Source organism: Schistosoma haematobium, chromosome 1, assembly GCF_000699445.3.
Source record: "Schistosoma haematobium chromosome 1, whole genome shotgun sequence".
NCBI classification, from domain to species: Eukaryota; Metazoa; Platyhelminthes; class Trematoda; order Strigeidida; family Schistosomatidae; genus Schistosoma; species Schistosoma haematobium.
This window is the reverse complement of record NC_067196.1, coordinates 20,351,107-20,565,406: the sequence shown is the minus strand read 5'-3', so window position 1 is coordinate 20,565,406 and position 214,300 is coordinate 20,351,107. Positions and strand designations below refer to the sequence as shown.

Here is a 214,300-nt window from a genome sequence, read left to right as displayed (position 1 = left end):
TTCTGGCACCTAGGTAACTTATCCATATTATTCAAAGTGGTCTTATATCGAAGTGAAGTTAAGCTAGCAATAAGTAGGGCTTCACACAGCCCAACTCATACTTATCGAGGTTGACGTTTTACCAAAATACATGTTAACGAGTGTGCCACATCCCACCTCATCTGTCAGTTTACATGCATGTGCAGACACACATACATAGGGAAGAGCAATTGTGGTACGCATGTCAGAGTGATTGGACAAATTAATTCCAATGGTTGAACAAGAGCACACAAGATAGAAAATCATCTTTCTCCATTATGAAACATTTAGTGCGAACGCGTTATGTTGTTGATATCAAATCAGTCTTTGTAGTGTTGTATAAGCGCTCAGGGGTGCATACTAAGATCTAATGGAACCCTCTAGGCAAAATTCAAACCCCCTTTATGTGCTCAGAAATATTATGTTCTCACCTTGTACCTACCCTGAAAATATTGATTATGGCGTGATAACATTGTTTTTCTTGTGTTTGACTAATTTGACCTTTAATTTTTCGTAAATAAATATCTTAATAAGTATGTGCGGTTAAATTGTTCATAATGTATTACACAATTATGCATCACATAGTTCTGATAAACTTCGCCCTTTCGTTGCACCATTCAAATCATACAGTAAGAAATTAAGTCAAAAAATATAAACGAAACCAATATGAGGGTCATTAGTACCATGGTAAACAAAGGGTTTGGTCACACCGTATCTGGGTATAAAAAGCAGGGTTGGAATCATGAACTCCGATAGTACAGAAAAGTCAACAGATTAATTGCTGAACGTCTGGTCAATTGTGGTCATCTACCTCCACCAGAATCTTCATCCAAAATTATTTTTAAACATAATTTTCTGAAGTGAAATATAAAATTACTGTCTAGTTGAACTTTGTTTTCAGTTAATATTATATCTTCGCCTTGTTAATAATGGCTATGACGTCGATGAAAAACACCTTAATTTATTTGCTAACGGCATTTATGTTAAGCAAATAACTTAAACCATGTCAACTAACTGTTACTTGTTCACGCCCTTCAATCAATATGCTTTTATTTGTACATGTAAATGACTATACCCACATTCATGTGAGTCATCAAACAAGGAGGCCAATTTTGTATAGAACAAAGTTGTTCATAGTTGGAACTTATTAATTATGGTTATTACCTTCGTAATCATTTTAAGTTATTTGGCATTCCCAAAAAAATTACTTTGAATTATGAAAAATAGATCATTAAATAAATTTCTAAAATTATATTGTTTCACTTTCGGAGTTAACTTCTCAACATCCATTTAATTAACCAGTGACAATAGTTTAAGTTGTGATCCTCCTTCAAATAACTAACCGGAAGAGAGTTTTACAGTAATAGTTCTTCTTGAAGATTGATTAGTATATAGATGATTGTTTAGTTGATTTCTTTATGCAATGCTACATGGACTTATTAATCAGTATTTTAATTATCAATTAAACTGATAAAAAACGTCAAATTTACACTTGTTTAGTTTGGCAGTTATTTTATACTGTTTTTAATGTTTTATAACCCGCTTTCCTTTATATTTATTTATAAATAAATGTCCCCTAAGATTAATATTGTCTGCAAGGTTTTACGACTCTACGATGCCTGTCATCATAGCAGCTAGTGCTTCAAGTCAAAGTGGAAGCGCAGTTATATCACGTTTATTCAAAGACGAGGAAGGGAAAGTAATCAGGTCTGCTTGATGAACACTGTCTCCAGCAGAGAGAAAATACAGCTAGATAGGTGAGACAACTACTCTGGTCTTTGCAGTCCGCCGGTTTATAAGTTTATTTCTGATCAAATATTTATTCTACTAGCAGATCATAAGCCGGAGTTTCAATATTCCTGCACACACGTCCAATCTACTAGAGCGTTGGGGCTGATCTCTTTAGGGTATGACTTCGAGATCCAGTGTCGTGGCACACAACTCTTCAAACAAGTAGTTACCTATTCAGAGATTAGTTTACTGAGGAGGGAAAAGTCATGACTGCGCTTTTCACAGAAGAATACTTAGTGTCATTTGTTTAACTCTGTACGGGCTCGCCAATGTCAGTTATATAAATTTAATATACAGTGAGTACTGATCCACTAATTCAGACAAATGCTTAATGTTTTAAGAGAACGGATAGTACTTTATATATCACTTCACCCCAACATTCTGTGTGATAACAGGAGAACAAAATTATTTTCTTTTGCCTTTATATATTACTATTATACGTTAATACGATCGGTGACCACGATTAAACTACCACTAGACTAGACACGATCGATGTGTTATACACGAACGGGGATGACATTATATCAGATACACAATTCAAGAATAAATATAGAGAATCAGAGTATACGCTAGACAGTACTTTATTCAACACGAGTAGAATTATATATACACTTAAATAAACTTGAATATAATTATAATAAATTCTAGGTTCACTGTCAATTAAAGTTTCTATACAAACCTAAACCTCTCACTCTAGTTAGCAACTCGGTAAGAATAAGGCAGAAGTAGCCTCCTTCACCGTTTTGAAGTGAAAGTTGTAAATAAATAACTTGGCGCACAAGCTAATCAGTTTAATACATAATGATGACATTAAAGTAGATTCCAAATCTTCTATCTGTGTCAATCTAAACAGTATTGTAGTGACCTACTTTTATCAAGAGAACGTGATTGATTTAATGGAAACAATCATTATTATAACCAATTGTACCAGTGATCGTTTTACTGTGTTCGTTTGTTTAACTGTGCTAAAGACAGCTATATTACTGCTCCATTATCTTTCAATTGTGGCTTTGCGCGGGTTCGGTTACGCTCGGTAACCACGCTTGTACTCCTTTGGCACGATCTCGGTATCCTTTCAATACCACGAGATCGCCAACAAATACATCTCGACTACAGCCATCAACTGCCTTCTGATATTTGGCTTACGGGGGATTTTACCGGTAAACTGGCACGTAGTCTTCTTGTAGTGGTGTTCATAGTCAATCGCGACTCGACACCACGTTACAGTTTCTTACTCAAGTAATCCTGAACTTCTGTGCAGTGATAAAATTATTTGCATCCAATGGTAACACACCAGGTGGTGTCATACAAGTATCAGCAAGGTCATTAGTAATACAAAAATATTTAACAATTTGATAAGTATAGGCCGCTTCTTCAGTTTATGATTTATTATGGAGACAATCACGAAGTCGGTCACCTAACTTACATTTAGAGGCTTGGGTTCGAAACCATGTGGAGAAATATTCGATTTTATTCAGAGCAAAAGATAATTTGTTAAAAATATGCCTTTCCACGTGTTTAAAACGATGTAACGTGAAAATTGTCAGCTAGAAATAACTTCAATTCATCAAATAGAAAAGATATAGGTTAATCAGGAAATAAAAAATTCTTTGCGTCCACAAGTAGTTGTGTGAATGTCAGGTATCATAACATTATTAGAAATCTTAGACTTTCCACGGTGACCTGTTTATCGGTAACGTTCCAAAGATTTTAAAGTGTGTTGTTTTCATAAAACCTTTTAGTTCATAACATAATGGAATAAGCTTATACACCGTTTATATGATTCAGGAATCTAGTTGTGTCCAACCTTGTCAATAACATCATAGATAAATAAAAATCTTTTTTTCCCAGTATATACTGTATAATTCTATACTTTCGTTATTTTTATGATATTAAAAAATACTTATTTACTTTGTAACGTTGAACATGGTGAACGTTAATCAATAACGATAAGATCCTAGTGATTATTTTGTTTGAAAACATAAATATTAATCGAAATAGTCGGAAGCATTAAAAATATATATACTTTTAAAACTTTTGGGGGGTCATTTGTAAAATCAAGTCATGTCATCTACTGTAATCTTACTGCTTTATTTAAATCAATTAAAACTGTCCACGTACATAAATCTATTTTTTTCTAAAGAATTTGTAACAAAAAAGTAAATGTATATCTAAAAATAAATCACAAGTGATATACGTATATATATATATATACTGGTATATATATTGGTAAACCACGTCATTTCATAATGCTAAAATCAATTATTCTTCTCGTTTATTGATTAAAAACAAAAATTCCGAGCAATTATTCATAATGTGATTTATTCACTAAGATCAAATAAAAACAAAGTTGAATGAACATCTTCAACTGAAAATCCTCCTTCTACAATCTTAACTAATATGGAACTGTTGTAAGTTCATATTTTTTTGGAAAGCTATCTGGAGTGCAACTAGAAGTATGGAGAAAGATGTCTATTCCAAATTACCTTACTACAATGAAGAATATTTGTCATTGTGAAATTTAGTTAGGTATTAATAGATTTGTCTATTTGAAGTGTGGTTACAGAATCGAAAAGATGACCACTTCTGTCTGATAAGATTTTATTGTGTGATTTTTAAATTTCACTACGCACCATTAGGAATGTACAACTGTAAATAGTTAATTAACAAGGGTTGAATAGCATATGAACTGTTATTTGCTAAGATGGTCTGAAACTGTTTGTTGACTATTATTTGTAATAAATCTACAGAATTCTACAGTTACTGAATTTTTGTCGTCAACATTAACTCTCTTTTTCTCAGATAGAATGAACGTTTCTTGTTAGTCTTCCATTTGTTTATACAGACAGACGGAAGAATCGAAAGCATTCATATATTAGTTTAATAATGGAATGTTGTAATGTTTACTTGTCTTTTGCATGTCACTTTATTTGCGCGTAATTTGATAAGTTTATTTTAATTTTGATGAGAATTAAGTGGTTAATTTAAAGTAACTAGGGGAAATGATTTTATTATGAAGTGAAAATATTCTTCTGAAATTTTAATGCAAATGTAGAAATATAAGTTTCGGATGAAAAGACTGTTTTCTCAGAACCAGATTGACAATAGGGACTGAGGTAATAGAAAAGATTAGCTATTTCTAAAATTGCTTTAGCGACAGATGTTTTGTTTTACTGAATCGGAAAATTGAGAGTTGAATCTGTTGACTTAGCTAACAGTATAAAGTAATACATTTCATTAAGCCGTAGAAACCTAGTGATTTAGAAATCGATTTCAGTTAATTGGTCACCTATTCAGTTGACTTACTTCAAGCCTAGGATAACCATAAAGATAATTAGTTTAGAGGAATAAATACATTATCAATAATATTGTTATATACAAATGAAAGAAATTAGTTTGGAAGTTTTATATCACTCTGTCATTGTTGACGATATGATGTATATTTAAATGGGATATGTAATGGAAGATGAGAATGGCTATCTGATGAACTGAACACAAGTCAGTTTACTGTCTACCTTGATAAACATGAAACAAGAAATTTTGAAACAAAATAAATAGCTCAGGTGTTTGTGTATGGCACCACTCACGCTAATATTACTGGATTACATCAATTATCGGTTTATTAGCAACGCACTTTATTATCTCATAGTTCAAGTCACATTGATGAGATGAGTCAGCCACCTAGAATATGCAGGATGCTTAAAGATTAACGGAACTGTTCAAAGTAAAGTCATAAAAATAAAGACATCAGTAGATAAAACAAGTGATTCGTCAGGTTATGTTCGATATATACCTCCATCTTCTCGTTATCTTGAAATGTTGGAAAAATCTTTAATCGTTTGGTCTCAGAATGTATCTACGGTATTTGATACAAACGTGTTGTATGAATATACCTGTATATTTTTTTTGGAATACGATATATAACTAAGCATGTGACTGCCGAATGTATTTATTCAGTTCTATTGGTTAATTAGTGTTAACTTGTGTGATCAGCCCGAATACCTCATATGTGAATGTTCTCGATTTTCCTCTGTTTGGCTGTCCGTCTGTCTATCTATATCTATCTGTTTATCATATTTCATTATTATATCACGCTACAAATACTTTAGAAACACTGACTAATTGGCCCTCTGGACAGTTTGTATTCACATTAACACAATGAAAATTAGACCAGTTTAAAGCAATTTTGGATTTATTTAACTAAAATGCAGTTACTGATTACTATAGTACCAGAGTTATTTCCGTTCTAATACAATTAACAACGACTCTAAGTGCCAGCGTCAATGTAAATCCAATTCAATTACAGAGGTCTGATTTTTGTGTTAATCGAATGTCATAATTATTCAGATTCAGATTTGAGTATTGAGGATAGAAGACCTACGGTTTTTGTTATTTTTTTCTAGTAAGCTTCTGAGAGTATCTAGTCTTCTTTTGAATTAGTCAGTTGAACGGACGAATACCACTTCTTGGGGTAACAGGTTGTGAAAACCTGTATGACATGCGTATTTTGTTCGTTTTAGACTTCTGTACCCGACTGGTATGTCCTGATCTTGAAAGAATAAAAAGAGATGTCTCGGGTTCAAAATCATTTGTTAGTACCCAACACATCAAAACCAGTCCACACCTTGATAATAATAATGACAATAATAATATATTTCTGCATGAGCAGGTACACGCCATTTTTACAGGTATGATCTACAAATTACAACATTTGTTGACTCACAGCATGGTTCCCAACTTATTAAGTTTATTGTTGTTATAAAGTAGACTCGTAGAGCGTTTGCTGTAAACTATGTCCTTGAGAAGACGCGTACGTCAAGTTTGTTCCAGACGTCAGAAGTCCTATAGCTGTGCCCTCAGAGCAAGATTCTGAAGAAACGAAAAAGAGAAACAGAAGAGCAGCAAGGCACTTGGATATGAGCGCCAAACGTTGCTTAACATTTTGTAGTAGAACAGACAGAGGTATAATAAATTAGATTAAATTCATAATATCTCTTGTTAGAGTGAAGTGAAGTCAGAGGCCCCATATAAGAGAATGTAGTAATGGAGAACAATGTGTTTTGATGTTTAACAAGTTGGACTAAGCTCACATGAAGGAAGGGAAGTCAGGGTTAGTACAAGAAAAGCTGTTTATTAGAAGGGAGTGTGCATATAGACGGTGAAGTGTTGAGGCTACTAGTAACTATATCTTTTATTGTCTCATTTTTTTTCCTTTATTTTACTTTTTTGTCCATCCGATGCCAGCCACACAATCCTAGTGTAAAAGTTCGAGTTAGCATGTTATAGGTTGTCTTAGTAGAATAGCTAATCCAGCATAAAATTGGAAACATGAGTCTTAGTGGTGAGCGTAGGAGATCAACCTCAATATCACAGATTGATTGGCTTATTCTCAGTCATAAAGAGCCTGATACATACGGAACGTTGTGTTTCAAAAACATGGGTGGATTGAAGTCATCACCCGCATCATCAATGCTTGTTGGCCAGTAACTCCACCCTCCCTCCTTTTGTGATGTTACGCTCGTTTGAGCTTATTTTTGGATATTTCTCATGCCTCACACAATCCTCTGTGTTTCACATCATGTTGGAAAACAACATAAGCACCATTTTACAAGCTTATCAGGCAGTTACAAGTTGTGGACTGTGGGTAAGGCATCGATGCAGTGCTTTAACTGACTATAATATAAAGTATAGTTTGCAGATCAGAGTATAAGAATCAAGAAGGACATAATGTAGGATAGTTGTTTAGTAAGGCAGGCGGAAAAGTAAAGAAGTATATCAGTTGTAGATAAGGTAACGAGTGGAGAAATAATATTAATTGCTAGTCAACATAGTGTACATAAGAGTAAAAAGCTAATAAAGAATAAACAGGAAGAAACTCACACTAACTTGGTGCTAAGGTACGACAGAGTAAAGAGGTATAGCCTTTCAAGCTGTTCTTTGAATGGTTACATCGAGGTTCCGAAGTTGCACTTGGAGCCTTGCTCTGTGCCTTTTCCGAGATATCCGGGTCCTCGTTTAAACAGGGATTACAGCCTGAACGCAGTTTCATTTTTTTTTATCTCAACCTATATTTAATGCTATTCAAGTTCTACATCTGACCAAATCTGGAAACTCACATCAATGTCGCACAACCTCTTCTCGATAAGAATATAAATCTTTTAGAATAAATACATTGTTTAATAAGTGACAGAACTGAAATACAGATTATATGTTGACAAGCTGTTTCACTTGAGATTCTTGTTATAGGGTAAAAGTGAATAATAGGTAACCTTAAAATAATACACAATATAACAAGTACGGTAAGCTTTTCCATCAAAAACAACATATCTGGACTCTGCCGCTGCTTTCCACGAGATTGCCTCTGAAAAAATGTACACTGTAGAATGTGCATCCTAATATATTCAAAATTATTCACATTACTAATCGTTCGTACCTAGAATGGTCTTCCTGGCGGTGTGGCTAGAAATCAAGAGAATATTAAAGTGTACATGTTGGTCACGGTAGTTGATTGCTTTCTTCGGAATACTAGTCAACCGTGAGCACTTACCAGCAAGTTCTCCTTGAACTTATGAACAGACCAATGAATCAAATTATAATTTATCATCATAACTGATTACTATTATTCAACTTCGCCCCCTTCTTTACCTTAATACTTTCGAGTCAAATTCCACACAGAGTTTAACAAATCGACTATCGCATTATGCGACAAATGCCAGTTCTAAACAGAATGCTACCGTCGAACGGATTGATTCGCGTCGATGAGAGGCAAACCAACCCACCTAGAATTGTATTTAAAAAGCATCGGTCTTGCTATATGCTGACGGCGTCAAGATATGGAGAAAGATACGACGCAAGGGTGATAGCTTAGAACTCCAAGATAACCTGAAGAAATTATCTGAATGGTCTCAAACCTGACAGTTGCCGTAAAACAATTCCAAGTTTGTTGTGATGCATATCGGTCATCAAGGTACAGATACATACACGATGAATAGCACTGAGCTACCTGTCGTCCAGACACATAATGACTTAGGAGTCATCGTTAGCCAAGACTTAAAGACTACTGCACACTGCCATGCAATAGCCGCCAAAGGTTTTAGAACCTTACGGTCAATACGTAGGACTTTTAGTTCTGTCGTCACTAAAACGTTTTCGGCTTTGTATACAGTGTTCGCACGTCTTAAACTTGAGTACTACATACAAGCGGCTAACCCCTGCCTAAAAAGACAGTGAGCTTCTAGAAAAGGTTCAGAGAACAGCAACTAAGCTGATTCCCGGTATAGCGAAGCTTCCGTATGATGATCGACTGGCCAAGCTTCCGTATGATGCTCGACTGGCCAAGCTAAACATTTACCCGTTGTCATATCGAAGAACTAGAGGCGAATTGATTACAGTTTTCAAATTACTTAGTGATAAATTTGCACCTGAAATGCCCCCATTATTATTGTCTTCCATAACAGAGAATTCACGAGAACACTCTGAAAAAGTTCACAAGCTTAGAATAAATTACTTGTCAGCCGACTATCGACTTTCCCATCGAAACATCAACGAGTGAGATTCATTACCTCAGCACATGATTGGGCTTCCATCCGTCGACTTTTTCAAAAGAAAGTTGGGTCAACCGAGAAACCACCATTGGCATGACTAACACAGGCTATCAAACCTCATGTCCTCTCCGAAATGAAACTGAAACTGAAAAAGAAGTGGAGTAGTCTCCATTGACTCGGGACGAAAATAGATAGCAAGAATAGCTTCCACTCTTCACGAGTTGTCATATTCTGAATTTCGCCGTCTACCGAAGTCATCAAAGTAACGTTCGAGGAGTCCTTTCAGTGAAAACTCAATATATCATTAGGTACTCAAGACAGTATTAACTAATATTTCTTTTGTTATCGTCAGATATGACTGAGCTACCATCTAGGGTCATCGGTAATCTATTGTTTTATATACAGAAACATGTTAAGTGTAAGATTCTTCTTTGATGTTCACAACGATTTAAGCAGATTGTTACTGTTTGAAGACATTGTTTGTTGGATGACCTTCAATCATTCAAACCCTTGCGGAATAAGGATGAATGTGTTAAGGCATTATGCCTAGCCCTAAAGATTGGGATAGTTTTAAAATTTTCACACAATTATGCATGTTTAGTTATATAAAGTCACTTATAAATGTCACTAGCATATGGATATGGCATGCGTTCCTCTGTTCAATAAACAACAGTGTTATAACTTTGATGTTTTAGTAAAGCTTCACAGTTTGACAGCTGTTCCTTACGTTAACTCCGTCACTTTCGCGAAGCTTCGGCTTTTGAACAGCCGAAGCTCTGCTCAATACTCTCCCAGGTTTGTTTATACTTGCCATTAACCGTTCAGAACTGAAATCCGAAATAATATTGTGACTTGGAACAGTGAACATCGTTTCCATTGCAAATTCAAAAGCAATGCTGAGACAACTATATTAGATCCAAACATTCTTAAAGTGTCTATCCGCATGGTAAGTTTCTATTCGTATGAACTTCATAAACCCAATTTTTGATTTAATTTTCACTGACGAGTAGATTTGTTGATCTGCTCTTTAATCTCTATAAAAACTAAGAAAAAAACTAGTTTTTCCTAGTAGAGTTTGTTCTTCTGCGGCACAGGTTTTTCTGCTGTTTACAGCATATGTATTCGATTTCTTCGCATAGCTTGACTGGTTTTCGTGTTGGCTTTTAAGCTAATTTTTGCGAATTTATGGACAGGTAATCTAGTAACTTATGTTAGGTTTCACAATTTTAGCCGTCGAATTCGTAGCGCGTTCACTGCTGTGCGAAACAAGGTTTTTTTCTCAATGTCGTCGTGTTTAATATTTACAACACTGCATCATTCAAGTTATAAAAGTCTTTACGAACTGCCTACGAGATTCAAAATCTTTTTAGAGAGTTCGCCTTGTGTTTATCTACCATCAGTCTAAAACACTACCGCGATACTTTTATAGGACTTCAGCTTCGTCAGTGTCTTCACTGTCTAGTACCAATGGATCTTTCTGATAAGGAACGCCGAATTCTGTCACTATGTCCGTTTCTTTACGTGGGAAAATAAAATATTGGGACTAGGCTTCAAACAAATTAGTGTAAGTTGAAGTTCACCAAATATGATTTCGTTTTGAATATGTTAACTAGTTTGATACATAAACAAGAGGGTTCGAAACACATCATTCAATTCGGTTAGATTGTTTCCTTAGTTTAATGGTTCATGTACGTTATATTCGACATGTTTTCTTCTACAGTTGAGGGTAAAACCGCCATATAGTATCACTAGCCATTCAGTGGTCATGATTCATCCCACCGACATAATCGTTTACTATTGTTTGTGCTTATCATATATTCAAAGGACCGATCTCAACTTTAAATTCGGTCCCGAGTTAGTTTAGGGACTCACGCAGCTAAGTTCTAGTAGTTGATAGCACTCTAGAGTATGTATAGTGTTTATGAATTTACAGTCAAATGATTATTTTTAAATTGAATTTCACATAAGACAGTGAAAGAATTAGTTTGAGACATGACACCTCTATGGAATTTATCAAATACTATTGTAAACGTTTACATGGTAGCTTCCTAATTTGTGTTTTTCAGATCTTATTTATTTATTTTAGCACATAGATATTGGTACAAGGATTCACCAAATACATATGCGCCACACAAATCTCATTTGATATGTGTGAGGGCTGTAATACTGCCAGGGTGCCCAGACCAAGGCAGGTGGTTTTTTTAGTGGGCCACACCCGGAGCCTTCGACCTGAAGGTCTGATCCACAAGGCAGTGGAGCAACGTAAGGAGATGAATCCCCATGGTAGCTGGTGACCAAAGATTGGTCCATAGGCCATTTGTTCCCTCGGGATACTGGAGCCCATGTGAGCCATTGGTTTGGAATCAGGGTTTTCCATTTTCCCTAGGTGGACTCTCCATTTCCACCAACCGGGTCAAAGCGTCGTACATTCACTTTTCATCTTTTCAATTTCGTAAACAACACCTTCGCTACGAGGAGGCAGTGAGTAGGACTTCCCTGGAGGAGGCTATATACGCGTGGCCATGTGAGAGCATTTGGAGAGGGAGAGCGGACTCTCCCCACCTCGGCCGTACCAGGGAATTCGCTCGTATCGTAATGGCTCATAACTCTCCAAATGTTTGCCTTTCGCTCTCCGTAAGAGGATAAATTTATACTTTTATTGTCAAATCAGCGTTTTGTGTTATCTTAATGGAATAAACTCACATCTTGGTTCAAACCAGATATTATCTTCACAGTCAACATTTTGCCAAATTTGCCAGTATACCTACTTCAATTCACATAATCTCTTGCGCATAAAAGTGTAGGATTGTTAACTATTATGGTGATCGTCTTATTAAGCCAACTTCGGAAATATGTATGTAGCTACTGGGTTAAATGTCTCGTTTCTTTGAGTAGTCGGCAACGTATGTGTTCGCGTAGCAAAACCATTTGTTGAAAGGGATGTTAGTTTTAAGCTATCATACGCATAAATATAATAAGACCATCCAATTTTTCATCACACCTAACATTAATATCATGTATCTAACGTTTTCTCGTAGGAAACAAAAGGTGGAAAATCATTTCACAAAGTTGGTTTTGTCAGTATCAATTTACCATGTTTCGCTGCTGTTGGAAATGTAATTAACCATCGTAGATATATTTTAGAAGGTTATGATGAGAAACGTAAACGTCAGGACAATTCTCTTTTATCAATTTCATTCTGTCTGCGACAGTTGACTGGAGATAATTGTTTTCGAACGTAAGTTCATAAATGATTTCACCTGTGGTTCTCAGTTTTACTGTTCTTGCCATCTTCCATATATTTTAGGTTGCTTCCGTAAAACCTGTCTAAAGTGAATAGGATTTTCGATAGTTTAGAATTATTCCTTATGTCAAGTTTTTGTTAAAAGTTAGCTTTGCTTCAACTAGGTTTCATACTCATATACTTGTGTGAACTTAATGGGAATTGGTGCTTCTTCTGAATCATAATCACTTCCTTCAGCGCTTTAGTCAAAGCTATGTACTAGTTATCTATTAATCGTTTCCGTAATTTTGCCAACATTTATATCGAGCGTTTCAATCTGTAGTTCAGCATACCAAACGAAGATAATGCCACTATCTTAAGTCTGTGAAGTCGATTTAATCTTAAAATATAGTGTCGAAATTGCTTAAAAAGAAATATATTTTAAAGGTTCCAAATAGGTAGGCAACCTCATAATTAATTCGTCGAAACACTAGATATTTAATGCATAAAAGAAGTTAGAAGTATTCTTTTATAAATAGGTCCTCATCTCGACTCCACAACGATTTGTTAGTTTAACAGCTGAATATAAATCATTATTAGTCATTTGATTGAGAATCAGCTGACAGCGTATATAAATCTAGTTCTGTCTGTAGAAATTGCAGTGGGTTCGTAAGTATTTGATTTTAGTTTTTGGACGAATGCTGAAATGATAAAGTTTGAGGTCACTCAGTCATTATGAAACAAGTCACCTACAGACACGATCAGAATAATAAATGAGACTAGATCCGTAAGTTACGCTTGTTTATGCTGATTCCTATAATCTCTTCTATGTTCAAAGGGCAAAATTTGGAAGCATAATGAATGTTGGATGAGACTCGATATACAACTGTAAAAGACACCTTAAAATCACTGATACATTTGTTTACTAGATACACCAGGATAGAGTTGTTATCAGCTATTTCTCATCCGGACACCAAACGAGACAATAAACTTGCCTAATCGTATATTCAATATAAATGACTCCACAAGTGCAGTTAAACTGGTAACTATGCATAGTAGTGCCGATGCAAGGGATTCTATCGTCTCTTAACGAAGTCTCTATTGGTTACCCGTAAAAGGAAAAGTATAACCCTGACTCATTGAACATTACACTTGACGCATCCTTTAGACGCGCTGTGACTTCTCTGGCTGTCATCTTTAATCGTTACTTTTAGGAACAACGGTTTTAAGGATAGTCATTATATATATATATATATATATATCACGGTTTGATTCTTATTCCCGGATGAATAAATCTTGTATACATAGATAATGCTCTCTTAAATTATGTTCACACATTTTTCCTTATTTCTGAACTATGTACGAGCAAGTTTCTCATACCGTGTCTCACCGTTAAATTTATGGCATAAAGTCCATATGAATATTTTGTTAGTCTCGATAAGTAAGCACGATATAACTTACTATTAGTACTATCGATATACTGATAGAAAACAGTTGATTGGTGTTTCTTGAGTGTTAATCCTCCTATCTCTCTATGTTTAATTTTGGTGAGATTTTTCCGCCGTTTTCAACTTCTTTCTTTCTATGATAATGACCTGAACAGTCAGATGCTATAGTAACTAGCTCTTTTTTGAATGTCACATAGATATTTCAGAGAGCTTTTTATTAAACTTACGTTTATGTAGTATTTTCCTTGAAAACCATGCAAACATGCATCTACATAATACTACAATACTTCATAATTGAGTTCACCTTGAAACTTCCCAAAACCGCGTTAAGATTGTACAAAATAGGCATCTTTGAACCTTTTTAAAAGGTTTTATTTTTTGAACAAAAGGCTAAATTCAATTTCATTTATTCACATACTCTGCAATCGAACTATTTCATTCCTAGTTTATGTTCCAGTAAAAAGAAAAAAAATTGTATGAAATCTTTACATAGTAAGTTAGGTCATTGCTGGTAGTAGTATTGAGGAAGCACATTTTTCTTAGCTTGATGCTTACCAGCTGGGTGTATGTGCATCCCAATTGCTGATACTCGTGCCAGGACTCGAATCCAGTATCTTTGCCCTCTAATCTTAACTCATCCACTGTCCTATATGTATCCACTAACGTGTTCAAAAAGTCATGAAGTTATGATATATATGCAAGGGTTTGCATCTTCCTATTTTTGGTATTAAGGACAGTTTTTGGTCTTTCCGTTGGGATATGTATATTCCGTAAGGATTGGCTCGAAATCGCTTTTAAGTAAAAGTTGAATTGTGTCTATAAATTAAATCCAAAATTTAACTAGAATTCAGGCCATGTCGTTTAAGTTAATAGCAGTCCTAATAAACTATTCATTTTGAGATTAGTATTGTTTTCTTGCATCATAATAGTTAATCACTAGTTAATAAGTTGAATTCATTTTTTTCATTTTCTATATACTTGTTGTTATAAATAATAATAAAAGTGCATAAATGTTGTTTACTGTACTAAAGCAATTTACTTAATAAAATGTTCTCTAGGCAAACTGTATTTTAGTTACTAAGATGTGATCAGATGTCTAACGACCTTGAATTGAACTTGGAAGTTACAAGATTTAAGCTTAGTCTTAATAATAGAACTAAGTTTCCGGTAAAAAGATTTTAGTTTAAAACATCAAGATATTTTATCAAGGTTACTTCTTAGTAGCCATAATGATTACGTGTTTCAAATTTGTTTGTTATTTTAACGAGAAGAAATTGATATTAGTGACTGTTGATGAAAGTAGATATTTTTACTTCTGTTCATATTCACACTCTGTACCTGTGCTGACAGAATTAGTTTAACTTATAAATTAATCATCACATTTTACTGAAAATCTTTACAATACGTCGATTGTCCTATGACTTATTGATTTATTTTTACTTCTATTCTAAAGTATTTAGTTTTGCGTCCATACATTGCGGATTATTGATAATATTGTGTCATTTTATCTTAAATCGCGTATCATTGACAATGTTTTCCGTATCAGAGCGTTGTTTAGGTTTGCAGATAAAACTGTTGTGTTTCCGAAGTTTTGCAATTCTTTGAGGCTTTTATACTACTATTAGTCAAGGAATAAACATTTCTTACAAATCAAGAGTATTTCAATAGAAATGTAATGAAAAACCAAATGGGTTTAATTCTTTCACGAACCCATTGAATTTCCAAAATTTATGATAGTTTTGTACGTTTTAATACGAGGGAAATTTCGCTACAGCTCCTCATTTGTCTGAATGAAAACAAGTTTTTGTATCTTTTATAAAGTCATGATTAGTTATAAAAATCAATTCGCATTGCCTTTACAATATTTGTTTTTTTCCTTAAAATTCAACCAAATGGTGCTATGTGATGTCAAATGTAAAAATCGTGATTTCTTTTGGCATTCATACACCACTATAACACATATTATTCATTGAATCACTCACCAGATAATTTGTCTAATAAAGAACAAATATTTATCGATTATTTCCTTTGTACTATTTCAACTTGTGTTAATTTAATTTCAGTTACTTATTTACTCTGAAGAAGTGACTTGCATTAAGTCATGAAACGTCAGAAATACAATGTTTTTACTCATTGGGGTATTACAAAAACATTTATTATTAACTTTCTACCCGATTCTCAATTTATTGAAAACTATCAAGTCCAACCTTGGCATTGTTACCTATTTATCGGTTTGTTTGTTCTATAAAATATGCATCAGGAGGAATTTGTAATCATTGTGTTTCTTTCTGTTTGCCATTTTTACGGTGTACTGATACAAAAAATTTTCTCCCAACAATTCTAAGTAGTCTATGTACCACAAAAATGTATTTTCTATAAAGTGTTTCATATGATGGAGAATAGTTGATGTTGCCTTCTGAATTTCACAGAAAAATAACCGAAATTTGTATTCTTGATGGTGATTAGTTCGATAATGTAATATGACTTTACCAAATTTAATCTGCATAATTTAGCAATTCACCTATTCGCCATAAACTATACGATGTGCATAATCCTAAAATTGTAAATAAAGATTCACTGTTGCGAGTTCATAGCACATATTTTAAGGTTTTTAAATGACTTATCAATCGTCACAGAATGACCTCAGTTAGGATACCATTGAAAACGATGAATCACCGAATATCTTTTTGATCCTAGTATCAAACTCACTAGCATACACCTACAAACTCATTAAAGATTTAGCTTAAGACAATCAGGTCTTACCGCGAGCATTGAATAACTAGGCAGCTAGTTTGTTGCCACAACTGAGATCACAATGGGAAGCAAAGACCACCACCTACGCATTGAAACATTCTTTACTGAACTCGTCAACTTTTCAATTCGTTCACTTGAAGAACATCATCTTGCTATCCTCTATTTGTTTTAATTTTTTAGTTTCTACCAAAAGATTGATATTTAAATTGTAAAAAAGAACCAACTTGTGACAGTACATTCTGACTATTCTAAAAAAATCAACTTTTTAAAAGTTACAACTTAACAATAAAGTACATAAAACTAAACTTGTATACATACATAGAAAATGGTTACCATTGACATGAAAAACACAACTAGAGTTGTTCACATTAATCCTTATCAAACATTTCATGTGTTAGTTAGCTAGAGACAATATTTCAGTGCTAAAAATCAATTTTTATTGAAATGTTTAATGTTCAACGGTATTCCTGTAGTTAGTTAAATAATGGTAAAAGTTAGATTAATATTGATTAGTTTCCTAATGTATTTCATATCTATCATAAATTGACACACATCTATTCTTAAAACTATTGTTTTAATGAAAATATTTTTGTATGTTTGTGTATGCTTACTGACGGTCAAAGGCCCGGGTAAAGGAGGAGGGTTGGAAATGAAGTTAGCAACCCCATTTCGTATAAAACAATCTTGATAAAAAACACTAACCAGAATAAACCACTTAAACTCTTCCCTCTGAGTTTAAGGATCTCCATTAAGAAGAATTATTAGGCTTCATGGTAGAACTCGAGATTCTTTGTAAGTCACTTGGCCGATGCTCCTAACAATCAGAGCAACGATTTTTATAGGTACATAGAATGTTTGAGCAATGTGGGAGACCAGTAGGTCCAACCGAATATCTGTAGAAATGAAGATATACAAGTTGGCGGTGCTCGGAATCAATGAAACCCATTGGACACAAGCTGAACAGAAAAGGATAGATTCGGGAGAAATGCTGCTGTACTCTGTTCACAAAGAAGAAAACGCTCTACATACGCAGGGAGTTGCTCTGATGCTGTTCAAAGAAGCACTTATACAATGGGAATCTCATGGATCCAGGATCACCTAAGCATCTTTCAAAACAAAGAGGGACGGAATCACAATGAGTGTTATCCAGTGCCATACATCAACCAATGATAGCAATGGAGATTATAAAGATCGGTTTATGAGAGGCTGCAGTCAATCGTGTAGAAGTGCTCGGGAAAGAACCTGACCATCCTGATGGGAGACCTAAACGCCATGGTTGGAATGGGTGACACCGGAAATGAAGATAACATGGGACGACATGGACTAACTAGTAGAAAGAAACGGGAATGGCGAAAGATTTGCGAGTATATGTGCATTCAAAAAATGGTTATAGGCGATATAGTGTTCCCACACAAGCGCATACACAAAGCCATATAGGCCTCACCAGATCACACTACAGAGAACCGGAGCGATCATGTTTGCACTAAAAAATTCAGGTCAAGCGAAGACGTGAGAAAGAAGAGAGGAGCTGGAAGAACACGAATGAAGCAATTAACAACGGCCGAACAACAGCAGAGATAGTCAAGACACAGGCTGAATACACAGAAGCAAACAAGAGAGTGAAGAAGAGCATTAAACTCTACAAGCAGAAGTACATGGACAGCAGAAAAACTGCAAGAGAAGGAAATATGACACAACGAAGAAACTGGCAGGGAAATACAGTAAACCAGAGAAACCGGTCAAGGATAAAGAAGACAATTCGGTCATTGAGATTGAAGGACAGAGGGATAAATCGGTAAAACACTTTAAGGAACTCCTTAGTAGACCAACCCCACTGAACCCACCGGGCATCGAAGTAGCACTCACAGACCTATCTATAGTTGTCACTCCACCAACAATCGAAGCAATTGGGATGTCTATTAAACAAATGAAGAATGAGAAAACAACTGGACTTAACAACATACCGACTGAAGCTCTGAAGGCCGATATAGAAGTAACTGCAAACATACTCCAAATCCTATTCAGGAAAACTTGGAAGGCGGAACAATTGCCGATGGACTGAAAAGAAGGACAACTCATCAAGATACCAAAGAAAGCGGATCTGCGCAAATGTGAAAACTACACTAGCATCAAACTACCATCGTCACCAGGAAGTTTTCAACAGAGTGTTGCTGAACCGGGTGAAAGATTCAGTAGATAACTAGCTTCGAGATCAATGGACCGTATTCCGTAGGGAATTCAGAGAAACCAGAAAATGCTCATAACTTAATTGATAATATATTTGATGACATCAAGTTTACAAGAGAAGAATATACCGAAAAACAAATTATTCTTGAATTGTTAAAAAGTCATAAAGAAAACCAAGCCATGTAGATCATAAATTAAACTACATTTGCAAGATATAAATGGCACACAAAATGAGTTTTTCCCAGACATTAGTTAAACGAGCCAAAATCTACTACGGTACTCTTGCTGCAAGTATAATTAAACAAATCCACATTCAATCTGTCTAACATAAAAACGGCTGCCCTAACAACTTCACAAAAAAATGTCTAGCGAATCGAAGTACCATCAAAACATTAATCATAGAAACCAAAAGCCGATAGTTCCACCATATATGGGAAATATCTCATAAACCATTGCAAGGATTATAATGTCATGAGCCAGCGTCTCTCACAAATCACGATTACTTCATTCCATTTTATATGGATCAAAAGACTAAAGGAGAAGATAAATCCTACTTTATTCACAAGATAGATATACCAATCGCGAGAAACACTACGTAATATAAATCCTCCCTTTGCACCTTCGATTAGACGACCGTAGATTAGCACTGAGGCGACATTATATGCTATCACTGATTTAAGTGCAAGCAGACAACCGTACACAAATTCAATTGGAGAAACTTCAAGAAAACCAGAGGCTTTCTGAAAACATGACATTCAAATCAATTAACAATCAAGAGACACATCGACATATACCCAATTTATAAACCCATACAGAAGAGGTTGATTAGTCTCATAAAACCAGAGGTCAACCAATAAGGATAGTCAACATAAATACATGGGGAAATAAAAACAACAAAACCTACAAAGATAATCATAAACAGCGCCATCGTAACAAATTGTTATAACATTTGTACAATAACTAAAAAGCTTAGTTGTGCATAAAGTAAATGCTGACGATTTCGTTCAGAGTTACAATAAAACCTCATCAATAATAGTCTCTAGACCACAGAACATAATACCAAAATAATGGAAGGTAATTTAAGGTCACTTTTTAGTTAACTGATAAAAATCAGTATGGTACACCCATTTTCTGACTGATATGCCGAATGCATACGTGATTTTGACTATCATTTGTTGATAATCATTAATAAAAACTATTAACATGATTCTGTTTTCTGATTAAATACTAATAATAAAGCTTTGAATTTCTCGTTCGTGATTAAGGTGTCTCAATCGACTAACTTTTGTTAAACAGTTAGTAACTCACTCTGTTACCCTTTCTATGACAATGAGACGCTTCATTGATATATATATATATATATATATATATATATATATATATATATATATATATATATATATATATATATATATATATATATATATATTCGATCAGTAAATATTACACGATACTAAACGTGCATATGGAGTTTCATCGCTTATCAAAATTAAAGGAAATACCATTAAAATGTTTATAATGATAAGGTCTCTTGTACAGAAAAGCTTTTTATCGACAAAAGCCTGTCGATTTAATCCAACATACAAACAACGTCTAATTTCGATTTTTAATAACATCTAATACTCGTTATACAAGAGGTCTTTGTTGTAAGCAATGTTTAAGCATTAAAAGCCAATCGTTTGAAGAGATTGACTTGATTTTCAGTTTAAAGACAATTACATTAAGATATAAGTAATGCCAACTAAGAGATCATAGATAATGAAATACCTAAACTTGGTTACTAAATGTTATCAAATACAAGATTCACTTGTTCATTTATTTGCATATCTATGCGTATACACATTTCCTGTTTCTCATATGAATAGTAGATGTTATTGTCAATTATTTTGCGTTCAATCTAATTTAATTTTTTTTGTTCAATTCTGTTCATTCTATTAGAATTAATCTAGGCCATTAAATATTTTCTTTTTATCATGTGATATTGTTCATTATTACTTTTCTTATTGTTAGTAGTCTGATAACACACTCTATACGTGCTTAACATCATTAACAATTTCATTTCACTATTCAAACAATATCATATAATTTTTCTAAGTTTAATTAAAACTAAAACAACAATTACATAGTAGAATAATATAAAATTCATTTCTATTGTCAGTTTTATTCAAGAGATCACAATCTAAAAGGAATGATATTATTAATCATTGAAAAAAACCCAAACAACTATACGTACTTTACATTGGAAAAGTTCTCATTGAAGTTTGGTTTGATGCATAAATGTATAATTAATGAAGAGGAAATAAGTAGAAGAATAAGAAGAAAAAAACTAATCACAAGGTCATTTGTTTACAGGTTAAATAAATGGAATATTCTAATGGAGAAAGCTGATAAGTGAATGGGAACGGAATTTCTGAAAATAAAAGAATAATGTCTTGTTATACTTAAATGAATTAGATGAGTAAATATTGGATAAGAAACGAAAATAAATCATAATTAAGGTCATGGGAAAGATGTTATGTTTTCTTATTCTTTTACTTATTTTCTTTTCATTAATTATACATTTATGCATCAAACCAAACTTCAATGAAAACTTTTCCAATGTAAAGTATGTATAGTTGTTTGGTTTTTTTCAATGATTAATAATATCATTCCTTTTAGATTGTGATCTCTTGAATAAAACTGACAATAGAAATGAATTTTATATTATTCTATTGTGTAATCGTTGTTATTGCTTTATTCTTACTCAATAATAATCACTTCCAGTTTTCATTACGTTTTATCTACACACCTTATTAAATCATCTACTGCAGTAACATAAAGTTTCATAAGTTCTTTAAAAAAATGTAAGTGGTTTTAAGATGTAAACGCAAAATTAACATTATATGAACCATAATTCACAATATGATCTATGAACATTCTTGTTTGATTAATAGAAATAACCTTTTTGTCCATTTATATTAAACTATTCCTGTTAGTATTTCAGCTAACGAGATGTATCGTATCTCTTATTCAAATGCATTTGTATGTCCGTATGTTGCTTTGCAGTTAAATGTTTATTATTACTGTTATTTCGATCCAATGACTTTGTAAGGTTTCTTAATTGTTAGGTATACTATTTTACTGTTGTTCCATTTTATCGTTTAAGTAGTTAACGTGTTTAATCACGGTTGTATAACAGTTCATTTTTCAAATAGGTGATATTGACAATTTTCTGATTTATTTTGGGTTGTGTTTTATACAAATTATCATATTCTTTTTATTGGAAAGCTGAATATTCATTATGTTCATCTGTGATAATTGTGTAGACTTAGCTTAGAGGTTAAAATATTTAACTTTCAGCTCCATTTATTTCCGTTTTTTGGGCTATCAGATGGCATTATTAGCACTCACATCTAAAGTATGGCTTGTAATCATTTGCATGGTGAATGAGTTGATTTATCTATAATAAATAATCTTACATATTCCATGCAATTTGCTTCCGATTGATGTTAGACCATCATAATTGATGGTCTAACATCAATCGGTTCATGATCTCAATCAAAAACTTAATAATCTCCACAACCCCTATACTAGCAATTTGCTTCCTTCACGAATTTGAATTAACTCAGAACAACAATTGTAACAGGATGATATAAATCCATTATATTTCGTGGTTTCTCATCAGCTGCTTATAACCATACATGTATTAAAGTGTAACATTGAGATATGAAGTGGTAATTGTATAGAACTAGAAATTGAAGGGTTACGTTATAATTATACAAGATTTGAAGAGTTCACATTAGTTCAAAGAATTGAGCGAGTGGAAAAAAAATCAATGGCTGTAGGGAAGATTTCGGAGTACATTAAATAAAAATTAGTTTGTCAGAGGCTGCACTACAAAATGAACACTAATAAAATAATAATAATAACGAAAATTATAGTAATTGCAGGTGATATTAGTCAAAGTTGTCAATTTACCAAGGTAGTGTTGTGTCAGTTACTATGTTAAGCCCATATACCTTATTCTAGCTTCTGAACAGGCCAATTTATCCATTATTATTCAGTAACGTTTTGACCTTGAGCTATAAATATCGATTAACGCTTGACTAAATGGAGTTGGCTCACATGCCTTCACTGCGCGTCACTTCGTTTCGCTCTCGTCTATTCGCTTCGTCCCTCTTATTGTCTGTCCAGATCAACGATTGTACAAAATATACGTATTCGAAGTCCTTTGTCGTATTTGACTTATTTTAATTCCGTTATTCACTATCGTGGACTAAGTCGATAATAAAATGCAAGAAATGACGATATGTGTATTTTGACAGCAATCATTCATGCAATCCAATTGGAGTCAAACATCTGGCTGTAAAAGTGGTGAGCCCTTCGACAACATCGTCCGATATAATTGACGTCAAAATGAAGGGCCCCACTATATTGATAAGTCGATTACTAAAAATAAGAAAAATTGGTCCAGCGAAGAGTACTTGTTTCGCCTAATGGATAAAAATGTGTCAAGTTTGTAGACAAAACTCGTAATGTACGACTCACTAATTTCTGTAAATATCTGAATCCTATAAGTTGTAACCACTAAAGTCTGACTTAGCAACAGCTATGTTTTCTACTGAAGAATTAATGTTTCTGGTTGTAATTCCATGTTTCCGGGTATATACAAATAAGAAAAACCGAACTAGGTCCAAATATATTTACAGCATGTTTTCCCTTGAATTCAACATGATATCAGTTCCTCTCTGGCAACTATCAAGTCAAAAGTTCAAATCTAATTCTTTTGTTTAAACGTTTTCGATAGATTAGATACTTTATGACTCCATGTATTTCTAATATCCATTTCTCGAAGTTTTGTAATGTAACTGGAGACACTTTCACGCTACAAACGTATCCTTTGGTGGTAATGTGTAAATCTTTAAAATCATGATGAAAAGTGATTTTTCCTTCTCCCATGTCTTACAAAAATACCTTTTATTATATGTTTATTCCCTATATATATCAGTTATTTGAATAGACTGTATATTCTCACGTTGATGATTTGTGGAATATTGTTCATTTAAAGCCTCAGAATTACTTTTATCTTCTTTTGCTATCCTGTATTTTCTCGTATCATCTATCAAGCTAAATCTATTCCTTGTAATAAACATTGTATCTTATTTCCTGTTACTTTTCTTGTGTACATCTCGAAAAATAACTAATCTTCAACATATATGGTTCTCTCTCAAGGCCATTCATTCGACATAATCCTGGTTGTTCCATACATTGACATATTAATATGAACATGCAAATCGTAAGATGATGTTGTTTTGATTTTCAATCATTCAGATTTGAAAAAGAGAACTAAGAAATCCAGTTCTAAACCATTGTTTATTGATTAGTTTTGTTTTTCTCCCAATTGATAATTATTCATATTGTATTTTGCTTTTATTGGCCTCATTTCTATTCTGTATTCATTACTGTTGTTGTTTGATGTCATGATATCAACAAATGTGTTTATTATAACATAAATAAACAGGAAGAAATAGAAATAACGGATTGTTTATCTTGATAATTCGGTTGCTTCTTTTCATCTTAGGCAGTTATTAATATTTGAAATAGAGTATTAGCTAAATGGTTTAATCTTTATTCATACTCTTCAACATCCACTACTTAACCAAGAAGCGTCCAAATGGTGTGTCATATGAGCCTTAAGACATTCATTGACTACAATAATGATCTTTTAAAGCTTTCACAGAAATATCAATGAAAAATAAATTTTTTAAACTGAATAAAATTAATTTGAAAGAAACTCATTCACGCAAATATACACTGAACTTTTAACCTGTTTCGAAATCAGTGTACGATATTATTATTTTACATGTAGTTAGCTGATTTATTCTACAGTCGATGTTAGTTTACAGCAGAAAACACCTTAAAAATACGTTAATATCTCCCAATTATTGTTGCTTAGTGCTCAAAAAGATACTTTTTTAAACAATAAAACTGTTCTGATTAATTAATCAGTTGACTGGTAATCCATAATTTGTAGCTAATCAGTGATATGGTTTACTGCTATAAAATATTTTAATCATTTGTTTACTGCTTTGTTGATGATTTCTATGACTGATCCTGTTTTGATCATGTTTATTGCACTCAATATTTATTATTATATATCTGTGATATTTTTACTCCTCCATCTGGTTCAGTTGTGTTCTTTGATTCTTTACTTCTCTTATTTGAATACCAATTGACATTTTTCAATGTAACTGTCTAATTGATCAGGTATTAATTTACTGGGTTTCTTTAAAAAAAGGATTGATTCATTTGACGCTTATTGGTAATTCATTTTGGTCAACAGCAAGTCACTCAATATATATACCACTCATGTAGTCTACATTATCCTGTCCCAACACTGAGTCTATGCTTATTATAAAAAAACATCTTACCTATGTATTATTCCTCTAAACAAAAATCTTTTTTTCGCTATGCAATGCAAATAATTAACATTTTAGTCATCTGACTCACCTCCTATAGACATCAGTAACTGTTTAGTTGAACATGCCTCTTTTTAAGACATGATGCTTTTTATAACTTACATTTTTAGAGATGAAGTTCTACAGTCTTGAATGTTTCATTTGTTTAACCATTTGATACTATTTAAGTGATGCGCAATTCCATATGATCCTTAATTTTAGTCAATGGTAGTTAACGACATATTCATAATGGTCAGTTATCGAATAATTTTATTAGTTATAATGTTATTGAGTTAAGTAACATAATAAGGGATAGGTGTTCAATTAAAAAAATATTTTGTGTGATTAGTTACATTTCTTGTTATTTCTGAATGAATTGCAGACGGATGTCTTGTCATAAAAATGTTTAATTATTTAGTGATCATCAATAAATATAAACGAAATTAGGTTTGCACACACGTTAAACCCAATAATCTTAATCAGTTTACGGAAATCTAGTTTTATAGTCAAAAGACATTTCAGGTTTTAATAAGTGCAATATTTCTTATCACATTGTTTCTGATGATTAGTTCATTTTGGAGACATCTTTCATCATAGATTAGTATCAGCTAGATTCTCCAGATGTGTACACCAACAGTTACGGATATGGGGTCTTAAAACTAGAACAAAACTACTACTCAGTACTCTATTGTTCTCATTGATTCTCCAGTCGATATCATTTCGTGGTAAAAAACCCTCTTCAGATTTTTATTATTTATTTAATGAATGTTGGGTTTATTTACTGGTATGCTATTCTTAGGTTTTTCACTTTTTTACCTAACATTTAATTATTGTCTCATTCCTTTTCCTATTGCAGACCAAAAGAGGATTTAAGTAACTGTTTAATCGAACCACCTGATTTTATTGAATTACCAGAAACTGATTCTGAAACTAGAGAATATTCTGTAACAGACTGTTCACTTATGAGTAGTGCACACAATACAACAACTACTAATGTTAATAACACTTCAGCTACGAATCAAAATTCGAATGATTTAAATATTTTAAAACCTGTAGATAATTCTATAAGTAAATTAACCAACAATCCGTTGGATATACTACATTCATTAAATTTGGATACAGTACCGTCCTCTTGTATATTATCTACACCAGCTTCCTCCTCATTATCAACAGAAACAGTATCATCAACTTCACCTCCAGCGCCATTATCATCAATTGCTGATATGTCGTCGAAAAAAGTTAACTATTCTACCTCATTTAGTCATCTTAAAATGCCTTCATGGGATAATCCATCTGTATATCCTGTTGGTAAGTTAGATAATATTGTATATATTTGCACTCTTTTTTGAACAGTGATGTGTTGAATTTTCATTTATTTATTTATTTTTGTAATACTGATCCAATGCCCTTAAATTTGTAACCAGGCAATTACAAAATGCTGTACTATAAGTGTAGGCAAACTGTCTTTCAGACGTGAGTTTACCCTTCATCTGCTTAATTCATATCTATAGCTTTTAAGTTTATCCCTTTAAGTTAGAGGGAATGCGTAGCTTGTTAATATTCGATCGTAGATGCCCTTGAAGAATTATTAGTATACTATAGAACTGCGGACTGAGTAACATCATGATTTTGAGTAGAGCACTAAGTAGAAATGATAAATCGGTTGTTGAAATTGTGGTGTTGGATATGTGGCAGTCAGGATATGAGTTACGCATGCTGAAACACCTTCTAACCCTACCTACAACGAGTTTTGTATAAGAATAGGTGAGAAGACCAGAGGTGGACAAAATACAAGGGGATGTTGGTCATTGAAATCACTGATTGCCAGTTTGGGCAGTTCCAGAATATCCCGGATTTTTAGTTGGGGTCCATGCACCAGTTATAATCTATATTTGGAAATATCTTTGGCGACACTGTTCATAATAAATCATAATCCCGCAGTTGCATCCATCCTTTATCTTCCTTCAAGTCTCAAGTGTTAATATTGATTCTCACCTCTTTTCTCATTTCATTCGTTCTTTCGAACTATATATAGCTTTATTGTATTATCGATATTCCTATTATTTCGACTCCTTTACTATTAATTTTGTTGAATTCCATAACACTACGCTATTGTTAAGTATAAAGACTTGAACAGGCACACTTTCACTCCATTTTCTGAACTGTTTATGATTGATTAAGTGACTGAATGATATATGTATAACTTCTCGCCTAAGCTACAAACGTTTTGCATGGATTTTAACCTCTGAACTAACCATAGTAATGTACACGCGTACAAATATACCCATACAGATAGAGGGATTCAGAAATCTGTTGACTATGTGTCATTCTCTGTTATTTTTAACATGTAAATGTAATCATTCATTTTCAAAATCTGACTTCACTTTTTTTGACTGATTTCGTGCTTACTGATAGATTTATTGAGAATGTGTAATTATCATTTTGAATTAAATGATTTCAATTTACTTTTACCAAGCTATATTTTAATCTGCACTACACGAAATCAGCTTAATTCACTATGCATATATGCCTGTTGAATAACTTATTAAATATGTCTAATAAAACTTGATAAAGATTATTTTGTCCGTCGGAGTTAAAAGTTAAAATAATTAGTTATACTATGCTATCATTTAATTATTATTATTTGTTCATAGGTTTACTCAAATTGTGTGTCACAATAGGCAACAATAATTCTATGTTGAATGTTATATGTACTATTTAAAAAATGATGATCGACTTTAAAAAAAAGTCAATAAGTAAAGCACTTTTGTTGATGTATTCTGTTTTTTTTAGTAACCCAGGCTCATAATTAACGTTTATACTTATCTAAACTGTGAATAGTATGAATACAATTATGTGAAATGGATTGTAACAGTAGGTACAAAGTCAGAAAAGAACCTGTAAATCTGTAATAAATAATATTATTGACTTGTGGGAGTAGAAGGCTCTTAATATGCATATACTGAATGGTGATTGATTTACAATTCTAAGTGAGATACAAATATAGCTTTTGGATAACTAATTTATTGGCTTGTCACATTCACTAACAGTTGTTGAATGAATGACATTATAGGTGGTATGGTAAATAATGTTTGACTTACTACATTGTATTTAATTTAACTGTCGAAATGATCCGACTAGCTTTGATTAATGTTAATGGACTTTTTATCACGATTAACTTTTTGTCCTACGTTGTAGCTGACTGACTGACTGTATACGTCTGTATAATGTCTACATTACAATATCAAACTATAGGCCTTTACAAAAATACACGACATATTTCGGTGTATTATGAATGTAACTTGTGTTCCAACTAAATATTTAAATAACTATTGATTTACGACTACTAAACTGAATGAATGCATACTAGAAAAACTATATACGAAATATTAAGTATATTCAAATAAGTCTTTTTTAAATCTGTTAAATTGAATTCAACTAGGGTACTCTCGACCATGAGCTATTTATCCGAATAGCAATTAATCCAAATGAATCGTACTAAATAATCAATCTTTAGTCATAGTATTCGCTTGAAACATTTAGTTAGTATCGTTGATTAAATTTGTTAAGTTTTATACAAGAAATTTAATCAGTTGGTCATTTTTATAACCATATATCGACTGAAGCTTTAATGGGAATGTAAAAGTTATTTGTAATAAAATCTATGTAGAACCGGAATATTGTCTAACACTTTTCTACTGCTTGGAAGATATTCAAATAATGTGTACAAATAAAGTTATTTATTTCGAAATCAAAATGCTAAATCATACATTGCAGGAATAGTCTTGCTGCCAAAACATTATGTATAGGAAAATTTTTACTGTTGGCTACTGTAAGGTTTTTAAAAAAGTTAGTGCCTAGTTTTCTTCTGAATAGAGGCAAATTTATATAATTTGCACTCCTAAAAATCGTAGTTAGGCGAATTGAGCTTTAATTAATGATGTAGTGAATTTTCGTCAACTGATGTGATTGGAACATATATTAAGTATCTCTAAACATTAGCTACCTCGACACACGACGTTTCCTGGTGTAAGAGTAATTTGGAAGAAGACTGTGGACGTCAAAACCAATACGTGATATTAGCTTCTTAAGTCACTGATACTTGGATTCAGCCGTATCAGTAGGTTCATTCTACCTGGTTGGAGTCCCCGCAGTAATCGTAACCAACTATTTGATACGATAGGTGGCATTATTCAGAATTAGTCGCAACAGTAGTGATGCATTCATTTTTATCTTCCCTTAGATCTTGAGTTTAAAAATTAAACTTTTTTTCCGTTCCACGAATCCATTGTCGAGTTATATTATATATACTTAATCTTTCCTGCTTATACTGATACTGTTGGTACTTCGACTACTCTGAGATTTTTCCTAATGATTTCTTCCTCCGTTCTGAAATGGTATGACAACTTGAACCGAGGCGTATGTGTGCCAGGTTCTATGTTACGAATGAATGACTAATAAAGATAAGTCGAAAACTAGTAAAATCCCAAATGGTGTCTGCTTCTATGACGTCTGAAACTATGGAGTTTTGACTAGCTAATCATCTCATTAACTGACTATATTTTTACTTTACCTCTGAGTACTGACATCGAGAAATAACTTACAACGTTCATGCTCGTGAAATGACTTATATAATACACCTGCAAACTATCAAAACTGTTGTTTCAAGATGTTGATTGCTGACCTTCACTATCTCTAAACACATTTTCGAATCTCAATATAAATATTTGGAAGACTATAGCTGCTTTTTTTTTTGCATTTGACTTGTCTTTGTTACATCTACTTTTGAACAAAACGTTATATCTTAATATATTGATCGTATTTAGCATATTAATCCAACATATTTCGGTTAAAATTGAGATTTTATAATTTTTGTTACACTGAATTTTAACCATTTCCACTCTGTCATACGTATTTAATCGATTAAATTTCTATCACGAGCTGATTTATGTGTGTAAACCACTGAATTATTGCTTGGTAGTCTAAAAGTCTAACTCTTACTCTAAAACTCGAAGGTCATAGGTTCGATGCCCAGAAGAGTTGTGAATATGCGCTGCTAAAGAGTTCCCTACGAAACAAGTATATAATGCTTACTGATTTTTAATGATTGTCTAACTTAGTTCGATCGATAATCTCAATATAGTCTTACAGTTTGCATAAACCTCACATTTTGATAAATTAACATAGTTAAGACTATCCTATTTGTAGGAAACTATATTAGCCTCTTTATTAATGCTTTTTTTGAATACAACATAAATGTTTAAAAATATTATATTGGGTAATAACACTATTACGCAATATGGAAGATAGGAGTACTGAACAGTGAATAAAATAGACAAATTAGTAAGTGAATTAATGAATGAACGTAGTAGAGAAAGTGAATCAATTCATTCTCTTTTAACTTTAATATTATGTGAAACTAATTTTGAGTAAAATTTTATTTTATGCCCAGAAAAATGAATAATAACCAATTGATATTGTACTATCAGATAAATATAAATAATCATTGAAAGGAAAGAATTTAATAATAACAAATCAATTCATGTTTTTCATATTTCAACTAAAATAATTTCGCACAAGATGGTGGTTGGAGGTAGTCAACAGGAAATCCTGGACCTAGGTTTCGTGCTACTTGACACTCGTCAGCAAGGTGTACCTGTAATCTTGAGGGAACTGATGCTCCCTGACGGATTCGATCTCATGTCGAATCACCTAGACTGGTGTCCACATCGACAGGATTCGATCTGCACTAAGAAGGACCTGACGTACATGACATTGATCACCATCCAGTGATCAGTCAATTGTAAATAATTTCGCACAATATACTCTCTACGGATTTTCGAACTGCTAACCTTTGTTCCTTTCTCTCTCTTAGTTTTACCGTTTAGATTTTCTCTTCATAAAAACTCCATGAATATTATAATTGTACTAATCCTTGTAATTAGTTTTTTTCTTCTCTCTTATTGATTAGTTTATTATTTGTTTTCAGCTACTCAGAATCGTTCATCAGTTATCAGGAAATAATGAAATTACTTGTAGAAATATATTACTTTTCCTACTTTTGATTGTATGTGTGTGTTTGGTACACAATAATTTTTTTAGTTTTCTTGCTTTCCTACTTCGTTAATACCTTAATTCACCTTCTACAACTATATATCCAATTATGTGGAAAGATTTAACTTAATATTATCAATTAATAAAAATAACTTGTCATTATCTACTTGGTAAATGATTAAGTAGAGTTTTAAAAAAGAAAACTTACTGGAAAGAAAAATATTCTTATCAGAATAGGTGAATAAATCGAAATGTGACACTTCGTGTGTACACATTTTCGATCCCTGTTTTGCCTTCATTATAGAAAAGTAACGAATTGATACTTATGATTGAACTCATGCGTTCGTGTAGTTTGATAACTCTTTATTGAAGTTTTCAGTGTTATCATTATCTGTTTGTGAAGTTAATCTCATCGATAATCTTGATGTGATATAGTGATGAGGAGTTTTAGTTCATAAAATATTAGTGGTGGCTTTTTTAATAAATTATTACCATTAAATAGTTTACTATTATTTATTTATTTATCGAATATATAGTTAGTATGATAAAAATTTAATAACGTTGTCCATAAAGTTCGTCATCTTTACTTTTTACATTGGGGATCATACTGACTTTTATGAGAAGGCTGGACTCCATCCCAAATCATAAAGTTGTTTTCTTAGCAAAGGACCATCCCCAAGCCCTTGACCTAAAGGTCTGATTCACAAGGCAATGAAGCAGCGTTACGCGTTACAATCCCTGTGAGTCCGATGATGAAAGTAGGTTCGGATACCATTCATTTTCTTAGTCCTGTGAGCTATGTGCTCTACTTGGTTGGTATTAAGGTTATCTAAATTCACGAGGTAGGGCTTTAGAATTCAACAATAAGCTCAGAACCTCTTCTTTTGTGCTCTAACTTTTAACTAAGCATCTTCACCACGTAAAGCTAGTCTGTAAAAGTTCCCTGAAAAATGCAGTGAATACATAGTTGTAAAAGAACTGGAAGAACTTGTTAAAATCCTTATACTGCTACTGGTTACATCTGCAGACAGTTATTCATTTACTACTTTCTGTATAACGTAATCGAGACTGATATTACTCGACGCAAAGAAAAAAGGTAAAACTGTAGATGAAGGTTTTATTATGCATGAACCACAAATCCACAACTGATCGTAACGACAGTGAAAATTACAATGAGAAATAAGTTATTTTAAATATCCAGCCAATAGATTAGTTTGTGTACTTCGAAATGGGAGTGGTTGGCACTTATTAGTTAATAATTTAATATTTGTGTATAATTTAAAATATCAACAAGTACTTCAATTGAAAAATCTAACTAAACGCTGGTTTATCCATATTTGCTTTAATCTAGAAAATATTTCAAAAGTGGGAGAGAAATTTTCCCACCTGAGGCCAAGGTCACATAATTTACATGTCGAAATAGTTGGGTTCTTTTTTTTCTACATTAGCAATCTATGTTCTACTGCTATGACATAAAATGTTATGTGGTATGTCATCGCTGTATATATATATATATTTCTAACCATCGAAACCGTAACTATAGTGCTTTAAATCGCCAGTTCGAATATTCAAACAATTTAGATGATTGAATTAATGTAAAAGCAAATTTACCACTAACTTAATAGCCTCTAGATTTACTGATACGAAGAAAACTATTGGACTTCATAACAAAGCATCGACAGTAGAGAAGAAAACTTTATTTATGCATATGGAATTTAAAGGAGACACGGCTACTGAAATCCTAAATAAACGGATTTCGAAATCATTGAATAAAACATTCTACGCAACTAAGCTCCGAATCGTTTTCGATTTCGATTTTTTTTAAGCCATCCAAGTATCCCATTTTAAATAGAATAAATTTGTCTGTTGTTGTTATATTACAATTAGATGAAACCTCAAGTTTTTGATTTTTTTCTAATTAATTTATGTTCATTACAATGAAGTAATTAGTTTACATGCTTAATTAAACTTTCTATTTGATAATAGACTTAATGGATAAAAAGAAGACACAATTCTAAGTTGAATTTCCAGATTGAGTTGTACTGATTAAATTTTAAAATATTTTATTCAACTTTAAACCTCTTGTCTCCAAATTACAGTGCTCTCTCAGTTTGATTCATTCACTATCATTCTTATTTGTCAATAGTTACCACTATCGAAAAGTTACTGTAATAAACAACTAACTATGTATTTCTTTATACAATAGATTTCGCTAAATTACCAGGAAATTGTAAAAGTTGTATCCATAATTAAATGGTTTGTTTAATTGCAAGATATTTTGGTCGTCTACTGCTATCACATGGACATATACTTCGTCCTTGTTTATGACCCCATAATAGTGGTCAGTTAGATCCTAGTAATTGGTTCAATAATACATTACCCGAAGTTTTGTAGGGAGGCTGTAATCTATAAAATCAGGTGCGTTGAAAATGAGGACGTCATGTATGGTTAGGATTAAAATATAGTCTCCTAGTTTCGTGAAATGGTTAAAACTTGAAAACGCAAATCTTTTACTGAATGATACAAGGTGCACCACCTGAAAATAATAGTCCCACGTTTAATCCTGTGTAGGGTTGTGTTATTGAAAATCCCCTGGTTATCAAGAATTTTCCGGAGTATTTCAGTATGAGATTGAAGCCGTGTTTTGTTTGAATTTTGTCTTTATATCACATTCAGTGTTTGTGATTTTTTCCAAAAATAATATCAAGTTTCAACACCTACTTTTAATCGTCACGCAACTTATCAAGTTTGTAAAATAATATAATCTACCTCGGTTTAAAAATTTCTCATATATGCAAGTAACTGTCTTAATCATTCGTCATGGTAATTCATTCAGCATTCTGATAGTTCCCTTTTTTAATTGTCATATCACCTTCCTATTGGATCTCTTGGTATCTGGAGCTCCGGCAAACTTTCATTTCATTGTCGTATTGTAACCATCATATCGCCTATTCCCTGTAGAATTGTATGCCTAAGAATAATTGTGCATGCCATTGTCATCACTACCTGGACAATGATTTCATAGTCTTCAATTTAGGAAATTCTGCCTCATAACCTAGTTTTAGTTATTTTTGTGTTCATCGAAATCATGAATCCATGAACTAGTGTATAACAGTTAATTTTCAACCATCTAATTCATATTCTATTCCCGAATATGATTAACTCACGTACTAGCATTAAGTACCACAAAACAGATGTAGACCATTCTGTGTCAAGTCGAATGTTTGAACCCAAATTTTAAACAATATACGTTGTTTACCTGAAATATACCTCTTTTATCTTCATATTTTCTATTATTATTGATATTTTCATCATTTATACCGTTACTATTATTTTCTTTATAGGGTCAAGTAGCTGTGTTTCAAAGTCATCAATTTGTCAAAATGAGTTGATTTCTTCACAAACAAATATAAACCAATCATCAAATGCTTTTACACAGGCAGATCAATCACAGTCATCTTATTGTGACAGGCTATCAGATTCAAGCTCTGTGACACCTATTTCAAATTCCACATCATCCACTCCATGTTCAATTTCGAAAGGGAGCTTATTGCTTCGGTCCCCTCTTACTCTCCCATTAGATAAATCAATCCCATCAGTACATGCAAACACACAACAACAGAATTTGATGATAGATACATCTGCTGTTGTTGAGTTAGACAAACGATTGTCTAGTGTTACACATGATAAACCTCGATCTGGTCAGAATGTTACATTCAATATACTTAATCCAGATAATGTCACTTGTTATTCTTTACCGAATCGGCATCATTTACCTAATCTATGTATGACCACTGATACTCCCTCAGATGAAAACAGACAAAACGTTAATATTATTGAAACTGATCCTAGTATTAAGTATTGTAATTATGGTAAAAAGTCATATGATTATTTTGCTACAGACAGTGTTCTTTTAGTACGATCGTCTAGACGACGTAGAATTAGACCTGATTTACAAGTGTTACCATCAATGAATACTGATTTAAAAAATACCGATCCTTCCTCTCCTGATTTCACTTTAGCTACTGCTCATCCGTCTACTTCTAAATCGAATCCATCAGATTGTTTGAGGCCTGAAAATGACTCCTCACTATCGTCGATTTCTTCATCTACAGCTACTGCGTCTACTGCAACAGTTGGTGTATCACAAATAATGTCTAAGAGTGGTATACCAATGGATTATTATTACTCATCAGGCTATCAATCACACTCGAGACAGTCAAGTCTTGAATCACAACCTGTTGGTTCTAGTCCACCATTATTATCAGCGGAAGTATGCACACAGACTCAGTAATTGTTGATATTATGTAAGTATTACTTTTATGTTTATATGAATATTAGCTTGTATATTTGCTTGAAATACGTATAGACTGTCTTATTCGAATAGGGATTGATATGAAGCTGATTTAAATTTCTTTTTTTTGAGAGAAATATCTTAATTGAATAATTTCTGTGAGTTTTAAACTTATATTAATTTGATATGTTACATATTTAATGCTTGCTGTAAAGTAAGAAAAAAATACCTCGTTTTATTTAAATGGATTAGATCACACATGTGTTGTTTATTTGCTTTCTAAAAATATCCTCATCATTTTTCTGTGATTCATATATAATCTCGTTGAATCTTGCCATGTAAACGTCTTGTATATTAGTGGGTTATTTATAGGTGTTTTGTATCATTTTGAATTATCTATGAACATATGATTACGCTTGATGTTAAACTGTTTTTACGAATCAGTGGAAAACTGTATGTGGTAAAGCTGGTAGTGGTGATGATGGTTTGACGAATTCTACAGCAAACCTTGGATCTAGGTTTCTTTCTGCTTAAGACTCGTCAGAAATATGTACCTATAGTGTTTAGGGAATTGATGCCCATGGTGGGTTCGATCTTGTGTGACCCGGTTTCAGTGTCATCAACGTTATCAACGAGCTATTCGGACCGCGAATGATCTTCTTTAGGACTGTGGTATTTTTACAAATAGTTGGTCACTGAGTAATGAGGAATGCCATCTATTTAAAGTCCTTAATTATGATCGTGCTCTAGTGAAGACTAATATTTACTAATAAATCGTCTCTATAATCTAAAATACTGTATTTCTTCAGATATTTTGAAACTGAGAGTTAGTGATGAAGATGAGTAATGTATCTTGCTGAAGTTCCTGGTATGCTGTTATCGTAAGTCATCAACCAGTCGGCTACAACGTAAGACCAGGCACACATATGCATCGGTCCAAGTTGCCATACCTCATTGTCACAATAAGATGAACGCTAAATTCATAGAAGCAGTTACTTCAATGGTAGTAATATATAAAAGATATATTGTGTATGACGATATAGTACACAAAAAAAGAATTGGTTCGCAGGAAGAAAGGTATGAAGTAGTTTTAATCTCACAGTTTAAGGGAAGACAAATAGTGTATACACCTACGCCATTGTGATTGATTCTGATTCATATCACCCAGAGCCTCCAACGATTGGTTACGATGGTTGTGTGGACCCGAACCAAGTAGTCTGCATCTACCAACATTGCTCGTACCAGAAGTTAGTGACTTTATGAACCCATGCTACGTTTCAGTTTGACCGCCCCTAATTTTCTTCCACCAATCTCCAACACTAGTCAACATTAAGCGTCGTGGTAATTAGTGTTAAGGCATGCGTAACACGTGACCCAATCATCTCAGCCAATGAAGATTCACAACCACTGAGGCGCAAGCATACGCGTGCTCGTAATAGATCATGATCAGAGTGTAAACATGTATTCCACAACGAGTGGCAGTCTTCTAACTAGCCTCTCCAACGATGACTAATGGCAATATGGTCTACTTGAGTCCATCGTTGGTTTGGTGCAGGGGGTCACCATGTTAGACGATGTCTCTCCTTATGCTTAAAATTTGTGTTTGCTAAAAATAAACGATTGTCTGAGCACAATTGCAGCAGACGATCACCACATTATCTGTTTATTGTGCCGGAATACTAAAATACCCATCTAAATGCCTTTCTGTTTGATTTAAATTACCTATCTGGGGATTAAAGTCACCTGCCACGGTTACTATGTCTGAACGTTTAGCTTTCTAAAGAAGTTCAGATAGCTTTCTGTAAAAGTCATCTTTCACTTCATCTGAGCTGCAGTCGGTGGGAGCGTAGGCAGAAACGACAAAAAGGCAACGACGTGTGTCCTTATCCTTCCGAGTTCTTACGGAGCCGTTTAACCGAACAGCACATAAACGACTGTTAACGGGGATCCACTCTAACAGTGCTTGTTCCGCCCTCATGCTTAGTGCTATCCCTACTCCTGCCAGTCCACGAGAACTGGCCGTCGGGTCACCAGATACACGGAGGGTGTATCTCGTTGGCTCTCCGTGTTGCCAAGGTGAGGTCAAGTGAATGACCACACTGGGATCCTGTATGCGTCTTTCAGAGACACAGCATACATCAATGGTACGAGATTCTAGGGTTTTAGCCAAGGAAGTCTGCTGACCGATTTGACTTGGGGTGCGTACGTTGAAGGCTCCAATGTGTAGTTTGGAGCGAGGTTTCAGTAGACCTGGGACAGTGTTTTGAGCACTAGAACCGTTGGCTATGGTGACACTTGAGGGGGAAGCCGAAAAAGGAAGTTTAGAGGTGAAAGTCGATGTAGGAGGAGTAATAGGAATTGAAGACGGAGGTTGATTAGGAATACAGTGGTCTTGAATGCTGTTAGAGATATGAGGGCGGTTATCACTTCCTGGTTGCCCACACCGTGGAAGGGTTGCTCTGGAGGTGCCTGAAAGGGAAATTGGATTAGAAGTGGTCTTAGTGACCTGGGCGCGTGACCGCCGTGCCCAAGGGACAACTGCTTAAGGTCGGTCACACACGACGTTTTTATGGGTAATTTTTGTTTTAGCCCCGTACTTGTTGAGACCTTTCCTCCGGAGACATATCCGTGGGATAAGGCGAGGTGTGCATTTTTAGGGTCGACCTTTTCTAACCCCACCTGTCTTTGTGGGAAGGCGAGATCCCTGTTATGCTGGTTGTCTGAAGGAATCACTATACAAAGGCTGTGATATAGATTCCTTTTATCTTTTAAATTTTTAAATGATAGATGTTGTAAATTAATATACCTAGTGTTCCTCTTACAAAACATGCATATATTTACTAAATCGATACAGCATTTTATGTAACTTATATTTATTTGTTAACAGACAAGAAAGACTGTTTTTCATTAATAATGGTACCAATCATTCATGACCGCCAATCGTGTTGCTTACAGCCTTAATTTGTATTGTAGACTAGTCTTTTTAATGTGTTCTTTCATATAATAATATGATTATTACTTTTTATAACACCCAGCTAATATCTCATTTGTTTTGACTATTCAACACAATATTATCATTAATTGACGACGATCAATGAATCGAAAATCGAGACATTTTTCACCAATTAACTTATTTGACATGCATTAAATAAATCAATCATTATTTGGTAAATTTATTGATCAGTTAATAATTCTTTTTGTAATTTAATATATCACAAGTAATTTAATCTCTTAACACAGAAACTTCTTTATTGCCCTGTTGTGCCTACGGAACAACATGTTGAATAGTTCAACTCTTGAATGCTGTAACAGATGAAACTACCAGGTTTTACCATACCGGGCTTCGTCCTCTTTTAGATTTATATTATGTACTGCTAACAAGGGGATTTTCTTTAAGCTCTTAACTTCATATGATTATTTTAGGAAAATTGTCATCACTACAAAATACTTATTTCAAGGCTGAAAAGTGCAGCACAAAATTCATCCTGAGTAGATTTTTTACAGTTCATTAATGATAAATATTTGATCAATATCTTAGGGAATATTTTTTCTTAAGAACAATTGTTCGAATTTAAATTAGTCATTTGTTAGTGCTTTTAGTCCTTCGAATCAGTCTCTATCGGGTTATAGAATATCGTAGATATATTAGAACCTAAGATAGTTTTAAATTCGAGTAATTACACAAACCAAAGGTTCACATGAATTCAAATCCTGTGTCAGGCGTATGAAACTCTAAAATATTTTAAATTTAAATTCTGTCATCCATTATTTAATAGTGAAATTAATTACACAATCATCAAGATTTATAGCGTCAGTTTATCTTGAGACATCAATTCAAGTGTGATTTCAAACACAATTTACAAAGAGTTTAATTTAAAGTGTCATATTCCGTTTAGTTAGCTTCCAATTCTTTCGTTTCTAGCTGTTATAACTCACTTCTAAATGATCTCACTAGTTATAGTTTATTTACGTGCTATTAACATTGATAAGATATAAACAAGGCATAGAAGTTTGATAGTTATATGATTTTACTTCCACTTACCAATTTAATGTTCACTTTGCTTATTTTGGCTTTGTCGACCAGAAGAACCAATAACCCTAATACAAAATGTACTCATTAAAATTCAGTGGTCAAACTTGTAGTTACAGAGTTATCGGTCACAATGAATTAATTAAGTTGTAAATACTTTACAAAACTGAAAATAATCTGTAGGTAGAAAACTCATCCGATAAATTATTCAACATATTTCAATCAGGAGTTTCACTTCAGTTTGTCAACTTAAATTTTCCAAATACGTTTTATAGATTAGTAGAAAGATGTCAGATTTTAGCTTATTAATGCTTAAGATGGGTTAAAAAGGATAACCATTTATAACACAAGAATGTGTATATATACAACGTATTCCATAAGAACGGTTTATTGATCAATTTAATCCTAATTTTATATTTTAAGGCTTTTTACTACAAATGTTACTACTTTTCTTGATTGATTTGTATACATTTGTGTAAGTTTACTTTGTTTTATCGTGTTTAATAATTGATAGATTTATGACCTCTTATCGGATTTGACCTTGATGTTTTTTCTTTGAATTTTTCTTGCAAAAAGTCCTGTTGATATATATATATATATATATATATATATATATATATATATATATATACTTCAATTTTTCTCTTTCAAAGTTTCAAGTATGAAAAATTCCTTATATGACATTTCGTTTGAATGAAAAAAATGGCCATGGTCATATTATTATCGTGTTGTAAAACCCAAAAGTACTTTAGGTATAGTAACTTTCTACAGTCAAGCAATGATTAGATAGAAATAAGTTTAAAAAATCGATATATTTAACAGGGATTCACTAACATGTTTTTCATATGACATTCACAGTTTACCGTTTCGCACTAGAGTTTCGTGATATATCCTGCGACAGGTGATTAATGAACTCTGTTTTCTTAGTGTTATCAGGTGTTTTTGTTTAGTTAGCTTTAGTTCACTTAAATATTTTATCCACAACTTTATGTTAGTCTGGAAATGAACGTTTTGAAGTTCGAAAATGAAGCTAAAAGTTTTTCATATAGCAAAGTACTTGTAGAGCTCCACAGTATATCTTGATTCTCTAAATAATCGATTTGCAGAAGAAAATTCATGTCTGTTCTCACATACGGAGAAATATAAAGGCATTGATTATCTCCCGTTGTAGATTGTTGATCTTGGTTGTACACATCTGTGGACCGATTGAATCAAGATCGTTTTTTTTTGTTTTCAGTCATTTCTATATATATATATATATTTGTTGATTATTTTTTACCTAAGGTCTAAGTAATCTGGGAAGTTATTTAATCACAACAGTCCTTTCAAATTCATTTCTTAATCATATTAGATCTTACAACAGCTGTTGCATTAATTTTCAAGGTAACGGTTAATCAAATATTATCTAAGTAGCAATATAATTTCAAACAAATACAAACATGAGTAATATTTAAGTCTGCACAAGCATATCCTATTTCAACTTATCAGTTACATTGTAGATAGCATTTAATACTACTCTGTTTCATGAGATTGTTATGTAATGCCTCATTTTTAGTGAATGACAATTCACCTATCAATTCTAGAAACTAATAACTATCTCCTATGCCACAAGTGCGTGTTATTTCCTCTTCGGTAATTTTTTTCTGTTTTAAATTAGCAGTATGTTTGTAAATATTCATGAACTACATTCATTTGGAATTGATATATGACTAGTCTCATTTTTATTATTATTCAACTCGATTTTTCACTGTAACCTATTATTAGAATGTAATTACAACACTTCTTATTAATCGTTGTTTTTATCAAGGTACTTACCCTTATGAATTTATTGATGCTTTTGTAGAATCAGTACTATGTTGTTTTACTTGTGGCTTCTTAGTTGAGATAATTGACTGTCACATATTGATTTAAGAATTTAAGTCGATTATAATCAAATCAATGTAACTATACATGATGTCTAGATCTAATCATAATCAAATAAATGGCCTTTGTGTGCGAGATTAAGAAAAAATGAGTGAAAATTACGTTTGTAAATATAGAAAGCCCAAAACGCCTAAGATTGGTATGTAAAACATTTGGGGAGGAGGGCTATCACAATGTGAAAATAACAGTAAAGCACGACAGAATCTTATCTCTTATTATGCAAACTGTAAATCAATGACTAATTGTGGTGAAATTGATTGCACACTCTTAATGACTTTAGACATACTATGGATTTATTTCGTCATTTTTTCTGTCCTGAGTATAGCTATTTGTGAGTTCCGCGATGACTACTCCTACCTTTCAGGCAGCTATCTTAATGTCTTGACTGGTGGCCTGGTATGCAAACGCTTATTGGCTGCACATAACAAACTTTCGATGGTCTAATGCGTAGGGGAATATTCAGTAAAACCTGTAATACTCTCTATCTTTCACTGATTCAGAAATTTCTATGATTAAATGGACAAATGATCAAACCCCAAGGTATCATAATTAATAAAATACAATTTGTGCCAAGAATGTGGCATTTGTTGTACATAACTGAACCAGAGCTTATAATTAATTTACAATTTGAGAACAGAAAATGATGTAACAATAGTTAGTTAGTCAGTTAAGAGCTTGTATTTAGGAAAATATCGAGATCATTTGAGTTAAGTTTTAATAATTACACATTAAATACTAAGCATACTTACAACCCTCACACACATCAGAACAATAGTCCTCACAGTTTGTCACCCATTGTTTGTCTTGGGACAAGATTAATAATTCACTGAACAATAAGAGAGCAGGTGACGTAGTAATGTTAAAATAGATTATTTTTAAATAATGACTTACTATTATCTCCAAACAGCATCTCACTAAGTTTTTAGGAAGTGTGTAAAAAGTACTTTTTAGACAATGAGTTTTTCATGTAACTATCTACTTCTATAAAAATGATTCAAAAAATACCTATTCAGCTTCAAAAAAATAAATATCTCTAGCCATATTCCTACAACAATCAGGTTGAAAAGGGAATAGTTAACTTTTGGAATTAAAATAAAGCAGAACGAACACGGGTGCAGAGTAATATGAATTCATTGTATTTAGTGGTTTCTCACCAGCTGCTTACAACCAAATATGAATTAAAATTTTAAATTGAGGTAAGATACAGTGTAGAACAATTGACATATGTGAATGTAAAGAATTGGAATGACAAAGGTTATCGATAATAACTATAATATATGTGTGCAAGAACAAGTTAGAGGTTATTTGGTGTTAGAATCAAGAAAACATTAGGGATGGGTGACGTAATAACTGAGTGAAGTTCCGAGACAGATAAGGTAAATTATGTGATAATTTTAGAGGTAATGAAGGATTTACATAAGATTCATGGAATTAAAAAAAATCTTGTAAGATGGGTTACGTAATAATTGAACAGAGAATAGAGTGAGTGGAAATGTATGAGTGAAGATGTGGTTTAAATGTACATAAAATAAGAATTTGGTAATGGAAGAGAAATATAATAAACTAAACATTAACAAAATAAAACTAATGACCAAAAAATTGGATTACCCAGGTAGTAATAGGTTTATTACTGTCTATTTTTGAATACATAGGTCAGGTTTGAGTATTTTTATCACAATCACTTCAGCAAACCGAAGAGAAGCAGTATTTCTCCGTCTGCTAATAATTTTGAAAGCTTGAAGGATGTCAATCGTATGTTCGGTGTTAAGTAAATACCGAGCTATTGTACTGTTAGTAGCCATTGTCCCTCGTAGTCTCAATTTCCTTGGAAAATGCTCGGAAATGCGAACATGTACTCTTCTCTCGGTTCTTCCAATGTATGTGCTTTGGTACGTACATGTAAACTGATAAATCCTCCTGAGAAAAGAGGACCTGTCAGTTTTAGTTTAGTTGAGCGAGCAGTTCATTTCTCATAGCGTCATCAGTTGTGCTGCTGGGTAGGTCACCTTCATCCCGGAATTTATCCTGTGATTAACTATTCCAGTGATTCATCTCCTTTAACCCGAGGGTTGGTTTCAGCATATTTCTGGATGAACTTCGCCGGATATGTATTTTCACGTAGGCGATTTGTAGTAGGAGCAAATTGGTACACAGAAACAGGAGCTCTTTGAATTCATGATCGCGCAAGCAAAATTTTGTGTAAAGTCGAATACAAGAACGTGTATTTACGTCACTGGGCTTCACTGTATTAATCACTCTGATAGTTGTTAAATTTATACTCGGATCATTTTCTCACCTAACTTATGTTCAATCTTGAGTATGCGTTAATTCATTATTTCGACTCTATAGTCTAGTTCTTACTACGTTAAGATCACAATTTTTAGTTAGAAAAATTTAATGACTGATTATAATTCAAACCTGACAATAGTTTCTTTAGGCTTTCGTAGCAATAAAATACTGACAAAATATCAATAACCGTCTGAAGGATTATGATTTAAACATTTGTTATTTGTTAACTAGGATTTCTATTACACTCAAAGTAGGTTCAAAACAGTTTCCTATATTTCTGTCTGTTACAGTCAGTATATATATAATTGTACCGCATTGTATACAATATTTGTACTTTATATCAGCACGGATTTAAAAAGCTATTAATAACTGTTTTTTGATTATTCTTTTCGATGAGCTTCTTAATAGTTTGCATTATGAATCATTTTTCAATATGTTCTTAATCATATTAACTTGGTAACTTTGCAGTTCAGTTCAATTATATAAATCATTGTATGATAATACAAAGATTATTTCTTGATATCAAAACTCTCTCTTTTTACTTTCATTTGTTTCATTAAACAATTGATTGTCTTTCACTGTATTGTTTAGTTATTTTGAAGTACCTGTGAGAAATGTTTGTTCTGTTACTGAGGTTTGGTGTTTCTCTTTACAACTACATCTATTCCACTATTGTGTTTTCCATCGGTTCAAATTTGAATTCAATAATCATACTGAAGTGAACGAGAACACAAGTGAGGGTCAACTGAATGTATTTCAATACAACATAACAGAATATCTTGGTAAAATTCATACAGTAAATACTTCATTTGCAAAATATCTATCAGTTGTCTCAGACATTGTTATTCCTTCGTCTCCATACCAATCATTCTATTTTCATTCTCTCATTTTCTATTTTCTCAACCTTCTGCCGCCAGGCATCCCAATTTCAATTAGTGACACATACTACTTATATCTGTCGACAGTAGCAGACGCCACAATAATAATAATAATAATAATAATAATAATAATAATAATAATAATAATAATAATAATAATACAGTGTTTACTCTTTTTGTCAGCCACCTTTATTCTACAATACGTTCTTTTCTTTACAATGTGAATTATTTTGCCTCGTTTCTATGTCTTTTTTGGAAAGATGGTCAATAATGCTTCTTACCAAAACCAATGTCATTTTTTATGTGAATAACGAAAAAGCAAACAGAAATATGAAGAAACTTTGTTATATATCGATGATTATCATTATGCACTGAGCTTATAATTTATAAGAAAGTAGTGTATGAACTTTTTTAACTAAACCCTTCCTTATCACATTATTCAATAGGTTTTACTCAAATTAAGAATATAATTACTTGTGAAATGGCTTTAAAATTGAATAAAACCTACATTATCAGTTTAGGAGTTGTGGAGATTGCTAAGTTTTTTTTATTGGGATCATGAGCCGATTGATGTTAGACCACCATTGAAAACCTGGAAGCAGTGGATGGCCCTTTCGTCCTATTGTGGGACTCCTCAGCAGTGCGCGTCCACGATCCCGTTCGCAGGATTCGAATCCAGGGCCTTCAGTCTCGTGCGCGAACGCTTAACCTAAATTCTAGCATTTTTATAAATTAATGTTTCTGTCGGCTTCCATTAAATAAATAAATAGGTAGATATGTACATCAATGGTGCATGTAATGAATAACAAGTCACTACTGTATGTGATCGCATAGTCATATTCATTATTGTTCATGAATATAGAGCCTGACAAACAGATTTAATTTGATTTAATCAAACTCACATATAGTCCGAGTCACTTCAATCTGAATATTTTTTTTGAAATAACTGTTCAAGATCAAAGTGATTGACAAAAATAAATAAATGAACATAAATGATTTTTCAAGTTTGATTATTGAATCTTTTTGGTAAAGTAAATTTGACAAAAAATAGACAGTTTGGAAGTAAAATGGTTGATTGAACAATATCCATGTAGCTACTAATCTATATGTCATTATATTATAAGTGGTTTATAATTTTTTTTTCTTGTATGTCCTCTAAATTGTAGGTAATTCCGAAGATTTTTTCTCAAAGTGCCTAGACAACTGTAAGTGAACCTGTTTTTTTATACCAGTCTATTCTATTACTGGTTGTTCTTGAATAAAACAGTTTTGATATATGAATCAAGGGTTAACAGTATCATAGTTTGTTTTGTTTTTCTCTTCATCCCCACTTTTGTAACCTTTAGAATGTTTACACATATAAATTATTGCATGCGCTGAAACTCATACGAATTTCGTATTTTTTCTTCTGTAAAACAATGATCTGTGCCAAAATGTACAAAGAAAACATCCCACATCCTAAAAATGAGTTAATTTTTTAATGGGAAATTACATGTATCTGTTTTTTTTATTTAAAAGTAAAAGGAAGACAGAATCATTGAGTGGGCTTTGAATTCATCACTTCGACAGTAAAAAAATGATAATGAATATCGTTGTAGAAGCGTATCAACTTAATTCTGCCAATAATCGTTGTAAAACTTCTGAAGCTGTACCAAACACTGTCAGACACATACCATCAATCAACATGTTTACAGTGAACCTACAGTAAACTCTGATTTTAATTATATATACGTTTCTAGATATCGTACTTTTCAAAGTTTATCATAATCTTTATTATGTAGGTATCTGTTGTACTGTTTGACTCCGACATAAATCTCATAGACATAGAGAGTTAGCTTATCCAACTATGTAGACAAACGTTAGTAACATACGTTACTACTAAATTAGTTGCAATTTTTTAATTCGAATAATAATCCTTATCACAATAAATAAACTAAATAAAGAAAACCACAGCTTGCATTGACAAAAAATTACAACTAATCAGTTCTTTCACATTTATAATTATAAAGACTTAACTGTTCAATTATTTTAAGAGGTATGTTTGACAATACTAGGTTTTGGGCATTGGTGTAATGTATGTTTAAAGCAATTTTTGTTATGTGGATGGAGTTTTTTATCTACTCAGCATTCGTCAGCAATGTATTCCTACAATCTTGAAACAACTGGTGTTTCCTGACAGATTCAATTCTGTGTTATCCAGCCTCACTGTCTGAGACATCACTACTAAACTATTCGGACCGCGACTAACTTGCTGTAGGACTGACCTACTTACAAATAGTTGATCACCAAGTAGTGGCCGATGTTATATTTGTCTGTTCCATTAGCTTTGGTCGAATTCTACCGATCAAGTTTCAATATGGTCACTAGTCCAAATGATTGATCATCGCGCCGGGAAGCACTGGTTATTTCAAGATTACTAGTATACGTTGCTAAGGAGTACCAACTAGCACGAAACAGAATTCATGGTTTCTTGTAATCTGTCCCCAACCACCTAACATCTCAGCATATTGCAGGCAGTAACGAGTCACTTTGATTACTGAGTATATCGCAACTTTATCAATATCAAAAGTACTGCACAAATATGGCATTAGTCACTGTTCAGTGAGAAATCAATTTTACTGTTTTGATCAATGTTTAGACTTATATATAGCGTGGTATTTTGTATGTTTGAATGAACCTAGTGGTAAATGAACAGATTCATATCATTAAGGTATGTAAAAACAAACTATTATCACCTTTTTTGGCTATAGTAGAGAAATAGGGTATAGAAAACAACAAAGTTTGAAATTAACAATTTTATTTACACTTTTTTAGTGAATACATTCTTAAAAATGTTTCTTGTAACTATTAGTTTGTTCATCAGTTATTTCACTTTTTATTTTGTATGTTTCTTTAAAACGATCGGTTTTATCGTTAATTGGTATTTGTAAAACGAACACTACAGGATTCTATAAACAGTTTTTTCTTAAAATTTGTGTATTATACCTTATTTTATATGGGAGAGAAATTTACTTTTGATGTAACTATTGTAAGGAATTTTTATTAAAATCTTTGTTGTTGTGAGAACTTATTGTATAATATTAAGATTATGGAGTAATTAGTTTCGTTGTATGTATTCAGTGTCCAGAATTCATTGTACTGTGGTCTACGCTACTTATATTCCCTTCATTACAACCTTCCGCTACCAGGCATTCCACTTCCGATTGGTGCTACTTACTACTTATATCTGCCAACATAAATAGCATTCACCACAGTACGACTACAGTTGCTCATGATAATTCAACCTCAACCATCTACTTGAGTAAGGAAACCAACAGCAAACAAAAAATTTTATTAAGCAAACCGATTCTCGAAAATATTTACAACTCATTTATAAATATAGACATGTTCCTCAGAATGTGAAGCCACATTTTCAACCAGTATCATGTTTTTATCTCCTTATAAAGTGAGACCAAATCTTGAGCATCAGGGTTCCATCATCGGCATCTTTCATATATCATTTGTTCTATATGCGATTGACTCAGTGTATCAATGTTGAAAATTCATATGAGTATGTAGTAATTCAAGATTTTCTTGTGAATAATTCCTCGTATGTTTCTGCAAATCATAATTTACTATCAATAATTTAAAGGTAAATGTCAGCCGTTCATATTGGTTTGTTCCTCTTGAGAAATATATTATTTTTTATCATCTGTTACAAAAGCGAACAGTAGATTTTACCTTCTTGCTAACTTCTTATCTAACTGCGAATCTTAACTTTTATTCAATTTCTTTGCAACATTAATACTTCAGAATTCAGTCCTATTTTTACGTGTCCATTCCATTGTGAAGCTGGATGTATCGTAACCTAAGCAGAAATAATTATTTATAATTCGATTCTTCTCTAGAAGATGACATCAATTATTTTCTAATAACCAAACTAGCGATAATTAAACTTAGTAGATCTCAGGCGGAAATAATATCATTTGCGTTTTGTTAATTATTTTGAATGGGTGTTTTTTATTTTCTCGTTCGAAAACAAATATTCATTTCTATTCTGGTACTTTTTTAGTTGCATATCAAAAAACGTTTCATGCTAACATATTCTTATTGTTTGTGTGTAATGTCTACATATACTATCAATATAAAAACACATTCTTTTTTAAACTGAAAAGGAATCAGCAACAATTAGTACTTCATTGATGTAAGTTAGGTCAGCACTGAACAGTCATTTCATTCCAGTATGGGACTTTTCAGCAGCGCACATCCATGATGCCTCACGTGAGACACGAACCTAGGATTTTTTGTCTCACGCGCAAACATTTAGCCTCTAGACCGCTGAGTGGTTATTCAACGATGTTACTGTTTAACTTCAGTCAATCTACGATATTACACGATCACTTTTAATTATCTTCAGTGGTTAATTGTTTCACGGCTTCTCACTAGAACTCCGGACACCTCCTCACTAATTTGTCGTGATAATTTCCCGTATGGAGTTATGGAGATTGCCATGTATTAATTAACATTAGATATCAACACTCTAGTGAACAAGAGCACCAGTGGGGACAATCGAATGTATTCAGAACAAAATTACAGGACTTGTTAATAAAATCTAACAATCATAAAGTAAATGCTTAATTAGCAAAATGTCCATCGATTGTCTAAAAATGACTCAGACTTCATTGTTCTTGCATTTTCATACAAATTGCATTTTGTTTCCTCTTTCAGTACCCTATTTTGTGACATTTTTTGGTACTGTATATACACGCATGAGTTGTGTGCTTATGAGGTATGTATTTTTCCCGGTTGAATCTTGTCTACTCCATCTAGTTAGCAAGACTGTAGCGCAATAGATTAGCTTAGCTTGTCCTATTGTTGTGTTGTTGACTTTCGTTCCCTTTGCCGGTTTTGGTGATATCGTAATATCTTTAAATGTAGCATGTATTAAGTTAATTGTATAGTAATTTTGTTTAAAAATAATGTGAATTAAAGACTTTTTCACTGCAATAAATGAAGTTTAATCTTCCATCTCCCATCATGACATTTAATACAAGTCTATACCGATCACCTGAATACAAGACAATGAGGATCATTAGAACTAAACTATTGTAGATCAAATATACTCAGATATTCGAAGTTTGACTAATAATCAAGAACTAGATATATGCAGTCAACATAATATGAAATCACAGTAGGATCAGTTTTATGTATAAATGAATCTCCCATGTTTGTAAAATAAATATATGAATGAAGAATGTTCTTTGCAATAAATTCTTATCTGTTTCTATAGTTTTAAATCCAATTTAACATACTTTTTTCTTTTGAAAAAAAAAGAGGGAATGATCTAGTCAAATACATTGTTTAAAATATTATTATTATTAATAATCTAATCAATGTTAAATATCAATTTGAGTGAAATCTGTGCAAATAATAATTAAGGATAAATAATTATTAATAATATTAGAATGAGAGTAATAATAATTATGTATCAGAAGGGGTTTTGTGGAGATTGTAGTAAGTTCAACAGTTGCGATCATGAGTCAATTGAAGCTAGACCGCGATGGAAAACCTGGAAGCGCTGGATGGCCGTTTCGTCCTATTGTGTGACTCCCCAGCAGTGCGCACCCACGACCCCGCCTCGCGGGATTCGAATCCAGGATCTATCAGTCTCGCGTCAGGCACTTAACTAATTAGACCACTGAGCCGGCATCCAACGGTGTTAATGTCTAAATTCAATCAAATATTACATTGAAGACTACCTAATATATGAAATGATATAAATTTAGTAACAAAGTAATATGATATTAAAGTTGAATAATAACCAAACTATTCACATGTTTAAAAGATTAATAATAATAATAATAATAATACGAAAATGGGAAAATTGTATGCACTTGTATCCTTTAATTAGTAACTACATAATACAATTCATGTTAACACCAGCACACCAATCATTTCATATTATATAATTTTAAACAATTTATTTACTTTAAATTTAACTATACTTTTTGGATCATTAATTTTAATGTATAACTGTGGAATCTGATAAGAATTTATTGAAAACAATATTTTACATTTATACATCTTATGATTTACCATGGTTGAATTGTTTTCAGTTGCAGTTTTTGTTAGAAACGAAAGAATGGACCGTTCAATAATTCGAAATTAAAATATATAATGAGTAGATTTTTATTAGACTAAAATGTCGACACTGTTTATTTACATATATTTCACATAGAAATAATTCATGCTTATGATTCAAGTATCACGATTGTCAGTCAGGTTTTCGGGTTTGTACACTGTATCACAACTATGGACAACTATTCATCTCTAGCTTTAGAAAGGGGGGAGGTAGTAAAACCTAACTCTTAAAATACCACACAGCTTTCCACATGGATTTTCGTTGCCGGTGGTAAAGCCTTTCATAATTCGGAGCTAATATACCGAGAATTTCTCACAGAAGATTGTATTTGACTGGTATCACGGAATTATCCCTTTGGTTCTGCTGTCCCGTTCTCTGACCAACAGGACCGCTAATAATCCAATTTCCTTTTTAGGTATCTCAATAATTGTCCATACAATATATGGACAACCTGGGAGTTAAAAATGCCGACTAATTTCAGCGTCTTCCTATCAGATTGCAATTCGTCGTAGTGTATCTTTAGGTTGTTAAATATAAAGTTTAAGATTAAAGTATATTCATAGATTACTATTGTCTGATCACAGATGCCTTCAAATCATTGGTTCTGTATGTTGGGACCACTGACTTAGTAATAGTAAACTTAAGCATAGGGTAGTAGGCAAGTATGGTGATTTCGTTGATGATGTATTTCGTCTTCACCGATTGAGGTAGTCGGGATATGTACTTCATATAATCAACCATCGCACACCTCGACAGGCAATGTTGTCTGTTTTCGGAGTAGACTGAAGAAAGCTAGAGGTAGCCAAACCAGGACATAGCACCCGTCCTTGAAGTTATTTGTAATCGCATTGAGCCGTGTAGATAGGTGTACACTGCCTGGTTGGGATCTGCTCAATTATCGTAACTGAAGGGTAGAGTCTGAATAGCGTGGCTTAAAATCGTTCACCGTAATCCAAGCGCACTCATTCTTCCTCTTCCCTTAGAATCTGGGGTCCTGGAATCACTTTTTCTTTTTGTGCACCTAATCTTTTCTGCTACTATCGATAATGTTACTACCTCTACCGTTTTTGAATTTTCCTTGATAATTTCGCTGTACTGATATGATGTGGCAAATTGAACCGATACATATGTGCTAGCCTCTACATTGCTTATGGCTGATTAATTAAAAAGTCCAACTTATCCGATAACAAGGTAATGCTCTGTTGGGTAACTTCAGCTATGATCATCAAATAAGGGTTAAATTTCTTTCCATACTTCTTCAATGTCTTATTGCTCATAATGCTATTATTTTATCTCGATCTTGTCTCTAGTATTTGTCCATTCTGCAAATAAATAATTGTATTCTCATCTGTCTTACGATGTTTGAAATTCAACTATCTACGTATAGTATTCTTCAATCTGATCTAAATCACCGACTTTGGTTTATGTTGATTTTTTCATCTTATTATATTGAAAAGTGACAATTCATTGTTGTGCTCGATTATTCGAGCTTTATTACTCTCTTTTGATAACATGTTTTATATACCGAGAAATATTTTCAAGATAGCAAAAATAATGTTTTATTCAGTAGAGATAGTTATTCAGGCATAAAGCTGCTCTCTGGTGCTTGAAAATAATTTTTTCTACTCCTCGGATTGTGCAAAACTTGTTAGAGGCTGTTACTTTTAAAGCAGGTCGTTTTTCTCTCATGTTTTTCGCTACGTTGTTCTTGTATTCTCGATTCCTTGTATAGATTTGAGCTTTGAAATTGTCTGTTGAAGAAACGTATGCCTAACAGGTATGAAAAAACTTTGGTGTAATTAAGAACATACTACGCCTTTACATCGTCCTGGCTCAGGAGTAGGCTGAGGCAGTGTTGCTTAGTCTTACCATTCCTCTTCAGTCGCGCCCTCCCTAGCATTCTAGAAGTATTTTCAAAGTTTACGATCGTAGTGTGGATATACTTCTCGAGAAAAAAAAATCTCAACCTACCTTACGTAAATATCATTCCTTTTGACAACATACGGATAATCCGCGTCGCATCTAATCTGTATGACATGCACTCTAAACCATCGAAATTCAATGTAATTTTACAAAACTTTTATTCATGATTCTGCTCCAGTAGGTGCAGTTCTGCTTTGTTCGCAAAACCTGGTTAGTCCAAAGTAAGTATAGTGGACGTCTCCTTAAGTCGTAGTTTTCCCCGAAAAATTATTCATATCCTATTTCAATATTTACTAAGATTTTACTAATCGGAAAGCTAATAATTGGTTAGTCTGACTCTGACTTATAGTTTTTATTAATCTATTCAGTCTCAATAAAATGGTTTTATCTGGCTTAAATTCTTCAAAACAAATGAAAGATAGTTGTCGTGGGTGGGGACTTTTAAAGAGTTCGATCCTAGATTGAAACAACTAGCTAGTGCTTCATATCTTTTAATCGTTCTGTGGCTACGATCAGCTCTTGGTGTAAAACTACAAAAAAAATTCAATAACATCCCACTGTAGTCAAACTTATATTTCATCTTATAAACTGTTATTCATTTAATTCATTTGTATTGCTTGTTCGAATCTTTCTGTTGATGTTATGAACTAAAATTGGTCAGTCTCTTCTGAGATACGTACATCTTATTACACAAGGCAATGGCTATCTAGATCAAGTAGCCAATTAGTTAACTTATTGTGTATTCGAAGTCAAAGGTACTGGGTTGTGAGTCCTTCTATGAATATCAACATGGGTGCAGGTACATATATCTGTCGAGTACCAAATAGGGCGAAACGCGTGTCCTATTCTGGACCGTTATCCAACTATACTTAAAATGCCTTTTCATATGAAATAAATCATTTCTACGTATGTTTTCAAATCAACTACTTTATTATATCACATCATATAAACTTGATCTGACGCAAAGAATGTGAACTATGCTGTCATCAAAATAGATGTGTTTTTTACTTAGCCATAAATTATATCATAGATTTTCACTATCCTTACCATATCTTTATTGTTTTGTTAACCATCTTTTTTTTTCTTGTTTTCTTATATATCTCATCAGCTATTTACAATCAAAATGCAATAATTCATTTTGTTGGAATGAAAGAGGCTCTGTGATGATTGGTTCTTTTCCTCCATTTTTTCACATATCTATATTCTTCATATATATATGACATGCATCAAGCGACGTGTCTAGTGTATCTACTTCAATGTACAGCATCCTTCTTCATCATCATCATCATCAGACCAACTACATACAGAGTATAATCAATAAATGAATAGAATCAAATAATTCTTATCATGTCGTCTGGATACAAACCTACACAAAGAAAAATAATGTATTATGATAACATGTTGTTTTTTCTCAAACTTTAATTATTAATTGAACAATAGTAAGTTTTCTCTTCTCTCTTCTATAATTTATCATTAAAAATATATTTAGTAGTATAACAATCAATTTGACATAAACAATGAAATAGAAGTTAATAAAAATGAATTTCTGTTTCCTATTTATTATCGTAGTATGTTTTAAAAACTTCATCCTAGTGATTATCAAATTACTGAGTTAGTCCTTTTCTCTTTATATATATATATATATATATATATATATATATATATATATATATATATATATACTTGTGAAGTGTTTATATAATGTAAATAATCCAATAAGATTAGTAACACATTGAAGTCTTCTCCTTTTTCTGTGTTGTTGTTGTTGAAGTTTTGTTGCCTGTTAATTTGTTTCTGGTTATTGCAAAATATAATTCTTCTAATAATCTGGTTATCATTTTATCTCTTGCTATCAATCATTTGAATTATGTTCACTTTGTTCAAACTGTCATTTATTGTATTCAATCACACATTATTTGTTGTCTTTCGGGGAGATTATTATTATCATTATTCTGTCCTGTTTAGCATTGTTGCTAATGATTTTTATTTATTTAGAAAAAAAACACATTAGACTTTGAACACGAGTTATTTCCTCTAAATCAGATGTTGTATACTTCATTTTTATTCTATTTTTCCTTCAAATATATGGATTCGCCGATTATATTTGTTACCACTTTTTTCTGAATTTTCTTCTTCTAACGTGTTTCCTAATTGTGTTTTTCTGTAAGTTTTATAAAGATGCTGGTCATCTGTTTGTTTGCTGACAATACTGTAATATTGTCATTTTTGGGTATACTCCTGTTTTTCCCTTATTATTATCAACTCCAACCGCGACTGTATGCACTTCTATGCTTTTTACGAACTCATTATCATTTTAATACCGATGATATTACTTCTCTATCTATCTTTTCTTTTCCTCTACACATTTATCATAAATAATGTTTAGTAAATGTTGATAAATTTGGGTTTTATTGGTTCATATTATTCTTGTCCTTTTCTGTCTATGTATGTAACCATTCAAACATACTTGACGAATTGTGTATAACACTATGGTTTTATAATTTATCGATTGATTACGACCACTAAACTAAATCCACTGCTACCTCCGTTTTACTAACGGTTTTCACAATCAAATCAAGCAGTTTGTGTTTGTATGTGAAGGTATATGTATGCGTAGTGTATTATGTAACACGTAGAATTGGTAATAATAGTATTCTGCAATCAATTATTATAATTACCATGTGTCTATTTGAGTTATAAGACATAAGTTATTCATCTCGAGGTCTATGCTTTGTCTAGAATTGGTTATGAACCGACATTACTACTTATTCCATAGAGTTCATGTTTTATAATTCTTAAACAAGGTTTCCATTCATATATATAACTTGAAATGATAATCGATAGGATAAAAAAATCACATAATACTTTGGAAAGAATTTTTATTGTCTACCTTTTCACAATGTAATTAGTTGAATACAAGTCTAAATATTGTGATCAATAAAAAGATAATAAGTCATATCTATTGTGAATAGAATAAATACCCTAATGTATTTTTCTGAACAGCATACATCTATTAAAAAGAAGAGAAAATAATAAATTAAAAAGTTTTCATAGTTTATATCATGGATTGGTCTTAACTAGTTAAATTACCATTTAAAATTAGAAAGTTAAGATCAGTTTATGATTGAAACTATGGAAATCCCATAGTCTCTATAAGACATATATATAACTTGCCAAAAAAGATTGTGACGAATGAATCTATAATTATCAGTATAGGGTTGTGAAGATTGCTCAGTTCCAATAGTGATTCATTCATGATATCAATCTAATCTACAATTATTGCAGGTTAAAAGATGGTACAGTGTGAATTTACCTGTCATCACCGCTACGGAAGATTAATATCTTGGAGTCCTCAAACATACCTATTACAGTTCCTAAAGTTATTAAAATTAACGAAAACAATTTAGTTTGATACCATGTATTGTTCTGATCACTAGTAACCATTATCATTATAAGTAAACAGTAACTAGATATAGATGGTAGGTACGTTTCCATACCCAATATAAGTTTAAAAACTCAGTAATCTTTCCCTTGGTGAATGGTATTCTATTCATCTTATTACTTGAATACTATTATGAAATGTTTAAAGTCCTTCAAGATTTTTCATGTATTTATTATTTAGAAGTGACATTTATGTAATGTTTTATTATATACAGCTGAAATATATATACATATATTATATCAGAAGGGTTTGTGGAAATTTTAGAAATTCCATAGATTGAACTCATGAGTCAATTAAAGCTAGACCACCATGGAAAACCGGGAAGCACTGGACGGCCGTTTCGTCGTAGTATGGGACTCCTCGGTGGAGTTCAACCAGGTCTGTTGTGAGGTATCAGCTCACTAAAAACAATGGTATACGGTGGCGCAACTTCGTGGATTGATGAAGTTGGACATTACTACCACTGGGTACCGGCTCAGTGGTTTAGTTGGTTAAGCGCTTGGCGCGAGACTGATAGGTCCTGGGTTCGAATCTCGCGAGGTGTGGAATCGTGGGTGCGCACTGCTGAGGAGTCCCACAATAGGGAAAAACAGCCGTCCATTACTTCTAGGATTTCCATCGTGGTCTAGATTTAATTGACTCATGATTTCAATCTATGGAACATATATTATAGCTTAGAAAATTTGAAATATCAGTTCGTAGAATTTGTTTTAAATGAATTAGACAATTCAAAAACATGTTTCATTTTAATCAATGAAGTACTAGTTATATACATTATAATGATCTGTTTAATATTTCAAATCAATCATTAATAAGCTTTAAATCATAGATCTTGTCTTTGTTATCATTCATGAATAGACAGGTTTATCATTATATTCAAATATCTTAGTTAAGTATTCAAAGCTTAAGGTTATAATATTTGTCTTTGTAATTTATATTAAACAATGTCATCAATGCACGTTATTGCAGGATTCTTTTCTTTAAAAAAAAAAAAAACAAACTAATACTTGCAAGTTAACAACTCGATGTATAAAGTATAATTTTATAATTTCTAATTATATAGTTATTACAACTTTCTATTTGATTCATACTAGAAATCACTATAATGTTAGTAATGGTTCATTTCTACATTCACCTAATAAAAGCGTTTTATATGTCGTTTATTTCACTAATCTATTTTTCTCTCTCTTTTTATCCATTTATACAAACTATATATATATATATATATATATATATATATATATATATATATATATATATATATATATATATATATAATAACTTTACCATTAATCTCATGTTACTAATCGATATCTGTCAAATATTTGTCAGGGGATAGAATTGGACATTAATGCACATGATTATTATTACTATGGCCATTATTATTATCATTATTATTATTATATTATCATTATTATTATCGTTATTACTATTGCCATTAGTATTATTACTAAAATACCGAATGATATTGCAAATGTCAACCGATTTCTATTTCCTTTTTTTATATGAAAAAAATAATATTTCGATTTAATTACTTTCATGGAATTTATTGATTAATAATAATAATAATAATCATAATCATACACTATTCATGTGAAATAATTAAATCAATAATATAAACTTTGTACTTTTATTTTTCAATATCTCTATACTATCCAAATAGGAATGTGAACATGATAAAATAGTGTGAAACTTGTATAGTAATTCTCAAATCATTAAGTTAAGGTATAGATAAATGATTAAAAACATGATTGTTAATGTTATCTAATGATTATTGGTTTCTGTTTTAATTCATGTAAATTTTAAAGGAATTTTTTTTCCGGTTGTTTTTTGAATTATGAAAATATTTCAAGTTTAATTAGGTTTATATATTTATGAGGAAAAAGAAAAAAAACATTGATTGTTAGCCAATAACTTTTAAGGTTACTACTAGTTATATTCTATTGAATGTTATGTTTTCTATTCATTTTTGTGTGTGGACGTTTAAGAGATGATCTCTTAGTGTTCATTCATAATAATGTACTTTTCTGAAAGCATCGACACTAGATCTATAAGGAAATCACTTGAACTATTGAGATGAATGAATAGTACTATGGTGTGTGTCTCACATTAATAAGATGAAATGGCTATCGATTATTTTATATTTTCTAATGGTTGTTTAATCAATGTGTGTTATAAAAATTGGCTTCTTAGTGTTAACCAGTGTACTAATGGGATATTATATAGTTGTTAATGATTTTTCTCACCCGTATAGTATAATCTTGGTATAATGACAAGTTATCTTTACTTTCAATAGGAATTATCTAGAAACACATCAGGACAAATAGTTGAATTCACAAAACGGGGATAATAAGAATTTTCCAGCTGAATTTCTAGAAACTTCGCAGCTGTTTGTGGTTTGTATAATAATGAATAAGCTGGAAAGTTTTGTCCGAGAAACTCGTGTTTTGTTCTATCTAAGAGGTTTTCCTCAATATATCGTCAAATTATAAATGTAGCACACTTAAGTGTACTTGTTAAGGAAAGTGACCGCTTTGGATCTTGTATAATTGGTAGGAAATTTTCAACTAACGACCAGTAAGCCAAACGGCATTGAATAATTTTTAAACTCGATTTAATACTGTTAAGTAATACCCCATATCAAGTCAAAATCAAAAGTTATAGGTTTCGTCACCGTTATGTTCCTTTATGGACCAGATAACAAAATTTGGATCGTCATGCAATAGATATGAGCTACGAACTTTGCACGCTTTGGGAACATTGCAGTTTATCAAGAATCCGACTCGTTTGCTTTTACATCTCTTCAACAGCACATCCTTTGAATGACTCCAGAACTGGAGTTGTTTGACATGGGGCATTTCATACCTTACAGTCAGTTCAGTTGGCCGTGTGCATGCCCGTCTTACACACAGATGTCCGTCCTCTTCCATATTGTCGTGCGGGCTTGGTCCGTAATTTACTATCATGATCCATGAGAGCGAGTCAAATGCAAGCTTCTTCGACAGGAAACAAGTCATTTACTGCTTTCGTAGAACGAGAGTTGTGCCGGAGCTGTTGTCGAGGATGGCTGACGTCTGTACTTTTCGATTACTGAAAAGAGAATTACTGGCCCTACTCTTAGATAGTCTCCGTTTAATTTTTATTTAAAAAAGAAGAATATTTGAGCGAACAATTGTTTTCAATAACTTCATCATCAGGCTCTACAGTTATAAGTCCATAATTATAATATTTTACAAAGGCCAAAAATAAGGCATGTATTAGTGAGTTTGACAATGTTATGTGTTAAAAATTGGTGAACGTTTGCATCTGTTACGATATATATATACTTCAAAAAATTGTAATATTTGCAAATTAGAAAGGTCATTCAATAAAGGTCAGTAAATTGTTCAGTCACAATAAGATAATAGTACTATTGCAAAATTGAAAATAATTTTGTCAACTGAGATAATATAATATTGTTGTGTGAACTGCTAATTTTTATTTGTTAGTCGAGATCTTGAGTTGTGGTTATTGCTGATATCAATATAAGGCTGAGAATCATCACTAATAATATGTGTAAACATCCTTATCCTTCAATAATGGACCCACTTTGAAGTCTACAACTTCAAGCCACATGGTTGGCTTTTATTAAACACAAGCGGCGTAACATATCTTCAGTCGGATTTATTGAGCATTTTTGAACACTAGTCAGAGAAATGGTTCCCACTACATTGTGGCCTAAAGCTAAGATATTGGATGATGACGATGACGGTTGTAGCGTAATGTGTCTAACTCGTTTTTCAGAATTCAAGCCTTTCATTAGTTCGCCATACCTCATATACACAATGTCTACACGTTCTCCCACAAAACTAGCTAGATATTCGAAGGTTTGTTCCCTGGCTTGTATATCGTACAGCTATCTTTGTCTAGTCAAAATGGGAATTTGAGGATAACTGTGCGTTCAAACCAGATTTATAGCCAAACTGCTTTAATATGATTTCATAAACTTGGATTTTCTGTCCGAGATCCAACAAATCTGTGAAATCGTCGTTTCTAATTGATGACCTATCTATTTCCGTGACGCAGGGTCAAGAAGCTAGATAACTCTATTTAAAACTTTTCTTAAATATACTGTTGGATAACGTTAAACTTTCATATCCATCCATAAGTATACAATGTATTATGAAATTCTTGATATTTCTTGTACAGAATTAGATTTGTTGAAAGATTTTCTGGTATTCCTGCATAAATATTTAATGCCTTTCCGACTACCATTAAACTTATGAACGTATGGATTAGGCAACTCTGAATGATGTTCAGAATGGCATGTTCATGAATTTAATGTAGGCTCGTTAAGCCTCTTGATTACACATCCCCGTGAAATTTATAAACCTTTTCTTAATGAAAGGTCTCTAGTCTAATCCGTTTTTCACTCTCTCCTGTTCTTAGCCTCGCTAGTTCCACTTCTAATTGCTTTTCAGAAATATTCTATTGATGGTCTGCGTTCAAGTTCTCTTTAACCAATCCCAATGAAAATTTTGCATTTAGTTTCAAGTTCGTTCCTGATTTGTATTGGGTAACTGTTAGATTAATCGGAACAACTCATCCGAGATCGAATCAATCGAAAAACTGTCATAACTTCTTGGAATATTTATATGTGAATGAATATGAATACCAAGTCGTTTTATGAAAAACAATGATTCTTTTATGATCAACGCACATTTGGTGTAGGGAAATGAGCAACAGCAGTTCAATCTCAAGGCATACATGGTGGATAGGGAAAAATTTAATCAACTATTACGAAAACAATTCGTTTATTATTAACTCTTGAAATACAAGAGAATAAATTCTACCTACTAATAAGTAGTATCGTTTTAATGAGCGAATTTCTCAACATGGCCGTAGATAGCCTAGATAAATACAGCGATGAATGCAGCAAATCTACTACCCATTCGAATCAGCAGACCAGCAATTAACGTTAAGTGTATAAGTGGAACAATGAGGTTGACTATAATTACACTTCTGGGTATGAGTTTTTAAATGAATTCTATATGACTTAAATCAACGCTGAATAAGGTCAGTGATAAACTGTCTTATGCACAAAAAGCCACATCAGTAGTTCACAACTGTTGATAAGAAGTATAACATCACAATAACTTATCTCATGAATTAACTCATTATCGTTTCGAATCAGAGCAGAATCACGTAGGTGTGTATGCATCCATAACCTGGCACTGAACGACTACTTCATTGCATAATGGGACAAAACATCTAAGTGCTTCCTGATTTTCGTTAAGTGTACAAACAATATCAGTCTGTGATGGGATTTACAAAATTCAACATTCTTCACATACCCCATACCATAATTCTTTAAAATTGAACCGGATTCAAGAATCCTCGATCCCAGTGGTTTCAGAAATAAACAAATATAGTTGAACTACTTACTACTAATAAGTAATATGACGCAATATACTAAAAGAGCTGTGTGGGAAAGCAATCAATTGACTCAGTGATTGATCTCACCTTACCAAATAAACTAAGCCGCAAAAATCCTGGTCTTCTTTAATTTCATTAGGAATAAAAAAGCAACAGAACCTGACAACATACCAATTGAAGTCAGACTTATAAGTAACTGCGAAGATGCTCCATGTTCTATTCAGGAAGATTTTGGGGGGAGCAACAAGTGCCGATAGACTGGAAAGAAGGACGCCTCATCGAGATACAAAAGAAAACGAGATCTAGGCAAGTGTGAGAACTATACAGGCATCACACCACTATCTTTACCAGGAAAAGTTTTCAACAGAGTGTTGCTGAACCGGTTGAAAGATTCCATAGATAACTAGCTTCGAGATCAGTGGACCGAATTCCGTAAGGAACGGTCGCGCACACACCTAATCGCCACACTACGGATTATTTTTGAACAGTCAGTTGAGTGGAACTCATCACTATACATCAATTTCATTGATTATGAGAAGGTGTTCGACAGTGTGGATAGGAGGGTAATATGGAAAATCCTTCGATACTATGGAGTTCTTGAGAAGATTGTCAACATCATCCGGAACTCATACGACGGACTACAGTGCAAATTCGTGCATGGAGGACAGCTGATAGATGCATTCCAAGTGAGTCAGACAAGGTTTCTTACTCTCCTCCTTTCACTTCTAGTTTTTGACTGGATTATGAAGACTTCGACGTCTTGGTGGAAGTATGGAATACAATGCACAGCTTGGATGCAACTAGACGATTTTGATTACAGCAGTAGACCTCGACATACACAAGGGAAGTAGCGGGATCTTCGAATACAACACGGAGAACACCAACCCAATCACTTGTTGGAGAAACTCTGGAAGAGTTGAAAACTTTCACGTTATTAACCAGCATCATCGATGAACAAGGATGATGGGATGCGGACGTAAAGGCAAGGATTAGCAAAGCAGGGGCTGCATTCTCACATTTGAAGAATACATGGAGCTCAAAACAACTTTCAACCAATATCAACGTGAGAATCTTAGATACGAACGTCAAGATAGTTCAACTTTATGGAGCTGAAACTTGGATAACTACTACAATCATCACCAAAAAGTATTTGTAAACAATTGTCTACGAAAGATACTCAATATCCGTTTGCCTGATAGCATCAGCAACAACCACCTATAGCAGATACCAGTTGAAGAAGAAATTAGGATAGGACATTGGAGGTGGTTAGGACATACATTACAGAAACGATCAAACTGTATCATGAGGCAAGCGCTAACTTGTAACAGAAAAGAAAAAAAAAACTAAGGAATACATTGCGATGGGAATTTGAAGTAAGTAAGTACTTGATGTCAACTATACGGTGTGATCTAACAACGATGATTTACTCAAATAATACACAAAAATTATGACAATTAAAGAGATAGCTTTAAATGCAGTCATTAGTGATGCCATCTAGAAAATTTTAGAAATAGTTGGATGATGGATATGCACAAATAAAATTTCTTAACAAATGACTAAAAATTGAATGTGTAGCTCAATGATAGATTATAATTAACTATTTAGTTTGTCATAAATTTAACAATCTGTGAAAAGTTCAAAACAGTAATAATCCATTTGATTTGTCTGAAGATTTAAAACACTTCTAAAAATTACTGATATCAATGTTCATTTTACATTAAACCTTAAGTAAAGCTAATACTAATAGTTGAGATCATGAATCAATTGAAGCTAGACTGATAAGTCCTAGGTTCAAATCTCGCGAGGTGAGATTGTGGATACACACTGTTGAGGAGTTCCACAGTAGAACGAAATGGCCGTCCATTGTGCTTCCAGGTTTTCCATAATGGTTTAGCTTTAATTGACTCATGATCTTAACTGTTAAAATTACTATAATATCCACAAAACCCCTTCTAATAAAACTAATATTTTGAACAGGAAATGTAAGGCAATTACCATTATTCACTTGTAATTTATTTATTCGTAATCATATACACGTTGAAATAAAAATACATTCTGTTTCAGTAACAAATATATAAGGTATGATGCTAATAATTTAATCATATGAAACATTTAAGTGATATGTAGCGTCATAGTGCAGTGAAGGAGAACACAGATGTGGACAACCGAACTATACTTACCACGACATTACCGAGTTACTTGGTAAAATAGAAAAATCATACTATAATAATAATAATAATAATGCAAAATGTCCAATAATTGTCTCGAACTTCATTGTTCTTCCACTTCCGTACTAATTGCTTTCTATTCCCGCTCTTCCTTTCTTGATCTTTCCCATCTTCTGCCGCCGGACATTACATTCCTGACTTGCATCATATACTACTTATATCAATATAAGTAGCACGCACCACAATAGTATTGAATCTCATAAATGTTTCAAAATAAATTTACCAGGGTATTTTAAATTGAATGTACACACGTTAACACACATCATATATAAGAAACATTATTGAAAAATTAAAAAAAATAAGGTCAGTACACTATTGTAATTAATTCGCTCTGGGTTTGTTTATAACAAAATGTCTGTAGACTAAATAACGATATGAAATTGTTTAATGTAAATAAATATTTTATATCATCCATCCAACCATCCATCCATTTGTGTATATATACATGTGTATACATTGAATATGAAGTCATGAATTGTTTTATTTTGTTTATAGGAATCTATATGCATTTGTTAAATATGTTATATTTGATGATGATGATATAATATATGTTACTATCAAATTTTTATAGTATAAATGTTTATGATGAATAAAGTTTTATGCCCTTACGATAATTAAACATAGTAGTAATAGTATTATAGTGAACAAGAACACAAATGGGGACAATTGAATATGTATTGAACATAAAATTACAGAATCTTTTAGTAAAATCTGAGAAACTGAGATGGTGGAGAAGATTTGTAGCTCAGGTGGATCATTTTGGTGGAATATTGTTTTCTGAGCTGGATGTTTTTGTCTTGGAGCTTTGGTCGTTCTTCTGAACGACATCATCAGTACAAACTTCAGATAGAAGTGATGTGCTCGAATTTTTCCATATGTGGTTCACAGCTTGTCCTGTACACCTCGATGTTGATTGGTTCGTGTTGACCTTAAACTTGTCATTGTGATTATCAAGGTAAACAATGACAAGCTTAAGGTCAACAAGAACCAATCAACATCGAGGTGTACAGGACAAGCTGTAAACCACATATGGAGAAACTCCGACGCTTCACTTCCATCTGAAGTTTGTGTTGATGATAGCGTTCTGAAGAATGATCAAAGCTCCACGACCAAACTATCCAGTTCAGAGAAAAAAAACTCCATCAAAATCTGAGAAACATACAGTAGGTTCTTCATTTGTAAAATGTCAATCTATTGTCTTAGATTTGGATGTTCCCTTTTTTCCACACTAAGCATTTTCCGTTCTCATTTTCTTTTTTTCGATCTTCTTAACCTTCTGCTGCCAGGTATTTCACTTTTAATTGACGATACATACTACTTATATTTGTTGACATCAGTAGAACACACTACAGTATTATTGTATTTGTATTATTTTGAATGATAGATAACTTATGGATTTAATGAAAACTCAAATAACAATATTCCTAAGTGTCTATTTCAATGTAACTAAGTTAACTGATATGTACAGAAATCATAAACAGAATCATAGTGTAACAGACTTAGGTAACAGTAGTAGTGGACGAATACTAGAATTATAACAATTCGTAATCTGAAATCTACATTGAAGTACCCAGCAATTGTATTGGAACCAATTTACATAAATCAGTAATTCTCAGAATCATCCAAAACATGCCAGTAGTTTTATATAATCGTTTCGAAGAGTAAAATAAGTTATTGTAAGCCGTAAATGGAGAAAGCTAACGGTCATTAAAATCAACCATCTTGCTCAAATCCAAATTTCAAGGTTTGTTATCCCAGATAGTAAAATGAACAGTAGTAGAATATGTTTAAACAGTATGATCAATTTTGGCACGTTTAAAACATTTAGCATTATGAAATATGCATGATTTACTTCAATGAAATGTACTATAACATAGATATTTCCAATTTTTTGTACTCATTTTTATACTCCTCATCAAACTGTTTCATTGAAATGAGAACCATTATTAATCAAATTTAGATATGAACGACCTAAAATATCTACTGAGTTACAACTGAAACAAAACTTGTCCATAACACGTTGATATTTGAAGCAATAGGCACTGGGTTTGTATTCTATGTATAAACGTTAATAATGCGATTCAGATACATCAAACTGTTGAGGCACAGATAGGATAAAATCGCTGTTTTGAACCTTAGTACTAGCCAAAATCTAATGGTAAAGTATAACTAACTTCATAACTCATTGACAGTTTAATTAGTTTTACACCATCACAGAAATCACTTAAAAGGTTTAGCTCAAATTTGGTTTTCTTTACAATCAGAGGTTTACCAATATGCTTAAATACAGGATGTTTCGCAAAATGTGGATGAATTTACGTACTATACCAGTCAATTTATAAGTAAACATGAACACCTATCCATTACATTACGTTTACTTAACTGACGGCCTGCTCGTATATCTGGACTGCCTGTTCTCTTCATCTAAATATTTTAACAAGTTACGTTTTTGTTTGTTTTAACACATCATTATGTTTACTAATCGAATAACTTATGGAAAGTTTACTACCTTTCGCTGTACAAGTTACAAAAAAATACAATAAGAGATATCCTGGTGGCTGGATATATGTATTGAGAAAGACGAACATTACTTAGATGTGGATTCCTGAACTGCTAACATCTAACTGGTGATCACTTAATACTTATCGTCAGGATCATCCAAGAAATCAAAAAAGAAAACTTGTTGAAATACTCTGCGCTAAGAATTCTATGTTGTACCGAAGATGTAATATTGAATAAAGCCACTAATAATAATAACTGTTATCGTTGTAATACCTAGTTTGTTCGACTATTAGAAATCATTGCGAAAACTGTCATCAAAGCAATTAAACAAATAGTCTTAATGTTAGTTTAATAGGCTTATGGGGATTTTTTAGTTTGTAATTTACATCACGCTTATATAGCAGTAGTAATTAACTTGATAATCCGCGACAAGTAAACGCTGCAAAATTTCTATAGTCAATGGTCGAATTACGACTATTCGATTCGCATACCGAAAATTCTGATCCTAGAGACTGGATCAATTTTATCATAGACTATTAATTAAGCTTTTTTCTTAGTACTCTATATGTAATCTGTACAATCAGTTTCCATAACTATTGGTTTCTATAAGTTAACATGAATGAAACTGTAACGGTTGATACTTTTAAATTTTATAAGGGATTGGATAACGAAAGTATAAATTTTTAAGAAAGCATCTCTCTAACGTCATCCTGATGAGATTTGGCAGATACTAAACGATGTTTGTCCTAAATCACTATTACTATAGCTAATCCTATAAGTATCAGTAACAGTAGACTAGTGAATTAAGTGAACGTCTTGCGATAATTAAGTCGTAAACCTAACATGAATTCTGGTGACTTAAGATATTCCATCAAAGAAGTCGTCAGTTGACATCCAAAAGTTACTGATCCCCTATAACTTATGTATGATACCTATTTTTCTTAATATTGTTCAGTTAAATAGTTACAACGTTGTTCGTTAGCTTAATTCTTTCTTACAAATAATTGATGAAATAACACATCATTTGCTCGAGAATAACCAGTATCATCGTATATATGATGTGTCAGGTTAAGCTGTATTAGTACATCTAACCACTTGACCTCATTAATTCCATTTCGCGAAAGCGTAGATTAGTGATTAGAACATGTAATTTTCAATTATTATGGCGTGAATTGAAACCACGAGACACTTGTGTTGGTTTAGGAGTCTCGGTAGTATAATCTTCATCCAAACACTGCGGTATAAAGTTGAGGACATTAAACGTGTGAGCTAAATCATATCTTTTAACGAGGGTTCGAGTTAAGATTGATAACTTACTTCATTTAAATGCTTTAACATTATTGTCAGCTGTTCATTACAACTAAACAAATCATATTTCCACAGTTTTCTTAGACGTTTTGCATATGGTTTTATATTAGTTTTATTTGTTATAATTATTATAAGATCAGTATGAAAGCAAAACCAAATCCCATTCATAATTGATTATTTATATTGTCATATGTATTCATTGAATTTAACATGACTAAGGTCATTTTGTTAACGTTTTTGAATAAAAATGATATACATGATCATATCATAATCAAACTATAATCACTTTGTTTTTATAGAAAATTCACTTTTTTGTTCACTACTATCTGATCAGTACACTATTTTTCTATTACCTCATATTACCTGCTATTCATGTACAACAAAAAGCCAATATCCGTTTTGTTATTATTAGACATACTAGAGCTTGACTCGCAGTGTTTTGCTTTCATTTAGTCAGTCTGGTAGTGAAAGGATGACCAAAGGTAACTGACTTTGGCAGTGATTTACGTTGCATTAATAGCAGTCAACATTGAAATTAGTTGTAATGAGATCCCACCAACTGTAACAGCACAGTCATTACCAGTGGAATAAACATTTCATGTTCAACTTCGTTTTCGAAAGCATTTTTTAAACATGCGCTTATTTTCTAACTTGCATGGGAAACTCGCTGAGTGAGTGTTGAGAAGCCTGTTTGATTTTAACTGCATTTGTAATTATATGCACGTGCCCAATCAATAACACAACCTGTTCTTTCTTTTGCAGATCTTTTCAACTTACGATAAGACTTGGAAATTATAGTTAAAATACATAAAAATCGATGCTTTAACATCTGTCAACTACTAATAATGCTGTACAATGTGAAGTTTTTCTTTTCAATAAATTTCTATAAACACGTACCATTTTTAACGTTGATTGCAGTTGTCGTGTGGTGTGTTATGGAAATAAAAGCGAACGTAAGAGACATACGATTAGACCAGAGGTGTGTTAAAAACTGAAGCAATTTTAGATAAATCGGTGTGTATTTAGGCGAAAAGTAGACAATTTAGAGATATTTAGAACATAGAGTGATATAAAGGGGGAAATCCATATTATTTTCTCCTGTCAAGTGAGAAACCAGACATTTTGGCGTTTCCCCTTTGTTTACCATTATTTCCGTTTTATTGGTTGCTTGGGCAGAACCTTACTAAAACTCCAGCAATGTAAAACAAGTGTAGAATCTTCCTTTTTAAAATGATACACTTACGCCTCTGATTTTCCAATAACCCAGTTTCGGTGCCATGACCGACAGATGTGATAACAAGCCAATGACATGGCTTTTAAAGTCGACTTGTTTTACTGCTACCCAAGGCTATCTAGTTTCTACATCCAATATACAGTTTGACTCTTGATTCAGATTGTAACATCGAAGAAAGGACGCTGACAGCTTGTTCTGGATTTTTGCTAGTATGCTACTGTGATTGTCTAATCTTCTCTAAAATGAGTCATCAGAATGTGAGTACACCACTTCTTCGGTTGGAAGCTTCTAAGAGTTGATGACTTTATGCGATGTCATAGGTATTCGGTTCATTCACAGCCTCTGAACTTGCCTGACATCCCCCCGTAATTTTCTTAATCTAGTAATAAAGAAGATGAAATATATCAGTGGAGGAATTATTTCTAAGTATTCTAAGCAACTAAGGATGCTGCTGATACTCAGTATTGAATAACACCAACGATGAAACATACAAACGATTCTTGACAAAGTTGCTTTCTGTAACACCCAGTCAAACCCAAAGTCAGGAATGAAGGAGTTCGAATATATGTATATATTTGAAAGGTAGTGTATATATACATATATATGGCAAGTCGTATGTATGTAAGTATGTAATCTAAGGTGACTGGTTGTGAAGCGCTGCGTGTCCAATGGTTATCTGGTGCGAACTGTTATCTGAGTGGCTTCAGCTAGAAGGCTTCCAGTAAAACTAATGAGATCAAGATCAATGTCGAAGGTTTGTATGGCTATTTATTTCGGGAATTCACCGCTACATCTAACTTCAACTCTTGTGGGTTGGCGACGATCCGAGGACGTGACCAGGCAGACGTTTTGTGATATGTGCTACTTATAACGAAATAAGTAGTATATACCGCTATCCCGGGATAGAATGTTTTGCAGTATAATCATTTAACTGCAGAACTGGAAAAGTGATGTGAACAGAAGGAAGCTCAGTAAATTTAAAAAGTACTCATCTATAATCTATGGGACTTTATGGTTCTTGCAGAACCTTTCGGCCAATTATCGGATACTGACGAATTTTCATTGCGGTCGTTAAGTATTGTAGAAACCATCATAGTTGCGTTGACTGTGTCGTTCGATTATGTAGCGTTAAACTGGACAAATGGATTTACTTCGAACTAAGCGGTCTTTAGCCAGTCGATGTTAGATGTTGTCTTTTTTGGTGCAGTATGTAGGTTTACGACATAAACCTTAGTACAGTCCTCAATCGCAGCTTCGAGGGATCGGTGTAACAATTTGCGAAAACGTACATATGAAATCGCAACGCAAATTTAGCGACAACGCCAGTTGTTTGCGATTAGGTGAAAGAAAGCTTAACTGAACGTATTGCGTTTGCATGCCCGCTTGGGTAGGAAATTAGATCCACATTCAGAGAAGATGAAAAATGCGTGAATTCATCTAGAAAATTTTAAGTGCCATGCCATAAACGTATTCCCCTGCAATACACCCGGAGTCAACACACACTGCGTTGTGGATCCCTTACAACATGAGTAGAAGAGTCAGTCCAATGTGATCCTTTACAGCTGAAATTAAGTCTCTCAACTTTAAAAAAAACCGTTCTACCGACCCATTGGTGGAAAACTGTCATTCAGAATCCTGTTATCTCTAAATGTTTAGTAAAAGGGAAGGAAATTACAGATTTCTGACAGCCAACATAAGAGCGTTCACGCTTCCTCACGTCTTTAATAATACCAGTCTAGCAAGAGCTTTTTGCAATGAGCTTGGTAACCGCTCGAATACCCGGATAAGAAGCGTTGTGCAAATTACTCAAAAATTCGGAATGATAATGTTTCGGTACGATAGGACCATACTTACCAGTAAGTGAGTCAAATAGTAAAGTCTACTTACCTATTCCTCCCTGTTTGATCCATAATTTTAGAGTTGTAGACGATAACTCGTTTTGAAATATAGAAGCGTTTAAGATCGATTGTTCAGAAACTTTTCAATGAATATATAAGAGAGGTTTATCTTGTAACCACATTGTTTACCACAAGAATATGTGTGTATCATAAGTAAATTGAAGGACGAAGTTCAGTTTTCCGGACTCTGAAGAGGAGTAACTGTACGGGGATGGGTTACTAGAAAATACAAGAAGTTTATTATCGATGTAAACATCGAATGCCCGAACATCAATTGGTTTTTAAAAGTGACATACAGTACAACACATGGCTAGGAGTTCCCTACTGAAAGTGTTATATCACGATTCCCTATATGTCAACCGTCTGGATAAAAATGTGAAGGAATGTTAAGTTTCTTTAAACCACTTTTGTCGGACTTCGTTTACTGAGCCAGATTGTTCTATTGCGAGTAACTGAGCTCGTGGAGCCAGCATCCCTTGCCCATGAAAGGTTAGCTTCTGAATAAGCGGATCAGATCTCAATATTATCTGGCATCAGTTGCATAATAGGGATAAAATGCATAATCCAACCGTGATATTCCAGGACAGAGAATATCACAATACATAAACAAATATATATAATGCTAGGATTAGGAGAAGATTCATAGGTATCTTTAAGGCTCACCACTGAAAACGACGTTTCTGACATCTACACTATCTAAAACCTATCATAGTACGAGGCTTGCGAAATTCGAATCCAAGGAAGATAGGATAAGGGAAATATCTGATTAAAAGGTTGATGTGCCGATCTTTTTGGAATGCAAATTGACTAGTCGTCCTAAGAAATAAGCTGCATAGCCACGTAAAAATTGAAGTGATGAAGACGCTTGGCCGAGGGCACTCAACTAGGTCTGTGACCAGCATAAGTAATACATCCAAATCAACGTCGAAGACTTATGGACCTGTTTATTCAAGCGATTTGTTCGCCACAACAGTTTACCCATGTTTATCACATCTTCAGGCATTTGTCTCTTCTTGGATCTTCTGAACCCAATATTTTATCTTTATGATCTCTTGCTCTGCAACCGAAAACCTTCTGTATGGTTATGCGATAGCTACTTAGCCAAAAACTCTGTTTTATGGGGAAAACAAACTTTACAAGGCGCATAAATCCACAAATAACCTCCAAATCGACTGCACCTCGTTCAGTCGAGTGACTGTACTATCACCAGTTGAACAGTAGCAAATATCTTGGCCAGTATCAAAACAAAAAAGTCAGTCGGAATATGCTCGACACATAGGTATTATTTATCGAACACTGAATATTGGAGGGAGTTTGAGTTGATCTGCACCCGAGGTTGTTCGAATATGTAGTAAAAAATCGTTAGAAAGCAAATGGATGGCGAAATGGATAAGACACCGAGACTTCAAAGTTTCCCCAAGTCGGTTTTCGTGAATCCTATGATGTGTGAGTTTACAAATGTCGCATCCGTTTTGATTTCATTTGAAATTTAATATTTATTGTTGGAATATTCCAACAATTCTTAGTGTTATAAAGATCATTTGTTGTGTAGACGTATATTTTAGTCATGCAGCTTTTCGTTAATTTGACTCTACTGTTCTGTAATAATTTATTCGCCGTTTTGAAATCTTGGATGACGGGATCTTCTACATACACCAATAGTTACCTTATGCAGTGGAATATATACGTGTTGAAACACAGGTTTATGATCTTGTCTATATTTCATTTACCGTCCAAGAGACGAATTTCAATCGTACTGGGAATGTTTAACTTAAGAGAACCTCCTATATCACAAACGTTCGCGATGTGCTCCTGAAACATGCCTGTGGATATTTAGATTCTGGGTCTAACGATTGGGCTCTAAGTACATATTTTTTTACTGCTTCAGTTCTGTTTTTATACTCATATGTAAACTGCTTGGCGCTGCATGCAAGATCTATATTAACTCTCAAGGTTTGGTTAGTGTCTGAGTGAAGTGGACTTCATATTCGACTATCTAATGTCTGTACTAGCAGTCCTTTTATGCAACTGTATGAGATACTGATCTACAACGGATGTTGTGCTACAGCTTTATGAATGAAAATTCTCTGGTCAATTTGACTTGTTTGCTACATACTTATTCCTACCGTATAATAGTCTATTATATTTAACCCGTTAGTACATTTGTATTCATGCTAAAATGAGTCTTCAGTTCTCGTAGGATTGTTATTTCATTTTTGTTGCTACCATCAAGGACGTTATCCTCAATTAGGAATCTTCGGTGGGGCTATTATTTACGGATGAACCAGTCAGATGTAAGATAGTCTTGTATGTTGGCACGAAATTCATTCGTACATTTGGCTAAATAGAGTTTTGGCATTATAGGTGATGCCAGTTCGTGATGAAAACCCTAAATCTAATTTTTAACTGTAACCATCGATCGTAAAACACAATTCTAGTTGGTTTATGACCCTCATTTAGTCCTGATCAGTAGGTGTCTTTTCTCAAGGTCACTTCAACTTCGCTCAAAGGTCGTCCATGAATTATAGTCCTACCGAATCTTCTTTTTCTGATTGATCTCAATATCGTAAGATGATTACACATCGCTATTACCACTTATGGGTTACAAGAACTTTACAGATATCTCTCGTATTTTTTACCTAAACCCAACTATCACTTCTATGGTAATCGATGCTGTCGGTGATGTTCGCAAATAGTTACTTCCCAGCATTTTGAGTTCCTGTTTTTTACACTAAATGCATATTTAGTCTAGATGGATATATGCATGAGGGAATCGTTTATTTATGGGAACAAGGAAATGGTTTAATTTTTTCAACTGCACTTATATAATAACATAATCATGATTCTCAAAGTAATTTTGTTTTAAAGACTGAGTTATTTCTGTTCGCTTTGTTATTTCAGTCCACAATTTGGAAAATGAATACTGGCTTAAAAAATGCTCTTCACACCCTGAATACGGAGTAAGCTTAATTACTGTTGCGTAAAATTAAAAATAAAATAATCACACATTACAATTGTTGATTAACATTACTACGCTCTTGGATTTTGTACACGGGAAGATTTTCAAGAATAAATATCAAGATTAAATTGTAACATTCCAACATTTCGCTGAACTATTTTGGTTCTAGCCTCTTTGTATTCTTTGCATAACGAAGGTTCACCATCGTAAAGTAATTAACCCATCATTTTACTGTCAAATTTAGCGAATTTTTTAGTAAAACAAGATCAGAAAATGGTTTATGAATTTCATTGCCAGTCATTATCAGATGAACCAAGAGATACTTAAATCTGTCTTCATTGTGACGAAAAAAAGTGGTCAATTACTGGTTGTTGTGTAACATTTACTTACATCATCGATTGATCATTTGCTAACTGATAAATCGCTTAGTAATGCTATTTATCTTGAATATTTTGTAGACAAATAACAGCGTTTAAGTCCTTGTTGTATGTTATCATAATTAATCAGCGAATCTGTTTTGTGAAAATCCTTAATTCGGGATTTGTCCCAAACAAAACCCATCAGTTTGTTAAAAAATATCCATTCCATTGTCATAATAACCCTTCATCTACTGTAACCGTAAAATTATGTGAACCAGCAACCTCTGGATGTATCAATGTCACTGAATCGATGAATATGAATTAGCAAACAAGATACGGAACTATTCAAATTACCATAAGGAAAACTAGTGGGAATACGATAAATAACTTTGAACGACTTGTTTCTGTCCACTATATGACCGCTATCGATCACGTGTGATAGAACCGAGCTGCGTATTGTTTTGACGTAACCTTTTCCTAACCACGAAGGGAGGTGTTCACTAACTTGTTGGTTCAGTTACCTGGTAGTGCGCCCAATATAGCTTTCTCCACAGGAGCAGCTGAATTTGTAGATACACATAGAAGTGGCATAACCAGGTAACTTATCCTTTAATTGCGGAATCACCATCGATCGGGTCGATTACGATAGGCAGAGGTTGGCAGCATTAAACGTTCTCTTTACTGCTCTAGTCAATCTATCCCGTAATACATCGCTAGCTAAATCACCATTGAATTGCAGCTTCAAGAAAAGCGGTTTCTTATTAGCCGTCAGTCACTATTTTCTTGTTTTGTACCCGCAAGTGTTTCTTCAGGAACCCCAGTGGATATCCCAATTCAATCAAAATATTATGAATGTGTTGTAATTCTCTATCGATTGTGTCGACTGAGCATATCTTAATAGCTCTATTTGCAAGAGGCACAAAGCTTAAAAAATGTGTGTATTGGCTTGGAGAAGAACTTTTCCTATACACACCTCTGCTGATAGAACCATTTTCTTTTCTACTTAACAAAACGTCCAGGAAATTTAGTTTGTTATCTATTTCCTCCTCACATGTAAATTTAATAGCAGGATGTTTGTTATTAAATAGTTCCAATAGTTGTTCTTTTCTAATGTTCTGATCGGCAATGATGAAAGTGTCATCAACGTAACGACAGTAGAAATCCAGTTTATTGACAACCTCTTTGAGAGATCCGTTTTCTAGTTCCGCCAGAAAAAAATCCACAAGCAAGGCACCTAGTGGCGAACCCATCGCTATACCATCAATTTGTCTATAATATGTGTTATTAAAGACAAAATGGACATTCATTGTGCATTTCAAAAGAAATTCTTTAAGACAAACTTCAGGAATCCCAATATTGATTTGTTTTTCCTGCAGTTGTTGGCACACAAAATCGATAGTCTCTTTTAACGGTACGTTGGTGAACAGAGAAGCAACATCTAAAGATATCATTCGTTTCCCATTTAAATTTATATGTTCCACTTTGGAAATGAAATCGAAGACGTCTTTCACGCTCCTATTGACGACTAATTTGTGTAAGGGGTTTAGGATACGAACTAGCCACTTTTCAGTTTTATGATAAGGCGAATTATCCATATCTAAAACTGGGCGGAGAGGAAGACCTGTCTTGTGAACTTTAGGTAAACCATATAGTCGCGGTGTGTTCGATCCAGTAGGCTTGAGTGAGTCATGTATGTCAGGAGTAAGAATACCTTTAATTTTTAATTCCTTCAGTGAGTTAGTCAGCAATTGATTATTTGTTCAAAACCATCTTACCTACTTTTGTATAGATTATGCGTTTTGTTAGCTGTAATAAAATAGATTTGTCAGCATAGTATGTCGCTAGTAAATTAAATTTAGTGACTGCTGATCAAGGGAAAAATGTGGAACCGGGCATTCAGAGCCTCAGATTTATAAAGGTTGCTGAACACGCTTTTATTGGCTCAGTTTTCATCGGGGTTATTAGTTCTGGGTAGGACTTTAAACTGAATATTCCTAAATAAGGCAGAACGTGTCAGAATCTTCTACTTGACACTGCGCTCGTTCTTTTGCTTAGACGTATTGAACGCTACACCAAATTAATTACTTGTCAGATTATCCCAACTCCAAACAAATTGCAGGTCGATTTTTTTCATCGGTCCTACTTCCTTTACTACCTGTCTTTCATTTCTTTTTACTGTTGTAAAGGTAATCACACTTTCTGAATTTTAGCTACTTAAGCCTTCTGAAGGTGAACAATTGCGTCCCATAAGCTCTTTTTCTCCACAAATTTTACGGGAGTTTCATATTTTGTTGGCTGAATGGAGATCAGAAGCTCGTGAACTTGTGGCGTGTATGAAAGAGAAAGAAAGACAATCTGTTTTAGCTTCAGTTGGTATTCAGGCATTTTCTGAGGATGTTCTGTCTCAAAAAAACATGGACATGCCCGGTGATCTCAACATCAAAAAGATGTCACAAAGAAACCTTTCTACTTCTGCTGTGTCGTGGAGGAATCCAAGCTTTGTTTCTGGTATGCGTAAACGAAAATCAACTCAATTAATTCGTGGCAATCGATCTTCAAAAGTTAGTTCTCTTAGTCTTCTAAATTTAATTTACATATTTAGTGCGACTCATTTAACAAGTATGGTTTCGTGTACACTTAATTAGTCTGCACTTCATATGTAAGGGCTGGTGATAATACTGAACTACCCTACCTAAGTAAATGTAGGGTTTGAACTTGCAATCCTGTATCTAAGAGTCAAATGTCGTAACCACGTGACCACTGCTCTTGATTTGCTAGATAAATGTTAATTGTTACTTTAGGGACTCCGTTAAAGTATATTGACGTTTTAACTGTAAGAAAAAAAACTTCATATCGTTCCTTTAACAATACAAACTGTTTCCTTAATATATGAAAACTTTCCTTAAGTGTGGAATTTTAGAGTGAAGTGTTACTCTTTATGAATCGGTTTAGAGTACATAATTTTAAATTAGCATGTATAGCGAGTAAAAAACAGTAGATGTAGATGTATTTGAAAAGTTTGTTTAGTAGCTTTTTGGTAAGCTTGAGGCTTATTTTTACTTGTCGATTACAGATTGCAAATAAAACTCCAGACTATAAGGTCACTAATATTGCACTTTAAGCAACTATAACCCTTTAAATACCATGTGTAAACCAATACTTTTGTGTTAATTTATTCACATCTAGTTCGGTCGTCCATCCAATTATCCTCCGAATTCATCATGGTCGCGAAAACATTGTTACAATAACTCATTACTAAAACGGCGTGATATAAACAAACCATCCATTCCAGCTGAAAATCTGAAAAGGACCACACATACTGACAACAAATCCCAATACCTAGATGAAGACGATGATGAGGAAGAAGACCAGTTGACTGCTATAGTTTCTCGCCAACGTCAAGCATTTTCTGCGCGTGCTGCTGCTGGTCGTCCAAGTATACGTAAAATACAGTCAGATCTTCAAGTCAAATCTGGTGATGCCGTCTTAAGCACAGTCTCTAGTGTTCCAGCAGCTAGGAGACTTTCAGCTAAAGTGTTACGTGCGTGGAAATCTTTGGCTAAAAAGATCATTTGTAAGGTGGCAAGGCAACGTGGTACTAATCGTCGAGATAAGATAATCCTAGCAAAACGCGCTGCTCGTGAGTGCGCACGTTTGTTACGTCAAAAGGCATTGCTTTCCCAAAAAGCTGCTAGAGATTCAATAAGTAAGTGTCCATTTCTTATTTCCTTCTTACTTAAGGTATACCTTAAATGCATAAATTCTGTGATCCTGAGTGCCGTTAGAGATACTCAAGATACCTTGGTGCATAAATTATGGACCAAATTTAAATAGTCAGGTTTTTGATTATCCAATCAAGACAATACATTTAAGCGAACAATCCTGTTTTCTGTTAGTTCTTTACAAGACAGCAACATTTACATGTATGAAAAATAGTAAGTCAACCAAGGTAGTTTGTGAGTCAATAATAACAGCAAAATAGATCACATAATCAAGCATAATAAGTAAGATGTGCAAATTGATAGCAAAATGACAGATAGATATGAGCATAAAGGCTTGAATCAAAGTTTCAACATAGAAAGTTTCTTAACACTTGCAACTATAGACACAAAAATAGCAATCATTAAAAATAATTAGGATTACGTTTAAAATTTTCAAGTAATTAAATAGTGAGGAATATAAACGAAAGAGGTTGATGGAAAAATCTTATAAAGGATGTGGAAAATAGGAATAAATATTATTACTAAAGCCGTCTTTTATGCTTTATCCAGTCATGGAAAGAACAGAGGTGTCTAAATTCTTGTCGCTTCTGTTATATTAAGACGAGGTCGAAGCCCGTCGGGAAACAATTATGCTATACGACAGATCACTTAAAATGATTTAATTTTATCTATCACGTAACTACTGTCGACCAAATGCGGCAAGACAACGCTACGTTTTGTATTCGTCTGACCCTTTTCAAAACAAGATGCTCCCTCAATTGTTGGTTAAGTTGCTTTGTGGTATCCCCAATATAGCTATCTCCGAACGAGTAGTTGAGTTTGTAGATACACATAGGAGAGGTAAAATCAGGTAAACTATTCTTAGTTTAAGTTGATGTTACTGGTCAACTAGGAAATGCTGAGGTACGATTAGCTGCTTAAAAAGTTTTTTTAACGGCTCTCACTAATCCACTATATAGGACATCGCTCACTAAATCTCCATTGAGTTTTAGTTTTAGGAAAGGTAGTTTCTCACGATTGGTTCATATTTTCTACTTTCAATTCCCCGTGAACATATGCCTTGCTGGTTGCTGATTTCTTTAAGCACGCGATTAGTAAATTCTGGCTTCTTTGTGATGTCATCTGAGCAGATCTTTTTTGATCTGCTTAAAAGCTTTCTAACTAGATTTATGTTGCACCAAAGGCATGTAAATCTGAAGAAATTGGTACATGTAACTTGCTATTTATATCCTATAATAAATACTATGAGGTTGTATTTAGGTACAAGTTAGTGATCTGCCACTTCGTTTATTCGGTCCCTCCTTACTACCTGGTTTTTACAACTATAAATGTCACCCTACAAGAAAGAGATTTTACATTGGTTTTTCAAGAGACACCATCCAAGTCTTTACACGGCCTTAACAGCACAGCTCAACCCTGTGGCGCAAACACAGGTACCAAAAAACTCTGGTAGACCAATGTTCCTGTTCTAATCCAGCCGATTCAGTGTGTAAGCTTGAGATCCTACTCGTTCCATAACTTAGTATACTAGCTACCTCATTATCAACTATCTATCCATAATTAAAATTACCTTGAACCAGAATAGAGTAATGATTAAGATTTTCTTTGGATTACTGTAGACTGACTCTACAAATGATAACTACTACTAGAAAAATTACTGTTGCTTCAACGCTCACTCAAACAAATCCTATTTACAATCATATGATAATATTTCTATTTCTTTTGTACTACTCCCTTTTATTTTCATTTCGCGTATTTTATTTTTCAACTTATACAGAAACTCGCCTATGGTGGGAACCCTGTCCATATGAACGACCTCAGGTCACTGACTGGTCGACAGTTGAATGATCCCACCGAATACGTATACTGAAACAGTCTTTCTGAAATCACGTATGCCATTCAAACTGGCTTCCTTCAACGTTCGCACACTAATGCAGATCGAACAACATATAGGGTTGGCTATGTCTTTAGAAAGTCTCAACATGTCTGTTGTCTATCCAAAGTCCGTACTCAAGACTCTACTAAGGTACTGCAAATTCGCTCCATCTGTCGTTTCGGAAAACCTGTTTCACGTGTGTTTATATAGGGACCTTGTGGTGTATCCTTTAGTTTTTTGACGCTGGTGTCGCACTAAGCGCTAGAGCTGAGGCAACACTAATCGATTGGATCCCCATTAACAGTCGATTACGTGCTGTTAGATTAGAGAGTTCCAACAAAGTGAGGAGAAATCGGCGTGAGAAATGATGTCCTTTCGTCATCTCCGCCTATGCCCCGACAGATTGCAGCCCGGATGCAATCAAGGATGGATTTTACCGCCGGTTAACTGTTCCTCTCCAGAAAGTGCGTACGACAGATATTGTAGTACTAGCCGGAGACTTGTTGGTCGCAGGATAGATAACGGGGACCGTCTACTGCAACCATGCACAGACCACAACCTGTTTCTGGTCAGCACTAACTACCGGCACAGTCATCGCCGATGTGCCACCTGGCATCCTTTATCTGCACCTCAAGCCTAGACTCAGATTGATCACGTCGCGATCAGCTACCGCTGGCGTGGTTGTGTACAAGACTGTCGCCCCTTTTGGAGTACCTATCTGGACTCTGATCATGCCTTGGTCTGCGCCAATCTTGCCTTACTTTTCAGTGGACAACGAAGTGACCGCCACCAAAGGATTGATGTTAGCAAGCTGGTTGCAACTAAGTATCGAACCGAGCTAGCTTCTAGGCTAGCCACTATTCCACCGAAAAGTATAGATGAGCATTGGTTGCAACTTCATGACGCCATGAAAATGGCGAGTGAAGTCGCTTGCGACTTCGTGAAACGTCCTGCTTATAAGCACTGGAATTCTTCAGGCTCCTTACAACTCATTGAAGCCCGTGGGTCTACTCCAAGTGACCGTGAGTTTGACCACAAACGACCACTGTTACGTAATGAAGTTGAGCAAAGCTCGCGTAAGGACCGGGAAGCCTGGTGGTCAAAGCGTGCTAATGAGCTGGAAGCAGCAGCTGCATCTGGTAACTACCGGAAGCTCTTCCAGCTCATCCAAGCCACTGGCAGCAAGAAGTCTGGTGTGAGCGAAACAATCTGTGGGGATGATGGGATGCCAATCACTAACATCTATCGACGTCTTGGACGATGGGCAGAATTCTTCGAAGGGCAGTTCAACTGGCCTGCTGCTCCGGCAACATCGGTCAGACTGTCCTGCCCTCCATGGGCGGTGAAGACTGATCCACCAAATGAGACGGAAGTCCGCAAGGAACTCCAACTCTTGAAACGCTACAAATCACTTGGCCCAGATGACTTACCTCCGGCTCTTTTCAAAGATGGTGGTGACTTTCTGACTAAGGAATTGACGACGTTGTTTACAAAGGTTTGGTAACTGGAAAGTGTACCAACGTCATGGAATGAGTCGATAGTTGTCCCTATCTTTAAAAAAGGGTTCACGTCTTTTCTGTAACAACTATCGAGGGATAAGTCTACTTCCGATTACGTCCAAACTGTTGGCTTCCATCATACTTCGTAGGTTGTTCAAAAACCGAGAAAGATTGACTCGTGAGGAGCAGGCTGGTTTTCGTTCTAGTAAACGATGTATTAACCATATCTTCACCCTCCGCCAAATGTTAGGACACCATCATGCTTATCACACACCAACAGTTGCAGCGTTTCTTGACATCAAGGCTGCCTTCGATTCGTTGGACAGGACTGTTCTCTGGGATTGTTTATTGAAGAAGGGTGTGCCTGATGAGTTTATTAACATTTTAAAGGCCCTATATACAAACACCTCAGACAGAGTGAGGGCATACAACCACCTCTTTCCATTGTTCCATTCGAGCAGTGGGGTTAGGCAGGGTTGCCCAATCTCACCATTCCTCTTCAACTTTGCCATCGATGACATTCTGGAAACAGCTCTGATGGATGTAAGTAATGGTGGTGTGGATCTGTTGCCTGGAGAAAGACTTCTCGACCTTGAGTATGCGGATGATATTTTTTACTGTGCGATAATGCCCAAGCCATGCAATCCGCACTTAATTAGTTGGCAATGAATGTCCGTAGGTATGGTATGTGCTTCGCACCTTCTAAGTGCAAAAGTACTCCTACAAGACTGGCAGGACTCTGGTTCAGCACTCACCCTGGGTAGTGAGCAAATAGAAATAGTCGGGAAGTTCATGTATCTAGGTAGCTGCATAAGTGCTGGTGGTGGCGTGAGTGATGAGATCAATTCACGTATAGTGAAAGCCAGAGCAGCTTATGCCAATCTGGGTCATCTTTGGCGCCTTCGTGATGTTAGTCTGGCTATAAAAGGTTGGATCTACAACTCGTAGGTGAGAGCAGTTCTGCTCTATGCTTGTGAAACCTGACCTGTCCGAGTTGAGGATGTTAGACGACTCTCTGTGTTCGATCATCGTTGTCTCTGAATGATTGTTGACATCCAGTGGCAACACCATGTTAGTAATGCAGAGGTTCGGCATTGTGTGTTCGTGCGCAGAGGCGATAATCTAGTTAATGTTACCATCTTGAAAAACCGACTTCGGTGGCTTGGACATGTTCTACGAATGTCGTCCCAGAGAATTCCACGTCGTGCATTATTTGCTGACGCTGGGACTGGTTGGAAGAAGCGGGAGAGGTGGTCAGTGTATGACATGGTGTCGTGGTATGAAAGAAAGCTACAAAGGGCTAGCTTCTGTTGGACCCTCACGACTCCCTGGTTGAATTCCTAGAGATGATGCAACAAAGTGACTTGGAACCTTATGAGACATGACTCAGATTAAAAGTCAGTGGCGATCCTGTTCTAACTTTATGTTACTTCGTAAAAGTGAGAGTAACTTTTTTAACTGAAAGAATTCTTTAGGGTTATATTTTTGCTAGCTGAACTGTTTCTCCGATTATTATTATTATTATTTCACTCTCATACACGAATTTCTGTTCGTTTTTTTATTATACTCACTTTACATTCTCTATCCCTTCATAACCCCATTGTTATTGTGTGCCGCATATGTATTTGGTTGCACCTGTTATCAATGCTTGTGTTCAAATAAATAAATAGAATCACTTACACATAGATAATGAAAGAAAGAGCAACTCTAGCCATGGTTTTATCTAGTTTATTGGCTTTTAAAATAGTGGCTCTGTACTTATATCTAATCATTGATAAACTTATATTTCGATCACTGCTGTAACCCAATCCTTTCTGCCTTTGTTTGCTTTAATTTTTCTGTTGAATTTATTTTGATCGACTCCTTATTATGACGGATTCTCCCAAGATCGTAGTAAAATGTTTTCAACTTTGATCTGTGAGTGAATTTTTCTCTATACTTACAATACTTCTTCCCGATTCTCTACGCAGCATAATGAATATAATGAGCAAATATTTTGAATTGTCTTATTGTTGTAGAGGTTAGCGCATAAATCCACTGATTTACTATAAGTCGAGTGTTCAAGGGTCAAGCGTTTAAAAGCCGTTGCTTTTATGATTATTCTGTCTCAATAATTTTCTGGCCGCAAGCCTAAATGATTTGGGTTCAGATCTAAGATGCATAAGCTTATTCCCGTTTATAGATGTACCTTATTGTAACCTTTTAGTAACAAATATGAAATACAAATTTAAGAATTGCTAAATCATCCAATTTTATTTTTTTATGCAACTTATGAATCTTCTTTTAAAAGCTCAGAGGACAGTAAAACCATTGGAACACGTTTTAGACTTATAGGAAAATTGACTAGACAAGCTGGTAGTACATATAAAATAACTGAGTAACTAAATATAGGTTTATGTATTCAGCTTTGACCCACTTTGAGGCTTAACAATACTACTGAAACTCTGAAACCAAATTCGGTGGAGTGAGGTTTGAACCTACGAGTCAGTGATTGAAAGTTGATTGCCTAAATCATAAAGCCATTGCTCACACCCATATATATCATAAACATCCTAAACTTTGGTTATTTTAGACGTGCTGGCGTCTTTGATTTGTACATTTCTGCTTCCTTTAAAGGTCGTGGACATCGTCTGTCACGCGAAATTGCATCTAACTGGCGTAGCTCAACTTCGAGCACAGCTAATGGTTCTGGTCCACTTACAATCAATGGTGTAACTATACCATCGAATTCTAATATTACTCATTTCTCTTCACTTATGGATTTACCTGATTATTACACTTCTGCCCACCCAGAAAGTGGAGGTTTAGAGTTGAACATGTCTACTTCAGTGATGGAATCAAGTACAGCTATACGTCGACGAGCAGAGAAGGCTGCAGCTGAACAACGTAAAGCCGACTTAGAACTTTTGGAGGCAAGAAGACAACAACGAAAACTGAATTTCTTGATTACACAAACAGAATTATATGCCCATTTCATGGCGAAAAAGATGGCGGATGTCAACTCAGGTAATTGTAAATCTGAAGATATACGTGGTCCTGAAAATGCTGAATCAGTATCTGGTAATGTGATTCAAGAAGACGACAGTCAAGAAATCGAAGCTCAAAGAATCTTACGTCGACTTGAAGAAATGGATGATGATTCTGTAGAAACAAAAACTAACGATGAAGGAATTGATACTGGTTCTGACATATCTGTTCCATGTGATCCCATTCAGAATGATCAAGGTTCTGTTAGTATATCGACTGGATCTACACACCGAAAATCATACAGCTCAATAGCTGTAGCTGCAAAAGCTGCAGCTTGTCGGTTGGGTATTAATGTTGAAGAAGAATATGGTTAGTTATGTTCATTATATAACCAATCACTACCATATTTTTTCTGTCCTGTGTATTCATACAAATTTACTTTACTAGAATTGGCAATAAACTTTGACTTTTCCAAGATCTAACTTTCATACATGATATTTAGTTGTTTCCTAGAATTTTAGGGAATTATTTGTCACATTCTTGCATAATACTCAGTCTTTCACTTATGCCCATAATCTATCACCTTAAAAGGTGGAATGTTGTTCAGATTGCGCATGTAACTCTTAATTTGTTAGTGTGGCTCAGCAATATTTGATGTTGTTTGTTTTCCCATTCTAGTTTTTATTTTGAAAATCACATTAGCACAGAGAGCATTGTCAGTGGACTGAAATAAAAAGTTAGAAATACTCGATTTTTAGAAAGTCACGTAGATTACGGGATGTATTACAGTATTTTTCAGCTTGCGCTTATCCCTGTATTTCTTTTACTAATGACGTCTTTATTCCAGAGTTAAATTACTGTTTAAAAGAAGTAACAAGACTAGTCGTATTAAACCTGTGTATTTCTTTTTATTACGCTACCATTTCAACGTGAACTACGCATACTCCTTTAAATTTTATTATGATAGGTTTTATCAAAGTATTAATCTCATTGTCTATATGTCGTTTGTGTAGTCGAAGAGATTGAAAATCTTATTTAAAATGATTTCTAAATAGTCAAATTATTAACCTAAATTTCTGTTTCTGAACTATTGAAAAACAATGAGCACTGAACAGTTAGTACTATTCAATTTTAAATGTCCCACTATTGTGCACTCACGACCCCACCAGGAACTTCTGGTTTCGTGACAGAAAAAATCATCTTAACTCAATAAATTAGTATCCAGTAGTCCAAATCTTCAACTTTACTGATTTTTGACACAATGTAGTCCCCGTCTGGGGACACTGATGAGTTACTTCATCGCTTCCGGCACAGTTTACTTCATACATTACGGCTTTTGATTAATATTTCAAGATACTCATTTTGATATCAGGCACTAATGCATATACCAGCTGTCTAGTGCTCTTCCGTTTTGATAGCCCTACTGAAGTCAGTTTATGATGGCATTAACTGTTCACTGTCTCCAGAAACTACGAAAATTCTCTTTAGCGTGCTGATATTTCCATTTATCCTTCTTTATTTTAGATATTGAACAAGCGAAATCCGAAGCTTTAATGAAGGTCAAAGCAGCTGTTACAACTGAACGTAATCGTGTATGTATGAATCATTATCTCTAGATAAACATTTTCCTTCTTCTTATTATTACTATTATTATTGTAGTGAAAGAGAACACAAGTGGGGACAATCGAATGTATTTGAATGAAAAAATTACAGAACATAGTAAAATGTGATAACCATACAGTAAATACTTCATTTGCAAAATGTCAATCAATTATCTCAAACTTGACTGTTCCTTTTGTAAATGTCAGTCAATCATCTCAGACTTCACTGTTCCTTCATTTCCAGACCAATCATTCTTTGTTCTTGTCCTCTTTTCTTCGTTCTTCTTAACATTCTGCCGTCAGACATTGCACTTTCGATTGATGATACGTACTACCTATATCTGTCGACATCAGTATCACACCACATTATCATTATTGTTATTAATCATTGTTATAGTAACAGTAATGTCTTATTAGTTAATTAGTAATAGTTAATATGTTATAGTTGTTGATTTCCTTACATCTTACTAGTTCGGAACAAAAGCACATGTCCAGTTAAGATCTGGAGGAAATTAAAAAAGATCTCTGATCATTCTGCACTCCATACCTGTTGAGATTTATCAATGAAACATATCTTCAGTTTTAATTAAAATTATGTTTTATAACCTGAAAGAGAGAATGATACCATCCTTAGTTTCTGCAACTATAAACACTATTACTGTGCTGTGTTAGCCCTGACTGTTTTCTGCCTTAGAATCCGAATGTGCACATGAATTCGTGGTATAATCGTTTGTGTTTAAATTTGGCAATGATATAAAGAGCCTTGATCGTAACTTCCACCAACACTGAAAATCCTAATTTTGAGTTTTCAGAGAGCCAGTCAATGCTGAACAACTTAGGACATAGTTAAAACATGTAGTCATACTTTACATCAAAGTATCGAGGGATAATTAAACAGATGGTAGTTCTTAAATAAATTAATTAATTAGTAAAATGAAGGCTAGACTCATGCTTAATTCTTATCCGCTAAATTTGACTGAATCGACGGTATGATCTTCATTACAAGACTTGAAGGTCACGGATCCAATTTTATTTGATGTTCAGGATGCAAACTACTGGAGGTAAGTCTTGGTATAGAAGTGAAAAAGTATCCAGTTCTTCCATGGTTTTCTATGATTTTTTTTATCTAATTTTAGTTTTTTATTGACAATTGTTTTCTATTTCCAACAATTTTAGGTATCACAGTTTCATAGTGGAACTACAACAAATCCCAATTTAAACGCCCCTGTTCATAATAATACAGATTCTAGTACAACTACACAAATTGAAACACCAAAGTTATTTAAAGGTCAGTTAAAAGCTTACCAGGTCCGTGGTTTGAACTGGCTGCTTGGTTTGTTCGATCAAGGTATCAATGGGATATTAGCTGATGAAATGGGCCTAGGGAAAACTGTGCAAACAGTTGCATTTCTTGGTTGCCTGGCGGAAGTAAGTTTCTAAAATTTGTTATATGTAGGATATCTTTACTGTGTATCATAACATTCGTTAAGTGAAGCTGTCGATTTCATTCCTAATGAATCGATGACATATTGGACGAAACTGTGTACTTAGTTAATTACACCTACTATCCCTCAAGGCACAGGCCGTCTATCAGGGATCTCCACGTGTCTCTGTTTCAGGCTGTTTTTTCCAGTTGTTGCCATGTGATATTTAAGGTCCTAATGTCTACCTCCAGTTCCCAGCCCCATGTGGTTTTTAGTCTCTCCTCTTTTTATTTTCGTCTTGATGATTCCAACGTGCTTTGTAATACAGTTTGGGGGGTTCTGAAAGGTGTTTCCTATCTATTCCAAGCTTTTTTAATTTCCTCCCTGGACGATAGCTGGTTTTATGACACTATATTATTGCTGATGCTCTGTGACCAACTGGTTTGGAGTCTCTTGCATAGGCAGCTATTTTTCGACACACTTTTTTGGTGATGGTAATGATAATTCTCCAAATTTCAGCACCTTATATTAAAACTTTTAACACTAATGTTAGAAATGCTGAATGTGATCTCGAGTGAGAGCTTTTTTAGTTCCAAATATTTCTCAACTGTAGGAATGTTGTCCTTACTTTGTTGATTCGTACCTTGATATCTGCCTCAGATCCTCCTTGTTTATTAATGATACTGGCCAGATACATGAAGGATTCCACTTCTTTCAAAGCTTTGTCATGAAGTGTAGCTTGGTGAGTACTCGTTGTGCTATTCTTCAGAATCTTGCTTTTTCTCTCGTGAATGTCCAATGTTTTCTCATAACAAAGCAAGTTACTGTATTTTGGGGATGCTAGATCCCCAGGAATCACTTGGCAAACGCCTTGTTTTCGTAATTTTATTTTGGAAATTCGAATTTCTCGTTTTCGCGCCAAAAGCACCCATTCCTGTTTGAAGACTGTATCTCCAACTTGAAAGGACCCTAAATGTCATTGGTTCGTTCCCTTTTAATATACTATTTTGTGACGTTGGTCAAGGTCACTTTTATGCTGTATATATACGCTTGAGTTATGTGCTTGTTGTTGTTCGTGCTTGTGGAATATACCTTTCCTTTATTTGAACCGGGTCTTCTCCCTCAAGTTAGCAGGGCTGGGACGTATCGGAATAGTTTAGCTTGTCTTGTCGTTACGTTTCTGATCATTCGTTCCATTTGCCGATTTTAGGTGATTTCGTAATCTATTCAAACATAGCAGTGTATTGGGATGAGTTCCATTCGTGTGACTGGGCTACAGTAATTAAGTGTGACAATTTGATCGGTAAGTGATCGATCTTTACGGAAGCCATCTTGTTGATCTATAAGTTAGGCATCTGTTGTATCACTTGTTCGGTTCAGCAACACTGTTGTAAACGTTGTTTGGTACTGACACTATTGTAATCTCCCCGTAGTTTTCAAACTCGCGAAAATCTCCTTTCTTCGATGTCCTAACGAGATGTTTGATTTTTTGATCTGTTCACACGTGTCCTTCCGAAATCTTCCTGAATAGATCACAGAACATCCTTCAGTTAATTCGTTGCATGACTTCAGTGCTTCAGATGGTATATTGTCTGGTGCAGCCGCGTTGCCATCCCTGATTTGTTTGGTGGTCTTGCCAAGTTCCATTGTTGGCGGAGTACTATCTACATGGAGGTCTGTGTGTTGCTTCGATTTTCAGTGGGTTTAGTGGCTGTGGTCTATTCAGGAGCTCTTTAAAATGTTCTACCCACCTATTCCGTTATCTTGAACCTGATTGTTTGCTTTGCCTTCTTTGTTCTTTGACTGGTCGCTCTGGTTGACTGTATTTCCCTTGGTTGTATCACACAGTTCTTTCGATTTCCTTCTCCTTCAGCTTTTTCCGCCGTAGTACCCGAGTCTTTCACATCTTTCCTCTTGTCAGCCTTAATTCTTCTCTTCACTCATTTCTTTGCTTCCGGATATTCGATCTGTGCCTTGGTTTCCTCTGCTTTTTTTCGGGTGTTTTTGACTTCTGTATTTTTGTTTCTCTCATTTTGAATCTTGCCTAGGGTATCAATACAGATCCACTCTTTATCCTGGTACTTCTTGCGGCCCAGCACCTCCTAGCATGTTGAACTTACTGTTTCTTAACTTCTTTCCCACTGTTTCCCATAGTGTTTTCTTCTTCTGGTAGATCTTGTAAGACTTGGATTTTGGTGTTGACAGCTATCTCGAATTCGTTGTGTATGTCAGTATCTCGACGGGGCGTTGTATTGAACTTTTAAGTATTGCTTTCCCGATTGTTCTATGCCTTTTTAGCTTCAGTCTTATGTTGGCTACCACCAAGTAGTAATCTGAAGCTATATCAACTCCCTTCTTTTTTAAGTCTTCCATGAGCCCTCTGAATTTTTTATTCATGTAAATGTGATCGATTTTAGGGTTTGGAGAAGCTCATGGAGCTTCGTGTATACATTTGTAGGGGAAAATGGTTCTGTTTTGTTGAACATTCTTGTTTCTTCCGGTCCATGTCGTCCTATGCCATCTTCATACCCGGTGTTGTCCATACCGACCGTAGTGTTCAGGTTTCCCATCAGGATCGTCAGGTCTCTTTTTATGACATTTCTCTAGAATGGACTGCTGTCTCCTATAAAACTGGTCTTTATCTCCTTTGATGCTACCATTGGTGTATACGTAGTATCGTATGATATTCATTGCAATTCTTTACTTCTTTACTTTAAAGGATGCTTTGATGATCCTAAAGCCGTCAAATCCTCATACTACAAGGTCTTTTTGTGCGTCGTAGAGCATCAGTACAACTCATTCCTCGTGATCAGAATGTAATAACATTTCTCTTGAAGCCAGTCTTTTTCGTTCAGCTTGTGTCCAATGGGCTTTACTTGTTCCGAGCACGGCCAGGTTGTATGTCTTCATTTCTAGGGCTACTTAAAATGACCTTCCCGTCTCACATTGTTTGAACATTCCATATCCTATATTTATTGTCGCCCTGTTTTTCTGAAGGAGCGTCGGTCTAGTGGCGCCGCTCATCCGAGTATGTGCAGACTCATTGATGCTCTAAAAAGGAACATAATGTAGATGAGTGAAACCAGCTTTCACCATGAAACGTGATGACTTCCGTGTAAAGAACTTTCTCCTCCTAGGGAAGAGATCATTTAGTTTTCTCTGGTTCGAGATTCTGTACCAGGATTTCTACGAAGTGTGGTTGTTAGTCACGCGCACAATCCTCCTCGTTTACCTGGGTTTGGAACTAGCTGTAGCTCTAAGGGAGATTCAAAAGGATCTTAGTAAAGCAGTTTGATACTTCAGTTGTTAGCGGGACATAGATTGTGTTGGTGCACATTGATTGGTTGATTCTTATCCAGTCAGCGCTAGTTGATACTTGGAGAAAACTCTAGAATCTTCTTATGTAAAATCTATAAATATACTAACGTTTTTCTTATTGTGCTTCTTACTACCCTTGTTATTTAGAAAATAGTTCCTTTCCTGTTCAACCGTGTCCTGATTTCGGGACTTGTCGAGTGAATTGGTGTTCAAGAATATTAAGCAGTAGGAATATCTGGGTTGTAATAAAAGAGATTTATAACATCAGTATTCGATACTGAAGATATTTTTGATCATCATTCTTCAGGCTTATGATTTTTACTGACTGCAAATTTCACTTTAAATAGTTCTAGTTTTTCTTTTTCAATTTTCTTTAAAGAATTACAACATTTGGGGTCCATTTTTAATCGTTACTCCAGCTTCAACACTGCATAATTGGACACAGGAATTTGCTAAATTCCTTCCAGCTTTTCGTCTAGTCCCTTATTGGGGTACACCAACAGAGCGTAAAGTTCTACGCCGATTTTGGTCATCTACACGTTCCTCTAATGCAGAATCTTTTGATGAATCTGGTGATATTAATCCTGGACAAGCTGGAACTAAGGATTCTCAACTTCATGTAGTTATAACTAGTTATCAAGTTGTTTTGCAAGATGCGAAATTCATTAATAAAACCGCATGGTCCTACATTGTTTTAGATGAAGCACATGCTATTAAAAGTACATCAAGGTATGTTGGTCGAATTAATTTTGAATTTTTCCTTCGGTCGTTGATTTAAATCATCAAACTCTCTTTTCTGCCGTAGTAAACAGCTAGTAATCTCTTTTTTCTGTATTACGTTCATTTAATAATAGTTGCTTCAAATTATTCTCAGTCGTTAATTGTGTAGTTTTAACAAAAAAGATAACAGTCCACTTATGATAGATGAAAATATTTCAGTGGAATTTTTCGCTACAACCCGAGTGAATTGAATATATGATAAGGTTTCCATAGTCTTTAATAGGACTCGTATATTTATTTTATAAATTGACTGGGATTAGAAGTGTTCGTCAAAGATTAACATTGTATTCTTGTATATTCTTTCATGTTTGTTTAGTCATGACCTTAATGTTTTGCTTTGTGTGGTTTAATCGTCTATAATACAAGTACGTGTATGACTTTTTGTTATGAAAATATCAACAAACAAAAGTGTATTTTGCATAAGTTAAAGAAATACCTCAAAACAATTAAAACAGTTCTAATTTTTATCATCTTAATTTACTTATGTGTATCCATACTTATTCTGATACCTGGAAGTAAGTTAGTTGGATACGTCGATTAGTAAAATAGAGTTGTACTTTACTGAAATGAAATAAGCCCTAACATTTATTTGGCGCTGCTGAATTACTTTGTTTCATCATTATTAAGCATGTAAGTTGTCTGTTTACATTACCTCAAGTTTTTTTTGTACTGAACTTCGTAGTGTAAATCTTATTTTTATTAGCCCAATCAAAAATCTAGAGTAATCGGAAAGACTTACCTTGAAAATCAGTTAATTCAATGTTGAAGATATTTTATGTATTAAAATAACTAAAAAAACTACAAATAGATTGTCGTTATGTAAATTTCAAGTCCTTTTTTTGTTTCTTCCTAGCTTACGATGGAAAATCCTGTTATCTTTTAAATGTCGAAATCGTCTTTTACTCACTGGAACTCCAATTCAGAATACAATGCAAGAAGTGAGTACAATAATAGTGACTAATATTGTAGCTTGTTCATGTAGTCCAGTTTGAACATATCTAGCGTTACAGAGTGATATCAATTAATGAAGCTTTGAATGTAAGATATAATTAGGTAGTTAGTGCTATTCTACTATGTTAATCGTTTCTCCACCTACGGGATTCAAATGAACTTTTATAGTTTGTTGTGTCCTTGCGCTTGACTGTAATAGTGAACATTTTCAGTCGATTATGTTTCAGTACGGCTATCGAAAATTTGTCTTTACTTTTCTACTTTGATGGATCCATAGCTTACATCTTATGAAAATTTCTTATGTCACTTCTTGCCAAAGTTTTTAATAACCGATGTATTCACATCGACTATAAAATCAGGTCTTAGGTTGGATCTTGAAAAGTATTGATTCTACCCTATAAAAAGCCTCTTAAACTGAGATACAATGGGTGTTATAACCTTCACTTCTTTATGTATCCACTCGTCGGATCACGAGATTATAAAATCCACTAATTACAAGTACCTGTCGTATTTATCAGACCATTGTTTTTAATTTATGTACAACTGAGTCATAAGTGATATAAGAACTGAACAATAGGTGGATAATAAATTAACGAACGGCAAAAGCATACAACCGTAATCAATAGGTCAAATGAAAGCCTACAATTAAAAAAGCGTGAAAAACAGAATATCTTCAGTGCAATCAAAATTAAAATAGGTCAGATCATATTAATGACATATTGATTCGGTCAGAGTGATTTTTGTTTGAGATCTACCTGTGTTTATGTCTGGATGTTGGTGGATATGAAACATGTGATATTCGTAATGTCGAAGAGCAGTGTAAGAAATATTTGTATCCTTGATAGTGCCCCGAAATGCCCTGGAATGGCTGAGGGTGGAGAGAGTTAGCTCTCCTTCTCGAAATGGTCTCACATGGCCGCGCGTATGCAGCCACTGCCAGAGAAGTCCTACTCACTGCCTTCTTGTGGCGGGGATGTTGCTTACGAAGTCACGAGGACAAAAAGCGAATGTCTGGCGCCTTAACCGGGTTAGTGGATATGGAGAATCCACCCAGGGGGGTTGGAGAACCCTGATTCCAAACCAGTGGTGCACATAGACTCCAGGATCCTGAGGGAACAAATGGCGTATGGGACTGCATCTCCTAACGTTGCTGCACTGCCTTGTGGATCAAACCTTTAGGTTGAAGGCTTCGGGTGTGGTCCCCTAATTAAACCACCTGCTTCGGTCTGGGCTCCGAGGCAGTGTCATAACCCACACAAATCAAGTGACTTGTGTAGCGCATATGTATTCGGTGCCCCCTTGTACCAATATTTATATGTTCAAATAAATAAATAATACTTGATAGTGGTGTGAGATGTGAAAAGGATTAAATGTGTAAATATTCGAATGAAGTAACTATCACTATGGTCTTAGCACAACAGAAGAATTACAACAAATTCTTTGATCACACAGAGTTAAAAGCATCATATAAAACGATTAACACTACAAAATGCTTTAGTCCAAATAAAAAAATGAAACGCTCTTTACCTGGATACAGAATTGTGTCTACAGATTATGATGTGCAAATTCTGATGGATTCTATATTAGAGGGTCGTCTCGTGAAATCGCAACTCGTGCATAAAAACATCTAAGCTACACTAAAAGACCTCCAAATAATCCAGTAAGACAAGAAAATCTACAAATCAAATTAGTAACACCAGTACATGCTATACTTAACAACCATCTGGTCAATAATAATATCGAAATAATTCAAAAATGTTTTCCCAATCAAAGGTGATTTTCCGAAGCTTTGTTTCTTACTACCAAACACAACCGCGCTTAATAGAAAGGAAAGTCTAACGATCCATCCACCATGGACCATTTATTTAAATATCCATACATCTGGATAGGAGTAACATGACAGTGATTTGTACAGTTTCTTTAAAATTAGAAATTTCTCATGCTATTTCGTCCAATAAAATGAATAGCTTTAAAAAGGATAAGGGAATAATTCCTTCAATTTTTGCATTTCCTCCAAATTGTGAACGTCAATAACTTACTAAGCATTAGCCATGTAGTTCCGAACGTTGTTATAGACACTGAGTATGTTTTCTTGACTGAGTTGTATCTGGTAGCGTTCTAATCGCTTGAAGCTTTGAAGAACACTATTAGAGATTATGAAAGAGCAATTTATTGTCACTTTGCTACCACTAATTATTGTCGTGACGTAGATAAATCGCATTCTTGATTATAATGCACATTCCGACGAATAATAGTTCATTAACCTTCAACAAACCTACAATAATTGAAAGATGGACATTAAGTACTTATTGCAGCTCTTCAGGAAACAATATTATAAAACTAGTCAACTTACCTCCTTTGTTGAATAGAATTGTCAGATCTTTTGCCTGCATATTTAATCTATGGTTTCTGGTTCCTATAAAGCTGAGAATCACAAATTGGGAATTCCACGGCTCATTGCGGATATAATATCATTCCTTACCATTATGTCCAGGAACGACCTGCTGAATTTTATGTTAGAAGCTCCAGTATAATATTGACCAATAATGAATTGATCTAAACCTTTATCCACTTGGTAATAATAATAATGATGATCGTTTTATAGCTCATATCGACCAAATCGTTTATTACTTATCACAAAAATTATCAGTAATTGGCGTAGTACTTGTTTGAAGTTATTATTTTTTATAATTTGTGGTTTTCAGTTGTCTCCAGTTGATATCAGTCTATGATGAATATAACCTTCAAATAAACCCTCATCAGTCGTTAAATTAAATAATGCCTTTGTTGTAAATAGCATTTCAAATTTCTGACTCATAATTGAAGTTGAATAACACTTATAATAGCTTCATTCGAAGTAAAACTCCAACAATAAAAGCTTATGTAGGCTCGTGCACGAAGCCTTACATCATATGTATTATGTTATATAATTAATTAAACTATGTAATGATATTGAGTTGTCAAATGTGAAATTTTTAAATCATTACATTATACATCCATTAAAACTAAGCCAGCCATATTTCACAAATAAGGATATCTTAGTTAAAAGCTTTTTAATACTTATTAACTAATTAATTATTGTCCATCAGTTTTTATTTCATTATTTTGATATAATTTATATTGTCTAACTCTATTTTGTTTTATATTCATTCATTTATTCAGTTATGGGCATTATTACATTTTATTATGCCTACATTATTTGATTCACATGATGAATTTGCTAATTGGTTTTCACGTGATATTGAGTCTCAAGCCAGTGTTACAGCTAGAACTGGTGGTGGAGGAGCAGCGGGAGGAGGAAGTATCATTAGTAGCAGTGGAACTGGATCTTTAATAACTTCAAAATTGAATGAAAATCAATTGTCACGTTTACATTTAATTTTAAAACCATTCATGTTACGTAGAACAAAAACTGAAGTTGAACATGAAATATCTACTAAGGTTAGCTTGATCTCTCATTTATTCACTATGTTTAGCGTAATTGTTTATTTGTAGTGAACATTTAAACAATATTTAGCTCGTTTTATTACTTCTGATTTCTCTGTCCTTTGGTTACTGTTCATTGTCAAGCTAAGAAGCCTAAAGGAATCTAACCTTATGTCGAAAGATTCATGGATGCATTAGTCAACTCACTTTCGACGTTAGCTATGTAGAGTTTTGAAATTTCGTTTCTTTTTTTCAATCACATTGTTCAGTACGATAAATTAAATGCACAGTTCGATTTATAAAACTGTAGCTTCAAGATTGAGTTCAATGGGGCTAGAAATGGAATAGTGATTTTAGAGTAATCATTTGTAATTTGACATCATAATAAATGTATGAGGCATTGGAACTAAAACAAACAATAATAGTATTAATCATGGCTTTTTCATTGTATCTCTTAATAAGCAATTTTATATATTAGAACATAATTATATGAACGAAGAATATTCTTTTCAATGAATTTCTCATCAGGTTCTACAATTCATAAATCCAAATTAATAATCCATAAAATTGGCCAGATTTAAAGCAGATTACATCATTTAAAATTGTAACATGTGAAGTAAGGATTGTTTGTGATATAAAAAGAAAAGAAAATTGTTAATGTTGGGCTAATAATGTATTCGTTTCTGTATCTATTGTTAGTTATTATTGAATTAACAACTCATCATTTAACGTATAGTAACTACTACATGCTATTCTTTTTAATTTATTAATTTAAGAATGTTTATATTGTAAATCCTACTATATATACAATTTTACAGTTCATTTACTACTCATTAGTTAGTCATGTTTGAATATGAATGTAGAATTTAATTTGATGTTAACGGTTACGACATCAATCCTTTATATATTCAGTTGTTTTAAACTACGATTCTCAATATATACTAGAGGTAGGATAATGCTAACTGAAAATTACTTTTAATTGATATGTAATGCACTCGATTGAATTTCCGTTTCAGTCAATAAGTTGTCGAATCGCAACTATATAACCTAATGTTATTTACATTTTTTACAGAACCTATTGAGTAATTCTTATCAGTTTCAATATTGACTAACCGCTAATCCCTTCTGTTTATTTCTTTTTTTTGAAAAAAAAACAATAAATATGTAGACTGAGATTATGTTATATTGTCCATTAAGTCATCGACAACAAATATTGTATGAACGATTACGTAGTAAGATTCGTCTTGAAGATCTTAGCTCCATCATGTCTGCGAATGGAATATCAGATAGTTTTTCATCGAATTTGGATAATACTAATGCATTGTCATCGTCTTCGTCAGCTACAGCCCATTTAATTAATTTAGTGATGCAGTTAAGAAAAGTATGCAATCATCCAGATTTATGGGAGCGTCGTGATGTTCGTTTCTCTTGTATAACTGGTCAAATGGAACCGAATAGTTGTCGATTCTATAATTCAGATATTAAGTATAATGCTTACAATAACAATCGTAATCAATATGCAATATGGAGGCTTCCAAATTTACTGTACGAAGATGGTATGTAAAACAGTTATTACTTTTAGTCGTATGCATAACCCATTGTATTTTAATCATCTCTCATTAATAATTATTTGCATTTTTTTAGTCCACAATATTCCTTAAATAGTTCAGTTTTATGAATTGTTCAGCTGTCTGATTTAAATTTGTTTAGATTTATTTATCTCTAGCTTCAATGTCCTCAAAAAGTAGACATTTGTCCCATGCATGATCTTTCCACTTGCCTGTGAGTGTCATTTGTTAGTAGCGATTATTCATTAATTATTGATATCATTTGTATAATTTGGTTATTTTTGCCGTAGATATCATTAACTCTGATCTCCACTAAAATATTTTTTAGACCGTGAGATTTAATTTACTTTATACCTTTCTTTCTATGAACTAATTCTTCCTCCCCGTATCATATCCTTACATGCAATCTTCTTTTGTATATTACTACCATTGACGTAATTGATTCTGTGAATTTGATGTTCACTTTGTTGTGCAACTTGGACCTATCTATGTCTGTGCCTGTTCCTACGTTGTAGATGACTGACTGACTACACTAATTTCCAACAGAGAAATCTTGTAATCATTGAAGTAAATGGCATTAATATCGATAAAAAAATCCCATAGTTTATGAATAATTAGTGGGTCAATTCTTAGCTGAGTCAATATATCCTTGTTAACTAGTAGGATTAAAGTGATTTAGATAGTTCAGTTATTCGAAAGTTATATTTTTGATGGAGCAATGGCTTAGTGCTTAGTGTTCAACTTTCAGCCACTAAGTCCCAGGTTCGAATCCTGATCCACTTAATTTGGTCTGTGTAGTATTATTAGTCCTCACATTTAGAGTGTAACTCATACCCAAGTGGCCTGGTTGATTAGTTCATTAAAGAACTACAGCCACATATTTGATGGTAAATACACCCATTCTTCAGTTTGTATTCATTTTTTAAAAAGAGTTTCACTGTTCGTCTGTTTGGAAGACGTTCATTACGTTATGCTGTAATATTAATCATCTATATGAATAAAAATTCCCCTTTTTGGAGAAAATTAATGTTTTAAAAGATTGTTTTGATCACTGTAACTGTCATAATTTATGATTGATTATTAGTGCTTACCTATAATCTTCAAATGAGATCGACTCCTTAAACTTCACGTCAGTTTTAAATATAGTATATTTTCAAATGATCCAAAACTCTATAAATTGTCATTTTAAAAAGGATAGTTCCGTTTTTCTTCAACTCTTCTATTTTGTAGACGCTTTGTCATTATTTAGTTGGAGAGCTAAAAGTTTGAACAGTCTATTTTCTCTATGTCCGGTATCTTTATATGACTGTTATTCAGTATGTTTATTTATCATTATTGCAAAGTATTTCTATCTTCATCATCCTTGTTATATACATGAGGACTTATGGCATCATGACAATGAGGAACCAGATTTAGGACCAAGCTGTATAGTGAATCAAAATAGGCCATGTACAAATTACCCATCTAAATGTAAGTGATAATTTTTAAAGATTGTATTTCATAAACCGAATAACTTTTAATTTAAGCTTGTTAGTCTATACGTCTAGTTAGTAACTTATATTTGTGCTCTCAATGTAATTGTATCAGTTTCCTAAGCATCATTATGTTGGTTTAGCTGAATGGTTGAGTTACTTCAATTGAAACTGTGAGGTTATCGTTGTAATTTATTCTTTTGGGGACTAAATAATACAATACGACTAACTTTTCATATGATAGGTCAGATTTATAGCTTTTCAATAAAATGTTTCTGCTTAATATCGCACAATATTTTCTCACATTGTCAGTCATAGTCAGCATAGGATCTGGTGTTGAATGTGCATCAACATAATTTTCTACACCACATCACCATAGAGTACTGCCTATTTATGAATTTAAAACATCGTTTTCATCCTTCTTATGAATGAATTTATTAACATAATCAATCTGACTTTGACTACTACTAGTAGTATCAAACTGACGATGTTTTACAGATAAAATAGACTGTATTTTATTCAGAACCAGTACTAGGTAGTAGGTAAACGTTTTTATGAAGTTGACTTGTGTGTTCTCGTAAAACGTATTTCTTCTCATGCGTGTTGTTGTGTCCTTATAACCCGTTAATATATGGCGTGACTAGATCGCCAATTAGAAACACCGACTTATATGACCAGACCAATGACGGATGAACCAGTACGAGCAGCCTAGATTCAACCCTGAGTTCTTATTGGACCTCCGAGGTAGTAGCTTCTCACCTAACCCAGACTGTTTGAGTTCAGAACACCGTTTCTACTGTATGAATCATGTATTTCAGACATACTTGGTTTATATACAAACAAAGCAGATCGTATCATACCATAAAATGGAAAATAACAATCATACAAAATCAAGCCAAAAAGTGGCTGTGATTGTGAGACGCTGTAACTAATAAATTGGGAATAGCTTGCGAATAGTAAGTAGTATAATAGTTGGCAATAGGTCAAATGGAAGCTTATAATGAAAGGAATATAAATATGCATATAATATAATCGCTGAATAGTTACCAAATAAGAATATATGTATAGTATTAGTTCATAAATAGACTCTAGCAGTTACTGTCCATTTATTCTTCGTTATGTATACTACTCGGATTGTAACGAATCATTTCGAATGAATATCTTTTAGATATTCTTAGGGAATTAGTACATCTGTAGTGAACAAGAACACTAGTGGGGACAACCAAATGTATTTGAACACAAAAATACAGAATCTCTTAGTAAAATCTGAGAACCATACAGTAAGTTCTTCATTTGCAAAACGTCAATCAACTGTCTCAAACTTCACTGTTCCTTCGTTTCCACACTAATCACTCTGTTCTCGTTATCTTTTCTTTGATCTTAACCTTCTACCTCCAGACATTTCACTTTCGATTGATGATACGTACTGCTTATATCTGTCGACATCAGTAGCACACACCACACAACTACTGAAAAGGCTTCAATTTTCCTTATTGTTTATAGTACTTATTTGTTTGTCTGATGTTTCCATGTTAATAATGATTTTGTACATATGACCTTAGTTCGTTTGCTGTATTTGATATTTCTTTTTTTGTTTTGTAGGCTTTTCATTCACCCGCCTATTAGGTTTATCTGTTAATGAATATGTAAAAATTATTCAAACTGGGGGTTTTTCACATTCCGATTCTCAAACTATTTCTCATAGCCACTCGGCACGTATTATAATAAGCAACTACTTCAATGAAGATATTACAATGAGTAAAAACGCTTCTGGTTTATTGCAGCTGAATTCATTATTCCCTATGAGTCATGTGCGTACTTCTCGTCATTCAGTTGCACAATTAGTTTATCTTCAAGGTCTTCTCCTTCGTCAAATTGAATATGAATCGTCTACCACTGTATCGAATGTACCATCAGTTTTCATTCATTGTCCTGGAATAAGACCTTATATTCCGAATTTTGTCTCAGCTGCAACAACTCACAAAGTATGTTTCTGTCGCATTTAGTTTGTTATTGATAACTAAAATATTAATCTATTCATGGTGTTAAGTATCATTTGAATTTCCAGTCGTCCGAATTTTATGAACTACAAGTGAAAATTTAAGTTTGCATAACCACTGCTTATATTTACTTAATAACCTTAGTATCTTACATCCTGCTTCGCACAGTAATTAACATACCTTCTACTTTGCGTCCGGTATTACGCTATAACAGGATGTTGGTTGTTTTTTCTCTTTTGAATTCAATCTTTATAGATTATAGCGTTGATTCTGATTTTCAATAGTTCACAAATAGAGTTAGTTAAATGTATTAAGAGAATAACTTCATGATCTTCGAAACCAACTCATTCATAGCAATCCTAAAGTAATGTCACGAGGCAGAATCGACTGAAGCATTGATGAAACTAAGATACAGTGGATTTAGTTTGAAACTTAATATTATAAGTATTCATGTTTCACAGAGATCATGACGTGTAGCGTTTTTATTAAAATCATTTCAGTTTCATGTTCACTTTCAGTTGATTCTCGATAAATCATGGTATTTGCCAATCTTATCGATTGCGTTAACAAATGAACGCTCTCATACAAGCTATGGATTTATTACAAACAGTCGTGTATGGGAAAAAAGTAATCGACAGCTTTATCAACAGAAGCGACATATTAAATTGTAGTTATGTTATCTGCGAGTTTGTCGTATTGTCATATCAGCTCAAACTTCAGATCTAAACAGTTTATATGATTACGAATTTGTATGTGCTCACTTTCAACAAAGTGAATAAACTGAATCCAAATTGAAGACCCATAATTCCCTTTTTGGGAGATCTTAGAACGAACAATCTGGTGTAGGAATGGTATAGAGGATTTAGCCAACTCATTGGTGCAGCTTATCCGAGCATATGGAAATCTATTGATGCTCTAAAAACTACATAATCTAGATGGATTAAAAAACTTAACATTTAGTTGTAGGTATCCAGCAACAGCATGTAAAAAGGAGTGATCAGAAGGTAGCAGCAGGTATTAAACTGGTTGTAGGAACTTAGTGCAATAAACCGATACCAGACTACTTACGATGAATAGCATGAAGTTTGAGCTTTCACATTTATGTATATTTAGAGATGGCCCTCGGGAACCCTAAGAAGCTCGGAAAGAGTCGAATACACTTCATCTAATCATCTTTTGGAAGAACATTCCAGAGTCTCGACGTCTAGCTTTCCGATTGGACGAATGCTGAAAACCACAACATGTGAATTGGATGATTGTAATGATGATTTCGTTTTTACTAAAAAATTATAAATACCTAAATGTTTTGTACCGTGTTTGACACTGATTGGAATAAGAATCCCTCCTACTCGTCCTCTATCTTCTAACTTGCGATTTGGAGGGTTCTAGCGTTCGAGTGCTCAAGTTATACGTGGTATGGCAAGAATACAAACTCTAGATATAACAGTATATTAGATTGGATTACGGAAGGTTCACAATGTAAATAAAAAAAATCACCTTTACTAATGTTCACCCTATTCTGTGCGCCCCTTTTGGAGGATACTCCTCAATTTATTTGGCTCTTGTAAATAAATGTTAGTTATTTCTTTCTAGTTGACATTTACTCACTGAAGTTGATTTTATTTGATTGATTGTTCTTGTTGTTAGCTTGCTAATTTCGTTGTGTCCCAAGGTCATTGTTAGTTGTTATGTTTGCATGTTTGTGCCACTACGATTATGTCTCTTTGAGTATGGATTTTTTTCTAATCTCATAAATTCTCTGTTTTTCATTGTATTAGGGATTATTGTTGAAGTGTTGTGTGTTAGTTGTCCTGTTTATCTCACTCCCATAGAGTCGTGTCCATATTAGAATAATATCCCAGTTGTTTGTAATTAAAAACTACAAGTCATTTTCAAAACTTAATGGAAATAGTGATGCCTATAATTCAACGATCTTCGTAAACTATGCTTCCTCTCTAAATACAACCTACAAAGAATTATCAGGCATGTGTGTATTGATTAACGAAAAGCTACTCCTCAAAACCAAACAGCCCGAGTTATAGCACCTTCATTCTTTAGAATTAAATTATTTTAACAAACCAACTTAATCTCTTAATTATAATAAAGATAGTTCCCGTGGTTTTATGGCTCCAACTGGTTGAATTAGTAAAGGGCTATATAACATACTGAGTCGGGAGAAATTAGCCAACAAGCTTCAGAAAAAGAACTAAATGATTTACTTTTACTCCACAACGATCGATCCAACCACAACTGCACGGTTTTTTTGAATTGAAAACGAAGGAATTTGACTAGTTAACATATTGGACATGAATTGTTAAATTGCTAACAATCATCTGCACCTATTTATCGAAATCACACATTTTCATGTTTCACTCAAGCTTTTGACTAGCATACCATTGATATGTCCTTCAGAAACATTTTCGTCCAGATGTGCAAATATCCAAAACTTATATAATTTTGACTCAGTAAATGATTTTTAAATCCAGCATTGTTTTTTGCTTACTCATATAGGGCACCCTATTTTGTGCAACATATAAGGAAATTCTAATTTGGCTTTTTTTATTGTTTGTTTTAGGTATTAATTAATCCACTTAAACCGTTTGTAAATACGTGTAATTATGATACATCACATGTTTATTCATTATCGTACAATGTGACCACTCCATTGCCTAGAAGTCTGGAGCTTGTTTCACGTGCTACACGCATTTCAGACTCTGGTAAATTAACTACATTAGATAACCTTCTTTCTGAATTGAAATCAAATGGACATCGTGTATTAATTTATTCACAAATGACACGTATGATTGATATATTAGAGGTTAGTCTCATTTGATTTGACTTGTTTTTTTTCAGAAAATTATTCATTTATTGTTATTTCGGTCTCAAGAGGTTAGATATTGTAGCTGGGTTGATAAAGTGTTTTTATGATCTTTTTGTCTATACGTATTTCCCTAATTACGGTAGAGAATTCTCTACTAGTCTATTTGGAGCATTTCTGTTGATTTTGTATTTTGATATTTAAGGAAACATTGGAAAGCTGGTATACTACAACACATATATTCAAACTAGAGTTTCACACCATTATTGTATTTCACATTCCGTACAGAATTTATTGAGTTCAGGAATGATCATCTGCGCCTCTAAACACAAAGTGAGTTTGAGGATTCTTTTTTGACACAATTGTCGAGTAGTGACGAACACGACTCTTGCTTCGTTCTTCCTGATGCTCTTTATGATGATATATCTTCTATTTTAACGAAACTAATGTTCCCCATTGGATTCTAACCTAGACCATATTCTGTCGCCAAACGAAGTCATGTTTTGGATGGTAGATCGATACCTCACCTACTCCCATAAGTGACACACGGTGAAAACATTTAGCCGAGCTTTCTGAATCCGCACTGAGATTTCATCAGACACCAACACGTCATGATTAATGAGACTTCCAAGACAATTGAAGTGATCAACGTGGCCTACTACTCTCAATCCCTGTCATTAGTTCAGACGTTGACGCAGACCGTTCCTGTAACAACATTTAGAGATAGAGGAACCTATCTCAAACATGCTCATATTATTACTCAAGACGACAGTATTTTATCAGCGTTTTCACTGAATAAAACTATGATATGCTTATACCAAGTCAGGGTGTGAATCTCGTGAAAGATGACCAGTTCCTGAAAAGTCGGACGATAAAAGCTTTATTCCCGAAAAAATGTGCATAACAAATTCAAATAAGTTAAGAAAATCGAAAGTCCCAAAGAAAATCGCTTGATGTAATGAATTCTGATGACGGTCAACCATAATCTATGACTCAACCAATAGTTCACGAATTAAAAAACACACAAGTTTTACGTATTTTTATGGTACATCTATGGAAGACAGATGCTTCCACGAAACCTGTTGATCGATAAAGTTTAATGCTACTTTAAGGTTAAGAAATACCACAGCAATTAGGTATCGGTAGTTATGTTTGTGTATTAAAACTCAGCGAAGAGCAAATATGTGACAGAGTTCTTCAACAAAACAGATTGGATGATATGCTGTCTCATCATCTTTTGTTAGACTGTCTTTCCTCCCTACCCGTCGACGACAGATGGAACTAACACAACGGAGGTCCTCAAAGCACAATTTATGTGGCACCCAAGTCACCAGATCCAGATGACCTAGCCTCGATTCTTTTTAAAGGTAGCGAACGTTTGGTCAGAGAGCTGACTAGTTTGTTTTAAAAGATGTAGAAAATAGTGTCCCGGCATTACTAAATGAAGCGACGGCCATCTTCATCTTTTAAAAAAGTCCTTATTTAATTTATGCAACAACTATAGGGGAATAATTCTACGTTAGATTGAAATCGAACTATTGGTTTCCATAATATTTCACTGATTGTTCAAAACCCGTGAAAGTATGATTCGTGGGAAGCAGGGTATTTTCGATTAGTTCGTGGATTTATTGACCGTGTTTTCACACCACTGAATGTTAATGATAAGTATGGTGACCTCTTGAAAACTACACAAACACTGAGTAAAGTGAAGGCATAAAATCACCTCTCTCCATTGTTGCAATCTAGAAATGAGGTTCTTCAACTCAACCATCGATAGCATTCTTAAAATAGTTCTGAAGAAAGTACGTGATGATGGAACTGGAAGAAGTTTCTCTGGTCGCATTTTTAACTGAACTGTATCTCCTATTATAAACTGTTTTCGTTTTCATATTTCTACTTATTTTTTGCTAGTACCTTTCTCTCCTTTACTCTTTTTATAAGTCCAACGTTTATTTATTTTGTTGCTCAGATTTATTGGTATTTATTTCTTACAAATAAGTTGATCTACTTACTTACTTACGCCTGTTACTCCCAATGGAGCATAGGCCGCCGACCAGCATTCTCCAACCCACTCTGTCCTGGGCCTTCTTTTCTAGTTCCATCCAATTCTTGTTCATCCTTCTCATGTCTATCTCCATTTCCCGGCGTAATGTGTTCTTTGATCTTCCTCTTTTCCTTTGGCCTTGAGGATTCCATGTGAGGGCTTGTCTTGTGACGCAGTTGGGTGCTTCCCTCAATGTGTGTCCTACCCACTTCCAGCGCTTCTTCCTGATTTCTTCCTCCACTGGGATTTGGTTTGTTCTCTCCCACAGTACGTTGTTGCTAATAGTGTCCGGCCAATGGATCTGAAGTATATTGCGTAGACAATTGTTAATAAACACCTGTATTTTCTGGATGATGGCTTTTGTAGTTCTCCAGGTTTCTGTCCCATACAGTAGAACTGTCTTGACATTTGTATTGAAAATCCTGACCTTGGTGTTGGTTGACAGTTGCTTTGAGTTCCAGATGTTCCTCAGTTGTAAATATGCTGCTCTTGTTTTGCCGATCCGCGCCTTCACATCTGCATCAGATCCACCCTGTTCATCAATGATGCTGCCCAAATACGTAAAGGTTTTTACATCTTCCAAATCTTCTCCGTCAATTGTGATTGGATTGGTGCATCCTGTGTTGTATCGGAGAATCCTGCTTTTCCCTTTGTGTATATTAAGACCTACTGCTGCTGAGGCTGCTGCCACACTGTTCGTCTTCTCCTGCATTTGTTGTTACGTTTGGGATAGAAGGGCCAGATCATCTGCGAAGTCTAGATCGTCTAACTGCATCCTAGATGTCCATTGTATCCCGCGCTTCCCTTCAGACGTTGACGTCTTCATGATCCAGTCGATCACCAGGAGAAAGAGAAAGGGTGAGAGTAAGCAACCTTGCCTAACACCGGTCTTCACTTCGAACGACTTTGTCAACTGTCCTCCATGCACAATTTTGCAGTGTAATCCATCATATGAGTTCTGTATGATATTGACTATCTTCTGAGGCACGCCGTAGTGTCGAAGAAGTTTCCATAGTGTTGTTCTGTCCACGCTATCAAATGCTTTTTCGTAGTCAATGAAGTTGATGTAGAGTGATGAATTCCATTCAATTGATTGTTCCACAATGATCCGTAGAGTTGCGATTTGGTCTGTACACGATCTATCTTTACGGAATCCTGCCTGTTGGTTACGAAGTTGGGTGTCTACACAGTCCTTCATCCTGTTTAACGATACCCTGTTGAAGACTTTTCCCGGTATTGAGAGAGGAGTGATGCCCCTGTAGTTATCACAGTTGCTGAGATCTCCTTTATTTGGTATTTTGATCAGGAGTCCTTCTTTCCAGTCTGTTGGTACTTGTTCCTCATCCCAAATCTTATTGAAGAGAATGTGGAGTATCCTTGCAGTTGCCGCTACGTCTGCTTTTAGTGCCTCTGCTAGAATGTTGTTTCGTCCCACTGCTTTGGAACTCTTGATTTGTCTGATAGCCATGCTGATTTCTTCAATTGTTGGTGGGCCAAAATTGATTGGGAGGTCCGTGGGTGCTGCTTCGATGTTGGGTGGGTTCAGTGGAGCTAGTCGATTCAAGAGTTCTTTGAAGTGTTCTACCCACCTGTTTTGCTGCTCTTCAATGTTGGTGATTACCTCGCCTTCCTTGCTTTTCACTGGTCGTTCTGGTTTGCGGCGATTTCCAGAGAGTTTCTTTGTCGTGTCATACAGTTGTCTCATGTTTCCTTCTCTTGCAGCCTTTTCCGCCGCCGTTGCTAAATCTTCCACTTATTTACGTTTGTCGGTTCTGATGCTCTTCTTCACTTGTTTGTTTACTTTTGTGTATTCAGCTTGTGCCTTGGCTTTTTCTGCTCTTGTTCGACTGGTATTGATTGCTGCTTTCCTGTTCCTCCTTTCTTGAATCTTATCCAGTGTATCAACAGTGATCCATTCCTTGTTATGGTGCTTCTTGTGACCCAGGACCTCATGACATGTTGAAGTGATTGCCTCTTTGATCCCCTTCCAGTTGCTCTCCACAGTAGTTCCTTCTCCATTCAGTAGATCATGGAAGGCCTGGAACTTGTTGCTGAGGACTATCTTGAATTCGTTGAGTTTGTCAGTATCCTGAAGAAAGGCCGTATTGAACTTTTGTGATATTTTCCGCCCCGTTGTCCAGTGCTTCTTGAGTTTCAATTTCATCTTGGCGACCAGCAAGTGATGATCTGATGCTATATCAGCTCCTCTCTTGGTTCTCACGTCCTCTATAGTCCTCCTGAACGTTTTGTTGATGGAAGTATGGTCGATTTGGTTTTGCGTGGTGTGATCCGGTGAAGTCCATGTGGTTTTGTGTATGCGTTTATGTGGGAATATGGTGCCGCCTATGACCAGTTTATTGAAGGCACATAGGTTTGAAAATCTCTCACCATTTTCGTTCCTTTCTACCAGTCCGTGTCGTCCCATGATGTCTTCATATCCAGTGTTATCCGTTCCAACCTTGGCATTGAAATCTCCCATCAGAGTGGTCAAGTCCTTTGTTGGGCACTTCTTGATGATTGACTGCAGCCTATTGTAGAATTGATCTTTAGCGTCTTCATTGTAGTCGTTGGTAGGCGCATAGCATTGGATGATGTTCATTGAAATACCCTCTTTCTTTGTTTTGAACGAGGCTTTGATGATCCTTGGTCCATGAGATTCCAATCCTATAAGCGCATTTTGCGCTTGTTTGGACAGCATCAATGCAACTCCTTGTGTATGTGGAGCATTTTCTTCTTTATGGCCGGAGTATAACAGAAGCTCCCCTGAAGCTAGTCGTTGTTGTCCAACTTGCCTCCAATGTGTTTCACTGGTCCCAAGCACCTCCAGGTTGTATCTTGTCATTTCTGCAGCAATTTGGAAGGCCCTCCCGGTGTCCCACATTGTACGAACATTCCATGTACCTAAATAAATGGTTGCTCTGGTTGTCAGAAGGGGCATCATCCTCGTAACTTCCGAAGAAATTCGGCTTTCATCATGAGGCGTCATAGTTCTTCTAAATGAAGACCTTCTGATTCCCAGGGCAGAGTTTAAAAGGTTTGAATAATTTTTCTGGTTAGCGTTTTTTTAGCGAGCTAGTTTTCTACGGGATGAGGACGCTAACCCCATGCCCCACCCTCTTCCTTTATCCGGGCTTGGGACCGGCAGTAGCCCCCGGAGGGACTTCAGGCGGAGTTAGTTGATCTACAATGAACTCTATATATTATTCCACAACCAATTCTTCAAAGAGTTAGAATTCTCCGCTATTTTTGTCTACAGTTAATGAATTTGTTTGGTTTACCGTTGAAAATGGACGTATCCTTTCATTTGTGACTGTTCGATTTCTATACATAGGTGATTAAATCTTGTATATAAGGCTTATATTTACCGTGTTTTTCATCAGTTCCAAGTTATGACTTGTTTTTGACTACTAACGTGATGTTTTTATATTTATCACTTATTTAGGAGTTTATGTTATATCGTAAACATGCTTATCTACGATTAGATGGTTCATCACGTTTATCCGATCGTAGAGATATGGTTGCTCAATGGCAGACTAATCCGCGTTGGTTTGTATTCTTACTGTCAACTCGTGCTGGTGGCCTTGGTATTAATTTAACTGCAGCTGATACAGTTATATTTTATGATTCTGACTGGAATCCAACTGTAGATCAACAAGCAATGGATCGTGCACATCGTCTAGGTCAAACAAAGCCTGTATGTTTCTTTTATATCTTTACGCTCGTAGTTTTTTTACTATTTTAAACGGACTGAATATTTTTTAGAAAGTGTGTCGAAAGATCAACATCTAACCTAAAGAAAACTACTTCATGTAGATCACTATCACAATATTTAAATGATGAAGATCATTTACAGCTCAGATATATGTTTTACTGTTGTAAAAATCTCTAAGCTAGATGGTTTAATTGGGTAACTTTCACTGTTGTTCTAGATAACGTCATCAGCGCTTGCTTTATTAAGAAGTGAACATTTAAGTTATTCCGTGAGGCTTAAATCAATTTTTTCCAGTGGCCTTGATTGTAATTGGTTATCCTTATAGGTGACATTGTCTTCAATTATTCTTGTATTCGAGTTGACTACTTTGTTCTGTGACGATTCATCGAGACAAAAAACACTGTGCGAAAGATGAAATTATTGATGACTAAATTAAGTCTTGGATTCCCTTCATGTAGAAATTTCAGTGTCGATTAACGGGAACCAAGGTTTTTTTAATGAATGTAGTTAACGACAGAAAACTAGATATCATAGAATATTGGCCTGAGCAAGCTAGAAATTTCTTCTCAGAACCATTTTACCAACTGATTAACTATTGAGAGATTTGATATAATAAGGAAATCCATCTTAATTTGTTATGTGGCATGTTCACCTAATTTAATACTAACAAATGCTTAGTAAAAGGTGTCTAAAATCAACCAATGGATCTTCGTTTATCTTCATTGCATCAAATCAATTTAGGATAACAATTGAAATGTTGAACCATCATTATTTCTCATCTGGTCCTCTATAGCATCACCAAATATAAAAAAGTGTTATCAGTGTTCATTCATTTATTACTTATAATTTTATATTTCAGGTTACAGTTTATAGGCTTATTTGTAAAAATACAGTCGAAGGTCGTATGTTGCGTCGTGCAGAAGAGAAACGTGCCATGCAACAAATGGTAATCCAATCAGGTCAAGAAGGATTAAACAATTTATTGTCAAATGTAACAAATTCGTCAAGTCCCACAGAACATATGACTTCATCTGATATGGTTTCTTTGTTACTTGATGATGATGAGTTGGTAAAACGGTTAGTTTATTGTTGGCTGCTAGTTGCGCATTGATACAGTTCTAAATACTCACGTTTTTGCTAATTATTCACCTAGACAAATTTCATATCTCTCAATGTTCATGTTAAATACGAAAAACCACCATACAGACATAACAGCCATTGTGTTCCAGCTATATCTGATAATTCATTGACTTAAGCTACACAAATTCAGGATCATCCATACAGTCGTGATGATCTAGCAGACGGTAATTTAACATAAATTCCCTGGTCATTGCGTTATGTCTTGTAAACTGATTGTATGTTGTCAAAGCATATATACTAGTAATAGAGATACTAGTATGAAAGGTATCCTATGCAAATAAACCTTTGGTGCCATAGTGACACAATATCCTCGCAATTGACGTTATTTTTCCCGCCAAGCCTTAATACCTTCTAAGATGTGATTACGCATAACCTATTAATGATACATGGTCACTTATTAAGATTATTTGACAGAAAATGTTTTGTCTCTATAGCTTTGCCATATCTCATTTATCTATTTGAAATAAACGATCATTTCCCTTATTTTTGACCATTTTCATATTACGATATTAATTAATGTTAATGTATTTTTCTGATTTAGACTTCAGATACGTAGACGGTTACAACCTCAACGTGGTCGTCCAGCTAAGAACCAGGCATCCAAAAGACTAATAGCCTCTGAAACTGTAAGTAATTTTTCAAATGCAAACGCTGAGGCACATGTAACTGGACAACCATCATCAAGTGGTTTCAATTCCACAAAATCAATTTCGCATCCTCAGGGCGTATCAGATATCAGTACTGTTGATGAAGATTTGCTTGAACGAAAACGTCAAGCGGCTTGGGCTGAACAAGTAAGCCTCAATCACAATTGTTTCTTCAATAAGTTTTGTGTGTAATGTTATGAGGTAGATACCGTCCAAGTGCCAGTTCCCTCCAGTGTTCTTGGGCAATCAGATAGTAAACTGACTGATTTTCGCTGCTTTCCCAGTATTTCTCATTGTCCTCGATTAATTAATTTTTATGACAGAAGTAGGAATGTGAAAGTTCCATCTTTTTTTAGCTTAAAATCACACATTTTGTAGTTCAAATTAAAACGCCAAGTTAGTACAAGAAACCGTCTAATGATGCCCGGTTATTTAGAATACTTGTATAGATGCTCTCCTGTTAGCAGGAATAGTCTAAAATGAAATAACTGTTGGTCTCTACTATAAAATATAACAACTTATTTCGCTCCATGTATTTTTTTCAGCCTCGTGGGGGCCGCACTAAAAAGATCCGCCCAATGGAATCAATCGGGCCGGCGACCATTTCCTCAATTGACACTTCTGTAACAAATTGTGATAATGATAATAATTCTAATAGTAGTAGTAGTAACAACACGACATAAATGCTGATTGGAATAGGGATTATTTTGTCATTATCATTGTTATATTCTTTTGTCTCCATTGATATCTTGTCAAAAATTCTTCTTGGTTTTATTATTACCACAAACCAGATGATTTTGTAATGCATTTCCATAATTTTCTGAGCAAATAAATGTATATAAACAAAACGTACCGCTTAAATTAGTGTATTTTTTTATTGACAATTCGATGTTTTGTATTACAAAAATAAAAAGGAACTTATGAGTACAGCATATTAAGTACCCTATATTTTCTTCGTGTACCTTCAGCCTATTACCGACTTTTTCAAAATGGAAATTTTAAAGTGATACCGTCAATATATGCTATAAATTTTACTGTCTCTTTAATATGTACATTTAGATAACATGACTATTGGTTTTTCTTTCAGTCTATTTCAAATAAAGAATCATGATAATAATGGAAAATATGAACACTTTTAATTTCTCTGACTTGTAGATTTCTGCTAAATAATGATAGAAAAACAAACTATTTATTTGTCAATAAACATCCATATTTATTAGTGAAACTGGTACAAAAGTTGACTAAATAATTATCACAGCCGAATTAATAGAAGTATTGTTAAGAGAAAAACAAAATGCACAAACGATAAAAGCAATACCAGAATGCAGAGAAAACAAATACAAATAATTTAGTAATCATTAGATTGTAATAAAATATTTAATTTGATTTGATCTGGAACACGATTTATAAGAAAATTGCCATCATAACTGATCGATGCAAAATACCATGCATCTACTGGACTCCATTCAGCTGTATATACACTTTCTTCATGTTGTTCCAAACGAGCGATCAAACCATCTTCGTTTCTATATGGAATAAGAAAAAAATAATTTTTGTGTCATCGCTTCGTGTTTCAGATTTTATCTTAAGTAAGTAAACCAACGAAACTACAATCGAGGTAAACTATTATGACATGATACAATGATTCATAACGGTAAAATAATATATCATTGAAAGGGGGATGTTTATGCTAATTAAAAGGTTTCGGTTCATAAGTTAAGTCTTTTTTCTCTTATCAACTGAATTTAGGTATCTAGTGAGTGATATTTCTCCAATACGGTGGGGTCAGCATTTCTAGTTGAGAAAATACGTCGATATAAACTAGCTTTCAGAAAATCTACAGCAATGAAGAGATATTAGTACATTAATCAACAAGGTAGCCCCTAATGTTAACACGATCCTACCGAGTTCATGTTTGGATTGCTAACAATAAGCTATGTAACAACATAACGCACCATCTTATGTTATAAATGTTAACTAGGTCATATAAAACCGGTTATAATGTCAAATTAGTGTAGTTATTCCACTTCAGAGTATCATTTACAATTCGAAACGTCACTAAGAACAACACTAGTACTTCACATGTAACTTCATAAAATGGCATCAGTTTTTCGACGTTCTAAACTATACCTTAAAGCTCAGAGTAGACAAGATACATGACTAAGACATACCTCTATTCATTCAAAAGCAATGTAGAATCTGGCATATATATGCATTTATCCAAGTTTCCACAACATATTGAAACAGCGAAGTGGGATTATCAAAACAAACGTCTCAGTGGTAGAAGAATAAAGTGTGGGCGAGAATAACAAAGGTTGTCTGTTTATTCTGACATGTGTCAGATGAGTTATATATTCCCCTATCCTTATAATGTTATTATTGATTGTTCACTGTTGTTGGATTGTGTCGGGTTTTGGTGTGGAAATATATTTACGTTCTAGTCAGGCTAACCACGTGTTCTTGATCTGAGTTGTGTTGAAGTCTGTAGAATAGGCACTGAGAGGGAATCTAGTGTAGATATCCGTCTAAGGTAAATTAACGTCCCATACGTGTAAACGTGAAAAACCAACCGTTATAACAAAGAGGTAACAGAATCATTGGTAGTACTAACAACTAGGTATAAGTAATATGATTCGATAAGAACGAATTCGTGGGACATAAAAGTATAAGTTTTAAGACTAAAGATCTAATGGAAAGTAGAATGGATAAGTCTGCTCTATTACAGCTGATTCTGTACATTGTCGTTTATCATCTCCAGCATTTGGTTACGATAACCTCGCCAGGTATTCTGGACCTGCCAATAGGGTTCAAGTAAATATTAAATGACTTCATGGACTGATACTATATCCTGGTTAAGCCACCCTTAGCTTTCTTCCAACCCAATCTTACACCAGACATCACTGCTCGTCGAGGTAAAGGGAAGTTAACCATACGTAATAATTTCCCAACTACCCTATACCTAAGACCAGCATCGCTCGCTCGGTGGTTTTAAAATGAACACGAGCAATGCCCCGGTATGGCCGAGAGTGGGGTGGGCCCTCCATCCCTCTCGAAACGCTCTCACACGGGCACGCGTATACAGACTCTGCCAGGGAAGTCCTACTCACTGCCTTCTCGTGGCGGGGGTTTTCTTTACGAAAATGAGAGGACGAAAAGTGAATGTACGGCGCTTTAACCGGATCCCAAACCAAATCAATGGTGCACATGGGCTACAGTATCCTGCGGGAACAAATGGCCTATGAACCAATCGTTGGTCACCGGCTACCATGGGACTGCATCTCCTTACGATGCTCCACTGCCTTGTGGGTCAGACCTTTAGGTCGAAGGCTCGAGGTGTAGCCCCCTAAGAAAACCACCTGCTCCGGTCTGGGAACCCGGGCAGTACCACAGCCCACACACAAATAAAATGAGAATGACGATATTTACTGAAAAATCCTATTCACGCTTTGATTAAGAGTCAAACAATTCACATTATTATTATTTACCACGCCATTTATTCACACTCTGTGTATCCTTATCTTTCGATTTATGCAGCAGCTCGCCTATGGTGGAAATTCGGTTCTATCTAAACGTTCTCGAGTCACTGACTGGTTGAAAATTGAATGCTACCACCAAATACGAATACTGAATCAGTTTTTCTGAAACCACGTGCACCATTAAAACTGGCTGCCTTCAACGTTCGCATACTTATGCAGGTTGGACAACAGATAGGGCTGGCTATTTCTTTGTAAAGTCTTAATATTGCCGTTTGTTGCCTATCCGAGACCCGTATTCAAGACTCTGGTGAAGTACTATGAATTCACTCTCCATCGGTCGCTTCAAAAAGCTTGTTTTATGTGCGCTTATCCGGGGACCCTGTGGCATCTTCGTCTGGTTTTGCTGGCGTTGGTGTCGCACTAAGCGCTAGAGCTGAGGCAGCACTAATCGATTGGATCCCCATTAACAGTCGATTACGTGCTGTTAGATTAGAGAGTTCCAACAAAGTGAGAAGAAATCGGCGTGAGAAATGATGTCCTTTCGTCATCTCCGCCTATGCCCCGACAGATTGCAGCCCGGATGCAATCAAGGATGGATTTTACCGCCGGTTAACTGTTCCTCTCCAGAAAGTGCGTACGACAGATATTGTAGTACTAGCCGGAGACTTGAATGCTCAGATCGGGCGTCTAGGCACACAAGAGAGTCGTTTAGGTGGCCAATGGGGACTTGTTGGTCGCAGGATAGATAACGGGGACCGTCTACTGCAACCATGCACAGACCACAACCTGTTTCTGGTCAGCACTAACTACCGGCACAGTCATCGCCGATGTGCCACCTGGCATCCTTTATCTGCACCTCAAGCCTAGACTCAGATTGATCACGTCGCGATCAGCTACCGCTGGCGTGGTTGTGTACAAGACTGTCGCCCCTTTTGGAGTACCTATCTGGACTCTGATCATGCCTTGGTCTGCGCCAATCTTGCCTTACTTTTCAGTGGACAACGAAGTGACCGCCACCAAAGGATTGATGTTAGCAAGCTGGTTGCAACTAAGTATCGAACCGAGCTAGCTTCTAGGCTAGCCACCATTCCACCGAAAAGTATAGATGAGCATTGGTTGCAACTTCATGACGCCATGAAAATGGCGAGTGAAGTCGCTTGCGACTTCGTGAAACGTCCTGCTTATAAGCACTGGAATTCTTCAGGCTCCTTACAACTCATTGAAGCCCGTGGGTCTACTCCAAGTGACCGTGAGTTTGACCACAAACGACCACTGTTACGTAATGAAGTTGAGCAAAGCTCGCGTAAGGACCGGGAAGCCTGGTGGTCAAAGCGTGCTAATGAGCTGGAAGCAGCAGCTGCATCTGGTAACTACCGGAAGCTCTTCCAGCTCATCCAAGCCACTGGCAGCAAGAAGTCTGGTGTGAGCGAAACAATCTGTGGGGATGATGGGATGCCAATCACTAACATCTATCGACGTCTTGGACGATGGGCAGAATTCTTCGAAGGGCAGTTCAACTGGCCTGCTGCTCCGGCAACATCGGTCAGACTGTCCTGCCCTCCATGGGCGGTGAAGACTGATCCACCAAATGAGACGGAAGTCCGCAAGGAACTCCAACTCTTGAAACGCTACAAATCACTTGGCCCAGATGACTTACCTCCGGCTCTTTTCAAAGATGGTGGTGACTTTCTGACTAAGGAATTGACGACGTTGTTTACAAAGGTTTGGTAACTGGAAAGTGTACCAACGTCATGGAATGAGTCGATAGTTGTCCCTATCTTTAAAAAGGGTTCACGTCTTTTCTGTAACAACTATCGAGGGATAAGTCTACTTCCGATTACGTCCAAACTGTTGGCTTCCATCATACTTCGTAGGTTGTTCAAAACCGAGAAAGATTGACTCGTGAGGAGCAGGCTGGTTTTCGTTCTAGTAAACGATGTATTAACCATATCTTCACCCTCCGCCAAATGTTAGGACACCATCATGCTTATCACACACCAACAGTTGCAGCGTTTCTTGACATCAAGGCTGCCTTCGATTCGTTGGACAGGACTGTTCTCTGGGATTGTTTATTGAAGAAGGGTGTGCCTGATGAGTTTATTAACATTTTAAAGGCCCTATATACAAACACCTCAGACAGAGTGAGGGCATACAACCACCTCTTTCCATTGTTCCATTCGAGCAGTGGGGTTAGGCAGGGTTGCCCAATCTCACCATTCCTCTTCAACTTTGCCATCGATGACATTCTGGAAACAGCTCTGATGGATGTAAGTAATGGTGGTGTGGATCTGTTGCCTGGAGAAAGACTTCTCGACCTTGAGTATGCGGATGATATTTTTTACTGTGCGATAATGCCCAAGCCATGCAATCCGCACTTAATTAGTTGGCAATGAATGTCCGTAGGTATGGTATGTGCTTCGCACCTTCTAAGTGCAAAAGTACTCCTACAAGACTGGCAGGACTCTGGTTCAGCACTCACCCTGGGTAGTGAGCAAATAGAAATAGTCGGGAAGTTCATGTATCTAGGTAGCTGCATAAGTGCTGGTGGTGGCGTGAGTGATGAGATCAATTCACGTATAGTGAAAGCCAGAGCAGCTTATGCCAATATTGGTCATCTTTGGCGCCTTCGTGATGTTAGTCTGGCTATAAAAGGTTGGATCTACAACTCGTTGGTGAGAGCAGTTTTGCTCTATGCTTGTGAAACCTGACCTGTCCGAGTTGAGGATGTTAGACGACTGTCTGTGTTCGATCATCGTTGTCTCTGAATGATTGTTGACATCCAGTGGCAACACCATGTTAGTAATGCAGAGGTTCAGCATCGTGTGTTCGGGCACAGAGATGATAATGCAATCGATGTCACCATCTTGAAAAACCGACTTCGGTGGCTTGGACATGTTCTACGAATAACGTCCCAGAGAATTCCACGTCGTGCATTATTTGCTGACGCTGGGACTGGTTGGAAGAAGCGGAGAGGTGGTCAGTGCATGACATGGTGTCGTGGCATGAAAGAAAGTTGCAAAGGACTGGCTTCTGTTGGTCCTTCACGACTCCCTGGTTGGGGTCCGAGAGATGGTGCTACACAGTGGCTAGAGACTTTATCAGATATGGCTCAGAATAGAAGCCAGTGGCGATCCTGCTGTAACCTTCTTTTACTTTCTTCATAGAAAGTGGTTGTATCTTCCTTAACTGAATGATTTCCTCAGGTTGTACCTTCCCGTTTCCCCTATCATTATTATTATTATCATTATTACTATTATTATCATTACACTACCTTACACTATTCTGTTCGTTATTGTTCTTTTTTATTTTACGCTCCTTACCTTCTTTCTTTTCTCTTCCCATTCTCATTTTTTTGTGTGGCGCATATATAGTTGGTGCCTTTTTGTACCAATATTTATGTGTTCAAATAAATAATTAATGTTTCGAATGCATCTATGATTGAACACTACACGAATGTGCTCTACTTAGTGGCTATGTCTCATAACCATGAAGTAGAATAGAGCGAACCACTAAACAATAGTCTCGTTTACTTAGCAGGCGGATATGTCGCCAAATCCACAAGTTGGCAAAATTCAACCAAGCTATCTGAATCCATCCTTTTCTAACCCCCTTCATTAGTCTAACCCTTCCCAACTAACCCACCTGGGATGGCAGGACCTGAAGGAAAAATTACTCCGGTCAATATAAAACGACTAGGTCATCACAATAGGCAAGTCCGACCAGCACTTCAAGGTAACAACTATGGTTAGGGTAAAACAATACATGAAAAATTATAACTGCCTACCTGTCAATTTCACCTTCATGAGAACAGGATGAATGGTCATCAAGTTCATCTTGCAATTCTATTTGACTATGACCATTAGTCGATTGTTGATTCATGTCACTAGTAAGAAGAGCATCAGACGAATAGCTAGGTAAGTTGTATAGACAAACACGACCATCACTTCCTGAAGAGAGAACAAGTTGGTCTCGTGTAGGGTGATAGCGTACTGACCAAATCTATTAGAATGGAAAGATAGCCTATTATTTTGATTTGTCAACAAAAACACTCAAAATATTCTTACTGTGCTGGAAGACCGAATAAATAAACATATTTATTCATATTTGAAATATCGAATCGAATTAACACATAGAAAACTAATTATTATGCATTTGTCCTAAATTAATATAACCCCTACCAACTATAAAGAAATATTACAAGTAATGGTTGATTGTAGAAAAAAGTAAACGACAGAATATCAGACAAATACGAAATGAATGTTACTCCATACTAATAACACAAGTGAACAGTAACGTGCTTGGTACGAAATCAAAAGACACTGATTTCAGTTCTTCATGAGGTCAGGAATGTGAACTGATGAGGAATCCCATACACGGTCGAAAAAAAACTGCGAAATGGAAATAACTTATGAGTAGGATTGTTGTGTAATATACATCATTTACCAAGTGTAAGAACTAGGCTTTGAGGCACATTGTGTGACTGATGATGTTATCTGGTTCGCCAAAATGAAAGAGAGAAGTGTCAAAACATGCGACCTGTGGTTTTTAACTAAATTAGCTGCTACACATTACAGGTATATATACACAAAAATAATTGTTTTTTTTCAACATAGATTTCGAAATACGAGTGATTTTATTATCAGCGCTCAAAAACATTTATTGATATTAAAAGATTAGCGGGCATTTATAAATACAAACTACTTGTCATGTAACCACTGAGTGGATGGAGTATTGTTTTCTACCAAACCGTGAGACACTTTTTGATACATTGGACACCATAACAATATTAAAATTATGATTTAACCATCAATGCCTCCGAAATATCACTCAGTTATAATGGGAGCTAGTAAATGAGAGATAAATGAATCATGATTTTTGGAACGAAAGATAAACTAATATTTGTGATTATGGGTTTATATTGTACGAGATAATCGAGAAACAATGTTTACGTATCCAGGCCTTATCTATGGGGACGTACGATAATGGGTGCAGTATGAAATGAATGGAAACATTCCTAAATCAAGACATAAAAATAAATAACAAAGCTAATGAGCACTAGTCTGGATTGTCTGAAGAACTCTAGACCGATAATTTTAAAAAGTATGACTGTTGTTAATGTACATACCATCCATCTTTACATTTATAAATCAATTGTGAAAATATTTCTAACAATAAATTACAATCGACTGATCCCACTTTTTTAATTTTTTCCCATTTCTCAATGTGCTTTTTTGGATTACTGTAGGTTTTATGTTATCTCGTAAAAATGAGTCAAGTGTAAAGGTAGTGAATGGAACCAAAATAATAAAATTAGTGTCAGGACAGTATTGGTACGTATAGTGGTTAAATACAAACGAATTATGTGTGGTAAATGTATACTATATTGACGGCCTTGAAGTAAACAATCAGAATTAAAATAGCGTCCCATGGATTTTGCGCGAAATTGAAAGCGTGTTGTAAAATAGCTTGTACATTATTCTTAACTAAATGAAAGTTGATAATATAAGGTTCCTAAAATGTTTGGTTTTGATTGAAATATCTACAATACACAGTGAATATGACACGGTACTTAAATTACAAGGAATACCTGTTCTTGATGCGGATATTGTGTTAAAGTGCTTGGTATGGATCAATGCACAGTCAGTGGTGTTTGAGCAGCTGGATAGTATTTTTCCACTCTAAGCCCTGACTTGCAATATCAACTCTAAAGTAAACAACAATGTTCCAAAGTATTATTGCATTATAGCTGACGTCAGTTAGTGATGAAAACACTGACCTTAACTAATAATCCCAATGAATAGTTCTAACTTAACTCTTGTTACCTAGCCTAAGCCTTTATTTATTAATTACAGCTAACGCCAATTAATGATGAAAACCATGTAAGGTTATAACCCTTACTCGTAAGGCTAATCCAATTAACAATACATAAACTTAACCACTTTTCTTTACCACAATTAAAAATCTGACATGTATGGGTCAATCAGTTGTATCAAAACCATTATTCCATTGCTTTTTTATTATTAGCTGTTTTATAACTACACAGTGCTTCCTGATTGGTTGGTAAGTCGACCAAGGTCATCAGTATAATATACTTGTATCTTCATTTTTTGGTTAACTTGCAGTGGTAATAAACGCGTAGTGCGAGATTGATGCGTTTATCGTTAAAAGCTTCAATTCAGAAATAAACTTTTAAAGCTGATGAATCTTACACACTGTCAATAAAATAGAAATATGTCATTAAATTGACTTCAAAATATGTGCTAGGAGTGGGACATCGAAAAAGAAACCAACCCAATGAGAGTGAGATGCGATTGCGAACAAAGGCTGAACAGTTGGTTCCGTGCCGTATTGCATAATTCTTTCAGATGCATTTGAAATAGCTGTGTTTTTTGCTGAAACAGCGGCAGTGGTAGACAGACAGCGATATCTTGTGCGTAAATAGCGAAGATCCCAAAGTCTCATGATTCCATCGTCTCCACCGGATACTAACAGATTAGGACGATGAGGATTGTAATCAATGTCTCTAACACATGGCCAATGGGCATTTTCCATCCAGAAACTAGGCCTTTTAGGAAACAGATTATTTTTACACAGTATATTATTTTTTTAACTACTGACTGGTTGTTCTTATAAACATAAATTATAAATACAAAATATCTGGAATGATTTGATCAACAATTTCTTCTTAAATTAGCCACTAACATTCACCGTTCCGATTTGAAAATAGATCAGACATCTTATTTTTTGAACATATATATATTACACACCTAGCCTTACTTTCAAGCAACAAAATACAAGACTTAACTGAGACTTAAGTACACTTCCGGTCCATGTCTAATATCACACTCAAATTACAAGTTACACAATCAATTCAGTTATGAAGTTTTGGACAAATATAAAATTTAGCCCATGGTTTATACTTTTGGTGAACTGGTCAGTGACTGGCGTATTCTTATACATCACTAGTTTACATGTCTATGCCTTTCAAATTCTCAACTAAACACATCTAAGTCAAATAATGGATCGCTGAAATCAATAAACGAGATGAACTTACTTCATACATCGAACATCCCATCCTAGTATACCATTATCAAAAGCTATCGCAAGTTGATTTGAATGTTCATGTGGAGACCAACGAATAGCGTTAGGTGATGCAGTAGTTGATAAACAACCAGTTGATGACTTCATATTTGTACGTAAACTATCACTTGGAGATGAAGGTGGTAAATATAACTGTACACTTGTACTGATTTGATAATCACTAGAATTTGAATTTGATGAAGCTTTAAGTATGACTAAATAGCTTGTCGTTGCAGTGGTTACGAGGGAAGAATAAGCAGCTGAACTGTAAATATATTGCAGGAGATATATAAAATAAACAAAACAGTCTATAAGGAAAAGTTTGTGGAGATCATACAATTTAAAGTTTATATCATGAGCTAGATTTGATTCAAAAACCACTAAAAACTAACGGCACTGGACAGCTATTTCGCTCTAGTATTAAAATTATTACGTGCTACATATTACATTGCAATGGATCGAATCTAGAAACCTCAGGCTTGTAATAATGATATTGCATTTAGATCACTGAGCTGATATTCAGTGATTACCATTTTCAACTTCATTCAATTCATGAAACTGTATGTTCACTAACCTCTGTCGGTAACAAATATGGGGAATTAATCAGAATGGGTTTTGTGGAGAGTTTTAGAAATTTCACAGGTTGAAATCATGAGTCAGTTGAAGTTCAACCGGTCTGTTGTGAGATAACAACTCACTGAAGACAATGGTGTACGGTGGCGCAACTTCGTGGATTGGTTGAAGTTAGACATTAACACCGTTGGATGCCGGCTCAGTGGTCTAGTGGTTAAGTGCTCGCGCGCGAAGCCAGTAGGTCCTGGGTTCGAGCCCCGCGTGGTGCGGGATCGTGGATGCGCACTGCTGAGGAGTCCCATACCAGGACGAAACGGCCGTCCAGTGCTTCCAGGTTTTCAATGGTGGTCTAGCTTCAACTGACTCATGATTTCAACCTGTGAAATAGGGAATTACATTGGTATAAAGATTCATAAAGAAAATGACAAGATAAAATACACCAAGAGTAAAAAAATTACTTACCCAGGCATTTCAATAGGTGGTCCGACAACACAGGCTAAATCACAGCACGTACTAGACGGATGTGATGTAATCCTGTAAATTAAAAAAATGAAGGGACTTTTAAAAGACTTCGCATACAAGTAGACTAAAAACATTTTAAAAAGTTATAAGACCCTTGGGTCAACCGCCAGACTAGAATGGTGTTCGAAAGTGAATTTTTGTAATAATCAGAAATAACAATCGTACTGAACGAAATCAAGGTTAAGATAGCAATCTACAAATAAACTGTTTGTTACTATCCCAGGTAAGTCATTAACCTAACAGGCGGCCGACGAAGTTTCAATCGCTGACGGTAGCATGTGGCGGTCTTACAAATGACATCCAAACTTCCAGCAGTTATTGATTACTGTTTTTCATAACGTAAGTTAACCAAAACTGGGAGAAGGAAACGATTGACTACTCGATCAATTATCAGACCATCTGGGAACATGAAAGTATAACGTCAATGGTTTAGTAGAGCATTATCTCATATGATGAAAGATAGCGTACAACTATATTGGATGGTGTTTCGTTAACTAGGACGATTGACAAATCCTAACACCAATGTAAGAAGGATGAACAACTCAACGACTATTGCAGAAAGTTTGATCTTTCTGTCTTTAAGCTAAATGAAGAGTGGGAATTACGAGGATAATATAGTCATAGATGAGTTACCAATTTGATACCATCATAGATATCAAATTATATTTAAAATATCCTGCAGAAATTAAAATCATATCATGATGACATATCCAGGAAAACAAACTATCATTAGACTATGGATTTCATATAGTTATTAGACTAAAAAGATTTGATTACAAGTGGATTGTTTATTATAATTTGAGTAGAGTGTAGGATTTGAAGGTCGCAGGTTGGAATATGATGGCGAATCGTAGAGTTCCTAAATACATGGTACATCCAATTAAATTTGTATGACACTTCGCTGAACATTACTGAAGTCAATCTAGCCCATGTGCACTAGTGATTTGGAATCAGGGTTTTCTAACTCCTTTAGGTGAATCCTCCATATCCGCTAACCCGGTTAAAGCGCTAGACATTAGTTTTCGTCCTCTCAATTTCGTAAGAAACACCCCCGCCACGAGAAGGCAGTGAGTAGGACTTCTCTGACAGTGGCTGTATATGCATGTTCATGTGAGAGCATTTCGAGAGACAGAAAGAGAGAGCTGACTCTCCCCACTCTCGGCCGTAGCCGGGCATTCGGGGGCGTAAATACTTAGTGACAACATAGAAGCAATCCGCTCAAGATGTAAACATACCAAAAGAGACTGATCAAAATTCAGTCCTTAACATTAACAACTGGAAGATTCCAACAATTACGTATAAACAGTAAGATTCATCTACGTTGTACAAACCAGTGGCTATCTAGACTAAGTAGTTTAGCTAGTAACGCGTCAGACGTCCAAACTGGACAGTATTAGACTCGTCACAGTGTGAACATTAACACCGTGATGCAGGTACACCCAGTCGACGAGTCCCAAATAGAAAGAAGTAGGTATACTGAATCCCACTGCTAGCCACTACCTATCTTTAATTAAATAAGTAGATAGCAAAAATTTATCCCCAGATGGTAAAAAGACGAAGGATATTACTGATAAAAATTAATTAGAATAACTTGAATTGAAAAATGTCTATACCAGTGTAGTGAAGGAGAACACGAGTGAGGACAACCAATTGTATTTAGCACAAATTACAGAATTACTTGGTAAAATAGAAAAACCATATAGTAAATCGTTAATTTGCAAAATATCATTCCATCATATCAAATCGGACTGTTGCTGATGCAAACCTCAATCCATTGTCTCACATTTCATTGTTCATGCGATTTCTTACAAATTCCATTGTGTTATCGCTCTTCCTTTCTTGATCTTCTCCATCTTCTGCTGCCCGACATTACGTTCTTTTAACCCACGTTATATACTACTTATATCAATATAAGTAGCACGCACCACACCAGATGTATGATAACTTAGTTCGCACGTAAGTTAGTAGCGCAAAATTCACAAGCATTGATTTCACGTAAATTTTTTTCAATGATTCAATTAAATAATCTTAGAACCGCTCATAATTTCCTATTTCACATAGATAGGGTTAAAAATTAGTTTATAATTACAATTTAATGATAATATAAACCCATGCATTCAATATCATAAAACTGATACGTTTTCGTTAAACAAAACAGAAAATATTTACCTTTTGATGCTATGATATTTATCTAATGGTAGTGTAGTTACATAATCCAATGAATTATTCGCCGTAGATGAATTATTGTTATCTACTGGTGATTTTGATAGATTTGATTCAATCATAGCATCGTCTAATAAATTTTCGTTAAGATTAGGTATTCTCCAAAGTCGAGCACTATTACGAAGTTCTGGTCGTTCATTTGAATCTAAGTAATATAAACAAAGCAAATTAGGTAGAATATTCTTGTGGTATACAGTATGATACATATAATAAAAATGGTTAACTTAACCATTTGGTTCAGTGATTCAATTCTACGTGTTCAGTTTCGGGTTAGTTGACAGCAATTATTTGTGGTATGTTTTTTTTTTTAATGCGCAATGAAACACTTGATCCTTATTAGCTAAATTTACTGGAATATTTTGGTGAATATATCTGAAATTTTAAACTAGATTCTATTTTCATTTACTGAACATCTGGGTGGATGTTATTTGCATATATTGCACCAAAAATAAAACTACGTACAGGTGCGATTAATACAGATCCATTGAATGTTCAAAATAGGAAGCACGTGTACTCAACTGAAACTTCAGTTCCAAAAATATTTCTAACTTATAGCTACATGAAATATCGAGGGATCCGCTCGAGGATTTTATTTGCTAGCAGACACTAATCAGGTGCAGTCCTGAATGCCAACAACAGGAATATACAAAAACAACGAAAAATTTTTAATAACGAAACGATGTTTATTTCTGTTAAATGTTTGAGCTCATGCATATGAGTCGGTACCAAGTTATCACTCGTATTCATCAGTAATGTCATATAACTTTGTAACTGGATTCTATTACTCAATTTTGGCTCAAATTTTGTTATGAAGTTTATGAGGTTATGCGAACCGAAGTTAACACAGCAGAGTTCGAACTTGGGGTCAAAGGATTGAAAGTCAAACGCAAAAGATGAAAAAAAGGAAGGTAACTGGGCGACCAAGTCGTCATTTAGCCAATAAACGATAAGACATCAAACCCAATCACTAAAGATGAAAAATTAACATAGTCGCATTTCACTGAGTTCTTTTTCTGACCTTCGTTTATAACTTTGAAAACAAAAAGTCATTTTTAAGTGACGCACTTCGTAGTATGATTCTCTATTCTGTTTACACTACAATAAAAAAATATCCTAACCTACTATTCTTTTGATGTAGAACTGCTTAACTGTGGGTCCATATTTTAATAAAGGAAATAAAGAGTAGTATCTAAAAGCAATCATTTCAACCCGAAGTTTTGTTTGGAAGGGCTTCAAGTCGGTAAATATATGGAATGTTTTAGTAGTTGATGGATTTTAGTTTATCAGAACAAAAGAGTTCTCAATAACAAAAATTTTAATCGAAGCCTCAGATTCCAAAGGCTCATCCAACAAAATATTAACACCTTTGTTAAATATGAAAAGCTGCTATCACGGGAAATACTTGTTTCAATTAAATTGAACATAGAAAGCAATCTACTTCCTTGATAATATGCTTCTAATGTAAACTTCAACCATTAGTTTTGTGTATGATGAAAAATCATTAGATTCAAAAGAACTAGTATGAAACTACTTGTAACTTCAATAAAACATCTTACTTGCGAGCTGTCCTAACAATAACGGTACATATTTGTACCTAATTCCATATAACAATAGTAAATACCTATCGGCTTATCCTTCTTTAGTTAGTATTCATCTATCATGCCGGTAAACTGAAAAACGTACACCAGTATTATTGTTTGAGTTGAGGGTATAATTAAGAGGTCTGTCGGTATAAGCTTTATTATGAGTCACTCGCTAATCAAAAAAAATCTTCAAAGCAAGTATCCGTATAAGAAATTCCGTATGCCAACAAAACTTACATGATGCTGACAGTGATATAAAGCAATCTGGTTTAGATGCCAGTGTAACCAATGAAGTAACCTCTCCATTCGGATGTGCAAAAGTCTGTTTTTTTAAGTCGATATCTAATGACTCCACAAGTGTTACCAAAGTGACCTACCAAAAAATGTGGAAAGAAAACAAGCGTAATCAAAAACTCGATGAACTGATAATAAATGAGATGGGCTGATTACATACAATTTACTGAATTCTTTACGAAGACGAACAACTAAATAAATATACAAGCGGATAAATTAGCAGTTGTTAGACATTCTTTGAAATCAGAATTCCATGGAAAGTAAATATAGTGAATAAACATGTTTCTTTAATAACTAGGTCCTACGCCAGATAATTGATACTACTCAGTATATGATTGGTTCAATACCAAAATATCACTGCAATGGTCGACTTTTAGTCTGGAATTTAAGCCGCATTTATCACAGTGGTGTCCAGTTCGACAACAGTATTTAGAAATCAACCATTCAACGACTGAACACCGTTTAAACAAGATAGAATTCTTAACGAAGATGAGCTGCTAAGTGAGTTAAAGATTCAAGTAATGATAAGAAAAGTGTGTACAATAAAGAAATAAAACGAAATCGAAAGTCGAAGTGAAATAAATCGAGTTTGCAACTGATAAAATAATTATAGTTATAACTTATATAATTAGGGAAGCGAGTGGTTCGTTATCTTCACTGATAATTATCGTTATTTGGTTGAGGGTTGAGATACAGCCTGGATGCCAAAACTGAGGCAGGTGGGTTTCTTATATCGATCTGTCTAGAAAATTTTCTGTCCACCGACAGGCAATATGAGCTTGGAGCAAGCCAGAGCATGATCACAGTTCAGATAGGCACTCTAAAAAGAGCGAGTCTTTTACATAAGCACATCAGTGCTAGCTGATCTTGGTATGACTAGTCTGAGTCTAAACTTGAGTTTCAGTAGGAGGATCCCAGGTGAAACCGGTTGTGAATGTGCTGGGTAAAATTGGTGGTGGTCCATGAAAAGGTGCTGAAGACAGTCATCATTATCTGACTTGTGATCACTGAGTACCCACTGACCACCCAAGCGACTCTAGTCTGTGCCCAGATCCCCGATACGATGAGCCTCATTAAGTATGAACTTTTCTTGATTGTATTTTCAGTTAAGTTGTATTTAGAACTAATTACTGTCGTTGTTAATATACTTGATTACAGGACTGTTTTCCCTTTCGTTTATGTGCAATATTATCATTTCTCTTAATATGACACACTTTCAATGCTCTGTTGCACCAAACCTCTTAATTCATTAGTGGACGAAACAAATATTGTTGTGTAGCGATACTATATATATATATATATATATATTAGGGAGAGAAAAAATTTTCAAGTGCAGATTTCAAGGGATGTAAAACTTACCTGACTACCTTGTGGCTTCAGAGACTGAGATCCAACTAAAAATCGAACTTCATCAGACTCTTCGTGACTTATCGCATATCGCAAAATCTCTTGTTCATCTCGATCTTCTTCTACTAGTCGATTGAGGTTTTCAAAGCTGGAATCCTTAAGAGATCCATACAACCCGACTAAACATCGTACATTAGGCTGTGAACAAAAAAAATGAAAAAACTAACAAATAATTGTAAAAGCATATTCGTAAAAATGTTTGCGACATCAAAAAGCTATCCGCTCAAGTAATTATGACGATATTTTCAAAACATATGATGAACTAAAATGGTAATATAAACACAACAATAACTACACTTAAAAGTCGATCTACAGTTTTTATATGACCCCAACCGACTAGTAGTCGTTTCTCTTTATACGTTGCTCACTGATCTTTATTGCAACAAAAACTTGACTGGTCAACCCAACTTAATAATCTAAATGAAGATTATCGATCCCAACGAGCAATTCCGTTCATAAGAGATACTCCAGAATAATTATTACCTGAGACAAATTATTCCATCTGAACTATCAAAGAAAAGTTGACGAAATACGGTTTCGTAGATGTCCTTGAGGAGCCCCCACAATATTTGACGTGTTTAACACCTACTATTTGGGAAATACTCCCCAAAGACTAGCAGGTATTTATGTTTATATTGAGGTAGAATGGTAGTGCTGTAAACGCAACACGTGACTAGCTAGTCTTGGTGAACTGACCATGGATCGAAAGACAGTATATGCCTAAAATATTCGACCGATTTTCACTAGTGTTCACCGATTTACACTAAAAAATTATATCAGAATCATAAAAAATATCCTCTAAAAATAAGAAAGGACTAATTGCTTTCAATTTGTGTTTTTTGGAAATCCATGATTTCGTACACTACATCTCTGAGATTCTGAGGGAAATACGATAGGTTTAATATCCATCTGTCGATTCGAGACGTTTCTGTCACATGAGTTAACTTAAACCAAACGACCTATCTCCGGCCCTTTCTGAGGGAAGTAGCGAGTTTTGGTCAGGGAGCTAGCAAGGTTGTTTTAAGAAGTCTGAAAAAAAGTTTTCTAAATCATGAAATAAAGCGATCGTCGTCTCCATCTTTATAGTCGGCATAATCCGTGTAACGACTAGTGTGGGATAAGTGCACTCTCAATCGTACCTAAATTACTGGCTTCCGTCATACTTTGCAGATTGTTCATGTTCGTGTGGCGCATATATATTTGGTTCCCTCTCGTACCAATATTTATGTGTAATAAAGAAATAATAAAACAAAGATTGTTTAGAGCCTGTGAAAGATTGACTCATGAGGAGCAGGTTGTTATCGACTAGGTCGTGGATTTATTGACCACCACGGTTGTTTAGGGCTAACAACTGTTGTGTTTATTGATATCAAGTGTCTTCTATTTATTGAACAGAACTGCTCTGTAATTGTGTGTTGAAGAGGTGTCTGAAAATTATGACAACATCCAGAATACTCCGTGCACAAACAACTTAAACAAAGTGAGGGCATACAACCACCTCTCAATCGTTCTAATTCATAAGTGGAATCGGATAGTCCTGCACGATCCGCTTTATTTTTCAGCTTGTTATTCATGACATTCTGGAAACAGCTCTGAAAGATGGGGCGATAGAGCCTACTCAACCGAAGGGTCTTCTTGGTTGCATTTATAATTCAGTTGTATCTCCTGTTACACACTCTTGGTTTACTGTTTATTTTTTGACCGCACCACGCTTCTCTCCTGTACGCCTTGACATCGTATCTTTATTTGTGTGAAGGATCCCCAAGTGTACCAGAATATGTATCGGATTAAAATAAATGAAGTCATGTCATCTTAATCGGTGCTTGCTACATACTCCTGGAATGTTATATTAGTTAGTTAGTTACGAGCAATGTAGAACCTGACATGTCTCATGGTTTAAGTCGCCACGCAATATCAGCAAAATAGAGTGGAATTATCAAGACAAATACTCAAGTGGTAAGTGTAGTATCACAGATAGTAAGAAGGATTGGGAATTTAACGTGTAACAATAATAAAAACATGTAAACTCGTTGATATTAATGAACTTGAAGTCTGAATGAGTGACTGTTTTCCGAGTAAATGAGATTAAATAACCTTGGTAGATTATACGGTTCAGCGATGAATATCGCAATGATGAGCAGAAGGTTTAGTACTAACTATAGTTATAGTGTGAAGTAACTTTGATTTCCAATGAAAACCACGGACTGTATCTAAATAATTCATTTAAATTCTCAAACATGGTGGCCTCGAACAATATTTCTTTGGGAGATCCTGTGGATAGAAAACATATCTACGAGATGGCTGCGTCTAATTATTAAGTAATAACTAGTAAGGAAACTTGCAATCTCACCTGAACAGCGACTCCTGATGACGGTGGAAAGCTACTTAGCTTCATTTATGGCGGGGAAGTAACGACTTCTTACAGAACAGTCCGTTGGCAGAGGCCCATAGAACAAAGAAGATTCTTTGATACTAAAATGCCAAAAATGTGAGAAATAAACAAGCAAAGAACAACATAACTATTAGAGAATATAGTACAGTCTGGAACTGGCTAGAGCCACTCTCCCCCCCCTAGATGCTTGATGTAAAATACTGTCATCATAGCATAGTTGTACTGTCAAAACAGGATTAGTTGGTCTTAACACAACGATTTTCCGTAGTTTTGGTTGTACACGAGACAACAGAAAAGCAATCTTTTGATATAAAATGGAAAGTTCCCTAAATAATTGGAGGATAGTGGGACTCCCCGAGCTCCCCATTTTGGGGAAGCCGCTATAGTAAACTTTGGGGAAATGGCACTAAAACCCCAAAATTCCCCTTTAACCTTGGTCAAGGTCATTTAACTTTGGGGATTTCCACAAAATGCCCCCAGAATTTCCTAAACATTGGTGAGGGTCATTTGACTTCGGGAGTCTCCCCAAAGTACCCCAAAATTCCCCCAAACTTGGGAGCTCGGGTCGGTAGCCAGTATATATTTAGATTACACCTCTCAATTCTAACTACTGATTAATCTTGATTATTACACTATCGAATGTCACCGTTAACAAAACCGTCTAAAATTGATTTTATAGCATATTTGATGTCTGGTTAAGTAGTTTGGTAGGAAACAGACTGAATACGTGATACAGAAATAAATAGGCTATATCATTATTATCATATTTGGGCGAGACTATAAGTTATGAACGAACCAATAAGGTATCAGATAATAGGCCTCGGATATCGGTGCTAAATTCACTCATCCAATCTGGTTAAATAGTTTTAACATTATAGCTTATGACAGTTCGTGATAAAAACCCAAAATCTAATTCCTAACCTTAATCATTAACTGTAAAACATAATTCTAATTCCTCACACAGGTTTAGAACCCTGATTTGGTGCTAGATATTAAATGGACACTCAAGGTCAGTGTAGCTTGGCTCAAAGGTCGTCCATAAATCAAAGTCTCACCGAGCAACGCGAAGGATGGAAAAGAGACCAAAAGAAAAAGTAAGTCGACAACCTCGCGAGAACACAGTATACTTACATTTACCACGGAAAAAAACTCCTACGAAGCTGCCCGCCGTTTTGTTTCAACGGCCTTGAACGGCCTGGCAAACGGCGGTCATTCCGTATATCGTTCAAGCTTTTTGCTGTAGAGATGACAAATAAAAACAAAATATTCTGATGTAGTCAGTCACCTTACAAAAGGTGACAATAAATCTTGAGTGCTAACATAATTTCGGCGGTCACTAAATTCCTAAAATCAATAGCTCTGTAAGTTTTCGACATTGGATTCTGACCAGATTAGTTCTAATAAAATCACCCATATGAAAGCGCTCTATCAAGCACTCGCACCAAATCACGAAAGAGAACGCCATGTTCAACTTCTGCAACCGCTCCCGGCTGAAATCAGTCACTTACTGATATATTGATAACCTATAAAATATATCTTTGAACCTCCTCGCTTCTGAATTTTGATTTCACTGGGTGGGCCTGATTCAATTACAGAGACTGTTACTAGTTAGAGCTTTGTCAAATTATAAATACTTGTGGTGTTGACATCATGACCAGTATGGAAGCTCCTCTCGAAATCGCAGAAAACCCTGCAAATTTCTGAACTTCAAACCGATTGACATGAAAAACGTTTCGGGAAACTTCTCAGTCGGCACGCGTTAACGGCAACCGAAGCCGGTGAACACAGACGTCTGTTGCACGTCACTGTTGTGATAACGAAAATTTGCTACCTCGTCGCCGCTGGTGCAGAAGTTAGCGTTCTTCCAGAGAACTCTAATGAACGACCGCACGAACCGGTTTTAGACTTACAGGCGGCAACTTAAAGCCTGTCGCCACATATGGTAAGCGGTACGTCTATCTCAACGTGGGTTTACGCAAACCCATACACTGGATTTCCAGTGTTGCAGATGTTTTTGTGCCAACCATAGGTACAGACCCGTTACAACATCATAATTTACTTATTGACACGCACAAATGGAGGTTAATAGGCGGAAACACTAAATTATCTGTTTGATTAACTTCTTTATCCTGTTGTAGATTATCTCCAGTCATAGTAGGGTACATGATTGATCTATGCTACCAACAAGTACTCGATAAGTACCCTGAGATATACAAAATGCAACCGAAATCGCCGTGTGTAACAAGTAATGTTACACATCACATCGCAACAACAGGACCACCCGTATTCTCGAATGTGACTGGCTCCCGAAAAGCTAAGGTTAGTTAAAAATGGATACGATCATATGATAGATTTAGGGATCATTCGGCCATCAAACAGCCCATGGGCATCCTCCTTGCATGTGGTCCCTAAAAAGGACAGCAACGACTGGCGTCCGACTGGTGACCATTCAGAGTCTTTACCCGTCGCCTCATGTTCACGATTTGACTGCTGTCTTGAAAGGTACAAATGTTTTTTCGGAATTCGACTTCGTTAAACACATAATCAGATGTCCATGACTACTGACAACATTCCTGAAACCTCTATCATCACTCCTTTCGGTTTCTACGAGTTTTGCGGGCTGCAGTTAAACGCAACTCAATTTCGTAAATGTGCCTTCAGCTTAGCAACCAATCAGAATGAGGCGGGAATTGTTACATCCGCCATCTTTGTAAGCAATGGCGGTCGGCTTTCCTCGTTCTGTGCTTCTTTCAGCTAATTCTTTTGTGTAGCTATGTAATTTAATGTCTCAGTGTGCTAAAATGCCGCATTTAGTGTAATCTTCTATATGTTGGTGTGAAGTTTATTTCGAGTCAGCGATGTTTTCTGGGTTTTTGCTGCTTCTACCCAAGTCAATGTATTTCTTCGGGCAACCTGGCTAGTCTTGTGTTATAAAATGTCGGCCGGCTTTCTTCGTTCTCTGTTTTTTTCCGCTATTTCTTTTGTGTAGCTACAGAATTTGATGTTTCAGTGTGCTAAAATCCAGAAGTTAGTGTAATACTCTGAACGTTGGAGCAAAGTTTTTCCTGATTTTGCTTTGTTTTCTGGGTTTTACCTGCTGCTAATGAAGTCACTGTATTTATTCAGCTAAGCTGGCTAGTACTAACATAAGACATTACGTTTTTAAACGACAATCAGTTATGTTTTACCTTTTTTCTAGATATCCAAAGCCGAAGTTCGTTTTCATTTAGTTATAATAATTGTTGCTGCCGCCTGTGACTCTAACTGTTCGCATGTTCGTTCCTAACTGTCCTTTATGATGTTATCGGCAAAACGAAAGGAAACAATCTGCGTTTTTTTAAATTTTCTTCAGTATTATGGACAACACTATCCCACCAACGAGTCAAACTAATACAGAGTGCCAAGGAGTAGGGTATATCGGTATTGATTTCGAAAGGACCCAGACTTCCGACAACTATAGATGAAGTCACAGATGTTACCAATCTATTGCAGAGTGTTTGTTATGAAAAATATGCCATATAACAGTAACAGAGGGGTTGTGCCCATTACTCAGTGCGTTAAAGCAAGCTTAACATTGAAAAGCCGGAAATCTGCTACCAGTGTCTAGTGTATGTTTGCTGTTTTGGCCATAAAAGGAAGCTGAAGGGTCATGATCAGGGAGTAAAAAGGTAATTAACTGTTATTAAGCTCACTTTTTTATAGATTATATTTCACCTCTCGCAAATTTGTGTTTTCTTACGGTATGATGTCAACTGGTACATAATATGTTAACCCTTACGATGAAAAGTACCTGCAAATCTCACCTTCATATTCGAATTATTTTTGGACAACTGTCTTACAGTCTGAGTGCTTCGTACGCCCTGTGAGACTAGATTCCTACATAATTCGTAGTTCCAGTATAACTTTCTCACGCAGTAAGTTCAAATTAGACACTAGTCTTTCTAAATAAGCCTTTTAAGCTAATATCCGTATTTTCTATTTCAGTTAATCGATGAAGACATGTACCACATGCATCTGCTGTATACTGCCATTTTACTCTAATTCTAACTGTTATATCTTACTTTTGAATAATAAAATTGCTATATGCTGCAGATACAAACTTATTTGTTTTGATGGAGGTAGGGGGGTTCATGGGATTTTCACTAAAGAGCTAAGCGAGTGCGTAAACCAGTGTAAGGTACCATACGGGGTGTATTTGAGTTACTAGTGTTGCATTAGTACGGGTAGGGGCATTGCTTGCTTGTCATATGGCATTTGAATTAGAAGCTATAAGATAAGAAGCAGATACGGTTAGGATGTGTAACGCGTGTCCATCCATCAGCTGGCGTGACAACCCATGGTGGTTAGAATAAGCTATGAGAGGACCCGAGTCTGTAGGTCTCCCAAGGAAATGGCGAAGATAACCACCAAATCACCTTATGAAGAGCGCCTTCAATCACTTAACTTCTACTCATTAGAGTATAGACGTCCTAGAGGTGACCTAATGGCTTACAATAACCTTGACACTCCTGGACATCCCCTAAATTACCTAATTAAGCTTAGTTCCAACACTAACCTAAGGGGTAACACCCAGAAACTAGAGACACAACATAGCAGAATGGACTGTAGGCACAACTTCTATCCCTTAAGAGTTGTCAAATGCTGGAATTTTCAGCCGTCCGAGCTAGTCTAAGCGACTTCCCAGGAGTCCTTTAAGGGGCAACTGGATTTATTCTTAAGGACTAAGTATAGTATCATACTATGATTTACCGATTTCTTTTTCCTCTTTTATTGTTAACATATCTAGTTTCCTGCCTTGAGGTATTGGTGATCCCCTGCTACTAGGCACGGAAGCCTGTTAAGCGAAAGCTTCTATTCAGTCCACAACCATTTGAACACATGAACTAGGTGCTGAGAGGCTCGCTTATCACAAGTTTCTTGCAACGATTATGTAAATAAAACAAAGTAGCATTAGATTCAAAAATTTATTCAAGAACTTTCATTAAGAATCGAATATCAAACAAAGGTTTAAACCAAGTTTCCGTTTAAAAGTTGTATTGGTAATGTTAAGCTGCAGTTTTTGTTGTTTTTTTTCCAAACGAAAGAGTAAAAGAAGTCAAAAAATACTGGAAGTGGTTGTGAGACTAAAATGGAAGTCCAGCATCCTTTTTATAATCTGCTATTCGTTGGGTCTCCCGTAATCAGTTCCATAGGGCCATAGTTCCAAGGGCGAAACAGTTTTTAATGTATGTGAAGGCTCACTACTGTTGCATTTTAAAGAAAAAATATTGATGAATTTAGTCAGAAATGTGGAATATATAAGTAACCAAATCACATGTTTTTTAGCAAAGAATTTATGCAGTTGTGATTTACCTTGAGTTCATCAATATTAGATAAGGTCAGCTACTATTACTTGCGCAAAGCATAACATGGGCTTAGTACCGTATTGCAATGCTGTTATTATTTTGCTCCCATTTAAGTATTCCCATGCATCTGCGTCTAGGTTAACAAGAAAACATACAAGCAGAGTAAGTGTCTGATAAACTAAAAGTCCCAGTTGTCAAAAAGATTCTTAACATTTGTCCACAGCCAGCTGCATTTAATTGAGACACAGAACACTCATCTTCTAAGACTGTATACTGCTGTTTTGCGGGCAACTAAAAGCTCAGACGCTTAGCTAACTTGCTACCGATGTTATTGCTGGGGAAATTGTTTAATGACAGTGATCATGAAATATGGTCAGTGATAGATGTACAGTTTAGAAATAAACACCAAACATACTTATCGCTATCTTATAATGTATGACAGCAACAGCATCAAAGGCACGTTTTTCCCTATTTTTAATCAGACTGATCTGAATCCGTATACACATTGGAAACAGACAACTCTACTTACTAAACTGATCTGTTTCGTTACAGGCTTCAAGCACTATACTTAAGTATATCATAATTCTTTCAACTAAACTGAATTATACGACAACCACGAACACTAAACTAAGCAAGTGTCATAGTTATTGTTTCACTTGCAAAGACATGTTGCTCAAAGTAGTTAAATGGACACAATTAAGCCGACAAAACCAAAACAGGAAATATAGGCCAGTTGAACTTACCTAAGAAAAAAGAAGGATACATATATACTGCTTTCATACTGAAGACAACAGGCAGTTGTTCATAGAAACATAGTTTACAGTACAACAAACCTTTCTTCAGTAAAATCATACACTGATAGTCTATCTGGAAACAATCAACTATGTGAATAAACTCACTATGACTTGAGATATCATCCCAGCGTGCAATGGACATACAGTGTAAGGCAGTCAGACGTGGCGAATAAAAATTAAAAACAGATCAAAATTAACTACATAATCTAGTTATTTAATTAAAAATACATTATGAAATGACAAAATCTGTGGTTACTTGAACGCACAAACGACAGTGTGCGATACATTAAGTTTACATGGTTGCGTTGCGGATAAGATCACCCGTTTTGCGCATGCGCGAACCTTCGAAAGATTCATCAATGACGTCTTTCGAGGTTTCAACTTCGTACATGCGTATAATGGTGACTGGTTGATCGCAAGTCCGCACAAAGAATCTCCAGCATCTGGACCTTGTCTTCCAACGACTAAAAAGGCACGGCACTACTTTAAACATTCGGAAATGTCAAATCAGAACCGATTCCCTAGATTTCCTCGAACCTATTATCGATGCTCAAGGCATCCAACCTCTCAAAAGCAAAGTGACGGCCATTCTGGATTACTCAGAACCGACCACAATCAATCAATTACGTATATTTAACGGACTAGTAAGTTTCATTAGACAGTTCATAACGAAATGTGCGTCTTTTATGAAACCTCTAGCCTACCAACTTCGTGGAAATGAAAAATCCATCGATTTGGAAGATACCACGAGAAAAGCATTCTTGACAATTAAGGAACTTATTGCAAAAGTAATCATGCTTGCACACCAGGACACCCCAAGCACCCATTAGTATCAGAGTAGATGCATCCGGCTTGGTAATTGGAGGGGTCTTACAGCAATGTATCAATCACACACGGAAACCTTTGTCATTTTTCTCAAGACGGTCGCTAGACACTGAGTTGAGGTGCAGCAGTTTCGGTAGGGAACTCCTAGTCATGTAATGTGCTGTACGGCACTTTCGACACTCAGTTGAAGGCCGAGAACTCACACTTTTCACTGATCACAAACCTCTTACCTTCTCTTTAAGCTCATCCTCAGACAAGCACTGGACTATATTTCACAGTTCACTTCACGTATACGACACATTTCTGGGGCAAACAATGTAGTTGCAAACTTGTTGAATTATAGTCTACTATGACATAATAGACGCAATCCTAAAATTGTACATTTTTCATGATGTAACTGCCTAATCTATGAGATCTTACGTTGAAGTCACATTATTATCTACACCAACTCGTTGCGTCGTAACGATCATCAATATATGATAGATAACGAAGGCTAGATATAGAAAAATATATTTAATATGAATAAAAGCTGCATAACAACATTGAAGGATAGCAACGCCTACAAGGCCGAGCCATTCCATCTGATCGATTCGAACTAATTCTGTTCATTGTACTCTCCTTCTCCATTGTTGGGTTTTCTCCTCGTTAAATGCTGAACATCTATCTCCCCAATCGTCTCGTGTTCAGCTTTGATGATTGTGTGGTCAGGGCCCAATTCCACTACAGACTACTTGTCTCGTAAAACTTCCTTTAACAGTTTGCAAGGAATCGACCTTCTTAAATCCTCCCAGCTTCAAAAAGAAGACAATTGTCCTCAGCACGAGTTGTCTTGAACAACCCTAAAACTGCATATGAAGTAGTTGTGGACATGTAAGGAAACCTTATTATGTGACACACCTGCAGGTACGGATCGTCCAACCATGTCGAAACATTGTCGACGCAACGTCTTTAATACGTTACACAGCCTTTCTCATCCAGGTGTCCATGCAACTATTAAGCATACAACAGGACGCTTTAGCTGGCCTGGTATGATTAAAGACGTGAGGAAGAGGAAACGCTCCCATGAAAGCTGAAGGTCGATACTCACTTCGACGACCTCTCGAAACAGCATGCGAAGGACCCTTCAAAGTTCCTCAGCGTGAACCTATGTAATATGTAAACGATAAGAATGGAACTAACGATAGCATCAGCATCGATCTCATTAGAGCCGCGTACTTAGATAGAAACCCTGTTCATGTGGATTTTCCTTCGGAATAATCGAATGACACCAGCCTTACATTTAAGATACCTCATCTGATAGCCAACACTCGCGATGGCATTTTTTGGGTATCTGAAAAACAGACTAAAAACAGCGCGTTCTGGAAGAGTAAGGTTGTAGGGCCAGCGAAATGTCACTAAGCCCTAGCCAAATCATCCTGCAGTTGGGTCATTGAATATCGAACAAATCATCGATCCTCGTCAAGGTCAAGTACAACCAACGCGCATCGGTTACTCGTACGCCATGGACTGGCCCATGCGGCAGTGGTCTTACTTTTGCTTGCATCTACTTTAACTAATATATTTTTGTTATAACGTCCTCTGTGTTGTACAGTCTACAAAGCATCTGTGGTACCTTGATTCATCGATGGGGTAGTCCACGTAAGGTGCTGATCACGATGTGTTACTTCGACGTTAGCTGGTTCGTCAACCCATTCCCGTCTAATTCAACTAGGCCTCCAATCATTTCAACATGGATCACCTACGTTGGTGATCTACAAGGTTACCAGAACCAATGTGGTAAGAATCAATGTCAAAGACATACAGTACTATTCATATTAGAGATTAATTCACCACTACCAATAAAAAAGAGAAAGGGAAAAGGTAAAATGTTTCAAATGGTTGTGGACGGAATACAAAAAGCTTTCGTTTAACGAGTTTCCGTGTCTAGTAGCAGTGCATCACCATTACCTCCAGGCAGAAACCTAGGTAGATTAGCGATAATAGAGGAAAAAAGAAGTTGGTAAATCATAGTAAGATATTATCCTTATTCCTTAAGAATATGTCAGGTTTCCTCTTACAGGACTTCTGGGAAGTCGCTTGGACTAACCCAGCCGGCAGCAAATTTCAGCGTTTGACAACTCTTAAGGAGTAGAAGTCGTGTCTACAGTCTGTTCTGTTTTCATCAATATAGTTGATGTCGGTCGATTGGGATGTCCGAGAGTACTGTTCAGACGAAAGGATAGTGGCGTCACCGTCGTTATTGTCGGGCCATTAGGACCTAGCAGTTGGGAAACCCCAGTTTTGGCTTGTCGAAGAGAAGCTGCATAAAGGACTAAACTTTTCGGATTGGAAACAAATTTATCGATAAGCTTTATTTGGTACTGAAGACCGTCTTCTCTTATTGTCTTTGTGCGTATGTTCCTCATGTGTTTTTATTGCCTGTACGCGCCGTTATCATCAGTAAGTTTGCATTCTGCCCAACAGTGCCTTTCGCGGCTTAGCAGATGAAGAGTGCAGTTCTTGATGATTCTAGGTTGCTTGTAACTATTGGGGACCGTTTGAGGAACAGACTGCTTTGTAGCACATAAGAACGTATGCAGCAGGAAGTCCCAGTGAGCATCCACATCAAGTTGAGGGTGAACATCCCAATCCACCTGTTGTAGATAGTCCTGTAGAGCTGACACATTCAACCGTTTGAAATTCCAGCGCCTGTTGTTGGTGGGATATCTTAACTCAGTTCTGCTGGCTTAACTGAAGGCTATAACGGCGTGATCACTTTTCCCTAGGGGAGCCAGGATTGAGAGGTTGTCAACGGCGTCTGGCTGTCCCTCCAACGAGTTGCCGACTTCACATTTTCGAATAATCCCAGATCCTCAATGAGGTTGAAGAACTGAGTTGCAGTTGAGTTTTCACCTCCAATATACGTATGTTCCGCGAAATTGACTCTAGGGAGATTGAAGTCCCCTAGAATCAGGATATGAGTGAATCCGACATGCGTAAAGCGGGATAATCTTTCCAGCATACGATTGTCGTACTTGATGTCAGCAGTGGGCTTCCTATAGATGACCCTAACTAGACACCTCGAGGTGGTAGACAATCTTCCAGAGCGCCATGCGGATTCATCAAGATTGACAAACTCTTGTTTGTGAACTCCATGTGCCTCCAGGCATGATCGTATGCATAAGGCAACTTCACCCTCAACTCCTGTTTTTCTGTCGTTGCGAAATAAAGACACCCCAAGTATTGCTAGCTCCTGGTCCGTAATCTGAGAAGATATCCAAGTTTCAGATATTCCTATCAGATGAGCCTTATTAGCATTGCAAAGTCCACTTAGCTCATCCATTTCATCTGGTTGACTCGCGGCATTCATGTATCAGCAGTTTATGCTTTCAATTTGAAACGTGTGAGCTTCTTCCTGTTTGTCTGTACGAGGTAGTCTACCCATATAATGTTTTCCAAGTTTGTAGCCCTTGTCCTTTACACGTATTATGATGATCAAGACAATCCACAAGTGGAATGGTCAGCTCCAACTTGCCTTTTTGCTTGGTCCTGGTGTCATGTGGCCTATCCGGATTCATATGGATCCCAGTTGGCAACCGACGTCCGTTGACAAGGAACGCTTCTAGTGTTGCAGCCACTATATGGGAGGACGGGAAAGTTATCCTTATTAGCAGGGGTCTAGAATCACTGTCCTTCTTGGCTAGTCTTGTCACATGTTGAGTCAGTATGTTTTTGAGCTTCAAGGATTGCTTGATGAATTTCCCCTCCCCAATATCAGACTTTGTTCTTACAGGGTCCGTGTTTTCCGGTATACTTTGCACAATGATATTTCTTCCGCGGAAGAACTCGTGAGATTCTTTAGCGATGTTCCGGATGAGATTGCGCACAGAATACGGCATGCCAGGCAGTATTCTTACGTTCCCATCGGATTTCAGTAAATGACTAGCTAGCAGGACATCCTCTACGACGGCAGCATTCCTGAGTGTTATACGAAGTAGCCTTGGGTGATTTTGATGGTTAGAGTCCTTTCCCGAGTGAGTCGTGTGACCATCAAGGGCTCTATTCTAGGAACTTCAAGCTTGTCTTCAAGGTTCATGATTATGAGAGAGTCATCACGAAGCGTTACTATTTCCCCAGGTTTTCCGGTGCGTTCCGGTTCAGCACCTTATTGTTTGGAGGTCGAAGCGCGTTTTTGATTCCTAGGCTCTTCGATGACCGGACGGACATTTTTGGGGGTAGACTCTGCGGTCAATTCGCCAGTTGGTTTCCGTACAATACTTGGGATGTTCAGCTTAGACGGTGACGCTTGTACATTTTTAACTCTGTTAACGTGGGTCCAATCACCTGCAGAGTTTATGGAAACCACCTTTGCATTCAGGGACCATTTGCTGAGGGAGTTTATTAATATGGACGTTACGATGGTGCAGAGTTTCAGCATGTCATCACTAGTACTGTTGCATGCTCCATCGATAGTAGACCTGTCGACAACCCTCTTCTAGTTTTTTACTGTGCATCCTTGTTTGTCTACCCGTTTCATGACTGTCTTTTTCAGGTTTGTTGAAAAACGTATTCAGAAGACCTGTCAAAATGGATAAAAACGGGTTAGGATAAAATGAAACTAGTCTTTACGTGAAAAACTACAAACAAAACCGAATAGTGAGCTGAGGCAAAACCGCAGTTAGCTATTAAGCTGACTGAAACTAAAAAAAGCAATCCACTAAAAGTATTGCCCAGAATAGATACTCTAGGTCGGAAATGGTACTTTCGTTGCGTAGGAACACAGCACAAGTTTGAGCAATACAAATCAAGGTAGGACTAAACTTTTACTTCAAAAAGCGCGCTCGTGGTTGACGAGAGTTTAAAAGAATAGTTTTTGTTATGGTATGAAAAATATGGAGTCATCACCCAAAGTCAAAAGAGGAGTACCTAGAAACTCATTAGTTCGTTCAATAAAATCACTAAGATTGGATATTGGATATTGTTGGAGAGCGGATTTTGAACGAGGGTTTCGCTTAGGTTGGTCAGTTAGTTTATGTTAATCTTCACGATGTGTTTCGGTAAATACTCAGTTTTTACTCAAAAGCACTTACCGGTGGGGCTTGTGTCACATATTCGGTTGGGGTGTTGTAGCCAATGAAGACTCGAGAGGAATGAGATCCCACTCTAAGATTTCTCCTAGTGTCCTGGGATATGATAAGCCATAGAGAAAGCAAATGAATCAAAAATGTTCGCACAAAAATCACTGTGTAGAGTACGAACTTCTGAAAGGACAGCACTTTTCCCCATCTCTTGATTTTGGGGAACACTTTTGTCTGGGGTAAGCTATGGCTTAGGGAAACGAAGCAAAAACCCCAAAGATCTCCACGGACTTTCTTGAAAACTATGAATTTTCACACAAATTCGTGGGGAACTCCAGATTCTCCCCAAAATCCGGAGATCGGGCACCCTGTTAGCAAGATACGCCTTACCTGAACAAGTAGTATCAGCCTCATCAGTGAATACTTTCAAGAAGCTGGACCTCCGGTGGGAGGAACTCTGTCAGGATTGACACAGGGTGAGACTATAATTTATGGACGACCTTTGAGCGACACTGAAGTGACCTTGAGGGTGAACAACTACTGATTAGGACTAAATGATTGTTATAAAGCAGTTAGAATTCTCATTTACAGTTTTTGGGTAGGGTTAAAAATTAGATTTAGGGTTTTCATCACGAACTGACATAAGCTATAATGCCAAAACTCTACTTAGCCGAATGTATGGATGAACTCTGCGCTGAAATTCGTGATTTGTTATCTTATATCTGATTGGTTCGTCCATAAATTATAGTCTCGCCCAATTTGTTCTCACATCTTAAAATATTAGGAAAAGCTCATGGTGAGTTATGTTACTTCGTACGCAGCGAGCTCAAGTACGTCAGTGTCTTTAATAGGACACGAAGGATTTGGATGCAGGATACTAGGTAGGGACTCACATAGATGGGGTTGGAGATTCGCAACATATCTTTGTCGTAGCATTTATTAGGTCTCTAAGGTGATCGTATCAATTGACAAACTTTATCAGCTCCTTCATTACAACTCTCAGTTTCCGAATCGTGACTTAGAATTACTCCTGGGTCCTTTTGTTGATGTATTCATGGAAGTAGTATCCCATTAATGGTGCATCGGTGTTCATTACTGTATTCAGTATGCATTAGTGTACTCTTAATTGGACTGAACGTATTTTAGATCTCACGCCCTCATATTGCATTACCGTATTTTATTAATCTTACCCTCGTGTTATAGCTAATTATTATTATTGCATGTCAGTGTGTTCTGTCTTTGCTGAGTTGTCGAGTCACTTTTGTTTGTTCTCTTTTCTTCCAGATCCTCATCCACACTGCTCTTTATAGATCCCGGATACACAACGTACCTCCAGGCTAGACTCAAATTAACCAAATACTGAAAACTGCATCTTTGTGAGTTTTCAACTGTATTGAAGTTGAATTACTGAGATACATGTACTTGTTATCTGTAAAATTCCACCCGCCTATGATGCATTTGTTTAAGTAGTCTGATGTGCCAATAATTTATTGAATGAGATTGAGTCAAAAGACGGAGAATTCCACACTTGCTATCTACATTCATAGATCAATTTTGATTTGGTGGGAATATTACTATTAAGTTTAATAGTAAATTACTTTATATTTAGTTTAGAAAAGGCTGTTTTCTTTTGACACAATTACTAACAAAAGTTTGTTTCTGGCAAAAGTCTTTGGATAGTTTTTTAGTTCTTGCAAAATTTCCTTTCAAATTATTCAGTATATTGGATACTTTGATATCCTCATTTTGCTGGAAGGGAGAGAGTTAATACAGTGGTCTGATAAATGACTACAATACCTAAGCTTTATTAATCTTCTTTACATATATATAACCGACCAAAACTACCTTTAGGTATCACAAAATTCCCTACAAAATGGCGAGTTCTAAATTATTACAAATGCTCTTAAAAATCATACCTTACCAAAGTTTCTTCGAGACTTTTTGGTTTACTTTGAAAGTACACTTTACCATAACATAGCAATCTGTTTAGCCCGGAATCCATAATAAAAACGTTTTTCTCAGTTAGATAGTTATCTGAGTTATGCGCCGCAATCCCTGATTCAATTTTCAATGTGCATGCTACATAAACTCGGCCCGGTCTTCATACAAGTGAATAAACAGAAATGACTTGGAACCTTTATTTGCCAACCCGGATTATCATGTACTAAAACCATAGGTGCAGATATTTGTCCTCATCAACACGTCCAACCTGTAAACTGTGACGTTAATCAAGTGAACAGACTACTATGCCTCGTTTTCATTTATTGCCTGTCTTGTGGTTTTTGTATATGTGACCTGTTCCTGTGTAGTGGAAGTGGTAATGGCATCAGTAATAGTAAAAGAAATACTGGATATGGGAAATGAAAACAAAGAGGTCTAAAGAGACTTCAGGACTCAGGTTTTAAGGGGAGATAAAGCAAATGCTCCTGTGCCATTTAGAACGAACGGTGTTAAGCCATGTTATCTAGTTTAACCATTTGTTACGACAATCATGCTTACACAAACCAGGCAGTCTACATCCGTTATTAGTATGGCCTAATTCAACTGTTACTGACTCCACAGACTGGTGCCACGTCTTGATTTAGCCGCCCTTGCCTTCCTCTTAATCTACTTTTACACCTATCATTGCGTCCTGAGGTATTCGGTAGATGGCCATATGTAATAAATGTTCTAATCACCTCAGTTGATAATGATTCACTAAACCATCTATCGACTCACCATACTTACCTAGTACTCATCGTCTAACCTCGGAATTCCTAACTCTATGGTCCCAAAATACGCAAACAATAGTTCAAAGGCATAACTGATTATTAGTAACCTACAAATATTCTCTATGTTTAGAACCCACACTTCACAGCCATTTGTTAGAACGAAGAAAATTGCTGCTCAGTAAACCTACCCGTTGATTGCCTACGTCACAAGTGACGCAAGCTAGCAATGGCCAGTCGAACTTTCTGAATCTACTGAGATTTCATAAGAAACCAGCTCATTTGGAGTGATGAGGCTCTTTAGGTAACTCAAACGGTTGATGCACTCGAATCCACTTTTTACCGTCAATTCATGCGTTGACTCAAGCCAGTTCCGAAGAAACATTTTGTATTTGGAGAGGGTTGCATCCTAAACATGCTAGCATTGTTATGTAAGACTGTCAAAAAAACTGCATTTTATCAAATTTTTCACCGAACAGGACTATATAATTTGCGTATTTTAAGTTAACAAGTGAATCTCCTGGTAGATCAGCCCCTGGAAATTCAGACAGTGAGAGCATTGTCTCTGAACAAATGTCGTTAACAAAGTTAAATAAAAATAGTGATAATAGACTGAAAGTTAGCCATAAGCTTTGACACGACCAGTAGTTTTTTTCGAAGCGAGCCCGCACGAAGCTAATTTGCTTTTTTGGAACTCTCATTGACAGTCACAGCCACAAAACCCGTTCAACTGAGTCAAACGCTGTCTCAAGGTCAAAAAATAATTATGGTCGGACATCGGCAGGCGAATATTTAGTGAATACGACTACGTCCAGGTCTGAGGCCAGCCTGATTTTTCCTGGGTTTACCTTTCACGATACCTAGTTAGGAATTGGCAAATTATTGAAGCTGATATTTCAGATACTAGATTAGTCTTACCGATTCCCCTGTGGTTGTTACAAGAGGTTTTTTGTCCTTTCTTATAAACAAACGACTAGAGATCCCAGTCAAATGGGATTGTCTAGATACCAGACTTTAGCTAAGATTCCAGTCTATCTAACTGCTAGAACTGGACCATTATCCTCATTTTCATCTAGTGAAAGGGCACTTTCGGTTTGGCATGCTTGTTTGAGCCGTACAGTTAAATTCCTAACCAGAGCTATACCTCCATCCTTAAGGTTTACCAGTACCCGGTTTGTCATTTTTGCTAATGTCCATCCACTATAAAACTCGTAACACAAAGTTGCTATTGCAATGCTTTCTGGAAAACCATTCTCGGGGCTTCTTAGTAATTAGTTAAGGAATGTGCTGATGTCAAACATACCGTCCCACTAGCACCAAACATCCTGCTATTGTTGAGTCACGTAGGATGAAACTACTGGCAGCTGCTGTTCACATTTTCGTCTTGTTGTTTCCTCTGGTCTGTAAAGTTTCACGCGTAGGTCCTGCACATTAATGTGGAACAGTGGTTTAGAAGTTAAGGCGTTCGACTTTTAGCCAGTTTTGAACCCCACACCACCAACTTCAGCCTGGGCAATTAAGTGGTATCACTAACCCTCATACCTAGATTGTGGCTCATATCCAAGTATCCGATGAATAATTTAACTTATTTTCGTACATTGATGCGTGGTATTCGATAACCACATGACCATTCTTAACTTTGAATAACAGAAAATCGATCGCTTTATCGAATAGTACCCTGTAATTTTTAAAAATTCCTTTCCAGAATATGTTTAGACTGTTTCCGCTTCAAGTCAAACATTTAATCATTTGGTAGATTGTTCTGGAACACACGGTAACCTCAAAATGGACTTCCTCACTTGTACTTCATGCATGAGAAATGGAATATGTTTACCTGTTACAATTGTCAAATGTATGGTGGGAAACGAGTTAATTTTTTGTCAAAATAAAGAGGTAAAAGTGAAATTATATTACTATAGTACTTATTAGTGCATACACTATTTCCTACCATTGAATTTTATATCTTCTAAACATGAATCAACTGGTGAGTGTAAATATCCTGCCGGTAAACAGTTATTGCTTCAATTAGTTGGTTTTCCTTTTGTTTCTCATATTGTAATTGTTGCGTAAGCTTCGTCCTTGGTCGGCGTGTTCTCATGACATATACTGTCCTGACAGAACACTGCCTTTTTTCTTTTCCAAGGTTTATTAGCATGTCCGAACATGTGTTGTGTCAGACAATATAAAGTTTCTCGAAGTTTCAGAAAGTAAGTCTACGTTTTTTTATTGATGAGTCCTTGTCGTTTCAGCTTTAAAATTGTTATTTGACTTAGTCCTGATTATTTGTAAGATAATAAATTCTTCAAGCCTTTTTTAAACAAATAATTTAGTATGTATACTTGTTTATGTTATGGATTAGTATTTTAATGAACGGATTTCTGATTGCTAAAATAAAAAAAATTATGTTGATCAATCGATTATATGCAATGGTGCAATATGACAGTAGTAACCAAATTATTGACGTAAGCTGTCGAATGATTTTAGTTTAAAGACAAAACTACCAGCCAAAAGAAAAGGTTTTCTCTTTAGTAAGATAACATGCTTATATACAGAGTATTGCCAGAATAAACACAGCAAAAGTTCGTAGGCGATTTGGGGAAATCAGTTTGTAGGTCACTCACCGTCCAATAAATCGAGACTTAACTGTTAGGCACAATTCTTGGAAATCATATCAATTTATTATGAGACCACTTACACGAATGAATCAAAATTATGTTACTCATGAGTTATTTTTGCAAAGTTACCCATATGTTGGCTGAAATTCGGGTTTTCATAGTCAGTCGATCACAGTCTAACAGAAGTAATATAAAGAATATCTGAAATAGTTTCGCTGAATGGTTGTCAGATTCTATTGTAAACTACTATTTAATTGCTACTTTAAGAATCAAACGTAAAAAATAAACGATACTATCAAATGACCTTACGATCTTAGCCCATTTCAGTCAGTCATCAAACAACAAATATCGACGAATTATAATGCAAAATCAAAGAATTTACGAAGAATATACTGCTTTCGCATTAATTATCGACGTTTCTAAGTTTGCTGTGTGTTCTTAATCGTGTATATGTACACACTAATTCCTAATTGTAACCCTAAATCTAGTTTTAGCATAATCTTAATCCTAACCCTAAACACAACTCTTAACTGTATTTTTAACCCAAAGTTCTAATCAACACTACAGGGAAATGTTAACCCATCTTGTGTCTCTACACACTCATTCATCGTCATTTCATTTCTATACTCACATGTATTCTCTTCAGCAATCAAACGTCTTGTAACTACCTAGCGATGTTTTCCTCAATAAAATTGGTTGTTTTTAGGTTCATAAGTAACATTTGGGTTTGATATGGTTCGATAAATATTATCCTAGATCGACAAATGCGTCATAGCTTTGAAGTTGCTTTCTCGAACCTCACATATTCAGCATTATACTTAAACTTAACCAAATCAAGTTTTATTTTCATACTGAATTGATTATTATGGAACGATAAAACTTGCGGGCAATGACTAAGCACTCTGATCCTGCTTCGGTTTGGGCACTCGGGCAGTATCACAGCCCTCACACATATCAAATGAGATTTGTGTGGCGCATATGTATTTGGTGCCTCTTTGTACCAATATCTATGTGTTAAAATAAATAAATTAGCATTCTGATTTATAATCTTCTGGATGACATTCTATATATTATCACTGGCTTTAATGTAAAAACTAAGATTGGGGCTTCTAGAAGTATGCAAAAAACTATGCATTTCAGTTGGTGTATTTAATGTATTTTTCTTATTGCAACTAATAAGTAAAATGCATTGACTATATGTAAACACATCATTTATTACCGTTCTGCATTCCAGGGCCATTTTAACATGGATTTTAAACATACATGAAATTACTACGTATATCTCTTGTATAACGATTTCTTGTGCGTTATTTTTTAAACAGCTCTTGGCTAATTAACGAAGTACTGGAACATTACATTTGGTTGATCATCAGATATTCTTCCCAATAATTACTTTTTTGTTTTCCGTAGTCATCTTTTTTCCGATATACCAATATTCACACCAAGTTTGCTTTGGTCAGGAGGTCCACTTATCGATTTAGAATACGCAGATGACAGTCCTGTTTGGTGAAGACGCTGGTAAAATGCAAAGTCGTTGCTTCAGGACTGGCCTGCATCAACACCTGAATTAAGGATACAGAGTGAATTAGTCGAACGCGTCAACAACTTCACTTATCTTGGAAGTCTGATCACCCCTAATGGGTTGGTGTCTGACGAAATCTCAGCACGGATTCGAAAAGCTCGCTTGGCTTTCGCCAACTTACGTCACCTATGGCGAAGGCGAGATATCCGTCTTTCAACTAAGAAACGAGTATACTGCGCGTCTGTTCGTTCTGTTTTACTTTACGGCTGCGAAACGTGACCATTGATAGTATAAGATACTCGTAAGCTACTAGTATTAGATTACAAATGTCTTAAAAATATTGCTCACATCTGCTGGGATCACTGGGTAAGTAATGGTGAGGTTAGACGTAGGATATTAGGGAATGATGGTAAATCAGTTGATGAGGTTGTAAATCTTCATTGATTGAGATGGTTGGGCCACATGTTACGTATGTCTGAACACCGATCACCATGACGCGCATTGTTGGCTAGTGTTGGAGACGGTTGGAAGAAAGTTAGTGGCGGCCAAACCAAAACGTGGCATGAGTTCATAAAGTCACTAACTTATGGTCTGCGCCATGTTGGTAGATGCAAACTACTTGGTTGAGGTCCGCGTGACTATCGTAATCAACGGTTGAAGACTCTGGGTGACATAGCTCAGAATTAATCACAATTTTACTATTTTGTTTATTTGAACACATAAATATTGGTACAAACGGGCACAAGATACATATGCGCTACACAATAATAATGAGAATGTAAAGATATAAAGAATGTAAGGTGCGTACAAGAAAAAAGTACAACAATGAACAGAAATTAGTGTATCATAATGAAATAACAATAATGGGAGAGACAGTTCAATTAGCAAAAATACAGCCACAAAGAATCCTTCCACTTAAAGAAATTACGTCTTTTTTATGAAGAAAGCAAAATAAAGTTACAGCAGGATCGTCACTGGCTTCTATTCTGAGCCATATCTGATAACGTCTCTAGCCACTGCGTTACATTATCTCTAGGACCCCAACCATGGAGTCACGAAAGACCAACAGAAGCCAGTCCTGCACAGTTTTCTTTCATACCGTGACACCATGTACACTGACCACCTCTCCGCGTTTTCCAACTAGTCCCAGCGTCGGAAATTGACGCATGACGTGGAATTCTCTGGGATGACATTCGTAGAACAAGTCCAAGCCACCGAAGTCGATGTTCCAAAATAGTGACACCAATTGAATTACCGTCTTTGTGTCCGAACACACGATGCTGAACCTCTGCATTACTAACACGGTGTTGCCACTGGATGTCAGCAATTCTTCGGAGATAGTGATGATCAAACACAGAGTCGTCTAACATTCTCAACTCGGAGAGGTCAGGTTTCACAAGCATAGAGCAGAACTGCTCTCACCGACGCGTTGTAAACCCGACCTTTTACAGCCAGACTAACATCACGAAGGCGCCAGAGATGGCCCATATAGGCATAAGCCGCTCTGGCTTTCACTATACGTGCATTGATCTCATCACTCACACCCCACCAGCACTTATGCAGCTACCTAGATACATGAACTTCCCGACTATTTCTATTTGCTCACTACCCAGGGTGAGTGCTGAACCAGAGTCCTGCCAGTCTTGTAAAAGTACTTTGCACTTAGAAGATGCGAAGAACACACCATACCTACGGCGACTGATTAAGTGTGGATTGCATGGCTTGGGCATTATCGCACAGTAAAAAAATGTCATCCGCATACTCAAGTTCGAGAAGTCTTTCTCCAGGCAACAGATCCACACCGCCATTACTTATATCCATCAGAGTTGTTTCCAAAATGTCATCGATAGAAAAGTTGAAGAGGAATGGTGAGATTGGGCAACCCTGCCTAACCCGACTGCTCGAATGAAACAATGGGAAGAGGTGCTTTGATGTATACACTCTTTGTCTTTCTTTAGACCATGAAATTAAAATTGCTTTATATCTTTCCTTTTATGAACTAATTCTTTTTTCCTGCACTATATCCTTATATACAATCTTTCTTTTATATATTGCTACCATTGAAGTAACTACTTCTATGAATTTAGTGTTTTTGCTAGTGAGGTGTGGCAACTTGGACCGATGCATATATGTGCCTGGTCCTTGGTTGTAGCTGACTGACTACTTTGGTCATGCTTATCTTCACTTTGGTGATTGTGTGAGACGTTTCTAAGTAGTTGATGTTGAATTCAAGAATAAAAACAGGCAGTTAGATACACATTTTGAGTGGTATTTTTGGACAGTTTTCAACCACAGTTCACTGTTTATGAAATTGCAAACCATCCAGGCTTATGATTCCTATTCAAGACTTATATATACTAATGTACATAGTTAATTAAGAATTCTAAAATATCACTAAGCCGGATTAGGAACCGTGCACAAATCTTTGCTGCGTTCTATCTGTATTCTCATTCTTTAAATGTTAGCCAGTTCCATCTTGTGTTCATAATTTTCAGCTTCGAATTCATTTTAAAGAACAGAACTTTAGTCAAAACTTAATAATTATTTGACAGTATGAATAGTTTAAGCCTTAAAGTAGTCATACTGGTGAAAATTTCCAGTTTTTAATATTTTCTTGATTATTCTCCTTAATAATGAATATTGTAATGGATTAGAATCAAGTACTTAATACATCATTTTTGATTTCCCAGTATCTCTTCATACTGACCACCACGAAGTTAAAGAGGAGTTGGAATGGACAACTGAAGTGTTTCATGCTCCATTGAGATCGGACACCTTGTCCAGTACCAAGTCAAGTGGAGAAGTTACAATCACGACAGATACTGTTTTCAACTTGCACCCCTTCGAAAATATGACTCCCGAAACTAAAAATATGACTTCCAAATTTTCTAATACTATTGTGACAAATGGAACTTGCTCTTTATCTACATCACATCCTGGTTTTCGAACCACTTATAGTCATTACAAGCGATCCATTTTACGACAAGTAAGACGTCAAGCAGATAACCTTCGATTAAAGCTTGTTAAAGAACGTCGTACAATAAAAAGTCACGAACGATTTGCTGGTCCACTCCTGTCCACAAGACAACTCTTTGTGTAGCTTAAATGTACATGCTCTACTGATCGTATTAATTTTGTAAGTATATTGTACATAGTTCACATAAAATTGGTTTCATTTTGTTACCTAAAGGTTTTTTTATAGGGGCAAACACATATTAGGTTGACGATAGCAAGACGTTTAGTCCAAAACGACTATTCTCTGTTGGACGTGAAATTATGTTTCTGGCAGTTCCCTAGCACACTCAGTCTTTCTCATACTTAAAAGTATCAATTACAAGTTGGATAGCATGAAATTCAAAGACAATCTTTAGTGTCTCTTCTATATTATTCTCCGAAAATATCATCCACAAGTTTCCCGAAGCTTGCTATGAGATTATTGTTAATGGCTGAGGCCTCAAAATTTCTGTACTTAGAAGCTGATTTGAATCCGACGTTACCCGTTAGAAACACATTTTTAATCGATGCTTTAGTTTAAGAACAATAACAAAGAACAGTATAATTACTTGACTTTAACTTCAGAGTGCTGGGATTTTTCTCGAGCGGTGGAGTAACATAAAGTCTAACAGCAAAGCTGTTATTGATTGGATCCTAGATGGTAGTTGGTTGTATAATGATTAACCGAATACTGCTGTGGAAACTGATGGGCTGCGATGTGTATTTCTTACTTTCCACCACTTGATTTCCGTTTGAGCGACTTCGAAGATATTTCTTCACAGCTCTTATATCAGCCTTTAAAACGCCAAACACATGTAGCTGCTGAAACTGGATTTGATGTACGAATAGATCAATCAAAAAGGTATCTGCATGATATCATTACGAGTTTTGACTTGTAAATTTTATTTAAAAGGGCATTCTAAGATAAATTTATTTCCCATTCTAATGAAGTCTTCATCATTTAGTCATGAGAACCGAAATGGAAATAATCTTCGTAAATCATAGGAAAGATCGTGAGGGGTTTTTGTCATACTTTAGCATAATATTCTTACGGCCGAGATATACTCGACTATGTACAATGTATCATGCCTTCTCAATTCTTTACAAAATAAGAACATTACAGAAAAATCAACCAAAATTTATATTTTCTTTTTTAAAGGCTAATAATAATCTAAGAAAGTCATCTTCGTCCAAAGTACGGGCGCGCTGTTTCTCGAAACCTGAATCTCGAAGTATATTTGTTATTTTCTCCTCCATTGCTGAAACACCAGTAGACTCACAGGCAATAACCTCTGGAGTTGGTGACAATCCTTTTGTGCAACAAGTCTCCATGTAAATCTTACGTAAATGTGCAGCTATTGACTTGCCGCTAAAGTTAGCTCCGATCGTTTTGTTTTTGCGAGCAAACACAAGACGCAGTAATCCATCCCATTCTGAATGCATCACAGGTGGTAATGGATGCCTGGGCTCAATCCGAACAACAGCTGAATCAACACGCGGTGGGGGACGAAAACTGTTTCTATTGATCTAATATTTAAAATAAATTGTAAGGTTTATTTAGCGGCTTGTTTGTGATATTTGAACATACTTACAATGAAGGAATAGTATACATAAGGGTTAAACAACTTAAAATGGTGTAAGCTGTGACATGAAAAACTGAAATAGTAGTGAATTTTTGTACATGCGGTGTTAATTCCTGACATTTTCGTATATCTTGTTGCCGTTTTCTAACACGTATGAGTATTCGAATGATTAATTATTCTGGGTGCACAGTTTAGCTTCCTAGCGTACCTAACAGTTTAAAATAAGCTCAATCGCTGACTTAACAGTATGCATTAAAATAACGGATTATACCCTAATCCAGTGGGGGAAAGAACATGGATATGCATCTTTTATCATTTTTCGCTTACCTTCTTCCTTATATGTTAAATGATTTCATTTTGCGAATTATTACCAGAGCGACATTTGAAAAATACAAATGAGAAATTTAGCCGAGATGTAGTTAATGATACGTAAATAAAAAGAACTCCATTTGAGTGCTCGACCCAAACTATCATCATTTACTCTTTACGTTTAAATCATCATCATGAGATAAAACCCTAAAAGATCAGAAGCACGAATGTATGGTAGGAATTCAAATCTACTGACAGTAAATAGTGACCTTAGATAACCTTCCATGCAATTCTTGAAAGGGTCTAGTGGCCTTTGGACAACATTTACAGTAACCCAAATATTTATAACTACAGATAAATGGAGTTACACTGTATGTTTATCAAACGTTTAAAAAAATTAGGAGCGAGCAGCTATGTTAATGCAAACTTTTGGAACTCCTAGTAGACGAGATATTTCGTTCCATTTGTATAGTTATTACAAACGTAATTAGCTCCTAGTTTAGTAGTTATACTTATCTGATTTTGAGTAATATTCACACCCATTGTAATCTTTAAGTATTTCCGAAAATTTCCAGCATTAGTAAACTTTGAGTAGCCTTTCGGTAGCGAAAAGTCCTTCGTTTTTCAAATAAGTCAAATTAAGCGGAATGTAAAGAATCAGTAATGTTACTTGATGCTGGGATTTACTCAGTAAACTTCCTATAAATAACATATTTTTAAACTCATTTTAATGCTCCTATATTTCTGAAAACCTACGTTTGTTAAAAACCGAACGCGTCTGATGACAGGTTGCTCAAGAATATTCTGATCTTTAAGCGGTACGAATTAATTCTAGACGGTCTCACTTTGGAGTCAGAACTAGTCAAGTGGGTTCGTCCACCGTAAATTTGTCGTTCTGATAGTTAAAGTATCTCATTGTCGTTGAATAAGAATAAACAGAATTTCCTTTTTTTGATAAAATAATTTACTTAAGCTGTACATCTGTATTTATAGTTGTTTGGTAGATATATGAGCCTATAGGAGAACAGAGAGATATTACATCACAAAGTGATTCGAGTTTTTAAATACCAACAAGTCGCGTGATGACTGAGAGGCTAAAGAAGAGTGGTGGGATGAGAATAATTTATAGGCCTGAAGTATGAAAGACAAGTTTCCACCTAATATATATGAAGAAAAAGTAAAAAACATTAAAGCCATAATAATAATAGTTGAAAAGTTGTTTTAAATAGCGACTATATTTAACAACCTACCTTCATCAACTGTTCAATTTTGAAGTGGAACTGAGCAGATGCTGACAGACGACAGTATAATTTATCTCCAGGTTTAGCCGTAAGACGATCAGCGAATTCTTTCTGGAGCATAACAACTGCTGCTCTAAAACCACGACCTGCGCTAATCAGTCTTTGGATGAATGGCGAGGAGATTTTATACGGCAGGTTCGCTACACAGAGATCGAACTTAGGCCATGATTTTGCTTTGATTGCATCGCCAACGAGAATTTCTAGTTTGGTTCGATGTGGTCTGACAAATATTTCATGAAAAGCACTGGCTTAAAACGTTTCTGCAATGCGTACATCCAGTGGAGTTTAAAAAATGAGGCGTAACAGTGCATCAACCTAACACTGATAGTTACTAATATTACAAATGATTGTTTTGAATAGACGGATGATAGGTTAGACGGCTTATAGTTTTAGGAGTAATTACTTATACAGTTTTTGACGCAAATAATTGATGATTCGGATAGACGCCTCAAGCGACTTCGCGAATGCGTAAATTAGGCATAAGGTAAAAGCAAACAGAACTAGAGAAGAATGTAGTGAACAACAAAGCCAAATCGTCTAAGTATCTGGATTTAAATAAATGGAAAACTGTGCAATATGAGAATTGCATTGTTACTACTTGTGAAGCTTTTGTCAACATTGATCAGTTATAACAAAACAGAGAAGTAACCTGATCATACAAGAAATGTTAACCGAAACGGTTTCTTTCTAAATTACTGTACTGGTTGTGATCAAATCTGTTTGTAAAAATGTAATTTTGAGTGTAAAGTATCAAAGAAACACAGTTTCCCTATGTGGTTCTCATAAAACTGTCAAACAGTGAGGTCGGTATATCAAAAAAATACGGAGAATCCTTAAGTAAGAGAATTCTAGTGACTTACCTTGTACGTTAATCAATCAAACTACATTTTACTGTAAATGTGTTTTATATCACCTTAGCATCCTCTCTTGTTCTGTTCCCATGTACCTTACAATTTTTTTACATCTAAATTTTCGACTCGTTCAATTGTAGATCTCAGTTGAGAACTCTGTTCTGTCCAAATGATACTAAGTCATTGAATGATTACTTTCGGAAGCTGTTACTGAATCTGACTTATGGTACAACTATTTAGAAACAAAATGAACTACTTAGAATCGACTCCTTTTAGTGTTTACGACCTCTGTTTTGAGAACGTCCATTTTGATCGTCATTGTCTTTGAAGGGCTGCTCATATCCAGTAACAATGCTGTGTGAGTAACGGTGTGGCCTAGAAATGTGTATTTGCCCATAGTTATGACAGTTCATATAACTAGCTCCTGGGAACTGTAAACTTTTATTGGTTACAGCTCAAGTAACTAACACACCATAACGGTACGTTAATTTGACTACTATTTGATACATCGTTACCTTCAGTGTTGAAACTTACATCATCAGGTCTATATACACGTTGAGTTAACCGAGGGACTAAACTACATGTATTCATATGTATTCAACACAAACATCAAATGTGAATCATCATCCTCAAGAAAATGGTGATATATTAAAGGTAATGGTGTTGTCATGAGACCAATCTTGCTGTATAGAGTTGACTGTCTAAAACCTCTATATGTACTGCACAACAGCCACAAAACCGACAACTGAAACATGGACACAAGGGTAGGGATATTAGTAAGAGTTCGTAACCAAAACATTTAATAATTAGTTATTACACCGACACCTAAGAGTTGGTATGGTCATTTGCAGATTCACATGAACGTTTTATTACTACTATAAAATTAGGGAAGTCCAAGTGGGGACTCACAGTTTCACTAACTACTTGACTTTGAGTCACACCCTAAGTGTGAGAGCTGTCGATCCTACAGGTCTGCGGAAGCCACCGGTTCGAAACCCACCCCACTTACGTTAATCGGGTAGTATTGACAGCCTACACACGCCAGGGTTCAAAGTCAAATATACGAATGTATAACTGGTTGACGAATTAATAATACTAATAACATCCAGTGCCTAGTCACGTAAGACAGAAATTATTAAACGGTTTACTGGTTGTCACATGATTATAGGAATCATGTACAGGAACTTACGAGGTTTGCACACGTTTCTGCAATTCCGAAACCATTCTTGGATCTATTTCGAATGCGTACACTTTCCTTCCCTTTTCTAACAACTTGACAGTGAGGTTACCAGTTCCAGAACCAATTTCAAGCAAGGAGTCTGTGGACTTGATACCAGACTTTTCCACCATTGTGGTAATAACGAGGGGATTTTTCAGTATATGCTGACCCTTTGTCTTCTGAAAACGGATACCACCTGTTTTAATAGCTAAACCAGAAGAATCACATTTTGGTTTGACCATTGTACATGATTTTTCGAACACCAAGCCACTGATGGGTTTATTTGTGTCCTGTAACTTCTTTTAAGATGAGGGTGAGAAATGAGTGTGATAATCTCGAACAGAAAAGTGAGTTAAAATACGACACTGAAGTAGAAACTACACTAAACTCTGTATTGTGAACGAATATAAACAACAATGAAACTACTTCTAAAAGGTTTCAACTCAGGATGGAAATAACACCGCCCTTCGTTCTTATAGCAACCCAGTCTTTTTCATCGCTTTCATGTTTTAAAGTGAGATTTGGGAGAGCTACTTCCTAAAGTGTAGGTTATTGTCGCATTATTTAGAGCATATAGTGTTAGAAAACGCTTTATCTCGACCTTTAAATATAAGTCTCCCGTCTACTATGTCGTTAATGGGGTACATAATTGATTCATGAAGACAACGGGCTGTTGACAAAAAACGTTTCGAGAATGTACACGAACTCTGAGGAAATTTAAGCGACGTCTAAGGAAATGTACGTAGAATTTCCAGGATGTGCGTGGAATTCGGGAAGTAGCGTTGATTTCTCCTTAGGGCAAGGGACAAAGGCCACAAAAGTGGATGTTTTTTCTGAAATTCTATACACGTTACGCAAAACATCAAGCATGATTACTTAGGTCGAAATTAATGAGAACCTGAGCAGGAAAATGGGAACGACGAGAGCATGATAAATGAAAAATTTTACATTGAAGGCACTAACGATAGCCACAGAATATCTGTTTCACTTCAAGGCAGAAATATATAGGAATTACCAGTTATGAGTGAGACACACCGTCTTTTGAAAAACCGTCAAGGCTAAAACCGAAGTCCAATGTTCTTGTGACGTGTTCGTGTAATTTTATTGGTTTCTTTTCACTTGCTTTTTAGATACGGACCAATTTCCACTGTAAAGTTGGATGATTTTTAGTCTGGCCATTCGACTGCAGTAGCTTTAGCTAGTTTGGTTGCTATTTGCAGGTTTTAAAGTTTGTCAATGGATCATTTGGTTGGAATCGTCATTGTAGTAAATCCCTCAATGAGATACACGTAGATTCTCTGCTCGAATAACTTCTGTCCAGTTGCAACTGTTCAAGTTAAGGTAGTGATCCAACTAACAACTGATCAATATTTTCAAATCAAAGATCGTTTCTATCTTATCGTGTTATTAGTGTTATAATTTGTACATCATGTAACCTGAGTGGATGAGCTTGTCCCAGGACAGTAAGTTTTCTGAAACCAGCACCTATCACTTTAATAGTGTGCAATATGAAAAAATAAGCAAAGTATTCAGGTCTAATGAGAAGACAATTTTCTCAAGAGATATATAAATATATAAATTAATTATTAATGCAGACTGTATGAGAAGACCAATGGTTAAGAATAAATGGATAAATGGAGATCATTTGAAGCACAATGGGAAGAAGTCACTGATTTGTGGTAGCGATGACAGTAAATAAGTTGCGACATTGCGTTAGGTAAAGCTAGTTTAAGTGTTAGATGATAATACATGAGCGGGTTGTCACAATTGACTGACCACTGGGTGTCTCTGACTGTGAAGCTGGGTGACACGGGATCGGTACCGCCAGGAAGCACCAGTTCTCTCAGGATTACAGGTACACCTTGCTGACGAGTACCAGGTAGCCGGGTCCAGGGTTTCCTGTCGACTACCTCCAACCACCATCTAATGAGTGGGTTGTGTTTGTCATGTCTCGTCTTAAAGATATCCGCTGGAACAGATGTCTCTTCAGCTGAGGCAGCGATTCTCAAGATCATTCTGTATGATGAATAGTGGGAGCGTGACTGAGTATTTTCTCATTGATGTGAAGTTTTTCAAGGGTTGTCTTGAGGAGTTTGGTGAACATTCTCTGGTAAGATTTGCGGGTTGAAGTGATTTGACGCATTTAGCATGCTACGTGTCACTAACAGAGACAACCGCTACTTCACATCACCGTAAGTGACTGAAATATGCAGAGCGGTTTGTTGTTTTCTGAGCGCATTCGCCGTATACATACCACCATATATGTGGGTTATGGATCCCGTAGTCACGTTTTCAGCTGCTTCTGTGCTGGCTGTACAAATATGGATTGGTACGGTTGTTCTCTATCAGCATGAAGCCCTGCATCTGGCGTTTATTGATCTAGCTGATGTGTCCTCCCGCACTATGAGTACGCATTCGAGAGCAATGCCCATGGGTGATTCAAAAAGAGCCTGTAGTGCAGCCAGGATACTTCAGTGTTTCAGCAGTAGTGACTTGAAAAACCTCAGAAACCGCATTCAAATGCTCAGTAGCTGGTTCCAACTAATGATAAGGACGTGATTCATTTATTTCTGTCACATGCTTCCACAGCAAACGACATTTTCATCACGTAAGCGTAGTGGAGTATCAAATTGACTAAGGTCCGTGAGTTCCACTTGCTATGTTCATTAAATTTCACCTGTCTGATATCAAATTCAATGCCGAATAACTCAAATGATTGGCTGATAAGCGCAAGGGACCAGTATTAACTACTTTTGTGTACATTTAATTAAAATTTATTTCACTGTTGTTAATTACGATAAGTAGATGTATGGAACTGTTGCCGGGGTATGTGAAGTTATAGGATTAGTAAGTTCCGTATATACCCTTTAATCCTGGTGTTAGACACCGTTCTTAGAGACACAGGCCTCAGTAAAACAACTGTGTCAAAAGAGAAAGGAGACTTTTTAGCTTCTGGTTTGGAGTGTGAATAAAATGTAAGTGCTGGAACCATTAAGATTTGTTTACTAAATTCAAGTGTTTGACACATACGATTTCCGTTGTACAGGTTTGTATGAAAGTTTCGTCAACTGGTTGGTGTATGTGGATATAATGTTTCGAATTATTTGAATCATAGTATGAACTAGGAATCCCAGAAATAACGTAATCGGATCAAGAAGTACTAGATCACCACAAACAAATGTACTGTATTTAGAATTCGAAATCAAGCATTCAACAAGTACAAAGGAATCAATAGTTCATTCAAACACCACATCCGCCACAGCTAAAATCGGTGTCTAGGTGTCTGTAATTGATTGTACATCTTCTCAAGTTCATCCTGAGTCTGTCCGACATTGTATTGGATAAAAACTCTGTAGTATCTAGAATGTGCTCATTAGTATTTGAAATAACAACCAAAATCGGAACCGACTCACCTGGAATTGTATACAATCAGCATGTCGGTTTTGTGCTGAAATCATTATTATTTAGAATTCGAACCATAGATTTTTCAACACTATCCTCCACCACGAAATAATGTTGGATCTTTATATCCCCAAGTTATGAATAATGTGGCTTCATTTAAAACATATTTCTCACAATGACTAGAGTATACATTGGAAGTGGATTTGTGATGAGGATGAACAGCAGTTGATATGAAATCATCCGAATTGTAATCAAAATCGAGGTCATTTAGTACTCATGCTTCTCATTGAACAAGTTTCCCACAAGAAACATATGCATTATGAGGACAAATAATATTTGGTATGACATCAAGCTTTGACACTTCTGAAATAGTTTCCTCGAATTTATTAGGAATGTCATTGAAGAGTAAAGGGTCATTAGAAAAATTAGCATATATCAAGGCTGTATCAGGTTTTCGATCATGACTAGGTTCATTCAACATATTTTCCTCAGATTTGCAATGAATTTCGTCAGAAATAAGTGAATCATTAGGAAAAACCATATCTGGTACAATAACATGAGAAATCTGATAAGTCGATTGATTAGAAACTGTTGTCTCGCAAGAATTCTGAGTTTCATTTAACTCTGAACTGCTATATGACTCTACATTGTCTTTTGAAATCGTTGGTAAAGATAAATGATCATTATAAATACTCAACTTAATAGAATCAGAATTACAAAACTTAATATCCGTTGCAGAAAGATGAACAGTAGTATTACAAAATGACTGAATATGTCCAATGTCACCACATTTAATGCACTTAGAATTACGAAATTTACATGAATTAAAAGAGTGGAACCTGCCACAGGACAAACACTGACCAAAATTGAGCCCGTCTTCGTGAACTGCATCGCAACTCCTCAATGAATCATCTGCATAACCTTGAGTATACACTGGGTTGGGGTGGCGTAATGCAGTGTAATTTTTTATATCCACATGAATCATTTTGCGGAGTCTTCCTCCTTTACCACATTCGAAATTTGTATACTTAACATAGTCTAGCAGTAGATCCTCGAGAGTTGTATAATAAATCGAAATGGGCTCTTCCGGTTAAGCCAGAGTTCTTAATAAGCTATATGCTTATTTTCCTATGGATGTGAGGAAATGTGCTACAATGTTAACATCCTCATCATCTTCCTTGGTTATAGCCCAGTGTTCGAACCTTTCAAAGTAACCCTCAAAAGCATCAAGATCTGAATGTATATTCAACACTTCCATCACAGGCTCCATCGCGGCGCCAATGTAATATTCAGGACTATTTGAATTATAGTATGAACTAAGAATCCCAGAAATAACGTAATCGGATCAACAAGTACTAGATAACCACAAATGAATGTACTGTATTTGGAATTCGAGATCAAGCATTCAACAAGTACAAAGGAATCAATAGTTCATTCAAACACCACACTCACACACCTTATCCACCGCGCGTTATTTCGCTTCACACTCTTCTCTTTGCTTCCTCTATATTTTGCCTGGATCAACGATTGTATGAAATGTACATATTCGAAATTCATTCTCGTATTTGACGTATTTAATTCCGTTATTGACTAACGCGATTTAATTCGATGAAATATACGAGGATAGGCGACATATATATTTCGACAGCAACCATTCAATAACGAACATTCATACGATGTAATTGGAATCGAATCCCGAGTCACTGAAGTAGTAAGCCCGTCAACTACACCGTCCGATCTAAAAGACGATGAAATAAAGGGTCTCACAAGAATTTATGATATAAATCAATGAATCAAAAATATCATTCAATTATCAAAGTGAGTCACTACAAGTTCATTCAAACACCACAGTGGATCACTGTTGAGTTTTAAGACGTTGAGGGGCATATTAATTGAATACAGCAATTATGTATTACTACTGACATCAATATATCTATTCAGTGAAAATTCCCATTTTGACATTTGATAAATAAAGAAGGAACGAATCGAGCGAAGAAATTTCTTTCCAATTAGTTCTTCATCATGGCTCTACACTAATAGATATATATAATTTACAATAATGAAATAATACTCATCGAGTGGATACGTTACGTAACAATTACATAATGACATTTAAATTAACATTGAGTAATTGGAAGAAAGAGGATTAATAATATTCAAAGTAATTATTCTAAAATGAAGTTTCTGTGTTGTATTATATATGAAAAAGAGAAGGAACAGAATATTTTAATGGATGGTCAATAGAATAGTAGTTATGTCAGAATCAAGAGATGAATGTTGAGAAAAATACAAAGTTAAAAAAAAACAAAAAACCGAATGGAAGGAGTATGAAAAATAGTTCTGCTGCAAGCACTTTTATACAGATGGCCGAGGTAGCGAAATTGGTTGTACAGATTTCTTTTGAATGCAAAGGTTAGGTTTGTGAACATGGATTGTGATGGCTTTCGTATGTTTATTCAAGTACATAAACACTATTACAGGAGGACACTAAATACATATGCACCACAAAATATCAATGACGTTGTCAAGAGATAGAGAAGGTAAATTGCGTATAATAAAAATATGAATAACAATGAACAGAAATTAGTGTATGAGAGTCTAATAATAATAATAATAATAATAATAATAATAATAATAATAATAATAATAATAGAAGGAGTAGTTCGGTTTGGAAAAGTACGACCAAAAAGAATTCTTTCAGTCAAAGAAATTACGCTCACATTTGTGGAGAAAGTCAAAGAAAGTTACAGCAGGACCGCCACTGATTTCTATTCTGATCCATTGACCTGGATTGTTTTATTGATACAGGTATGATAGGTCTGATTCTGTGTAGTGTGATCCAGTGGGACCCATGTAGCTTCGTGTATGCGTTTGTGGGGAATATTTTGCCACTTAGAACCATTTTGTTGAATGCACATAAATTCATAAATCTCTCACCATTCTTGCTCTTTTCTCCAAGTGAGTCCATGTCGTTCCATAATATCTTCATACACAGTGTTTTCTATTTCGACTTTGACGTTTAGATCTCTCATCAGGATGGTCAGGTCGTTTCCTGAGCACTTCACTCTGATCGATTGCAGCTTCGCATAAAAAGATCATTATCACCGTCTTTGCTATCATTGGTGGATGCATAACATTGAATAACATCTATTGTGATCTCTTCCTCTTTCTTTTTGAATGATACTTTAATGATTCTGGATCCGTGAGATTCCCGTTCTATAAGAGCTTTTCGTGCTTGCAAGATGATATGTAAATCTTGAGGCTATAAAAGCGATCCACACAGTAGTCTTTGTTTCTTGAAATCAACATGGGGAACCATTACAGACTTTCGAGTTTATTGTCAATAATTAATAAAGTGTTTAAAATAATCCAGCACGGTCAGGACGTTAAGCCATGGGTTTTCGCGCACACGTTACATATTATTGGGGATTTACCAAATTACATATTTATGTGGACACACATACATAGGGAGGAGTAATCGGACAATGCAAACAAGGGTCTCTGAACATGTGTCTAAATGGCTTCAAAATCAATTAGTATCAAATGACCCGATCAACGCGGGACACAGAAAACCACGTTAATCGATAGCGAAAAACATAATTGAAATGGAACACAAAATTGACATTTATATAGCTTTTAAAACGTTTTATAGAGATTGTCAAGGACGAATTCCGAAGTTTTTTGAAGCCTTGTCTATTCGTAAATTTCACCCCGGCTTATGCGTAAAAAAGAGTTTGTCGTAACCTTGCATTTATTTAGTTTCGTCAACAGGTTTAGAGTTATTGACAATTTTTTCGCCACAATACTGTGATATGTCAGTTTGACAGATTAATACTAGTATCGGTGTTAAATGATTGAATACCCAATGAAGTACTGTATGATTAGTGACACACAATGTGTAGTGTATAGGATGAAGTTGAAAATTAACAGAAACCTGGTACTTTTATCGAAAGATAACTGACTTCATGACATGTTGTTGGTGACTAATTCATTCAAATATTGATAACATTTAGAGATATAAAATCGATCAAAAATGTAATTTTTTTCTTCTTAAAGTTATATATTATACATATTTACGAAGATTGTGGTGAAATGTATTCAAATGGAAGAAATAATGATCATGAAGAAGGTAATTTCCAAGTTATGACAGAAATATTGAATTAGGAGGTTGACTATCGAGTGCATCATGAATAATATCAATGAATATTAGTCATCAAACCTTTTAGAAGATTCTCATCAAAACATAAATAAAGTTCCCCTCTCTCTCTCTTGGTATTTCTCATATCCTTATGGTATTGCGTAGAGATATTTCTGATTTTATCTTATGTAATTCATCTAATAGCCTTAGTTACTGTGACAAAAAGACTAATTATCTTATCCTATCTACACCATTATCCAATATCAACTTGCTTATATCTTGTAGAAATTAAAAAGTTCTGTATTGCTATCATTCACATATTAGTAGCTCTGCTATATGCGTTGCTGATTTTATCATTGAAATTTTAATAAATATTGTTTAGTTTGTTTGTATATTTAATGAACGATTGAGAATATCCTGTATATTATCTTTAACTGCTAAACTCTCCCGTGGTTGATTAAATTTTTATTTTTTATTATGATATAATTCTCAGTCATCTCAAGCGTTCGATTTTCCATATAAGTAGTCTTAATTGTTGCTGTTTTGTTGGTACTGGGCTTATAAAATACTTGTGAACAAGAGGATCATATATTTTGTTATTCAGAGTCAGATATCACTAACCACCATCTTCCTATAATACTTACCAGTATTAAAATCGTACTAGTGCATCAAATCTATTGAATGTTCATATTATGCGGACGGGAAAAAGAGGTAAATGAGTTCATAAAACTAAGAGACGAAGTGCGGTTCATATGTGCATATGTATTATTTTCTCGATGTACATTTATTCTAGATAAATACAAGATGAAACAATTAATTAGTATTGAGGTGACAATTATTCCGCCTTAATAATAAACTGTAGAAAAAAAACGTTTGCGGACATCGGTTAAAGTCACAAAAGATGTTTTGTTTTACGTGACACATCCTATTCAATTGTATCAACTATACAGTCCTATTTAGTTTCCCTTAAATCTCCTGTTGATATCAGTCTGTGATGAAAACTGACCTCAAATTATAAATTATGGCGTATGAGCCTAAATTAGTATTAATAATACTAATCATTTAAATTGAACTGAATTAAATAAACGTTAACATATACTTTTGTTAAGTCTATTTTACGTTCTCTGTCCTTATTCATTTCTCATCACCTCTTTGTGTGCATTGTTTTATACTACTTATTAATAGTCAGTGAATAGTAGTATTCCTGGGGATTCCTTCGCGTGTGTTGTAACGCACGTTTGTCGTGTAATATTCTGAAATATTTATATATACTTATAACATTTGTTGTATTTATCACTATAATTACTTTATCTCAATCGTTTTAGTAGTTATTCGCAATTTTGCGCAACCGTTTAACCGTTGTTTAAACTCAACCGTTTCCATATTGCTTGCTCGTAGTTCAATTTTTGGTTGTTGATAAACCACTATCAAGTTTAGACACCACCAACGGCTGTCATTTTGCATTATCGAATTCTTTTTATTTCAGACAAAAGGACGCGGTAAACGCCACAGACATCCCACAAGTTGTGGTTTGTAACTAACGTTCGTACATTATTTAATAAAGTACCGCTTTTTTAGATAAATCGTTGTTTTGTGAACTTCGATTTTGCGCGTATCTCAATTGGGTGATTTGGACGCTCCGACAGACTTAACAACTTGTTTTAGTATTTCTGAATATTTTAAACTTCGGTAGTTATTAAGCATCACTTACTTATGTCACGTTAGTTTTGATTCTATTCAGTTGATATGAGCTATTGGGAAAATCTGTAATTCATTGAACTAAAATATTGAGAGAATTATTCTTTTGTTGAACACTGATGATTGCTTAAATACGAGAGTAGTTTGAGAAATTCACTTCTCTGTATCAGTATGGATGTGTTTGTACTTGAAAATACCATCCGATGAGTCACAAGTCAAAGCCATATTTCGTCAATTTTGGTTGTTGTAATCTAAGGCAGATACATGTTTCCTACCGATAAGGCAAATTATCTTGCACAAAATAGATACATTTTTCAGATATAATTTCACACTATTCAACCTAACAAATAATTTTGTTTGATTAGTAGTAGAGGTATCATTTAGCTGTTTCATCAGTAGCAAGTCTATGAATAAGTGTTACAGTAAATAATAGACACACTGAATATTTAGAAAAATAATTACCTAATATTCACAGTGATCTGAGTGGATAGAATAATAAGAAAACAGGTTGAAATACAATGAAATAACAAAATACTACCTGGACGATTCATTGATTCGTATGTCAAACTTACTACCATTATGAGTACACACATAAGTATTCGACAAATCTGAATAACACTATACTTTTTCATTACGATTTGCATTAAATTTGTTGTAACAAAATGTAATTTGTTTGAAAAATGTTGATAAATTATTTACCATCGACAATTCTTACGTAGATAGGATTCTATCTATCCTAAGAGGAACTTGACACACATGACATTGATCACCTCCCAGTGATCAACCAATTGTAAATACATGTCGATCCTACAGCGGGTTAGTTGCGGCCCGGATAGCCCACTGGTAACATCTCTGACTGTGAAGCTGGATAACACGGAATGAAATCCGTCAATGACCATCAGTTACCTCAAGATTACAGGTACACCTTGCTGACGAGTGCCAAATAGCAGGAAACCAAAGTTCAGGGTTTCCTGTCAACTACTTCTAACCACCATCTTATCTCAACATAGTGCACTCAATGTCGAGTCATCTAAACTAGTGGCCACATTGCAACTTGGTCGATAGGATTCAATATGCACTAAGAAGGACCTGACACACATGACACTGATCATCACACAATGGTCAATCCATTGTAAACAATTCTTACGTGTTATGATGTTCGTTAATTTTAACTATATTTAAAATAACACATATACGTCACGAACTGATGGAAATACAGGAAGTGGTAGAAAAGTTCATATATATATATATATATATATATATATATATATATATATATATATATATACATTCTTCAATAGCGATCAGATGCCACTTATTTTAATCGAACAGTTTTTATCTTATAATGTCTTTTTCATTTATTAGCATATCATGTTCGAATTCCATGATTAATCATATCCCATTTCTTCAAAGGATAAATAAAAAGAAAACCATATCCACTATCTTGATGACTCGGCGTTAATTTTGAAGTAATTACAACCCACTATCTATTTATATTGGCTTTGATAATACACGGTTAATTCATTCAAATCATACAGTTGATCATAACTAGTGTTTATAAAAGAAAAAAAGTATAACCTTTTATCACTGATTGCATTGTGAAAATCATTTCTCTATTATTATGTTTAGATACATCTTCAAAAAAATATGAATCCTTAATTGATTTAGTATCCAAGTAAAAAACTGGGAACAATATTGTTTTTGAGATAGTCTGTAATTTAAGTGCTAAATACATTCGATTGTCCTCACACGGGTTCTTGTTCACTACATTGTGACTGCGACTGCAAATTAGATCGCAGAGAATTGTCTGTCGAACCAGAGATGCGTAAACACGTAAGAACGGCCTAGAGTTCTGGTCGGTCCCGCTTCCCTGTCTGAGTTTATATACCAAAAAAACCGACCGCAACGTACCAATAAAATATGAAACAACATTTGTACAAGAATTAGCCAGATGTGGCTGTGAATGAGGGAGGTAGCGATTAACAGACAGGGAATAATTCATGAATGGTAAATCGTATAATAATAGTTCATAGGTTAACATAAAGCTCATGATAAGAGCGACATGAATATGAACAGTTTAGTTACATAACAATTATACGATAAAAACATACTCATAATATTGGTCCATAAATGGGTCCCAAAAATTACCATTCATTATTCTTATCAAGATACAACAAATATTATACATCAAGGTGATGTATAATGTAAGAGAAAAAATTCACTTTTTTGGGATTAATTATTAGTTATTGAATAATTAAATAAACAGAATACTTCGAACAAATTAGGTTTTCATCATTAATAAATGAATAAATTATTTTGATAAGTAATCTACATAAATACTTAAAAAAAGAGTATCCAATTTCATGTGTAGAACATGCTCATGTACACATCAACAATGTTTATTGTAACATATAAATCTATAACAAATGTCAATTGTTTTCTAATAAAATTCATTAATAAGTAAATATTTATTTTTCTCAGAGGGAGTTTTGTGGATATTATAGTAATTTCAGTGGTTTAGATTATGAGTCAATTGAAGCTAGACCATTATGGAAAACCTGGAAGCACTGAATGTCCATTTCGTCCTATTTTGTAACTCCTCAACAGTGCGCATCCACAATCTCGCCCTTCCCTCCGCGAGATTCGAACCTAGGATCTATCAGTCTTGCGCGCGAGCGCTTAACCACTAGACCACTGAAAATGAAAAGATATGGTAAATGTTTGTGTTTTTGTTATAACTTGTGAACTTATGCCCTTATCAATATATAACATAAGGATAGCTCCAATTAAAGAACAGTGACTTATCAATCAAACCAATGATGCATAAAATCTGTATGAGCAGTCTAAAGTCGTTATCGGTTCTTCTTCTTACCTAGTCCTACCTGTTGAGTCAAGAACACCATTCTCAGCCTCCGTAATATGAATTATCTATTGCAAACATACTAAGTTTATATACAAACCAAAACGGATCATGTCGCACCATAAAATAGAAAATAACATTTGTAAAATATCTAACCAAAAGTGTCTGTGATTGTGGGAGACTATAATTAATAGATTGAGTAGAACCCAAGAACGGTAAATGGTATAATAATAGTCTATAGGCCAAAATGAAGCTTATAATAAGAGGAATGTGAATATGCATAGTTTAACTACGCAACAATTATACAACAAAAATATATGTGTATCGTATCGGTCCATAAATATTTCTCAAAAGTTACCATTCATAATTCTCGTCAGGATATAACAGTTTTAAATAATATTTTCATAGAAAAGAACTAAAATTAATTAACGATTAATTGAAAAATCGAAATATACTTCGTAATCCTATAAAGTTTTCTTACCAATATATAAGATGGTCCATAAAGGAACTCACTTTATTCCAAAATTGAACTAATGATAGTTAAACTACATTAGAAACATGTTATTACACAAAACACAGTGATACTGTAGTGAAAAAGAACACCAGTGGGGACAATCGAATGTTTTTAACACGTAACTACAGGACCTGTTAATAAAATCTAACAATCATAAAGTAAATGCTTAATTTGCAAAATGTCCATCAATTGTCTCAAAATGACTCAGACTTCATTGTTCTAACAGTTTCATACAAATTACATCCTGTTTCCATTCTTTACTGTTCGATCCTCTTGTCTCTCTTCTGCCGGACCTTCTATTCACGACTAACATCAAATACTACTTATGTCAATATGAGTAGCACACATCACAATACCATACCAATCAATCGAATTGCTATTGATTTGTTAAAAGAAAAATATCATCACTTAATATCATTGATAAATATTTGTATTCGTTACTGATCGTGTTAATGTTTACATAATAGAATTTATAGTTTTTACCATTACCTTCGTTTCAATAGAATCAACTATTATTTTATTTTACACAAATAAAGATCAAGTTGAGAATGAAGGTTTTAATTTACGTGATGAAAAAAAGAAAGATACATCGTTTTCTAATAAACTCAAAATTTCGAATTTTGAAAGTTTAAAGTTACATCTTATTTTTATGAAATTTATGTTTCCAATTGCTTACACTTCGAAACTTATGAATATTTATAAATCCTTGTAATTAGTTCTATTATTATTATTGGCCCCCAAATATCCTGGTACGGCTAAGGGTAGGGACAGTTAACTCTCCCTTTCGAAATGCTCCCACATGACCACATGTATGCAGCCATTGCCAGAGAAGTCCTACTCACTGCCTTCTTGTGGCGGGGATGTTGCTTACGAAGTCACGAGGACAAAAAGCGAATGTCTGGCGCCTTAACCGGGTTAGTGGATATGGAGAATCCACGTAGGGGAGCTGGCAACCCCTGATTTCAAACCAGTGGTGCACATAGACTCCAGTTTCCTGAGGGAACAATGGCGTATGAACCTATTGTTGGTTACCGGCTACCATGGTACTGCATCTCCTGACGTTACTCCACTACCTTGTGGATTAGACCTTTAGCTTGAAGGCTTGGGTTGTGACCTCCTAAAAAAATCACCTGCTCTGTTCTGGGCACCCAGGCATTATCACAGCCCACACACAAATCAAATGACTTGTGTAGTGTATATGTATTCGGTGCCCCTTTGTATCAATATTTATGTGTTTAAATAAATAAATAATGATTATTATTATTATTAGTAAATAATAATAACAGAGCAATAAGTTGTCTGAAAACTCAATCATCTTACTGAAGTTGATCTATTTATAAGGATGCTTAAAAAATAAAATCAACACATAGATTATTAATGATAAATTTATAATGAAAAATCCTGATTATAGCAATATTTTGATGTGACTATGAGTTAAAAAGTTAGTATTCGTTTCCATGAAATATTTTAAACTGCTTAATATTGGATGTAAATACATATACATCTTTTGGTTGCTATATTCAATCCTCTCATATCAACATCAAGTGATTTCCAATGATTTAGTTTACGACCAATATTTTAAATGTGTTTGAGTAGAATTTGGTCAATGCTAAGGGTTAAACAACAAAAAAATAGCTAACACAATCTAGCAACTTAAATTTATAGTGTTTATGGCGATCTCATCATCGTATTAATTTTCATACATTTTCGAAATTGAATTCGGACACTAATATTGATTGAAGTTTCGGTACATTTATGGTTTGTTGATTGGTCATATCAACCAAGAGATTTCATACCTAAGTGTATTAGAATCATATTGAAATATCAATCCGGTTATAATAAAACAAAAAAATAGCACTCTATATTAACTGAATATAACCTTTGTTTACTGAAATTAGGACTTTCTAATGACTGACTTCATATTCTCACTATTATGTGGTATTTTTCACTTGTTTTCATTACATTCAATGATAGATATACTAAACTGTATGACAAAATTACTTTTGAATTCTATTTCTTTTTTCCTTCACTGTTGGTTTCAACTATGAATGTTTCTTTTTGAAATTTCGTTGATTTAAAACACTTTCTCTTATTCGAAAGTGAGCATTTTATTTCATATTCGTTTTTTGTCGCTATTGTTTGATGTAGCTGTGTGTTGTTATCTGATCATTAGTACATTATTGTTCATTTGTTTCGAACCACTTATTTGCAAGATACATCATCTCATTAACTATTCATTTAACAAGGGTGATTAACTTCCAGAAACATTAAAGTTTCAAAAGAGGTTTTTATGGATATTATAGTAATTTTCGAAGTTGAGATCATGAGGTCCTGAGTTCGAATCTTGTGAGGCGAGATCGTTGATTCGCACTGCTAAGGAGTCTCATAATAGAACGAAACGGCAATCCAGTGATTCCAGGTTTTCCATGGTGGCCTAGCTTTAATTAACTCATGATCTCAACTACTAAAATAATATTAAAATTTGATGTTTATAAACTTATATTTGTTACAGTGTTCAACATAAAACTGATTTTTTTAACTGCTATATTTTATATATAATTCAATCATCTGGTTAAAGTTGTCGAATAGGTTCTTTATCCATTTAGCGTTTAATCAATGGAAGTAAACAACATATATATCCGTGATAGACCTATACAAATTTTAACATCTGGAAATATAGGGAAAACCAGAGACTCAATTTCATAATAATTACTGAAAATTTTGATGTCTTAATAAATTCTATAAACTTTGAACAACCAAATAACAACTTTTCCGAATACATTCATAAATGGCACCTACTTTTTCTTTGAATCAGATGAATAGTTCGTTTCCTACATCATTGAGTAAACGTAAAAAAATATGGTTTTATACAAGTGAATAGAACTCAGTTGTTTATTTGAATATCAAAGTGTATCTGAGATGATAAATATGTCACTTAGTTACAAATACATGGCAATATATCTCACATTTCAGTCTTATATTACTAAAGTGGTATATTCATAGGTATACCAATCATAGCATACAATTCTTGGAATTCAAGCTAAATATATCCGATGAAACAACTGACGCATTAGGTGACTAGGTTTTCGCATTATCGGTTGGTTGATGATGCTATACAATACACCTTAAAACAAGAAAAAAATCCACTGAGTTATAGATACTTCATGGTCATAAAATAAAGCACAACATATACAGAACTAGAAATCATATTATTTTTGTGTTTCACTAAAATTGGTATTTGAACAAAGTGAACACCTAAGTTCTTATTGCAAAATGAATCTATTCATCATAATGTTCCTTTATATTTGTTCAAGTTGGCTAGACATTCAGTCAGCCAGTCAGCTACAACGTAGGATCTGGCATATATATGCATCGGTTCAAGTTGCCACATCTCATTAACACAACAAGATGAACACCGGATTCATAGAAGTAGTTAATTCAATGGTAGTAGTATAATAAAGTAATATTGCATATAAGGATATAATACAGAAAGAAAGATATAAAGCAATTTTAATCTTATAGTTTAAGGGAAGACAGAGAGTGTATACACCGACGCCATTGTGATCGATTCTGAGCCATGTCATCCAGAGTCTCCAACCATTGGTTACGATGATCACGCTGACCCCACCCAAGTAGTTTGCATCTCCCAACATGGCTCAGACTAGAAGTTAGTGACTTTATGAACTCATGCCACGTTTTGGTTTGGCCGCCACTAACTTTCTTCCAACCATCTCCAACACCGGTTAGCATTGCACGTCGTGGTAATCGGTGTTCAGGCATACGTAACATGTGGCCCAACCATCTCAATCAATGAAGATTTACAACCTCATCAACTGATTTACCATCATTCCCTAATATCCTACGTCTAACCTCACCATTACTTACCCAGTGATCCTAGCACATGTGAGCAGTATTCCTAAGACATTTGTAATCTAATACTAGTAGCTTACGAGTATCTTCTACTATTGATGGCCACGTTTCGCAGCCGTAAAGTAAAACAGAACGAACAGACGCGCAGTATACTCGTTTCTTAGTTGAAAGACGGATATCTCGCCTTCGCCATAGGTGATGTAAGTTGGCGAAAGCCAAGCGAGCTTTTTGAATCCGTGCTGAGATTTCGTCAGACACCAACCCATTAGGGGTGATCAGACTTCCAAGATAAGTGAAGTTGTTGACGCGTTCGACTAATTCACTCTGTATCCTTAATTCAGGTGTTGACGCAGACCAGTCCTGAAGCAACAACTTGCATTTAGAGGGAGAGAAGAGCATCCCAGACATTCTGGCATTGTTGCTTAGTGCTACCAAAAGGCACTGCATTTTATCAGCGTCTTCATCAAACAGGACCTTCTGGTAAGAAATTAATGCCCGAAACTTCAGTCGACGAGAACGTTATTTCCATCAATAGGTCTATGATGAAGTTAAGCAAAAATGTTAAGAATGTGTCTGAAAATATCACACACTTCGAACAGCTAACACCTCCACTTGTCCCATGATCTGTATGGGTGTTATTGAAAATAAAAGGGATAAAAGATGCCTGTAACATGAAAGCTGATCCAACCTAGCAGCACAGACTGACTAATAATACAAAACAATACCTAGAAGTTGATAACACAAGTAAGAAGACGAAACGTCTAAAATATCCTTTGTACTTTAAGAGAAATTAGACTTAAACTTGCCAAACATGATGGCCTGTGAAGCTCAACATTGTTAGGTATAAGGAAAGTACTGAACGAAGAAAATGGAGTATGGTTAGATTTGTGCACCACCCGATCTCGGATCAGTAGTCTAGAAGTTAGGTACCACAATGCTGAAGACGCTTCGTTAGATCCCAGGTAGAGGTCCTTGGGTGTGCACTTCTGAAGAGTATCATACTGGGAAGAAAAGGCTGTTCAATGCTTCCAGGTTTCCAATGTTTGTCTGTCTTAGATCAATTAGTGATCTGAGTAACTTCCTAATCTCTTGACTGGATGTCAACTTTGTAGATTTGAAAGTAATGTATTAGTCGCGAGATTTGACAGTTTCTGGTTTACTTATTATCAAGATTATTAGATATTCATTACTGTAAATTCATACACTACAACTAAATTACTATTCAACGATCCATGATTTACAATGATTGTTATAAGCAATATCAGTATGTTATGTATACTATACTGTTCTCTTTTTTTTCTACATGTTATTTACTGCATATTTATTTAACTAAACTATGTAATGTTGTCCTGTGTCAACAGTATCTGTTGTATTGTTTTAGCATCTAGTTTCAAAACTTGTTGTTAGAATATCACGCCATATTTGGAAGAAGTATTTATTTTTTCAAGGAAAAATAACACACACACATTGTACACATTATTCTGTGTACACAATAATCTATTAACAAAAATACTATTAAAGCTAATTCATTTTGTCAGAATACCATCAAACTTTATTCATTCAACTTGAAAATTGAAATTCATTAAGATGAAATTATTTTTGATTAGTATAATTGGCATTTTCAGTTTGCTCGTTTCACAAGGTGAGTATGAATATTTAAAGAAAGAATAATTTTAGAAGGAGGTTTATTTTCTCGGATATTATAGTGCATTTCAATAGTTGAGATCATGAGTCAATTGAAGCTAGACCACCATGAACAACCTGGAAACACTGGATAGCTCTTTTGTTTCTAGTATAAAATGCGCATTGCTAAGGAGTCCCATAATAAGATTAAACGACCGTCCAGTGCTTCCAGGTTTTTCATGGTGGTCTAGCTTCAATTGATTCATGATCTCAACTATTAAAAGTATAATTTATTGTATTGTATACTTCTGAAGATATTTTAGTACATTAAATATTTTTCTATTAAATGATATGTAAACTTTCATAAAATGATGAATTTTATAGGATTATTTTGTGGCTTAAAAGAGTTTATAACTAAAATGTATATTCTTTTATAAGATTGTCATAGCAACTATACATGCTAACAACTAAGAAAAAGAAGTCTGATATCAATAACTATGATTGTTTCATGTTTTCTGATCCAATAAATTTAACCCAAATATTCTAGATTATAATATCTATTCTATTTTTTATTGATTTCTTTATTAAAGTAACTTTTCAAAGTCAACACACCATTGAAAGAGTATAATAATATAATCTGTTTATGAATAGATGACAATACTTTTGAAGATCCAATACCACTCTTTTTTACAACAAAATTGTCAACTTAATCTATATGTTGATTCGAATTACTGTTGTTAATAGAATGAACTTTAATATTCAGTTAAAATAACTAATAACTAGTTACTTTTCGTTAGTGCAGATAAACCTATGAAGTCATTAAATATTATGAATGTATGAATGACTATAAGTGCTTTCTTTTAAATAGGTTGTTTTGTCAGTGGATGAGCTATTAACTAATTAACTAATTAATAATTAATTATTATTAATGGCTTTATTCAATATTATATTTTGGTACAATATAGAATTCTCAGCACAGGGTATTTTAACAAGTTACTTACGCAAAAAAAAACAGAGACAAAGACAAAAAAGGAAAAAAAAGGTTAAAAAACCCAAAAAACTGTACAACTTTTCAAATTAAAGACATGTTAAGAATGCAGGTTATTGACTAGGTTAACTCTAACAACCTGTTCGTCACAGAGTATATTTGCTAGGTAAGGTATTATAGAACTTTGATACTTTTGCTTGAGTGCATGGATTTTAATGTAATTACGTCTCGTTCTACCAGAAGATATACAAGGAGAAAGATATGAGTGAAGGGGATGGTTAGTATGTGATAAAATAACACCTGCCAGGAGTTTGCATGACTTTAGATGTCTATCCACAACCATATTATTTATGGCCTCGAAAAATTCACCACACATCTTGCTAACTGCCTTCAGCACTCTCCGCAATACAGCAAAGTCTTTTCTCAAAAGCCCGGAAAAGAATAATGGAGAACAGTAAAGAATAATAGGTGATATGCGAGAAATGACAAATTGTAAGAGTAATCCCAAGAGCATGCAATCTCTCTATGTAGTAAGTCAGATGGAAAACCTTCTTCGATAACAATAAAACGTGAGAAGATCAAGAGAGATCAGAGGAAAAGGTAACACCAAGATAATTGACCTTCGACACTGCGTTTATCAAATGTCTAACTGTTCTTTACATTTAAGTTTCCAAATAAACACTTTAATGTAAACAACTCAGATCATTTTAAGTTTAATCTTTTTTACAGATGATAATCATAAATAGAATTTCTAAGGATATTTTGATAAGTGATTCATAACCATTTAGTCTAATACATTAAGAGTAAGATATTTTAAAAAGCTGAATTTGGACATTTTCAATTTCATTTAGAATATGGTTATACGGTTGATATGTGAGTTTATTCTCGTTTGTTTTCTTCTTTTTTTCTTTCTTTTTTTTGTGACTTCCATGTCTTCTATTTTGATAGTATTCATTTCATTATTCTTGTTTAGATACAAACTGATTTTCATATAGTTCTTGAAATCATTCAGTTGATTATCAAAATCAAATTGATCTAAGATTTAGTTTAAAATCTCATACCGAGTGATCCATTCTTATTCTATAAAATATCATAAATATATTCTCATTGAGATTATACATTTAGAGTTTATGAATTCTTAATTGAATTCAATCTAGGAATTATTGATATTTAAACATTGATATACAATAGATGAATTAGATAAAGTAATCTTCTAATAAACATTCATGAACTTAACTGTTATTCATTTATAAATTGAGAATTTACTTTTCATAAAATTTAGTAATATTTACAATAACTAGAAGTTACTTATATCTTATAATATTTCTTGCTTAATACATCAGTAATAATAAACATATAAATCAATATATAAAAGGATTTCTGATTAGAACAACACATATAAGCGAACAATTGTTTTTAATTAGATCGTCATCATGCTTTACTCTAATATACATGAATATTTATATGAAAATGTTAAACCAATCAAAGTAATTTGGGGTCAGTAATCCATGGCCAGTTATAACTTAACTAACGATTTTTTAAAAACATTTTTACTATGACCAGTGGAGTTCAACCGGGTCAGTTGGGAGGTAGTAACTCACTGATGACAATAGTGGATGTGTCGCTCAATTTCGTGGATTAGTTGAAGTTAGACATTACACCGTTAGATGCCGGCTCAGTGGTCTAGTTGGCGCGAGACCGATAGGTCTTGGGTTCGAATCCCGAGAGGCGGGGTCGTTTGCACGCTGCTGCTGAGTCCCACAGCAGGACAAAACGGCCATCCAATGCTTCCAGGTTTTCCATGGTGGTCTAGGTTCAATTAACTCATGATCTCAACTGTTGAAATTTCTAAAATCTCCACAAAACCCATTCTGATTTATTTATTTTATTCTATTTTTGTTATCATTGGCCTTATTTTCATATCTAGCATTTGTTTGTAATTTTCCGCCTCTTTCCGTTTGTATTCTTCACTATGTAAATATTTACATACTTCTTATTACGTAATGATTTTAATGTTTTGTGATGACTATTCTAAGTCTATTTACCCAAGTTTGACCTTCTATTTCCAACGTTTAACTATTCATAAGACTTTCGTTATCGTATTTTATTATTCTTACTACTATCAGTACAGCTGTCTTCCTACTATCAACTGAATGTTTACTTATTATGTGTGGTGACCCATTCTATTTCATTGTGATTATTGACCCAAATTGCCTTGATTGGTTTGACATTTTCGTATAAATATTCATGTAAATTAGAGTAAAGCCTGATGACGATCTAATTGAAAACAATTGTTCGCTTATATATGTTGTTCTGATTTCTGATTAATCACACTTTAAAGAGATTACATTATAGATTAGAACAGTAATTTAGGAACACATGGAGATAGTCTCCATGTGATTGATGATTATTGTAGTTCCTGATGAAGTAAACTGGAGCATCCACTACAACAAGAGCTCATATATATATACATATATTCATGAAAATTTATTTCTGAACGTATAATCTGTCAATTTGTCGGCGTGAATTACATTTTTCAAAAAAAAAAAATAGTTTCCTTATTAAAATTCATCATTTCACTTAATATTTAAAGATTGACTGATATTTTCTAAGGAATAATTAGAAATTATTTTAACTTATGAATGTTTACAAAGCAATGTGAATGATGCAAAACAAAAACAGTAAGTGTTGTTATGTTACTTCCTGTGTTTAATTCATTTTTAAATTATGACTGATCAATGAATGTTATCAATGTTATCCTTCTACCTTAAAAACCTTAAATTCATATATTGTTTAGTAAAATGGTTTAAACAATTTAAACATGAATAGTGAGTTGAGTTGATGTAGATGTTGAACTTAAGATACAAACAATAGAATATAATCTTGCAGATTTGATAATAATTTATTATTAAAATGAGTAATACTACTGAATATGTTAAATAGTCAACAGAAGTTAACAGAGAAGTGAAATCTAACTCAGTTGATGTTAAGAGGAGAAAAGAACCTTCTTGACGGAGTTTTGTTCTCTGAGCTGGATGGTTTGGTCGTGGAGCTTTCATCATTCTTCTGAACGACATTATCAGCACAAACTTCAGATAGAATTGGACTGTTAGAATTTCTCCATATGCGTTTTACAGCTTGTGAAATTCGAACACTTTACTTCTATCTGAAGTTTGTGCTGATGATGTCGTTCAGAAGAATGATGAAAGCTTCACGACCAAACCATCCAGCTCAGAGAACAAAACTCCATCAAAATCATCCATCTGAGCTACAAATCTTCTCCACCAGTTGAATTCAGTGTTATATGGGTTTTTTCCCACTTTATTCTGATAAATACTTCATAAATATAAACATGAGTTTTGTAGAAAATTGAATCACATAAAACATTGTTAGTATATACGAACATTCCAAAGATATTATACTTATTTTCATGGTTTCAGCGGCAGGACAAATATTTTAGTTACATCACAGTATATTTGCTTGCCATTAGTCTCAAACCAAAAGTTGGATTTCTTCTAAAGTAATATATTCTTAACATCAAAACAACAAAGATTTCTTTCTTCCAGAAGTAGGTAATTTATTGTTTTGACATAATAATTAGTATAAAATTGGTAATTATTAAATGTTAGATTTTAAGTCATTAGTTAATCACTAACTTATTCAACATAAACAAATCTGTGCATAGCAACTAATTTAGTAATCCGTTAAATTAAGCTTAATCTTTATATTAAAAAATGGATATATTCAATGCCTTCAATTATTTTGTCTTTAATGTTTACGTATCATCTAAATAGTGCTGTTATTTTTGTTAGTTTTATACTAATTTGTGGTCAAAAAGACCTGAATATAATACTTTATTATTATTTATTTAATTGATAGACATTTAATAACCAAACTTAATTCATTGAAGTAAGTATTAACATTTGAATTACATTTATTTATCAATCATTCCATTAAAAATATCCCTAAGTAACAGCAAATTAAGAATTAATAATGATGTTATTTAATGTGGTATTTATTATTAAGAACGAATAACTCAATCCTGATATGATAATGAGTGATTACTTTAGAAACCTTAAGAAATAATGAGTACAAGGCACAGTTTATAAGCTTACACAACTCTGGTTTGTATAATTTTTTTCTCTGGTTAGCGTTTTTTAGCGAGTTCGTTTTCTACGGGATAAGGTCGCTAACCCCATGCCCAACCCTCCTCCTTTATCGGGGCTTGGGACCGGCAGTAGCTCCAGAGGGGTTCCAAGCGGAGTTTTACACAACTGTAATACATTTAAATGTAACATGTATAAGTTTACTAGCAAAATTGAGTTGAATTGTTTGAAGTTTTTGTACAATACAAGTGAATATAATAAATGCTGAATTATCAATTCAAATTACTTCTTGATACTTATGATCATTATTGAAATTAACCAGTACTTTCAGGTACCATAAATTTTATTCACTTGAAATTTTTATCGGTTATACCGTTCTATATATATATATCGAAAATGAATTGAAGTTGGCAATTTGGTTTATTAGTTATTGACTTAGTTGCTTAGCAGTACATGACGAACTGTTAGGTTAGAATATCATGCTTTTTACAGTGTTCAATAACGAGCGTGCAGTGAAGCAGTAAAATTTGTTAATAATCAAATGAATAAATAACCAGTCAAAATATAATTGAACATTAACTATCTTAATTCAGTGTGAATATGTTTGCCTGTTGTTATTTGACCATTAATTGATGTAAAATACAAACTATCTATAAGTATATAATCTGCCTTATGAAAACTTAATAACGTATCTGTACATTCAGTGATGATAGTAGATGAGTTTCCTGCATGTATTTTATTCACCATGCTAGATAACTTCCTAATAAATAGAGATAAGGTCCATGAGTTTTCTTTTAGCTATCGAAAAACAAAATAACCAAACACAGTGAATGAAATTTGACTAAAAGGTGTAGACGGAGAGTCTAATTTCTCAGAACTGCAAAGGATTTTATAATCAATTCAAACCTACATGAGACACGTATATTGCCACAAGCGAGGTATAATTTGAAAGTGAAAAGTTTAATACACCCTAAAAGATTTTAAAGCTTATTTAATGGTTTTATTGTGAACAGTATGTATTTCCAGTGTCGAATAATAGCTATCCTGTTACATTCAAATATTTGGTGTTGCGTTTCTAAATATCATGATATAAGTTTTGACACGTTATTAATAACATCTGTTTATTTGCCTCACCATATTCAATGTTGAAATGAATAGTGGAGTTCAACCGGAGCTGTTATGAGATAGTAATTCACTGATGACAATGGTGGATGATGGGACCATTGCATGCCAGTTCAGTAGTCTATAGGTTAAGCGCTCGCGTGCGAGACTGATAGGTTTTGAGTTCGAATCTCGCGAAGCGAGGTTGTGGGTGCGTACTGCTGAGGAGTCCCATATTAGGATGATACGGCCGTCCAATGCTTCCAGGTTTTTCATGGTAATCTAGCTTCAATTAACTCATGAATTCAATTATTAAAAATATTTTCACTTATTACCAATGTTGTACTATAATTCATTTAAAATATATTTTTCTTAAATGTCACAAATACTATCAATATTTCTTGGTAACTTACAATGTTAGCATTTCAAGTGTATACTGATTCCATAGAATCCCTATTACAACTTGAATAATCATAAATATCTTGTCTAAATTATGCTTTCTTTAATTATTCAGTCAATATTTACAGTCAAGGGGGATGTAAGTGTTTCCATTCTCTTAAATTCTCAAATTTTTTTTGGAATATAAACATTTATTTGTTGTTAATTTACTGAAACAACTTTTAATAATCTTATGAAGCTTAATAGTTTTAATGCATATTATGCTTTTGTCTAACAGGTTGTAATAACTATTAGCAAGTTCCAGGAATTTGGAAAAACATGTCTCAATCAAATTGTTCTTATTGATGTTGTATAAGTTTTATAGCCAGTAGCATAAAGTTTACAACACTTTAAGTAACTGAATTATGTTTAATAATGAACCAGGATGGAAATATGCTTTATTCATACAATTTCCTGTTAACACTCATATATCTTAATCTTCTCTATGCATATAAGTTTAATCTGACAATTTATTTTCAACTTTATTTCTACAACTTATCAAATCAGTTACTGTTTTTGCTATATCTGTGATGCTGCAGATTAGAAAACAGCGAATTATTGATCGGACCAAAGATGCGCAAACACGTAGAACGGCCTAGGGTTCTGATTGGTCCCGCTTCCCTGTCTAGCCCAGCCAGTTAAGTCCAGAACGCAAGTCTCAGCCTCGGATATATGAATCATTATATTTCAAACACACTCTGTTTATATACTAATCAAGCAGACCACATCGTACCATAAAATAGAAAATAACATTGTACAATATTGACCAGTAAGAAAGTGACACGTGAAATAAGTGCTGACCAATAAGAAAATAATACCATCTCCAAGTCCAAGAATAGCCTTAGACTTAATAGAATAATTTTTGGGATATTTTCCTGAATATCCCAACAGTTTTATACAAAATACTGAGAAAAACAATATAGATCATTGATTATTTCACAAAGTATTGTCCCCTTACTAAAAGTTTTCAATGAGTTTCTCTATATCAATAAATTATAACTGTACGTCTAAATACACATGATAAGGGTATCACAATGTATTAGTTGGCTTAGAAGTATTGAATATACCTTTGTTATCCTAATAGTATTTATTTAGTTTTCTAGATCATATAATTTTGAAGTAATATTTATTAAGTAAATGAAAGTGAACTAGATCAAGTTGTATTATACTCTCTTGTTTGTATATAAACAATGAAGTAATGATTTTGATTCAACAAAACTTCTTATAAATGAAAATATCAAATATGTACCTCTGAATTTGATTTTACTGTAACAAACAAATTTGAAAGAAAAAATACAAATTCCTAGCCAAAAATGCAGAATAGGGAAATAGGAAAATTCTAGTTTTCAAAATGTAACCATTGAGATGAATAATGGAAAATAGAATCTTTGAAGGTTCTAACTGTTTCAGTAATTATTCAGGCATTGGTGAATTTTGCGATATCAACAAAAGTCAAAATACAGTAGGAAAATTTCAGTATGCAGCATAGTAATAAATCTAAGCAATAAAACATCAAGTAAATTTAGTTCGCTTATCAATCACACTTTGATAAAAAAAACCAGTTTTTACTAAGATAACTTCTAAATTTCTATCCCTTTCACAATACATAAAATTTCAAGTAGTATCCATTAAGTATGGATCATATTTCTCAAGCTATCTGATTTATTAAAAGTAAGAGTCTATTTCACTCTTTTGTTTCTTAACATACTAATACATTTAGTAACAAACAATTCACTGAAGACGAGTGAGTTTACTCAGATAACTATTCAAACTAAAAGATAAGTAAGTGCTGGAATTTCTGGGGATTAATTCAGTAGTGTTTCCATTTGTCAATACCGTAAATACAGTGTCCAAAACTGGTGACATTGAAAATGCTCTGAGTGAGATCATTCAATTAGTATTACCAATAACATTGACCTAAATATTATTAATTGTCCATAAATTTAATCAATGGAGATAACCATATGTGGAATAGTAACTGAAATATTAACATACTATTTCAGTAATAGTAGTGAATATCAGTTAGTCTAGGAATCACGAATCGTCAGGTATTCTGGTGTTTACTACGATTTCAGTAGAACAATCACATAGAAATTGGATTCAGTCTACAAATGATGCTGAAGTAATTTAAGGAGACTGACGATTTATATCTGATGCAGTTGTTTGTTTTGGTAACTAACGAAACTAAACTGTGTGATATTTTCAATAAAGATGAACAACAATCTAATAAATAGTGATCAAATTATAAATTCATGAAGAGAAGATAGAACGACAAGTAGTATCGAAGCAGAAAATGAAATGGAATAGAATAGTAAATTTCAAAAAAGATACTAGAATGACAGTAGTAGTCGTATCGATAATGTTCTCATGGAATTGATAATACAATCCCAACAAAATATGTAGCAACACTAGAATCACTAATCAAATGATTTGATGCATTTCTTTAGTAATTAAAACCTCCAGCCATCGATTTTATTAGAAAGATAGTTTAACTATAAACAGTTTGTCTAGGATGAAAACGTATAGTTGACAAAATGACTAGTAAAACGTCACCCTCATCCGTCGATTTAGTTTGAATGTTAGTCATAATAACTTAATAGTATTCATCACAATGTACATAACAGAATAATCACCATATAAATCATACTACAAATCGGAAACATATGATATAACTTAATACGGAATTGTAAACCGCTGTTTTGAAACCAAGAACACAACATATAAAAGTTATTTCTTCCTCCCTGTATACTTTTATACAAATAACAAAGTAAATAACTGATATATATTTTAATCTTTATTAGTTTAATCGGTTTTATCTTGTTCTTATTAAATAAGATTCTACAAAATCATATACGATAGGTAAGTACATGATATATAGATGTGATTAACTCTATAGACGAGCCACTAGAATCTGATTTATATACCAAAATATTCATTTGTAACCTACTTAAGAACTTGGAAATTACATTATTATAAATTTTAAGAGCTGGATTAGTTAGGCTTAAACATGAACAAGCCAAGAATACTTAAATCTTTTGATAACCTTTGTACTGTTAAATGATTAGGTTAGAATGAATTGATCAACATCTTCCAACTATATAATGTAATTTAACACACTCAGTAATATGAACTTCTGTATGTGATTCAGATTAAACAAGCATATTGAAGACGAGTGAGTTCATTCAATGTTTTATAACATATTTCTACGTAAAACATTCTCTACAAATTATTATAAACTATTAATGATGCTTATTAGAATGAATGATTTTAAATGATCATATGATCAGAAATTCTCTTGGATAAATTGCATATTGAAATATCTTTAAAGATATTTTATTCGACTTACAGAATTACATTGTTATTTAGGACTTCAATTGATCAGTCTCTTGTTGGCATATGTGCGTCCTGTGCGGACTACCTCGATATTGCCTGAAGTCACAAGCTTTATAAGCAAAGATGGATAGTGGCTGGCAATGGAATGCAGGACGCACGTTTCGTCCTATTTGAGACTCATCACCTATACTTGCATCTCAAAGTTGATGTTCACTCTGGGACTCAAACCCAGTACTGTTCGCTTCAAATACCATCACGTTATCCACTTAGCTATTGAGTCCTGATAACCACTTGCTTGTGCAATGGAGTTTAGATGCAATTACACTTTAGTTAAATTAAAAGCGTAAATGTACTTATACGAATAATTTCTGAAAAATTCCAAGATGTAGTCTGTAATCAACGTTGATATTTATTGTAATATAGTACAATCAACAAAATACATAACAAATAATGGAATAAAAATTAGCTAAGTATTTAAATAGAAGGAAACAGAAACGGCAAACTAAGTCAATATTTCTATGTGAAAACATTAAAGAATTTAACAAAAGTAATATGATATTTCATTATTGTATTGGTTGTTTCAATCCTCTTATTGATGTTTATGACTGCAATTAATCAGTCTCCTATTGGCATATATTCATCCTGTGAGGAATGTCTTGATATTGTCTTAAATCACAAGTAATATAATCATAGATGATAGTGGTTAGATGTGGAATGCAGGTCGCACGTTTCATCCCATTTTGGAAGCGATGACTTTTAAGGCGAACGGTATTGGTTTCGAGTTCCGGAGTAAAAATTAACTCTGGAATGTAAGTACATCCAGCTAACAAGTTCAAAGTAGGAAGAAACGCGTGTCTTGGATTCCACTGTAAGCCACCATCATTTCTACTCATAATAAGATATTTGTTAAAAATTCCAGAAAAAGCGATGTCCGCATAATTGAAAAGTGAGCATTTGTTTATTAAAATGTCTAAAATAAATTATCAAAATTTTTACTGACTGAAGTTTTTAGAATTTACTTAAAATTCCATAAAAGCCACATGTGAACAGATAATTTTAGCCAACTCAGTACAATCAAACATCATGAAACTACTGAATACTGACGGATGTATCGTTTGACAAATCGAAAGAGGAATAGAATCCAATCATTAATTTGAGCATAAAGGTAAAAACAAAATAAATGAAAAAATATAAAAACAATTCAGTCAGTCATATGCAAATAGATCCCATCATATTTGTGTTTCGAACAAAGTTACCTCATCATTTCGTCACAGACAATTAGTATATGTTAACCAATTCAAAAAATGGCAGCAGTAATAAAGTTATACGTAGTAGAAGCAGTAGTAGTAGTAGTGTAGTGAAGGGGAATACAGGTGAGGACAACCGAATTATATTTAGCACAAAACTACAGAGTTACTTGGTAAAATAGAAAACCATGCTATAATACTAAATTTGCAAAATGTTCAATAATTGTCTCGAACTTTATTGTTCTTGCATTTCCATACTAATTGCTTTCCAGTTCCGCTCTTCCTTTCATGATCTTCCCCATTTTCTGCCGCCAGACATAACATTCCTGACTCGCATCATATACTACTTATATCAATATACGTAGCACGCACCACAGTAGTAGTAGTAGTAGTAGTAGTAGTAGTAGTAGTAGTAGTAAAGAAAATAATAGAAATGGACAGTATGATTTGGCAACAAAGAAATAATTTGAAAAGAAGTATAAGATGTTATTGTAACTCATGTTTTATTAGAGGACGGAAGTCAAATGCCTCTTAACTGGTAAAACTGATTGTGAGATATGTCACGTGATCTCTTCTAAAATTTGGTTATGATAATTGCGTGAAACCCAACCATGAAGTATAAATTTACCGATATTCTATAATTCAACAGCCAGTAAATTCAGAGAAAAATGTCATATCCTGATAACGCAGTCACTAACTTTTTTCTGCCGACTCCAAATCACACAATTTAGATTTTCCAAGTTAGAAAAAACTGAGCGTGCGGAAAAAATCCCAACAAAGTCAGTTGATGAAAAAGCCATTAATTAATCAATCTAATTTTAAATATATTGAACACGTTGAATAAAATCGGGTACACTGACAGTTTACAAATCAGATTCATCAATCTTTGTCAGAAAGATGCAAATCCGTTTCCTCACTTGTATTGTTCTAACTTCCAAATAATTTTAGGATCTCATATAACATCCCCAAATAGTGTCTTTTAACTGACCTGTATTATCATCATACAGCCCTAGTTGTTTACTAATAAAGCATAGCAACATCAAACAAAACCTCACATAGTGCAGAGCAGACAACAGTTATTTACCTTCCTCAGACACATAATGTAATCATCATCAAGGGCGCACATTAAAGTTTGTTGGTGAATGAGGGTGTAGGGTGTCCAATAAACCAGATAATCTCACATCACAACATTTTCAAGAAAATAAAATTCTCAACATTTGCAACGAGGAGTCAACGGAAATCAAGTGGTAGGAATGAAATCTCTCATTTATTATTCTCATAGCTGGTTATCATCAATCTACATCGATTGTGTCACGCGTCACTGATAGAGTCGACAAAACACAATGTGACGTATTTGTATAGCAAATAAAACCAAAAAAATATGGTCAATCTGAGCAACATCTCGAATAAAATATCAAGTACAATATCACTCATAATACACATAGAAAACTACCAAACCGAACAAGGTTTTAAACTGATTGAAGACACTGAAACATTATAACGATAATACAACAACCCAAATCTCCTCAATACGGAAAACCAAATCCAAAAACCAATATGAACATTCAAAACAACTTATAATAAATGAAAGAACGTCTCGATTTAGAAAGCGTTTGTCAATAAACCAAATATCTATATTAAAGAAAGAATAAGGAATAGCTAATAAAATTACGGAACATGCGTTTCATCACATCACATGCAATCAAACAAATAAAAACTTTCAGGAAATAGTGAGAAATAATAAAAAAATTCTATAAATGCTTTCATTAGTAAATCTAAAACACAGATTCTTAAGGAAGTTATTCAGAAAAGCCATTAGAATCTACTGAAAGTCAGACAAACTATGTATTATTTGATGGAGAGAGATTCGTGATAAAACCCATGAATTGTGAACTGTTAAATGAATGGAACATCAATAACAATGCAGTATCAGGCAACATGGTCAGAATTAATGATTCCTTAGGTAGTATGAATATTGGTAGTAGACTCATTGTAATTTAAACACCAACAAATATATGACTCACATTACGATGAGGAAATTCGATCTCATTTCTATTATTTAGAGAAGTCTCCAAACGTCCAGTGCAAAAGTGAGTGAACTGACACTTGTCATTGATTCATTTTTTGTCCTATATGTTTAACATTTATCGAGTCTGAACGGTACGCTCTCGCTGTCATAGAATGGCACTGAGATACACTAAATTCCAGTTGTAGCAACACACTGAACACTGAATGGAACCACCATCCTGAACCCTAAACCTCAATTATTTAGATGCTTGAAACACAGGAATTGATAATAACCATGGAAATAACCTGAAATCCACTGATAGTAGGAGTTGTATGATGTGAGTTGATTTAGACACTCGTCATCGGAACATATTTAAACCAAGGAGGACGGGGATATTTACAAAGTCAAACGAAACCAAACTGAAATATACTATTTCGGCATCGAATCAATACAAAACATTGTTCATTTATGTTCTCCTGTCGAAACATTCGTCACAACACAATTTAAATATTGAAGTTGACTTTTCACAATTGTCACATTTTAATATATTTAAAGAGAGTTTGTTTTCTTGCCTATATAAATTCAGATTGGAATTGATGAATTTGTGGCACAATGTAATTCCTTGAAGTGTGTTGTCCACTGTTTAGTTGAATGTCTTATTCATTTAAATTAATCAGTCAGTGTTTGACCTCCATGTGTATGTGTGTGTGTATGTAGAATGTGTTCTGTGCATTGAAATGTGGAGGTGATTCTGGATGATTGTCGGGAATCGGTGACCACATCAATTCTATCTACCGAGTGTGATATATTAAAAGAGTGGTTCACATATGTGAATAGTTAATGGAGGATAAATGCACAAGTCGGAGACGACAAGAGATATCAGATGAGAAATCCTTATCACAACTTCAAAATGTAAGGTGTGTTCGAATTAGTCGTGAGATCCTTGTGGCTTCAATCACTCGACTGTTTTCAAGTGTTCAGTTGTCTTTTCATAGTAGGTAAAGGCAGTTTATTTTTTGTGTTTGTTTAAAGGCATGTAGATAATGAGACATCAGACAGGTGAGTTGATTTCATTCTATTATTGCTCGAATTACTTTATTCACGATCGAGTTGGATGTTATAATGACTGTTACTTGTATGTCTTTGTTCAAACTGCATATATATAGGAGCAGAATTATATTATGGTTTTTGTGCATTAGAGTGTGAAATGATTGACAAATGTTCTAATTACAATCCATTCGACAACTTCAGATTGTTCAAATAAAGCGTACAGTCGAATCGTGACAATACGATAATCAGAAGTATTGGAATCGGTGTGCTATCTGAAAATTCCCACAAAAGTCCAATTCAAGATAGGTAGAAGTCGATGAGCACAACCAAACGTATTATATTTGGAATTCGTAATGAGCACTCTATCAAATACAAAGGAATAATCAGTTAGTAAAAATGCCACAACCACCACAACTTAAATGAATGTTGGGCTTTTGCAATTCCTCGTACGACAGCTTCATTGAATGTATCTCAGATTCTCTTTTGAAGTTATGTTTAATATTGTCTGGATAATGCTCATTAGTGTTAGAATTAACAATGGAAATTGGAATGAACTCTTTTGGTCCTTTTAAAGTATTTGTCTGATGTGACTGTCATGCGTACGAACCATAGAATTATTAATTTTCTTGGATTGTCAAACCTCAGTTTCTTGAATGTATGTGACGTCAGCAGACTGTCCACATTCTATGTTTGGACGAACACATTATGTTTTAGGCAATTTTTTATTATTTCCATGAGTACGGTCTTCATTTCTATACCAATAAATTTATTCTACTCTTCTCTCCGGGCCTTTGAATTTCACAGCAGTAATAGAACTGATTGTTGTTTTGAAGGTGTTAAAACGTCCAACCGGAAAATCAGAATAAGAGAGTGATGGGGTTGTGCACAACTATTCACACTTAGATTGTCCAGCAAACAATTTATCTGGCACTTCATTGGAATTGTCTACACAGGTCAACAACGGAAGTTGTGCTTGATGACATTTTATGTGATCTAATCCGAGGATAGACGGTCCACCATTAGTGATGAGAAACTGACAAGTTATGATTGAAGACTTATCACCTCTGATTAGCAAATCAAAACATTCAAGAATCCGAATTTTATCACCAATAATACTCGAAATATAAACATCGACAGTTTTAATAACAGCACTGAAATCTGATGATTTCAATTTTCCGACTCCAATGATAGATTTGATATTACCAGTGTCAACAATGAAATCATGAAAAGCACCATTGCACAAGTAAAGTGGTTTTCGGATGTGAAGTGAACTACTCGGAGTCGTAAACAAGGATAGTATGTGATGATTAGAGTCACCCAAACTGATAGGATCCGAACTACAGAGTTTATTATCACTAGAGGTTAAATGAACAGTTGTTCAACCCACTGACTTGATATACCATAGTTCGCCGTAATTGAAGCATTTAGCATGATGAAATAAACATGAATTATGTGAATGACGTTTACCACATTATAAACATTTACCAAAATTGTGCTCACCTTTATATACTGATTTGCAATTCTTCAATGGATTGTTTCGCATGTTTTCACGAGGACGGAGATTATCATTAGTTAAACGTCTCTCCGTATGAAGGTTTGAAGAAAGACACATCACCAAACGATTGTCTTTTATTCAAACTGTTATGCAATTGACTTTCGTCATCTTTAAACGGAAGTTTAAACAACATTCTCTCCTTGAAGATAATCACTCAGTTTGACACTTACTTTCTTTGATTTAATGTGTTTTCCAATAAACTTTATGAAATAGTCATTGTCAAGTATGCATCTCTCTATCTGCTTCAATGCTATGTGAACACGCTACAGTTATAAAGAGAGTGAATACAGATTGTCTGAAGGAGACTGTTGTCATTCAACTGCACGTGAGCGTTTTGCAAGAAAGAATGGTACAAACAATTTGTGAAATTTACTTGTCTACTATAATCTCACCTGACTGTCTAAAAGTGGTTTATCTTAATTCTCCTATATAGTATGCATGATAAACAACCTATTCAGAAGTGAGTCAATCGTCTGTAGTCATTTATCATATTGAGTTTTTCGTTGTTTCACAAATTTATTCTTCTAGTTTGTTCCCCATAATTTATCGGTTCGTGTTCAATTTCTATATTTGTTTATATGTTTTATCCACTATTTTATCAATTTGGATCAATTGAATTCTGAGATTACCACCTATTCATAATGATCTCGCTTACTCATATTAAACTTATTCATCTCATCTGCACTGTCCAGTGATAATGGCAACCATCTTGTACAAAAGCGAGTAAATTTCTCCTTGGCTATTTCTAAATTCATCACAAAACATTCTATAAATGCTTTCATTAGTAAATCTAAAACACAGATTCTTAAGGAAGTTATTCAGAAAAGCCATTAGAATCTACTGAAAGTCAGACAAACTATGTATTATTTGATGGAGAGAGATTCGTGATAAAACCCATGAATTGTGAACTGTTAAATGAATGGAACATCAATAACAATGCAGTATCAGGCAACATGGTCAGAATTAATGATTCCTTAGGTAGTATGAATATTGGTAGTAGACTCATTGTAATTTAAACACCAACAAATATATGACTCACATTACGATGAGGAAATTCGATCTCATTTCTATTATTTAGAGAAGTCTCCAAACGTCCAGTGCAAAAGTGAGTGAACTGACACTTGTCATTGATTCATTTTTTGTCCTATATGTTTAACATTTATCGAGTCTGAACGGTACGCTCTCGCTGTCATAGAATGGCACTGAGATACACTAAATTCCAGTTGTAGCAACACACTGAACACTGAATGGAACCACCATCCTGAACCCTAAACCTCAATTATTTAGATGCTTGAAACACAGGAATTGATAATAACCATGGAAATAACCTGAAATCCACTGATAGTAGGAGTTGTATGATGTGAGTTGATTTAGACACTCGTCATCGGAACATATTTAAACCAAGGAGGACGGGGATATTTACAAAGTCAAACGAAACCAAACTGAAATATACTATTTCGGCATCGAATCAATACAAAACATTGTTCATTTATGTTCTCCTGTCGAAACATTCGTCACAACACAATTTAAATATTGAAGTTGACTTTTCACAATTGTCACATTTTAATATATTTAAAGAGAGTTTGTTTTCTTGCCTATATAAATTCAGATTGGAATTGATGAATTTGTGGCACAATGTAATTCCTTGAAGTGTGTTGTCCACTGTTTAGTTGAATGTCTTATTCATTTAAATTAATCAGTCAGTGTTTGACCTCCATGTGTATGTGTGTGTGTATGTAGAATGTGTTCTGTGCATTGAAATGTGGAGGTGATTCTGGATGATTGTCGGGAATCGGTGACCACATCAATTCTATCTACCGAGTGTGATATATTAAAAGAGTGGTTCACATATGTGAATAGTTAATGGAGGATAAATGCACAAGTCGGAGACGACAAGAGATATCAGATGAGAAATCCTTATCACAACTTCAAAATGTAAGGTGTGTTCGAATTAGTCGTGAGATCCTTGTGGCTTCAATCACTCGACTGTTTTCAAGTGTTCAGTTGTCTTTTCATAGTAGGTAAAGGCAGTTTATTTTTTGTGTTTGTTTAAAGGCATGTAGATAATGAGACATCAGACAGGTGAGTTGATTTCATTCTATTATTGCTCGAATTACTTTATTCACGATCGAGTTGGATGTTATAATGACTGTTACTTGTATGTCTTTGTTCAAACTGCATATATATAGGAGCAGAATTATATTATGGTTTTTGTGCATTAGAGTGTGAAATGATTGACAAATGTTCTAATTACAATCCATTCGACAACTTCAGATTGTTCAAATAAAGCGTACAGTCGAATCGTGACAATACGATAATCAGAAGTATTGGAATCGGTGTGCTATCTGAAAATTCCCACAAAAGTCCAATTCAAGATAGGTAGAAGTCGATGAGCACAACCAAACGTATTATATTTGGAATTCGTAATGAGCACTCTATCAAATACAAAGGAATAATCAGTTAGTAAAAATGCCACAACCACCACAACTTAAATGAATGTTGGGCTTTTGCAATTCCTCGTACGACAGCTTCATTGAATGTATCTCAGATTCTCTTTTGAAGTTATGTTTAATATTGTCTGGATAATGCTCATTAATGTTAGAATGAACATTTAAAGTAGGATTGCTCTGTCTTTTGTCCACTTCACTCCTTTCGTTTTTTGAATTTTCATGTATAATTTGTAGATTAATTTACTGTTACTTTTGTGATATTTTTCATTTCTTGTTATGTTTGTTTCTCCCCTTTCTGTAAATTTTGGAGTAGTTCTTTCTGTCTATTGAACATTCTTCCATATTTTTAATATTTCGCTTTCTCTTTTGATAGCTTTCCATTTTTCTCATTTTTAATTAAACTTTTTCATGTATTTGTATCCCGCATTCTCGATACATTTTATGCCGTGTTTTCATTCCGTTTTATATGAAATGATTTCTTGTTATCCGGTTATCATGAAGTTGTCATACTTTCTTCGAGACACGTTAACTTCGTGTTGAAATGTTACAGTGTATCGTTTTCTACTCAAGAATATATTTCAATATAATAAATATTATCGTTTCTTTAAATTATGGCTGAAAGTCTTTTAAAGATGCTAGGGAATAAATGTTTCCTTCTTTTTATAGATTTCAATCCATATCAGATATGTAAGTTATTAATGATGCAATTTGCTTTCATACTGCTGAATAATAATTTTATGTAACTAGTAAATAACAAATTAGAAATTGAAAAGTATTGAACAGGAAGTATGCAGTCATTTCGGATGTTCATTTTAGAATTTAACCCATGATTATCAACACCGTTTATTTCAACAATGAATATTTCATTTCACTTAACGTCAGTAACGAGGTAATCCGCATAAGATGTGTATGTTAATAGGAGATTAATCAATTGCAGTCCTAAACATCAATGAGAAGGTCAAAACAACAACAAGACGAAATCAAATTATTGTTGAGCTAAATAACGCAACCATGTTATTTGTCTATAGTTTTTCAACCTTTTATTTGTTGATTTCAACTCGTACGGTCAGTTATCCAAACAACATTCAAATTATTTACAAAGCAATTAGTCCTTTTGATAAATCTGGATAGTGTAACAAGAAAACGATTATCAGAAACTTATAATGTATTAATGATGATACGGAATTTCTAGACATCGAAGATGATTTTGCTTCTTTTGTAGTTTGTGACATCATAGATTGTATCGTTTCACATTGAATTGAGATAATTGTGTGAGTAATATTAATGTAACTAATAGTAGCAAGCTTTTGAACTCAAAAATAATTAAGATCTACCTAGAAGTTAACTGCATAGGAATTCGAACAGTTCACTTGATTTGTAAGTTACACTAATATTACTTTCCGGAAGGACAATGAAATATTTTCACACACAATGCACAATAAAAAAAAGAACTTGGAGAATATTTGAAAACTTTAAACCATAATGAATACTAAGTTCATTGTGTATTGTTTGTTTATATCTCCTTATTGATGTTTAGGACTGCAATTAATCAGTCTCCTATTGGCATATATGCATCCTGTTAGGATTGCCTCGATATTGTCTTAAATCACAAGCAATATAATCGGAGATGATGGTAGCTAGAAGTAGAATCCAGGTCTCGCGTTTCATCCCGATTCTGACTAGTCAGCTGGATGCACGCAATGAAGTTTGAAGCGAATGGTACTGGGTCCAAGTCCCAATATTCAATATGGCTCTTAGAAATTTTGATTTTTTTTTCTCACGGGAATAGCACTTTAATTTACATTATAATTACTTCCATTATCCTTTTGGTGCGATTATTTAGTATTTTTGAAATTTGTTCTTAGTACAGTCTGACATGATCAGATTAACTGAAAAATTGGTTATGATTAAGTACTAATAATGCTTATGACTTAAAACAATATCGAGGCAATATGCACAGGGTGTACATATGCCAATAATGGACTGATTGGTTGCAGTCCTAAACATCAATGAGAAGATTCAAACAAACAATACAAAATGAATTTAAACTTCACCCCATTGCACAAACTATTGACTGTCAGGACTCAGTAGCTAAGTAGATGAGGTGATGGTGACTGTATCAGACGTTACTGGGTTCGAATCCCAGAGTAAACAACAACTGTGAGGTGCAGGTACATCCAGCTGACGATTCTCAAGTAGGAAGAAACGCGTGTCTTGGATTCCACTGCTAGTCACTATACATATTTGCTCATGATGTATAATGCTATTAAAATGAGAACAAATCATTTACTACACAATTACCGAGTAATTTAGCTTGTAAGCCTAAACAACATTACATATTAATCAGACGGTTCAATATAAAACTACTTTAGATATCAGTATCATGGTAATATTAATTCTTTAGCCTTTATATAAGTTTTATAAAATGTTGACATTAAGATGAATTAATTATTGAAAATTGATCTCTCATTAATTATTTTTTATTATTCCGATTAAAGTTTCATCTTCAATAAGCCGTGGTAAGTTAAACAATATCTGAATACTTTTTTAATATTTATCATTATCCATTTGGTATATTCAATATCAGCTAGGTTTCGATATTTGAACTATAGGTTATATTTAATATTATTATTATTATTACATTGAAGAATGTCGATGGAAGTTCTATATTTCTAACGAAACTCTATAGAGTTTCTTGTAAATATTTCTATGTAACTGTACAATTGACTAATAAATTTAATTTTTGACCAGTTAGTTTGTTATTTTAATAATAAATAAAACCTGTAACATTTACTTCTGATTTCTATTATAAATAATTCAACTAATTTCTAATCTGGAAGCACTGGACGGTCGTTTCGTTCTAGTATGAGACTCCTCAGCAGTGCGCATCCACGACCCCGCTCCACGAGACTGACTTCAAGAGGTATTTCCTGGAGTTCTAGTCAGAAGGCGTGACCAGTGGAGTTAAACCGGGTCTATTGTGAGATAGTAACTCATTGATAACAATGGTGGACGGTGGTGAAACTTCGTGGATTGGTTGAAGTTAGACATCAACAACATTGGATGCCCGCCGGCCCAGTGGTGTAGAGGTTAAGCGTTCGCGCGCGAGACTGATAGGTCCTGGGTTCAAACCTCGCGGAGCGGGATCGTGGATCCACATTGTTAGGGAGTCCCACAATAGGAAGAAATGGCCGTCCAGTGCTTCCAGATTTTCCATGGTGGTCCAGCTTCTATTGACTCATGAATTAAATTATAGGATTACTAAAATCTCCACAAAACCCCTTCTGATAATAATTTATAATCCTTGAATATTTCGTTCGGTACATTGTAAATAATGTATATTTCAAATTCCCATGTCATTTAGGATTCCTTTATGGATTGTAAAGTGAGTCTGTCAGTTTAGTTATTTCTTGGAATAATTGATTTATGGAATTAATCTTAATGAACTAGATGATAACTCACTTTTTAATGTGTAAGCTCCTCAATTTCAAACACTAGGTAATTACAGTGGCTAAAATAGAAACTCAATAATTATGTTACATTGACTTGAAATCTGTAGGTTGCCGGATTAGCTTGAAATATTTCATTTATATATGGATAAATCAAAATTTATTTGTTTTTTAGGATCTGTTACCTTATCTGTTTATCTATTCATCTGTTATAATGACTTTTATATCTCAAATCTTGTCATGATTTGATTTTTTACTGTATGTAGTTCAATAATTTTATATCTGAACCTTTATTAGGAAGCGTAAAAAAGATTATCGTCAGGATACATCTAACTTAGGTTTCTGATAGTTTTCAGTTGTTAGCAAGGTATATTTTTATTCTTGGGCTAACTGGTGTTTCCTGTGGGATTCAGATCAGTTTCATTCAATTTCATGGTCTGAGATGTTACCATTTTGTTATCCGTTTCTCAAGTGACCTGTAGGATATCGGGTCATTTAGATTCATGTTGACATTCCAAACTCATCTATAGAATTCGATCAACAATAAAGGGCTAAACAAACATAACATTGGTCAGTACTCAGTGATCTGTAAATGTACGTGTAACACATTTTTGCTTTTAATGCATGTATACTGATATTTGTATTATCCACTTATGTCAAAATTCTTGTTGAAACACGGTATATATAGAACTTTTGTCGCTCGATTTCTCTCTTGTAACTCAATCTTTTTTAGCATATTATCATCTGAAAAAAATAGACACAAATCTGATCCGTTTCATCCCACGGATTGTGGAATGTCAGCTTCAATTCTTTAAATTGTATTTTAATAATTGACATATAGTTCGATACAAGACCAAAAGTATAACCTTCATAATTTGAAGGAAACTCTAAGATATAAAGAAATGCTAACGTCTAATAGACCTATAGCATCAGTGATCTATAACTGTGATTGTTGACCGACCTGATATTTTGACAGAAAGCCATATAGTTACATTTAGGAAGTATTTTACTAACCTATTCATATAATTTCCTTGTATTGTTACACATTCACATACACTTATGAATATAATTAGATAGATTAAATAGATTTAAGGCTTCAAAAGATCTTGAAAATTTTCAAAAATCTAAGTAAGAAATGAAGCAAAGTTGATAACAGTCAAATATATAGATCTGAGAAACCTATACGACTCTCACATTGGTATTACAGATAAAAAAGATACCAAATAACCACTCATTTGTATTAAATCACAAACTACACCATGTACATTCATTTACATGTGCAGCTGATTTAGCTTCATGTCCAATCCCCATCTGTGGTTACACATTCTTATAATATGTAAATCTGATATAAGTAGTCTATGATAGCTAAAATATGTGGAAATACGCGTTTTTGTTGTAGATAGCATAAACTCCTTGCATTTATTTTGAGTTGTTTTCTAAAATGACTGTTTATTACGATTTGTTTTCATTATTTATTTTAATCAGTCCCCTATACTACATAACCGAGTAAGTTTACTGTTCTATTTCTCAGTCCCATAATTATTTCTTTAACTAAATAAACCAGATGATCGTTTCATTCAATCTTTCAATTTAGTTGTTTTACATAGACGTTTCATTGATTCATAAAGTTGATTATATTCTTCTCATTACTTTTAACTCGTGATCAACAAGGATAGATTTTTATTATTAATCTCCCTAATAGGAAAACGAGACACTTTTAAAATAAAAATCTATGTGATCTAGAAGTACTGTCATCTACATAAATTAATTAAGAGGTGGAAATCTCAATTCAAGAATATACAGTGGTCGATTAGAAAAATTTCACATTACAAATATCCATCGACAAAACTGTGGGTATAATTCATCGATTTTTTTGAGATGATTGAGAAGAGTTTGTGGCTCAGGTAGATGATTTTCATGGAGTTTTGTTCTCTGAGACGGATGGTTTGGTCGTGGAGCTTTTGTCATTATCCTGAATAACATTATTAACACTAACTTCAGGTAGAATTGAAGTGTTCGAATTTCTCCATTCAATTCACAACCAATAAGAAAAATTATGGGCAAATATATGACCAAAATCAAATAAATGGGAGATACAACCAAAATAAAGTAGTAAACAATGACAGGTTAAATGTTAACAATAACCAATCAAGATCGAAGTCTACAGGACAAACTGTGAGCCACATGTGAAGAAATTCGAACACTTCACTTCTATCAGAAGTTTGTGCTGACAATGTCGTTCAGAATAATGATAAAAGCTGCACAGCCAAACCATCCATCTCAGAGAACAAAACTCGATCAAAATCATGAATGCTTTATCTCTCCACTTAAAAAATGTCTTAATGAGACTTCAAAATAATAATGAACATCTAAATCCTCCAAAAATATTGATGTAAACAAACAAAAGTATAATAATAAATTAACTGAAATTGGATAGAGAGATTGTTTCAAATTTAAACAGTAAAACACTTTACATACACAAAAACTAGTGTCGTAAGTAAGCATTTGTTTGTAAGTCTGAGTTGGAAAATATTTTCCTAACAGAAATTATTAATTGTACAACTGCACATCTAATCATATATAACTAATTCTATTCATTCATCTAGTTGGTTACTTTTGATGATTTGTTAGGGCAGGATAAATATTATCTATCTAGACTACAAACTTGAATTGCATTTATCCTCAAAATGTTCTTGTGAACATTGAGATTAATAAATGGCACCTACCACAAGGAAATATATATATATATATATATATATATATCAACACTAAAATCCCATACATAGGTTTCGATTTCAAACCACCTACGTTCTGATCATTCGTTTTTACATAAAATGAAATTTCTTAATTCATTTAGTACATCATAAATAACAATTCAAGAATACATGATATCTATTTATAACTTGCATTTCGACTATAGGAAGTTCATGCAAATTATGGCATGTGAGTTTTGACTTGAATTTTTGGTTACGTAATACTCTGTAATATTTATAAAATGAATACGTTGATAATTGTCTTTAAACTATCCATTAATCGACGTTAATTTAGATCTAACAGAAGACTTATATAACATTCAGACTATTAGGATGTCTTTCTTAAAATAAATGAGGGGGCAGCTTGATTTCTGAATCTATTGTTCGCCGTAGTAATAAAGATACCTAGATAAATGCTATACATATTGAAATAGTTGATCCATTAATCGTTCATCATGTATTAAGTTCACTGAAAATTAAAATAGCAACAGAATAAATTGGGATTTCTTTATTCTACTGATTCAAAATCATACTCTCTCAAAAGAATTATTAAATAGGATCTGCATCTTATTTTTCAAACCGTCAAGGTGTCATCAAAACTGCACAATCATATGTAGTAATATTTTTACTGATACATTTTCTCAGAGAGTAACCAAACATTTATTTCTAGTCATTTCTATAGTTTGATCTGTCTTATATCAAATTATAATATGGAGCATTATTAACCTCACAAAATTTATGTTAATGACAATTCATGTATCTAGGTCACATTGTTCAATATAGCTTCCAGATAGTCTAGATTTGTTTATTTACTTCAATGGTTACTCAATGAAATCAAGAATCTAGAAAACTGAAATATCAGTAGGGGTTTTGTGGAGATTTTAGTAATCCTATAATTTAATTCATGAGTCAATAGAAGCTGGACCACCATGGAAAATCTGGAAGCACTGGACGGCCATTTCTTCCTATTGTGGGACTCCCTAACAATGTGGATCCACGATCCCGCTCCGCGAGGTTTGAACCCAGGACCTATCAGTCTCGCGCGCGAACGCTTAACCTCTACACCACTGGGCCGGCGGGCATCCAACGCTGTTAATGTCTAGCTTCAATTGACTCGAATTAAACTATTGAATATACTAAAATCTCCACAAAACCCCTTCTGATAATAATCATCTGCTCACTAGTGATTGACTTCAAGGGGAAGCCGTGACCACTGGAGTTCAGCCAGGTCTGTCGTGAGATATCGGCTCACTGAAGACAATGGTGGACGGTGGCATAACTTCGTGGATTGGTTGAAGTTAGATATCAACACCGTTGGATGCCGGTTCAGTGGTCTGGAAGTTAAGCGTTCGTGTGCGAGACTCATAGGTCCCGAGTTCGAATCTCGCGGGAGCGGGATCGTGGGTATACCCTCCTGAGGAATCCCATACTATGACGAAACGGCCCTTCAGTACTTCCAGGTTTTCCATGGTGGTCTAGCTTCAACTGACTCATGATTTCAACCACTAAAATATCAAATTAAGAATCATACTAATTAATGTTGAATTAAATTTGTTTCAATAAACAGTCATTTGGTATTGTATAGTATTTTGAACTTTTTGGTTACCAGATATATCACACAACATGTAGACATTTGTAAAAATGAGAAACGAAAATCATTCCATTGACCACCTTAATTAATCGGTGTCAGAGAAACTATCAAAATTTAAATCATATGTACTTTATGAATGTTTTTTCTGACCCTCTGGTCTTAAACATTAACCTGGAGATAGAGCTGAATTCCAACTTCTTTCATAAGTGATAAAATTCATGTATGAAGGATTGCTTTTCATCACAGTTTGATTTATACAAACAATGTTATAATTACTTAGGTTGTGAACGAATTAGATTCATGTTTGAATATCATAAGTGAAAAAAGCAACCATAAGTTACGTGTAGACTGTTGTCAATATGTAAACACAATACCTAAAACTGGACGATTACTTAAAAAAGAACATAAATCTCAACTAATTGATCATCTTAGAGATCAAAATTTAGAACTGTGTCTCCCAGATAAGGGTGATAGAATTGTTCTTATAGATTGTCATGACTATGTTATCAAATTATCCACAAAATTATCAGATTCTGTCAAATTCTCTAAAGAAACCATGCATAAATGTACAAATGAGAAGACGGAACAAATTTTAACCAAGGAAGATGAAGGATGAATCTGTTACCAGTTATGACCTCTGTGAACATCTCAGACCATTGAGTTTCACTATATCGAAACTATACAGACTCCCAATAGTTCATGAGAAGAACGTTCCCCTACGTCCTATACTTGATATGAATAGCTCTCTGTATCATTTGATTGCTAAATGGTTAGTTGAAATTTTAAAGCCAGTTAGAAATCACATTAATAGGTGCAACTTTCTTGATTCATTTGACTTTGTTGATTCAATTAGAAATATCAATGTAAATGGTTAAAAAATGATCTCATTGGATGTCAATCCTCTCTTTACAAATGTTCGACACACAAAAACTATGTGTTTTTTATGTAACTATATCGAACATAACAAATTTGATATTTATATCCCGAAGCATTATCTAAAAGAGCTATTTCTACGATGTACTCCGAATGTTTAACTCAGATTTAATAACGATTCCTATTGACAAACTGACTGAGTTGAAATGGGTTCACTACCGCCACCCTTGATCGATTGTTTCATGGCCAATTTAGAAAATACGGTGCTTTGACAAATAATTAAAAGATTTCATCTATATAAGAGATATGTGGATGATACTTTCACTATTTGTAAATGAGGTAAGGACCTCACCAGTGCATATCCACGATCCCTTCTTGCGAGATTCGAACCCAAGATCTATGAGTCTCGCACGCGAACGCTTAACTTCTAGACCACTGAGACCACTGATGTCTAACTTCAACCAATCCACGAAGTTATGCCACCGTCCACCATTGTCTTCAGTGAGCCGATATCTCACAACAGACCTGGTTGAACTCCACTGGTCACTGCTTCTTACTAGATATTCTGAAATCGTGGAATCACACTACTGAGGAGTCCCATACTAGGGAGAAAACGGCCGTTCAGTGCTTTCAAGTTTTCGATGATAGTCTAGCTTCAATTAACTCATGAATTCAACTATTAAATTACTATAATATCCATAAAAACTCTTCTCTGATGGTATAAATGAAGAATTTAATTCATCTTTTATAAGTAAAAAATTTTTCCTTAAAAGTAATCAAAACAAGTTTGACTTAATTATTTTTTTTATTCTTTATTTTATATTTTAAACAGTTTTACTAGTAGATGATAATATTAGAGAACTCCAAATGCCAGCATACTATTACGATACATCAATATGAGAGTGAATTTATTGCAGTATAGTTAATTCAACACGTAACTAAAAACTTAAATAATTGGTATAACATAATTTTAGTTTTAACCTTTGCATAAAATTATAAATAAAAAAAAACAACTTAACATACAAAATATTGTATTCTGTATTTTTGACAATAATAAATTATCAGAAGGGGTTTTGTGGAGATTTTAGAAATTTCACAGGTTGAAATCATGAGTCAATTGAAGCTAGACCACCATGGAAAATCTGGAAGCACTGGACGGCCATTTCTTCCTATTGTGGAACTTTTCAGCAGTGCGCATCCACGATCTCATTGGATGCCGACTCAGTGGTCTAATGGTTAAGCGCTCGCGCGCGAGACTCATAGATCCTGGGCGGGATCGTGGATACGCACTGCTCAGGAGTCCTACAATACAACGAAATGACCGTTTAGTGCTTCTAGATTTAACAAGTGATTCATGATCTCAACTACTGAAATTACTATAATATTCACAAAACACCTTCTGGATACCATTCTATTTTAGTTTGATTATGAGTATCTTTCTGAATAAAATGAGAGTTCTATTAACTATCAATGTTTATATATCATACATTTTTAGATGACTAATTCCAAATTAAATGAATGCATATTTCAGCTTGAGGTTTTCTAATGTTACTATTTCATTAGAATGATGTGTAGAATGCTAAAAGATTATAAACGTCATTTAGACTTAAATTCTTAAAGATACATTTCAGTCTTATCTAGAATCTTTATTATCATGTTCTGGTAATCTCACGATATTGATGATGAAATCAAGAGATTAGCTACCGCTCACTAAAGATCGCAACTGTTCCAGTACTAAAAAGATCTTAAAGTAAAATAGGATTGATATGGAGGGCAAGTCAGACGTAACCTAATGAAAAGGTCAGTCGATGGCAGTCAGAAGTGACCCAAAAGTCAAGTATATTTCATTGTGGTCAGTAAGTTAGTTTCCTAAGGATAGAGTGTTATATATATGAATAAGTATTTGTACATTCCATTTAATAGCCCAGTACACTTTCTCTCTTACTCTTGTGTTCTCGCTCAAGTAGTCAGTTGGTTGGTTACGGGGTTAGTGCAAAGCATAGTTTGTGTAGTATCACATTTTCAAACAACGCATACCATAACAGGAATCAATCCTCAAAGATGTAATAATCAATAAATTAATAATAATACAATTGATTCCCTTTACAAACATAAACAAAGGAATAACAACAATATTTACAGGATACGATTTATTTTATTAATTATTCTTACTTTATTGAAATTAATAATTGTATTCTATATTATAAACAATTCTAATTATATGTACCTTCATTACAAATGAGATGTTTTCTCTAGACTTGAACACTTCTTTTCAAATCACTAACTTGGGTGTATAACTACAAACATTAATGAGGATTTATTGATAAAACATACACTTTGTTTATATGACTGTTGTTCTGGTGTGATGCCAAAAATGCCTTAAGGTTGAATATTATTTCAAAACGTTCCACGAAGTTTTCGTTGTTGTAAAAGTCATCAAAATAAATTAGAGTAAAAGCATATTGTACGAAAGAGCTGATTAAAATCAATAAAATGACTGTTGGGTTTTTTGAACCAAATTCTAAAATAAATGATTCTTATCTCATTTCACGTAGGACGAGGAGTACAAATTCCCTTGTACAATACTTAAAATGTTAAAAATCAAAACGAAAAACTAAGTTTTCTGATATCATATGAACGTGTCAAATGCTCAGTTCTTAATGTGTAGCGTGCATATAACTTGCAGATAGACCTTGCTCCTAAAGCCATAAACCCTTAAACGTGACCTAAACATTAAGTCTCTAAACCTGATTGACCAAAACGTCGATGAGTTTATTTCAGTTTGTCTATATACTATACTCCTATATCAATTAGTTTGAATTAAAATTCTGCATAAATAATTGTTCATACTTCACAAATAAATATTAAACACAATATCACAATCCATAAAATGTTATGTAAACAAATCTAATCTAAACGTCTCATATGTACAACCATAATAAGATGATTACATTCAATTGAAATAAAAAGTCACTTAGTCGAACAAATACAGTATATCAATCCATTGAAAACCTTAACTACACCACTGACGGACTGTAGAAGAATACTGAAATTCTCGTAATAAATCTATTATTTAAAAGAATAAAACAGTTCAAACTAATTGCATTCTCAATTGTGGGGTATAATTCCGTTCAATTAAATGAGGTACACTTGTATGTTATGCAACCCACAAAGTGTAACCATACAAACATTTGTCACGGGATTGTATATACTTTAGAATGAATCATAAATGACTGATAGTTTATGAAATATCGCGCGGTCATAATAAGAAAATAAAATTTCGATTGTATTTCAGTCCCAAGATAACTTCGAAACTGTGATTTCAGAAAAGTTAGCTTGTACTGAATTTAGCATACACAAATGAATAGAAGTACTTGAAACAGATACAAACAATGGACACAAGAATTATTTACTATAGAGTATACTAGCAAGATGAAGTATGGTGTTATAAAATATTATCAATTTCTTCATTTATACCTTATTCAGTTATGTTTACGTGTTAAATAATGTGAACGTTTATAGTCTGAATATAAGAATATTCAAGAATAAAAGCTAAGAACATAGAAGCAAATTTACTTAGTGTTATAAATTGTGCCCCACTAATATATGATTCTATGATACCGCCAATAAGAGAACAGTGGCTTATCGACCAGACCGATGATGCATAAAACCCGTACCAGATGTCTACAGTTCTTATCAGTCCTTCTTCCGGTTTATCCTTGCCTGTTAAGTTCAGAACACTGATCTCATGTATTTCAAACATACTGGATTTATATACAAACAAAACAGATCACATCGCACCATAAAATAGAAAATAACATTTGTACATTATCTAGCCAAAAGTGGCTGTGAATGTGGGAGACTGTAATTAATAGATTAAGTAGGACTCAAGAACGGTAAATGGTATAACAATAGTCTATGGGTTACAATAAAGCTTATAATGAAAGAAACATGAATATACATAGTTTAGCTACGTAACAATTATACAGCAAAAATATGTGTGTATCGTATTGGTCCATAAATATTTCTCAAAAGTTACCATTCATAATTCTCGTCGGAATATAACATTTAGAAATGAAATATTAATGTTCTAGTTACATAATTCTCAGAAACAAAATCAACTAAGTACAAATCAGATAAGAGGTAAAGATTAATAAATAGTGTCATGTAAAGAATTGTGTAACAAACATTGACGAATATGATGTCACCACGGCAAAGCAAGACTGACAACTGAATTCTTTTGGATACATAAATTTAGTTGATGACTGATAAGAAACCACGAAATATAATAAATTCGTGTCATTCGATTATGTTCATTGTTCTTGCATTAATCCGAGTAAAACAGACAAGAAACCTACATCTGATTGAAAATGATACCATTATTATTGCTATTATTACAGATTCAGTTGAGTAACGAACTTGGAATTTATTAAATTTTATCTAAAAAACAAATAGTTCTTAATAAAAAAAACTTAAAATCTGATTTGCCAAAATTTTATTTACATTTACATGTATGCAAAGTATGATAACTAAATAGGTTACTTTGATAATTGAATGATATTTTTGATTCATTGATTTATATCATAAATTCTTGTGAGACCCTTTATTTCATCGTCTTTTAGATCGGACGGTGTAGTTGACGGGCTCACTACTTCAGTGACTCGGGATTTGATTCCAATTACATCGTATGAATGTTCGTTATTGAATGATTGCTGTCGAAATATATATGTCGCCTATCCTCGTATATTTCATCGAATTAAATCGCGTTAGTCAATAACGGAATTAAATACGTCAAATACGAGAATGAATTTCGAATACGTACATTTCATACAATCGTTGATCCAGACAAAATATAGAGGAAGCAAAGAGAAGAGAGTGAAGCGAAATAACGCGCGGTGGATAAGGTGTGTGAGTGTGGTGTTTGAATGAACTATTGATTCCTTTGTACTTGTTGAATGCTTGATTTCGAATTCTAAATACAGTACATTCATTTGTGGTTATCTAGTACTTGTTGATCTGATTACGTTATTTCTGGGATTCTTAATTCATACTATAATTCAAATACTCCTAATCATCATAGTGAGTCAACTCCATTTAATTAAGCGTTAATCAATATTTATAGTCACACAAAAATATGCTACAGACGTGATGAATAGGATAAGAAGTGAACACATACATATGCCCTCACATAAAAACATGCAAGATTGATAAGCGAATAATCAACAAGGTCAAAGTGTGACTCAAGTAAAATGAATAGATTGGCCTGTCAGAAAGCGAGAATAAGGTATATGGGCTTAACATAATATCCGATACTACAAATTATGACATTGACTTCAATGATAATTTGACCGTATAGACAAAATCCTATACAGACAGTTTTATATAAAACAATGAAAATTTTAATTGATTTGAAGAATATTTTAAAAATAATTTTGATTCAGTTCAATAAGATACCATCATCTACATCCTTATTGTTTTCTCACATCTTACTTACTTACTTACGCCTGTTACTCCTCGTGAAGGAGCATAGGCCGCTCACCAGCATTCTCCATCCAACCCTGTCCTGGGCAATCCTTTCTAGCTCCGTCCAGTTGTAATTCATTGTTTTCATATCTGCTTCTATTATCCGACGCAATGTGTTCTTTGGCCTTCCTCTTTTTCGCTTCCCTCCAGGATTCCAAGTTAGGGCTTGCCTCGTGATGCAGTTTGACGATTTGCGTAATGTATGTCCTATCCACTTCCATCATCTTCTCCTAATTTCTTCTTCAGCTGGAAGTTGGTTTGTTCTCTCCCACAGAAGGCTATTGCTGATGGTATCCGGCCAATGGATGTTGAGTATCTTACGTAGACAGCTATTTATAAATACTTGTACTTTCTTGATTGTGGTTGTTGTAGTTCTCCAAGTTTCAGCTCCATTCAGTAGGACTGCCTTGACGTTCGTATTGAAGATTCTCACTTTGATATTGGTTGAAAGTTGTTTTGAGTTCCATATGTTCTTCAATTGTAGGAATGCGACCCTTGCTTTGCCGATCCTCGCCCTTACGTCTGCATCTGAACCTCCTTGTTCATCGATGATGCTTCCTAGGGATGTGAAGGACTCCACATCTTCCAGAGTTTCGCCATCAAGAGTGATTGGATTGCTGTTTTCCGCTTTGAATTTGAGGACCTTGGTTTTCCCTTTGTGTATGCTGAGGCCTACTGATGCAGAGACTGCTGCTACACTGGCTGTCTTCATCTGCATCTGTTCGTGTGTACGTGATAGGAGGGCTAGGTCATCTGCGAAGTCCAAATCGTCTAATTGATTCTGAGCTGTCCATTGTATTCCGTGTTTTCCTTCAGATGTTGAGGTCTTCATAATCCAGTCGACCACCAGAAGACAGATGAAGGGAGAGAGTAAACAGCCTTGTCTGACTCCGGCCCTTACTTGGAATGCATCTGTCAGCTGTCCTCCATGCACTACTTTGCACTGTAGTCCGTCGTATGAGTTCCGGATAATATTGACAATCTTCTCAGGAACTCCGTAGTGTCGAAGAAGTTTCCATAATGTCCTCCTATCTACACTGTCGAATGCCTTTTCATAATCAATGAAGTTGATGTATAGTGACGAGTTCCACTCAACTGATTGTTCGACGATGATCCGTAGTGTTGCAATTTGGTCTGTGCACGACCGATTCTTTCGGAATCCAGCTTGTTGATCTCGAAGTTGGGCATCTACTGCATCCTTCATCCGGTTCAGCAACACCCTGTTGAAGACTTTCCCTGGTATTGACAGTAGTGTAATGCCTCTGTAGTTTTCACATTTGCTCAGATCTCCTTTCTTTGGAATCTTGATGAGGTGTCCTTCTTTCCAGTCCATTGGCACTTGTTCCTCCTCCCAAATCTTTTTGAATAGAAGATAAAGCATGTTTGTGGTTGCTTCGATGTCTGACTTCAGTGCTTCAGCTGGTATATTGTCGGGTCCTGCTGCTTTCCTCCTCTTGATTTGTTTGATGGCCATCCTGATTTCTTCCGTCGTTGGTGGATTGACATCTATAGGAATATCTGTGTGTGCTGCTTCGATGTCCGGTGGATTCATTGGAGCCGGCCTATTCAGGAGTTCCTCGAAGTATTCTACCCATCTGTTACGCTGTTGTTGAATTTCGGTGATTGGCTTGCCTTCTTTGTCTTTGACCGGCCTCTCTGGTTTACTGTATTTCCCTGCTAGTTTCTTCGTTGTATCGTGAAGCTGTTTCATATTTCCTTCTCTAGCAGCTTTTTCTGCCGTCGTTGCTAGTTCTTCCACGTATTTCTTCTTGTCGGCTCTAATGCTCCTCTTCACTTGCTTGTTTGCTTTTGTGTATTCAGCTTGTGCTTGGACTTTCTCTGCTCGTGTTCGGCTGTTGTTAATTGCTGCCTTCTTGTTCTTCCTTTCTTTGATCTTGTCCAGTGTTTCTGTAGAGATCCATTCCTTATGATGGTATTTCTTTAGACCGAGAACCTCTTTACATATTGAAGTTAATGCTTCCTTGGTGCCTTTCCAGTTGTCCTCCATACTAGTTTCTTCTTCCTTCAGTAGATCTTGTAAGGCTTGGGACCTGTTGTTGAGAGCTATCTTGAATTCATTGAGTTTGTCAGTATCTCGAAGGAAGGCTGTATTGAAGCTTTGTAGTGATGTTTGTCCAGTTGTAAGTTCTTTTTTAGCTTCAGTTTTAAATTGGCCACAACTAGGTGGTGCTCTGAAGCTATGTCAGCTCCTCTCCTGGTTCTCACATCTTCGATTGTCCTTCGGAATTTTTTGTTGATGCAAATATGATCTATTTGGTTCTCTGTAGTGTGGTCCGGTGAGATCCATGTAGCCTTGTGAATACGCTTGTGTGGAAATATTGTGCCCCCTATGACCAATTTGTTGAATGCACATAGATTTGCAAGTCTTTCTCCATTTTCGTTTCTCTGTCCCAGTCCATGTCGTCCCATAATATCTTCATATCCGGTGTTGTCTATTCCGACTTTGGCATTTAGATCTCCCATCAGGATGGTGAGGTCGTTTCTTGGGCATTTCTCAATGATTGACTGTAGCCGGTCGTAGAACTGATCTTTAATGTCGTCGTTGCTATCATTGGTGGGTGCATAACATCGGATAATATTCATTGTGATCCCCTCCTTCTTTGTCTTGAATGATGCTTTGATGATTCTGGATCCGTGAGATTCCCATCCTACAAGCGCATTTCGTGCTACTTCGGACAGCATAAGAGCGACTCCCTGAGTGTGTGGAGCATTGTCCTCTTCGTGACCGGAGTATAGCAGCATCTCTCCCGTAGCTAGCCTTTTCTGTCCAGCTTGGGTCCAGTGGGTTTCGCTGATTCCCAGTACTGCTAAGTTGTATCTCCTCATTTCCATTGCTATTTGACTGGTCTTCCCGGTCTCCTACATTGTTCGAACGTTCCATGTACCTATAAAATTTTTGCTCTGGTTGTTAGAAGGGGCATCGACCTCGTGGCTTTCGAAGGAGCTCGGCTTTCACCATGAAGCGTCATAATTCTTCTAAATGAAGATCTTCTAACTCCCAGGGCAGAGTTAAAATGGTTTGGATTATTTTTTCTGGTAAGCGTTTATTTAGCGAGTTAGTTTTCTACGGGATGGGGACGCTAACCCCATGCCCGGCAGTAACCCTATAAGAGCTACAGGCGGAGTTGTTTTCTCACATAAGATGCAAGTAATAAATCTCAATGGCTAACCTCTATAGTAGACAATAAAATTATCTACGAGTGAATTCTTAAGTTTGCATTTTGTTTAGATTGCATGGTACATTTAACTATATGCTATGTATGTCAAACCATAGGTAATCATTCAAAACATTTAATTATTTTAATAGCTGTGATCATGATACAATTGAACCTAGACCATCATGGAAAACCTGGAAGCACTGGACGACCATTCCTTCCTATTGTGAAACTCTTCAATCGTGCGCATCCACGATCCCGCCTCGCGAGATTTGAAACCACGACCTGTCGGTCTCGCGCTCGAACGCTTAACATCTAGACCATCGTGGATGCGCACTGTTGAGGAGTCCCACAATAGGATGAAACGGCCGTCCGGAGCTTCCAGGTTTCGCATGGTGGTCTAGCTTTAATTGTTTCATGATCTTAACTAATGAAATTACTATGATATCCACAGAACCTCTTCTGATATTTAATTATGATTGCTCATAAACTTTCTCAAAATACTATGATCATTTCTTTAATGTATAACTAATTTCATTATATCTGATTTTAATGTTTAACAAATTCTGTGGATCTATTTAACAATTTAGTAGCATTAGGATTGTCTCTTTCTGAGACGTTGATTGCTGTTGGATAGAATCTATGAAAAACTTTTTTTTATAAAGATAGCAAATATTACCTATCTAATGAGTCTTAACTCTCTTATATTCTTTATATTCATTTACGGTAACAATTCATAATTCATAGCTGGATACGCTTGAGTTTCTCTAGCGCTTATTACTATTCAATAGTAAACAGTTATTTTGATAACGTACTCTCTGAAATAAACGAATCTAAAAGTGATTTCAGTGAAATTCCGACTGAATTGAGGCTCTATAAAGGAGGTGAAAAACACGAATGTGAAAAGCCGAGGACCATTTGTCCACTGAGAATAATAATTATTGATTTCAAACATTTTTTTTGAAGAAGTTATGAATACATTATGTACTCCAAATTGTTGGGTCGTGATGGCACGCTAGTTATCATGTAATTTATTGGCCAATCAAAATACGACTTGTTCGCCCTTGTAATGTACTAAACCAATGACGTTAGTTCGGTCTGATCAGCCTAGCGTCCTATTGGCTCGTTGCTCGCCTAGCCTGTCTAGCTGAGTTCAAAGTACCAATAACAGCCTCCACCATGCGAATCATTTATTTCAGACACACTGGGTTTGCATATCAATCAAACAGGCCACAACGCACCATAAAATAGGAAATAACGTTTATACACAATAAAGCCAAAGAGCGGCTGTGAACGTGGGAGACTGTAACTAATCAGCTGAACATAACTTAAGAACAGTAAATCGTATCATAATAGTTTATAGGTCAAAATTAAGCTTATAATAAGATGAATGTAAATATACACGATTTAATTACCGAATAGTTATACCATAAGGATATATAGATAATATAAGTCCGCTAAAATGTCTCAGAAGTTACTCGTCATTTAATCTTCACTAGGATCTAAAATCGTCAAAATTGACCGACCGCTGATTGGTGACTAATTTCGTGTTTATGTAGTCTTTTTAGTACTTATCAAATTGTAACGAAATCCATTACACTAAGTTACTTGACACTGCGTTCACTAATTTGAGGTGTTAGGTGGATGAAGGCAGTCTACCGGGAAACCACAGACTCATGTTTCGTGTTATTTGGAACTTATCATCAGTGTGTGCCTGTAATCCCGAGGAGTCTGGTGCTCCATGAGGGACTCAATCCCGCATCACTCATATTCGCAATGTGAGATGTGACATGGGACAGAGTCAACCAAGATACATCAATTCCCTCAAGACTACAAGCTCGCCTTGATAAAAATTCCTAAACATCTGAATACCTAGATCCAACAATGTAACATAACAATGATACTTGATTTCGGGTTTATCGAATAAGCTTCCATCTTAATAGTAATTACATTAAAATTAGTTTGACATATAAACCATACTAAACGTAGTCACTGATTCGAAACCTAATTCTGTCCATTTTAGTATGCCTCTTGAAAGATAAAACTTCAATTTATCGTAACTCATAAAAAAAGAAATTTTATTCGTAATAAAATGTCAATAAAATTAATACTGTATGGAGATTATTTTAAATGTTCTTTGAATATGAAAGTTTTGTTGTTTGTTTTTTGAAGTCATTTCCATTTTTCAAAAAATTCTTTGCAGATTTTTCTAGAAGGAAAAACGATGAAGAAAAAAGTTCAATCTTCAATCAAACTGTAAACCTTTTAAATTGTAAACATCTACCATTAGAGTTAATTTAAATAAATATATTAAATATACTAAATAAATATATTAGCGCAATACATTTCGAACAATCTAATCACACATATATATTAGACTAGAAATGAGGAGGTAAGAGAAGATATAGATAATATGGAAAACAATCTGAAAACTCATCATTGCTGGATAATGTGCTAATTGTGCCAGGGTAAGTTTAAGGTGAGAACAAACTATTTCGTAATACACAAAAGGGGTTTGAATTTTCGTATAGCAGTGTCAAGATCAATCTTATGATCTGTTTCAACTATGTGTTTGGCAATCGAGATTGATGTATATTTGTCATCTACTCTTATTGGGTCATTTGATTTTATTTGTTTTTGCAGGCATTTAAGATATC

General features: G+C 34.7%; 6 protein-coding genes across 12 annotated transcripts; 4 read left to right on the top strand and 2 right to left on the bottom strand.

The window, feature by feature from the left end:
* The first annotated feature begins 9,835 nt into the window (after positions 1 to 9,835).
* MS3_00004627 (uncharacterized protein) lies at positions 9,836 to 55,788 on the top strand. Of its 2 annotated transcripts, XM_035734113.2 has the most exons (7): positions 9,836 to 10,148; positions 10,179 to 10,299; positions 12,392 to 12,591; positions 26,259 to 26,710; positions 34,801 to 35,763; positions 46,037 to 46,075; positions 54,023 to 55,788. In XM_035734113.2, the coding sequence occupies exons 1-5, from the start codon at positions 9,988 to 9,990 to the stop codon at positions 35,748 to 35,750; spliced, it is 1,884 nt and encodes a 627-aa protein (XP_035589160.1). In that variant the 5' UTR covers positions 9,836 to 9,987; the 3' UTR covers positions 35,751 to 35,763; positions 46,037 to 46,075; positions 54,023 to 55,788. The 2 variants fall into 2 exon arrangements, with proteins under 2 accessions (XP_035589160.1, XP_051073365.1); XM_051212565.1 differs by lacking the exons at positions 9,836 to 10,148; positions 10,179 to 10,299; positions 12,392 to 12,591; ... (1 more) ...; positions 46,037 to 46,075; positions 54,023 to 55,788 and adding an exon at positions 30,855 to 31,888 and having other exon boundaries at positions 26,050 to 26,710.
* Positions 55,789 to 72,249: 16,461 nt separating this feature from the next.
* Positions 72,250 to 112,098, top strand: INO80_1 (putative DNA helicase ino80). Its single transcript, XM_051212553.1, has 18 exons — positions 72,250 to 72,387; positions 73,843 to 73,901; positions 76,470 to 76,820; positions 77,446 to 77,965; positions 83,973 to 84,692; positions 85,848 to 85,915; positions 87,101 to 87,352; positions 91,046 to 91,395; positions 92,300 to 92,384; positions 95,560 to 95,838; positions 96,992 to 97,379; positions 98,622 to 98,861; positions 100,466 to 100,848; positions 103,439 to 103,681; positions 109,168 to 109,419; positions 110,297 to 110,514; positions 111,119 to 111,371; positions 111,770 to 112,098. The coding sequence occupies exons 1-18, from the start codon at positions 72,315 to 72,317 to the stop codon at positions 111,905 to 111,907; spliced, it is 4,872 nt and encodes a 1,623-aa protein (XP_051073364.1). The 5' UTR covers positions 72,250 to 72,314; the 3' UTR covers positions 111,908 to 112,098.
* A 314-nt stretch (positions 112,099 to 112,412) lies between these two features.
* TSSC1_1 (Protein tssc1) lies at positions 112,413 to 131,993 on the bottom strand. Of its 2 annotated transcripts, XM_035734115.2 has the most exons (10): positions 131,906 to 131,993; positions 130,733 to 130,854; positions 128,335 to 128,520; positions 126,919 to 127,054; positions 125,045 to 125,243; positions 122,816 to 122,887; positions 121,755 to 122,045; positions 120,992 to 121,265; positions 118,485 to 118,699; positions 112,413 to 112,750 (listed from the first exon to the last, which is right to left on the bottom strand). In XM_035734115.2, exons 2-10 carry the CDS (start codon positions 130,775 to 130,777, stop codon positions 112,573 to 112,575), a joined length of 1,596 nt encoding a protein of 531 aa, XP_035589162.2. In that variant the 5' UTR covers positions 130,778 to 130,854; positions 131,906 to 131,993; the 3' UTR covers positions 112,413 to 112,572. The 2 variants fall into 2 exon arrangements, with proteins under 2 accessions (XP_035589162.2, XP_051073363.1); XM_051212546.1 differs by lacking the exons at positions 120,992 to 121,265; positions 122,816 to 122,887; positions 125,045 to 125,243; ... (2 more) ...; positions 130,733 to 130,854; positions 131,906 to 131,993 and having other exon boundaries at positions 121,755 to 122,467.
* A 10,698-nt stretch (positions 131,994 to 142,691) lies between these two features.
* MS3_00004594 (uncharacterized protein) lies at positions 142,692 to 154,197 on the top strand (the record flags this gene model as incomplete). 2 transcript variants are annotated; one of them, XM_051212535.1, is made up of 6 exons in its annotated part: positions 142,692 to 142,733; positions 144,080 to 144,171; positions 147,209 to 147,396; positions 147,433 to 147,487; positions 152,331 to 152,776; positions 153,794 to 154,197. In XM_051212535.1, the coding sequence occupies exons 3-5, from the start codon at positions 147,289 to 147,291 to the stop codon at positions 152,738 to 152,740; spliced, it is 573 nt and encodes a 190-aa protein (XP_051073362.1). In that variant the 5' UTR covers positions 142,692 to 142,733; positions 144,080 to 144,171; positions 147,209 to 147,288. The 2 variants fall into 2 exon arrangements, with proteins under 2 accessions (XP_051073362.1, XP_035589163.2); XM_035734116.2 differs by lacking the exons at positions 142,692 to 142,733; positions 144,080 to 144,171; positions 153,794 to 154,197 and adding exons at positions 144,172 to 144,446; positions 146,008 to 146,121; positions 149,947 to 150,049 and having other exon boundaries at positions 147,220 to 147,396; positions 147,433 to 147,558; positions 152,331 to 152,740.
* Positions 153,763 to 159,126, bottom strand: DIMT1_1 (dimethyladenosine transferase; the record flags this gene model as incomplete). Of its 4 annotated transcripts, XM_051212525.1 has the most annotated exons (6): positions 158,913 to 159,126; positions 158,774 to 158,876; positions 158,324 to 158,738; positions 157,868 to 158,286; positions 155,777 to 156,047; positions 155,253 to 155,683 (listed from the first exon to the last, which is right to left on the bottom strand). In XM_051212525.1, exons 4-6 carry the CDS (start codon positions 158,137 to 158,139, stop codon positions 155,621 to 155,623), a joined length of 606 nt encoding a protein of 201 aa, XP_051073360.1. In that variant the 5' UTR covers positions 158,140 to 158,286; positions 158,324 to 158,738; positions 158,774 to 158,876; positions 158,913 to 159,126. The 4 variants fall into 4 exon arrangements, with proteins under 4 accessions (XP_012792607.1, XP_051073361.1, XP_051073360.1 ...); XM_012937153.2 differs by lacking the exons at positions 155,253 to 155,683; positions 158,324 to 158,738; positions 158,774 to 158,876 and adding an exon at positions 153,763 to 154,161 and having other exon boundaries at positions 157,868 to 158,196; XM_051212526.1 differs by lacking the exons at positions 155,253 to 155,683; positions 157,868 to 158,286; positions 158,324 to 158,738; positions 158,774 to 158,876 and adding an exon at positions 153,763 to 154,161 and having other exon boundaries at positions 158,913 to 158,940.
* Positions 159,127 to 175,853: 16,727 nt separating this feature from the next.
* On the top strand, positions 175,854 to 208,021 carry MS3_00000003 (uncharacterized protein). The gene is made up of 21 exons (XM_051207944.1): positions 175,854 to 176,021; positions 177,842 to 177,863; positions 179,645 to 179,671; positions 180,870 to 180,899; positions 182,712 to 182,735; positions 184,356 to 184,379; positions 185,471 to 185,494; positions 185,784 to 185,807; positions 186,888 to 186,914; positions 189,279 to 189,305; positions 190,256 to 190,282; positions 192,262 to 192,288; positions 192,907 to 192,933; positions 193,884 to 193,910; positions 194,945 to 194,965; positions 196,777 to 196,797; positions 197,643 to 197,663; positions 199,213 to 199,233; positions 200,648 to 200,670; positions 203,777 to 203,878; positions 207,567 to 208,021. The coding sequence occupies exons 1-20, from the start codon at positions 175,967 to 175,969 to the stop codon at positions 203,842 to 203,844; spliced, it is 567 nt and encodes a 188-aa protein (XP_051073358.1). The 5' UTR covers positions 175,854 to 175,966; the 3' UTR covers positions 203,845 to 203,878; positions 207,567 to 208,021.
* Positions 208,022 to 214,300: the final 6,279 nt, after the last annotated feature.

Bases quoted from the DNA above. Each gene is read 5' to 3' on its own strand.
- TSSC1_1 (XM_035734115.2), bottom strand. From the start codon at position 130,777: ATGAAGCTAAGTAGCTTTCCACCGTCATCAGGAGTCGCTGTTCAG. The intron at 121,266-121,754 runs GTAAGTTCATCT...GTTTCCTAAAAG, and splicing joins TGGGATGTTCGATGTATGAA to GCCTAGTTTCTGGATGGAAA. The intron at 112,751-118,484 runs GTAGGCAGTTAT...TATTCCATATAG, and splicing joins CATGAAGGTGAAATTGACAG to AAACGAAGATGGTTTGATCG.
- MS3_00000003 (XM_051207944.1), top strand. From the start codon at position 175,967: ATGAAATTATTTTTGATTAGTATAATTGGCATTTTCAGTTTGCTCGTT. The intron at 185,495-185,783 runs GTAAGTACATGA...TATGTGATTCAG, and splicing joins TACAAAATCATATACGATAG to ATTAAACAAGCATATTGAAG. The intron at 190,283-192,261 runs GTGAGTTGATTT...TCTCCTATATAG, and splicing joins GATAATGAGACATCAGACAG to TATGCATGATAAACAACCTA.
- MS3_00004627 (XM_035734113.2), top strand. From the start codon at position 9,988: ATGGATATGGCATGCGTTCCTCTGTTCAATAAACAACAGTGTTATAAC. The intron at 10,149-10,178 runs GTTTGTTTATAC...TTAACCGTTCAG, and splicing joins TCTGCTCAATACTCTCCCAG to AACTGAAATCCGAAATAATA. The intron at 10,300-12,391 runs GTAAGTTTCTAT...GTTTTCTCGTAG, and splicing joins TTAAAGTGTCTATCCGCATG to GAAACAAAAGGTGGAAAATC.
- INO80_1 (XM_051212553.1), top strand. From the start codon at position 72,315: ATGGATGGCGAAATGGATAAGACACCGAGACTTCAAAGTTTCCCCAAG. The intron at 100,849-103,438 runs GTATGTTTCTGT...TGTTTGTTTTAG, and splicing joins CAGCTGCAACAACTCACAAA to GTATTAATTAATCCACTTAA. The intron at 110,515-111,118 runs GTTAGTTTATTG...TTTCTGATTTAG, and splicing joins GATGATGAGTTGGTAAAACG to ACTTCAGATACGTAGACGGT.